Source organism: Monodelphis domestica, chromosome 1, assembly GCF_027887165.1.
Source record: "Monodelphis domestica isolate mMonDom1 chromosome 1, mMonDom1.pri, whole genome shotgun sequence".
Lineage (NCBI taxonomy): Eukaryota > Metazoa > Chordata > Mammalia > Didelphimorphia > Didelphidae > Monodelphis > Monodelphis domestica.
The window spans coordinates 82,723,597-83,011,954 of NC_077227.1; the positions used below are offsets into that span (position 1 = coordinate 82,723,597).

Sequence of the window (288,358 nt, forward strand, 5' to 3'; positions counted from 1 at the left end):
GCAGAGTAGCTGTTCATTGAATAGATATGTCTCTGGAAAATTAAGAAACTGGCCCTAAGGGGAGCTAAGGTCAATATAAGTTCTAATATTTTATTGCATTATTTATGGGAATTGATGAGAAGGGGTCTTATCCAGAAATAATCCCTTTTTTTCTGCACTGTTTTTCTGGAAACCAGAAGAAAGAAAATGATGGAGCATGAATGTGACACAAAGATAATCAATCTAAAGATTGTTTTAAAAGAAATATTTCAATTAAAGAAAGATATTTGAGACTTTGCTCAGTGTTATGAGGAAATACTTGAAGATGAGGAAATATCAGGGAGAAATGGGAGGAAAGGGGTCCAAAGGGAGGTTGGAGAGTCCCAAAAACAGCTTACTTGTGGAGCTTGCATAGAATCTGACCTTTATATCCACCAGGATTCTGAATATTGAAAGGATTGTTTGGCCATAAGACCTGGTTCTGTGAAGCATGGAAATATAAGATCATGGTATCATAGATTGAGAGCTAAAAGGGGTTTTAGAGGTTGTTCAATCCAACTGCTTCAGTTAAAGATGAGAAAGTGAGGCCCAGAAAATGACTTGTCTATGGTTTGATTCCCTGGATTTTGAACCTAGGTCCTCCAACGCTAAATCCAGGATCCTTTTCTCTATGTCATGAAACCTAACAACATAATATCAGAAATACACTGGAAATATTTCAACAGTGAAATAATACATCCTGTGCCCATAAATCACTCATATAATTGTATAGGTATGACCAATGTACTGTTTTATATACCATACATTCCTATTTCTTCTGCTACATATATATCATCTTTGGCCAAATACTACAACTTAATTATGCACCGAGTTATGGAGAATGTATTATATTAATAACCAAAGCATCGGCGGCAACTGGGTGGCTCAGTGGATTGAGAGTCAGGCCTGGAGATGGGAGGTTCTAGGTTCAAATATGGCCTCAGACACTTCCCAGCTATGTGACCCTGGGCAAGTCACTTAACCTCCAGTGTCTACTCCTTACCACTCTTCTGCCTTAGAACCATTAAACACTATAGGTTCTAAGACAGAAGATAGGGGTTTAAAAAAATTAAAAAGTACCAAAGCATTATACTAGACAGTAGGTAGCTGCCTGAATGTATTGTCATAATTTATTGCATGAAGCTATACATATTCCTTGGATAAATTCAGGTCCCAAAACACTTTACCTTGGGATTATCTCAAGAAGGAACTTGCGACTTTAATTATATGCATAAATTGTTTTACATCCCTTATATATAGTTAGTATTTGGAGACCCAACCTTTGTATCTATGGATGAGGATGAGGCTCTTTAAAGGGTTAGGGTTCTTGGTAAAAAAAATCAGCCTCAGTACTGACAGGCAATAAAACTATTCTCATGTGATCCATTGATATCATTACTTCAACTCTCAGCTTTGCTTGCGAACACACAGTCATATTTCCCCAGAGTACTGAATAACATGTTCTGCTAAACAATGGTTTCTACTGAGAACTAAACTGCTTTTTAAATTTCTCATTCATATTTAGTGATCAGATTTACTGACTTATAGCCAAGCGATAGAAGTTAGAAAATTCTAAAACTCTGAGCAGAGAGAGCACAACTTATACCTAAAACCTTAGGTACGATTCAAACAACTTGTTGCAGCAAAATCCAAAATCTTGGTCACCCTATTTCTCTAGAATTATCTCTCCCCGTGATTTTAAAGAATGAGGAGTGAGGAAAAGAGTCTAACATGGATTTTTAGCTATCAAAGGACACTAGTGATCAAGAAAAAAAATGCAGTGAATTTACACTGTGCCATTTCAAATATCATCAGTCTCACTGTTTGGGATTTAGAGTTGGCCTGCAGTACAAAGTATGAATGTGCCAGGGTTAGAAATGTGACCGACCAGAGCTTTTGCTAAGGTTAGCCAAGGTTCAGAGGGTCATGACTGGGCCATTTTATCAGTCATGTCATGCATGCACCCGACTGCCCGGGACAAATACAAACTTTATCTGTCAATTCTGTAAATTGACCATCTTCCCTTATTGTGAATGAAGAAAAACTGAAATCTCACCTCTTATCTACCCCTAAGATTAGGCTTGCCCAGACCTACTTCTGAGTAAAGGTGGCAGACCAAAGACTTTTAGTCTCATTCATTGCCAGTGACATGGGCTACTTTTAACCTGAAAAATGTATCCATGTATCTAATATGCCAGAATCTCAACCTCAAGAAATGTATTTCTGATAGATCTACTTTACTGAACAATATTATCTACTTGTGAAGTCAATATGTAATACTGGCTCAGGTTACTTAGATTATGAGGTCTAGCAATTAATTTCCAAAGGGTTTTCATTTTGATCTGAAGTGATACTTATTTAGGAGGAATAAAAATCCCATTTGGGGGAGCCATTACTGCAAAAGTAATTATGGACATCAGAATTGCCTCTAGGCCAAAATACAATTTATTATTATTTTTTTTACTGTTTAGCTCTCATTCTCTCTCTCTCTATCACACACACATAGACACACACACTATCAGATTTTTTCACAGAAAACATATAGCAATGACAAGTATAAACTTATACAAAGTTAGAAATATGGTTAAGCAATACAATGAACACAAAACAATAAGCTCTTATTCATTTGACAAACTATCAATAAGATTTTAAAATAATTTTAAAAACCTACTACTTTCAGAAAGTCGCCTTAGTCAGGAATCATACAAATTCATTATTTTAGTACTTTTAAAATGTAGACATGGTATTTGAGATGAAAAGAAACATTTTAAAGGCAATATAAATAACTATATGACATATATTTACAAATTAAATATAATATTAAAGACAACAGGGGACACTATAAAACTTTACATATACTTCAAATAGTTCCTAAGTTCTACAGAGTTTGCACTAACTACATTTCACCCTTGAAATGCATAAATTTTGTAGGGAGATTGTCCACTGGGTACACGGTGGGACTAGTTTTCATGGTAGGAGGTCCATTTAGAAGTTGCCAATCACAATGCCTGGCCAACTCCACTGTAAATATTTTGAGAAGAATTTTTGCAAACTCTTTGCCTACACAGCTCCTGAGGCCCCCTCCAAATGGAATGAAACTGAATCTGGAAGAATCCTCTGGATAAGGCAACAGAAACCGATCAGGGTTAAATTCTTCCTTGTTGGTAAAAATGTCTGCAACGTCATGAGTATCACAGATACTGTAGATAACATTCCATCCTTTGGGAATCTGGTATCCCTGTGAAAGAAGATGACAAACTAACTGTAACCTTCAGCTCAGAGTCATGGAGACAATAAAGTGACCACTCATTTCACTCTTAGTGCAAGTTATGAAAATGAGCCTCTTTCAAGCAAGTTGTAGATTCACATCTTAACAACAGATCTATTGTAATTCTAAAAGAATTTAGGATTCTTGCAGGAGTACAAGGGCATGTGGGGAGGGAGAGAAAAAAAAAAGACCCACAACTTACATTTAACTCAAAAGTCTTGAGGGCAATACGAAAGCCCCCTGGAACAGGAGGATTCAGCCTGAGAGTTTCCTTAATAACACATCCTATGTACTTAAGTTGTTCCAAAATGTCTATGTCCAATTTTTCATCATGGCTGCTTTTGCAAAGTAAACCCTATCAAAAAAAAGCAATACAGGGGTGAAAATTAATCCATTTAAATCTGGATGCAATAGACATCAACAGAACTTTAGTGAAGTGGAATCTCCTAGATTTCCCATAGTGCATTTATAGATATATTTGTACATAGATTTATATAATGTGCACTATGCATATATAAACAAATATTAAACATGTACACGTGGACATAGAAATCCACATGTATGTAGATGTGTGATAGCTTGTGTGCAAGGAAAAAGTCAGCAATCAGCTGACTTGCTAAGAAGGTGAGGCTGGAGCAGAAACATAGAATACCAATTTACCATTCAAATTCAAGGAATGAATGCTAGGATTGCTAAAAATGCATTATTATTTCCCCTCCTCCCCTGAGATGTTTGATAAAAGTTTAATAAGACATTTTTTACAAAGCAAAGAAAGTGGTTTTTTTGTTTTTGTTTTTTTTTTTTAGTAAAACATTAGGTTCTCCAAAATTGAGACAGGAGAAGCACTCACAGAAACAAGTTTAAAATCTATTTACAGAGTTGTAGAAATGGAAGGCTGTCCCTCCAGTTTTATGCAAAGCTGGTCAGCTCTCTTTGCCATGCTAAATCTATTCTATTTTGTCCACAACTTCAGGAGAGTGAAGAAAAGAGGATGAAGTTGGCCTTGGATGGAAACACACACCTTACCTTACTCTTTAGTTCTTCTCTCACTTTCTGGAGCACATGGTGATGAAGTCCTAGATACGTGATCAGAGATGTGGCAGCACTCGCTGTAGTCTCATGCCCTCCGAAGAGAAGTTCGGTTGCAGATTGCTTCAGCTCCTATGGTAGGATTCAGGAGAACAAGGATATTGCTTCTCAGGAAAGTATTCACATACAGACTAAGTTGGATGGAAGTTGTGGGAAAGGGAGGGAAATTGGACTGAGTGGAGAGGAGGGAAGAAGAGATAGATTGTACTGGCTTCCCAGCATTGTTTTTTAACAGTGAATCCCAAAGACCGATAGATGCCTATTGTTTTCAGTCAAAGCAGGGTTTGTGATCCAGATATCTTTAATAGTAGAAATCTCTACCTGTTGACATTTCTCATATCACCCAAGGTAGAAATCACTTTAAAGGTCAACTTTCCCTGTTAAAAAAAAATTGTTGGGAAAACTTTTGCTGAGATTACATTCAACTGTCTTTGCTTGAGGGCTGCCCCCTTTGGTGAAATTTGCTGATTAATTCGATGGCTGCTCCTTGGGGATTTGGGGGTCCAACCATAAGGGCTGAAAATCCGGCCAACCTCAGCCAAGGCTGCCACCTCCGGATACACAGGGTCCCCTCATCATAGTGCTAAGTCTGTGTAGCTGGTGCTACAGAAGTCACAAGCTGCCTCTTTGCTTGAGTTAGGGAAGAAGTTCCCAGTCTCCGGACTCGAGTGCCTCTGGCTGGAGGAGGGGAAGGACCTCTGGGTCCATCCCTTCTCCATCTTTTCTCTATTGGCCTGGCCAGTACCCACCTGCATATCTAGCCTCTCGCCATTCTCCTGCGTGTGCTCGATGAGCAGCTGTAACACGTCTTTGACACGCCAGCCCCTGGCCTCAGGCTCGCGTTGTCCCCCTAGCTTGGCACGAATGTTCTTTTCGATGCGTGCATGGATGAGGTTCCTCGCCTTCATGCCCTGTTCAGAAAGAGGCAGCGGAACTCAGCGGGACTCGCCATGGGGACTAAAACAATCCCTCGCTCTGCGGGCCCCTGCCCAGCTCCACGGCGCCCACGCGTGGCCCTTACTCGGTAAAGTCCGCTGAAGGGCACATCGATGGGCAGGGAGAACAAGTTACGGGTCATCTCCTCAAAAGCTTCCACTAGTTCCCTCTCGCTGTCCCCGTCTGTCGCGCTGCCCGACTCGCAGCCCAGCAAGATGCGCATGGCGATTCGGAACATGAGGCGCTTGACCTCGGGGTAGACCAAGAGGCCGCTGTCGCCGCATTGGAGCCACCTTTCCAAAGCATTTTTTATCTCTTCAGCTATTACTGGCACATAGCATTGCAACGCCTCCCGGTTGAAAGCCTGCATGATCAACTGTGGGGCGGAAGGCAGCTCAGTCAGCTCAGGAGCCCGCCCTTCCCATCTTCCCAGGGCCACCTTCCCCGCCCAGCCTAGCCCAGTAACCCCAGATCCCCTGTTCCTTGTACGCAAACCACCCAGGCTGAGGATTGGCGACTCCCAGGGGCCTTGCTGAGATTGTGCCTTACCTTTTTGCGCTTCTTGTGCAAAGAATCATGGAGGTTGGAGAGGCAGCCGGAGCCCAGGATGGTCCGGACAGAGGCCGGCCAGTGCACAGACACCAGACGGTGCTCCCCCAGGAGTATCTGCCGCACGTTGTCCGCGCCCATGACCCGCACGGTGGGCCGCCCGAAAAGATGAGTCTTATAGATAAAGCCGTACTTTCTGCGCTTCATCTGCAAGAACTTCCTCCGCTGCGAGGAAAAGGAGTAGAGAAGCGATGTAAACCCCCGGGACGACCGCGCGCGTAAAGGCAGCATCCCGGGCTAGCTCTGCGGCCTCGGAGAACTCTGTGCAGCAGGAGTCAACCAGGCATCCTCATCGCCAAGCTGGGAATCCCGGCGGGGTCGGGGAGGGAGAGAAGGGCGGCGGCTATCCGAGCGCCTGCCTGCCTGATTGCTCGCAGAACCTAGGGAAGAGGAAGCGTCCCGACTTGAACCTTACCTGCAATACCATCTGCAGCGTTTCTCCGAAGAAGGGCAACCCCATAGTCCCCGGGGGCAACGGGAGACTGCAGCTGTGGTCCCGAGTGCTCAAACAGTACAGGTCCCAGAGCTTGACGGCAGCCAAAAAGAGCAGCAGCGGTAGCACGAAGGTGCATAAAGCGCTCGCCAGCAGGGCGGAGAAACCCATTGGTGCGGCGCCTCTACCTGCGACCGCGGAGGAGCGCGGTCTGAGCCCCGCCGCGGGCTTTATAGGCTTCTCCAGGTTGCGGCCCCCTTTACCTTGGTCAGATAAATTAGTTCACAGAAAGTTCATCTTTAATTGCGGATTGGGGCCCTGGCTCCTCCCCCCACAAGGCGCTGCCCAAAATCTTTAACTGTTTGCTCCGCACAGAGGCGGTGGCTTCCCTGGCTGCGCCTCTTTGGCTGCCCAGAAGAGCCAAGGAGCCGCCCATCTTCCTGGGACAAGGTGTTAAGATCCTCCAAGACAATGGAGCGTAGAGCCAGGGAGCGGCAGCCGGCAGCGTACTCCCCAGACTGAGTGTGAGGGAATGCTGGGCAGTAAAAGGAGAAATAAGTGCTCCAGGCTCCTGGTTGGCTCGAGTTTCTCTCCACTACTAGCGCTCTCTCTAACCCAGGAAGAGATAAAGCCTAAAGGCGCCTTTTTTTCTTGGTCACCAATATTGTGGTTTGGAACCCAGGATTACAAGCCAGCCATTTCCCCTCCTTCTGTCCAGCAAAGGGATGTGGCTGACGTAAAAAATTACTCTTACTCTTCAGGGGAAATTGTATGCCATCATTATTGTTTCATTGTTTTATTGTTATGTTTTGTCTATGGTTTTGCCAGGTTTGTAAGAAGGGTTTGCTGACGCCTGGACCATGGTAAATGGGGGAGGTAATGGAAGAAGGGGGCTGGAAGAGAGAAAGCTTTCAAAATTCCCTTCAGAGTCCGGCAAAAGTTAATAGCTGCAGGAGAGATGGATAGAAGAAATCCTTTAAGGGTGTGCGTAGGTTTCAGCTGGGAAAGCTGTTTCTGGTCTTTTGGAACCTTTCTTTATATTTGGAAATTTGAGAATGCCACTTTTGGCAAGGTCCAAAGAGAGAGACGCCTCTTGCTGAGCTAGTTTAAGGGACCCAGGTTCCCTTCCCCCGTTCCCACTTCTTTCTTGGTTAAACAAACTAAAGGGCAAATAGCTGCGGACTTGAGCTAGGTTCATGGCCCAGATATATAGTAGAGAGGGTGGACAGTCCTTCTGTGTTTGAAGAAGACTGTATATCCCTCTTGCTCCAACTGCAACAAACACTGGAACCCGGGTAGGGCTCTGAGCCAAAATGAACTCAGCCGCTGGGTTAGTGAGGAACCGCAAGGGTTAACCACAAGATTAGCCAGCCAGCGCTCCGTTTACCTGGCTCAGTGCTGCTGGACAAAAGTGGGGCGGCAGAGAACCTGGATTTATAACCGAGCCTGGAACTGAGCAGCAGTTGAAGAGATATTTGGGAGATGGTGCCTGGGAGCCCCTCCAACCTGACCTTCAATCTATCCAAAATAGGTGGGGGGAAAGGGAAGGGCGATCAGGAAAGGCACCCCCTCCCCTTTCTTGAAGTCTTGCCCCTGGAAGCATTTGCCCTTCCCCTCGGGTTCCCACGGGCGGCCTCATCCACAGGGATTTTTTTCCTTGCCTGGGTTGTGCCTCCAGCAGTCCCAGAGGAAGAACTGTCCAATTTTTGCCTTCTCTGGGTGAACTGTTGAGGAGAGGGGGCTCAGAGCTTGCAAAAGGACTAGTTCCCAGGGAAACCTAAAGGTGTGGGCGCTGAGAAGCTAGATGCCTACTTTTGCAACAATACAAGCAGCTTCCCCACTCCCATAAGCAGGAGCAGGAGGCACAGTCAGGCGTCCATCTTCATCACAAAGTCTGGCCAGGTTGGGTCGGACCCTGGCGGGCAAAAAGGAAAAGCTCTGTTTGTTTTGGACAACAAAGTTATCTAACGGTGCCAAAAAAGAAAAGGAAAAAAAAGTTTGTTTATTCCAGCGTTAAACTCTCCGAAATTATTTCCTTCTCCCTTGGAAGCCACCCGTTGACTGGGCACTACCACACTGAAGAACGCTTCTCAGCGCTTGATGATAAGCATTTGGCCTAGATAAATTTGTCGTCTGGATGCTAAACTAACGCTCGCCAGCTGCTCGCTGGACCGGGAGAGGTCTGTGGCGGTCCATCGTCGGGGCGGCCTCCTAGGGCTGATTAACTGATTGTCGGGCTGCTTCTGCCTTCCCTCGATTCTATTCAGCACCTCAAAGTTTCCGGCAGTTATGCCTTAGTGTTGTGGAAAGGACGTTCGTCCTGAAGAATCTTGACTGAAGCGACTTGATTAGGTGGGGGTAATGGGCCCTGGAAAGGCTTTGCCCTTTCATTCGATTAACGTGGCGGCAACAGTAATCAACGCGGTAAGATCAGCCAAGCAAAGAGAGAGAAACTGGGTTAGTTGTGTTCCTAAATACTTCTTGAAGTCTGCGAAGCTCGAGCTCCTGGGAACTGAGAGTTGTATAAATTCAGAGCGATCCACCTCGCCCACACAGAGGCAAGCTCTGGAAGGGAATCTAAGGAGTCTGCTAATGGGGCTGACCATCTTCTGGTGTCTCCTGACCAGGGAACTGAGCTGGATGGCAGGGGCGTGACCTCGGGGCCCTCTCCCATTCCTCTGTGCTGACCTGCCGGTGACCTATCCAGCCCCGGACCGTGACATCTGAATGAACTCTGTGGAGCTGCAACTTAGCCAAGTTCACCGGCCGACAGATAACGAGATACGCTAGCTTAAACACTGATAATTGCCACGGGAAACCTTTATCTCTGTAGCCATCGAGTCCACCGCGCGACAGGAAAGAATTACATTGCAAAAGAGTGAAACCTCTTGGGAAGTGGTCAATAAATTACCAGTCGGATAGAAACTTAGATCAAAGTACTGCTCCACCTATTACCCTTCGCCGATAAGGCTCCTAGAAGATCGGGAAACAAAAACACCTTCTAGTGGATCGGAAAACAAAAGCGCCTCGGCTAGGATCCGAGGTCACTTATTCCACAAAACTCGGCGAGAGGGCTGAGGAGAAAGCTGTTTGTTGAGTGCTTGTAGTGGTGGCGGCGGCTAGAGGGAGGGGGCGTTATTTGAACGGCTTTCTGCAGGGTAGAGGTGACTCCTATGAGTCTGAGAATAAGCAGGAGCAGCCAAGCACCCCACCCACTACAACTCCTTCGCCCCTACGCCCCGGCACAAATCCCAGAGTGAAGGGGAAACCCGCCCGAGAGGGCATCGAGTCGCTGCGGGGATCAGGCTGGCTAGAAAGTCTTTTCCGCCTCAGGGGGAGGGAGGAGGAGAGAAGGGATTACAAAAGCTCCAGGGGCGTTGGGATAGGTCAGTTCGGTCTTTGCCCTAATTAAAGTTAGTCATTGACACTCATACCCACCGCCTACTGCTTTCCCCTCCTTTGGCCACAGAGATTTACCTTAAACACAAGGTCAGGAGGGCAGGGGCTTCCTTCTGGTTCACTAAAGGGTCAACCTGCCAACAGCGCTCAGTTCAGACTTTTAGCCCGACCTTTTCCTGGGATGACCTGTCACATCTAAGAACCATATCAGGCCACTGGGTGGGTGACAGGTTGTATGTAGGATGCCGTGAAAGAAGACTGGCCAGGCTGTGAGCGAGCTCTCCTGGGCGACTTCAGGATAACTGCCAGGTCCAAAGTCTAAAAGTAAGGCGGAAACTTTGAGCAGATATGCATACCTGTAAATGTGTGGATACACAGATAAACACACTAGATGCTATATTATTATTTTTTTTAATCTCCCCGTAGGAAGTGTCCCATAGGCTCTGGTGGTTGTCATTTATTGGTCAAGATCAGCCTAGCTAAACTAAGAGAAACTCATCACCATACTGGGGAGCAAAGTGACTAATTTTTCACACACACAGTAACTCCCAAGATTATTTACTAAAATATGAAAGAGTTTTCAGCTACTGGAGTAGAATGAGCATGCACACATAAGTATCAGTTCTTTGAGGATGGGACTGATTGCTTAGAGGGAGAGGTCTGGACCTGTAGTTTGATCAATAGTTCACATTTATAGGATTATGGGTCTAAAACTAGAAAAGATCATCTAGCCGACCACCTTCATTTTTAGAGATGATGAGAATAATAATCTATATAGTCACTTAAAATGTTTGAAGTGCTTTATTTACATATTTCATTTTATCCCCAGGATGTAGAAGCTGTTATTATTATTATTCCCATTTTACAACTTGGGAAACTGAGGCAAAGAGCAGTTAAGTGACTCGCTCAGGGTCATACAGCAAGTAAATTTTTAAGGCTGGATTTGAACTAAGGCCTTCCTGATTCCAGGTCCAACACTGCAATACCTAGTTGCCTTCATAAATGGGGAATTAGGTTTGGGGGCAGTTATATGACTTATTCAAAATCATAAAGGCAGTAAGTCGCAAATTATGTCATTTGAAGAAGCCCTTGCAGGCAGGTGCTATTATTATCATAATTTCACGGAGAAGAAAATTGAGTTCAGAGGTGATTGGTTTGCCCAGGGTCTGATCCATCTAATAAGTGTCAGAAGCTAGATTCAAACCCACATCTTCCTGACTTGAAGTCAAGCACTCTACCCACTTTTTCCTGTGGCACAGTCCCCTACAGATGAAGTTCAGGTGTAGCAGAGTGCAACCTGGGGCACTGAGAGGCTGCAACTTTCCCTAAACCCCACTGCTAGCATGTATGTGTCATAGCCAGGACTTGAAACTCTGGCCTTCCAGATTCCAAGGTCAGTCCTCTGTCACTTATGCCCTGCCTGAAGACCCTTAACTAGAAGTGTATTGATTTAACACTTTAATTACTAATAAGGTATTAAGATTCTGTTTATTTATAAAGGACAGAAGCATGCTGCTGAATGCTACAATCAAGGAAATTTCAGCTATATCTGAATTACTAGATGTTTCTAGGTCTGGGCCCCTTGACCTGGATTTAGGAGTGAAAATTTCATCCCCAGGGTAATTTTATAGAATGTCAGCTGGAAGGGACCTCAGAAATCATCTTGTCCAGCATTGGTGAAGCATTGTCAAGCCTGCTGAGCCAGCACTGGGGTAGCTGCTTGGTTCCCCCTCTTCCCAGCACTTGAGGACATTTGTTTTCCCTTGCCCTGCCCCTCTGTCCAGCCACCCAAAGCATATACTTCCTCCTTCCACTCTCTGGGGTAATTCAGGGGGCTCACAGGTAGCTTGAAGTTGCAGTTTGGATATGTGAAATTGAAAACCTTTGCCAATACTGATCCAATCCCCTCTTTTTACAGGGAAAGAAACTAAAGTCTTGAGAAGTGAGAAGACTTACCTGGGATCAAATGACAACTTGTTAATAGCCATAATTTATGCTAAATTATGGAATATTAATGCAAGCTATAATTTAACATATCCTTTCCCTGTACAAGATTCATGTGAATGTTATCTGAAATTATTTTAGGGCCAAGTCACATCATAGGGCATGGTAGATCACACTGGATTACTTTCTCTTGGTTAATAATTGTCTGGATATTAATGATAATAAAACCATTTCTGGAAGACTTGCCTAAATCCCATAGTACAGTATTAGTATTAATTTTTTTTTCTTTGATACCTCCTAGTGAAAAGTTCTTCTGAGTAAAAGATGACATGGTTCCCTGATAGATCTAAAATGAATCTGGTGAATGATTAGAACTATGTATCTGTCTGTCTCTCTCTCTCACACACACACACATCATCATCATCATCACCTTAATGCTTATGCCTCTATTCTCTCCAATTTATCCCATATCTGTGTATGTTTGTACATAGTTGTTTGCATATTGTCCCTTCTCCACCCTCACCCCCATTAGACTTAGCTCATTGAGAACAGGGACTGCTTTTTGTCTTCCTTTGTATCCCCAGTGCTTATTTGCCTGGCACATAGTAGGCACCAGATAAATATATATTTACTTGATTCCCACTCTTTATTATAGAGGTACCTTAGGGATCATCTTATCTAATTCCTGCCCCTTTCAGAGATAAGACTCAGGTGAAATGACTTCCCAAGGTCAAACAACTAGCTGATCAGCAAATATATCCCAGCTTTATTCATTGCCTTGGGTTTGGGACTGGTTTCCAATCCTAGAAATGAGCCTGGCAGACCTCTCCAAAGACCTGGTTCCACATCTTCCCTCTGATTAAACCCCTGATAGTATGGTGGAGTATCCTCTGAGTAGCTAAGCAGATTCTCATCCTGACCAAGGCACTCTTTTCCTGTTCTGGTTTCTGTCCCCAAAAGCTCAGGAGAACATCCCCCAATAATGTCATCTGTGTTTTCATCTCTGAGCCAAAGCCTCAGTAACTCAGAAGTTTATTCTCTAAACTCTGCATTTAGCACAAATATCTAAAATCCATTCTAATTATGGATCTTGCAGGGATATGGATTGCAGAGTGGGAGGGGAAGAAGTTATGTTGATCTTAAAAGCTCTATTTCTAAGAGAGGTGCCTGGGTCACTGAGAAATTAAGTAACTTGCCCAGAGTCTTACAGCCAGGATGTGTCAGAGACAAGACTTGGAAGAAATCAGGCCTTCCTTACACACTACTGCCATTTGATTTCTCAATTAATGGTGGATTAACATTCCACAAATTCTAAAAACATTAAATCTTCAAGGCTACTTATCTGTATAATATGCTCCATAATTGTTTGGATGGAGAGGAAAAATTGCCTGAATGAGTGGGGACACTGTTGGTCCACCAGAGCTCAAATTGGAGGTTTTCCTCTCTAAACGTCAGTAGCTGGCCTTTTGTTCAGTAGAATAAATAGGCCTGGGATGGGTCTAGCAGCAGCAGTTCTACCAAAGGACCAGCTCCCCCGCTCCCCCCCCCCCCCAATTCACTTAGAAAGTTCTTTCTCTGTCTCTCTCTCTCCGATGTAGCCTAAGGTGAAATGTTGCTATAATGTATCTAGCCAGGTGGGACAGCACTAAGTGACTACAATCTACCACAGAGGGCAGGAACTCTCGCCAGGTTGCTCTTCCCATGTTTTCCCTGAGTGTTTCAGCCTCAGCCCACTGGGCCCCTCTGGACTCTACAGAGACCTTTATCTCCTGCGGTGGTCCACTCTGAGCTCTGATGTTGGCTTCTTCCCCAAGCCTCTGGGAGCTGCTTGCTCTTTGGATTTCAGGGAGAGGAGACCATCCCTGTCTAAAGCTCTCCCTGAGACCCGATATGGGGGTAGATGCTGGGTTCAGGGAACTCTCCTTGCACAAGCTCAGCAGGAAGTTGTTGTTGGGGTTTTGGAGGGGGCGGGGGACAAAGGGGAGAGCGTAGAATTAGAAGGCAGAGAGGGACGACTCCCTGGAGAAGATGTGCTCTCTTCGGGCTTATCTCAGGCGAGTCGCTTCCTGGGGCCGAGTCCTGCCCCTGCTGGCAGGTCAGAAGCTCACCAGCTCCTGGCCGCAGGAGGGCGGGAGTGGGTAGAAAAAGACCTGGAGCCCGTCCACTGGGTGCACGATCGGCACGGTCTGCATGTCCGGGAAGCTGGCCGTGGCCAACTCCCAGCGCACGGTACGCACCAGCTCCACAGCAAACAGCTTGAGGATGGCCTGGGCCAGCTCCTTGCCGATACAACTCCTCACGCCGCCGCCGAACGGAATGTAGTGGAAACGTCCAGCCGCCCGATGCTCTTCCCAAGCTGAGCCGAAGCGCTCCGGGTCGAACCCCTCGGGCGGGCTCCGGTAGATGGCCGCGGTCTCGTGAGTGTCGCGGATACTGTACATCACACTCCAGCCTTTGGGGATCTGGTAGCCCTGTAAAGAGGCGAAAGGGCGGGGGTCAGCGCCCGGCAAAGGGTTGCCTGAGGGGCTCCTGGGCAGAATCCAGCTGCTTCCTGGGGTGGTGGAATGGGGAAGGGCTCCCTGTACCTCACTTAGGAGCAGACGGAGGGAATCTCTGGCCTCGACCTACCAGTCTGGAATGAAATTTTCTCGGGGAAAAAAAGGGGGAGAGCCTCCATCTCAATTCAGAAGAGTGATATTTCCTGTAAATCCCGGGACTTCACAATTTGCCTTCTAATCTGAGCATTAAAAGGAACCCCATTTGTGAATATTAAACAATGCTAACCCCTCCCCCATTCTTAAAGTAATTTATTTTAATACCATTTGGTGCTTCCTGGTCTCCAGATTTTTCGTAGAAAAAAAGTAAAAACAGCGGTGCACATGAACATTTCATATTAATGGAGCACCAGGAAATTTCATTACCGTGCAATGAACGGTTCCCAGGCATTCCCAAAGAACGCACTGCGTCCACACCCCGAGACGTGCGTATAGGTAACCTTAGGGCCACCGGCATCTATTTCTAGGTAGTTTTAGGCAGCAGTGACTTTAAGCCTTATCCCCAACCCAACTACTCAACCAATCAAGTTTCGTTCGCATTTAACGTGATTTGGAACAGCCTGCTCGCCGGGTTGTAACATGTTCACGCATGCTCTAGGTTGGCATTCGGAGTGGGTGAAGGTTGTGCCAGGAGGCTTATAATCAATCTTAGCTAGGAGTTGCTCTCGGGCTCCAGGGCTCCAGGGTTGAGCCAGTCCTGGTAGGAAGAAAGCAGGAGCGTCTCGGTCAGAGACAGGACTGGGTGAAGTGTGTGTATTGGAGCACGGAATTTGCATGGTCTGCCAGAGAGAACGCAAGGACCGGGATAGTCAGCCGTGCCCCACTTACGTCCAGCTCGAAGGTCTGCAGCGCGGTGCGGTAGCCCCCGGACACTGGCGGCAGGAGGCGCAAGACCTCCTTGATTACGCAGTCCAGGTAGTGAAGGCGGCTCAGCTTCTCCAGGGTGAGGTCAGGATCGCACTCACATTCGGGCCACCTCGATACCTCCAGCCCGGGACAGGAGCGCTCGCTGTCCGCTCGTCCCGGCTTGGGGTTCAGGCAGCCGTTCCCAGGGCTCGTTTTCTCTTGCGACCCAGCAGCTGCGGGTACGAGAGGCGGATGAAGAACAGAGCTAGTCTTTCCGCCCACTTCTGGCCTGCCTCCAGGTGTCCTCCGTTTCTCTTCCTCTCTGGAGAACAAGGGTTGCTGAGAGCCCCGGTTTCCCGGGGGTTCCTTTGAATGCGGGGCCTTTTCTAGCCTGCGGAAATCTGGGAGGCCCAGAGGAGGCCAGCAAGAACACTGTCTGGTCAGTTCGTGGGAAGCCAGCTCCTGCCTGATTTTCTCTATGGAGGAAGGATATTTCAGGAGGAGGAGGAGGAGGGACGTGGTCGCGCTTGCAGTTGTAAAGAAGGCAGCGAAGATCAGTTCAATGGCCGACTCCTGCAAGGCAACCACGAGAGATCTTTAGTTTCCAGTGAACAAGTTTACTAGTCCAATGGGACCCACGAGTTCCAAGAAGTTGTCTTGCGGTTTCCTCGGTGGGAGAGTTTTCAACTCCACCCGAAGCCCTTGGGAGTCTATATTTTTTTAAAATCCCCGCTTGTAAAACAACCCGTTTTGAGAGTCACAAGATTTTCCTCACAGGAGCCCAGTGACATAGAGCCTACGGAAGCCCGAAAAGTGAATCTCTCTTCACGACTAAAATCCAATTGATAAAGGAAAAAAAAAAATTCCTAGGATTTTAGAAATTTGGACAAAATAACTGATCCCCCCTCCGCGCGCGCTAAGAACGACTCCCCTCCTCATTTCTCCCTCTCAGAATGCTCCTCTTCCTCTAAGATTTAGCAGTGACACCTTCTATCGAAAGCCTTTGATGATATTCACAGTTGTTTGTTCTCTGGCTGCTCTGATTACCTCTGTTTACTTCTCTTGCGTACAGCTCAATTTCCCTCATTTCGCGCCCCCCCACCCCCACCCCCCAGCTTCTCTAAGGCCAGAACTTTTCTTTTCTTATTTGCATCCCAATTGAATTGAGATCAAATAAATGAATACTTGAATCCCTACGGGATCTTAAAGCTAATTTCCAATTAAGAATACGTGCTCTTCTGAGGTGTAGCCAACCCCATCCCTAGAGCCCGTGGAATACTGCCACGGTGTGCCGAGCTGTCTTTGCCGACCCCACACAGAATTTGGAATGCTTCCTTTTTCCTTCTTTCCCGCTCCCAATAATCAAATACCGCCACGATTCCCAAATGGGCCCCGGGAAGGGAGCTAACAAGTCTGGAGAACTCGGTCCGGATCTCAGGTTCTCTACCTACCTACTTACCTATGTGTGATACTGGCCAGTAGGCTTCAAAGGTTGGACTGATGATCTCCCAGAAACCGACCAGATCTAAGTCTAGGTCTATTTCAGGGACACAAAAGAATGACTACTAAGCCACGTCCACATAGGCAAATGGCTCTCGCCAACTGGTGGGAAAGGTTCATTCTCCCAAAGAAGAAAAAAGCTTTAAAAAAAGAAGTCAAGTCCTGGCTCCAAAGTCTCCTCGACAATCTGCTTCGTATTTACAGCTGGAAGGGGCTAGTCCAATGTCCTCATTTTATAGAGGAAATTTACAGTTGTATCCGGCTTTCCCTCTTAGGAAAAGTTGGCACCTATTTTCTCTTTTGGTCTGCATAGCCCCGATTTTAGGTAGGGAAAGCTCAGGCTATTATCTTTGTTTTTACAAATGAGGAGTGACTAAAAAAAGTGAAGAGACTTACCCTAGGTCACACAAATCTAGCAGCTAACCAAGGCACTCCTAGTTTTTCTTCTAACCTGAAAAGACTTCTCCCAACTCCACCTCTGTCTCCCATGCCTGCAATTCTCTCCCATCTCTCTACCTCCTGGCTTTCCCTGGCCTCTTTCAAGTCTCAGCATTCTGCAAAATGCTTTTACTGCAGCCTCCACTTGATGCTAGTGCCTCCCTTCTATCTATTATATCCAAAAAAAGATCTTGTTTGTACATAAGTGTTTTTATTTTCTCCCCACCCCCAGCTCCTTGAAAGCTGAACTGCCTTGGCTTAGTACAGCTCATAGTAAATGCTTCATAAATTTTTATTGGCTGATTGATATCAGGTCTTTTGACAAAATTAATACTCTGTGTACCACATGGGTCACTTCTGCCTGTTCTCATTACCCATATTAACAACCAGCCTTTGGGATCAGCCACCCATTACTTCTTGGTTAAGGAAAAACAACTCTTGAAGGAGGCTGAGGCTTTGACAGCATCTGAACAAACTATGCAATGGGAAAGCTAAGGATCAGACACAGCAAGCTTTGGGAGAGCCTTCCCTTCCTTAGAGCAGCTAGATGCCAAAGCTGTATGGCCTCAGACACTACCTGGGTGACCCTGGATAAATCACTGAATCCAGTTTGCCTCCATTCTTCATCTGTAAAAATGAGCTGGAAAAGGAAATAGTGAACTCCTCCAGTATCTATGCTGAGACAACCCCAAAGGGGGTCACAAAGAGTAGGACACAATTGAAACGACTAAACAAAACCTTCCCAGGGAGGTGCTCGGGGAAGAGAATGATGGAAGAGTGAGTTTCCCATTAGCTTTGTGGCCTATTTGCTTGGAAGCTTAAGAAGACAACAGGAAATGTCACCAGGCAGAGTGAACTGAATACCCAGGGAGAAATCCCAACAGAGATTCACCTTACCAGAGCCAATCCAAATTCCCAGAGCAGAAGTGGCTCACTAGGCAAGGTCTTCCTAGGGCAGTCCAGAGAGCTTCTGTGTAAGAGAACTTAATTCTAGACTTTTATTCTCTGTCAAACAGTTCCAGGGACACTTGGATATTTCTAGGCTGAGGCTCTGTGGTTCCTCTCCCAGAGTTCATATAAGTAAACAGTGAAAAATTCAGTTTGTTGAATTGTGTAGATTCATATGGCTTATACCAGCTATTTAAGAATCACTGAATGTTTCAGCCAGAAGAGATCTTGATCTCAGATGTCACCTAGTCTCTTTCCTGATTTCGTTTGGAGAGTGGCCAAAAGAGTGGCCTCAGCAGCAAGTATATATGGAGGAATCAGCACTAGAAAGCTCTCCAGGGCAGAGATGGTGATCACAGGTCATCTAAGCCAAGTCCCTCATTTTGTGATTTAAGAAACTATAGCCCAGAGAAGTTACAACAGTTACATGCCTAATAATTGACAGAGCTCAGCAACTCTGTTCCCAAGTCCAGCATTCTTTCTCATACTTTGAAATTCCAAGCAGAAGAGTTTGGACCCATGTTGGTGAATCTATGGCACACGTGCTGCAGGGGGCTGTTCCCCTCCCCATCTCTACCACTCCTGAGGACATTTTTCACATCACCCACCCCTCTGCCTAGCAGCTCAATGGGAATGCTTCCTCCCTCCCCTGTCTGGTAGAGAGCAGGCAGCTCACATGTGGTATGAGGGGTGCAGTTTGGGCACTTGGTCTCTAAAAGGTTCGCCATCACTGGTTAAGACTATATTTTTCAAGTTGTGAAGATTTTTGAGCTCCAGAAGTACTTGAGTAGTCAGTAAATCTATGCTTATTTAATGGAATTACATTGAATTATTATTATAGCAATGAGTTGGGGGCAGCTAGGTGGCTCAGTGGATTGAGAGATAGGCCCAGAGATGGTCCTGGGTTCAAATCTAGCCTCAGATACTTCCTAGCTGTGTGATCTTGGGCAAAAGTCACTTAACCCCCATTGCCTAGCCCTTACCACTCTTCTGCCTTGCAGCCAATACACAGTATTGACTCCAAAACAGAAGGTACGGGTTTAAAAAAAAAAAGCAATGAGTTGTGGAAACATTGCAGCCAGCCATATTAGAGAAAGGAGAGCCTGGAGTCTGGGAGATTTGGACTTCACAGTTATCTAGATCTGGATCTGGTCTAGGATAGTGGCAGTGGGAATGGGAAGAGTTAGGGTGGAGAATCTGACTAGAGTTTTATGTCTTTTAAAGAGGTTTAAAAATTGTGCCCCTTGTGTGTTACTGCCTTCTGAAGGCTTTTACCTCTGCTGTAACATGTGACTTACCACAAAATAAATATACCATAAGGAGTGGAATTTTCAGGCATTAAAATATATGCATTGAAGGGGCAACTGGTAGTACAGTAGAGAGAGTACCAGGCCTAGAATCAGGAAGACCTGGGTTCAAATCCAGACTCAGATACTTCCTAGCTATGTGACCCTGGGCAAGTCACTTAACCCCAATTGTCTAGCCCTTACCATTCTTCTATTTTAAAATTGATATTAAGATAGTAAGGGTTTTATATATAAAATATATATGTATAAAACATATGTCTGTACATTTACACAAAGTATTCCTCCTCCTGCCTCCTTGTATTCTGTGCCCTGGGCCTACCTTTGCTTAGGTTCTTTTTTTGCTAGGAGATGGTTATGGAGATGGACATAGGATGGATATAGGATAACAGTGAGTTGGATTATTCTAAGAGTCTAGCCTGAGGAAATGGAGAGATGCACTGGAGGGCAGTTCAAATCTCAGTGTTTCCTCCCCAAATTCTGAGCCCTGAGTCAGGGGGCATTTCCTAGTCACTTCTGATGACTATCAAAGGTGGTATTGGAAGCTGTGTTTTGAAAAGATAAGCCAGGAAAAGGATAAGTCCACATCCTCTATTCATTTTGGACTACCAGCCATCAATCACTATAACCTGCTCCAACCCCTATATGGAAGCATAAAAAAATAACCTTAAGGCAAAGTGCCCAGATTCCCAGATGGATCTAAAGGTGAGGAAAGAGTGTGCTGGAAAGAACAGTTCAGAAACCTATTTAGTTCTCCGTGTGTGTGTGTGTGTGTGTGAGAGAGAGACAGACAGAGACAGAGAGACAGAGAGAGAGAGAGAGATAAAAGAAATATATATATATATATATATATATATATATGAAAGAGAGAGGAGAGAGGGAGAAGAAGGGGAAAGATAAAGAGAGGAGAGGGAGAGAAAGAGAGAAGAAAGAGGGAGGGAGGAAGAGAGAGGGAGAAGGAGAGAGAGGAGAAACAGAGATGGAGAAAGAGAGAAAGGCAAGAGAGAGATGGAGAGAAGACAGACAGAGAAAGAAAGCACTCAGCAAAAACATTTCAGTTCTCTGGCTCTTGGGTTCCTCATCTATAAGAAAGGGTTCCCTCTCTTTCAGCTGTCGCACTCTAGCTATGATAATCCAAATGAAGTAAAGGCAAATTAAGAGGGTAGGAAAGAGCGATTCAGAGAGGCAAGGATACTTCTAGATAAGCTAAACAAAGAGAGATGGAAGAAAGGAGATTCTCCGGACACACGATAAACTAGCACAGTGTCTAGCGTACAGTAGGCACATAACAACTTAGTGATCTGTTTTTAGGCTCTGTGTGCTACAGGAGACAGAAACATGGATTTGAAGTTACACCATTTAGTTCATTACAACAACAAAGAGCCCTTCACAATCCGGCTCCAACCAATGTGAGCAGATTCATTTCATAATTCTTCCTCTCATATACACCACCTTCAAGGAAACACTCACATGCTTGCCCCCACATATAGTATTTCCTGAGACTTCTCTGCCTTTGTAAGGAACATCCTCACTACTGAGGATGCTGTCCATCCTCACCTCAGATTTCTGGATCAGGAGAGCCCTTTCCTGACCTTCCCCAGGGGTTAGGATACTCTCTAATCCCTGAAATTACTTTGTATTTATTTTTTCTGTGTTTGGTATTTATTTAGCTGAATACCTGTTTTTTCTTCCTCTGTAAAATACATGCTCCCTGGGGGCAAGGATGATCTTATTTTTGTCTTTGTATCCCCCAGCATCTAACCCAGTACTTTATATACCCTTGGATGGAATGGGATGGGAACAAAGGTTTCCCAGGATGATCTCTAAGGCCCCTTCCAGCTAAGTCAGTTCCTTTGAATGTTGGGGATGGGATTAGAAGTGGTTATCACCACTTCCTTTTAGAGGCATTGAGTGACAAGACAAAGAAGACAGGACTTGGCAGAATATCGCATTTGTATCCCAGCTTTAATACTTACTAGCTGTTACTTTGTGTAAATCATAGACTCAAAAACTCACAGCTAGATGAGACCTTAGAGATCATAACGGCCAAGTCCTCAATTTTCATACTTGCTCAATTGAACTGAATTCTGACAACCAAATACATATTTTCTGAGTGTGTAATGTAAGCAGTTTTCTCATCTGTAAAATGGGAAGAAGAATAACTGTCCAGTAAAACTTTCAGTTTTATTATGAGGATCAAATGAAAATGTGTGAAAATATTTTCTATTTTACTCAGTAAAGCACTGTTCTAATGGTATTGCTCAGAATTTAGCACTTTTCCCACATTCTCTGTCGTCTGTGTGGGGGAGTTTATCTGAGAAACACAAGCTTTTGGTCTAAGTTCTTTCTTTGCTTCCAAGGCACTAATTATCCTTACAGAAAGATTCCCCTAATCAGATAGGATTCTTGGGACAGTGCGTATATGATGCCCCTGAACAGGACTTTTGGGAACTAGGTACCTCCTGGCATAGAATGAAGACATAGCCATGGAAATTTCAAGGGTCATCTGAACAAGACAGTTCTGGATCCTTCCCAAGATCTACTGGGTATTCTTGTGGTGTTTTCAGTATAGGATGCCCTGAGGGGAGGTCTGTTCTAGAGTCACCATGGTTGGTCTCTTGGGCTCTCTAACCATGCCTAATATCCAGATGATCTCCCATCTCCCTGTCCTCCTCATCCTTCCTCAACTTTTGGATTTGGAACCCTGGAGTTGGACTGGTACCTTCAGTTCCTGCATGGTGAGTTCCCAGCCTTGTTCTTTGGCACTGTTGATGATGAAATCCAGAGCATCCTTTTGTCCTCCAGGCTCACTCCTCTGCAATTTCTCCCGAATGGCTTTCTCCATGTGCTCATGTAGCAGGTCCCTGGCTCGAATCCCCTAAGGCAAGCGAGGTACACAGGAAAGCCCTTCCTCCTTTGCCTTGGCAGGATCTAACCTACCTACTCTGGTCCTTTTGGGTCAGGTTTCTGATTTTGGTGGATTGGAACAGGGGAATTGGTAACTATCCCATAGCTTTCTTTCCCAGGGGAAAAGAAATTCCCAGGTTTTTTCTTCCCCAACTCTTCTTTCATTTCTGAATTAGAGGCCCAGGGCTTGCCTTCAACCCCTCAGACCTTAGACCTGGTGACCCCCAGGGAAATCTGGGATAAAGAATTGACACTGGGACTTCAGCAGAATGAAGAGGGAAACAAATAAGGGGGGTTGATCTCTCATAGAAATGTCTCAAAGGACTTCTCTTTGACAAAAATCTCTTCTGATCCCATACCTGTCCATACAAAGAGCCCCCTCTAAATTGTACCTCTTCTCTGGCCTTTAAAATAAGAATGGATAAAAAGATACCACACTAAGTCCTGGTGTTAACAGAAATCCAGATACTTGTGTGGAGCCCAATTTGAAGAATGGAAGGAAACCCTGAGTTTTGTACATCAAAGACACTAGAGGGTCTTGTGGATAAGGAAGATGGTATCCTGCTTTGTGGGGAGGGGTCCCTCAGCAGCTAGGGGACAGGACAATGAAACTGGAAGGAAAGCGACCAAAAAAGTACATGACAGAACTTAGGTAAAGCTAAAGAGAATTCTGATTGTGAGATTTGTAATTATGAAAGAAGGATAGCCCAGAAGAATAGTACAGCTAGATTTAGAGCTAGGACAAACAGGGTCTCAATCCCAACCCTGACATTTACCAACACGACAAGAGATAAGGCACTTAAACTAATCTAAACCTGTTTATTCCCTTGTGAAATGGGGAGAATAACACATGTTCTATCTACTTCAGAAAACTGCCTTTAAGCTTAATTAAGGTAACATTGATACAGTATTTTGCAAATCTAAAAGGACTCTATAAAGTCTGCTATTATTAGTCTCATTCTGTCCTAACTAGAAAACAGGCCAGTCCCACATTAGGAGGTTAGGAGCCTAAAAAGTCATCTCAGAAAATCAGTTTAATTTTTCATCAGGTGATTTAGCCAGCAAAGGAGTAAGAGAGAGTGGTAGAGCTAGAAAAGATTTTATTGTGCTCTGTACTGGTAGGGGACCAGATGTTTTTATATAGTTCTTTACTGGAGACTGGCCAACCAAAAGACCAGGTCTGGGTTTAGAGGTTCAGCTACCCTGGGACCCCCCTGAGCTCTGCTCAGCTACCCAAGGCCAGAGGTCTTCACAATAGCTACTCTGGGCTGTTTGAGGACTGGGGAATTACTCCCAACTCCTCTCAAGACAGGTGAGATGGCAGGAAATCTCAGGTTCCTGCTATTGACCTGCTGGGACTGGAAGGAGAGAGGCCAACTATAGATCTTTTATGGGCAAAGAGTTCCTTCCCAGAAATCGATGGTAAAGAGATCTAGCCTGGGAATGTTTTCCAGTCAGATGATCATTTCTCCTCTGAGATCATGGATTGAGTTTTGTTGTTGTTTTAATAAACCTTTACCTTCCGTCTTAGATTCAATACTGTGTATTGGTTCTAAGGCAGAAGAGCAGTAAGGGCTAGGAAATGGGGGTCAAGTGACTTGCCCAGGGTCACACTGCTAGGAATAGTTCTTAAAATAATACTAAATAATTCATATATAGCCCTAGTGTTTCCAAAGCGCTTTGCAGTTATACTCAGAGATCTTATCATCTCACTTCACAGTCAAAGGGACTGAGACTGGGCGGAAAAAAAGTGACATAATCATCTGCTGCAGAGTTTAATGGGCTTGCTAATTCCAAGGCCACAATGTATTTGTCTTCCCCAAATGACCATTTGTAGCTGGAAAAGGCCAGAGATCTGCTCCTTCAAAGCACCTCGCTGAGAAGTCCTTATCTCTCTGGGCTGGGGATAGGAAATTCTAGGGAGCAAGGTCTACAAAGGAAAGACTTCCCAAAAGGCAGTAAGGGAATGGCCAGAAGGCTCCCAGGTTCAAGCCCAAGGAAGGCTTTCTGTCTCTGTCTTTCTCTCTATTTCTGTCTCTGCCTCTGTCTCTCTCTGTGTCTCTCTCTCTCCTAGGCAATCTTAGTCCTCCCCTAGGAACTTGAGCTGGTGCTTTCTCCAGTCCTGGCAGTGGACTATGCAGCTCCCCCATCCCCAGCCCGCAGCGTTGGGTTCCCTAACCTAGTCCAAGAAGAGGAGGGCGCAGTACCTTGCGCAGTCCGCTGAAGGGCACATCCAGAGGCAGAGAAAAGAGGTTTTCCATGAGTTGCTCGAACGTCTTGGCCAGCTCGTTGCATTCGCTTTCTTCCAGGCGCAGACCCAACAGGATCCGCGCGGCGATGCGGAAGGTCAAAGCCTTAGTGGCCGAGTACACCGAGACTGGTCCTGGGACCCCGCACCAAGTCCAAAGTTCCCGCCGCAGCGTGGCCTGGATGCGCGGCATGTAGCTTTCTAGTGCCGCATGGCTGAATACTCGGGCCAGAATCTGTAGCGGAACGCGCCAGCTCCGAGTCCCTCTGCGGGCCCTAGGGCTGGAGCTGCCAAAAGAAGCCATCCTTCCCTCCCGAGGCCTCCACCGTGGCCGCAGCGGCCCTCCCTTAGTCTAGCCTCTCACTCCTGCCGCCTCAGTCTCACTCCCTTTTTAGCTTGCCAAACTCCTTCGCGTTTACGCGAAACCAGGGGAACTGCCTGAAGATGCTTGACCGGGGACAGAACTATCTAGCGTGACTTCCAGATCTAAAGATCGGGTACCCTGGGTTTCCCCTCCCCGAATGGACGCTCCGGCTCTCACCTTGCGCCGCTGCCGGTGGGGCTCTCCGACTGCCCCCAGAAGCGTGTGAGAGCCTAGCAGGATGCGCGCGCTCTGAGGCCATTGGCTGCTCACCAGGCGGTGCTCGCCCAGGAGGAGGGTGCGCACGTTCTGGGCGCCGCTCACGCGGATCAATGGCTTGCCCAGCAGGTGCGTTTTGAATACCGTCCCGTAGCGCTCCCGACGAGAGCTGTGGAACCTGGAGCCCTACGAGCGGGAAGCGAGGGGAGCAAAGAGCACCGGGGAGGCGAGAGGGTTGGGGGACGGCAGAAGAGGTCAACCGCTAGAATGGGAGCCCCTCAGACCTGCCTCGGGCTCCAGTTTGGGAGGTTAGTGTTGCCCTAGCCCAGGGAAGGAGGGAGTCTGGGAAGAAGAGATTCCGGCATCGGATCGCCAGAGCCCGAGGGCTGGGGAGGGGAAACTGCAGTCTACTTTAGGGAGCCCGAAGAGGAACGTGCACATAGAACCGAAAGGGGCTTCCCGGAACGCAGCGCCCAAGGAAAAGCCTACTTACCTGAACCAGCCAGTGCAGCGTCTCTCCGAAAAAGGGCCAGCCCATAGAACCCTTGGGAAGGGGCAGAGCGCATGCCCGGTCTCTGCTCAAAGTCCAGCGCAAGGTCCAGAGGTGTTGGGCCACGCTGAGCAGCAGCCCCAGGGAGAGTAGGATGGTCAGTGCAGCTTCCGCCACTGAGAGACTGCTCATCCCCAGAGGGAACATTTTCTGCCTCCAGGACGGAGGAGGCAAGCGAGGCAGGATCCCAGAAGCCAGACAGAGTGCAAAGGAACAGGAGCCCCTTGGAGCAAAGGGAGAGGCCCGGCATTGGTCCCAGGGAACTGAGGAGGCCGAAGAGTCTGTGCAAAGAGCCCTTCCCAGACGTGATGTCTTGAGGTGACCCTGGGCAGGGCTGAGGGGGCAGCCGCTTGTGAGGGGTCTCTTCCAGCGGCTGAGAACCAACCACATCCCCCCAAGTTTGGGCCCATTTCCTTTCTTTTCACTTTTCACAGGTGGTCTCATTGGAAGAGGAGGCCACCCACCATACCCTGCCCTAGAGCCCTAGCAGGGGAAGTCACAAATGGGGAGAAGGAGACACCCAACCTCACACCTTGGCAGTTAAGGCTCAGAAAGGGCCGGGTGAGCTTCAGCTGACTCCAGGCAACAAGCATTAACAGAGAAGACAACACTCACCCGACAGCCTTCAGGTACCCAAATGTCCACCAGAATGAGTGCACAGCGCCCCTCCTTCCCCACACAGGTTAACCATAACTGACTGTCCTGATGGGGTTTATGTAGAGGTTTGCTGTCTTTCTGTATATTTAAGGAACTTGCAAAGTATAGTGACTGGAGGCAGTGGAAATGGGTGTATTTATTGATGAAAAAATACATTGGAGGCTTTTGTGACAGCTCCCAAGCAGGGGCCCCAGAGGCGCCTGACTGGGCAATCAGGTAATCAAGAACAGCAGATTGGCAGTTTGACTTTCCTGGCAGGGTGGAGCTTTTCTGACTCTAGATCTCTCCATCCACCCACCATGTGAGCCAAAGGGGGGGGGGGGTCCCATTATCCTCTATTCCTGGCTTCCCAGATCGCTTGGAGCTTCCTACAACCTCAAACTCAGCCCTGGGCAAAGACAGCTCTGCGGCCTGAGAGTGGGGAGTAGGCCATCGGTTTAGACCTCTAAGATATTGCTCAAACATCTCAAGTGTACCAGGACTGGGATCGGGCACTTTCTTTTTATTCCGTTTCTTTTTAGAAGGACAGGTGGGAAAGAACGCTATCCACATGCAGAGAAAGAACATCAAGTGGTTCAATGGGTATATGACTGAGGATTTTGACTTTAAATGAGCACTCTATTGCAAATATTAATATGGAAATAGGTTTTGAACAATGATACATGTACAACCCAGTGGAACTGCTTGTCAGCTCCTGGAGGGGGAAGGGAAGAGGAGTGGGAAAAATCATGAATCATGTAACCATGGAAAAATATTCTAAATAAATTAATTTTAAAAAGAAGAAAGATATGATAAAAAAGGCCGGGTGGCTGGGTAGCCCTGGGTCCCCTCTTTGGAGAACCTGCTTGTGGTATTCTGATGGTATCGCCCATTTGCTCCACATTTAGGATCTTTTTCTGCAAACTGTGAAATTTCAGGGAGCTCCGTTGGTAGCTCTCCAGATACTTGGTAGCTCCCCAAGATAGTTCAGTTTTAGACAAGGAGGAATTCTCATCCTATATTTCGTTATTTCTAGTCCTTCTTGTCTGCCCTTTAAAGAGCAATAGAGACTCCAGGGCCTCCATTCTTGAGGGCCTTTAAGATCCCTACAAATTTTCACACAACCCATCAGGACAGAGATGAGACAAACTCCCTCCACACAGTCAGCAGGGTCCAGGACACTAACAGGATAATTAAATGACGTATATACCAGTGGAGTCTCAGCTCTGAACCAAATCTCTTTGTCTCAAATTTGGGACAGGTTTGCTGTGCTGCTATACTGGTAGGAAAAGCACCTAGGATATTCATTAGGGGTCAAGAACCATCTGTGCCCATCTTCTGCCCTGGATTTCTGGGCAGGGGAAGCCAGAGAAGAACCTGAATCAGTGTTGAGGAGCTTCTCTTTTGTCTTTTTGTTGCTACTTCCAATCCCAGAGTGCTACTCTATTGCTTACTGGGATTTCCCAACATATTAGTTCTCCATGATACAAATTATTTTTTGTGCCATACTTTAGAGTAGGAAATAAGTAAGAGAAGAAAAGCCTATTTCTTTGAGGTTGATCCCAACTTCATCCTCATACAACTTCTGGAGAGGGAGCATTATTTTTGGATATCAAAGAAAAAAGAAAGCATTTGTTGAATTCACCATCAGCTATCTTTATAAATGTAAATATTTCAGAAAGCAGTGAATGGCAACAACCACAGGTTTTCAACAACTTGTTCAACATTTTAATGTTTCATCACAAAATCGAGAAATTGATTGTACAGACAATTTTACAGAGTCAAGTATGAGTTTCTTATAAGCACAAATCCAGAAAAAATGCAAAGGAGATTATATAACATGATAAGAAATGCAAGAAACATTCTAATTCTCCAAAAATAACGATAAAATTTATATTGGACCATGGATAACAAAGAGAGGAAAATGTATATTCTTTTTTACGTTTTCCATAGTTCATTTGGCTTGTACTTTTTCTGTTCCCATAGGGAGAATACATTGCTGAGATCACAGTGGTGACTATTTTATGTGCAAACATATTCATACCAGCAGAGGCTGCAGATTAGATTCTTAGTTCTTATCCTTTCTTTTAAATTCTACCAAAAACCCTGGAGTAGGATTGGCTATAAATAGTATAGTTAGAAATAGTAACCCTGAGGAACAGAAACAAAAATGCATCTTTAGAGAGTTCAAACAATTTAGAGAGCCCAAAAATTATTCTTCACTTTCAAATACTATTAAATGGAATCACCCAAGTAGAACAGAGAAGTATACATTCTTACTCTGAATAAATATCTAGTTTGATTTCAGGTAGCTTTAAAGATTTTTCTAGTTTTCCTTATGAACAGCCCAATTAGAAAATTTTGCCATCTTAAAACATACAACGGTGAAAATAAAACCCAAAGTCATAAAATGACAATGAAATACTTTACTATCAGGCATTATCTGTTACTGTATTTAGAAACCAGGCACTGATGAAAAACAGGTTACTCAAATGTAACTAGAGAAAAATACTTGCAAGAAGGGCTATATATTTTGAAAAACATTTACAATTCATTTGTTTCATGTACAATTTGACTAACCTGATTTTATATTTTACAGTTATAACTTTTCTTGATGATGAAAAAAGTCATCAATGTACAATTTACCATATACAAAATAGTATTCAATTATTTAAAAATACATACAAATAATAGTTATTACAGTCTTCTTGTTTAAGCCTTCATCAATATCCTTTTTCTATAGTATGTCTGTAGAAAGTAAAGCGAAATGTCCAAAACATGACCAGTGCTTGTAAAGTAAAAGTATGGGCTAATTGGCACCAATGAGGACAAGTGCTATAACTTTTATGTATGCTGTGACATACCATTGACTAAACTTCGCAGCTGTCTCACAACTGTCTCTATTAGCTTCTGCTTGTCTCGATCATTCTTCCTGAACTGAGCAAATATATTGTTCTTTTTGCTAGTATCCTTCATCCTGGAAAACATGTAAATTTTTTTGTGGGGAAAAAAAGGCAATTAAAAATTATTCTAGTTCGAATGAAACACTTTTCAGAGCTGAGTCAAAATGTAACAGATTAAATATCTTGCTTGACATGCTTTGAATTCTCTCAGACTAATCCAAGTTTTAGGCTTAAAAATATTCTGTTAAGAAAACACATGCTCCTTGCAAAAATGTTTTTAATTTTTTGAGCAACTACTCATCAGCCACATTAATAACTTTAAAGGTTACAGCTATTATAAAAATATGACAGCTTACTCATTCAATGACAAAATAGTTCCATAAAGTATGCTAAAATACATACCCTCTATGGACTCTGCAAATCACATTCACAGCAAGACAAGATGAAAGGAAAAATAACATTAGAAAATTTAAAACCACAAACTTTTGCTTGTCTTGTACTGTAAGTTGTTACTGAAGCAAATTTATGTTGAATATGAACCTTTCACAAATTAAATTAACTGTAGAAATTTTGAAATATGAGAGGCTAAGGGTTTTAAAGCTTTAACTCCAAATTGAAAAAATTTAGGGTGATAACCTAATAATGAAATGACAGCTCAAAAAGACAAGTTCATTCTATCCTGGGAAAATACTCACTAAATCCCATATGTCTTATTTTTTTAAGCTGGAAAAAAAAAGTACAGTGTAGATATTCTCATTTCTTACCATGCAATAAAATTCAGTTATTTCAAACCATCAATTTTTAGACCTACAAAGAAAGTTAAAAAAAAAAAAGGCCTACAGGCACAGTAGGATCTGATAACACTGATATAAAATATTCTCATTTCTGTGCCATATTTGGTAAAATATCTGCTTTACTGTTTTAAAGCCTTTCTGCCAATATCTTCAATTCTCCTACCAATTTCCTACCCAGTTCCTAATGAATACTTAACATGTTAAGCATATTGCCATTTAGACTCCAAGATGAGCTAATTTGCTTTTGATCTCAAAACAAAGAGCAACATTTAAATAACCACAATAGCAATAGAATAAGAGGTTTGCTTTTTATTCCTTGTCAGGGATTACATTTTTTAGTGTAGACATAACCCTTATTGGTATAAACCAACCTGTTCTTATCATTGTCACCAAATCTAAAATGTCAAAAATATCCAATACTAAGTTTTTAGCACACATACTCACTTCTCCAAAAGGGTAAGGGCGGTATTTGGATTTACTCGAAGGTATTTAGAAGCTGGTTGTCCATAGTCAGCCAGGTAAGTAGACCAGTCCCATACCATAAAGAGGTCAAGAAGCTAATGTAGGATAATAAAAAAAAAACATTTTTATCTGTTTTCCAACAGCAAAGCATATACAGTAAATATATTATTCTTAATCTATTGTACTTACTGAAAATGAATGGGACAAATTTCAACAATCTACCACACATTGCAAAATGAGTCATTTCTACTTTTAAAACTATTTAAAACTGACATGTTACTTTTCTCTAGTAAGTTACAGGATATTTTCTAGTAAAAATATATTAACATAAGTAAAGTAATACTGGTTTATATTACTATTACAAATAGAAAATAATTTCACTTTTGTAATATTTTCCTATCTGTAACAAAATATAATTTATAAAGGCCCTGGTGTTGACTATAGCTAATTTAAACATTTTAAATATTTCAACTAATTGAACTTTATTTCCAAAAGATGAGTATAATATTTATCTTTCAAAGAAACAGTTTGCACCTAGATTTTCTCCAAATTCAAACCAGAAGCTCTGATAATCTCAATTAAGTGCATTAAACAACCCCTGCTGGATTCTCCATGGTGATAGATCCTCAGTAATATTATGAAACTGACAATTTCAAGATTTTGCCTGTTAACTCTGACAGATAATTCTATATAAACAAACCTTAAAAAATTGTTTTCTATAGTATTTTTAAGTTGACTATTTGCTTCATAAAACTATAAACAGTTAGGACTGTTGTCAACTATGAGAGTAATCTTTTAAAAGCCAATGCAGTGTCTAACTAAAGCACCAAACTCTTTATCCAACTTTAAAACCTTAATCCCCTTTAAGCCATTTAAAACCAACTTCCTATCCCCATTTGAATTGTTTCAGTAAGCTAAATGCTTTACTTGCTACCTTCCTTCAGGTTTCATATTATTCTTTCTTTTTGTTTTAACTTACTTTATAAGTAAAGAGCCTGTCAGTTTTGTTTTCAAATGAAGAAAGGAAGGATTTGCATTTACTCACAGGATATGTGAGCTGACCCACTGATTTAGAGGATAAAAACCTCTAGTGTGATTAAAGACATTCAAAGGAGTTGCAAGTAAGAAATTCTTCTTTGAGAAAGTACAGGGAACACTTTACTGTTGTATTTTCCTATACTGAGCTTTGGGTATAACATCTAATAGTAATTCTTATGATATTATGATATTTCATGATTTAGAATCAAATCCAATTTCAAATTTATGATAGGCATGTTCTTGCTAAAACACATCTGCACGAGGGGGTTATATTAAATGACCTATAAGGTATCTTCCAGAGCAAAATCTAGGAACCAAAGATCCAATGAACTACTGGGACTAAGAACCACTTTATTATTTCTATAAAAGATGCACAAATGCAAAAACACTCCCAAACAGCCAAAGCTGAACGAGTGGTGTGTAAACTAAATTGGTAAAAAAACAGAATCAAAAACCTCAACAGCATGATGTTACCTTAGCTTGGTGTGATGTTTAGAGACCTACATTTGGGACATAAAGCATCTGAGTTGGAATCCTGTCTTGGTCAGTAATTTATGAGCTCGATGATCCTGGACAAATTAGTTAAGCTCTGAGCCTTGGTTTACTCATTTATAATCTAATTCTAATTCTAGAAACTTATGATGAAGAAAAGGTATGCATAGTAAAAAGGTTAAGTAGTAAATAGGTGAGGTTGATTAAAAGTAGTTTGATACTTTGATACATAATTTTTCATTATTTTTTCTTTCTTTACCCCATTTCTTCCCCCACCACCAAGAACCTCCATACATAGGCATAATCAAAAGTCACAATTTATTGGGTTTCCTAAGAGGTATGTTAAATCTGTTCAGTATCATGATTCTGTATTTGTGGAAAATCTGGGAAAGGCCCAGAATAGAGCTCTAAACCTGGAGTCAAGACCTGAGTTCAACTCCAACTTCAGACATTTACTATCCATATGACCCTGAGCAAGTGGCTTTAATCTCTGTCTGCCTCAGTTTCCATAACTATAAAATAGATAATTTTTAAAAATTCCCCACGGTTGTTATGAGAATCAAATAATATGATATTTATAAGGTGCTAAGAAGAGTCCTTGGCACATACAATAGATGTTTAGTAAATAATTGTTCCTATCAGAGAGCGACTACATGGCTATTTTATAGAATACAATCTCTCTTTTATGACAGTACACCTTCTTGGATACAGAAGCCTGGGGGACATCTTTCTCAAAGGGCTTTCTGATGGTCTGATCTACATTCCTCCTCATTCCAACAGGAAGCTGGCAGGATATTACACAATGAACAAGAATCTATACCAACTTCAGATATAAAACTAAGACCCTGTGCTAGGATAAAGAGAAGATATATCTCAAAATTTTCAAAGTCACTTGTAATCTTAGGAGTCTCATCTGTTTTAGTACCTACATTAATAATTTTACATATTGGCATATATAAACATATTTCATGAAAATCCAGCAAAGTCTGAAAATCAAAGAAGCTTTAATTAAACTATGATTTCATTGGAGTGGGTATTCCACTGATACAGATTGCAATCTACAATTTTGGGTTATTAAGTTGTTGCACATTTTTGCTACGTGACCATCCCACTTCCCTTTCACATCATTTGCCTCTTGCTTCCTCCTCTCCTGACTTTATTTATCTCTGGATAAAACCTCTAATAGAAATCCTTATGATATCACACCATCTCATGATTTGCAGTCATATTTTTTAGTAATTTAGAGAAAAGGAAAGATTTGATGAATGAGGTATTATTTGGATTGGGTTTTCAAAGACAGGTAAGAATTGAACAAGTAGAGGTAATGCTAAAGGAAGAGATTCTGGGCAGAAGAACAACAGATATCTATAGAGGCACATACAGAGGATGATAAGTAATCTGGTTTGGCTGGAGTATACAGGGTGTATGGAGGAGACAAGAATGGTAAGGAAAGGTAGTTCAATTCTTGGCTATTACCTGCAATGTTCCAGGAGTAACATACACCAAATTCAGTGACATGTACATGTTATTCTAACAAAGATATTATAGAAATTAGAAAGTTATCATGTATCTTGATACTTATTAATGTTTTATTGTTGTTTTCAGTAAAAACATATGTGGTTATTTTCCAACCATTCAGTGTTCTCTATTTTCCAGATATCTTCAGAAATGATCCTTTGATTAACTCACAATTCTGTCACCTCTTGCAATTACACTTTGTATTTGGTTTACTAAGCTCTTACTTCTCCCTCTGTTTTCTTTGGTGCAATTTCTACTTCTTCAGAGTACACTGGAAAGTATAATAATTAAACCCAAGTGTGGTAGTTCCACTGTCATTGATGGAAAAAAACAAATCTGTCAAGCTTCTTGACATATCTTTTCCATTTTCACCTGCTAATTGACCTCCATCTTGTTCTATCCTTAAATGCTCTGGGGCTAATCTGGATTAATTAGGTATCATCAAGTTTCTGTGATTTTTTTCCCCCTTATACTGCTTTTCCAATTTTAGGAGGTTATATTGCTCATAATCTTGTGTTATCAACCTGAAATAAGAGAACTACCTATATTTCTAAATTGTATCCTTTGGCTTCCATATCTATCTGCTTGGTAAGAAGATAAAAGTGTTTGTTGATGAGGCAGTATCTAGGATTTTTTTTTATCTCATTATGGGTGCTGATTCATATTGGTTAAGCTTCCTTGGAAAATGTTGATATCTCTGTTAATGTCCCATTTTTCAGCATCAATAGCTTATTTAAACAGTTCAGGTTAAAACTGTTTCAATTCTACCCTGTCTTCTCATTTTTTATTCTTTCTTCAAATTTGAAATTGATTGGATTTTGTGCCAATAAATCAGTGATCTGACTTTACAGAGTGGCTTCAAAATTTTTCCCAAATTAATGTCTGTAAGAATATAATCAGGGGTGGCTCAGTGGATTGAGAGCCAGGCCTAGAGATGGGAGGTCCTAGGTTCAAATATGGTCTCAGACACTTCCTAGCTGTGTGATCCTGGGCAAGTCACTTTACCCCCATTGCCTAGCCCTTACCACTCTTCTGCCTTGGAGCCAATGCATAGTATTGACTATAAGATGGAAGGTACGGGTTAAAAATATATGTGTGTGTATATATATATATACATATATATATACACACATATATATAATAAAATATTTATTATGTCATTTGGTATTTGATGCTTCCTGATTTTCTTCTTGAAAAAAGAATTCATAGTCTATGGATATGAAGTTCAGCATTTCAAAAAGTGGTCTTCTTGAAAATGTTTACCATAAGCACTGCAACATGGTCAAGAGCTCCATAAAACTGTTTTTGTTCCCTTTGGGCACATGATAAAACCAAGTCTGCCAACTCCAAGAATAACCTGGAAGACATCCTTTCATTGAGTTGCATCTTTCTTTTGTATTTTTCTGGCTTCATTGCAATAGAACATCAAGATTGATATAATTCAATTCCTTCATGATACTCTCATACAGCCACTAGACAAGGATTTCAGATTAAGAATATTAAGAACTATTTTATTGATAGTCTAGCAATCACGAGATTCTTAGCATACTCTGCTCATTTGTCCACCACTGTTTCATCACCATAGAACCAAAAGGTGGTAAAACAAGACTGGTAAAAGACTGTAGAAAAGGTTTTTTGTGTTTTCTTTGTTTTGTGGCTTATTCCTAAAGTGCAGTTTTGATTATATCATTCTTCTGTCCAAGAAATTTTAATGTCTCCTTATTGTATTTGGGATAGAATAGCATTTAAAGTCCTTTATAATCTGCTTCAACTTCCCTTTACTAGTTGATTACCTATTATTGATCCTGCTCACAAACTCTAGACTTTGGCCAAACTAGACTTCTCATTATTCCTCATACATGGTGTTCCATCTCCTGCTTTCTATAGTTATAAAAGCTATTCCCTATATTTGGAAGCACTTGTTTTTGACATCCATCTCTTGGAACCTCTATTGCCCCTCAAGGTAATTTCCTTCAATATACCAATGTGTATTTATTTTGTAAATATCCTGTATTTACTTATCTGTAATCATGGTATATTCCCTTGGTAGAATTTGAGTTACTTGAAGGCAAGAATTACATCATTTCTATTTGTATCTCCAACAGTTAACATAGTGCCTGGCACACAGTAGGAACAAAATAAATGGCTGCTGATTGTAGGTTGACAGTGTTTCAGTCTACTAGTAATGGTCTGGGTAGGCTCTCAGAAAGCAGTGTTACTGGGACTCAGAGACATTCTAGTATGGTAGAACCTGGGAGATGCACCGTACTGTGGTAGTATTTGAGATCACCTATATCCCATGATGAGGCATCAAAGAAGGTCTTACTATATCTAAAATAAGTAAAAAACATTCAACTCTCTAAAGTGCTTCAAGTTCTGCTTCAACATGGCAATCAATAAGTAAGACATTAACAATTATACAAAACCTTTTTAATGCTTTTGTTTAAAAAATAAGATTCAGGGGAGTTAATTTGAAAATGAAATGCAAAGATGAAGATCATACCCTAACTGAAACAAAAATCTATCCCACATAGTTTGAGTACATTACATATAAGCTAAGAACAACTAAAATTACTTTTAAACTGCTAATCCTCTCATAATACAAAAAATCAGTATTAGAAATGGCTTATTTTTAATAGCCAAGTAAAAAAGCACATCTCAATTATTAAACATCATGAATATCATCTGAATTTGGTAGCCCAATTTTTCTCTTAAAGGATTCCAAAACACATTGGATATCTAATTTGATATAAAATGGAGTTATGCCAATATTTTCAAGTTAATTGTATGTTTCAATTTCTTGATGCGTGCTGTGATGCTAACTGCGAATAAAAGGATCAGCTTAAAGAAAGAAATGGTTGCCTGGGTGGTCCCGTTTGCATTCTCAAAAGAGCTGAATCAATGAGGAATCAATGTCTTACCTCTCTGGACTATGATGTCAACATGTTCACCTGGCTAACAGTTTCCTCTCTGTTGTATGGTTGCCAGTCTGTATTTAGGAAATATGAGTTCTGAGGCCATCATGGGCCCAAATAATACTTTCAGCATTTAGCAAAATGTTTGAGGGAACTGGAGCTTTTAAAATTACTTTTTGCATTAGTAAAAGTTGATCATTTTCTTCTACAAGTTGATTTAACCTTAGGTGTTTTGAGGCACCAGCTAACCTAATGCAAAAAATAAATATATTTAAGCTAGTCTCAAGGGTAGAGACATTGGAGAACATCAGTTTTCCTCAAGCAAAATGTGAAAAATAACCTGGAGGCCAACCTCAGTCCCTAAAATTTCATTTTTCCAAAGATCAAATTGACCTAAATCTTGGGGGTTGGCTTTTGCAGATGTCACATGTGAATTGGGAGTTCATTTTTCCTATGGCTTCAAAACTCAAAGGCAAATTGTTCCCAGTGTGCTTCAAAGGAAAATACCTAAATACAATGCCACTTTCAAGTAGAAGTATGTTACCCAACCCAGACCTGAGGTTAATCATGTAGCACTCAGAAGAGTTGAGATGAGAACAAAATTAGTCTTAATAGGACACATCCAAATCATCTGAGTGGAGAAAAGACTGGAACAGTTTTTAGCTCTGCTTTGAGCAGATGTTAAAATCAAATGCTAGAATCAGTTTGATCTTTAAGGTAGTCATTTTCTTCTACTTCAATAGCATATAGTTATATACATCATGAATCAACAACCCATGTGTATCAACAATGGCACATAAAATGATTTCAAGTAGCATGCTGGACCCCTAGGCATAATTTCAAAAGAAGCAATCTTCTCTTTGGTATCTTTCCACATTTCTTTCTGCCCTTTAGCTGCTGAGTGCTCCCATGATGCCTTCTGGCTCTCTAAAGCCCTAGACCATGGGATGCCATATAGGATGGACAACCTTTTGAGCTTGGTGTATCGAAATTAATCAAAAAACCAAGTGTAATGCAGGTGGTATGTCACTTCAAGAAACAAAACATCCTTCTCGGCATGCAACCCACTCTGTCAGTGCTGACACATGTATCATAGGTTCACCATCATGGTCATATAGGCATGCACTTGCCTAGCGCTTTGTATATTATGTACTATCCCTCTGTCCCAGCACATGCCAGAAAGCAGAATTTAGCAACTTAGCACTCTGCTTCTTTAAGACTGATAAGGCTATGGCAACAAATGAAAACAAAAAACAATTACTAGTTCCTTCACTGACAAGAATTCAAAACTCTAGCCTTCTGAATGCCCTCCTCTAGAGACTGTTCTTCAGCTTATCAATGTCTTTACTAAACAGATAGAACTGATCGCAATACTCCGGATGTGGTATGATGAAGGCTAAAAATCATAAAGAGTACCACACTAACTTATTCCTGGAAATTATGCTTCTATTAATTCAGAAAATCACTAACAATAAATAACAATCATGCAAAATCCTGATTTTGTTTAAAAAGTTATATCCACTTTTTCAGGTGAGTTCATTAGAAAATGACTTGACTGTTGTGTCTAACTGTTGACTTCTACTTATTAAACTTGTAGTTCACTAAAATCTCAGATTTTTTTAAAGGCAAAACTGCTGGCCACATTACTCTCTCCCTACCAATTTCTTTCTTTTCTTTTCTATTCATTTAGAAAAAGTGCTTCAGTTACAGCCCCACCCCCATCTCCCAGAATCCTATACCTGGCCCCAGTCTTCCTCCCACCTTCTCTACAAAATGAAAAAAAACAAAACCCTTGCAAGAGATATGCATAATTGAACAAACACATTTCCACACTGGCCATGTGTTTCAAAAATACTGAATGAAGAGGTGCAGTAGGGCTAAAGATGGGCAAAGGTATTCCAGATTTTCTAGAGAGTGGACTTTGATATGATGTGATCAATAAGCCTCATTTGAATTTCCTGGAAAATTTTTAGAACACATTGTTTTAAACCCTTACCTTCTGTCTTAGAATCAATACTAGGTATCAGTTTCAAGGCAGAAGAGTGGTAAGGGGGTAGGCAATGGGAGTTAAGTGATTTGCCCAGGATGACAGAGCTAGGAAGAGTCTTGAGGTCACATTTGAACCCAGGACCTCCTGTCTCCAGGCCTGGCTCTCTATCCACTAAGCCATCTAGCTGCCCCCTAGAATATATCTGTACCACCTCTGCCCCTGGTGGGATTAGGTAATTTTCTGGAAGACTATGTAAGTTTGGAGAGCTGTGCTTTCTTTCTTTTTTTATTTATTGATAATATTTTCCCATGGTTAGATAATTCATGTTCTTTCCTTCCCCTCTTCCCTCCCCCCTCTCTGAGCTGATGAGCTATTCCACTGAGTTTTACATGCATCACTGTTCAAAACCTATTTCCATATTATTAATATTTGCAATAGAATTATCATTTAAAGTCTATATCCTCAATCATATCCCCATCAACCATGTGATCAGTCATGTTTTTCTTCTATGTTTCTACTCCCACAGTTCTTTCTCTGGATGTGGATAACGTTCTTTCTCTTAAGTTCCTCAGGACTGTCCTGGGTTATTGCATTGCTGTTCATAGAGAAGTCCATTACATACGATTGTGCTATCATCCATCTCTATGTATAATGTTCTCCTGGTTCTGCTCCTTTCACTCTGCATCACCTGGAGGTTGTTCCAGTTCACATGGAGTTCCTCCAGTTTATTATTCTTTTCAGTACAATCCCACCAAACAGATACCACAATTTGTTAAGCCATTCCCCAATTGAAGGGCAGCCTCTCATTTTCCAATTTTTGCCACCACAAAGAGTAAGCTATAAATATTTTTATACATGTATTTTTTCCTTATTGAGAGATGTGATTTCTGATTGGCTAAGAGACCACTGAGCCCCCAATGCTGCCTATGTACACAAGAGCTTGATGGCTTGACTCTAATGAGATGCAATTTAATAGAGAGAACCATACAGTCTTTTGTGGTTGGTCAAGCATTCTATTCTTGTCCAATTCTTCGTGGTCCCACTTGGCATTTTCTTGAGAAAGTTTCTAGAGGGATTTGTCATTTCCTTCTCTATATGGACTTCAGGTCCAGAGCTCTATCCACTGTTCCACCTCACTTCTCCAAGGATAAAGTTTTGCTCTTGCGTTGAAAAAAATCACTTATATAAGTACAAGACTTGCAGAGATATGGCTGACAAGCAATTCATCTAAAAATAATCTGGATTTTAGTGAAATACAAGTTAATATGAATCAATGGTGTGATACAACCACCAAAAAATGTTAATGGAATATTATGCTGCACTGAGTTGAGTGCTATCCAGAACATCAGAGATGTTAGTCATAGAGTACTTTAATCTGATTAAACCACATCTGAATTATTGTGTTCAGTTCTGGTGATCAAATTTAAAGGGGATATTAATATTCTGGAGAGTAGAGGGGTAGCTGGGTGGCTCAGTGGGTTGTGAGCCAGGCCCAGAGATGGGAAGTCCTGGGTTCAAATCTGGCCTCAGATACTTCATAGCTGTGTGACTGTGAGCACACAATATTGATTCTAAGATAGAAGGTAAGAGTTTAAAAAAAAATGCTGGAGAGTGTCCAAAGAAAGGCAAACAGGACGGTGGAGGGTCTTGATGTTATGCCACAGGAAAACTGACTGAAGCAATTAGGGATGTTTAGCCTCAAGATGACAACACTTAGCGGAAACATGATAGGTGTTTTCAAATATTTGAAGAGCTGTCACCTGGAAGAGGATTAGGCTTATTCTATTTGGCTATAGAGAGCAGAACTAGGAACCAAGGGTGGAATTTTCAAAGAAACATTTTTTTGTCAGGCTTTAGGAAAAACTTAGTAAGAGTTATCTAAAAGAAGAATGGGATTGCAATGGTGAGAAAGAGACCTTAACAGAGGCTTTCAAGCAAAGATGGGATAAACACATGTTAGAGGTTTTGCAGAAAGGATTCTTAGCCATATTTTGGGTAGAAGTATGCTACACAAAATTCTCCCAGCTCAGACTCTATGATTCTTTCATAATTTGGAAACCCTTTTATAATATTTTTCAATGGAAAAGTCCAGACAAATCAGATAGACTGTAATAAGACAAGCTAGCACTTCTGGTGGTGGTAACTCTCCTTGAACTTTAATATTGCTTAGCATGTGGACATAGGACTTTTCTATTTATTTAATTTCTCCCTTTAACAATGTACCTAGAATGTCATTTTTTTGTGAAACAACTTAATAGTGTTAAGTGAAGTATACCTATATCTACATACATGCATGTAGTAATGAAGTAATGAAGAAGTAACCCTTCTCCTACCAAATTGACTTGAGAAAATTGTATTGATCTAAGGGACTGAATTGATAAGAACTAATAAAAACACAGGTCACTCTCTGAATAGAGTTGAGAAGAGATCCACAAACAGAGAGCAGGCTAGAACAGCAAAGAATACCTGTAAGCAATATCTAAAACTAAAAGCTGGGCACTACATTAGAAAAGAAAACTGTGGCAAGCCAGAATCACCTTCTATGGTGTCTGGTCTCTCTAGTTCTAGACTTCTTTCTTATCAGGCATATAACATGGTTTTGCTTCTTAGAATTTTCTCACTTTATGTGCTATCCTTCACTCTGAGACATACAAATGAAGACTACTTGCTACAGAATGAATACATAACATTTACATTTAGCTATATTAATAAAGGTTTTATCTCTATTAGTATCTTTGTATGTGATGCCTTTATTCCCTTCTCCCCTAATGAATCTGAGTATGGATTTTACATATAGAATCACAGAGGAAAGAAACCCCTAAGCACTTTTGTTAGGCTTTTGATTCCCCACTTGAAAGTCTCCTGGAACTTGTCAGACAACTGGCACTCATCCTATAAGTGCTAATTACTCCTTGCTTTTTGTTTCACTCCTAAAACTAGCCAAAGGGTCTCTGTCTCTTTCTTACTAATAATAACTTCATATAGAAAATGTCCACCTGATCCTCAACAGTTCATATCACTTACCACTCACCAGGAAACCTTGAGTAAATCAGGGAATATCCCCTGATTTACTCTCATTTCTTTTAATCTGGAAGCGGGGCAGCAGATAATACTTTGCTCTCTGCATAACTGTCACCCTGGAACCACTCAAAAAGGAAGCATTAGTAATACATGTTACAAAAGGGAAAGGCTGGAAGTTGCCTTTGGAGTTATCACACCAACACCCCAATCCACAAACTGGGAGGACTGCAACATCCTAATTCCTTCTCTAACCCTCCTGAGGCCTAGGACTCTTTAAGAAATCTTTAATTGGACATATGCCTTATGCCCAAGTTCTTTTCCTTCTCCCTAGTGTGGACACAAGTTACCACAAAATCAGTCATTTGGAGGGGCATGTGCTGCCAAATGAAGGATCCACAATGGGCAAGAGGAACAGATCAAGGTTTCTCCTCATCGTGAAATTCCTCAGACTCTTATTCAATGGGCTATAGAGTGATCTCTTACTCAGAACTCTATTATCAGGAGCTATAAATGACCGGAAATTTACATAGATCTTTAGGCAAAGATAGCATGGTGGAGGGTTTCTGCTTTGTTTTCTTATTCTTTCAATAAAATTTAAATTATTCAGCAATATAAAAGAATGGCATACTTAGAAATAGGATGTTGGGCTCATTATCCTGGATGCATAATTTTCCCACACTTCTTGGATAGGGGTATGCAAAGACTAAGGAAATGAGAAAATGCTTCCAAATGTGCACCCAGGTCATTCATGCCATGAAATTCTTGGTCACAAGTGCTAGATATTAACATTCAGCTTTATAAGCCATTTGGTGAATACATCAAGGATCCCGGTGGTCTCACTTATGTGAATGTTATCTTCAATGGCACAGATCCATATAATTTCATCTAGTAGATAGAAGACTGGGTCTAGTCAGGAAGATCTAAGTTCAAATCTGCCTCAGACACTGTGTGACCCTGGGCAAGCCAATTAACCTATTTGCTTAAGTTTCCTCAACTGTAAAATGGGGGATTATATAGTAGCACTCACTTCCCAGGGCTATTGTAAGAATCAAAGGAAACAATATTTGTAAAGTACTGTGCACAGTGCCTAGCGCATAGCAGGTCCCATATAGACGCTATTATTATTATCTTGACAATTTTTATATTCTATAAATCTACCAGAGAGGTACATTTGACTTTCTGATGAGGGAGAAACCATTCCTCTAGCTCTCTTGTCAGTGTGTGAACATTCACAGATCACAAGTGCTGTTCAGTGGTAATCCCTCACTCTTATTACATGACCAGATAACTTTTTCTTCCAGGAGTACAGCTCTTTAATGGCATATTTTAGACTACTTCTCTGGGACAGTTTTTTAAAACTGATACTCTATTGCAGCCTACTCACTCACACTATGAGCCTTTTCCATTGCCCTTTGGTGTCTCACAATTTTACTTTTGCCAACTAGGGTAATTCATGATTCATGCTGCAAGGTATCTCTGGAAGAATAATGATATTAAAAAGATGGGCTTTAGTTTTGGGGAAGAATCAGAGGTCATTAAAAGCATTTCACTATTTTTCAAAGGCAATCTACCTGGCTCTCCTCCCATTCAATTCTGTAATTCTGTGCTCAATTCCTTGTCCATCAACAGTATCTGGTAGGAGAATGGGATGCACTATATTTCTTAACTAAGTAAAATTTTAACTTCAGTTCATACACAAAGACCTGGAGATATAGAATATTGTAAATGTGTCAAGTTTTCTGTAAATATCTTATTGTAAAGGAATGCATTTCTGTGATTATGTTAATTGTTCACTTGATAGCTCTAGTTAAGGCATCTCCAATGTTTTCGTAAGCTCTGTGTGATCTATGGCATGAAAGGTAAATTACTTAAATTATGTATGCCACAGAAAACACCCCAAATTTTCCTTTTGAGATTTTTTTTGTAAATAGGCAATGCCATCAAACTCTTGAAAGCAAATAGTTCCTAGCTATATAGTTCATTCTTTGTTCAAATCCATTATATCATCAGTCACACTTTATAATATTCAATTATGTAAATAAAATCACCAATAAAATTTGAAGGTTTATAAACCAAGGAAATCAAACACTGAAATGTCTCATGAGAGTTGCTAGTATTCATTATAATATTTTTTTTTTGTTATAAACCCCTACCTTCCGTTTTGGAGTCAATACTGTCTATTGGCTCCAAGGCAGAAGAGCGGTAAGGGCTAGGTGATGGGGGTCAAATGACTTGCCCAGGGTCACACAGCTGGGAAGTGTCTGAGGCCATATTTGAACCCAGGACTTTCCAACTCTAAGCCTGACTCTCAATCCACTGAGCTACCCAGCTGTCCCCTATTCATTATAATTTTAATTGACTTAGATGAGTCACTTTGTTTCAGTGAAACCTGGCAAAGGAAAACGATCTGCTCATATGATTGAGCTTTGAAGGAATTCAAGTAACAAAGGAAGACAGTATAGATTAATCAATGAATACTTGAAAAGCTAGCCATTTAAGAGGGGTTTAAGTAATACAAGTTGAAATGTTTTTTTTGTTTTTCTGTTTTGCATACCCTATGGCACAGTTCTGAAGATGGACTGAGGGGAGCACTTTAAAGAACTTCATTTACTTATAAAGGTATGTGATTTGCTTTCTAAATTATTCAAACAAGATAGCTAGCAAACTGGAGAACTAAAACTTAAGGCAAAATGTTCTGTGAATTGAACCAAGTAACTTTTTTTTACAATTAAACAGATTTGACCTAGGATACTTTGCTAATGATTTTAAATATCTCTGGTGATTTTTCTGTTAAGAGTCATCTTGAAGGCAACAAGGTAGCTCAATGGATTGTGAGCCAAACCTAGAGACAGGAGATCCCGGATTCAAATTTGAAGTCAGACACTTCCTGGCTGTGTGACCTTGGGAATGTCATCCCTCCCCCCACTCACCCCCACTGCCACTGCCTAGCTCTTACTGCTCTTCTGCCTTGGAACCAATACACAGTACCAATTCCAAGATGGAAGGTACAGGTTTTAAAAAAAAAGAATTTTCTATCAATGTGTACTATGAGATGGAATATAAAGGATATATGTAGTATTAAATTAAATAAACCAGAAATATCAGATTCAGTCTTTTTTAAAAAATGTGTTTGTGGCAACAGTTAGGCAGGAGGGTACCAAAAAACCTTTAAAAGGTAGCTGTCACCTATGACACCTATATAGAAGAGCTCTAGTGAAGGGTTAGATCAAATTGAACAAACTTTTGTCAAATTGGCAAAGATGGCTATACTTACAGTCATATTTCAGAAAGTAAATATACAAACATAAGCATATGCATATGTATGTATACATATACACAAATAAACGTACACATGCATGTATGTATATATAAATGTACATCAAAACTGACATGAAAAAGAAAGATTAGGCGAAACTAAGTATAGAACTCTTTTCTATTCATTCATTCATTCATTCAAAAAACATTTATAAAACACTTAGAATGCTGGAGGAGACACAAAGATAGGGAGCAGCTGGGTGGCTCAGTGGATTGAGAGTCAGGCCTAGAGATGGGAGGACCTAGATTCAAATGTGGCCTCAGATACTTCCTAGCTATGTGACCCTGGGCAAATCACTTAACCCCCATTGCCTATTCTTTACTGCTCTTCTGCCTTGGAATGGATACACAATATTGATTCTAAGATGGAAAGTAAGAGTTAAAACACACACACACACACACACACACACACAGAGGGTGGCTCAGTGGAAAGCCAGGCCAGGAAATGGGATTCAATGGGTTCAAATTGGGTTCAAATCTAGCTTCAGATACTTCCTAACTGTTTGACTTTGGGTAAATCACTTAACCCCAATTGCCTAGCCTTTATTGCTCTTCTATCTTGGAACCAGTACATTGTATTCTATGCATTCTAAGACAGAAGGTAATGGCTGTTTTGTTTTTGTTTTTTTTAAAGGCACCTGTCCTTGTCCTAAATGGATTTATAAAGACAGTTAAAGTTACATACTGGACATACTAATACATTGATGGTGGGGCTAAGAGTTGGTCTATCCATTAAAAAAAGCAATTTGGAACTATACAAAGTGATTAAAATGGCCATACTCCTTAAATCAGTAATTCTGCTGTGAGGTATTACAAGGTATCAATGCCAAAAGGAAAGCTCCACATATGCCAAAATATTTTTGACAGCATTTGTGTGATGGCAAAAATCTGAAAATAATGTAAATTCCATGAATAAGGACTAAACAAATTGTGGGATATGCATGTAATGGAATATTGTTATTGTGATGTAAGTGAATATCATTAAAACAGAGAAGTATGGGAAGATTATATAAACTGATGCAAAATGGAGTAAAACCAGGCCAACAACATACATAATGATTCTGACAATATAAATAAAAGGGGGATGTGATAAATACTAAGAAATTATAATTTTTTAAGAATGTGAAATTCTACCTAGAATGTCAGCCCCAGCCCCCATATTAGTTTTGCTGAATGTTTTCTTCTATATTATAAAGCAAAGAGATGTTAAAAAAAAAAAAACCCAAAACATCTTTTGGGGGCAGCTGGGTGGCTCAGTGGATTGAGAGCCAGGTCCAGAGATGGAAGGTCCTGGATTCAAATTGTAAGGGGTAAAATTAGGGTTGTTGACTGAATATATTATACTAGTGGTCGCCAGGAATTAAAATTCAATCCCAATAAAATAAGTTAGTGTGGGATTTTTATGGTGCTTTAATTACAATAGAGGGAAGAAAGTAAGAAGAAGAAGAGAGAGAAAAGGGAATTGGACTGCTCTGGCAAGCTAGATAGGAGTTGGAGGTCAAGGAAAGGAGGAAAGTAGGAATCAGTCACCTCACCAAGGTAGCTAAGGGAAGACGCCTCACCTAACCCACACTATAGAACTTCTCCCAGGCACCTCACCGGCAAGCTGCAAATGCCAAAACCCGACAAGAACTGCAAGCATGCCAAAACACTGCCCAGCACTCCCCACGCTCCTGATAAAGCCCAATGTCATGAGCGAGCCCAACATCTCTAAGTGAGAGAAAATGAGAGCCAGCAACAGGAAGTGACGCAAAATATATAGACCATTCTTTACATCACTTCCTGTGTCTCACATGAACTAATGGTATCTTAAGCTTGATTTAGGACAGCTCAGGGGGTCTGTTTCTTATTTGTTTCTTATTTGTCACTTGCTAGCACATGTTGGTCATAGGCCATCTGCCTAAACACTTAATCTTAAGTAGGGGTGTATACATTCCTGGTTGCTAGAATTCTAAGACTAAGCAGGGTGGAGAGAATCTAAAATTCACAAAATCTGGACTCAGATACTTCCTAGTTGTGGACCCTGGACAAGTCACTTGATCCCCATTGCCTAGCCCTTACCACTCTTCTGCTTTAGAACCAATAAACAGTATTGATTCTAAGGTGACAAAGGTTTAAAAAAATCTTTCATTTCTTCATCAATTCTCTGGAGGTAGATATACATGATTTATTATTCAAACTGTGAAGATTAAATTAACTCTCTGGCCTATTTTTAGATTTAATCACCAAAACTATAAACATCCCATTCACACATGAGTGGGGAAGATCTGTGACCCATGTGTGTAATAGTGGGTGACGAATCAGAATCAAACTGACTGCCCCTGGGCAGTCCTAAGCAAAGCTTCAACTATAATTGGTAGACATGAAAGTGGAGAAAGGCACAGGAAGTGATGCAAAATAAAATGGAGTTACAACTTCCTGGGACTACTTTGACTTCAACTTTACTTCTTCTGGAGTTCTGAGTTCGAGTTGGAAGCTGGTGAAGAATCTGCTGACTGGACCTGAGACCTTTCCTGGTGAAACTGTTCTTAAATCTCTCCCTTTGGACTGACATGTGGTGAGTAAAAAGAGCTGACTCTTTTCCTGGATTTTTTGAAGAGACTAGCCTCAGGAGAGACCTATCCTCTTGAGAGAAGCTTCCTGAATCTCCAGGTCCTCTGCTCAAAGCCAAGGCCTCTCCCACTAAGATCTAAACTCCCCTGCCTGGGTTGAGCCAGGGATCGGAGCAAAATACTTAGTGCTTAGGCTAGATATCTTACCCTATCCTCTCTCTGATTTTTTTACTTCATTCTTTCTATATTTTGTAAATAAATTGTAAATAAATCTTGTTGGAATTAAATTCCTGGCAATCCTATTTTTAAAACAATTCAGTTGAACCTTTTATTAAAAAAAACCTTTTCTCCCCCATACAAAACCATATTTCTGTTACTGCATAATATGTTCTCTTGGTTTTACTCATTTTACTATTCATAATTTCATTCATGTCTTTCCATGTTTATTAAAAATTCACCTGCTCATCATTTATTATGGCATAGTAGTAGTCTATCACAGTCATATGCCATAACTTGTTCAGCTATTCCACAATTGATGGACATCTCCTGAATTTCCAATCTTTTTCACCACAAAGAGAACTGCTATAAACATTTTAGAACATTATAGGTTCTTTTCCTTTTTCTTCAATCACTTTGGAAAACAGAACTAACAGTAGTATTATTGGATCTAGGCTATAAACAGTTTTATAACTCTCTGGGTCATAATTCCAGATTGCTCTCCAAAATAGTTGGATCATTTCACAGTTTCACCAACAGTGTATTGGTGTTTCTATTTCCCCTCCAGCATTACTCATTTTGCTCTTTTATTATTTTAGCCAATATGATAGGTTTGGGATGGTATCTCAGAATTGTTTTGATTTTCATTTCCCTAAGTAGTAGTGATTTAGAGCATTTTTTCATATGACTATATATGGCATTGATTTCTTCAACCAAAAATTGTCTATCTTTTGACTATTTACCAATTAAGGAAATGACTCATATTCTTATAAATTTGACCACATTCTTAAAGATTTGAGATATTAGGCCTATGAGAAAATGGCTATAATCTAACATCTTAACATTTTTGTGTCATGGCTACCTTTGGTTGTTTGGTGAACTCAATGAAAAGTCCTTTCTTAGGAAGTTTTAAAATGCATAAAATAAAATTCATAGTATTACAAAAGAAGTAAATTATTTTCATATATATTTATCAAGACATTTCTAAATAAATATGTTAAAAGACCTTTAAGGGATGGATGGCTTTCTGGTAGTAAGATAAGAAGGAATATATTGGATAAATGTAGGCAATATAAAAACAAAAATTATCATTAAAATTTTACTTTAAAAACATAAATATTCAAAGGGCAAGAAAAAATATATAATGCTTGTATGCAATTAGAACACTATATTTGGTTAACATGTAATACAGGATGTTCTGAAGTCTCTCTTTGTTAGAATTCAAAGCTGGGGCATTTATACTATTACTCCACTAAGCCTACTGAATCTTATTAAGTTTTTGTGATATTTATTCAAACAATAGAAGGAAATGGACTTTAATTGATGTTAGATGTTTGAACCTAAAGAGGCCTCAGTTTTGCTAGACAGTTTATTAACCCCTAATCATCCAGTTATTTCCAGACTTGATTGTATGTGTAATTACCTTTTGTCAGGTATAATTTGCCTGATAAACATGTCAGAACACTTGCTGCTTAGTCTGTTTCAACAGATAAAATGCTGTCTTTCCAGAGCCTCAAGGCATAATTAACAAAGAAAAAAAAAGGCAGTTATCAAAATACACTGAAGTCGATTAACCAAGAAAAGAGTTCATGGCATATAACTGAGATCTTCTTTGTAGTCCAGTGCTTGCTTGAGTGCTTTGTTAGTTCCATTCTGCTGTGACATGGAAGTAGAGACAACATTGTAGTATTTAGGTTAATACAAGGTTCTTCTCACATGTACTTCAAAATGACCAGAGAAAAGAACTTAGAAGAAACTATGGACCTTACAAGGTCATCAAACAGTAGATCAGTCCCATACTTAGATATAAACTGAAGGAGAGTAGTGTAAAAATAGACTCGAACTCTGGACTTCAATCCCCACAAACCCTTGCTCCACTTCCCCAAAATGCTTTGTAATCTCACTGAAATCTCAGGTGGGCCGAGATCGAGAAGGGATTTAACCTGATTGCAAAGGCTTTTGTGGTCTCTTTTGGACTTACATTTTGGAGCAGACACGGCTCTTCCATGATGTGAGGTTATCTTGTCTAGGCCTCTCTGGCCTAGGCATGTGTTTCTTATCCTGTATTTTCTTTAATCCTTAATCTTTAATAAACCTCATAAAAATATAATACTCCTTGCAGAGAGAAACTAATTTCTACCTGCCTCAGTCTCTCCTAAATTTTAATCTTTACAGTTGGCGACCTAATGGGAGAAAAATACTCTCAATCTTCTGATTCTTTTCTGATCTTAAGTTCAGCCTTAAATAGCTAGTGCCTAGAAATTTTTTTGATCTACTTTTCTTTGGCTGAGGTTTTTTACTCTTGCAAAGCTGCTGCTTGTTCCAACCATTAGATAGCTCACAGGCTCGCTCCGGAACTGTTGCGTTTGCCGCCCACCTGGCTGCAAAGTTCTGCCTGCCTGTTTCTCCTGCTGCTGCTCCTGACCTCTCTCTCCCTTACCTGGTCCCTGCTTAACCCAGATCTCGATCACCTGGTGACCTGCCTGCAGCCCCCAATTCTGACCTCTCTCCGTCCTCACCTGGTCTCAGCCCTGCCCACCCCGGCGGCCCACTCCTGCTCCTGGCCTCTCACCTGGTGCCTGATCTCTCGGCCCTGCCTGCCTGTTTCTGCGCCCCAGACCTGAGTGCACGAGTGCACGAGTGCAACCCCAGCTGGCTCATCACCCAGATCCTTGGAGCAGATCGCACAGGACTCATTTCTACCAGCTGGTAACAGTATTGGGTAATTTTCCCTTAGGCTAAGCCTCTGAGTGGATGGGGGTATTGACCATGTGGGCAGCCTGGGCTCCATGTGGACTGGGGTAGGAGGAGGATTAAGAGGAGAGGAGAGAGAAGAAAAAAAAAGGGGGGGGGGAGAGGAGAAGAAGCAGACTTTTCAAACAGGAACTTAAAAAGCAATGTGCTATTTAAAAGGATACCTTTTGACTGTTCTGGTAATAGCATTGATGACTTCACCTGCATGTCAGGGAGAAGATTCAGCTAACTTTGGGGAGGCAAATGGGTGGCTCAGCGAACTGAGAGCCAGGCCTAAAGACACACAGTCCTAGGTTAAAATCTGGCCTCAGATACTTCCCAGCTGTGGGGCCCTGAGCAGATCCCTTAATCCCCATTGCTTAGCCCTTACCACTCTGCCTTCAGACAATAGACATTTAAATGGATAATTAAAAACAAAAACAAACAAAAACAACTACCCAAAGAACTTTGAAGACAGAGGTTATATTTTAAGGCATTTCAGACTCCAATGGTTTATTTAAAAAAATCTCTGTGTTTCTATTGCATTTTTTGTTTAAGGTTTAACTTTGTGATTTTAAATTCATATGTTACTGGATTCAATATTATTCTGTTATACTGTTCGTTTAATGTACTGAGTTTTAAAATTCTGTTGCTTTTCCCCCCATATATTGAACAAATATTATTGTAATTAAGCCCATATATGAAAAAACAGCTTTTTTCTATTTTTGACTTTGAAAATTGTCACATAGAGGATAGATGGACTTCAGGACGGGTTATAATTGTATAACAACCTTTGGAAAATTTAATGTGCTAAATATCTCAAATGATTTTAAGGGTTTTTTAAATATGATTTTTAGAATTTTTTTTTTAACAATCTCTGGTTATTTTGCCTGCCCCTATCATGAGGTGTAAGGCTCACTCTAGTAGCTGAAGAGAAATACATTTTATAACCCACAACCTTTCCGCATTTCTAAATATGTGAATGGAAGTTGGGGCAGTTAATCTCAGGGCATTTGTATCCCTAGAAAGCCTCTAAAAAAGGTGCACCCCTTTATTTATACTCTTCAGCTCATTATTTTACTTGCACCAGAATGATATATAGATTTCTTGATTATGTTCTTAATCCAAGATGAGTTTTACTTTGTTTAAAAAATATGTTTATACACCAAGGTTGAAAGATTGCTATGATTGTAAAAACTTGTGACAAATATCCACCAATTCATAGGTTTTAAAAAATGTCATATAGCAACTTATGTGAAATATGAAAGTGTGTTTGTTTGCTATTGCAATTAATTGGGCTATTGAGAATTTTGGGGATATTGATATCTACATATTTGTACTACTGTATTTTTAAAAATGAAAAAATGTTACCTGTCTCAATTCATTTGCCTTCTACTCACAGTGATCATGGCCAGATACAAAGAGGAAATGGATCTCATTTTTGGTGAGAAAGCCTTGTATTTTATATTTTCTTAGCTGACACAGAGTGTCAATGATTATAAGCTATATTTTTAAATTTTTAAAGCTCTTTTATTATTATATTTTTCTTGCATGTGCAATATACTATTTGTTTTTTTATTATCTTTTCTCTCCTTTTTATATTTGAAGCACATGTCACCAGCATTAAGAATTTCTTTAACTTTTTGACTTTTCAGTACTATAAGTTTGAAATACATCTGTCAGAGCATGCCCAAAAAGCTTGGGACTATAAAAATGATGCCACTAATTATTTAAAAAAATTATGGGACTTTGCTTACTGATTCTGTCTGATTCCAGGACAAGATATACACAACAGAACCATTGCACAGAGCCAAAGAAAAGCCAATCCAGGATGGATTGATGCACTTCTAGGCCAATACAAAGGTTTTGAACCTAGTGTGAGACTTGGGGTTGCGACACTTGACTTATGTTAAGATGTAGGGCTTCCTTGTGTCCACACTCACTCTGAAGATACTCACAGACGAGTATCTCCAAAACCTTGGCTCTTATAATCTGGTCCTCTTTTCTGCCTCTCATAGTGTGGTACCTTTCTGTAGTCCTGGCTACTGACTGGGTAAATGCATCATTGCTTAGATCATTATAACAGGTCCTGATTCAAGGACCTGTTATAGATTTATTTTTCTTTTACTTAGAATTTTTTCACATAAGACTTTGATAGTCTATATTTTCATCCAGAGTTTTTTCTTTTATTTGGATTTTTCTGATATCTTTTTCATTTCTCTTACCAATTGATTCATATACCTCATACCTCAGCCAGCATCCCTAAGTGATCCTGTATTTGTCAATCACCCTCTTAATGGGGGAATGTAAAAAATATCATTATTTAAATTGCAAAGTTTAAACTCCTTTTGAGAAGAATTTTAGGAAAAGAAGATGCTACCTTTCTGAATCCAGAACTGAACTGTTGGAGAAGATACCATGAAGAAGCCTCCAAACCAGCCAGCTGCACAAAAATTGAACTTTGGGTGTGGTTGATTGAACATTTATTTGTATGTATACTTTCATGCCAAAGGGGACTGCCCCCTAACTGGCTTTTTGTCAATGCGTTCAGCAATTATTGGTTTTATTCTTTTTTTTTTCTCTTATCCTCAAATTATTGTAATCTTAATTGATTATGTTTTCATGATCCTTTGGGAAAAAATTATTATTTTTTTTTTCAAACGATCAAACGTGGGAATGTAAAAATAGACTTGAACTCTGGACTTCAATCCCCACAAACCCTTGCTCCACTTCCCCAAAATGCTTTGTAATCTCACTGAATTCTCAGGTGGGCCGAGATCGAGAAGGGATTTAACCTGATTGCAAAGGCTTTGTGGTCTCTTTTGGACTTACATTTTGGAGCAGACGCGGCTCTTCCATGATGTGAGGTTATCTTGTCTAGGCCTCTCTGGGCTAGGCATGTGTTTCTTATCCTGTATTTTCTTTAATCCTTAATCTTTAATAAACCTCATAAAAATATAATACTCCTTGCAGAGAGAAACTAATTTCTACCTGCCTCAGTCTCTCCTAAATTTTAATCTTTACAGTAGGAAGAGGAAGATTAACTAAGAAGACATAGGGATTTATCTTCTTGGACTATAATTGTAGCTATTAAAATGTATTAAATTAATAAATGTATTTTTATTTCACTCTCATAATATTTGTGTATGATGAACCATGAACTATATAGGAAGTAAAAAAAGAAATATTTATTTAAACACTAGAAAATCCAATGTTTGTTTTTTTTAATCCTTACCTTCTGTCTTAGAATCAATACTATGTAGTAGTGCTAAGGCAGAAGAAGGTTAGGTAATGAGGGTTAAGTGACTTACCCCACAATCACACAGCTAGGAAGTGTCTGAGGCCAGATCTGAACCCAGGACCTCCTGCCTCTAAGCCTGGCTCTCTCTCTACTGAACCACTTCACTTCCCCTGTAAACCCAATATGTTTTTAGTCAAATAAATTGTGCCGTCATGTTAAGACAAATGCTTTCACTGATACTTTACATAAATATATCTCAAATTGAGAGATATGAAAAGACTACTGCATCATTGTTTATTATTTTAAATTAGGGCCTAACACATAGTTCTATATGCTAAAGATGCTTAATAGGTGTTTATTAACAATGTTAGCAATAATGGCAAAAATAAAAATGCCTAAGGAAGAAGAAAACAAGAATAAAAGGAGATGGAAGGAGAGGGAGGAGAGGAAAATGTTGAATATGAAGATAAATATAAGGAAGAAGACGAGAAAGAACAGGAGAAAGATGAAAAGGATGAGGCAGATGAAGGTGATTAGGAATAAGAGGAAGAGGAGAAAGAAAAGGATTTTTTAAAAGGAAGATAAATAGGAGGAAAAGGATGATGACAATAATGGTAAGGATGAGGATGAGAAGAGAAACTAAAATTAACAAATAAATCAGAATGTTCTTTGAGGAATACAGATATGTTGAGCTGTAATTCACAGAAAGGCATACTATTTTTACTTTATTTTTATGATTTTTTCCCTTTTGGCTAGTATTTTCTTTTACAACCTGATTAATATGGAAATGTTTTTACATGACTACACATGTATAACATACCAAATTGCATTCTCAATAAGGGAGATGGGGAGGGAGAGAATTTGGAATGCAAAATTTTTTAAATGAATGTTAAAATTGTTTTTACACATAATTGGAAAAAATTATATATATATATATATATATATTTTTTTTCCCCCCCTAAAGAATACCTGGGCTCAAGTCCTACCTTGAACAAATACTAGCTGTATGACCCTGGGTTAAGTCTCTTAAGCTCTCAAGGTCCCAAGTAACTCTCTGGGCTCGCAGGTAAGAACATCGGAGAAGATCTGAGTTCATAACTTGCCCAATGAAAAGCAGAATGACTTTGGGCAAGTCATTCAATTTATCTTGGTGTCAGTTTCCTCATGTGTAAGAGGATAATAGTAGCATCTACTTCATAGGATTGTGAAAATCAACTAAGATAACATGAGTAGAGGACTTTGCAAACATTAAAGATTTAATGCTGAAGGACATTATCACCATTATTATCCAAGATGATAAGTGGCAGAACATTACCCTACAATGTGCCGGACACTGAGCTAAATACTGGGGATACAAAGAAAGGCCAAGGATAGACCCTGCTCCTGAGGAGCTTCCAATCTAATAAGGGAGATGCAAACAACTAAGTACAATCAAGTTTTAGAAAGGATAAATTGGAGGAAGACACTAGATGGTAAGGTACTTCAAAATCATACAGAGACTCTTTAAGACTATCTACTACTACTTAGAAATGACCAGCTTAACAGCTGACACAGGAAAAAGAAAATGGGTGAAAATTTTTCATTGGCCAGGAGTAATAAGGGAGTCTACTGTTTAATAAACTACTAGTTTGTTATTAACATATATTTTGGGCAATTACTAAGCTATGTTAGTATTTAAATATGTAAATCTTTAAATAGGGGACGATGACTCCATGGACCATACTGTTCATGGAGTTTTCTTAGAAAAGGTATTAGAGTAGTTTGCCATTTCCTTCTCCAGTGGAGTAGGAAGAGGACAAGTGACTTGCCCAGGGTCACAAAGCTATCAAATGTCTAAGGCCAAATTTAAACTTGGGTCTTCCTGACTCTAGGCTCAGTACTCTATCTACTGAGCTACCCAGTTCCCTCAGTTTTACTCTTAAGTATTCATAAATACCATATATTTAATTTTTATTTCAATAGGGATTCTAGGAAGTTTTCTATACTACATAAAGCAAAATATCTTACTTATTTAAGTGCATGAAACAGAGATCTCTAAAATTCATGATGGCTAGAACATAGGATTTTTTAATTTTTCTAAGAAACTGACAAAAGTCACTTAAATTCAGACTAATTATTTATAACCTAAACTTTCCCAAAGGGCAACATACTTTTCTAATATTTGGACCTAAGGTAAAATTCTGTGAGGTGCCTGGTCTTGTTATGTTTAGGAATAAACCTCAATACATCTTTCTCTAATTCTTTGGCACTTCAAATGAACCTTAGAATTGTCTAAGGAAAAAATGCTGCTGAAGGAGCTGTGTGAACAAGCTTGTTGTCCTACTACTATATCTAGACAACCATTCAAATACTACAACTTTGGCAAATCCCATTAATACTTTAAGAAGCCAAGGACTTAAAAACTTCTAAAGAAACTTCCTGTGAAGTAGTCACTAGGACAAGTTTAAGCAAGCAGGCTATGTATACAATATAGTAACAAATATAATGCAAACACAAGAAGATTTGTTTAATTATAGTGGAAATAATCATTATAATAAAGTACCTTCTTCTTCATCATAAACTGGACTAGTGGCAAAAGAAGTACAATATGATGACAAGATTAAATAGACATTTCAAAGAAACATCCTAGCAGACTCCCAGGCTCCAAAGCAGGTCTTAAAGGACAAATAATTCCTTTAAAACTGCTTAGACTATAAATGAAGTCCTTCCCAAAAATTTAAGAAATGAAATTTGGGTAAATATATTATTCCAGGATATTTTCTAATTTTTTTGTGATGAAAAACTACTGTGTTCTCACTTACATAACTGGCTCATGTTACATATTATAACCAAAGATGAGAAGTTGATATATAATTGAGTAATGTTGGAAAATGGTTAGAGTGGGAAAGGATTCATTGTTCTTAAGGTACTATACTATTTGAAATTGGAGCAAACCTTGGGGAGGCTAGTATTTTTGGTTCACTATGATTTCTCATCATTTAAAAGAGGTTCACTCTTTTGTAAACAGAGGCAAGGGATGTAGCATTCATCATTAATTTTTGCTTTAAGAAAAATGCTCATTTCTAGAAAAGATGCTTTTTCACTAAAACTCTGTACTTTAAAAATATGTATTTCATAGAACAATAGAATTTTTCTAATTGGGACTAGATTAACTGGTATATCCCCTTCAATTAATAAATGAGGAAACTGAATTTCTGTGACATTGTGACTTACTCCATGTTTACTCTCCGATTTCAATTCAATTTGGGGGGGCACTTTACCAAGTTTTCTCAATCTTCATAGCAAAACTGACATGTCATGTATAAAAGAACAGTTACAGAAGATTTTTTTAAATGGTTTAACAGTCCTGACAAAGTAGTTTAGTGGCTAAAGTAATGATTTTTGTAGTCAGAAGGCCTACCTTTGACTCTTTATTCCAACATTCATGCGTTCTGTGACCCAGAGTTCAACCTCTCTGTCTCAATTTTCTTATTCACAAAATAGGAATAATCTCCATCTCACCTATTCATGGAGTTGTTATGAAATATTCTAAACACTTTAAGGTACTAGCAAATATGAATTCATACCATTATTACCTAATTTAATTACAATGTAATTATAATATATTACTTAATAGCAATTTATCTTAGTTTGGAAAATAACCAGTAACTATAATATGCTGTACATGCTATACAAAAAAGCAATTATGAAACACTCTATATAAATGTCAAATGTTATAATTTAATGTATTCAGTTAATTACCAGTTACTTTCAATGGTCTATAGTAAGTAAGTTAGTGTTTGTTTTTGTTTTTAAGTTGAAAGAGGGAATGATCCATAGTAGAGAATAGCAAATTTCATTCAATTTTTTGTAATATCAGTTTTCAGAGAAAATTACTCTTTAATTAAACATTTGGCATTATTAAAAGCATTACCACAATAAAATCCTTGACAAGCTTGGATTCTTTGTGAAAACTCAAAAACTAGTAAGTGAGGAAGGATTTCATTCATCCATTACAGAAACAATTCGTTTCAATGTAAGAACTTTCCTCTGAGAAAGTTCTACTCCAATATTTCACTGTCACCTTCACGGGACATTGGGTTTCTCAAAGGCTATCTCAGCAGAGTGCTCTGGAACCATTTTGTCAAGTCCTACAAAGTTGCAAAGGCTTTGAGTACAAGAAGGCAGTGGAATTTGTGTCTAATGACCAGTTTGGCTAAGTTTTAAGAATTTTATCGCCAAAGTCATGAAGGGGTGATTTTTTTTTCCAATTAGCAATTACAGAGATAGAAAGACTATCTCCTAATGCAGAAAGTGATTACAGTCCATACTATTATAGGCAGAGAAGTACTTATGCAGAAGAAATAACAGATCCTTGAAGCAATGAAGTATATCTTTAAACTCCAAGTATAATCATGAGTTAACAATGTTTTTTAAACCCTTATCTTCATTTTGGAGTCAATACTACTGGTTCCAAGTCAGAGAACAATAAGGACTAGGCAATCAGGATTAAATGACTTGCCTAGGTTCAAATAGCTAGGAAGTATGTGAGGCCATCTCATCTCTAGGTCTGGCTCTCCATCTACTGAGTCAGCTAGCTGGCCTGAGTTAACTGTTTTTGTTTTGTTTTGTTTTTAATTTAAGCCTACATTCTTCTGCTCAATATTAGTACTAAAGAAAAGTTAAAGTGTCTGAGATAGAGAAAGGAAAAGTTGATTTAATCATCAAAAAATCATGGTTGTAAATACAATGCAATGATCTATAGCAGATGAAGAAATGACACTTTAAAACTGATTTCTTCTCCAGTATCTTCTCTAAAAATAAAAAGCAAATTAAAATCTCATCCTGTTGAGGATGATGATAAAAGTATGATTCATGGGGGGATATCGGTTTCTTTCAAGCAACTTTGTTAGTGCAAATTCACTCACACTAAAGGAGGTAGAAAGGAGCATATGATATGCAAAAATAAAAATTTGGAATTATGCAAATAAAGTGATTAAAATGCTCATACCCTTTGTTGCAGAGGTTCTACTATTAGACATACCACCAGGTAGTTACTCATTAATTGATAAGTAGTTCCTATATATACCAAATTTTTATAGCAGCAGTTTTTTTGCATTTTTGGCAATAGAATTGGAAACAAAGTAGAATGGCTAAAAAAACTGTATATATTAGTGTGCTGTAATAAACAATGTATATGATAAACATAGAGAAATACAGAAAAGATTTACATGATCTGCTGTAGCCGAGAAAACATACTTCACAAGGATTACAATAATGTAAATGCAAAGAATCATAAACCAATCAAAGGTAAATGCTGCAAACTTACAAAGCACAAAACTAGCTGTGAGAAGACACCTGTTAGTTCTTTGCAGAGACAGAAGGTCCACAGGTATTATTCAAACTTTTTGGCTATAGTGATTGGTTTTGCTTATTTCTTTCTCTTCTTTTAAATTGTTATATGGAAAATGTAAGGGGAAGGATGCTGGGAGAAATTTTGGTTGTATAAAAAACAAAAGATATCAATAAAATATCTTTTTTACAAAGGTATTCTAAACATACTAATGCTAAATAAATTATTGTCCAGGCTTTACTCATCAATCAACAAGCACTTATTAAGTACCATTTATGTGCCAGGAACTAAAAAAATAAATATGAAAAATGAAATAATTCCTACAAATAGTTTATATTCTATCAGGGGAAACAATATATACACCTCTAAGTATATACAGAATGAATATTAAAGAAGTAAAAAGAAGTTAAATACAAGATAGGTAGGCTGTAAGCACACTAGTAGTTGGGGGAATCAGGAAAGAATCAGTGTAGATCATGTGTGAGTAGCAGGTTGCAGATTAAAAGAATTCTATGTAGCACATGTGAGAGGGGAAGGCATTCCAGGTGTGGGGGAACAGCATGGAGAATGGAAATGGAGTACTCTGTGTGTAAGTAAAAGCAAGCAAGCCAATTTGACTGGATCATAGATTTCAGGAAGGGAATAATGTATAATGAGATTATAAAGGGAGGTTGGGGAAAAGGGCTTTAAAAAAGCAAACAGGAATTGGTATTTTATTTTGGAGGCAATAAGAAGCCCCTGGAATTTATTGAGTAGGACAGTGGTATGGTCAGATATGCTCTTAAGGAGGAATCACTTTGGCTAGTGTGTGGAATGTGAAGTGCAGACAGTACAGACATGAGGCCGACCAATGTGGAGGCTTTGGCAATAGTCCAGGTAAGAGCTGATGAGAATCTGAAAAAAAGGTGGATGCTACATAAATAGAAGAGGGCAGCTGATATTGGCATCATGGAAGTGGAAAGGGCAAGATTTGGCAACTACTTGGAAGATAAAGGAGGGTGAGGAGCAGAGAATGTTGCTTAAGATATGAATCTCAATGATTGCAAACATCAGCAGACAGGAAGTTATCTAGAGGGTCTGGTCTGTATTGAAGGAAGCTAAAAGGCCTCTTTTCTTGGAAATATCTACCCCCACCAATCTACAGAGTCTGAATTCCTTCCTATTCCTTTGAATTGGCAGTATCTTAAGATAATTTGTTAAGTACCTGGGAAAAGTCACACATGAATCTATTAATATCTATTAATGTCTTAACACTAATTCGCTGAATAAGTTTCTGAAGGAACAGAACAAATGACAGATAAGCTTTCATAGAAAAGAGAAGAAGCTGAGTTTCTTCATAAAATGTGGGGCTGGACTAGCTGACCTTCCAACTTTAGGTCTATGGTTTTTGTAATTAATGCCTAGAGGAGTAGACAGATGCAAACAGCAAGAGAGTAAATAAAAAATGTCTAAGGAAGCAAGATGTGCTCAATAAAAGAAATCAGAATGGTACACATACAAAGATCAACCATGTACTAGGGCATAAAAACATCACAAACAAATGCAGAGAAGCAGAAATAACAAATGCAACTTTTTCAGATCATAATATAATAAAAATTATAATTGATAAAGGTTAATGGAGAGGCAAATTTAAAATTAGTTGGAAACTAATCTCGTTCTTCAAAACTGGTAGATCAAAGAATAAATCAAAGAAATAATTACTGATTTCATTGAAGAGAATGACAATGAGGCGACAACATGTATTGATGAGATACTGCTAAAGCAGTACTCGGGGAAAAATTTATATCCCTGAGTGCCTATATCAACAAAATAGAGAGGGAGATCAATGAACTGGGCTTGCAACTTAAAAAATTAGAAAGAGAACAAATTAAAAATTCACAGATTAAAAACAAAACTGGAAATCCTAAAAATTAAAGAAAAAAATTTATAAAATTAAAAGTAAAAGAACTATTGAACTAATAAATAAGACTAGGAGCTGGTACTTTGGGGGGGGGGAACAAATAAAATAGATAAAGTCTTGGTTAATCTACTAAAAAAAAAGAAAGAAGAAAATAAAATTAACAATATCAAAAATGAAAAGGGTGATCCCACCTCTACTGAAGAGAAAATTAAGACAATTATTAAGAGCTATTTTGCCCAATTATATGGCAATAAATATGACAATCTAGGTAAAATGGACAAATATTTACAACAATATAAATTGCCTAGATTAACAAAAGAGAAAATAGAATACTTAAATAATTCTATCTCAGAAAAAGAAACTGAACTCCCGTCAAGGAACACCCAAAGAAAAAGTTCCCAGGACCAGATGGATTCACAAGTGATTTCTATTAAATATTTAAAGAATAACCAATCCCAATACTACACAAATTATTTGACAAAATAAGCAAAGAAGGAGTCTTACCAAATTATTTTTATGACACAAATATGGTACTGACTCCTAAGCTAGGAAGACCAAAAACAGAGAAAGAAAACTATGTACTAATCTCCTTAATGAACATAGATGCAAAAATCTTAAATAAAATACTAGCAAAGAGACTATAGCAAGTTATCACAAAAATTATTCATTATGACCAGGTGGAATTTATACCAGGAATGCAAGACTGGTTTAACATTAGGAAAATAATCCAAATAATTGACCATATTAATAACCAAAATAACAAAAATCATGATTATCTCAGCAGATGCATAAAAAAGCCTTTGACAAAATACAACACTCATTCCTATTGAAAATACTAGGAAGTATAGGAATAGAAGGGCCTTTCCTCAAAATAATAAACAGTTAAGTACAGCAAGTATCCTCTGTAATGGGAACAAGTTAGAAGCCTTCCCAATAAGATCAGGAGTAAAGCAAGAATGCCCATTATCAGCAGTATTATTTAATATTGTACTAAAAATGTTAGCAATAGCAATTAGAGAAGAAAAAGAAATCAAAGGGATTAAAGTTGGTAATAAAGAAACTAAAGTATCAATCTTTGCAGATGATATGATGGTATAGTTAGAGAATCCTAGAAAATCAACTTAAAAACTAGTGGAAATAATTAACAACTTTAGCAAAGTTTTATTTAGCAAAATAACCCCATATGTCATTAGTATTTCTATATGTTTCCAAAAAAACTTGGCAGCAAGAGTTAGAAAAAGAAGCTCCATTTAAAATCACTCCAGACAATATAAAATATTTGGGAATTTATCTGCCAAGATAAACTCAGGAATTATAAAAATACACCTATAAAACACTTTTCACACAAATAAAGTCAGATCTAAACAATTGGGAAAACATTAATTGCTCATGGGTAGGACAAGCTAATATAATAAAAATGACAATCCTACCTAAACTAATTTACTTATTCAGTTTCATATTTACCAAACTATCAAAAAACTATTTTATAGAATTAGAAAAAATCATAACAAAGTTCATCTGGAAGAACAAAAGATCCAGAATATCAAGGGTACTAATAAAAAAAAATGTGAAGGATGTGGGCCTAGAAATACCAGATCTTAAACTGTAGTACAAAGCAGTGATCATCAAAACAATATGGTACTGGCTAAGAGATAGAAGGGTAAATCAATGGAATAAAGTAGGGTTAAATGACCTCAGCAAGCTAGTGTTTGATAAACCCAAAGATCCCAGCTTTTGGAACAAGAATTCACTATTTGACAAAAACTGCTAGGAAAATTGGAAAACAGTATGGCAAAAATGAGGTTTAGAACACTATCTCACACACTATATCAAGATAAGGTCAAAATTGGGATATGATTTAAACATAAAAAGTGATACTTTAAAGTATGGAAGCATATAATAATTTACCTATTGAATCTATGGAGAAGAGAAGAATTCATGATCAAATAAGAAATAGAGAACATTACAAGATATAAATGAATAATTTTGGCTACATTAAATTTAAAAGGGTTTGTACAAACAAACCCAATGCAACCAAGATTAGAAAAGAAACAACAAACTGGGGAAAATGTTTTTATAACAAATTTCTCTGATAAAGGTATCATTTCTTAAATATATAAAGAATTAAGTCATTTATAAGAATCCAAGTCAATACCCAATTGATAAATAATCAAAGGATAGGAATATGCAGTTTTTAGATGAAGAAATCAAAGCTATCAATAAGTATATGAAAAAAAAATGGAAAGACCTATGTGACCTGATGTAGAGTGAAATAAGCAGAACCAAGAGAACATTATACACAGAAACTAAACTATTGTGGAATGATCAAATGTGATACTTTGCTACTAAAAGCAATACAATTATCTGGGAAAATTTTGAATGCTATCCACCTCTAGAGAAAGAACTGCTGGAAGTAGAAATAAAGATGCAAACATGATTTATCACTTGTTTGTTTGGGTATATGATTTGGGGTTTTGGTTTTATAAGATTATTTGTTTAATAATACATGTATAACCCCCCCCAAAAAATGAAAAAAAACCCCTCAAAACTTTGAGGCTGGAATGCTTATGAATGTCATACTTTAATTTTCATTTTTTTCTTATGATACTTCTTTTATATATTTTCATGGTCTTGGGAGAAGAAAGCTCCTTTGTTTGACACTTAACCATATGAGTCTATTAATCTTTCTATTCAGCCCAGGACCTTATGTAGGCTTCGAAGTCAAAGGATTTTTCAAATCTCACCTCTGAAAAGTTGGGCAACTCACTTAATATTTTTGGTCTGTGGGGTCCTTCATTTGTGAGATGAAAGAGTTGAACTAGATGAAATATTCACTTGCTTATAAGGTGCTCTGCTTGGTTTTGACTCCACTGTCATCTTAATTGTGCTCAACACTACTGGTTCAGCTTCTTTCTGTGTATTGTCCTCCTCCACTTGATTCTAAGTTTTTTGAGGGCTGAGACTATCTTCTTTTTTTTATTTGTACCTCCAATGTTTAGTAAGGTTCTTGTACATATTAGGCACCTAATAAATGTTTACCATATCACACCTATAATATTGTTTCCAATTCTAAATCCATGATCCTGATATAGGCTTTGCCTTTAGTTTCAGTGGAAGTGCTTGGTTTTTTCTGTAGTTTTCTATTTTTAAGAATACTATAAAAATGATCTCTAGGTTTTGAAAATCTAAAAACATATCCTTCCCTCCATTAGTTTACTATTCTGAAAGAGTAACACAAAATATCTAATTTATTTCCACTGTTTTTAGTTTGTTATGTTTCTTTTCAATTATCATTAGATATAACATGTCAAATGCATTGGTCTATAATAATCATATATATATATCAGCATTTGCTTTCTTAAACATTGGTATTACAGTATTTCCTCTACTCTGTGGACATCTTGTTTGATTTAAAAGAATCTTGATTTAATCTTTGAAACAATTTATCTTTTCTTCTCTTTAGATAGCTAAGATCAGATGATATCCCCTCTAATCCCCATGCTTTCCCAATTTTAATGTTATTCTTCATGCTAATTCCACTTTTATTGTGCCTTTATCTACTTCATTACAATTTCCTTTTCTTCAATCTCTTCTAATTCATTCCTCTTATTCACTATCCCTTCCTAATGGGCAAAATATATCTTCCCATGTATCCTCTTGTTCTTGTTCTTTTCCCTTTTATGTTAGTATAATAATTCATTTTGGCCTTCTATTTCCAAACAACTAATATATGGGAATCACAGAAAGAAATGAAGGTCATAAATGTTATAACATCTCTCAAGCAAGTGCCCTTTTTTAAAAAGCTCTGCATAATTTAAGTTTCACATTTCACAGGAGGTATTCTTTCAGAAGAAAATAATCTCACCTTGGTGGCTACATCAGATATGATAACCAGGAAAAAAAGATGACCACATTTTCATCATAACTGTTACATCAATAGGTCAAACTACTTGGGGGAATGCCACTTCTGTCTAAGAAATAGAATTCACAGGATAAACTGGCTGTTTTGAAAAAATCTTGGAAATATGAACTTTGTTGGCAGTGTTCTACTCTAACCATCCATCATAAGTTGTAGAACATATAGAGCAAAAGATTCCTAAGATTAAATTCAATTTGGTACAAGATTCAAAAGATTCATAAACTTCCAAAAGTATCAATCTGGATTTTGTCTATCATTTAGTTATGATAATGTCTATCTAACAAAGCACAACTTTAAAAAAATTAAGATATCCAATATTATTACACAAATTGTTGAAAGAATTATCTATAAGAGAGAAGATAAATCTGTGAAAGACCATTATGTCTTATTTTGATAGCAAAAAAAAAAAAGTGATATTATAAAAATATCTATGATGCAAAGCAGAACAAAGGTAAAATTTATTTCTACATAACTTTTCATAACTTTTGTTACTGAGATCCTTCCTATTTTGTCATTTAAGATATATATTAAAAATCTTGTAATAAATATTTTTCTCTTATATATAATATAGAATAATCCAGTATGAATTTGTACAGGCAACCAGGATTCAAACTCTTCTTTGGATGATATTTTAACTTGTTACTCTAAAATTTCATTCCTTTTGAGTAATTCTGTTTCTTATACATCTTGAAACTTGTTGACATTACATTCTTACTTATTAGTCATATTTTATATGTTTTATATTTATATTTTATTTTTATTCATCAATTCTAAGTAGTACTCTCGTCATTAGTTGTCTTAATAAAGCAATTTAAACTAAAATAGCTTCAATAATTTTTTTATAAATGTTACTAATTTCTATCTTTAATGCTTAAATTTTAACATTTGAAAACTTTTTCATATACCATCAATCTTAATTCCTTGACCAAGCCCTAGTGGACTAACTATAATAGCAGTAGCTGTCCAAACATTGTAAAGGAATCAGGACTTGGAGTGAGAAGGCCAGACTTTGAATTCTGATGCCATCTTACTCTGCAGCCTTGGCTAAGTCATTTCATTATGTGAAACTAAAAATGAATGAATCCTCCAAGAATTTAAATTTATAGGATTTAATAACAACAAAATGAGAGAGAAAAAAGGTTCCTTCAGCTGAGTGAGCAGAGCAAAGAGCCAGAGACCCACACCTGCTGAGCTCAAGCCAAAGCAAAAGCCCCCAAAGTCCCTCAGCGTGGGTTTCAGCAAAATTTATAAACAAACCCATACCAGGGCACAACACAGGAGGCAAGACAAGACCCCGGGAAAAGTAAAGAATGCTGGGAAATGAAGTGCCCCAGCAACAATATTTTTTTTTTAAACGCACAACTCCCTGGGTTTTAATTTCCTTTTATGTAGAATGGGTGAACTCTATAGTACTCAGGATCCTTGCCAGGTCTGATAGTCTGAGATCTGACATGTGCTTTACATAAGATGCCAATAAAAATACACCAGAGTGGCATACTTGGCCACTCAATATTTTCATGATTCTCCTCCTTGCCCTCATCCTAAAAATCCCCATCTCTTTAAGAATAAGTAGTTGAGGCTCTTTAAAATATCCTCTACACCCTACAAGGAACCTGTGTCACTGGGAACCAAAATGTAATCTTCCTCAAAACATTTTTTTCCTCACAAGCCTCTTGTCTATCCTTAAAAAGACATATTCTTAACAGAAAATTGCTTTATACAGAATGGTACTAAATAACTTTGTAGTTTTTAGGAATTTAACTTAGCAATCATTACTGATTTACCTGTAGTTTAAAAAAAATATATTCAAACCATCAAACTGGAATTGAAAACTTTCTGCAATATTGCTTCCATCTACCTTTCCAGGATTCTTTTCCATTCCTATAACTCAATTCCTGCTAGCTGTCCATCATATGCAACATATAGCTTCATGACCTCATACTGTGACACCACTATTCCTATAAACTCACTTCTTCCTCATCTCTAATCATAAAATTCCTAGATTCTTTCAAAGCTTAGCCCAGGTATCCTTGCTGCCCTTGCTGCACAAGATCTCACTTGATCTCCCATTTGTCTGTGTTCTCTCAAACATGAAATTATTTTGTCTTACTTTTCATATGTTTTTATGTACTTAACTGCATTTATGTCACACTTACCCCTGAATCTAAGTTCTTCAAAGGCAAAAACTGCTTAATTTTGACCTTGTGTCCCCATTTCCTAAATTAATAGTAGACACTTTTCTATTGCTGTTCATACTTTGTCAAAACCCACTCCTGTCCCAACCCATTATCTATCTCCTTTGCTTTTCCTATCATGCTGCTGAATGGAGCTGGAGGAAGTCAAGAAACATGCTGACTGGGTCCACCACAAATTTAGTACTTTTCAGCGAGGCATTTATAAACAAACCACAGCAAAGCAATCTACTTCGTTTTTTTATGTCACTCACTAAAGATGATGTTCCATATCTTTTCATCTCTCCTGACTCTCTCAGCTGAATACCTTACCTCATACATCATCAAAAAAATTGAGGCCATTTGCCAACAGATCCATCTTCTCCCCTTTTCATCTCACATACATCTGACATCATCCCACACTCTTTTCCTTCACCCCCACCTATTAGAGAGAAATGCCCTTCCTATTATGGCAAACTGCTCTTCATTCACCAAAGCTCAGTTCTAAGCCCTCTTCTCTTTTCTCTATACTAATTCACTTGATGACTGGGTTAAATTGTAGTGTCAATGCAAATGAATCTCAGCCATAATCATATACCTCATAGGTATATATCCAGCCCTAGTCTCTCTCCTAAGCTCCAGTCCCACAATACCAACTGCCTATAGGACATTTTGAAATGGATATATCTAAAACAGAATCCACTGTTTTGAAGTACATATCCCTCAGGATCTCTAAGGGAGAGAAAGAAATCAGTTAAGTGACAGGCAGGTCAAACCACCACTACCACTAACTTAATTAATACCTCACCTCAGATCCTGATGGAGACAACCTAGAATCCTAAATCTAAGAGCCCTGGGAAGAGTAATGTCCCTCCAAACCACTAGGCTTTCTTCTAGCCAAGACTGCCAAAACTGACATTGAAGAAAGAAATCATTGTGAAGGGGCCCTACCTCATTATTACTAATAACAATCTGTCAAAGAACAAATCATAAAAACAATAAATAATTTAATTAAATAGAATGACAATGAAACATACCAATATTTATGAGATGCAGCCAAAGAAATACTTAAGGAAAAATTATCTCTCTAAATACTTATATCAATAAAATAGAGAAAGAGCAGATCAATAAATTGGGCATGCAACTAAAGAAAAACTAGAACAACAAATTAAAAATCCTTAATTACACACCAAATTGGGGATCCTGGAAATCAAAGGAGAGATTAATAAAATGGGGGTGGGGGGAGCAGCTAGGTAGCTCTGTGAGTTGAGAACCAAGCCTACAGCCAAAAGATACTAGGTTCAAATCTGGTCTCAGACACTTCCTAGTTATATGACTCTGAGCAAGTCACTTAACCCCCATTGCCTAGCCCTTCCCACTCTTCTGCTTTAGAACCAATACACAGAATTGATTCTAAGATGGAAGGTAAGGGTTTGAAAAATAAAAATAATAAAAAAGTTAAAAAAAACCCACTGAACTAACAAATAAGACAAGGAGCTAGTTTAATGAAAAAGCCAATAAAATAAGTAAATTATTGGTTAATTAATCATTAATGAACTCCTGAAAAAAATCCTCAGGGCCAGATCGATCCCAAGTAAATTCTACCAAACATTTAAAGAACAATTAGTTCCAATACTATGTAAACTATTTGGAAAAACAGGAGGAATCCTAGCAAATATGGTACTGTTATTTAAACCAGGTAGAACAAAAACAGAGAAAGAAAATTATAGATAAATTTATCTCCTATCCAATCTAACCTTGGTTCAGCTATTAATTTTCCTACAGAACAGGTCTGATTATATTACCTTCCCCACTCAATACTCTAATATCTCCCTATTGCCTCCAGGATCAAATACAACTTGTTCTTCTGTCTGGCATTTAAAGCCTAGTCCCCTCCTACTTTTTCCAGTCTTTTATACCATACTCTCCAACACCTACTCTTTGATGCCATGACACTTGGCCTACTGGCTAAGTCCCCAAACAAGACATTCCATGTCTCAGTTCCAAGCATTTTCTCTGCCTGTTCTCCTTTCCTGGAATCATCTCCCTCCCCAAATCAGACTACTAATCTCCCTGGTTTCTAAATCCTATCTTTTATAAGAACCCTTCCCTAATCCCTTATATTCTAGTGCCTTTCTTCTACTAAAGTTTTGCTCATTTTTCCTGTATACAGCTTTCTTTTTATGTATTTGTTTGCATGCTCTCTCTGCCAATTGACTGTGAGCTTTTTGAAAGTAGGAACTATCTTTTGCTTCTCTTTGTAGCTTTAGTGCTAAGCACAATGCCTGGCATATAGAAGGTACTTGATAAAAGTTTAGTTCATTTTGCCCAACAGAACAACTAGATGCCAATTTGGGGGACATTTTAGGATTAGCTGTCTAAAAACAGTCAGAACAATGGTTGTTTAGATCAAAATATAAAAATGTTGACACCAATTTAAAAGAGAGGAAAAGCACTGCATGTAATTATAACAGTTCCAACTTCAGTTATTTGAATAAACTATAGATTCTGACACATGGAAAATTAATAAAAGTAAAAACACTAATGCTGAATATTATAATTTCCTAAAGAAGTTTAAGTTATTTCAAACATTGGTAACAAATAGGCCAACAGATTGTAGACACTGGTAACAAATAGGCCAAAAGATTGTAGAAATTTTCCAGGACACACTATCTCCTTGACAAGTAGAGAGACCTGAAGGCAAAAGTAATGCTGGATTAGTGAATAAGCTAATTTTCAAAATAATGTAAAAAGTATATGATGGGACATTATGAATAATATTGCTTCACGAAATACAAAAAAGCAATGGAGAAGAAAATGAATTTGCACAAAACTTGATATGAGAACTAAAATGGGCACATTACAAAAAAAACATTTTTATATGAAATTCTTAGTTCTCCTGTCTGTCTGTCCTCATTCCCTATTACAAGATCATCATCCCTATTTGTGTACCCCAGAGCTCTGTCCTGAGCTCACTCTTTCTCTCCCTATATAATCTCAGTAATGACATGTAGATGACTCCATATCTACATATCCAACTCCCCTCTTTCTCTAGTTCCAGTCTTTATTCATCAAAAGACTAGTAGATAATTTCCTGGCTGTCATGGTCGTTGCAAACTCAACATGTTCCAGATTTAACTCAGTATCTTTTCCCCTAAATTGAACCTCCTTCTCCAAACTTTTTCTATCTATGTTGAGGCTACCACCATCCTTTCAGTCTCTAGTGTTCACAATGTCAGATTCTCTCCCCTCTATACTAGTATCTTTCATACAGCTGCCAAATTACAATTCCTAGAGCACAGTTCTGACCATGCCACTCTCTTCATGAAGCTTCAGTGTTGTCCTACTGCTTCAAGGATAAAATACACATTCTTCTGGCATTTCAAGGTCTTCACAGCCTGGCACTAGCCTATTCTTTCAGATGGAATTCACTTAAGTTCCCATCATATATTCTACATTCCAGCCAAACAGGCCTAATTTTTGCTACCTATTTACGCAATATTCCATCTCCTCCCTCTCTCTCTTTGTATAGGCTGTTCTCAATGCCTGGAATGTTCTTTCTTTTCACCTTGGCTTCTTGGAATCCTTTCAAAGCTCTGCTCAAGAGCCACTTCTGGTAAGAGGACTCTTCTAATTCCCCTAGTTAGTGCTCCTCTCAAATTACTTTATATTTTTTTTGTTTACTTATCCAAGTAATATTGTTTCCCTCAAGTAGAATGAAAACTCTTTAAATGCAGGTACTCTCATTTATGTCTTTGTATTCTTGGTGCCTAGCATAGTGCCTGCCACATAGAAAGTACTTAATGAATGGTTGCTGAATTGCATAGAGTTTCATAAAACAAATCTGATTTTTTTCAAATGACAAGGTTTTTGCACACAATTGCTACCTTAAATGACAATGTAGCAAACCAACAATCTCCATTTGAGGCCTATATGAAAGAGAAAATATGTAGAAAATGTACTTAGGAAAGTCTTCGGTGGACTGAGTCTAAGATACATAAGTATAAGTGAGCAGAACAGAGCTCTAATCAGATTAATGTCTTGAATTTTTACTGGAGGGGAAGATAAGCTCTTCTTTTTTAAAGGGTAAGCAATTTGATTTTAAAAATTAACTCTATAAAAATAAAAATTATGTTCAAAATAACATATATTTAAAATGGAAGTATATATAAATAATCCCCTTCCATCACTGCTTGCTAATCCTCCACATTGTCCTTCTAGGACAGTTGGTCATAAAATGTTGTTGAGATAACTGGCTTCCATTAGCATGCACGTGATTGGCAGCATGATAAAGTCTTTTCACTTACAGGTCAGCTTTTTTTTTTTAAAGGGCAGTCCTGCTGATCCATCTTTTAGCTACAGCCTCTCATTGAGTCCCAATTCTCTTGCCTTTAAGCTTTGATATAGTTCTAACTTTTCTCTTGTATCAGCCCCTACCTGTCATCAGCTCTTCTTTTCAGAACAGCAAATATCAGAAGTTTGACCTCAGGGCAAAGTCCGGGTGGGCAGGTAACACTTGACCACTAGACCTACTTCCTTATCTTTCATACCCCACAAATCATGAAGTAGTATCAAATTCAAACTAAAAAACAGAAGCATGACCTCCCTCCCATAAGAACCATGAGAAGAACCTCTTTTGCTCTCCTAAGTATACTTGAAAAGAACTGTCAGCTATCCTATTAACCCAGAAATGTATCACCAATTAGAAAGTGGGGAAGGGGAAAGAATACAAAAATCCTCCTTTAAGGTAAATACAGGTGTTAGAACTCTCTGTAGTTCTGTTGGGTTAATAACTTCAACTGAAAGCATTAAAATATATATTATATTATGTTAAAGATGGAACCTACACTATTAATATAAAATCTCAATTTGTTCTTATGTATATAATAGTTGGCAAAATAATTATAGTAAGGAATATTGGTATAAATGGAACTGCACAGCCTATATGAATATTTAAAATCTCTATACATTTTAGTTTTCACTCATTTAAACATTTAGTATCTTACCATTTTACTTTCTGTAAATTTACAACAAAACAGTTAAAGGTAAACTACTTTTTCTTGTGGTGACATATTAGATGTCAGATTCTATTTTTCTTTTTTAAGAGTTAGGCCATGCAAAAGGCCTTGCAAAAACAAAAAGTTTCTTTTTCTCATTTTTTAATACAAACATTGAGGGACTATAATTATATTTCATCATTGACTATTAAAAGAAATTATCTTAAGCCTTTGTCAAAACCAGAGGAATTAAAATATAGTTATTCCATAACATTAATTTCTATTGTGTTTCTCACCATACCTGATCATGTTTCACATTTTAATAGTCATTTATATGTGAACTACATATAAAAATTCTAAACATAAAATAATTTATGGCTTTTCAATTACCATTAATATATTTAATATTTTGTGAATTAATCACTTATCTAGGCAATTAAAATTTTAAAAAGGTAGTAGTCATTGATACTATTCACTAAAGATTTATTAAAGTATTGCAGAAGTGGAGAAAAAATATTTGGTCCTTAATGGCTAAATATACATATTTAAACAGATAATGAGGTCAAAATGACACAAAGCTAACAATGGTAACATGAAAATATGAGAATGAGCTACCATAGCAGACTACATGTTATCTAATAATAGGAAGCATGACTTGTTTTAAGAAGAAAAACAATAGGGATTTCAGTATTTAGTGAGATAAACACTAAATAAGCCAAATAAAAAACACAGGTGTTAGAACTCCTTTAATTGTAAGAAGCATTTATTAAGTTTTGTAAGTTATATCCAAAATCGTACCTTTGCAAATCCCTTAAGAAAGTTCTATAACTGTTATTCACTTACTATAGTTCTATGTTATTTATATAGTATAGCCTAGTTGACACAAAAAAAACACAACTGAGGAAATGTTTTATAGTCAATTCCAAATTTCCAACATGCAGATATTTGTGCCCGTTAGGTGCCATTCTTAACTATTTTGTAAATTTCAGATGGGTTGTAATGTAGTCTCATTCCTTGTAACAAGAAAGATACCTTAGGAAGCAAGGAAGGGCTGTGGCTTCAAATCCAGCTAGCAAAGCTGAGAGAAAAATGTACTTCAACAGGGATATTCTCTTTTTTAACTTTAATTTTATGGCTTTGTCAATTAACAAACATTAATTTTTTCTCTCCATTCTACTTCCTCCTTCTCTAAAAAAAGGGAAGAAAAGAAAACCTAGTAAATATGAAGTCAAACAAAGCAAATTCCCTCTGGACATGTCCAAAAAGTATCTCATTCTCCATCTTGAATCCATCATTTGTCTGTTAAGAGTTATGTAGCATGCTTCATCTTTGGTCCTCTGGAATTGTGGTTCATCATTACATCGATAAGGGTTCACAAGACTTCATGATTGTTGGGGTTTTTTAATGATGTTATTTTATCACTTGTTTTCCTGGTTCTGCTCACTTCATGTTGCATCAGTTCATAAAGAATTTCCTAGTAGTCTTTAAAATTGTCCATTTTATCATTTCTTTACAGTGCAATAAGATATTTCATTATTCATATACCATAACTTGTTTAGCCATTCTGCATTAAAAAAATACTCTTCTAAGTTTCTAGTGTTTTACTACTACTACAAAAAGAGCTTTAGAGATATTTTTGTACATACTCTTTCTTTGAACTCTTTAGGGTTTAAGCTTAGTAATTGAAGTACTAGGCCAAAGAACATGTACAGTTTAGTGACTTTTAGAAGCAAAATTCCAAATTGCTTGCCAAAATGACTGAACCAATTCACAGGCCTACCAACATTATAATGTAAAAATTAAAATGGTGAGCTACATACATAAATATTCAAAAACTCTAAAATAAATTGGCAAGGGGGCAGCTGGGTAGCCCAGTGGATTGAGAGGCAGGCCTAGAGATGGGAGGTCCTAGGTTCAAATCTGGCCTCAGACACTTCCCAGCTGTGTGACCCTGGGCAAGTCACTTAACCTTAATTGCATAGCCCTTACCACTCTTCTGCCTTGGAACCAATACATACTGTTGGTTCCAAGACAGAAGGTAAGGGTTTATTTTTCAAAAAACTAAATAAATAAATAAATAAAGTGACGAGTTATAAAAATAAAATATTTAGATGGAAAAGCTATTCAACATAGTTTCAAAACTGTTCAGATACTTTTGATAGATGTAATCAAAAGTATCCTCAGGGATGAAGTGAAGCTCAAATGTGAACTTCTCTTCAGGGCCAGGCGCAAAGATGCTAAAGAGACTCTTATTATAAAAATAAAATATTTATTGAACTATATAAGGATAAAAAGGGATTTCTAATTCGAAGGGATTCTAAATCCACCTAAATAAATCCCTGTCTATGTTTCACAGGCTACACTACTCCTCTCTGATCTGACTAACCCAAATTTATACTATCTAAATAAAAACTACCACTATCATCCTTATATTTCTTAACTTCGCCTTCAATTATAAAATGGCAAAGGCTAGCTGGTTGAGTCTCAACAAGAATCAAATTAGGAGTCTGACTCAGACAGTCCAACCAAAGACCAGGTTTTTCTTTGGTCTTCTCAAACTTAAACAATCTATAAAAATCACACTAGATATTCAATAGTGTTTCCCAAGTTGGGAAAGGAAAACACTGAGCTCCTTCAGATCTTTCCCTCAGACGAAGAAAGAGGCAAAGATGTTACCTCCTCCAACCCTGAGAGTCCCTGAGAGTGTGTGTCTCTGCCAACTGCCAGAGACCAACTCCCAAATGCCAAGAGAATAACTGACACAGAAAAATAGTTATAACTGTCAACATCTGAAATCAACATTCTTTCTCAGCTCTGCTTCAAACTCCAGTTCTTTCTCAAGTCAGCCACTTTACTTCTTATCCCTAAACTAATAAAATAATATTTATTTTCTAATATCATTCTTACAATCCCCCCCCTTCGAGGATATGGAGAGATAAAAAATCTCCCTTGTATGCGCGCTATTCTATGTAATTCTAAAGCTATACCTAACCTTATTATTATTATATTTTCTATAATTAGTCTTAATCTTACACTTATTTTATCCTATTTTTATTGCTATTTTATCTATGCTAACCTGTACTAGGGATAAAAATGAAAGAAAATAAAATTTCAATGAAAACAAATTAATCAATGAAAACATATTTGCACAAATGCAAGTGCAAAACATACAATTACAGAAATACAAAATGCAAACTTTTGAAAAATTTTTTAAATAGTACAGTACCAGAATGCATATTCTCCCACAGTCCTCACAACACCTGTCATTTTCCATTTTTATTATCTTTACCAATATAATAGGTGGCAGGTAGAATCTTAGAGTTGATTTAATTTAAGTTTCTCTAATTATTAGTGATTTGGAGCACTTTTTTTTTCATACAGAAATGGCCTTCTGTCAAGGATGAGATCCCATTCCCTACTTAGAGAAACTTGCTATGAGGAACACCCCCTACAGGAAATGGGATTATTTGCAACAATTTTTTTTCCCTGACCAGCTGGAATGGCAGTAAATCCTCACTCTTTGCATTGTTTCTTTGACTAGAGATAGTTGACCAAATCAGCAAAGCAGATTATCTATGGATTTTTATTATAGATATTAGTATGCCAGGTCACTGTCATCAGTAATTGAGTAGATCAGTGGTGTTATACTCAAACATAAATGAGGACCATTAAACAGTACACAAGGATCCCTGTGGCTGCATGTTTACATAGGAAAACATATATTGACATTATCTATGTTTTATTGTATTTTTATTTATTTTAATCTGTTGTGGATTGCATTTGGGAATGTGGGGGCATTATATACATATAGCCCCAGGGTATGTATTTGATACATATAAAGTTGACTATATAGAAATAAACTTTATATTACTCAAATGGATCTTGATCTTGATCTCATCCATCTAAAAGTTTCTTCTAATGATTTAGATCACAACTCATCCATGCCTGCCCATCCTATGCCACTTTTTTTTTTAAACCCTTACCTTCTGTCTTGGAGTCAATACTGTGTACTGGCTCCAAGGCAGAAGAGTGGTAAGGGATTGGCAATGGGGGTTAAGTGACTTGCCCAGGGTCACATGGCTAGGAAGTGTCTGAGGCCAGATTTGAACCTAGGACGTCCCATTTCTAGGCCTGATTCTCAATCCTCTGAACCACCCAGCTGCCCCCCGCCCCCATGCCACTCTTGTCCATGTCCTATTATAAAGTCATCAAAAAGGATCCATCCAACATCTTTCTGGCCTTTCTTGCTTTCTCCTAGTATTGAAAAGTAAAGAATTCTGTCATTCAGTGCCCTCACCAGCCCATCTTCCCTTATTATAATTTCTTTCATTATATCTTATCTTTTTCAAATTTTTCAAATTTCCTCAATCAATTGAGAGCCAGGCCTAGAGATGTGAGGTCCTAGGTTCAAATCTGGCCTCAGACACTTCCTAGATGTGTGACCCTGGGCAAGTCACTTAACCTCCATTGCCTAGCCCTTACCACTCTTTTGCCTTGGAGCCAATATACAATATTGACTCCAAGATGGAAGGTAAGGGTTTAAAAAAAAAGTATGTTAAAGTATGCTATGCATGTTGAAGTATGTTAAAGCCTGCTCACACCTACTATAAAACTTCTCCACTGTCCTCTGTGCAATAATTATTTTTAGTCCTTTGGAGACTGTTACATTTCTTATTTCACTGGTGGCATTAAGAAAGATAAGCCTTTGTTTCCATGTGAATATTGAAGTAATTAAAGTCCTACAATTCCTGAAGGCAATCCAATCTTTCCTCTTCTAGTTCAACTCCAAGCCCAACTCACCATTCATCTATGCTATCTGATCCATATATACATACTGATAGACAAACTCTATAAGCTGTCCATTCAAATGTGCATCATAATCTGGACAATATTCATTCATTTGGACTTTCCAGGGTTGACAGCCAAAATTGAACTCTTCAGAGTGATAACACATCTCTTCTAGGAAGTTCTTCAGTGTTTCAAAGCTTTCAAACTATACAGCTTAATGCTTCTTCCGTATTCCTCCATCCATGGAGGCAGCTCAAAACTGATTATGTAATGGGATTTAATACTACTTACACTAAAATCTTAATGGTTTGGAGGTTGATCCTAAATCAATTATTCTTGCCTTCTTTAAAATCTGTTTACTTTCATGTTAACTTTACTTCATGTTAAGCACCTAACCTTCTTAAGCTAGGTATAGTACCAGTTTTCTCTATCAGCAAACTATCAGACTACAACTCTTATCATCAATAAACATGGACCTACTCAAATCAATTGTCCAGGCATATCTTTACTGTTTTTAGTAGTGACCTCCAATGAGGTTCTCTCCACAAGATTGATTCAGATGACCATGTGTCTGCCACATATGTGGTTCTTCTTTATCAAAGACCTTGTCTTACTTCTGCTTCTCATTCTGCTCTTTCTTGCAAAGGACAGTAGCAAATCCTGTTGTCAGATTAAAGTTTTTTAGGCCCTAAATAAGACCAAATAATACATCCTTCTCCCATTTTATTAATCATCTGTCCCCATGGCTTAATTAATCCTAAAGTTAAGAAGGGGAAAAGAAAGGGACAATGGAGAAGAAAGAAGACAGAAGATAGGAGTGAAGAAGAAAGTTAAGGAGAAAAATAAATGGAAATAATAAAGGAAATACAAAAGAGTATATTTGTAGCCAGAGATAAGAAGAAATATGGGAGTGATCAAGAGATGTCAATGGACACAGTAGGGGAAAGGAGATAGGAATAAAAAAATGCAAGAAGCTGGCAAAGGGAACCATAGGAGGAAATAAGTCTAAATGGGCCTCTTTGCAGGCAAATAGTTATGGTTAATCAAACTTTCAAACAATTACGTAGAGTATTAACATATATGTTTAATTTAAAATATAGCATCCCTCTGAATATATACCATTTCAAGAAGTATACAAGAAAAATAAATGTTTTATTTAAAAGACCAGAGTTGTCAAAAGAGACTCATGTTTTTGACAAGTGTTAACTAAACATCTACTAATGAAAAATTCACCATAATGGGATATTAACAAGATGGAGACACAAAAGTGACATCAACTAACTTAAGTCTGTAACAAATGACCTAGGAAAAAACATTTGTCTTCAAATACATATTGTGCACACAGTAAATGTAAATTGTATAAACATTCAAAAGTGAAAAAAGAAGCAAAAAAGGAAAGGCATTATTATTATATCTTACTTGTCTGAGGTCAATGAATGCTAACTGCAGGGTATCCCCCTGGAATCCTGGCACAGGCTCAGAGCTAGCAAACACTGGTGGGAAAAAGAACAACATTAACAACATGACTAAAATATTTGAAGATTTAACAACTGAATTAATTTCTACTCATAAATGCTGCAATAATGCATCCTGGTTTTTTATGTCTATCAATTTTAAATGAAAGTTAACAGTTTATCAACAATTTCTACCATACTATCAATGCCCATTACCACAAATATTCTAATAACTTGGAATTTTTGCTTTGCTATAATCTTTAATTATAACATATTTACAGGGGTTATATGACAAAGTACAAAAGAAATAACTGCAATCATATGAATTTTTTTTAAATTTTAGCCTCAGATAAATGATTATAGAAGCATTTTAAATGGTAACTCCATGTCTGTCAATAATTTTTTTTTGCTTTTGTTGCAGCATCTGTTCTATTAAAAAAAAATCCCATCTTTAGTCAAATAGCAATAAAAAACAGACTCCAGGGTACAGAGTCAGCCTTATATGCAGACAACCAGTGGAATGTTTTAAGTAGCAAAATCATAACTAAGTAGGAATGTCCATTCATGCCTTTTAATAAATTTTCTCATATAGGGCATGCTGACTCTACTTTAAAGATCAAAAAGATTTCCAAGCAGGTAACAAATTGAAAAATATCTTTAGATAACTGATTACTGTGGTACTAAAAAGTTTTATACTATACTAGTTTTATTCAAATTTTAGTTAGTTTTCAGAAAATAAAGGCCTCAAATGTCACAAAAATAAGAATATACTCATTAATAGCTTGGTAGTTGTTACTGGATTTAACATTGTCCATTTATGCCTGTAGCCAATCCATGAGTCTGCTATTAAGGAATTTTTAATAGAAGGCAGTGTGGCATCTAGGTGGCTTAGTGGATAGAGCATCAGGCTAGGAATTGGAAGAACCTGGGTTCAAATCTGATCTCAGACACTTCCTAGCTATATGAACCTGGGCAAGTCACTTAACCTCCATTGCCTAACCTTGCCCTTTTGCCTCAAGAGTTATTACTAGGATCGAAAGTAAGGATTAAAAAAAAATAAGAAGGGAGTATAGCTTAAGTAAGTTTTTGTGACACATCACCTTCAAGGCTTGTGATGTGCCCCAAACAACCTAGTTTATTTTATAATTCAATGGTGATTTGTCTTTTATAAATTTATCTGAATCCTCTTTGAAAATATTTCTATTTCCATCCAGTTTCATCTCTTGACGTTATGTTCTAAGGGAGTGGGGTTAGCCTGGTACGTTTTCTATATAGCTTGATGTGTTCCAGCCCTTTCAATGGTTTGGCTCCTTGATGGACATGTGCAACCAGTATATCCAGGCGAGTCCCTTGGTCCCTGTGACTGATAGTTTATGTCTAAGATGATTAGTGATAGAGGCAGGAAGAGCTGCTTGCTATAAGAGATTTAGAAAGGTTCTACCCATTGCACACAGTAACAGCTATACTATATAATGAACTTAGTTATTCGTAGCAATACAATGATCCAAGATAATCCCAAAGGACTCATGATAAAAAATGCTAACCATCTCCAGAGTAAGGAGAACTGATGGAGTCTGAAAGCAGACCAAAACATATTATATTTCACTTGATTTTCTTCATGGTTTTTTTTTTTCAATTGTGTCTTTTTCTACAGCATGATGAATATGGAAATATGTTTTGTATGATAGCACATGCCAATATCAAATTGCTTACCATTTCAGGGAGGGAGAAGGGAAGAAGAGAGAGAGAATTTGGAACTCAAAATGTTAGAAAATAAATGCCAAAAATTGTTTTCACATGTAATTGAGGAAAAAAATAAAGCATTACTGAAGAAAGAAAAATAGGAAAGGTTCTACTCATTTCTATTTGGAAGATGTCGTTTGGGTCCTGCTAGCTCTAACTTAAAGCATTTCTCTCCCCTCTTCACCAGCAGCAGTGGAAGAAACACATACAGTAATAAAAACATGCTTGCCTAGATTAGCCTGAAACTGGACTTCAATATGCTGGGGCTGCCTCTTCTGCTTTGTGTTTCCTTTCTTAAGCACAAGTCTCACCAGCAAACAGTGATGCTAAAAGATGGTTAATTTTAGCCTTGATAGCTACTTCATGACTAAGATTTCCTACAGTCTGAGCAGGTAAGAGCTGGTCAGGAAGAGGTGCTTCCTATAACTAACTATATAACTTTTCAAGAAGGAAAAATAACCAACATGTTCATTCTGAACTTAAAGGGAAAAAAGAAATTTTGGAGTGCAGTACAGCCTAATTGACCAAAAGGTCCGGACTTTGTGAGTTGCTTTAATAGTACAGATCCACTACTTGTTATTACATTATTAAATTACATGTGAAATATCTGTTAAGCAGTTCTAAAAAAGATGTCTTAGTCTTTTAGGAAGGTATAATAGATATGACAGATTATTAGTTTAAGTATTTATTAAAATCTTTGTGTTTTAAAATCTTTTTGCTTCAAGAATTTTTTTGTTTTGAATCTTTTGTGTTTCAAGAATTGTTTTGGTGTGGTGGAGGAAATCGATAGCTGTCCTAAAACTGATACCTATTTTGTGCATTGAAGCTCCCTTTTGGAGAAAATCTAGACATGAGCTATACATAAGCATAGTTTTAAAGATTTTCCCTAAAGTCCTATTCTACGATGTAAGTATAACCAGCCAGAGTGTGAGAAAAGCTTCATCTCCTCTATTTGGGTTGGATTCCCTCATGAGTAAATCTGGTCTGTGTGAGTCCACAAATAACTGAGGCTTAACTTTATTAAGCCAATTTTTACATTGTTTCCGTTAGAAATCTTTCTAATTTAAATTACACTTATCTGTTTTACAATTTTATCTTTAAAAAAATTTTTATTAGGTAAGGTCAATATTATTAGCATATCACTGTACTACAATATAGAGAGAAACTCAGAAGCTATTGAAATTTTTGCCCCTAAGTGGTCTCCAGCTATCATGCTGTGTGAATTATTATTATAAATTTTCTATCTGCTCACTCTTTTGGAGGTCATGAGCTGACTTCTTGCTTTTGAAAGTGTATCCACACTGCCCTTCCTCCTCTTCCACTTTGGCAATGGAGAAGTACAATGGATCTATGTGGGCAGGTGGTAACATTTAAGCAATGAAGAAATTGGAAAAAGGGGATGGGGAGTGAGAGATGTCATCAAGAAATGAGATGGCAGAAAGAGAAGGGATGGTTTGCTGACAAGAATATGGATTATCTCATTCCTTTCCAGACTGTACTGTACTCCAAAATTTCTCTACTGTTCTCCAAAAGTTCTTCAGTTCTGGAAGCTTATTCCAACCAGAAAGTTCACATGCTGGAAGTATATTCTACCCTTCCAGCTTCTCCCTCTGATTGGATAGCTCTTCCTAGAATCTTTATTTAAGGAGAGAACCAAGACTAGCCATAGCTCAATTTTTTCCAGTATTCTGAACTTTCTCTACTATGCCTCCCCTCCCCCACATGCATACAGGGGGGAACCTTCTTCCCTCCTCCTTTCCCCCAGCCTTTTCAGTTCCTTTTCTTACTCCCATTAGAATTCAAGCTCTTAGGGAGCAGGAATGGTCTTTCTGCTTGCATTTTTATTCCCAGTGTTTAGCACAGTGTCTTCTTATTGATGCCTGATTAAAGGACAAGGAAACTACTAGTGTGGTCTACAAGTACTCTTAACAATGTCAAGAGAAAGAGAAGAATACAGGACTGACTTCCTGTATTGAACTTATGGTATGACATCAATTAGAGTCACATAAGATAGGAAGGCATAGATGGGGTATGATCTGTACTGTTAGAACAAATTTCCAAAATGATGGGATCAAAGATCTATTTGAGTACTTCTATTTACAGTCTTCTTTATTAATAGATGGTTATAAGGGTGATATGGATAAAGTTATGAGGTCTCTTATACTTTATATAGCTTAATATCTCAGCACGTCTTAATTTGACCCTGATAGGCTAGATATTAGTCTCAGCATTGCCACATAAAATAATGAGTGTTAGCAAAGAGATAAAATAAAATTTTCTTATCCCAGCACTTAATCTCCGCCCCACCCCCCATCCCATCTGTTTCCAAGGTGGCTTTTTAGCTTTAATTCACATTACCTCTTTACTAGTGACCATCAAGATGCTCTCTGAAAGGGTCCTTATGAAACCAGAAATAACTATCATTTCACAGGTAAGAAGCATTAGGTCCTGAGATATGAGGTAACCTACCACAAATTATCTAAGACTAAAAGCAGGGAGTTGGATCAGTTTTGTGATCACAGATTCATCACCTATTTCCATAATTTCAGTTTCCTTATCTGCACAGAGAGGAATTTGGACTACAGGAAGCCTGTGTTCACTTCTAACTTTAAATCCTGTCATCACCTGAATACCAATTGTCTTCCCACTATTTGGCTTCCAATATTCTAGTGAAGGGGTTGTTATAATCAATCTTGATTAGACTGAGCAGCTTCTCAGTGTCACAGTAGCATCCAAGCAGAAGTCTCCAATAGGTACTCTGTCTTTTTCCATCTCATCATCTTCTAATGCTCCATTCTCTACTATTCTGACACCCACAATTTTACCTCTATACTTCCTGGATCCTCTGCCTAGAACTCTGATCATATGTTCCAATTCCCTAGCTTTTGTGATGCTCGATGATTGACTCTCCTGAACTCTAGACAACTTCTACCTGGGCTCCAAGTACCTGTCTCCAAGTTATCTTTGCTCTGGCTGATCCTCCTGAACCCAATTTTTTAAATTACCTACAAATTCTCAACCTGTCTAATCATATAATATGGTTTCTCCTTCCAACTCTGAGGTATACCTATTCTGTTGTTACCCAAAGTGCCAATATTATAGAAAAAAAACCTTCATATACAAATAATAATTTTTTTCTTTTTTCTTTCTTTAAAATTTTAAGTTGTCTATTTAGGATTAATTTAACGAAGACTCATGATACAAAAACACTTACTGGAGGGGGCAGCTGGATAGCTCAATGAATTGAGAGCCAGGCCTAGAGATGGCAGGTCCTAGGTTCAAATCTGTCCTCAGACACTTCCCAGCTGTGTGCCCCTGGGCAAGTCACTTAACCCGAATTGCCTAGTCCTTACCACTCTTCTACCTTAGAAACAATACACAATATTGATTCCAAGACAGAAGGTAAGGGTTTAAAAAAAAACTTATTGAAATAGCAGCAGAAATTATTACCATTAAAAAAAACTAAGCATTTTAAAATATTCTCCAATTAGAGAAAATATATTAAGTGGTTTTGTATAATTCTTTGAGAGTCAACACACTGAGATTTTTTTGTGCCATGGAGTTAAGGAAAATTAAAAGTAGTTACACGTGCACTAAAACCCTCAGTTAATGCTCTAATTTGTTCATTGTAAAGTATATACATTATATTTTAGGAGTCATGTCTCTACCAAAAATCCTTGATATAAACTTGGAGAGTAGTCTCTAGTGAAGGAGCACAAAGATTTCTCATTGGCCCTCTGCTGATCAAGCAGATTTTTAACTTTAATTAAAAAACTGGAGAGACTTATGAAATTAGTGAATTTTCCTAACCATAGGACTTCCAAGTAAATGTTATTTAGGACATCAAAGATGTTCTACAAGGAGTTTTTCTACAAATACCAGTTGGACTGGATAGCTTCTGAGATCTCTTACAACTTTAACATTCTATTATTCTTTCATAAAAGTGGGCTTTATATACATTGAAGGAATTAAATTTTCTGTGAGGTGAGCTGTGGGAAACCTCAATGACAATCAAGAGACACATTCATTCCCTGTCATTTGGACCTAAAAGAATAGCGGTTTTACTGTAACAAATTCAATGGACAAGTAATGATCATCTCTAAATAAACTAAAAGATGCAACTATTTATCTGGATGCTACAACTGGAACAATAAAAATCAGTAAGCATAAAAAATGGCTTAACAAATGTCTATGTGAGATGATTCCTGAATAAACAAGTCTTTATGTTGAGCTGATGAGGCAGTTTTTAAGGAAAATGAAGGAATTGGACTCTCAAACCTTAAAAGAATAGAAATTATCCCAATTGCTTATGAGCTGGATAATCTGCTAAAAGCAAAAAATAAATAAATAAATAGAGTGAAGCAAAGATAGTTCCTGATTAAAGAGAAAAAATGAGAGTATTTCTAAGGGGGAAATGATCCTTCCTAAAAACCTAGAATTTTCCCTTTTTTCTAGGACATTTAATTTTTAGGGGGAAATTTTTTCTTTTTTGTTTCTCTTTTCATAAAATTTTCCTTTTTTACTTCTTTCTTGAAAGAAACAAACAAGTTCATATACAAATAGGGCCACTTTTACCCTACTTAGAAATATATGGCAATAATCTCTTAATTCTTTAAAAGTCACTCTCCAACACAGGATTTATTATCTCAAAATCTGCCTCACACAAGTATTTATAATCCTTCTTGTGCCCCACTGATTTCCAATTTATCACCAGTGGTGCCTGACTAAACTGCTGAGTACTTGAGTTTAGTGGTGATGAGGTGGAATTCACCAACCAGGAGTATTCATCAATTTAAACAGTTCCCTATTGAGTTAGTCCAATGAAGAACTGTCTGAAAATTATTAAATTACACAAAGGTCCACATAGTCACAGAGTTTACTTATATTTCATACTAATACAAAATTAGCATCTAATATTAAGATCTAAGTTCAGGTCCTAATGGTGACGGTGATCACCCATGACTGGACATTTCAGGTAATTTTTCCAAATCACAGTTTCCTCATCTGTAAAATAGATGCTTTGTTATCGTTACTTTATAGATCTTGAAGTGCCATACAAAATGAATGTTCTTGTTGCTGTGGGTATAATCCTAAAAATTTCAGGAAGGAAGAAGAAGATTCAGAATACAAGAAAAGCTTCAGTAATAACAGAATTTTTAACAGGGCAAAAAGGAAAAAAAGAATTACTCAGGTTCATTCACAAAGGGAAGTTGGGGGAAATTCTCTGGGATTATCACTGAAAAGGTTGGACTACCTAGAACAAGTGAACTTAATCTGGAATTAAGGAATTTATTGTTTTTAATATATTAACTTTAACTTTTTATTTAGTATTAACTTTTAATATAACTTTATTTCAACATAATTTGTTTCCTTTGTAATTCTATATTTTTATTTCATTCATTAAAAAATATTCTGAGAATGGGTCTATAGCCTTTACCAGACAAGATAAAAAAAAGAATCCCTGATCTAGAGAAAGGAAAATATCAGAGGTAGGAAAATAGATTGCCATTTTCTTGACTCTCCCACTTCTATACTGGCATATACTGCCTCTGTGGCTGATCTTATTTCCTCCCTGAGGAGCAAGGCAGCATACTTCTCAGTAGCTATGGATGCTGGAAGTTTATTTAGAGTCTTGTATCCCTCTTGGCCTCTCCTATTAAGTTTCTGAATTGCACTTAGATTATTTCACCTAATTAAAAAATAAGCTCCTGGAAATGAAATGGATTTAACTAATATTCAGAATAAGGTACTTACATTCACATTGTATGACATCTAAGTTAAACTGCTGAACAGCTCCCATGCTTATCTGTTTTAACTCACTGTCCAATAACATCTGCATTAAGGATGTTGACAGATGTTGGCAGGCTGACATGCAAGCTGTCTGAGCAACTTTACCCTAATAAAGAGAAAACCACATACACAAAGACAATATAAATTATCAGATAAGTTAGACCTCATTCTAACTTCTTTAGTATTATTTTTCCGTTTATAATTATGAGTCCTTTAAATTTCAGAATACTCAATGCATTTGTCCTAGCACATAGTTTCTGTTTACTTCTATTTCTCAGATATTAATGTTGTAATGACACAAAGAAAAATTGAAATACATATTAAACAATTATTGGTTATTATTTTTATTTACTGAAAAATCATAAATATTTTATGAGAATGAAAAGTTAAATGTCATAAGTAAACTTTACTGATCTATGACCATAGCAGTTTTACCAATAATAGGATAAGATTTTCTTTATATAATTAAAGCAAAAATAAATGGAATTTACAAATTGTGAAAGTTTTAACTGCACATAACAATAATCTAAATTTGAAAAAGGATTCATAATATATCACTTTCTTATAAAAATGAAAATTTATATAGCTTTTTTGAACATTTTTTAATGCCCTACCTGTCAACAGGAATGTTTTTCATAAGTCATCAGTTAGGTTTAGAGATCAATAGAATGTACAAAATAAATCTGATTTCTTTCTAAAACTAATTTTCTAAATTAGAATTTATAATGGTATTACCAAGGAAATCATAAAAGCTGTATCTTTCTTAAAACTAGCACAAACTGTTAAAATAATTTCTTCTATATCATTATCAAAACTTTTCCATAAAGATAACTTTAAAGTCTTTCTACATTTCATAACTATCTCCAATCACAATAATATAATGATTTTAAACATTAAATTTATTTTTAAAGTTACTGAATGCTGAAAACTTAAAGTAAAAAACTTACAGGATACTTTACAATATAATTCTACTTACTGTGTGTTGCAAATGAAAAATTAACATATTAAGTGAAGTAACAGAATAATAATATACATTATAGTATACAGTTTGTATACCATTGTTTTTCCATGGGGGTGTGAAAAAACCTATTATTTAGTCAGAAATGTATACTTTTGAAATAAATAAAAAAGCTGTATTTATGTATCATATACATAGACATGTTACAGTGAAATTCCCTATTTAATTATCTTTTTCCTATATCAGTTATCAAAGACCACTAAAGTAATAGGAGCCTAAAATAATATGTCTTGAATGAAAAAAAGATACCAAACACAAAAGCTAGAAATCTTGGTGCAAAAAAACTTCATAATAATTGTTAGAAGTATAAAGATTGATAACATAAAAATGTATTTTCGAATAATGCCATGAAACATAATAAATTTTTAAAAAATCAGACACTTCCAAGTCAAATTAGAATTTTTTTAGCCATTAACCAAACCATGCACAGTTTAAAAAAAAGCTTCATATCTAAAATGAGGTGTCCATTTTTCAATCAAAAACTTCATAGAAGAAAATCGATATGAACAAAATATTTGAAACACACTGAGATACTGCTGAAAACAAAAGTATGAAACAATACTGAAAAAAATCCCAAACCAACAAGCATGCTTCAAGATCCCAAACCCAACAGGACTTAATCAGGTAGACATGCAAAATTACTCTTCAAGCAGCATAATATCAATATGAATAGTGGGAAAACAGAGTAAAGAGAAAAGAAAACAATCAATGGAAATTCATTTAACTACAATGGATTAGGCCTGAAAAACATAATATAAATGTCATTTTGATTTAATGGAACAAATATTTTAGTTGAATGTACTGTTCCATCAAATTAACTCCATGTTCTACTTATGTTATTACTAAAATGTAATAACTGCAGAAGCAGATATTTATAAGTTGTCAAATAAATTTTATCATTCAATTTATTTTATGTGCAATTATAATATATAAATAAGTGATATTTTTAGTGAGCCTTTTTCATTAAATACATAATTAGATGCTATCAATTAGTATATATCAATCATAATACTAAAGCAAAAAATAATGGTAATAAAACTAAAACATAAGATACTGAAAAAAAAACCTGATGAAAATACATACTCCAAAAGCAAATATATACATAAGCATGTGTGTGTGTGTGTTACACACACACACACATACACACACACATACATATCCATTTAATTCTTCAATTCAAAAATCTGTTATTTCATTTCTTTAAACTATGCATAGTAACTACAGGCTTATTGTTCTCCATGATACAATATTACATGAATTATAAAGTACTTTGTAAATAGCTAATGAAATGAAATGTAACTCTTCAGATGAGTACAAAATCAGTGCTATTAAAGGTTTACATTTAAAACTGTTTTAACTGTTATTTGATTAGTTCTCTGTATATTGCTTTAAAAATTTTTAGTGCTTCCAATTTGGAAAATGTATATATAATACTCTTTAAAATTGCTTCTAATATTTATTCTGAAGTTTCAAATAAAATAATTTCAATGCTTCAAAATACAAATGTTTCTTTTAAGTCAATTTGGTCATCAGTATTATAGTAAAAGTCACTGACAGAAGTCCTTCTTTGAATTGTGCTGTCATTATTGTTATGCCTTTAATAATGTAAGATGCTTTTCATATACCAGAGTTTTTCATTTAGAATTTTCTATTTCTTTCATTTTGTTGTAAGCAACAACAAATGCATTTATTTGCCAAAAAATGAAATAGCTTTCCAATTGCAAACAATTGCAACATCATTAATTTGTTCTTTGTCTTTAAAAAGTTAAAGTTCAAAAAATAAGGAACTAATCTATAAGTAAAAACACCTGCTAAACTTTTTAAGGACAACTATTTTTTAACCCACCATCAAACTTTTTGCTGAAATACATGTTGTAAAAGGAGAAAACCCTTAGATAAACTTCTTGTATTTCAAAGGAACTTGTAAAAGAGAATCTGCTGACATATTAGATCCTTTTTGCAGGACCCAAAAGCCTTTCTTTTAAGAACAATTGCAGTAAAGAGACATTTGGCCCCTAAGAAATTCCCAAAGGGTCAGCCATATGCATCCTTCCATGGCACCTTCACAGTACTGCTTTCTAGATCCATACTAGCTGCCTCAAAAGCAGCTTTCATCATTTACTAGAGTGTCAGTCAATATGATTTATGGACTCCATTCAACAAAGTCAAAGCATATAGAATGAGAAATATGACTACAATCTGCTAATTTGTTTTGTATTGAGCCACTTAAGAGTCAAAGACCTGATGTCAGGCTGAAACCAGCAACACAATTAACCAGCCGGTGACAGATTCATCCATCCTCCCTGCCAGGCTATGCCAATCAAAGACAGCATGAGACGACATTTGGTGAAACCAGTAAGAAAATGCATTCTCTAAGTAACCTACGTGAGGTCTTGATTGACATTTTTTGAATTTAACTTGTGGGGCACAGCCACCTTTTACCCAATAGCGCCTCACAGCAAGCTGTGAAATAAGGCTTTCACTGCCAATCACACCAACAATAACATATAAACTCCCAACCCCCAACCTAAAAAAAAATCATTTGTTTATATGTTCAAATAAGTAAAATTGCAAAATTATTTTAGATTTACGGATCAAGTTTCAGATATTGTTTATAAAACAAAATCATAGAAGTAAAATGTGGTGCATTTTATTTGGAATAATATGAAAATGTTTTGTGCTTTAATTATGGTGGAGATTATTTGTGCTTTTGACAATTCCACTGTAGTAAAAGAGAATGAAATACTTCAAAAAAATTGAACTTGCTAAATTTAACTTAGTCTTAGTTTATTTTGTCTTATCTAACATCTCAAGGTAGTAAATCAAATACTAAATTCATTTAAAAATAATTTGCAATCATTTTTCAACTATTCCATTCTTTCTCTCAAGTTCTACATATTCATCACAAATCTATTTTATGGAAAACTTACCACCAGCAGCTAACCAACCTATATGTGTGTGAATGTGTGTGTATCTTAATTACAGATCAAAACTCTTCCCAAGATTAAACTGAAGAAACATTACTTTGTCTTTATAATTTAAAAGGAAATCAATATTTCATTGTAAACTTTCTTATAAGGTAATAAAAATTCAATACTATGAAAATTCAGAAATACCACATGGTATATTTATTTTTCTTAAAACTCATAATAATATATTTCATAAAAATATGACTAAATATATTCACTTATGATGAAAGAGCAAAATTCAGTTCATATATACTATAATTTGTGCCTATATTGATCCTTCAAATTCTGATTCCATGATGTGGCTTTCACAGTTAGTCTTTAAAGGAAGTGATAAATTTATATCACAAAGCTTTGCCTCTGCAACAAAAGTTTGGCTATGGGGCTGATTTAAAAACAATTTTTTTCAAGAGTAGGCAAAAGGGGAGGGGAAACTTTTTGATGAATTGGTTGGTTTCCTAGGGAGCCTGAATTTACAATCTTTTCATAGTTTATGCAAGCTTGAAGACTGAGGATTATATATTTCTAAACTGAAACAAGAAAAAAGTTGATATTTCCATCTAAGAAATGATCTATTCTTCCTCATAAGTAGGAAGTCTATTTTCTTAATTGCTAATCTAGGATTCTGTTACTGATAAAAAAAATTAACAAAGCAGTGACAATGAAATAGTCCAAGAACCACAAAATGCTACTAAATTGGAAAAATAGATGTATAATTTGTAAAAGCTATGAAAGATTAAGTTGTTTTTTTATAGAAAAGATATCTGTAGTCTATAAGTGGATTTCTGTATAAAATCACCTACTGCTATGCATAAGGTTGTTTATAAAATTATAAAAATTAGTTTAGAACATTAGATATAATAATGAATCTTCTCTCTGGTGAATTTCAACATATCTAACACTGATGAGTCTAGATTTTAAGAATGTACACTAAAATTCACAAATCTACCAAAAAATTTAACCCACCAGTTCATTCTTACTAACATCCCTTATATTAATCGTTTATTATTTACAAACATTCTCCATAATCCTTTCTAGCTATAAACAGCCTCCAGTACAATGGCTAACCATGCCAGTCCATTAAGAATCCTTAGTCAGCATTTCTCATTCTTCCTTATAAGGTCATTCTCCTCCATGAAATTTTTACCTTTTAAATAATCCTTAGCCTTGAAGACATGAAGCAGAAATACAAATTCCTTCTTTTGGCCAGATACATATACATGTTTGAAGTAAATTTAGCTTTAAAAAACAATAAATATTTCCCCCAAAACAGGAAAATTAAGTAAATTTATACCAGAGTGTGTATGCTTGTTTAAGATTAGATCTCTCCAGGGAGCAGCTGGGTGGCTCAGCAGATTGAGAGCCAGGCCTAGAGATAGGAGGTTCTGGGTTCAAATTTGGCCTCAGACTTCCTAGCTGTGTGACCTAGGGCAAGTCACTTAACCCCCATTGCCTAGTCCTTACCACTCTTCTGCCTTAAAACCAATACACAGTATTGATTCTAAGATGGAAGGTCAGGGTAAAAAAAAAGATAAGATTTCTCCATGTTGTCCAGGATGGAAGTGCAAGGGCTACTTATAGTCCAATCCCACCACTGACTGGTTAGTTTGGATCCTTGACCTATTCAATTTCTGATACAGGCCAATTTGCCCCTCCCTAAACCTGCTACCCTTACTTACCTGACAATTTACCTGTCTCACATATTAATGCCAAATTTAGAGCTCAGAACTCCTGAGCTTAAGAACTCTGCCAGCCTCAGCTGTCTCAGGATTGTAGGCTTTCTACAAGACAGTTGGGTTGGCTTATGGTAGACTCTGGCTTCCCCCTCATATCCTTCTTTGTATGAGATTCATAATTTTTACTTTCTTCCAAAAATGATACTAGGTGTTGCTAGGAATTTTTTTTTACTAGCTCTATACTAATAATATTATCATTGCTACAAATAGTAGATTTGAAGCTCTGTTATACTCCATCCTAGGAACCCCTTGAAAACTTTCCCTTTCCTCCATTTCTCTCTCAGTAAGTTTTTGGGCCTGCTTCAAATCCAATAAGAATTAAGACTTCTTCTGCAGATACGGCAGGAGCAGTTAACTGCAGAATAAAAAGTAGTTATGGATACAGTACTTGTGTCCCACCATATTAAGCCCCTTCACATCTTTCTGATATTACCTGACTCTGTCCATGCTTACAGCTCATTCCATTTCTTTAATATAGAAAAGGACACAGAGACTGAACCAGTTAGTGTTTTGTATTTACATAATCTACAGATTTAAAGAAAGAACAGTTATTGGAAACAGAAATCTTGTCCATTTTCAATCATTAATTATAAAGCAGTCCTCATTTATATCCTCATCCTTCTCTCTTCTCATGTTTTCTGTTCGCCAGCATATTGTTGTCACACTGTTTTGTTCCATTCCAAGAGCCTTCTCAAATAACTATCTCTACCTTTCTATAATTTTGCTCATATCAGGTATTCTATAAGGTACCCAAATTTCCTATAATAAGGATTCCTTTCTATATATTGTCTCCTCTAGCATCACATCAACACTTCATTGTTAATCTGAATACTTGTAACCAAAACCAAATTTATCAGCACCCTTCTCCATACATTCCTGAAGTTCACAGAGACTAAGAGAGTCATTTCCCAACAACCTGAACCCCTGTTTGCTTGTGCTTTCCTCCTCGATCTCTATTCCATTTTAAAATCTGAGGGGGAAAAAGTCATGACTAATAAGTGTGAGAGCAATACTTATACCTGTATTAATGCGTCATAAGCAAGTAAGGAACACAGAAAAGAAAAATTGTTCCCAGAGTTTAATTTACACTAGTTTATAAATGTATTAGTAAATCTCTAAAATAATTTAAAACTCATAAAATGGGCTTTGTTGTAAGCTTAGAGGCAGAATTATTTTATCCTTCTTTTGCAATTAATTATATTAATCTAGGGTTCATTTAAATAGTATGTAAACTAATAGTAAAACATATTACTGTGATACTTTATTAACCTGGCATCATTGATAGTACTCATCAACCTATATTATATAAAAAGAAACCTCTAAGTCTTGAAGTAAAATTGGTTATAATAAATAACTATTGTCATCAACTTCTATAGTTACTAAAAAAAGCCTGGTCAAATGTCCTAATACAAAGGAGGTATACATGTATATATAATATATACATGTATATATAATTGTTTTAAAAATAATAACCCTTACCTTCCATCTTAGAATCATTACTGTGTATTAGTTCTAAGGGCTAGGCAATGGGGGTCAAGTGACTTGCCCAGGGTCACACAGCTGGGAAGTGTCTGAGGCCAGATTTGAACCTAGGACCTCCCATCTCTAGGTCTGGCTCTCAATCCACTGAGCCACCCAGCTGCCCCCAAAATCAATATTTGTTGTTGATGATATAATGTCTAAGTTTCCTTCAAAATGGCCACATAAGTCTCCAAGTTGATTGTATGTGTTTTGAAGGAGACACAATCCCTGGGAGATTCTATCTCCCAGGACTCTCTACTCCAACTTCCTCTGACACCTCCCACTTCCTTTGTGGGAAGTGTCAGAGGGAGAATAAAAGAGGAGAGAAGCGGGTTTTGGCACCTTTTCCCCCTACCTAGATGGAGAACTTTGATCTCTGCCCAGCTGCCAGAGAGCTAACTTTCCTTGGATTTCCTAAACTTTCCCTTCCTAACCCTAAATAAACCTACCTAACTTTCCCTGGAGTCTAGCCTGATTTAATCTGCTCCCTACCATACTTACAAAGATTCCTGGGAAATTTCCCTATCACATGCGGGGACCCCAGGCTACCTTTCTTCCTTTCCTTTCCCTACCTTTCCCTCCTTTTTCCATACTTCATTTCTTTATTCTCTTCTAATTAAACCTGCCTCATCCTAAACAAAGGTCTCATATATGTGATTTTTTTTCAAAAAACTCGTTTTCTACCTCAAGTAACACAATTTTTCTCAAATGTATTCTGTTTCCTGAATTAATAAGTAGGAATTGAACATAATTAAACTTTTCTTAATGAGCCAGAATCACCTTGTGATCATTCATTAATATACTATGCAGTTACTTTCTTTTCAACATTTTATCTCTTCTTGTGTTGTGGCATCTTGCAAGTTTCAGTAGCCTTTCTTTCAGCAGCTATTCTATCCCTCTCTCTTAGTGTGCCATTTCTAAGCTGCTTTAGGTTAGACAAACCCTATAATGAAACTTGTTAGTTGTATCTTTTAAATAAAAGTAGGCTAAGTAAGAATCTAAAACCCTTTCTTCTGATTCAAATACCTGTTAATAGCCGTAGGACTCTGTTAATAATTGTTTGAGTTACTTTAAATACCATTTCACTTATCTTTAGCCTTGCAAATATATTCTGGAAGCTTGAGAAAAAACTAAAAACATTTCTTCCAGATCCATCTGGTGTTGCTATATTGTTTTTATTGTATTCATATTAATATTTACAAACCTCAAGCAAAAATATTTTATATTTTGCTCTTAAGCTCAAATATTTATCAGGATCTTCACTTAACCTTTATTCATAAAGCTTGCTGGTTCATCATATACTCATTTATAGAAGACATAAAACATACGCTTACAAAGCTAAAAAGCATCACACATTGTACTTAAAAGTTTTCTTGGTTTTTTAAAAAGGCTGGTTTTGCTTTTCTTACCAGAAAAGCAGGATTATAAAATCAATTTTCTTTTCCTTTACAAAGGACACATACTATTTTCTTCACTCATTTCTCATAATCAAAATTTACACAATCTTTTTATTTTAAAAAGGCTTTTCTGAGCCTTTTAAAGTACTGAATTGGATTTAATTTTGTAATACTCCTTGCAAATTTAAAAGAACTGATTCAATAATATTAACAACAATCACTCCTATTAGTTTTGAGATAAAGTTATAAGAGACATGATAGCTAAACTGTAATACTAATAAAAATCTTGTCAGTATCACCTTCTCTGGAGTAGCTATTCTGGCCATGGAGTCAGGAAGGCCCAAGTTCAAATCCAGCCTATGGTATTTCCTAGCTGTCTCACCCTGGGGAAATAATTTAATCCTGTTTCCCTTAGTTTCCTCATATATAAAATTATTTGGAGATGGAAATGGCAAACCACTCCAGTATCTTTGCCAAGAAAACCCCAAATAGGATCACAAAGTAAAATACAATCAATTGATGAAAAAAAAAACAACCTTCACCTCCGATTCTTTATTTAATGCTTTTATTTTCCTCTGAACTACGCTGTAAGGTAGAGGCACTGTATTTCAAAGTTTTTTTTAAAGAATTCACAATCTTGACACTCAATACATCTTTTCCAGATGATTCTATATTGTTCCTCTGAGAAAGTGTTCAAAGGGAGAATGAGGAAGAGGGAAGCCTTCCAGACAACAACCATTTGAATTTTGAGGAAACTGCACTAATCATTAAAGGAGTTTATCCAAAAGTCCCATAACTTGTAAATAACTGGGGCACAAAAGAATTCTAAAATTTATCTGTTTTAAGCATATTTCCTGGGAGCAGCTAGATGGCTCAGTGGATTGAAAGCCGGGAGACAGGAGGCCCTGGATTCAAATTTGGTCTCAGACACTTCCTAGCTGTGTGATCCCAGGCAAGTCACTTAACCCTCAGTGCCTGGCCCTTACCACTCTTCTGTCTAGGAATCAATACACAGTGTTGATTCTAAGATGGAAAGAAAGGATTTTTCAAATAAAGAATATTTCCAAATGCACTAAAGTGGTTCCAACCAACATCTGAAAATGTAATTCAACAATGCTCATTATCATTTTATTTTAAGGTACTTTTCACCATTTAATGCCAGTCTTCTATGTATACATTTAGTTTTTGATGAAGGTGCTACAGAGGACAATTCAGTTGTCTAGCTCTTTTCTCCACAGTGTAAGGCTAGAGCAGTGACAGTGCTATATTGCTGGAAAACTTCAACAGCATGGCATGAGTAACCACAGAGTTGCTATATGAAGACCTCCAAATCATACAGTGATCCTAACTACTTATTTTGCTTAAGGAAGGGAGAGGGGGGCATATTTAGGAACCTGCAGCCACCACTTGGCATTTCCACAGGTCCCTTTTCCTGGGATTCCCAGTATAGAGTTGCAGGTAAGAATATCTTATGATGAGCCTCTAAGACAAGCCTGAAACTTTCTTTTATTCATTATATGCATAATGCCATATATGCTTCAAATTCAGGGTTTCCCTCAGGAAGGTGCCTAATAATTTACAGCTCCATACTTAATACTGATTCACTATGACACTCTCCGTGACTCTTATCCAAGTGTTTTTGTGGTTGTATCTGAGGGAATTTGTTTGCAAAATAATTTTAATCAATTCTGCCTTAGCAAGTCTTAGAAACTGCCATAGCAAGCAATGCCATGCCAATGAGTTGATAACAATACTATTCTTATACTCGAATTCTCCACAAAACCACAAATATGATATCAAACAAGTCACCAAGAGGACTAAAATTTCTTTTAACAATGAAGCAAAGAAGAATAAGCCTGTAGGCAGTTCATAGTTTTTCAGGGTACATGCTTTCTTTGGCTTTTATCTACTTACCGACATAGCTGCATGGTCATTGTTGTTATTCTGAGAAGGAAATCAGCAAGGCAATCAAATCAAAAAGCAAAATATATTTAAAAATAGCAGTAGCAGTATTCATAGAAGCAAAGTTTAACAAATATTAGAAAACAAGCAAGTTGGTAGTAATGAGTCTTGCAATAATTTAAAAGTATATTTTAAATATACTTCTGGTATTAAAAGTTAATCTACAATGTAAATGTAGCTTCTATTTTTCTTTTAAAAGTATATATATATATCAGTGTTTATATGCACAAAAATTACTCAGAAAATAAAACTTCTTTATTTTGTTTTTGTAATTGGTCATCAACAATCAACTTTAAAATGGCTCCTAAAATGCCTGAATTTCCAACAGGTATTTAAATATCTGCTGAATGGATATATCAAAAAAACAAAGAGAGCCCTGATAGAGTTCCTTCCTGTAGAGAAATAAAATGCAGATTCCACTTTGAAATAAAAGAAAATGTTAATGAATCTTATTTTTAAAGTACTGAAAAAAATTTTAAGCCTTCCTTTTAACTTAACTATGCAATATTCTTTTCTTTGAAAGTATCTTTCATTTGATAATCTTCGTGTGACTATTAATGAATGAAATTTGAACAATAAATTTAAGAGAGATACAAGCAGCAGTGGCTCCTTGATGACTAAGGAAATGAATGAAATAGTATGACTTTCTATCTGTCCTTGTTACAGAACAGATACCAGCAGGAATCAACATAAACACCTATGTACTGTTGAATACATGCACATATACACAATTAGCTAAGAGAATTAATGATTTTCTCAATCAATAAAAATCAAGTCAAAGTTATTGGTGAATTTTAATAACTCCACACTGTCACAGCAATCCGCCATTATAGATAAAACACTAAATAAAAGAAGTTGTAAAAAATTGTTTAGTATTCAATTATATTTGTTAAATTTTATTTTCTTAAAGAAATGTATAATAATCCAAGGGAGTAACAGAAGTAACTAAGATGAAGGGTGTCATGGTAACTAAAGATACCATACAAATCTGGATGTTATAATTATATTTACTTATATATATATGCATACTTATTTTTAAAAGATATTATTTAACAGGCTCTCAAAATGATATTTTGACCATTCAATGCTTAGTTTTTTTAAGATTTCTAGAAACCTCAAGTAAACTGATTACAAAAAAATGTTTTGAACCTTCCAAAATATGACATTTTTAACTTTGTTTTACATTACTCCCTTTTGGTGTCCCAGTCAAATGAGAATTCTAGTTGTTCTCTTATCTTATCCTGGATTCTTCTATTTTTTGCATGAGTACATGCAGGTCATCCCCCAAACTTAGAATGAATTCCCTTCACATCTCTGTCAACTGAAATTCCTTCAAGATCAGCTTAGATACCACCTCTTCCATGAAGACTTCCTTAATTCCTATCCCACTCATTACAATGATCTTTCTTCCCCCCTTAAATATTGAGAATGCTTTTTCTAGATCATCTTTGTTCCCATCATAATCTATCTTACATTATACTTATTTGTGTACATGTATTATTATCCCCTTGGTAAATTTTAGGATCCTTGAGGGTGTAAGGATGACATTGGAAAATAAGTATTGCTTATCCAAATAAGAAGTCAAGTGGCTGCTTGAGAAAAGAACTGGAGTTTGAAGCAGAGCTGAGAGAGCATATTAATTTCAACTGTTTTCTATGTCAATTACTCTCTCTAGCAGTTGGAAGATACTCTCTGGCAGTTGGCAGAGGCACACTCTCAGGGACTCTCTCTCTCTCTCTCTCAGGGCTGGAGGAGGTAACATCTTTGTCTCTCTAAGGGAAAGATCTGAAGGAGCTCAGTGTTTTCCTTTCCCAACTTGGGAAACACTATTGAATATCTATTGTGGTTTTTATAGATTGGTTTATATCTGAGAAGATCAAAGAAAGATCTGGTCTTTGGTTTAGACTCTATGTCTGCTAAAGACTCAGAGTCCTAACTTGATTCTTGTTGAGACTCAACCAGCTAGCCTTTGCTATTTCATAATTTGAAGGCAAAGTTAAGATTTATAAGGATATTAGTGGTAGTTTTATTTAGATAGTATAATTTTGAGTTAGTCAGATCAGGGAGGATTAGTATAGCCTATGAAACACAGGAGAAGCAGTTCCTTGCAGAGCCTGGGAGTTTATTTGGGTGGATTTAGAATCCCTTAGAATTAGAAATCCTTTATTTATCCTTATAAATTTCAGTAAACATTTTATGTTTATAATAAGAGTCTCTTTAGCGTCCTTGCACCTGGCCCTGAAGGGAAGTTCACATTTGAGCTCCACTTCATCACTCAGGATACTTTTGATTACCTCTATCAAAAATATTGGAACAGTCTGAACCTGATTGGTGAGTTAAACAGTTTTGAACCTATATTGAACAGTTTTTCCATCTAAATATTTTATTTTATAGCTCACAAAATTTATTTTTACAAGGGCAAAGGTTATATAATTTCACATCCTGGTGTTCCCAATGTCAAACAGTGTATCTTATTGAACAGAATTATAAGAACTGATGTTTATATGGCACATTGAACCTCACAGAGATTCAAACCTTATGAGAATAGGTATTCTGGTGAATGATGCTAAATAAATTGCTTCTTATTTTGGATAGAGACTTCTATATATGTAATCATAAAGAATAATTTTAGCTTTTTATTCAGATGAATACTATAAGACATATTATGCTCATTAAATATAACAAAGGTATCACAAACATTCAACTTTTTTGTAGAAGTTGTTTAATACTGTAAATTATTGACTGACCATTATTACCCTATCAGCAAAATTTCCTGTCTTTTCTAATCTTTGTGTACCTATATAATTGTCTCCAGTAGGTAATTTTACAAAAAATGAATATAAAGTATATTTTAGGATAATTATTCTAATCTTTTGTACAATGTTTTATTTTTTAAAACAGGCCAAAATGTGGAAATTCATTCTAAATGTAAGGGATGTTCTGCATAAATACACAGATGTAAGAGAGGGCAGGACTAAATCAGAGAATAACTAGGAGTCTATATAGAACACAATGCAGGAAGAAAGATGTGAAATGTGAAATGTGAAAGAAAGCTAGAAATGAGTCAGTGGAAGAGAGTCTTATACAGTTGTCCATCTACAAGTTTTGTACTCCTTTCAAATTTATACACTCCTTAAAGGCAATAGCTGCTTCTTATTTAACTTTTTTTGTAATGAAACATTGCCCCTCTTTCTCTGAGTCCTCAGAGTCTGAACTAGAAGCCCCTGATTCTACCTTCTTTTGGGGGGTCTCTAAGAAACAGAAGATGCACCAAGGAAAAAAAAGAGAAAGAAAGACAAACAGAAAGAGAATAGGAGGGCCTCTCAGAAGAGACTAGAATCCTAAAAGACTCTAATTGGAGATGCTGATGCAAGTATACTTAGCCAGATGCTAGGGAAGGAATGAGTTAAATAACTGGGAATACCACAACACGCCCAACAGAAAAACAGCAGTACAAAAAATAGTTGTTCCCATAGCTAACTCAAAAGAATCTTTGTGTGGGAGGTATTAAAAAAAGTGTAAATAGATCAAAATGCCCTTGATACCAAGGAGGCTAGTGAGAACTATTATATTGTCCTCTGAGGTGCCAGTGCGTTTGCTCTACAATCCAGCAATTCTACATCTGTTACCTGGAGAGAAAGTACTTGCTACCAAGGCTAGCTGTGAAAACAAAACCAAAGGGAAATGTGATAAAGCAAAGTTGAAGATAGTGATGAGCTAGAAGGACCCATGAGAAGAAAACAAGGATGAGAGAGCTGCCAGAAAAAGAGCAACAAGGTGCAAAGTATTAATGGGGAAAGAACCAGTTTCTTCATTGTTGAGGACCAATCTAGGATAGGATGAATCATTAATACAGATTGAGGAAGCAACAAAAGGTGAGGGTCTCAGTTCCCTGAAGTTTTAGATTAAAATCTTTTACTTGTAAATAAAACTTCTTTTTTTTTGAAGCCATGACAGCAATATACCTGAGTGCCTCTAAAGGGAGTCAAAAGCTACTGAACTCTCATCTTCTCCCAATCACAAACTTTACTCTCTTCCTATTTTCCCCAATTGACTACAGGCTCAAACCCTAGATGTCATCCTTCAGTCTTCAACACCCCTCTTCCCCAATAGCCAATCTTTTTGCTTAGGCCTCACTTTTTTAACCTTTACATCCCTTTCTCTCTGGTGATACTGCTATCATCCTGGTACAGCTTCTCATCACTTCACACCTAGAATACTGCAATAACCTGCTGGTTGTTCTCTCTGCCTCAAATCCATGTCATCAACTGCACCATATTATGAATTCCAAAAACATTAGTCAACCTCACATTAACATATCAATATATAAGCAAATTACAAAGACAAAAAATGATATAAATTATTTATCATTTTATATTAGTAATACTAATAAAAAAAGTTGACTGCTTAGGAGCAAACAAAATAATCATTTAGGAGACTGTTGAAATAAAGAATTCTAATGGAAAATGGGTTAGGATTTTAAATAAATACTTTTAGAGTGGTATAAAATTAACTGAGGCTCAGCTTAGGTTCTAATTTTTACTTCTTTATCCCTCAGAATATCTGCTGCCCTCAACAATTCTAAGTGTAACTATACAAGTTATTTTCTAAATGGCACTGATCCCATCACATCCCAGTGGCTCTACCCATCCACACTATTTCCCAAACATTGTTATAGCTTAACACAAATACAAGGCAAAAGCAGATATATGGACTGCCTACCTAATAGAACTGATAGTAGAACTAATCAAAGAGGAAAAGAAACAGAACAATTCCTGCTAACTAATAATGCTTAGGTTGGTTGACTTCTGGTTAAATGTCTTGAAGGAGTAGTTACAGAGCTCATTTAGAGGCTGAGATGGGTTATAACAACTGTATTTTCTTAGGGGTTCTTAAGACTAAAAATGATATAGGGGTAACATGTACTTCTCAAAGCTGGACCAACAATAGAACTCCGAGGTAAACTAGTCCTGACTAGTTTAGTTCAGTGATATTAAGACAGAAATAATTTAGCCCTGAAATATTTTTTAAAGTCACTATTTAGGAATGCCAAAAATAAGGTGTAGTTAAAATTGTAGGCAATTATTAAAGTTTGAAAGATATAAAATTTGATTTAGTATAAATCATAAAATATGAGGGTGCATTTGAAGCAAAAGCCAAAAATTCTGTTAATCTAGCACATACAAGCAAGTCTAAAGTTTTAATATATTCCTGGAAGCTGGGTGATTCAGTGGATAGAGTACTGGGTCTGAAGTCAGGAAAACCTACATTCAAATCCAGCCTTAGACACTTACTTATAGCTCTGTGACCCTGGGCAAGTCACTTAACCTCCAATTGTCTCAGTTTTCCCATCTGTACAATAAGGATAATAACAGCACCATGCTCCTAGGATTATTGTGAAAATCAAATGAGATAAGAATTGTAGAGCTTAGTATTTTACATGCCCGGCAAATAGTATTATACAAATATTAGTCATTGTCCTTGTCATCATCATCAATCATCATCATCATCATCATCATCATCATCATCATCATCATCATCATCATCATCATCATCATCACCCTACATCTCAGTCTGCACTTGGCTATATCCACATGTGTATAAGTGATGTGCTGCTATATACCATATTACCAACAAATATGCTCATTTTTTTAAAAGAGCCCTCGACAAAATGGACAAAAGAAAGAATATGGGTTTGTTATTACATTAACACAAAAATTTTATATAATTAAACAATAAGAACATGATCATAGTAACTCTAAAAAAGGACAAGCAATAGAGACATCTTAATTTAAATACAGATTATAAAACATTAACAAAAGAAAAAGGTATAATTTCAGTTAATTGTAGTTTGCAAATAACTACAAAGAATAGAAGAATTACAAAGGGAAGAATTAAATTAAAAAATGCATTCTTCTTAGCAAAGTTGTCATTTAGACAAAAGCTTCCAATGTATTTAAGACAGTTAAAAAAAAAGGAAAATGAAGGGGATAAAGAAACTTTAATGGCAAGTATTGGTTCTATAGATTTTTAAATTGAGTTCAGTTGTATAATATTAAAATTACCAAAAAGATACCTAGTGTAGATGAGGACACAGAAACAAAAAATCCTAATGTTTTGAAGAAAATAATTAAGAAAGATACATTGATCAATAAAATTTCTCAAATGGGTAAAACAAGGTCATTTTGGAAAAGGATGCCTTCCAGAATTTACATTTCTAAGAAAGAAAACATTAAACATGGATGGAAAGTATCTAAGAATTACCTAATAGTTTTATTTGTGAAGTAATGAAGAAGGGAATCTAAAATTAAAACCCTTGCTTGTTTAATCAGACTTGAAATAGTTGCACTCTGAAAGGCTACAGCTATTGATCACTTCCAGTTCTTCAGTAAATAAGAAAGCATGGAGGACAAAATTTGTTTGCAAAGTCGGTTCTTCAAGTTAACTTAACCTGGCTTCTGAAAAATATCGTGAGATAACAATATCATGTTTCTTTGTGATTTAGCTTCCTCTGCTCAGTGTCTATATTCTTTAAGGTTTTCATTTCATCTACCTTGGAAAATAGGAATATTTGAAATGGTAACATATATTAAAACATTGTTCTTAATATTTTATGGATTAATGTTATACCCAGGTGATTATGGGCAAGAGTTCAGTCTGAAATAAGAGTCTCGTTCAAATATAGTTTATTGGTTGAATTCCCCAGGACTTTTCAAGGTTCTTATTTGTAGTGCTACCCTTACTACAAGTTCCTATATACAATGAGATAGCTCTGGGGGGAAGACAAGGTGCTGTTTATCACAGTTACTTTGAGTTAAGGGATTTGTCCTCTGTCAGTCCAGGAAAAATAGCAAGTTTAGTTACTAGGTCTCACCTTGCCAGGCATTTGATAAGTGATAAATTTTTGTAGGGCAATGATATTGTGCACAAGGTTTGCCATTTCCTTAAAGATGTCTCTATAGGGGTTGCATTCCCCTCTTCCTCAGCAGCTACAGATACTTAAAACCCAAAAAAGAAAGTTTTCTTCACCACTCTGGTAAAATGAATTTGACACTTAAAATTTTAAAAATCAGAAATGGATGTTTTATCAGTGGAATTACATTAAAGAAAATGCATTACCATCTGTCTTGCAACTGCACTCTAAGGCCCACTGGGTCTTCCTACTTGACTTTTTAGCTTAAACCTCAAATGTTTTGTTTCCTCTGGTTGAATGTGATCAGGATTGTTTTATTTATTTGTATTCCCAGTGATTTCCACACACTAAGATAAATGCTTTTTCTTTCATTCCATTATAACCTCCATTAATCATTATGTCTAGGCTCTTTAATAATTACACATCTGTCATTTTTGGTAGGAATAGCCGTCTTTGAATTGTTGTCATAAACACCTATTTTCACAAATAAATTCCCATGAACAAGCCATCTGTTTGATGCTTTGCTGTCTAACAAACTGTTGACTAATTCAGATGAATTTGAGGTCATCCAGGGGGAGCTTTTTGATTGCATCATTAATCTAAACCATTTCATGAGATCAGTAAAGAAGTAAAATACTTTCAGTTTCATTCAATAAATACATTAATGTGTACCTGTTATCCTTTACTACTACTGCTCAATGACTACCTGTTCCAGGATTATTTCTGTAAGTTTTTTATCTATTTATAATGTGTACTAACAATATCTATCAATCCTTAGTTGACTTAGGATAAGCCCTATATTGCATTAATATCATGTGTGTTTTTGCTCAAACTTTCAAATCTGTTATGGCTCACTTTACAATTATAAAAGTATACATTAAAGCCAATGTTACATAGTTGTTCATTGTTTTAAACTGCTCTTCACATTTATATTGATTTCAGGATGCCTATAAGCCTCTGAATATATTCAATTCCAGCCCATTCTTTGATAAATTTACATTTGCTCTGACCTACCTGGAAAAGCCCAAGGTATTTGTAGATAATGCCATCATTAATTGGTTCAATATGACTTTGAAATTTAAGCTCAAAGCTTTCGACCTCTAGCTTTCATTAGTGCATGTTAAGAATTTTATTCTCACAAAAAACAAATAATATTTTGATAACACTGACAAAAATTTCTGTAACATAAAGGAACTGTATGATGTATTTGGTGAAGCCACTTACTTTGATAACATTGATTTATGTGAAATAATTAATGATGTTTTGTTTGATTAGTTTTAAATTTTGAAACTGTACTTGATTCCACTTAGTAAAAATGATATTTTATTTGGGAGGGACACTTAGTAAAAGTGATATTTTATTTGGGAGGGACACTTAGTAAAAATGATATTTTATTTGGGAGGGATAATAATGTATTTAAGGCAAGGCAAAACCATAAGGGGTTTAAACTGTCTCACTGACAGCTTTTAAAAATTATTATTCCTGGGGGCAGCTGGGTAGCTCAGTGGATTAAGAGCCAGGCCTAGAGATGGGAGGTCCTAGGTTCAAATCTGGCCTCAGACACTTCCCAGCTGTGTGACCCTGGGCAAGTCACTTGGCCCCCATTGCCTAGCCCTTACCACTCTTCTGCCTTGGAGCCAATACACAGTATTGACTCCAAGACGGAAGGTAAGGGTTTTTTTTTTTTAATTATTATTCCTATCCAATCTGGTCATACCTTGCAATTGGATTATTTTGGTCTACATTTTTTCAAAATGTGTACTATTTTCTTTACAGAAAATCAGTCATCTCTAAATAATTGAGCCAACAAAATTACATAAAATTTTATATAGCCTAGGAAGAAAACTGGAGAACCACACATATTGGACACTAATACTATTGATTATTAAACTCTGTAACATATATAAAATTATATTCCAAAGTTACTATGCGAACTTAATTAGTGATTCTTCATAAGACAAATCTAAAAATAAGCTTATCACCGTTTATAACTGCTCACAAGCCAAAAAAAACCCCAACAAAACCTCAGCTAGCTTTGACTATTACTAATTAAAAGCACTATAATTTTTAATAGGAAATATGCTACTTGTAAGAAATGGCTATGAAAACCTCTATATGCAATGATAAAAAGGGAGAGCAAAAGATATAAATGAAAAATAGTTCCATATTTTATAATTAGTAGTCAAATCAATGTATGGAAATATAATCACACTAGACAATTATAATTCCTTTCATACAAAGGCAAAATATTAACTATCTTTTTCATGAAACAATTTTATATTAAATATCTCCTAATTGGCACCCATTTGAGGTGCTATAGCTAGAGAATATCAGTTAGAATCAAATTTCTTAGCTTAGAATACACTAAATAAAAATGATCAACTATGTAAAGTTTGGACAAGGCCAAAGCCTAAATGAAAAAGATCTTTAATAGCTAAAGAACTGGTAAAATTGAAAGTAGGCTGATGACATATTTATTTGGATAATGATGGTAGCTGCTTGTCCAATGAACACCTGCTATGATATCATTATATCCTACTTTTATTTTACAAGGGATAAATATGTATTAGATAATTTTTAAAATGATGATAAAGGAAAATTTATCTAAGATCATAAGAAGTGCCATATTATGTCAGACCAATGGTCCATTTGGTCTGCTATTCTATCTCTGACAATGTCACCAAGGAAAGTCTCTGAGACACAGAAATTGCCCTTCCAGATAACAACAGGAAAAAGTTAAGGATTTATCTCAAACAATCCTAACTTCTCTTATCTATATAATCATATAGTTATTTAAATCCTTCTTAAAACTAGCTTATTAACAACCATAATTCCTAACCTTCCTTTTCAGTAAATATCTCGACATTAAAAAGTGTGTTTGTATGTTTGTATAAGCACATGCATACAAACTTACAGGCATAGTCACATAAGAAAAAATGTTCTCAAGTGTGAACAGAATTAATTTACAGAATCAAAAATAACCAAATACTTCCTTAGAGAACTGCAAAAAAGCCTTGGTTAGAAAAGAGTTAACTTTTGTTACCACTCTTTAGGTATTCTTTCCCTATTTTTAGCTAAAAGTCTTCACATTTCAAATGACTTTGACTGTCAAAGCTCCTACAGTTGTTAGTGCTGACAAAGCAATCTTTCAAGGGAAAATAAAAAATAATGAATATTTCCTCTTTTAAAATAGTGTTAAAGAAAAATACTAGTACAGATACATTATTTACATTTTCTGTTAATATACTTTCTTGGGATAAGAAATTCAATAAATATGCTGATCATTCTTTTAAATTATTTCTTTTTATTCTAAAATTATTTTTTCAAACTTTGAAACTAGTTCTAGACTTCATCAATTTGGGTAACAAATTCATGCTCACCATATTTATATCCTTTATGATTTTCATACATTCATTCCTTCTTAGTCACTAACTTTCCAAATTAAAGAGCCCATCCTTTTTAATCTATGTTCAAATAGAATCAAGTCCCTTGACCATTTTATTTATCCTTTTCTGGATCTTTTTCAGAGTATTATATCTTTCCAACCATAACAGTCAAGAATTTAAGGCATAAATCATACCATATTTTGTACTGGAGTAGTATAATGTCTTCTGTTTTGTTTGCAAATTATTTATTTATAATACTACCCAACATTCTATCTGCATTTCTGGCAAGAAAAGTCATCTGTTTTAACTTGTAGCAACATAATTTTTTCAATTAGCATCATGTTGTATATGTCAGGTTTTTAATATCCAGAATTTAAAGATTTTCATAAAATATTTAATTTTAAAAGTGCTGACCTGAGATTCTGTACAAATTGAACTAGGTAACAGAACAGAGTTGGAAACAAACTAGCAATTTATTTTAACAGTATATTACAAAGAACTCAACTTTAATAAAAACAAAGTCACTTTAAAATTTTTATACTTACTGGCAAGTGAGTAAACACTTGAAAAGTGCTTCGTAAGAAATTAATGAGATCCATTAAATATCCACTGGCTCTTCCATCTGGCTCAGACATTGTCCAGTCATAGTCAGCAAGCTGAACAAATTCATCAATTTTTTGATTGAGTTTAGTATATATTTCACCTTCAGCTGAATGTCTAGCATCCTATTATTAAAAAACACACAGACATTAGAGTAAAGAACATTTAAAAAGTTTTCCTAAAGTTCTAAATTTTCTTTTATTATATATTTTTCTGTGGCCATATTTATTTGAAGTTCAGGATATCATATGGCAGTTAGCTGGTGCAACAGACAGAGCAATAGACATGTTGTCCATAAGACCTAAATTCAAATCTGACCTCTGATACTTACTAGTTATGTGACTCATAGCAAGTCATTTAATCTCTGCCTACTTTAGTTTCCTCATCTGTAAAATGGGGATAATAGTCACACCTAACTCCCAGGGTTATTATGAGGCTAAAATGAGAAAATATAAAGTATTTTGCAAACCTTAAAGGACAACATAAAATGCTAGATATTCACTATTACTTCCTAGAGGCATGATACAGTTCTTTATTTAAATCTTTTTTTCATCCTTTGCCCCAATGCTTAACATAAAGAACATAAAACTTGTTCTTCTTTTGCTTTTTGTATTTGGAATCTCATTTTTAAATAATAGGCATATGAAGTATATATTATTGTTCCTCATTACCAAATATATCTTTTACTTTCATATTATTACATATGTATTTAAGATTATTTTAAGGAAGTAGAATATTCACTGACCAAAGAACATGGTGTAGGGGTAGCTAGGTGGTGCAATGGATAGAATGCAGGCCTTAAGTCAGGAAAGCTCTATCCTGAGTTCAAATCTGGCCTCAAACACTTACTTGTGTGTGACCCTGAGCAAGACACTTAACTAGAGAAGGAAATGGCAAACCACCCTAGTATATCTGCCAAGAAAACCTCAGATAGGACCACAAAAAGTCAAAACAGCAGAAAAATGACTAGACAACAAATAAATATATAAAACAGCAAATAAATTATAACAAAAATTAAAAAATAGCACAAGGTAATAGAATGTTAGACTTGGAATGAAAAAACCTAGGTTAAAGTCTCAAAAGTTCTGTCTCTACCCACCCTAATCTAATTGTGTGAGTTTAGACAAGATACTTCTCTAGCTGAGCCTCAGTTGCTTTATCTAAAATGGCTATGAGGGAGATTAAAATTTCAATTAAGCACCAGCCCTTCCCTGCAGGCATTTGTAGTCTAGGAGAGATAACTGTACAACAAAATATTACATGTTAGAGAGTTGCAATATCTATATTGTAACAGGAAGTCAATGAGATATATATAAGAGGTCTAATAGATAGTAAAGAAGGTTGAAGTTAGAATATCATGAACCTATAACAGGTTAAGTCTACAGAGTTAAACAAGAATTAATATACTACCCATAAAACTAACAAAGATGATAAAACTAGACTGCCTATATTAGAGGAACTGGAAAGATAAGCACATTAATGCACTTTTAAAAACTGAATTATTATTGATACATATTGTTTCTATATCGCGTAAGATCTCCCAATATCAAACCCCAATTCAACAAAACAAAATAACCAAAAGAAAAAAATCTGTTATTTCAAGTAGTATACTTGCAACCTCCAACTGCAAAGGAGGAAGGGAAAGAGGTTGAAATAGCTGCGAATTAGTTTGACATTCTGGAAAACAATGTGAAATTATGCACAAAAGTCCTTATTTATTCATACTTTATGACTCAATGATCTTGCTAAAAGACACCAAGGTTGAAAACAGGAGAGAAGGCTTAATATATACCAGGATATTCATAGCCAAGACATTTTGTGGTAGCAAAAAAACTGTAGAGTAGAAATCAAATTTGTTATTATGTATCAGGCACTATGCTTAACACTGAGGATATAAAAGGACAAAAAATAAAAACAGTCCATCTTCTCATGAAGTTCACAGTCTAATGGCCTGAGAGACAGTGGGAATGAAGTAGGAGGGAGAACAGGGGACCAAAGTGTACTGAATAAGATGGTGAACTGGACTCTAGAAAAACCACTTTCATGGCTATGTAGAGAGGATAAGCTGCAGTGTGGACTTGAGGTTTATCCATCCACATGTATTACTTCCAGTATTTGATTATAAATTTTTAGAGGAGAGAGGCCATGTGTTCTGCATGATTGTATCCAGGAGTGTCCTGGTAAATATTTAACAACCAGGTCTCTAGAAAAACAAAATGTATACATGGCACACTTTTAAGTTTATCCATTTTATCCATTGCTTTCTTAAGTACGAACAATAAAACAATAAAACAATAAACTGACTCCAGACCCCTAGTGTTTGCTGATTCTACTACTATTCAAATCCAAATCCAGGTCAAGAATTTGCCAAGCCTAGAACAGAGGGATAGCAAACAGACCTGGATCAGAGTAGTTTGGAAATACTGAAACTTTGCAGATTCAATAGCCTGAGCATTCCCTAAGAGCCTAGAAGAACATAACACTCAATGCCTCCAAGAAAGCAGCAAAAGGACTAGCCTAGACCTTCCATCTAGAAATGCGCAGAGTCTGGTCCTATTTTCAAGTTCAAACACAATGTCAAGAGACCAAGTTATAAATCACACATATGGATATAAAAAGTAATCCAAAGTAATAGAGAAGGAAGACATCAACAACTGTGGAGAGCAGAAAAGGCTTCACATAGAAGATGGCACTGAGCTGAACTTTCAAGGAAATTAGGGATTCTAAAGGAAGAGGTGAGGAGGAATTGCATAGTGGGCTGCCAGGGGAAAGGCAGAAAGAAAGACAGGAGATAAAATATCATGTATGAGGAATAATAGCAAGAAGGGCAATTTGGATTTATTATAAAGCCCTTGAAGGGAAATAATGCATAATAAGGCTAGAAAGGTAGTTTAACCTAGCTTTAAGCTAGATTATGAAGAGTTTTAAATGTCAAGAATAAGAGTTTGTATTTGCTTCTAGGGGTGATACAGAATCACTGGAGGTGATTATTAAGGAAAAGAGAAATAGTCATATTTTTTAAGAATATCATTTTGGCAGCTATATAGAGAATGGATTAAAGGTAAGAGAAACCTTTTTAGTTTTTTTTAAATTTGGGATTCATCTGCATAAAGAAGATAATTAAATCCATTGGAACTGATGATATAACCAAGAGAAAGAGACAGAGAAAACAGCCCAGGACAAATCCAGAGGGCAGTAGTTAGGCAGTATGGTTTTGTTTAGATCCTGCAAAGAGAGCTATCAAATAGGAAAACCAAGAGAAAGTGATGTTAACAAACAAAGCCCAAAGAGGATAAGTAGTCAAAAGTGTCAAATGCTGCAGAAAAATCAAGAATGAAGAAAAAAAAAACCCATATGATTTGCTATTTTTTAATGCACAGAAAAAAAAACAGAAGAAAGCACAAATAAGCAAGACAATTTTGACAACAATATGAATTTATCATTTGCTTTTCTAAAAGCAAACAATATGAAACAGATTTCTATCACTTAAAGAATCATTTTTATGTTCTTATATTATAGAAATGATCTTTTTGATATTTAAGTTCATAATGATTTTTTTTTTTCATTAGGAGCTCCCTGGTAGATTTGGAGATCGCAATTTCCATTGAGTAATGAGACTGGAAGCAGAATACAAGGGTCTGAATGAGGGAGAAGAGAGGAAATAGAAACAACAAATATAGACAGCTTTTTTTTAGGAATTTGGAAAGAGAAGATATATACAGAATGATAGCTTGAGAAGTGCATGAGTGATAAGTGAGGCTTTTTTTAAGAATAGAGGAAATTTAGATTATAGGACAAAAGGAATCAATCGATGAGAAAAGACTGAAACTAAGTATGGAGGGGAATGATCATGGGGATAACCTTTTGGAAGAAAAGGAAGGGGAGGGGATCAAGGGTACATATAAAATGGGGTTGGCTGGGATAAAGAAAAGGTGAAGCTGGAGTAAAGGAGTAGAGAATGAGAGATGATATCAAAGAGTTGAAAAAAGGATAAGACAGAATTAATGGCATATAGCCTCTATTTTTTTCAGTAATATACAATGTCCTTAGTAAAGAGGATAGGGGGAAGTGAAGGGAGGATTAAGAGAAATGAGACAGTCTGGAATAGATGCTATGGGAAGTTCAAAAGAAGTATCTCAGAATCCAACCCAAATTTTGGTCATCAAATTTGGAACTGTTGATATAGCTCCTATTCTGCTCTCTAATCAGAGGTTACAAGGATCATTGCATGATGTCAAGAGATTCTTAGGGGGCAGCTGGGTGGCTCAGTGGATTGAGAGCCAGGTCTAGAGATGGGAGGTCCTGGGTTCGAATCTAACCTCAGATACTTCCTAGCTATGTGTCCTTGGACAAGTCACTTAATCCCCATTACCTAACTCTTACCACTCTTCTGCCTTAGAACCAATATGCAGTAAAGGTGTGTGTGGAGGGAGGGAGGGAGGGAGGGAGGGAGGGAGGAAGAGGGAGAGAGAGAGAGAGAGAGAGAGAGAGAGAGAGAGAGAGAGAGAGAGAGAGAGAGAGAGAGAGAGAGAGAGAGAGAGAGAGAGAGAGAGAGAGAGAGAGAGAGAGGAAGAGGGGAGGGGAGAGAGAGATTAATTTAGAGGAATAAGATGTGATAATGGAGGGAATTCATTAAATTATTAGCCAATTTCTTATAAATCCTAGACTTGCTTACTGATTCCCACATACCCTTTTAGAAGTTGACCCTTTATCTAGTTATACAGTTTAACTGACTTTTTTCCTCGAGTTCAGTAGTAAGTTTTGGAGGGATGGGGTATGCTTGAAATGTTGATTCAAGTATGCTTGAAATGACACCAAATTTGGGGGCTAAATTAGCTAATTTAAATTTCAAAAATATAAAACATTAAGAATATACTTGAATAGGAACTTGAAAAATTATATCTATGCATATGTATACATATATTAGTCATTTATTCTATTCTTTTCTACACTTTTCTACACTATTCTATTCTACACTTTAATAATAGATTCTACATTTTTCACCTATAGTCTCATTGAAAGTCAACATATTTCAATATAAAAAATGATTTGAATTATTAGGTAATGTCATTGTCTTATATTCTTGGGAGGGAAAAAAGAAAACACTTCATAAATTCAACATTTATGACTTGCGAAATGTTTTGATTCTACTATAATTCTAACTTTTGAAGTACAATTCCACAAAACTTGTTCTGCTAAAATGACATTAGTCACCTTTTAGTAAATGTATATATAAATATACAGATGGAAAACTATTCTTTTCAAGCAGAAGTTTTTAATGCCATATAAAAAGGTGATTACTTTTTTTTTTCAAATCATTGCCAAAAAAGGATCCACAGTAGTTTTCACCATTCATATTATGTAATCTTAATTTTAGAATCTATAGCTATTCATTCCTATGTATATAGCAACATATACTCTGGATAAAATTAATGTTATTAATTGTAAAATTTTAATAAAAATCTAATCATAATGAAAGACACATAGAATTTACTATGATCCTCTAATGTGACCAAAATATGACATGTGCAGAAAACACACATTTTTCTCCATTTTAATAAGATGTTTAAAATGCCAAAAAGGAAATTACATTTATCTGCTCAATGTTGACAATGATTATCTTTAATTCTCAATTCTTAGGAATTTGCTGGCATTAAGTATATAATAAAATTGCCTTTTATTTTTAATAGTTTGCTTATGATGATTATAATCAAATTTTTTGGTCTGGTAACAAAATTACACTTTACATACCTTAAAAGTAGAAAGTCCATAAAGTCTTGTAGTGTGAACTGTTTCTTGGGAAATATTTGTTATGTTAGTTATAAAGTCTTCAAGGTATTTACAGGCTTGTTCCAGGTGTGTTGTGTTTATGATGATTTGCACTAGCTACAAAACACAAAATATATCCAGTAAAATGCAGGGTACATGTCCTAAAGCCATCTGATTTTTAAAACAGGATTACTGCTTCCGACAACTGCACCATTACTACATAATTATAGCATTACAGGATACAACTGATTAACTACTGATTCCGAAATTCTGCAAATAATGCCTATGAAATATACAACAGAGAAGAATAAAAAAGTTAAAATATAATCTAAGCTCTGCTAATTAATTTAAAATAATTTAAGGATATTTTTCTTTTTTAAATTTCTTTTTATAATCTTTTTTTAACAATTACAAAATAGAAAAATACATCTCCAAAATTTTGCCGCTGAATCTATGACAATTACAAACATATAAATTTCAATCTGCTCTGTCATCTACTTTCCTTTATGTAAATTATTTCCTTTTATATATTCTCTGACTGGGCCTTGGTTTGTATTTAGCTTAAAGCATAACACCTTGTTATCAAGAAATATAAAATACAATAACATAACTAATTTTATAATACCATGATGAACATTAATAGATTTTATAACAACTATTACAACTAAGAAACTTTAAATTTTATGTATTTCTTAAACCTACCTCTGTCAGACCTATGTGAGGCTTTTTAATAAGGTTCTGTAAACAGCTACTCAAAGTTCTTGTCAGCAGCAGATTTGTTGATTTTCTAAGCATATCATCTATTTCTGTTGAACTAAAACAAAAGTTATTCTAAACTTTTCACCAAAATAACAACATTTTAATAAAAAACTTTAATATATAAAAAAAACAAGTAAATTATTCTTTAGTAGGAAGTATTTAGAGGAAGAAGTATCATATCTTCTCTAATAGGCATCATTTTAATTTATTATCTATTGTTGTGCAAAATTATGAAATTAAAAGTTCTTACCAAAAAAATCCTCACTTTTTTCAAATTCGCACAAGTTTGGATAATGTCTGATCCAATTTTTCTCAAAGAATTTGTTTATAAGTAAGTTTTTTAAATGTCTATATTATTTACATAATTTATTCAAGTCATCTCTTTGTTTTCCAAACCATTTCTTCATGCCTACAAATAAGTGTAATCCCAGGTTTATGAAACAACCAAAGTGAATCAATTATATTAAATTTACCAAAAAAAAGTATTTTCAACAAAATACAATATTTATATATATTAAATCTGTTATTGTTTCTTGTTTCATTCAATTAAAAATATGAAACAACAAAAGGGTATGTTGCAACTATAGTTGGGACAGTGAAATGTTTTATTTCTTCAAATTTAAGGCAAGGGAAAAAAAGAGTGACTGGCTGGCATTTAAATGTTACAGTGGATATGAATACTAGACTTAAAGACATGAGTTCAAATTCTTTATTAGACAACTACTTCACTAAGCTAGTTATTTCCATTGAAGTTCTTCAATAAAATAAATCTCAAGAAAATAGAAGAAATAATTTTTGTACTAAACTTCTTGAATTAGATATCAGTGCTTAGTGAAAACAAATCATATAATATTTGCCATTACTTCTCTGGTTTTTAAAACTAGCCCTCCCCAAAGATTATTCATTCTCAGATACTAATCCTGAAACTTGGCTAAATTGTTATTAGATGATAATGCCTTGGATTTTAGTCCCATGATCCAAATAGCTAGGATTCCTATAGCCTTGGTCAATGATGATTGTACATGTTCCTACTACACAAACTTTTTATGTAACAAAAAAATATTCATAAAGAAAACTAAGCATAAATATTTACTAGTCAGTAAATGTATCTTTTAAATACCCAATAAGAGAAAAATTTAAAGAAAGACAAAATGTGGATGCCATCAAGTACTTTCCTCACTATTACAGGATGGTTCTGTTATTGCTTAATCTAATCCGTTTTCTTCCAGATTTTGTAGAACTAATCACCTTGAGTATCAAGCCAAAACTTCTAAGGTGTGTGCCTGACTTTAGTGTTGCTTTGATGGCAAGCTGGCATCATAAGTTTTTAGAGATGGCTTTCCTTATACGCCAGTGGCATCTCAGCCACAAGCAATCCATTTGCCTACATGAACAAAGATCTTACTCTAATTCCTTCTACTCTCTTCTACTTGATGAAATCCCTGGTTCGGGTTAATTTTCACTTAGAGTTAAAGACCATGACCAGTGGCTTTCTTTACTGAGGAGGATTTATCTAAAACAGTTTTTACTAATCCTAAGGAGACATCTTAGGCCACCTTGCTTAAACCCTGTTTTCTGAGTTCTCAGGAATCCTGTCCCTCTTCCTTCCATTGGCAAAAGAAGGGAAAAAGAAAATCACAACTAACATCCTACATTTGCTACATTACATACACTGTAATCTCCTGAAACTGTCATTTCCCCCAGCAAGAGATAGCTTTGACACATTTCTGTCTTTAGTTTGTATTATTCCTGATCTTGAAACCTTATTCATTAATCATTAACATGAGGGGCAGCCAGGTGGCTCAGTGGATAGAGAGCCAGATTCTGAATTCAAATAACGGTCTCAAACACTACACTTTCTTTGTGACCCAATACAAGTCACTTAACCTAACTGCCTAGCCCTTACCACTCTTCTGCCTTGAAATTAGTATTGATTTAAGTCAGAAGGTAAGGGTTTAAAAAATATATATATTAACATGCAAATTCCCTTGCAACTCTTTTAATTCTTTCATATTACCCTCATATTAATTTTCATAGACTGTAACATGCTTTGAGTAAGAATTCTGAAACAGAGATAAGGTAATTTTTCTAAAAGTCCATTACTGTTAAGGCATTATTGGGAATGCAAAAATATTTAACATATGGATATGTAACATATAATGTACACATATATTTGTGTATATAAACATGTATAATATAGATATATATTTAAATTAGATTTAAATTATCTAAATAACTATTTTGTTTATATCATTTTTCATTATGATTTCCTCTATATTCCTCTAATAAATAACAAAACACAAAACCACTTATGAGAAAAATTTTTTAAACATGATGAGCACACAGTTCAGAATATTCCCAATTAGAAAAAAAATAAAATAATAACATTTTTATTTAATAGAGGAAAAATAACAATTTTTTTTTGTCAGGGAACCTCAGCAATACTTTTCCCTTTTAAAATAATAAGATTTTACATAATGAATGTATAGAGATAATAGTTATAAGAAATGGGGCTTAATGGAAGGGCTACAACTATGGAAATATATGGAAATTTCTACTTGTAATATAAGTTCAAGTAGAAATTATACTATCTTTGACCCTCTTCTGTAAACTAATCAAAACTGAAGTCCATTTTCTAAGGAACTATATTTGTATACATTTTATGGGTTTGTTAGTATCTTAAACATCAGTCCTATGATTGAAAATTCAACATTTACATAAAGTGTTAAAAATTACTCATTAAAGGCAGCTTGGTGGCTTACTGAATTGAGGGCCAGACCTACAGACAAGGTTAAAATCTGGGCTCAGACATTTCCCAGCTCTATGATCCTGGTCAAGTCACTTAACTTCCATTGCCTATCCCTTATCGCTCTTCTGCCTTAGAACCAATAGACAGTATTGATTCTAAGATAGAAGGTAAGGATTTAAGAAAAAAGTTACTCATTAGCATTTGTAAATTTTACACAGAATAAATAAGAAAGTTTTAAAAGTAGCTTACATTTAATAGAAGAGAATGGGGTGAATGGCAAAGTAGATTCAGAATTTGTAGATTTTAAACATTATTCTATTCAGGGTGGAGCCAAATTACAGTAAAATTTGTCTCGTTTTATTATCTGAACCTATTTATCATATCTGAGCCCACATAAAGAGATGAATGTATGTATTTTGTCCATTTCCCAACCATTACAAGACCTTCTCTATTAGCTATAGTGTTATGTTGTATTTTCCAGAAATAGAACTATAAGTCACAATACTCTCTTGTCATTTCTACTTTCATAATATTTATCATATACAGTCCCTTCTCTCTGCTCATACAACCATAACGCTAGTTCAGACCTTCAATACCTCTCACCTGGGCTTCTGCAATAGTTTTCAAACCAGTCCCCTTGCTTCAAGTCTATCCCCACTCCAATCCATTCTCTACTCATTTTCCAAGGTGATCTTTCTAAAACGTGGCACTAGAATACAGATTGAGGAGTAAAAAATTAAATATCATTGGCCTACCTGAAAGCCAGGCCCCAAGAAAGCACCTAGACATCATATTTCAAGAAATCTTATAAGAAACTGCCCAGTTCTCATAGAACCAGAGGGCAAAGTGAAAATAGAAAGAATTCTATGGTCATCTCCTAAAACCCCAAAATTAAAATTCCAAAGAACATTATAGCCAAAATCCAGAGCTCCATGGTGAAAGCAAAATTATTGCAAGCAGCAAGCAAGAAAGAATTCAAATACTGAGGAGCCATAGTTAGAATTATGTGCGATTTAGCTTCTATCACTATAAAGGGTCTTGGAATATAATGTTCCAGAAGACAAAGGACATAGGCTTTCAATAAAGAATAACTTAGTGAAACTGAGAATAATCCTACAAGGGGAAAATGGATTTTTAATGAAACAAAGGACTTCTAACATTCCTGATGAAAATGCCAGAGATTGCTTAGAGATTTCGAAGTTCAAAAACAGAACTTAGAAGAAACCTAAAAAGGTAAACATGAATAAACAATAATAAAGGACTCTAAATAAGGATAAACTGCTTATATTCAAATATGAAAAGATGAGAGGGGCCTCCTCTGAATCTTATCATCATCAATCTAATGAGTCTTAAGAGTCTAATGAGATAGAAGACCGGGAATAGTTCTGTTATGTATTGATAATCTTAAAAAAAAAGAATGGAAACAGAAGGAAAGAATACCCTTGGGGGAGCAAAGAGAAGAAAGGAAAGAAAACTTAAAGAAAATTATCTCACACAATTGGGAAGCATAAACAAGAATAAAGGCAAAGAGGGAGTAACTGATATTAGAACTCTACTCTGTACTAGCAAAGGAGAGAGAAAGGGCAAGGGGAAAAGGGAATTAAAGGGAAAGTAAATTAAGAGAATGATTAGTATTAAGCAAAACAAACTCTTTAACTAAAAATGTACAAAGATATTTATAGTTTTTTTGAAGGTGGCAAAGAATGGAAATCTGAGGGGGTGCCCATTAATAGGGGAATGGCTGAACAAGTTCTGATGTATAAATTTGATATAATATTATTGTGCTATAAGAAATGAAGGGGATGGTTTCAGAGAAACCTAGGAAGACCTGTATGAACTGATACAGAATGAAGTGCACAGAACTAGGAAAACAATTTTATATAATGACAACAATATTGTAAAAGGCAACTCTGAAAAGTTTAGGAACTATGCTAAGCAAAGTGACTAACCTTGATTCCAAAGACTAATGATGAAATATCTATCTATCTCTTAATAAAGAGATCAAAGATTCAAGAGAGTAAAATAAGACATCTATAGGGAGAGCTAGGTGGATCTGTGGAGAGAGAGTCAGCCCTAGAGATGGGAGGTCCTAGGTTCAAATCTGCCCTCAGACACTTCCTAACTGTATGACCCTGGGCAAGTCACTTAAGCCCAATTGCCTTGCCCTTACCATTCTTCTACCTTAGAACTGATATTTAATATCAATTTTAAGGCAGAAGGTAAACATTTTTAAAAGACATATATATAATATACGTATACATGCATATACGTACATAGACACATATAGACATATATAATTTTTCTTTTTGACATAGTCAATGAGGAAAATTATTTTGACTAAATTTTTTTAAGGTTTTTTCAATTCTCAAATTGGGGGTAGGAAGAGGACAGATATTTGTTGACTAAAAAAATTAAATTTCATACAAAAAATAAAGCACTTCATAACCTGGCCCCTTCCTACTTTCGACACATTTTTATACATTAATAGAAAACCTACTCAATCCTATTTGAGTGAGGGTGGGGTGGAGTCTTGATACTGTCATATCTATATTTTTAAAAATCACCTTGAAAGATGAATGGAGGATGAACTAGAATAGGGAGAGACTTGAGGCAGAAAGACCAGGTAGGAGGTAATGGGGATCTGAATTAAAATTGTTAGCTGAACAAGTGGAGAAGAGGACATATACAAGAAATATACTGTGAAGACAGAAATAACAAACTTTGGCAATAGACTAGAGGAAGGGAAGAGAGATAAAAAATTGAAGGTGACACAGGTTATAACCTGGGGTGACTGTGGGTGTTGTCCTGAACAGTAATTGGGAAATTCAAAAAAGCAGGGAATTTAGGGGGAAAGGAACATAATGAATGCTATTTTGGATATGTTGAATTTGAGATGCCCATAGGATATATAGTTTGAGATATCCAAAAGGTTGGTGATGTAATTAACTCTAGCTCATTAGAGAGACAAGGACTAGTTATTTAGATCTGAGAATCACCTACATGGAGATAACTAAAGCCATGTAGCTGATGAAATTATCAACTGAAACACTATAGAAATAAAAAAAGACTCGGTAGAGCTTTGAGGGACTCTCACAATTGTTCATTCTATTTTCTGGAGGACCAATGTGATGTCTTGACTTGTACATAAATTGGATTCAAATGAGGCAAAGTTGCATGAAGTCATCAACCTTATTCTCTCTTCCATAGTCATCTTAAGTCCAGCGGCAGGACCAAAGTCAAGATGACTGCAGATGACTAAGGATGCCTTGGATGATCACAGATCTTTGATGTCTGACTAAGCTCTAAGTGCTCCATAGTGCTGCCTTCATAGCCATTTAAACAAATTGCTATTATCCAACTATTCCACTTGGGGAATGTGCCTAGAGTAGCTGTCCCACTAACTCATAGATGGGTTTGAAGCCTATCTGTTACCCCTCAAGCCAGTTTTGCCCATCTGCAGAGACAGTTTACTAGGGTGTGGCTGCTTCTTGGAGCCACAAATGAGAGCCAAGTGGTAGGTGGACAACAAAGGAGGAAAGCCTGAAAAAGCTTGGTAAGCCCTCACACTAGAGGTACCAGTCTTCCCTGAACAGTCACTACACCCCACAAAACACATAAAAGATAGAAAAAATGTAATCAGTCTCACAGGGGACAGAACTAAGTTACCTGGATTTCAGGAAAGCTTCCTGTGAAAGGGGCCTTTTGACAGAAGTCTTAAAGAAAGCCAAGGAGTCTTTAGTTTTTAAATTTATTCTGAACTTAATGAACACCTTCAAAAAGCATTTCCATACAATATAAGAGAAAAAGGCTTGATCATAGGTTAGATCATGAATTGTTATTCCATTTAAAAGAAATTCATCTTTTCCTCCTTGCCCTTCTATAAGACTGAGATCACTCAAGGATTATCAATACCTCCTATATACCTCTGACTTTTAAGGGAGCCTAAACTCTTTTAGCTAAAAACCTGGAACACACCTAAACCAGCCTCAACCAGTTTGGACCTGCTCTGCAGTTTAGCATTCCAGATTTTGTGTATTTGATTCCTGATTCTCATTTCCCACTTCTGCATAGCTACCTTTATTGGAAGACCAAGTCTCCCTTAAACTCCCTAGGTCCAGTTCTGCTTTAAAAATAAAAATAATTAAATTAAATTAAAAGGCCTCACCCTCTTGTAGACAGAAGACAATTTAATGCTCTGGCACCAAGCTGGCCCTTTAGGTAAGAATCTAAAGTTGATGTCTGCTTACTTCCAAATTGTGGTTCCTTTTTCAATCCTCTTTTTCATGCCTTGTAAAGGGTATGAAAATTTCAACACATATCCTTTGCAAAGTTCTTCTGTTCCCTTATGGGCATTTCAAAAAATGTTTCTATAAAATTCTTACTTGTTTGTTTCTTTTTAAATTTCTTTTGGTGGGGGAAAACTATCCTACCTTAGGGGAAGCTGTTGACTGGATAGAATTCTAGGTCTGGAATTTGGAAGATCTGAGTTCAAATCTAACCTCAGACACTTACTAGATGTATTACCTTGGGCATGTTATTTAAACTCTGCCTCAGCTTTCTCACCTGTAAAATAGAGTTAATAAAAGTATTTTTCTCTAAGAATTGTAAGGATTGTCAAAAGCAGATTTTGCAGAAAACTTAATTCATTAAGTCTGTTGTAATTCTTTGCCTTTAGCTAAATACCTCTAACAATTATGGAAAGTCTCCTTCAGTGCCTCCCTTCCCCCTAAGACAAAAGAAAATTTGCAGGACTTCAAATAGTTCAAAAAATTCCCTTCCTCTACTTAATCCTATCAAATAAAGGAGCTTAACAAATGCTAATTAAATAACTAACTCAAAAAGAAGATACTGTTATTATTTTGTTGTTGCAATTACAGTTAAGTCATTTTGATGTCCTTTTTGCTCCCTCTTAGGAGTTTTCTAGGCAAAGATACTGGAGTAATTTGCCATCCTTCTCCAGCTCATTTTACAGATGAGGAAATTGAGGCAAACAGGGTTAAGTGACTTGCCCACAGACACAAAGCTAGTAAGTATGTGAGGCTAAATTTGAACTCAGGGATATGAGTCTTTCTGACTATAGGCCCAGAACTCTATCTCCAGAACTCTTAACTACTCCACTTAGCTGCCCCCTTAACTCCCATTGCCTAGTCCTTACCATTCTTCTGCATAGAAGTGGTAAGGCATTTCAGAGGAAAACAGTCAAGTAGGACAGCTTTGGATTCAATGCACTGAATAGATTATATGTTGATTCAGTAGATAGAGAGCCAGGCCTGGAGATAAGAGTTCCCAGGTTCAAATTTGACCTGACACTTTCTAGCTGTATAACTCTGGACAAATCACTTAGCTCCAGTTGCCTAGCCCTTACTGTTCTTCTGCCTTGGAACCAGTACTTAGTATCAAATCTATGACAAAAGGCAAGGGTTTTGTTATGTTTTGTCTTAAGCAAGTCATATGAAATAAGAATTTGCAATTTCATATTTAATCCTCTTTTATCTTATTGTTCTTTGTCTATAGAAACATTCATTTTTTGGTGTATATCCAATTCAAAAAAATTTAATTTTTTAAAAAAGAAAAACATTTTAATTGCTTCATTAATCAATTTTAATAAATTAACATCCAATTCATCTAGCACAAATAAATACTAACATATAAACAAAGTACTCTCCATTACAGTCCTTTTTGATGTTCCATTACTGCACAGATGTAACACTGGCATATCTAAAAAGGGGGTTGGACTAGAGAAGTCAAGATACTGTTGGGATTGGCAAGGAAGGTTTTAGAATCCTACCTTTGATGGACAGAAGCTGGTGTGATAGTTTAGACAGCAAGGGATTGTGGGAGAGAACCATTGGCTGGGGGGCATTCTGGAAAGCTTTGAGGTCCGGTTTGAGGACTGAAAGCTGATCAGTTCAGTTCTGAGTGGCTGAAGGGACCCCTAAAGTCACAAGAGAAGACCCAGATTTCCTGCCTTTAATTCTTGAAGCTATATTCTCAGAAGAAATTCTTCTACTCTCTCCTCCACCTGTTTCCAAGATTCACAGACCCAGAAAAAGTACTGGCTTGGACTCTCCCTCAAAATCTCAGAAACCACGCCCTTCTGATTCTTCTTAATTTCTCCTTGCCTTCCTTGAACTGATTTAAGATTTTGTTTTTAGGACATACTAGCTCAATAAGAGAGCAATCAGTTGGGAAAGAGGTGGAGGCATTTGAGGGCTTGGGCATCAGTCTCTTGATCCAGCTGCTGTGTGTTTAACTTGACAGGGCATCCTCCTCCCATTCTCCTTCAACCTTATTTTAAAACCTCATCCCTTCAATAAATCCTTAGTTATAAGTCAGATTTGGGTTTGGCCTATCTCTACAATAAAAGTGTTGGGCCACTGGGGACAGGGATCAAAGCTTGAGTCCAGGTCCTTTCTATGGCAAGACCAGACGAGGTCTGCCACACATTCTCCATTGAAGAAAGTAGATTAAAAACCTTCCTCAGAAGTTGCTGACAAGGGGAAATGACATCTCTGCCCCTCAGCTTTTGCTCTCTGAGGAACTCAAGGGATGTAGTCTGTCAGATATTCCTTGAAAAAGGAGAGAGAGAAAATCACCTTTCCCTCTAGAGGTTATCTCAAACCCCTGCTCCAGTTCACCCTAGGAAGAGAGAGATCCTGCCGTCTTCCCTCCATCAACAGGATTTACCTAAACTCCTATTTCCCTGATCACTTGGTCCTCTCAACCTTTCCACTGGTATTATATCCTAACCAGTGAGACAAACCAACTAACATTATAAAAACTAACAACATTATAAAAAGAAGAAGCCTCCCTTCTTTTTTACAGTACCATTCAGCTCTAGTGCTTGTAAGTCTATGTTCAAGTTCTTGCCCAAAAGTTCTCCTAACTATACAAGAATCAAAGTAAAATTAAGACACAAGGCTTATTTCACAAATAAGTTTACCATTGGGAGGAGAAAGGAAAGCTTAAAGGACAAAGGCAATCTGTGCTTATACCCCAAATGGATGAAAATAGCTCAATTCGGAAAGGGGAAAAAAACAACCATGAGTCAAATTAGTTAAAAGAATTTAGTTTCAAGGAAAATTCAAATGGTTCCTAGCAAATGAAGACAGAATAAGACAACTGGACAAAGGAACACAAGAGATCTGACTAAGAAGTTTTTTTTTTTTTAAGTCATTTATGTATTTCTGAATAAATTTCAGAGGCCTTGTTTAGAGAAAGTCTAGATGGACAATTTTCTGTTTATAAGTTAACTTCTTTAAAAAATGTTCTGAAGAATAGTTATAAAGTAATGTTATTAATAAAAAGTATGGTTTGTTAAGAAACAATGATACAATGTGGCTCGTGCTAGATTTGGAGTCAGAAGGCCTCGGCCAGAATTCCAACTTCCTATCTGTATGTCATTTAACTTCACTGGGATTCAATTTCCTCATCTCTAAATGAGAAGTCTAGAAAGTTGGATGACCTCTGAGAGCCCTTCTGGCTCTAATTCTATTATCCTTTAAGATCCTAAAATCTTAATGTCTTGTTCAAATGAGAAGACTGAAGTTGAGCCGAATATTATCAAAGACACATAAGCACCATCTAGTGGCAAAATTCACACACTGCAGTATGAAGATTCCACAAGAATTCAATATATTATCAATTACAGGGGTACAAAAAATTGAAAGATTTAGCCAAAATGGGTTCCATACAAGCCAAGCTCTCCTCCATGAATCCAGGTCCTTTTTATGTAGTTCTCTCCACATAAAATGCCTTTCTTAAAAAACCTGAGGTCTGTAAATTTGTTTTTTTGTTAAATATTTTGATAATTATATTTAAGGATAATTGGCTTCAGTTGTAATCATATGTATTTTATTTTATGCATCTAAAAACATTATTCTGCAAAGGGTCTATAGGCTTCACCAGACTGCCAAAGTTGGCAAGTATTTAAGTGGCACAGTGAGTAAGAGCTCCGGACTTAACGTTAGGAAGACTTGAATTCAAATCTGACCTTGAATAGCTGTGTGACCTGCTGGGACAAGTTACTTAACTTCAATTTTCCCAATTGTAAAACAGTTAGTTAATAAAAGCTTCTACTTCCCAGGGTTGTTGTGAGGATCAAATAAAATGATATTTCTGAAGTGCTTAATAGAACCTAGCAGATTCTACATATATGCTAGTTATTATTATCATCCCATCAAAAATCCTATTTATATAATATGGAAATAGGTATCAAATGATAACATTTGTACAACCCAGTGAAATTACTTGTCGGCTCTGGGAGGAGGGAGGGAAGAGGAGAGGGAAAGAAAATGAATCATGGAAACATGGAAAAATATTTAAAAATTAAAATTAAAAAAATAAAATAAAATAGGCCACATTAAAAAAATCCTATTTATATTCTGGGTGAAGTCAGATTTAAATGCTACATCCCAAAAGTAGTCTTCTTGGATAACTCTCAGTTGAAAGGATCTCTTCCTCCCACATTCTCTCAACCGTTCTTCATGCTTCTCTTATGTTCTTACATTATTCTTATACATAATATAAAATAAATTTATCATATTCTAGCTTGTAGTTTAGCTATTTGTCTTATTTCTTCTACTAACTCACAAGTACATAAAGATAGATAAGATACTTTACTTTTGTATCTTCCCCAGTTACTTAATCATAATTTAGGTTCTTTTAATATTTGATGAATGACTGAATCAACCTATGAATTTATGCTTCTTGTGTACAAATCTCTTCATTTGTAAAATGAAGATAATCTATCTAATAAAAGTGATATGAGAATCATATGAAATAATGTATGTTAGGGAATTTTGAAATCTATACTCAAATATATGAATGATTTCAAAAGAAGAAATGCAAACTATTAATCACATGAAAAAAGTTCCAAACATCTATTGGAGGGGTTATGGGAAGAAAGACACAATTAACTGCTGGCAGAGGTAAAACTGTCCCAATCATTCTGAAAAGAAATTTGAAAATTATGCAAAGAAAGTGACTAAAATGTTCACACTCTGGCTTAGAAATTCCACTATGTGGAATATTCCCTCCAAAGAAAGTCTCTTTAAACACTAAAATATTTATAACAACACTTTGTGGTGGCAAACATTGTTAGTACTTACCTCCGGTGAAGTGACTCTGAAAATTTAAGACTTGCATAAATAAATTCTTTAACTTGAATATAAATATGAGGCACTGACTGAGACATTGGGAATTTCTTTGGGAAAGAATGCTATGGAAACAAAAAACAAAAATTAATGCTATTCTTGAAATTCGGAAATATTTAGGCTTTTTTATTGCCCCCCTCAAATAAAAGCTGATGTAATGAAGGTAATTTCAAATAAAAACAAATGAAAATGGATTATTAAAATTGTATAGTATTTAAAAGGGTATCTTATGTGTATGTACATATATTAGCATTATAAAACTATGCCATTTGTCCTTTTATTGATCATGCCTTGCCAAGTCCCCTGGATTACTCTCACCATCTGCTGCTTCTGCCCCTAATTCACAAGCTGATAAACAGAACTAGAGAAATAGTTAAAACAGTGCTACAATCATGAAATCATGCTAAATTTGTTACATAATTTCAACTGGGCCCTCACTGCAGCAGAGCAATTCTTTTACATCTTTTATTTTCAATTCACTATCTCTTTTTATCCCTCCTGAAGCCTCCTATAGGATCCTCTCCCCTAACTTCCTTTCCCTGTCAGGTGAGAACCTTGCCTCATACTTCACTGAAAAAAACCGGCCACTTGCTAAGAACTTCTTCCTCCCTCAATTCAAATCTAAATATCTTCTCCTGTTATTTCTGTCTTTATCTGTCTCATACGGATAATTCTCCTCCTTATTGAGGTGAACTCCTTTCCATGAACCCTTGATTCCATTCCATTATCTTCTCCAACAGATAATCTTTCTTTTCATCCTTATTCCCATTAATCTTCAATCTCCATCTACTGGCTTTCTGTTACCTACAAACAGTGTCCATGTTTTCTTCATACTTAAAGCAAACCTCACCTGATCTAATCAGCCCAACTTATTGTCATTTTGTCTTCTTGATGAAATTCCTTGAGAAAGCCATCTACACCGTGACTTTTCACTCTAAATTTTTTAAAGTCTGGCTCTTGACTTCACTCAAATGAAAAGGCTTTTTCTCAAGTTACCAATGATCTTTTGACCACCTCTTATTTTCTCTAGGCTTTAATGACATTGTTCTCTCCTAGCTTGACTCCTACTTGTCTTATTGTTCTTTCTCAATTTCTTTTGCTGGATCTTCATCTAAATCATGTCTTTGAAGTGTGTGTGTGTCCCCAAAGCTATGTCCTAGGCCACCTTCTCTTCAGTCTTTACACTATATTATTTGGTAATCTCATCAATTCCCACAGATTAATTTATCATCTCTATGCTAGTGACCTTCAGATCTACTTGTCAAGCCCTGTCCTCTTTCCTGAGGACACTCCACTCACCACTCACACATCAACAAACAACTGGTTGCCCAATAATTATCTCAAATTCAATTATCTCCAAAACTGAATTTATTATCTTTTCTCAAAAACCATCTCCTCTTCCAAACTTCCCTATTACTGTCAAAGGACCCACCAACCTTTCAGTCATGCAGGCTCACAATTTCGGTGTTTCATCTTTCATTCCTCACTCAAATTCTCTCTACCTACCCCACCAAGTCTTATTATTTCTATTTTTCACATCTCTTGTATATAATCCCTTTACTCATTCGTAAACTTCCTTTCTGGTACAGGCCCTCAGTACCTCATGCTTGGACTACTATAATAGCCTTCTTGTTGGTCTCCCTTACTCAATTCTCTTTCCACTCCAGTGTATCTTCTCTGCTGCCAGTGATCTTTCTAAAGTACCAGACTATATCACTATTCAATAAACCCCAGTAATTCATCTTCTATAGCTTTTAAAATCCTTCACAATCAGACCCCTTTCAACCTTTATAGTCTTTTTTTAGACTTTATTCTCCTCAATGTGCAATATTCTTTATGATCCACACTGACCTTTTTTCTGGTCTCAAAAATGACTCTCAAACTCCATGCATTTTCGCTGATTTTTCCATCTCTACAAATTTCTCTCTCTGTCCTTACTTCTACCTCCTAGTTTCTCTGGTTTCCTTCAAAACTAAGTTCAAATACTACCTTCTAAAAAAGGCTTTTCTCACCTCTTTCCTCCACCTCCACTAGTATCTTCCTCCTAAGATTACTTCCAAATTGGAGTGTATATATCTTACATCTACCTAGCTATCTGCATGTCGCTTCTCCCTTTAGAACGCAAACTTACTGAGGTCAAAACTATGTTCTTTCCTTTCTTTGTAGCTCCAGAATTTTTCAGTGCCCAACACAAGTAAGTGCTTAGTAAATTTTTAGGGATGATGTGTATGTGCCCAATGAACTGGAAAAGACTATTAACATTTAAATGACAACTATTTCTTAAGCTAGATTTAAATTTCCCCAAAAAATGTGAAAAACATGATTGTGCATCTATGTGCTCTGATGACGTGAACACACTCCAATAGTCTGCTACTTTTTATTCAAAATCTAGGGATTAGAAGGGTAGAAGAAATATACTTCCTTATAGTGAGAGTAAATTCTCATACTAAAACCATCCTTCCAATCCCTATTACACATATCAAGATACAAAACTGATTCAAGATCCCTGACCATGAGACCCCCCATATGCAAAGTCATCAAATGATTCTGGAGTTTTCTATACAGAATCTCGTGGCCAAGGTAGGGGCTATTTCAAGTTCTACTCTATCCAACTCATTTAGATTCTAAGCCAATTTAGAGAGATAGAAGGATATCTCAGGTCATGTAAGGATTTCTAGAGGATTCCAAGAGTGGGAAATAGAGGAAGTAGTGGAAGGTAGCTGGGACAAACAAATCCTACTCTTAGAATCCAATTGATTCTGATTACAAAATTCGTCTATCTTAGTCTGATATTATTAATAAGAGAGCTTCGTGAATTTTCTCACTATATCTATGTCTGATTAAGAATGTTTCCTCTCATATCTGAAACTGAATGACTGCCACAAGAAAGCCCACCTTTATTCTGTCTACATTTTCCCACTGAGATCTTGCAGTTGTGCATATCTCCCTAATGTGAATGACACTTACTCTGTATGGCTGACTCTGTGCTGCTAGATTGTGTGTGTGTGTGTGCATGCACTCACATGCCTGCTTTCATTTTTGTCTGCTTGTTATGCTACATAGTAATAATTCTCATGCCTGTACCAGCTTCTCAAGTATCAATTTGCTGTGGATCTTCCAACCTATACTGTTTCTCTAACTGGAGATATGAGGCCAAATTAAACACTTAGATAAAAAAGAAACTATAAAATTGTTCACTTTAACAACTGATAGAACTGTAAGGAACATAAGGTACTTCAGAATGTCAACCTTATGTGTCAACTACTGAAAGATTCTAATAAATGTAATAATTCAATTAAATTAAAACTGAAAAATGACCAAGACCCAAGAAATAATTAACTAAAAACCAACTTATTTGAATAAGTATAATACATTCTTTTTATTATAGGTTGCTACAGTGGATATTTGTTGTCATCTGCTTAAAAAAAACATAGTGATACACATAAAAGCTAGAAATAGTCATTCATTTATTTACCATTTATATGCATAGCAATGTCAAGGGTACAAAGAAATATGACATAACTCTGCCCTCAAAGAGCTCATGAGTCTACCATCAAAATAATGATTATATTCAGCACAAAATTTCAAATACAATTCAATCAATATAAATGCTCTAGATCAGGGGACCCCAAACTTTTTACACAGGGGGGTCAGTTCACTGTCCCTCAGACCGTTGGAGGGCCAGACTATAAAAAAAAAAACTATGAACAAATCTGTATACCGCTGTCTGGGATAGCAGAGGCTACAGCACTGGCTGTGATGGGTCTGTCACACCTTGTACAGGCCCATTACTGCCACCACTATACCGGGCAGCAGCAGTACACAATGCAGAATCCCTTCCCCCAGATCGCCTCTCACCATGCTGATGTCTTCCATTGTGCAGCCACATAATCCTTTGCACAGCGCCTTGTTCTCATTCAGTTACTCTCAGAACAAGGCATCATGCAAAGGATTATGTCACCAGAAGTAGTATTGCACGTGCGGGATGCTGCACTTTGTGGCGCCACCACATTCTGTGCTCCTCTCACTGACCACCAATGAAAGAGGTGCCCCTTCCGAAGTTCGGTGGGAGCTGGATAAATGGCCTCAGGGGGCCACATATGGCCAGCAGGCTGTAGTTTGGGGACCCCTGCTCTAGATTCTGAAGCCATTGTTTCATTCTCAATCAAATTCCAATTTTTATAACAGTCACATTAATTTATTTAATAAAATTAGTGTAACAGAAACTAACGTCTTACCTTTTCAAGGTCTGGATCTTGAAAGGGAAACTTACTAATGATTATTTTGTATTCTTCTTCATTTGCTACTGGAATAGGACTACAATTATCTTCTTCAAAAATTTCCCTGTTAAAAACAGAATAAGAACTGAAAACATATTTGTCAATTGTATGGTAACTACAACTAAACTATTTAACTTCTACTCAAGAATTTCTGATTTTAGCATACCAAAACTCTCATCCCCCAAATTCTTAAGTTTTATTTGTCAATTTCTTTACTTAATACCTTCAATTTATATTCTATTTGAAGCAACTACTGAAATTTACATTAAATTAAGTTAAAGAATGAAAAGATACTATTCAATTATAATAGATCTACTTAGGCCTATTTGAAAAAGCTATTATTTGCCTCTGAAAATAGGAAATAAGATTTTAAAAATTATCAATTCCAATTATTGCTATTTCTTAGAGAGGCTTAACTGGCATTAAAAGTCACCACAATGAAGCCTAAAGAACTCAAACTATTATGTCAGCCAACATTTGCCATAAAGAATCAAAGCAGAACAGAGCAATACTAGTTTAGAATGTAAGCACATTAGTAAAACATTACATAAGAGTAAAAGGATGGAAAATCATGAGCATCAAAAAATATCAAGAAACAGTGGAAAGCTATGATGACCCAAGAGTCAATGGAAAAATGCATAGTGGATGTTACACCATAGTATATTACCAATATTTATTTGTATATCAGAAAGTAGTAGACATCATTAAGAATATGTCAACTGCCCAAAAAGCTTGCCATGAGACCCAAATAAACCAGGTTATCTTAAGTGAAAAATGAAAGGAAGACAACAATGAGAGTGAAATAACTACATTTCTGTAGTTATCTATTTTCATTATTGTTGGCTGTGGAAACAAGAACATTTAGGCACTACCACTCCAATATTCCATGTACTGTTACAAGAGGAAATGAAAATAGTACTCAAAGAATGAAACTAGGAAAACTGTTATACATGACCATACAATATAGAGGAAATTTGTGCATGTTAAGCACTGACGGTTCAGTTCCCAAGATCTCACATAGAGAGAAACATTCCAAAAGAATAAAAAATGTGTTATCTCCCAAAAAGAGCTATAATAATTACTGATATGCTGACTTTTAATTTTTTTTTAATCTCTATGAGGTTCAGGATATTGTTGAGGAAAATATACAAAAGGAACTGGCAAGTTTTTATACAATATTCTCTATAAAAGCCTTAGTTATACAACTAAGAACTATACAAAATATAAAGCCTCATTACACTCATCATCCGTTAAAAAAATTAAAAAGCACAGTATTACAACTGTGTGGTTCAGCTAATGCAAAGGTATAGAAATAGGAGTCAGAGGACCTTGTTTAAGGAAATTCAAGTAAGTCAGTATTGTTGGAAAATGATATATATATATAGAAGAGAGTTAAGCAAGGTAGGAAGGAGTTAAGTTATGAAGAGTTGTAAATGTCCAACAAAAGAGTATAGGGGCAGACATAACAGGGAACAACTAGAGCTCACTGAACTGGGTTGACATGGCCGTTAGAAAAATTACCTTGGGTAATGTCCCTGAACAATCTGCAGGGATCTAGGAGAAAAAACACTATTCATAAGCAGAGGACAAACTGTGGGAGTAGAAACACTGTGGAAAAGCAACTGCCTGACTACAGCGGTTGAGGGGACATGACAGAGGAGAGACTCTAAATGAACACTCTAATGCAAATATTAACAACATGGCAACGAGTTCGAATCAAGAACACATGTGATACTCAGTGGAATCACACGTCGGCTATGGGGGTGGGGGTGGGGGGAGGAAAAGAAAATGATCTTTGTCTTTAATGAATAATACTTGGAAATGACCAAATAAAATATTATAAAATTAAAAAAAAAGAAAAGGAGAAAAAAAAAGAAAGAAAAGAAAAATTACCTTGGCAGCTGACTAGTGTGGAATGAGACTTGAGGCAGGAAACTAGCCAGAAAGTTATAACAGGAGGGCTTAAATTAAGGTTGTAGCTATCAGGTAAGGAGAAAGTTGGGAAGTTGGTTAGGGTAAAGGAAAGTGAAGCCAGATTTCCTCAGGGTCATATGGTGAGTAAGAAGCAGAGCCAGAACTAAAACACAGGATTCTAATATTCTTTCTACTACTCTATAATGCTTCAACATATGTAAAAATGTACTAAGTAGAACTTAAAATAAATTAAGAGATTAATACATTTTCTTTAAATAACAAAAGTTACTAAGCATTTTAAAAAACGATTTTACTAATCACATTAAGGTATTTTGGCTTAATTAGACTAACCGGAATACTCCAGCCCACTTCTTAAGCAGGGTTTCATTGTATTGATCCCTTATTTCAAATAACAGGTCAAACAATCGATTCACTGGAAAACCATAACCCTAAAAAACATTTATAAAGTGATTAAATTCAATCTAATTCTACAAATATTTGTTATGCTCTGTTAGGCACTGATGATATAAAGGACAAAACTAACAAGATAGGAGTCTGGACCCAAGATATTTCTAGTATGATGAGGAAAATCTCTCAGTGAATACAAATTATCAACTATCCTGCTACATATAAATTAATCAATAAACAATATCATTAAGCATAATTGCCAGGCATTGCACTTAGGGTCTTGGAGAGTTGCCTGGAACACTGGAAGGTTAAGTAATTTGCCCACAGTCATAAAGTAAGTGTCAAGGGTGGGACTTAAACCAAGAACTTCCTGACCCCAAGGCAAGTGCACTACTGAATACTTGGCTTACTCTCCACCTTTATGGTACAGTGATGAATGTGTGATCTTGAAGGCTAAGCCCAGAATAGCTCAAGACCTGACAGGTACTACTAAACTTTGAAAGGCTTTGAGTACTGGTATAGAGACTGACTGCTGCTTGAGGACTGCCTAGTAAGTGCTGAGGCACTCAGACTCCTAAATATAGAGCTAGAAGGAACTGTGAGGCCATATGGTTCAATCTCATAATTTTTTTTTAAGATGAGGAAACTGAGGCTCAAAGAAGTTAAGGTTTGCCTACAGTCACACAAGTAATAAGCACTGGAAGCAAGATCTGAAACTATGTCTTCTCATCCAGTGTCTCTTAAAACATTACTAAAGCTTGGCCATCAAATGGCAAGTCTTTTTTTGTTTACAGTAATCCATGAGCTACAATCTGTATCAATAGTAAAAGTACTGCCAGCAGGGAATTCACAAATCTTTTGAAATATTTAGCTACAATCTTTTGAAATACATTAACAAAATTAAAACGGTCATGGAGATTAACAGAAGATAGCTGTCAGATGATTAACAGTTGCCACAAGTCATCCTCAAAATGGATAAGCGTATACAAACTATTTGTATGAATTTGTCTTTAACTTTTCAATATATGTCAATAACTTGCAGGTCAAGACATCACCTAAAAGGATGGTTCAGTGGCTTAGTGGAAAGAGAGTCAGGCCTGGAGTTAGGATGACCTGGGTTCAAATTTGACCTCAGACACATTCTAGGTGTATGACCTTGGGTTAAGTTACTTGATTCTAACTGTCTGGTCCATATTACTCTTCTGCCTTAGAACCAATATTTAGTACTGATTCTAAAGAGAGAAGGTAAGGATTTAAAAAAAAAAAAGATATTACCTACCTGCAAAGTATCAGCAAACACAACAATAAGATTCTTCAGCTCCAAAACAAGATCAGGATCAGTGCAATAAGACTGAAAACAAACACCACCAGGGAAGGAATATTTAAAAAATAAATTCTTTTTTTCCTATACATTAAAAAATGTCTCATAATACTTCCAATAAATATAAAACCTTAGCTGGGTAGAAACAAATATGTTCCATTGCCACCAGTGCATTAAGCAAAAAATTTCACTGGAAAAAAGACAAGAAATATTTAAACATGCATAAGGACTATGAGGCATTATTGCATTATATTACAGAATCTGTTGAAAACTCACATGCATTAAAATGTTAATTAACTTGCATTTCATGGTTTTCTAATAAAATACCATATGTTTCATGCAGTAAAAAAGGATAATTATGTTATTTAGAATAACATAATAGTTATGTATAACCATTAATTTCAATAAATTTTCTCCTTAAACAAGGATTCAAGTTTTGGTTTTCCTTTTTAAAAAAAATATTTAAAATATTCTAGATAGAATTCACCAGTAAAAGAAAACAATAGTGGTTTTTTTTTTTAAACCCTTAACTTCCACCTTAGAATCAATACTATATATTGGTTCTAAGGCAGAAGAGCAGTAAGGGCTAGGCAATGGGGGTTAAGCAACTTGCCTAAAGTCACACAGCTAGAAAGTATCTGAGGCCAAATTTGAACCCAGGACCTCTTGTCTCTAGGCCTGGCTCTCAATCCAAAGAGCTAACTAGCTGCCCCCAACAATTGAATTTTTAAAACTGACTTTTTTGATACAAATGCCTTTGATAATATTACTTTTTAAAACAAATAGTTTTTTATATACATCTCATATTTGGAGTCTCCAAAGCAAAAGAAGTCTCAATCATAACTTGGAAACCATCTTAGTTGTATTACACTATAAATATTTTAAAATCTGTTCACCTAGAGTCTCTTTTAAAATGTCAAAGAATTTAAAAAATTATAAAACTTAACATTTCCATATGAAAAACTTTTCAAGATACAGTGCCTACTCTTTGCAAATAGTTGAAAGGCACCAAGTATTAAGTACAGGGAGTAATTTTATGTGAAGAAAAGTCAAAACAAATGATTACTGATTCTGGGTAAAGTTCACAGGAATATAGGCTGAGTAAACATCATACAACTTGAATTTTGTTTATATTATGTAACATAATTTTTTCTCAAAAAAGATAGTAATTTTACTTTCGATCATGAAGACAATGGTAATCTGAAATCTGAAATAAACATTTTTGTGATTGCACCAATTTTATCATTTTATTTATTTTAAATATTTTGTTTTATATTATATATAATATATATTATTTTTTTGAGAAAGTATATCATATCAAGTTATTTCTACAAACATGAAAGAGACTCTAATGGGTTTTAGTAGTATAGTTGATTTTGGAATGATAATTAGGAACTGTTTCCTTAAGATGCTCTTAGAGCAGAACTATTCATTTTGATTTAATGAAGAGGTCAGTTGAGACTAATGAGAACAGATTGCAATAATAACAACAGATTAAATCTGCATATTCTAAGGGGCTAGACTAAGTGCATGTGTAGAAGAGTTAGTCAGTTGCAAATCAAAAGAGAGAGGATTATGCTAAAATCACAGCCAGATATTCAGTGAAAAACAAAAGCCTAGCATGCCTTTCCTCCTATATAAAAGCAATTTTAAATTTTTTAAGATGCACTATGATGGAGATATAAATTTTCCCTTTAATATTATCCATTTTATACACCTACAAATTCTTTAAATGAGTAAATAAGTAAATAATAATAAAGTTTTCTCACTTACTGAATGAGCTCTAAGAACAGCAATTATCTTTGAAAGTGCCATGTTCCAAAGTTCATCAGTATATGCCCTGGTTACTAATCCTTGGGTCACATGCAAAATGTGATCCTCCACCACAAAGAACCTAAATAAAAAGTAGTCATCAATAAAACACTTTTTTAATTTTAAAAAATGGAACAAGTAATTTTTGAAATTTAATACAAAAAATAAGTGATAAAATTTAACATTTCCATATTACTTACCCTACAATTTGACTGAAATATCTTCTATAACCATCAACTGTTTCATGCTTTAAAAGCAAAAAAGAAAGTATAAAATAAATGCCAATGATATAAAAGCAAACTTGGATTCAAGATCACATAATTAAATATAAAAGCCTTACAGATTTACCATATTTGGTTGGGGCTGTAATACTAGTCTTGCTTGTTTCTTTCGTTGTTTTCTATAGTAATTTTCAAATGTCTCTTCATCACCCTAAAATAAAACCAGTAATAAAAAATGAACATAAATCTACTATAAAAATAGACACTTCTTAAAATCAGAAAGGACGTAAAACAAATTGCGGAAAAAATCTTTATAACAAAAACCTCTGACAAAGATCTAATTACTTAAATTTATAAGGAGCTAAATCAATTGTACAAAAAAGCAAGCCATTCCCCAGTTGATAAATGGGCAAGGAACATGAATAGGCAATTATTAGATAAAGAAATAAAAACTATCAACAAGCACATGAAAAAGTGTTCTAAATCTCTTATAATCAGAGAGATGCAAATAAAAACAACTCTGAGGTACCACCTCACACCTATCATATTGGCTAACATAACAGCTATGGAAAGTAATAAATGTTGGGAGGGATGTGGCAAAATTGGGACATTAATGTATTGCTGGTGGAGTTGTGAATTGAGCCAACCATTCTGGATGGCAATTTGTAACTATGCCCAAAGGGCTGCCTGTCCTTTGATCCAGCCATACCACTGCTGGGTTTATACCCCAAAGTGATAATAAGGAAAAAGACTTGTACAAGAATATTCATAACTGCACTCTTTGTGGTGATAAAAAATTGGAAAATGAGGGGATGCCCTTCAATTGGGGAATGGCTGAACAAATTGTGGTATATGTTGATGATGGAATAGTATTGTGCTGAAAGGAATAATGAACTGGAAGAATTCCATGTAAATTGGTAAAACCTCCAGGAATTGATTCAGAGCAAAAGGAGCAGAACCAGGAAAACATTGTACACAGAGACTGATACATGGTGGTACAATCAAAGGTAATGGACTTCTCCATTAGTGTGAATGCAATGTCCCTGAACAATCTGCAGGGATCTAAAAAACACTAACCACAAGCAGAGGATAAACTGTGGGAACAAAAACATCGATGAAAAGCAACTGCTTGACTACAGGGGTTGAGGGGATATGACTGAGGAGAGACTCTAAATGAATACTATTGTTCTCAAAGGAATAATGAACTGGAGGAATTCCATGTGAACTGGAAGGACCTCCAGGAATTGATGCAGAGTGAAAGGAGCAGAACCAAGAGAACATTGTACACAGAGATGGATATACTGTGGTATAATCAAATGTAATGGTCTTCTCTACTAGCAGCAATGCAATGATCCAGGACAATTCTGAGGGACTTATGAGAAAGAAAGCTTTCCACATCCAGAGAAAGAACTGTGGGAACAGAAACACAGAAGAAAAATAACTGCTTGATCACATGGGTTGATGGGGATAAGATTGAGAATGTAGACTCTATAAACAATCAGCCTAGTACAAATATCAATAACATGGAAATGGGTCTTGATCAATGACACATGTAAAACCCAGTGGAATTGTGAGTTGACTATGGGAGGGGGTAGGGGAAGGAGAGGGAAAGAACATGAATCATGTAACCATGGAAAAATATTCTTAATTAATTAAATAATTTCAATAACATTTTTTATGGGAGAGAACTTTATAACATGTGTATATCTGAAAATAGGGACAGCTAAGTGGTAGATAGAATAACGGGCCTGGATTCAGGAATATCATCCAGGTTGTTGTTGTTTTTAACCTAGAGTCTATAAATTTGGGCTTCAAATGACTTAAGATATCTGTATTTCAATACATTTGGTTTCTTTTATAATCATAATGCTTTTTGTTTTGTGCATTTAAAAATATTCTGAGAATACTGTACATAAACTTCTCAGGGCTGTCATAACAGTTTCCATCACAGACACAAAAAAAGGTCAACAACATCTGATTAATCCAACAGATTTATTTTATTTATTGGAAAATTGGGGTTTAGAAAGGAAGCCATTAACCCAATTTCAAAATAAAGCTTTGAATCCACATCTAATTACCAAAAAAAAAAAAGGAATATCTGAGTTCAAATTTTACCTCAGACACTGAGCAAATTACTTAATCCTGTTTGTCTTGGTTTCCTCACATGTAAAATGAACTAGTGAAAAAAATGGCAAACCATTACAATGTCTTTGCCAAAAAAAAAAAACCAAATAGGGTCATGAAGTGTCAGAAATGACTGAAAGAGAATAACATTTGAAAATTAAGTCATATATCCATAATTACAATGTGAATATAACAGTACAAAACACATTAATACAAAGAGAAATTTCTTATTTAGATCAATGACAAATAAATTAATAAACTGTCCAGAATAAGTTTCATCAATGAGATACAAAACTTGTTCATCTGACTTAAGCTTAATAGATTTATGACTCAAATATGAGTCAATGAGAGGAACTGAATGATTAACATACCAGTTTATTTAACTCGATGCCATTTCTAACTACTTTATTAGATCTGTGATTTCATGGATGTTTGGAGCTCTTAGTCAAGAAATACCCTCTAGAGCAGCGGTTCTCAACCTCTCAGTTTGTAGCAATGAGAATACATAATGCATATCAGGTATTTACATTCTGAATCATAACTGTAGCAAAATTACAGTTTTGAAGTAGCCACCAAAATAATTTTTTGGTTTGGGGTCACTGCAACATGAGGAACTGTATTGAGGGGTCACGGCATTAGAAAGGTTGAGAACCACTGCTCTAGAGGGTTACATGAGGCCCCAGGACCACACAACAGCATATATAAAGAGAGAGAATTGCAATCAGGTATTTCAGACTTTGAGGTCATCTCTGTCCTCTAGTCAAACTGCCTCTCAATTTATTATTACTACATGCAAATATACAAAGGATCTGTTCTTAGTATGGGAATGTCTTCCACCAGTGTAGTTTTGCCTTAGCATATAAGTTTTAGGAACTTGCCCAAGATCACATACAGAGTACTTATTGAACTTATTCTTATTCTCCCCAAAACAGATCTGTTGAGGGCTGCATTTGACTTAGAAAACCACAAGTTAACATTATGTTGTTCAATTTTTATTTATTTTGTTAAACATTTTCTAATTACATTTTAATCTGGTTTGGGCCATGCTCAAGTGATACAGGCAGTGAATTTGACACCTGTTCTAAGCACAGCATTTTCTCTGCTTCCCGTAGCATCTGCAATGATGATGATGATGATGATGACTAAGATGACAATAATAATGACAATATTCTTACTAGAGACAAAGCACTTGGCACCTAGGAGGTTCTAAAATAGTAATTTCTAATCAAAGTCTCATTTTGGTTTACAGCTCTGATACACAGGAGATAGCTACTATAAGCAATTGTATGTGAAAATCTAACCCTTAAGAAAAATTAATGAATACTTTTTTATGAATTAAAAACCTAGAATCTACTTTGTTATATTTGTCTTCAAAAAAAGTAATGATTAAAAATAATAATTAGCCTATCTCATATTTGAAAAACATTTAATTTAATCTTCTATGAAAATCTTCAAAAATTAAAATGAAAATATTCATTTTTGTTGATTATTTTGTGAAAGACCAGATTAAGATCCTAATGTTTTCATTATAACATTCTACTTAGTAAGTCAATAAGCATTTCTTTAGTGCATACTATGTACTAGGCACTTTGCGAAGTGCTGAGAATACAAATAAAGTCAAAAGGCAGTCTCTACTTTCAAGGAGCTCACAGCCTAGTGGGGAGACTGCATGTAGTAAACTACATACAAACAAGATACATACAGTCTAAACTGGAGATAAGTAACAGAGGAAAGGCTATTAAAGAAAATTAGGAAAGGCTTCTTGTAGAAGGTGGGACTTAAAGGAAGTCAGGGAAGAAAATTTGCAGAGATGAAGATGGAGGACATTCCAAGGACGAAGCTTCAAAAACTACCTCTCCATATGAAAATAATTAAAATGAGATTTTCTTTTACCTATTCAGTGCTTTTATTTTAGTAAATTAGTTTCCTTTCATGTCATGCTTTTATTTTAGACGATCACATATTTTTCTATGTAATTCTGAAAGAAAGGTCAAAAGATGTCAGTGCTTCCTGAAAAAGTAAAAAACAAAAAACTCCTACTAGGCCTCATATAGATTGACACACTATTCCAAAATGCCTAACACAAGTCAAGGGATAGAAAGACTGGTGTTATTTGTTTGTGCACATTATGTTCAAGATATAATTATTCTAACTATGATCTACAAATCTATTAACCATCATATAACCAATTAATTTAGTCTAAACATGGGGAGGAAAACCTTGTTCTCAGATTGAGGCTAGTCAAATTACAGATGAGGTATCCCTGGTCAGAGCTCAGGTTATTCTCCAAGTCATATTAGAAAGTAACACTGAAGACTTTAAGTATACTAAAAACTCATTACCTATGCTACACTATTATTTTTTCTTCCATCTTTATAACAGTAAAATTAAATGCTGCTCTTAATATATGATTTAGGTCAAAGATATAAGAATTAAGACCCAGAAATTTTAAGTGACTTATGCAAGGTCATACAAGTAGTAAACAAAACCCAGATTTCAAATCCTAGTTATCAGATTTCAAGTCTACTATTCTTTTCACTATACCACACCATTTTGAGCTTTTCTTGTCTTCTGAATTTCTTTATAAATATTGGAGTAGAAAAGCCCAAGTCTTACAGGAAAAATGGGGGTTATGGTATAATATATATAATAGAGAGACAGAGACAGAGACAAGAGAGAGACAAAGGTAAAGAACAAGCAAAAGAAACATGTCAGTCAGTTGATAAGCATCTATTAAGTGCCAGACACTGTGCTAAGCACTGGAGATACAAAAAGAGGCAAAACGCATTTCCTACCCTCAAAGAACTCACAATCTAGTAATAGACACAATTAGCAAACAAATAAGCACCAAAAGCTATACACAAGATTAACAGGAAATAATTAAGAGAAGAAAGGCACTAGAGTTAAAGAGAGGTTGGGAAAGGCTCCCTGTAGAAGACAAGATTTTAGCTAAGATTTAAAGAGATCCAAGGAAGCTAGAAGGTGAAGATTAAAAGAAAGGGCATTCCAGACATGGGGGACAGCTGGATAAAATGCTCAGAGCTGAGACATGGAATATTTTGTTCACTGAATTGCAAGGAGGCCAGTGTCACTAGATTGAAGAATGTGTGTTAGGGAGTAAGATGTAAGAAGTCTGGAAAGGTAAGAGGGAGGCTAGGCCATGAAGACAAACAGAGTATTTTGTATTTGAAACTAGCAGTAATGGAAAATCACTAGTGTTTCCTGAGTAAGAGAGGTGACATGGTGAGATCTGATCTTCAGCAAAATCACTTTGGTGGCTGAATAGAGGATAGATTGGAATGAGAAGAGACTTGAGGCAGGCAGAACCCTAAACTATTGTGATAATCCAAATATGAGGTGATAAGACCCTGCTATAGAATGATGACAATTTCAGAGAAGAAAAGAGGAAGGTATTTGAGAGAAATTGCAGAGATGAAATCAATAGGGCTTGGCAGCAGATTGGATTTTAGGGGTGAGGGAGACAGTAAGGAATCCAGGGCAACTCTTAGGTGGGAGCCTGAGGGCCTGAGAAGATGGTGTTGCCCTCTATAGTAGTAAAGTAGGTTTAGGGGGAAAAGATAACGAGTTCTGTTTTAGACATGTTGAGTTTAATATGGCAATAGGACACCTAGACTGAGAAGTCTGAAAGGCAGCTAAAGATGTGAGATTAGAGTCAGCAGAGAGTCTGGGATAGGATGAGCAAATTTGAGAATCATCAGTGAAAAGACAATAATTAATTCATAGGAACTATTGAGAACACCAAGTAAAGTAGAATAGAGGGCTAAAATGCAAACAGAATAAATAGAGAAACTATTTGGGGAAGGAGAAAGGAACCACAATTATAATTTCATTTGTATAGGGAACTCAAGATGACTTTTTTCATGAGAAATCAAGCCTTGCTCAACAACTAAAGTCTAAGCGAGTTGTCTGGGCTAAGCAGGCTTTATTAAAAGGAATCTTAGTCCTTAATATGATCTGCCTGGGACTGTAACTGAAATCTTCCATGCTTTGATCAGTTGACTTTGCTAGATGGGGAAAAAGAAGGGCCACTGGAGCATCAAGGTGACTCAATGACTAGAAAGCCAGACTTGGAGATGGGAGGTCCTAGGTTCAAATCAGACCTTAGATATCTTAGCTATGTGACCCTGGGCAAATCACTTAACCCCCAATGTCTAGCCCTTATGGCTCTTCTGTCTTGGAACTAAAACTTAGTATCAATTATAAGACAAGAGGTAAGAGTTTTTTAGGAGAAAAAAAATTTAAAAGGGTCAAATGGTAAATATTTGGGCTAGAATAAGATTGAACAGTAAAATAACAATACCATGTTTTTGTGTTAACTCCTAAAAGTCATCTTTTTTCAACTTATTTATTTACAAATATGTTATTAGATCCTAAAAAGATCTTTCCCCACACTAAACATACAAGTGTGAAATGTTAAAATCAAGAATCATGGATTAATTGTTATTGGGAATATGTTGATACACTGTAATATAAATGTACTACTCTTTATTTCAAATTAGACAGTTCAAGTTTATCCTTCATGCCAAAGAGAAATATACTAACAAAATATCTATGACCATACAACATCTTTCACACAACAAATACAAAAAGAGAATAAGAGTATTAAAATAATAACAGGGTAAGAAGAAACATTGCAAAATGTTTTTATTTTTCTCACAATGAAGGTTATAAAATACTTTATTCCCAATTTATATATTAAAGCATTTGGCTCACAATATGTAAAATGTGAGTGATTACTATCTCCTATAATCAAATTTGGTTTTTACCTGTTATTTTTCAATATTTACCACTGGAGGGTGATCTTATTTCATCATGTTAACAAAAAGTTAGAGAAATAATTCTAATCAGCAACATATTAATAATATTCCCTTAACAACCTGTTCTGGGGCTCAACTTTTGTTATCTATCCTCCTTGCTATGATATAGGCAGTAAGTTCAGATGACGTAAAAAGTTTAAAGATGAAATGAGATAAAAAGATACTCAGAGCTCAGACAAATATAAAATATTCGTTTATTTTTCCCTTCTGTTTCTATTATTCCATTTTCGCCCTCGACTTTAAAAAGACAATATTATTTCTTTACATAAAACTCCTGCCTCCCATACACAGCAAACTCTTAAAGTATGATAAATGTTTTCAAGCTCACCAAGAGAATTTTAATACTTTAATAAATTCTTCTAGGATTTATCTATTTGTATTACATATAAAACAATGTTATTTTCAAACTGAAAAGTTTTCCCTGTCTCTAATGTTTTTCATAAATAATGTTGGTATAAACTTAAAACAGTCAACATTATTCTGCTAGTTTTTCCTGGTGTAATGTGAATTCTTGGCAATGGAATGTTTTAAATGTCCAGCTTCATTTCAAGGTCCAACTCAGATGGTACACCTGAAAGTTTCTTGAACTTTGTTCTCTATTTTGCCCCCTTCAGTCCATATACATAGTATAAAGACCTTAGTTCACATCACATTCTAAGTAGAATAAAAATTCTTTAATGGGTAGGAAATCTTTCATTTCTGTCTTTGTATCCACATCACTTAGCAAAGTGATTTTTACAATATTATAGGATTTAGAGGTGAAAAGGCCTTTAAGGTAATCTACTCTAATCTCGTTTTTACAGATGAGAAAACTGAGGCCCAGAGAAGGTAAAGGACTTCCCCAGGGTGACACAGGTTATAAATGATAGGACAAGAACTTGAACTCAAGTCCTCTATGAATTCAGAACCTTACAAAGTGTATTCTTAATAAATATTTGTTCAATCGAACTGAAACCATATTAAGACAAGGGACCAAGTGGTTTATTTGTATGCTCTTGCTACTACCTAAAAGGAAATTGAATGGAAAATCTAAAAAATCCTAGTTCTGTCTGAACTAATTAGCAAGAAGTTTAAAAGCCCAAATAGTTCACTCAGTGCAATGTTGGTTAAAGTGCTATGTGGATACAATTAAAATTCAACCTGGCACAGGCCCTTTTAAGTATTTCCGCTGACAAGAGAAAACAGATTAGTGAGACATGTAGGAGTAGAAGGATCTGTATGTGGAATTACAAATCTTAAGGTCTCCTATTTATTTCCTCTTTCTCTGCACTTGAGACTTCCAGTCTATTTATTCCTTTCAAAAATACTAAAAGCAGGAATAGAAAGCTGCAAAGCAAATGGTCTAATTTAGGAGAAAAGCAAAGGACAACTGGTTAGAGATCCTTTAAGAGAAGGGGAGGAGACCAAGCAATGGCAGTGCCTTGATCTAGGAGCCTCCTAGATCAACCAGAAAGCAGAAGGCAATGCAGAGAGAGAGAGAGATTAGACTGATGAATTCAGGCTAGGATACTGATTTCCTATCCCTAGCACATCTCCCATTTCTCTTCACTGTTTGCAGAGGTAACCTGGCAAGATAAAAGACAAGACAATCCTCTTCCTTAAACAATTCCCCTGACCTATGAACTGAAAGGAGGCTTTGGGCAGATAACTGGCAGAAGCACCCCCAAAGCAGCCTGATGATTTTAGCTGGCCATAGCATAGTTTGCTTATGTAACATAAATTGAAGAAAATCTCCCAAACACAGGGTTAAAGTGTAGCCATATGCAGATCTCCATAATTCTTCTAATTTACAGTGATTTATTTTCTTTTCATACATTTAAATCAATATTGAATCCAGTCTGCTACAGCTGCCTAGGATCTGTTTATACCTAATATGACACAAACTGCAGAACTGAGAGTTCTTATGCAAAGAATTTATATGTGAGCACCTTCTGGTGGACAGCAGGGACATTGTTGTTTCTTTCCTCTTTCTGCCACCACAGGGGAAATGGGGTTTTGAGTATAGCATTTCCTGTGGACAAGTTAGATCTTATACTCAGGGTCTTAGCACAGTATTTGGCACATAGCAGGTGTTTAATAGTTGCTAGTTGACTTCCTTGCTGGTTCATAAATCAATTTATTTATATGATCCTGCTTTTCTGCTGATTTATAGTAAACAGGATTCAACTGGGGTATGAGCTGCTAATGTTACTATAGCACAGCACCACAAATGGCAAAGGTGACCAACCTGTCCATCACAGTATATATGAAATATATATATTTATGTACACAAAATGCCATTTTCACATTTATTGTATTTAAAGAGCTATCAGTGTGCTCTGAAATTCTAAATATCTTTTAAAAATGTTTCTAGGGTCTTATCAAGGGTGAATATTCTAATATCTTATTGAGGGAAACTATGCTTCTCATTGCTAGGGCTCTGGGAACAATATAAAGATGTCTATGTCTAAACAATTTTTACACTAAGAATATTTGAAGGAGAAATGGATAAAATCTATAACTCACTGCAGAACTACTTTTGGTTGTTCAATTCAATTCAAAAGGCATTTATGTCCTCATTATGTGTCACACACTGTACCCCTCCAAGACAAAAATAAGAGTCCTCGAGGAGAGTATATTTATTTTACATCCCCCAAACAGGTTTATTACCATGCTTATTATACATGCTTTATATATGCTTTTATATATGCTTTATTATACATGCTTATATATACATATTTTCAGTTACACTGCAGTGAAACCTCACTACTTAGAAAATAAGAAGTAAAAAGAATGCCTGTCCAAATTTGTCAGAATCTCAAATTGTAGAACATTTAAAAATAAATATAATTTTATTACTTTCATGTATTCCTTTATAAACTAAGGCATAATAATTTGGTATAAATAATCAATATCAAATTAATTTTTAAGCTGTAATTCAAAACAGGGAGAGACTAAAGATTGGAGAAGGGAAGGATCATAGTAGGCATCATCTGTTGTCCAATCAAGTAGGCATGGAATCAAGGGTGAATGTAGAAGAGTTTGTTGGTCTAGGCAAGGAGAAAAACTAGACTGAAAGAGAAGATATTAGGGGATGATTTCAAGGAATATGAGGCAAGAAAGCACTCAGTTATGGCCTCTTTTTTTTTTTTAATAACAGTTGAGGAAAAGTCCTCACTTGAGAAGGTAGGGGCAAATGAGTGCTGTGTCAGCCTTAAAGTGAAAAGAAGTTGGAATAGCCACTGTGGTTAGTAGGGGAGATATTGTATGGATAAAATAGGGAAATATTTTGAAAGCACTATAAAATTTCAAGTAATTATTATTTGAGATAAAAAAAAGACTTTAAAAGTTCTGGCATTTTCTTATGATCCAGAATAACTTACTTAAATTATGTAAAGCCAGATTTGTAAAGTTTTATTTACAGATTAATAAGGTTAATCCTTTTACTAGTACTTCCTTTACTAAAATAATACAGTAAACTAATTTTATTTGCTAAAGGATAGGATCAGTGACACAGATAATCTTTGACTAATCCGTATTATAATACTCTAGAATTTTATTGAGATTACATCTAATACCTTATTTTCTCACCTGCATTTGCACTAAAGACATACTTGAAGCACAGAGATGACCCTAAATTTTGTAAGGCTAGACTAACAGAGCAAGAGATCTATCTGGTAATTCTAATCAATCTGGAAAGACTTAAGATATTGGCCTGGCAACAGACCATATTTAAAAAATAGCCTAAGTTCAGAAAGTTCATTATTAAAAGGTTGACCACAAGATGATAAAATTTTCCAGTCATAACCATTTATAAAAACCACCTATGAAGTCAAGGAAGAGTCCTTGCATTAATGGAGAAAATACCTGCACTAATCAAATACATAGATCCTTAAAAAATAATGTTAAAATCAGTTCATATTTCTTAAACATAGAACAAATGAGGAAAGAAGCAAACAGAATAGAAATATGCTAAGGAGCAGATGTCATTTTGGTCATTTAAAATGGATATAGAAAATCCAGGATTGAATAACAAAACTGTTTCCTAGTTTTATAAAATTATTTTTTTCAAGTTCCTAGTATAAATATGATAACACTCTATATAAATACAAGTAAATAATTACATGGAATGGAACTTCAAATAAAAAGAAAACATAAAATCTGAGACTGTTTAAGCTTAGACTTTGAAGTTCATCTAATCCCATCCCAAATTAAAAAAGAATTCCTTTTACAACATATCTGATCTACTCCACTCTTGGTAAGATGTTTCCAAACTACTTACATTTTTATTTAAAATAAAAACATAGACTTTAATGAAATATTAGAAACAACTGTTTGTTCTCTGTTCCTTTCCAATCTTTTTTTCCATTTCTGTACTTGTAAAACTATGAGTTGTAATTTAGAAGGGGTACTTGGTGGGCTATGGTAGAATCAGTGTAGGTATTAACTGACTAAAATTTACCTTAATTTACTAATAAAATAAAACAGAGGTCAGAAATTTCTAAAGACAAATACATTTATCAGAAAAGTACTTACCAAGACTGAATAAATGTGCAAACACCTGTAAACTGGTGAAAAATCAACAAGATCCTGCACAGTTAATACCTGAAAAAAGAAGCATATTTTAAAATACTACAAAATATTATAAGGGAGTTGATCAAAAGAATTCCTCCTCAATTTTATGAGTTCTCCAATTAATTTGATGAAATAAAATAGAATGAATTTTTAAAATTCTGTTAAGATAAATGAAGTTTTAAATAGGCATTAAGAGATCCACATGATGTTCAAACATTTAACATCCCATAGGAGAAATACTCTTCTATTTATGCATTTTTATTCATTTATTCTTTTTGTCCAGTTCATTAGCTTAATATTTATATATTGATTGTCCCTTTTATTATAGATTACAAAGATATATGTATATAAATAATTATATATGTACATATTTATTTGTGTATTTAACTTAGTTTAATTCAAGTGTCATCTTTGGATAATGGTGATACAAAATGTTTAGAGTTGACCACAGACACAAGTCTTGCTCTTAAGCTTATAATCAAATGAGAGACACCAAAGATAAACTAGGGTACATTAAATGGAAAACAATATATAAATAAAATGTAAATATATCTGAATTTACTAGATTATAAATTTATTGAGGAGACTCAAAAATCTTGTATAATTTTTGGTTTCCCTTAATACAGTTTAGTACAGTTACTGCATATAACAAGTACTGAATATGTATAGGATTTTACAAGTTAACTCATTTGATTCTAAAAACAAACTTCTGAGATTGGTGGCCCAAGTATTATTATACTCATTTAATGAAAAGAGAACATAGTAGTTTTAGTGAGGTTAAATGAGTTGTTGAAGGTTATAAAACTGGTAACAAAAAGATAGGGCCAAGTGAGGACTTAAACTAATGCTCACTGTCTGGAAATCCAATGCTCTTTCCATTACCCCATGTTATCTACCTAATAAAAGTTGGAAAAAATGGAAGGAGATAGTACAAATTAGAATAAGATAACATGAAATAAGTAATAATATAAGTACTGTGGTGTTAAACAGAATATGAAAAAAGATGATAGAGTATCTTCAAATCCCACATAGCAGAATTATTTATTTATTTGTTATATTTATTAAATAATGAGGTACTGAAAGAACATTTTATGTTCTAAAGAAAGAAATTATAAAATTAGTGTGCTTACTGTCATTCTGTACACAATTTGTGAGAAACAGCATAGTGTAGGACAGAGTGCTAGTCAGAGAAACCTGAATTCGTATCTCTACCATCAATACTTAGTTGACCACGGTTAAGTCATAGCTCATCAGTTTCTTCAACTATAAAATGAAGACAATAGTACCTGTTGTATTTACCCCAACAGGGCTAAAGTGCTATACAAATCTCAATTGAAAAAATCTATAGAGCAAACTGTGAATGGGATATTGAAAGCAAATATAAATAGTAATTATGTAAGTTTGGAGACAAATTAGCCAGGACTTGACCAAGATCTTTAACAGGAGCATGGAAAACGAAGGCAGATACAAAAAGCACACATCAGCAATGAGATGCTACCAACACGAAAAGAGATATAAAGTAATATAAAGAGGACTTCAGAAACCCTCAAGACTTCTCTTTTGCCTTGCTGACTTTCAATTGGCAGCAAAATATCTAGGAGCAGAGTACACTGGAGCTACTGGACTGAAAGAAATATCAGGAGTTAATAGGCAAATTATTCAGGTCCTCATATATAAACCATTAAAAAATTCATAGTAGTTAGGAGAACATGAATAGAACCCACTATACGCAAACTAGGAGTAAATTTAAACTGCTGCCATAAGGAGTAAATTAAATGTCATAAGGCATTCAGTATAATCTGCAAGATAGCTACTACATGTATATAAATGCATAATCTCTCATCTGCCCTGCTTCCATTCTGCCCTATTTTACCCCTACACACATTCCAGTTTATGACAAAGGTATCACATTGCCTCATCAGGAGCAAAGAAGACAGGAATCATGCTTCTACTATCCCTTTTATTGATCAAAAATATGAGTGTCTATATGACTGAGTAGAACCATAGGAATTCTAAAAAAAGGTGTAAGACATAATTACCTGTCCTCAAGGAATTTACAATCTGGTTAGGAAAATAAAATTAATATACAAGAAATTATTTTTAAAACAATTAAATGCAAAATTATATGATGGTAAACTATAAAATTACATACATATATTCTATATAATTATGTATGTAGTATGTATACATAATATAGCATACATGTGTTAGTATATAAAATATACAGTATATATAATAATTATGTATGTGTAAATTCTATGTATGTCTATACATAAAATATATATGCATATAAAAATCATATAGTGATGACAAAGAAATAAAAGAGATCTGAGTAGGCTGAAGAAGAAAAAAATTCTCAACTTTATGTAGAAGATTGGACTTGATCAATCCCTTAAAGGATGGATGAAGAGAGAAGAATGGCATGAACAAAGAGGTGGATGTAAGAATTAGCATTATATATGTGAATGGAGGAGTTCAGGTTGAGTAATGAGAATGATCTGACAAAAGGTGATAAATAGGAAACAGTGAGAAATAAGACAGATATCTGAAATGGAACCAAATTATTGACATCTTTTCAATCAAGAAAGAAATTAAACTTCATTTAGTAGACAAGTGGAAACCATTATAGATTCCTAAACAGAAGAGTGATATCCTCCATATAGCCCACATGCAGAAAGGTATTCAACTGCAGATATGTGAAAAAGAAAATATTAACCTCCTCCTCATTCTCATCTTCTTCCTCAAATGCATATGTTGATGTTACTTCATTTCTTTCTTGCAGAATTTTTCCATTAGTTATACACATGTTCCTACCCATATTTATGTTATTTTGCTTCTGTAGAATAACATTAAAAATTTTCTGTTGCTGAGCCTATATAAGAAAAAGAAAAAAATCAAGTTAAAATGTAGATGTTTCAAGTTTCACTAATGGTCCAAATACTTGCAAGTATGTGAGTAAATATTCTATTTAATAATAATAATAACAACACTTATATAGTGCTTACTATATTTCAGGCACTAGGGTAAACACTTTGCAATTACTGTCTCATTTGATCCTCAAAACCATCCTGGAAGATACATTATTATTTTCCTCATTTTACATATAACTGAGGCAAACAGAGGTTAAGTAATTTGCTCATGGTCACACAACTAATGTGTCTGAGTCTGAATTTGAACTCAGGTCTTCCTGACTCCAGGTCCAGTACTCTATGGTATAATCCGACATAATCCAATCTAAAATATAATCCAACCAAGAGTATACTGACAATAGCTCCCTTACCAGCCCCAGAGGATGTATTTTAAGAAAAATAGTTACTCTCCCCAATTTCAACTTTAAAGATCAGATATATCCCAACTCTCCTTAGTAGCCACATAGTAGCCCAACAAATCATAAACTGATCCAAGTGTTTTAAACTAATTTTTATTTTCCACTTCTATCAATTCTAGACTAAAAAGTCAGCACAATGTAATATAAAGAACATCTGGGTTTACAGACAGAAGACCTGAATCTGAACCCTGGCTTCACCACTAATTGTAATTTTGGACAAATCACCTCATTTCTCTGATTCTCTTTATATATTTTTTTAAAAAGGGATAATATTTATATGACATCTAAAGTTGTAAAGAGCAGATGAGAATATGTATATGCAATACTTTGTAATGACAAAAAGAACTATATGAAAGTGTTATTATTAATTTTTCGAAAGTTTAATACCCTCTTATGAAGCGATACTTCTTTTTATTTATGTTAAACATTTAACTTAAATTCTAATGAACTTCCATCTTCTTATTTCAGGATTCAGTGGACAAAGTCCATGTTTAATGATCTTATAGATTTTGATCGGGTCCTCCAGTCTCTGCCTTTTCAGAAAGTTCTATTTCAAGTATGTCCTCTTATAGGGATTTGCCCCCCTCCCATGCTTCTATCAATTCATTCACTCAACAAATATTATTGGAACACATAATTGCCTCTTTTAGGTCATATACCAGTATATGACTAAATCAAAACTTTACTACTATAATTTTAATTTAAGTTTCATGTAGAACTTAAATAATATTGGCATTTATTAAGCTATAAATATCCCTATCTCCAAATACTTCATTATCTATGGCACAAAGTAATTGTACATTTGACTTGCATGAGGGACAATGGATTACTTATTTGATCAAAGATGGAAAAAAATGAATACTGAAAAGGTTGTATATAATAAGAGAACACAGAAAGAGAAAGGAAGTACTTCCTAGCATGTCCCAGTATGGTGACAAGAAGAAAAGGCTCTGAAATCCAAAAACAGAACAGATCTTTAGATTAAAAAAAAAAAAATAGCAGCTTCCTCAACTCATTTTACCAAAGAAAGTATCTTCTCCTAAGTGCCTGAAGGCCTCAACAATAGGAGAGGAAAGAGGCAATCTTAAAACAGGTTGAGATAAGGCTCAAAATCAGAGTTTATAACATCACTCATTATACTCAATATCTGCAGATAAAAGAACCTCTGTATCTTTAACCTCTCTCAATCCCTGATCTTATATATTTGCAGTACTATCTCAATCACAATCAAAGGTTCTGAGTGTAGATCTCCTGACATAACTTCCTTTGGATGAATGTTCTTAAACTTTGGCTTCCCTGGATCTCTTCATTGTGCCCATTGTTTCTTCCATATCTACACTCTTAGAATTCAGGTCTACCAATTTAGTCTTCTAACCTATTGGTTTCTGCCTTAAACCATCCTAGTCAAAAGACAATGCTTCAACAAAGTTCTCTATTTATATTAGTTACATGAAAAAAGTTTGAAATGATATTTGCCATAATCCACCCCAATTAAAACAAGGATTAATTCCAACTGAAGAAATATAATACTTAAAATATGGCTATGTATTAAATATACTGATAAATTATTCATTTTTATTATTTTCTTAAAATAGTAATATTTTTAAAATTAACTTCTCCAATGAAATTGTTAAACAAACATACATTCTTATAAGATTCTAGGAAGAAACATACTTTGCAAAGTACTAAACAAAAGGGAGTCATTATCATTATTCACAGAGGAGGAATAAAGGTAAGAATGATTTAGCAACCTGGTTTATAAATTATATTTCTTTTTTAAAAAATAAAAGCAGGGGGCAGGTGGGTGGCTCAGTGGATTGAGAGCCAGGCCCAGAGATGGGAGGTTCTGGGTTTAAATCTGGCCTCAGACACTTCCCTGGGAAAGTCACATAACCCCCCCATTGCCTAGCCCTTACCACTCTTCTGCCTTAGAACCAACACACAGTATTGATTCTAAGATGGAAGGTAAGGGCTATAAAAAATAAACAAACAAACAAATAAATAAAAGCAAATTTTCATATAGTTAAGCCTATTTTCCCTGGACATACTCTAAAATTGAAAATATGCACCCCCCAAAATTCAAATAGTTTCTTCCTTGCTAAAAACTTCTACCTAACTCGGAATCCAACACCAAGATATTGGCTCCAGATGTTCTACCAATAGCATGCTTCCTAGCACTTAATTTTTTTCAGAATCTTCAACTATGCTATCTTAAAAAAAAAAAATCAAGCCTCTACCAAACAGTATTTATTCCAGCTCTTATTTCCATTTGATCCCATACCTGAACAAATTATTAAGACAAGAGACAAGAAAAATTTCTAATTGCAAGAATTCTGTTTCAATAACTGGATTATATGTAACTAATTTAATACCTGTCTTTGAAATTTTATTTTAACAAATATTAAAGGAAGAGTATGGAGGTAAGTGAGGAGAGTAAGAGCTAGCCTTGGAGTCAGAAATACCTGGTTTAAGTACTATTTCTAACTCATATTTGTTGGCTATGTCTCTCAGGCAACTCTCTAAGCTATAATTTAAAAAGAAATTGACAATCTACGTTGATAGAGCACATTTTCATATTAAGGAACTTCCTATGGATGAACCCATGGGTCCATATTAAATAAAAACAAGCAAAATATAAATTTTACTATATTGATTTGACTTACATTAAACATTCAACTTTCAAGTATCTAGCTATATATTAAAAATAATATAGTAGTAATAAACTCCTGAGCTAACTGATCTAGAATCACCAAGAGAAATTCAAAGGCACCTCAAAAGGTACATGAACAACACTATGCAAATCTTTGTCTATATGGGTTTATTTTAAGGGGGCTTACTAATTCCCAGTACAACAAAGATATTTACAAAAATAAAGTCCTTCAGAATGCTGTAGATCCCACTGCTGGGTTTATGCCCCAAAGAGATAATAAGGAAAAAGACTCGTACAAAAATATTTATAGGGGGCAGCTATGTAGCTCAGTGGATTGAGAGCCAGGCCTAGAGATGGAAGGTCCTAGGTTTAAATCTGGCCTTGGACACTTCCCAGCTGTGTAACCCTGGGCAAGTCACTTAACCTTCACTGCCTAGCCCTTACCACTCAACTGCCTTGGAATCAATAAACATTATTGATTCCAAGATGGAAGGTGAGGGTTTAAAAAAATATATTTATAACTGTGTTCTTTGTGGTGGCAAAAAATTGGAAAATGAGGGGATGCCCTTCAATTGGGGAATGGCTGAACAAATGGTAGCATCTGATAGTGATGGAATACTATTGTGCTCATGGAATAATGAACTGGAGGAATTCCATGTGAACCTGAACAGCCTCCAAGAACTAAGGCAGAGTGAAAGGAGTAGAACCAGGAGAGACTGGTACACAGAGACTGATACACTGTGGCATAATCGAATGTAATGGACTCCTCTACTAGTAGCAATGCAATAATCCAGGACAATTCTCAGGGACTTATGAGAAAGAACGCTATTCACACCCAGAGAAAGAACTGTAGGAATAGAAACACAGAAGAAAAACAACTGCTTGATCACATGGGTCTATGGAGATATGATTGTGTGCAATTGGAAATGTTACTCTAAAAAAGAACTACATTTTTCCCGAAGCCCATTGACTTCCTGTCATTATGTACTTCCTGTAGACAGGGGATATTAGGCAATGACGTGGAGGGTCCCGGCCTCTTTACTTCCTGTCGTGAGCATGGTGGTAGTAAGTGCAGGGTTTTGAACAGGTTAATTAGCCATGAGAATGTGGTTTTTATTTTGTATCCCTTTTATTCCTTTATTTCTAATGATCATTAATAAATTTCCTCAAATATAATATTTTTATTATTTGAGATTAATTTTAATTTTTACAATTGGAGATGTAGACTCTAAATAATCACCCTTATGTGAATATTAATAATATGGAAATAGGTCTTGATCAATGACATATGTAAAACCCAGTGGGATTGCTCATTTGGCTACGGGAGGGGGATGGAAGGAGGGGAGGGAAAGAACATGAATCATGTAACCATGGAAAAATATTCTAAATTAATTAAAGTTTAAAAATGAAGGAAAAAAAGAATGTCGTATAGAACTGTATATATTATTTTAAATCTTTTCTTTCTTTTCCTTGCCAAGGCCAACTCCCACCATATGCAACCTTAACCCCATATCTCCTTTTGTCTTCTCTAGAAGACTATCAATCATCTCTTTTCTTCTAGCCTTCAATGTCTATCTACAAGTTCCTTCCCTACAGCCTTCAAATATGTTCAAAATTATCCAATACATTAAAAAAAATCATTAGACTATATTATTCTCCCCTTTCTACTTTCTGCCTGAATCCTTTCTCAGTGAAATTCCTAGAAAAAACTACCTCTATACTCATTGCTTCCACTTCCACTTCCTCTCCTCTCACTAACTACTCAATTCTCTATCTGGCTTCCAGCCTCATTATTCAACTGAAACTGCTTTCTTCAAAGTTACCAAAGACTTCTTAATTTAAAAATCTGATTTTTCTTTTCTTAGCCCTCATTCTTCTTGACCTTTCTATTGTATTTGACACTAGACCACCCTATCCTTCTAGATATTCTCTCATTTCTGGGTTTTCATAAAACTAGTCTGCTCCTAGTCTTCCTATCTATCTGACTACTCCTCAGGCTCCTTGGCTAGCTCATCATTCATGTCATGTATCCCAATTATAAGTATATCTCAAATCTCTGATTTAGGCCCTCTTTTATTCTCTCAGTGTTCTCTTATTTGGTGATCTCATTACACACATCTATATAATCCAGTATCATTCTCTCCACCTAGCTTCAGTCCTAAATAATCAATTGCCTAATGGATATTCCAAAGAGAAAGAACTCATCATATTTCCCCTAATCCTCATAAAACCTAACCCTCTATTGAATTTCTCTATTCCTGTTAAGGGTACCTCTATTTGTCACCCAGGCTCATAATAACCTTGCCACTATCCTCAATTACTCACTCTTCCCCATCCCACATATCCAATTAATTGCCAAATTCTGCCATTTCTATTTCTAAGTCTCTTGCATCCAACCCTTTTTTTCTTTTCATATACCACCATCTTACATCAGAGGCCCTTATCACCTTTTGCCCAGGATACTGCTACCTCAAATCTCTCCCTTCTTTAATCTATTCTCCATACAAGTGTAAAAAGGTTTTTACTTAAATGAAATTCTGACCATGGTACTTCCCAACTCAAATACTAATGGCTATTATCTATAGGACAAAATATCAACTCCTCCATTTTACCATCAATTCTTCCTCCTTTTTATGACACTCACACCTTGGTCCCAACTTAAGCTTTAATTTTTATTTTAAATTACTCCCATTCCTACACTATATTGACAACCAAACTGGATATCTCTGTTCCTCACTCACACACAGCACACCATCTCCTGACTAAGTATTTTGCATTGGCCATCACTTGTGCATATAATACACTTCCTCCTCACCTCTGTTTCATAGAAATTCTTATTTTCTTTAAGACAACTGCTTCATTTTATGTTTTTACACCCCAGGACTTAAAATTTAGCATATGGTAGGTGCTTAAATGTTTGTTGATTAAGTACAGGTAGAATTAAAAAAATGACTGATAGTCAAGTCTATATAAAAAATAAGATAATAAAGACAAGATCAGTATTGAAGAAAGAGAAGAAAGAAACTTATTTTATAGAAAGACTTTCAGCCATAATACCATTTTCAGAAGGGGAGATAAGTGAGAACATCATACTAATAACTCATAAGAAATAAAATTCTAAAATATCTGACTTTAAGATAACATGTTAAATGAAAATTATTTCACTGTTAATCTCACCTGTTTCATTGCTGTTTCACCTATTTTATTGGAATGTTTTCGGATGCTCTCTAAAAAGTCTTTGAGATCAGACATGGAGATTTCTTTTATATCCTCCCTGAGTTTTGGAAGATTCTCTATCATTATTTGGCAAAACCGGTATTGACTAACCCGAGGAAAATAAATATTTTCTAATTGTTCCATAGTTTTTAGAGCAGAGTAGTACCTACAAAGGGGAAAAAATGGAAATTCTATGAAATATTCTAATTACAGAAACCTTTAAAGCATTTCCAAAAAATATATCAAATCATATGTTTTAAAGATAGTTCTCCCTTCTTTACTGGGAAGGATACAATAAAATAAGCATTGTTTTCTGTTTGTTACATGTTATGGTGTCTCACACAAGTCCAGAAGTAGCTATTTATAAGGCTGTATAAACTAAGAGTAGCCATATACAAGACTATATTATACAAATATAATTTCTTTATTAGTTATCTGATTTATTTATAGCATTATTATCATCAACATAACTTACCTTTATATATTACAACACTTTTCAAACTATTTGGTGGTAACACCATTCATTTATGTGATTTCAAATCTTACTTTCTCCTTTAAATTTTTGCATGGCATTTTAAATATTAAATGAAAATTAATTTTTAAAAAAGAATTTCACAATATCTATACTTAAGTTATTAGAAATAATCCAGGCTATTCTAAAACCAGGTTTGATAATCACTAATAGAGGTTTTTTTTTAAGTTTTCAGATAACTTATATGTAAATTATTGCATTTAACCCTCTATTTTTGCTTCATTATCAATATTATTCATAATTCACTTAGATGGGTAGCAAAATTCATCTTACTATTTTGATTTCATTTTATTGTTTCTTGATGTCTTGTGAAATCATTATTTTCTATATGCACAATTCTAATTTTTAAAGACTGAATTTTTTCCATGATTTTTTGATCCTACTTTTCCATTCAGTTCATTCTACCTTTCCTGGAACTCTTTTCTTCATTAAATTTTGTGCCTCTTTTTCCAGTTGACCAATTTTGCATTTTTAAGCTGTTATTTCCTTTTTGTATTACTTTCATTTCTTTTTCCCATTTTTCTTCAACCTGTCTTATTGGATTTTTGAATTCCTTTTTGAGTTCTTCAAGAGCTTGAGAACAATTGGTTTTTGCTGATTTTCTTTTGAAGTTTTGCATGTATTTGCTTGGATGTCATCATCTCCTGTTGGTTCTGTTCTTTGCTCTTTTTCCCCACAGAAATTTTCAAGGGTCAAATGTTTCTTTTGCTGTTTGCTCATCTTCCCATCCTTTTTTTGCCTGTGGATTTTGAACTCTGAAAGCTGCTTTCTGATTCTTTCTCCTCTGCTGACTTTTGCCCTGAGGCTAAGGCTTCAATGCAGCCACCCACAAAGGCTTGACAGGGTTCAGCCAGATGTACTTCCAGACCTCACTGCAGGCTGGTGCCAGGGGTCTGAGATGTTCTCTTGCTGGTGCAGCCTGCATCCAGAGTTCCCGAAATCGGCCCATGCCCAAGTTCTGAATCTGACATGTAGGTGTGTGTTTGGGAGGGGAGGATTGGCCAACACTCCTCTGTTGGCAGTTTTGCTCCCGGTTCTCTCTTATCCCATGAAAATTAATTCTCTCTGCCTTTCAAGTTGTGTTCAGTGAGAGAGCATCCTCACTTGCCCTTCTTTGACTCCTATTGTTTTGAGATGCCTTCTAAAGATAAGTTTGGAAGGATAGTCAGAATGGTTTCAGGTTTTGCTGCTACTAAACCACCATCTTGGCTCCAGCATAATTCATCTTAATTAAACATAATCTAAAACTATTTTGCCTAAAACAATAAACTTATTAAATAAGTAGAAAAGAAGTTATCTTTTCAATTTTATAGATGAAGAAAGAAAGGCATAAATTACCCAATTTATCCAAAGATGTATAATTTGTGGCAGAGTTAAGACAAGAATCAAGGTTCTATCAGGTCTTCTGATTATGATAATTAAGGATTCTGATAAGTAAGAGTGAGATGAGCTTTTTAGGGGTTATCCAGTTCATCTCTGTCATTTTACAGATTAGGTAACTAAGATTCAGAAAAATTTAGTGACTTGCCTGAAAAATCACATAGGTAATAAACCTCTTTCCTTTCTTTCTTTTTCTAAACTCTTAATTTCTATCTTAGAATCAAAGAAGGAATAGGCAATTGGGGTTAAATCACTTGCCCTAGATCACACAGCAAGAAAGTATCTAAGGTTAGATTTGAACCTCCTGACTCCAGGCTTGACACTCTTTTCACTGAGCCACCTAACTGCCCCAGCTGCTTTTCTTAATATGATGACTTTACCATCTAAAATAAAAATAAAGCAATTAGTCGTAAGCCTGTGAATACATGGTCTGAAATAGAATGGTCAGGGTAAAAAAGAAGCAGGCTAATTGCCTTTAACAAACTGACTATAAAAATCAATTCTTCTAACACCAGTTTCCCTAAAATTAATTCACCTATTGCTCAATTTGTCTAAAGCTATTTTCCTACAGTTAATATTTTTGTAAGAAGAAAGAAACTGACCTGCTGGGAAATGGATGCAATGTATTTAACAAATTTTTAGTTTTTGCAATTCCCTAAGCATTTTCTTTTTGGTGCTTTCCCCCCTACTTTTCCCAGTTAATTGACAATTTAGATAATTTAAGTCATTTAAAAATATTTTATTTTCCCAATTACAAGTAATAACAATTTTCAACATATATTTTTCAAAATCACAAGATCCAAATTTCTTCCTTCCTCACTACCCTACCAGAGATGGTAAGAAATTTGATCTGGGTTATACATGTATTATCATGTAAAACTTAAGTCATTATTTTTAAGAATTCTATTTTAGTGGTCTTCACTTCTTCAGAAAACAATTTTTTTTCAGCATGATGCACTCAAGTTCATCACCAATCAGGAGATGGGTAGCACAATTCATCATCACCGGTCTTCTTGAATCATGAATAGTCATTACATTGATAAGAAATCTTAATTATTTCAGAATTCTTTGTTGTTCCTATATGCTAGAATCTGCTCACTTCGCTCTGTATAAATTCCTACAAATTATCCTAGATTTCAGTGTTCCTTTCATCTTTTCCTTATATCACAAAAGTAATCCTTTATTTTCATATGCCAAAATAATTCAGCCATCTTCCCCACTGATGGGCATCCTCTTAGTCACTACAAAAAGAGCTGTATAAATATTTCTTGCATATAGGAGTTTTTCATCTTTCTTTGATATCCTTGGGATCTATAGGCAGAGTAATGGTATTTATTACTGGATCCAAAAGTATGCACATTTTAGTCATTTTTAGGGAATATTTATAAATTAGGCTTTCTAGAACTGCTATACCAATTCACAGCTCCATCAATTGTAAATCAATGTTTTCCCACAGCTGTCTCAACATTTGTAATTTTCTTTTGTTCTCAATTTTGCCAATCAGATGGGTGAGAGGTGGAACTGTTTACGAAAAAAAATAAAAAGAGAGAAGAGAATGTACCCCGAGGGGAAGTATGGGCCCTTTTGGTATGGAAAGAGGGAAAGGAGAAAAAGAGGAGAACCCCCTTTTTCCCACAAAGTAGGGTTCAGGGAGAACAGCAGATGTAACAGGTTGGCTCAGAGAGAAGAAAGGGGTTTTGAAGATCTTCCGCCTTCTGCCATCCCTCCTTAGCTAAAGCTGATTTCCCCAATTTGCTCTTGTCCCTCTTGTCCCCCCTCAACTACTCGAGACCAAAAGGTCTCCCCTTGATCTGCTTACTCACACTCATCTTGGGGAAAAGATAACCTTTTAATGTTAACTCAAACAGGTAATACAAATGGAATAATGGGCAGGGAAGGATGGGAAAAGGAAAGTGGGGAAAAGGGGTCCTAAAAAGGGGATCTAAATCATTTTCCTTCCTCCTCAAGTTTGGGGGAAACTCAGGCCTTGGCAGCCTGTGTCCCCTGAGAGAAAGTCAAGTTGACTCACCCCTGGGCAACAGGAGCTGAGGTAAAGTCTGCTCAGGTTTCTCTTCAGAAAGTCCCTTCAATTTGGAAGTGTTGGGGGAGGGGGAAGAAAGATTTCCAGTCACCAGCAGGAAAAGTGGGTAACCCACAGGAGAAAGTCTTTATCCACCTTCTCTCTTCAATGTCTCACTGATCTCCTCCCAGAGTCTTCTCTCCTCAGGAAATTCACTCCTGGGGCTCCTCCCTCATCGAGGTGATCAATTTCACATACTCTTCAGTCTGGCACTTTTTCCTCTAGTGCCAGTCTCTATCACAGAACCTACTTGCTTTAATTTACATTACTCTAATTCTTAGTGATTTAGAACAGTTTTTCACATAGCTGTCAATAGCTTAAATTTCTTCTATTGAGAAGTGTCCATACCTTCTCATATCCTTTGACCTTTTGTTAAATGAAAATGGCTCTTATCTAATACATTTGAATCAGTTTCTTTTATTTTACATAATCAAAATCTTTTTTTTTTATTTTTTTATTTTTTTTAATTTTAATATTATTTTATTTGGTCGTTTTCATACATTATTCACTGGAAACAAAGATCGTTTTCTTTTCCTCCCCTCCCCTCCCCCCCCCCCCCCCCCCCCCGCCTTTCCCTCTCCCATAGCCGACGCATGATTCCACTGGTTATCACATGTGTTCTTGACTCGAACCCATTTCCCTGTTGTTGGAGTTTGCATTATAGTGTTCATTTAGAGTCTCTCCTCAGTCTTATCTCCTCCAACCCTGTAGTCAAGCAGTTGCTTTTCAGCGGTGTTTTTACTCCCACAGTTTATCCTCTGCTTGTGGGTAGTATTTTTTTTTAGATCCCTGCAGATTGTTCAGGGATTGCATTGATACTAATGGAGAAGTCCATCACCTTCGATTGTACCACAATGTATCAGTCTCTGTGTACAATGTTTTCCTGGTTCTGCTCCTCTCGCTCTGCATTACTTCCTGGAGGTTGTTCCAGTCTCCATGGAACTTCTCCACTTTATTATTCCTTTTAACACAATAGTATTCTATCACCAACATATACCACAATTTGTTCAGCCATTCCCCAATTGAAGGGCATCCCCTCATTTTCCAATTTTTGGCCACCACAAAGAGCGCAGCTATGAATATTTTTGTACAAGTCTTTTTGTCCATTATCTCTTTGGGGTACAAGCCCAGCAGTGCTATGGCTGGATCAAAGGGCAGACAGTCTTTTATCGCCCTTTGGACATAGTTCCAAATTGCCCTCCAGAATGGTTGGATCAATTCACAACTCCACCAGCAATGAATTAATGTCCCCACTTTGCCACATCCCCTCCAGCATTCATTACTTTGCATAGCTGTCATGTTAGCCAATCTGCTAGGTGTGAGATGATACCTCAGAGTTGTTTTGATTTGCATCTCTCTGATTATAAGAGATGTAGAGCACTTTTTCATGTGCTTAAAAACTTGCTGCAAAAAAATTTCCCCCATTTAATTGCTCCCTTCTAATTTAACTGCATTGTTTTCTTTGTGTTAAAGCTTTTTAATTCTGTGTAAACTAACATTTTATCACCTGTGATCATCTCTTATCTCTTGTGCGGTCATAAATTTTTTCCCTATCTATGGTTATAAAGAGTATGTTCTTCTTTGCTGTTTTAATTTTTTTATGATACAAAATATTTAAATACCTTTCTATTCCCACTCAGTACTTACCAGAGATCTCTCATATCTAATTATTCTTAGATTCTATTCAGATTCTTAACTATTTTCTTTCTATTATTGTTGTTAAAATGTGTAGGCCCCAGCTATTTGTTGTTTTATGATCTACTTCTCCCTGGAACTCATTTAGCTTTTCTTCTCAGTATTAGAATGCTATTCTATTAATAAATATATCTTTAAATATTGATATTAATACATTGTCTGGGTTAAGTTTCAGCATAATGTAATTTTCCTGGTTATAACTGTTAGTAAGTCTATTTTTGTTGCTGTCTTCTCTTAGATGGTATTTGTGACTCTTGGAGTTCAGGGATTTGGGGGAAGGGGGGTTCAGATGACAATAATAAATCTTCCTCTAGTCTCTTATTTTAACAATGTGTTATGTTTCAAGTCTGTTTCTTAGGAATAGCAAATTGGATTCTGCTTTCTAATTCATTCTGGTATCCTCTTCCATTTTATGGGTAAATATCCATTTACATCCACAGTTATGATCATTAATTATATTTTACTCTCCATTCTATTGGATTATACTTTTTGTTTTCCCCCTCTTCTTTACAAAGAAAAAAGAGATGTTAAAAAAAGAAGTGTACTTATTAGAATCAGTGTTCCATATTTGATGCATTCTGCTTCTGCTCCTCCCTCCCATTTTTTTCTTCCCCATTCCTCTTACTCAGATCCTAACATCAGGTTCCTATTATTTCTTTTTAAAGTCTTGCTTCATGATATACTCTCTATGTTAGGAGTTTATTTTGCTTATGTCTAAATCTTCCCTCCATTATCCTCTCTCTCTTCTCCCTATTTTGTTCCATTTCTCTATTCAGGTAAGTATATTTCTACACCAAACTCTTATATGTTCTACTCTCATATGATTAGTTCTCAATAAAGTGACATTCAAGGAATTCCCACTCCCCCTACTCCTTCCTTCTTTTTAATATAATCTTTTATACACAAATACACACACACCCTGATTATGTGAGAGAGTAGTTCCCCATCCACCTTCCTTCTTTCTTCCCTAATGCATTGCTTTTCCCCTGCATTTCCTTTCTTTTAAGATAATTGGAACATAACCAAACCACTTCCTGATAACACTAAAGGGCAGTTATATCATATGCTCCTAATAACATCAAAATATAAATACTTTATCTTTGTATATTACCTTCCAAATTTCTCACTCCCAATTATCTATTTATGTTTCTCTTAACTCCTGTGTTTATATTTCAAAGTTTCTACTCATCTGTGATTTTTCATAAGGCATGTTTGGAAGTCTTTTACTTCATTAAAGATCCATTTTTTCTCCAATAATATAATAATATACAGTTTGCTAGGTAAGTTATTCTTCATTGTAAATATTTATCCTTTGCCTAATACAATACTATATTACAACTAAGTTTCTGCTCCTTTTATGATCCTGAACAAGGCTCTTTTTTAAACTTGTTCTTTCACAGTGTTGGAAGCTCTAGATCTTTTACTATGATGTTCCTGAGTTTTCATTTTGGAGTTATTTTCAGGAAGTGACTAGTAGATTCTATTTTCATTTTTCTGATTTTTAAAAATCTGGGCAAGTTGAAAGATTTCTTGAAATATGATAGAATGAAATCATCCTAGATGATGCATAAGATCTTTTTTTTAGTCATGGCTTTTAGGTAATACAATAATTCTTAAATTATTTTCCTTCTGCTTTCCAGGTCAGTTGTTTTACAATTGACTATATTTTCTTTAATTTTTTTCAGGTTTTTTACTTTTTTCATATATTTCTGATTGTTTTATGAACTCATTAGCTTTTAGGTAATTCATTCTAATTTTCAGGGAATTTACTGCTTGTTTTGTACCCCTAGTGCCAAGTTGTTAATTCCCTTCCAATTCTTCTAATAATTTTCATTTCTTTTCCAATACTTACCTCTAGTACTTTCATATCATTTATCAAAAAGAGTTAAAAAAAATATTGCTGCATCTCTTCCAGGAATTCCAGTTAAATTTGTGCCCAAGTTGGGATGTTTTCTCTTTGAGGCTTTGCCTATAGATGTTGTGGAACTATTCTCTTATTCTAGATTTGGGTATTAAACATCCCTATCAACATAATAGCTTTTTCTTGTGAGGATTATTTTCATGTTTGTTCATTCTTCTAATCTACTGTCAGACTTTATTTTAGGGCCAGGTTCGATACACTTCTGGAGGGAATTTGTAAGCTAAATCTGCTGTTGCTTTCTTGGAGAACTGAGTGTAGTAATATTCAAAATCTCTGGGATAGCTCTACCTGGGGATCTGCAGGCTTTTAGTGTTTCTTACCTGGTCTGATCCTCAGCAAATCTGATCTCTACCTCCCTGGTTGGGACTCTGCGAGTTTATGACCATGAATTGACTTGGTTAAAAAATTCATCTCCCAGTGGCCAACCTTTTGGTGACAAACATCTCCAAACTTGTAAGAACTTATACTGTCTTGTTTGCTCCATATTCAAAGCTTTTACAGTTTACTAAGGTCTATGTGAGCTTGTGTTTTGCTGGCATAGTCTTCAAGAACTAGCATCACCACCACACCACAACAACTAAAGTTACAGTATAGGTTAGTAGAAGATACTTTTAACTGACCAAATCTGCATCATTTTTCATTCTTATTCAATTGTACTAATTTGTATTAATTTTATCAATGGTATTAGCTCTCAGATTATAAACTCATAAAAGGTATGGGTAAGATTTATTGTAAATTGATCTCTATGGTACCTTAGTATATGTCAACATATGACAACAGGATTGTTTTTTTTTTTTAGAATGACAATGATTAGCATCATAAATACAACAAATAATGGCAGAAAACATAAAGTAAATTCCAAACATTATAAATTTATGTTATTTTTCTCCAATCCTATCTATAGTCAGTGAAAAAAAAAATCAAACCAAGGTATTAATTTAAAAATAATTGTAAAGCTCCACTCACCTTTTTGCATTCATCTGTTCTTTTAATTTACTGTACATTTCCAAGACTGTATTAAAACAAAATTAAGTTACTATGGTGTGTTTTATTTTAAAAATAAGATTTTATGAGATTAAAGTTATAATATTTAGATATGGCCCAAAGAGAAGAATACTTAAAATATTCATTAATTTCCTGTCTTATTTCAACCATGGTTTAATCTTATCCTTTTTTTAAATAAAAATTTTATATCTTATGTAAACAAAATTGGTGTTTGAATTTCAATATACCCATGTTTCACAATAGAGACCTAGAATAATTCCCATATTCTAAGATCTGTAATCAACGGATGATAATGTTCTTAGTTTTAAAAAAGTTCTTTTTTAATAATAAAAGTATGTCTAACTTTCATTCATTAATTATAACATTATGGCTATATATATAATTATATAATATAGTTAATAACATTATATCATGATATATAAGTATTATAACATAATTAGTAATATATTACATTATAATATTAGTAATATATAATAATATTCATCAATCATGACATTATATTATTATGTCCTTATTATGGATTCATATACAATTATAATCATACTAACTTAACTAACTTAAAAAATCAAATCATAAAATTCTAAGTGTAACCAAAGTTTTATTCTAAAACCCTTATAAAAAAAGGGGGAAATCTATGACATTTACAGCAAAATGCCCAAATTATGCTAAAAGACTGACTGAAAAGTGAAGAAGTCTTGCTCCTTTTTATAATTTATGACATAGGATTGTAATTATCAACTATAATTTCTCAAAGAGTGATTCAGCAAAATGATATAGTGTTTATGATATAGTTACCACAAATATTTTAGACATTCATATTCATCCAATGCCTGATTAGAATTCCAAGCTATCCTAAGTAACTGATTAAATGGTTACTGAGCATCAGAAACTCTTATGAACTGAGTAGATAGTGTCTTCAAGGCCAACAGGTTTACTGGACCTAGGTCTAGGCAAAATCTTGCTTTGTGGCCCCAATACTAAAGAGCAATATAGAAATCATATTAAGCAAAGTAGGCTTCCTATTGATCTCTATTTGTTAGTAGATATGGTTGGATGGAGAGGCACCCTACTCATTCAGACACAAAAAGTTTTTTCTTAGCCTGAGAGTAAAAAAAGCACTAGTAATACTGAATTTCCATTATTCTTTACCTCTCCCTCCTATTGGTCACTTTGAGAATAGAGTAAGTCTAGTACAATTCCCTCATTATCCAGTTTCTTAGACCTATGCCTACAGGCAGCAAGATGGCACACTGGACAGGGAGCTAGACTTGTAGTGAGAAAGACCTGAGTTCAAATTCAGTGTCTCACAGTAAGCTATATGACCTTAGGTAGTAAATCATTTAACCTCTGTCACCATCAATTTTCTCATCTGTAAAATGGAGATAATAGTACCACCTACTTCCAATTAGAATATTTAGATAGGACACAAAGTTGCTGTTAGAATAAAACAAGATATTTGTAAAGCACTTTGCAAATTTTAAAATACAATATAAATTCTAGCTACTATCATTATCAATATATGCTTTAAAAAACCTGCCAGTATAACTCTTCCAATTTATCTGATGGTTTCAAGATGTATTTTCAAAAGATAACAATTATGACGAAACAGGATGTTTTAATGATTTCTTTTTAATTCTAGAAATTTAACCTGAAACCAGAAACCATATTCTCATAGTTCAAAAGTTAATCTTCCAAAGCCACATAGCCTAAATGAAAAATGAATCTCATAGCAACTCAGAAAGAGCTAGAAACCCCTCTTACCTTCTGGAAGAACGAAATAACTTTCTTTTTTTGGTCAATAAAAGCTGGTGACAAATTTTCTTTTATCTTTTAGCTAACTAAGCATTTTAAATAATGTCTCCATTTAAAAAAGTATATTGAACCATGGGAGGACATGGATAAGAGTCCAAAGTGTGGATCTGCAATCCACATATCTGAGTTATATTATGCCCTGATGAAAAAAAATATTCACTTAAATGAGGTCATAAATCCACTTGGCTATTTGATTCTTGAACCCCTGCCCCAAGTGCCTACATTAATCTTTGGTGATACAAATATCCCTTCCATTTAGCAATTTTCCTCACTGCAGTTTCTCTATATCATAGGTTGGCATAAGAAATTAAATGGGAATTTGGGGAGAGTTTTGAAGAAACTGCAGATAACTCGGAAAAAGTTTAGGAACTCAGAAATGCATAAAATATATGAATAGTATTGTATAATATCAACATATTTTATCTTTAAATATCATAAATACATACAATTTCTTTTTTAAATTTAAAATAAGTAAAAAGTTAAAGTTTGCCCCTGAAATATGAAAAGGATACAATACCTGTACTTAACCCAAATTTTACAATAAGATACTGTAAACACTCCATAAAAGAAAAAGAAAAAATTCAGACTTCTTCTTTAGTATAAAGGGAGGGTAAAAAAAATTTAGGTGGATTTTCCAGATTGCAGGAGCACCACACTATAACCCTGGTACATTAGAAAATCAAAACAACACTTCCAGGCCACTGATATGGGAATTAATTGCATTTTTGGCAATATTCTCAGTATTCTCAGCAAGTAATCAAGATTCAGTGATCTAAAAGATTTATTATCTCCCTTGGAAACATATCAATGTCACTGAGACACTGGAGAAATTTTGGATCTAATATCTTAAAAACATGGTATCTGGTATTCATTTAATACATTCTAATTTAAAGAATGTTTTTTACAAGTTAACTCATTTGATCCTCATACTAAGCATGTAGGTTAGATAGGAAAGATATTATATTTTTCATTTGATAGTTAAGGGAACTAAAGCTCAAAGGAGTAAAGACTTGCCCACTATCACAAGATGGTAGGGCTAGGATATTTAAATCCAAGTCATTAGAATCCAGATCTAGAGTTCTTTCTGCATACCACAATTACTAATTCTTTTTCTTGATCTGAATTATAGTTAACATATGATTTTTGTCAGTGAATGGAAAGCATTGAATCAGGTAATATGTTTTAAAAGAGAGACTAATTCTCCATTACTTCTTTACCTTCCACAAAGCCTTGAGGTCTCAAACAAGGAAATTAAGAGATTCATAGTTCTCTAAAATCTTCTTAAAGTATTTAAGAGTGAAGGAGTGGGAGAATAGAACTCCAATATTTTTTGATACTTCTTCACTTTTTCTTTCCATTGCTGGGAAGACAAAAGTTTAGGAATTTCTCTCCCTCCCTAGGAAACTAAAGAGAAAGGCTATCCTAAGGAACAACTGGTCTCTGAGATATTAATGAAATAGATAATCAAACAAAGACTTTGTAAAATAGCAGGAAAACAATGAAAAATCAGAATGGGGCTGAGCTGCGGAAGTAACTGTCACATAATCTGTAATTCAGATTATAAAGAGGTGAATGACTAGACCGTTAGTGTTTAATTACTATGTTATTGAGACAAACATATAATGCAGATAATTTTACTCACCTGGAAGACAACATTGCAATTTTTCTACTACAGTTGTAATATTTCTCTGCTGAATTCTACATCGAATGATATCTTCTGTTTGAGCTATCACCTTAGATATGAAAAAGTTCACAATTTAAAATAACAATCTAAAAAAAGTTCTACTGTTCACTATTCACTTTCTACCTATTCACTATACATAAAGGAAACATCAAAAACTCACCTCTTTTCCAGCATCTTGAAGCTTGCAGTTGGTATCAGTAACTTGAACCTTAAAAATAATTTCACCTTTGTTAGAAAAATATGCATATATTGCCCTGATGTAACTGCTCACCCTTGTAATCAGATCATGCTTCTTGAGAAACTTAGAACAAAAGAATTCAAATTAACTCTACAGCTTGAACTTGAACTTTCTATTGCAAAGGGCTTTTGTTAACTTCAATTACTTATGACAGTTCTTTTTAACAGATTCTGTGGCAAACTTCTCAAATTTACTCAGGATTTTTGAACTTTACTTGTTTCTCTGAGTCTGTCAAACAATTCAAATCAGTGACCCAATTGACCACTGGTCCCTTTTTGATAACTTCAATGAGCTCTATGTGCTATTCATTGTCTGTAGAAAATGGTGATTGCATTTTATGGTAATTAAACATTCATACTTTGCTGAATGCAAACACTGGGTGGTTTATTAACATCAAATGTAGAAATCTCCAATCCAAGCAACATTTTAATACCGCAGGTGCAGACAAAGCTCAACCTCAGATTTTCCCACATATTAAGTGACTCATTAGGTCATCACAGTAAGGAAGCACATTCTGGTTTATTAAAAATCTCATTAATTTCTAAACAAAAATGCTCAGTGGCCTCACTGATGTTTTATTTGGCCTCTTATTATCTGAATATCCTTTTAAAAAAGTTTCTAATCATAACCTCTGTTAAACTAGAGTTGTTCCATCTGCCATTGGAAAGGAAGCTTTTAAATGAGCATTTCTTAGAAGTATTTTGTATCCTGACCAAATAAAAACATTCATTTTTTCAATAATTTGAGGGGCATATAGCAGGAATTGAAAAACTTTTAAAGGAAAGCATGAATTTCTAATTGATAACTTGAGTAAAGGTATCTACAAATTACATTCAGGATTTAATGCTTAAATTACTAATTCTTTTTTTTAAGTTTTAAAAAATAGCCTTTTAAAACCTCTTATCAACTTTAGGAATCTTTTAAAGTAAGACTATAAACTGAGTTTTCTAATAAATTAAATTCTAAAAGTTTCTATGAGCTCCTTCAAGGAAAATCTATTAAGTCAAATGTATTACAGCTACAACACCCCCCCAAAAAAAGGGGAGAAGGAGAAGAAATGGAGGGATTAGCTCAGTCATTAGCATCACAACTGTGTTAATAGAGCAGAAAGAATACTCCCACCCCAAAAATATATAGTAGTTCACTTCTTTGACAGTATCTCATCCAGTACTCACCGTAGGCATATGCAACATGAACTAAATTGATATTCTAATAATTTACTGATCACAAAGCTAAATATAATTCAATCATGTTTCTTACCTTAAGTTTTTCTGCATCAGTTCTTACTTTAAGGAGTTCTGTAATAGCATCTACAAAGCCCTGATGATGAAAATTACACATCTTTTCAATTTCTTTATCATGATTGCGAATACAAGCATCTAGTTTTTCCATGAATTTCTGGTGTGCATTTGGTTGGTCATCATATACAGACCTGTATATATTTAAAAGAAGAATTTAAATTGTTTGCATTTTTACCAAGCTCTCATTTAGCAGTTTATTACTATGCTACTGCTAAAATTAGTTTCCAAAATATCTGGCCTCTTTGGATAACATATTTGAATTTAATGTTAAAACACTATGTTTTAAAATATGATATGCCGCTATGGGAGAGGTGGTGGGAAGGGGGTGGGGGGAGGGAAAGAAAATGATCTTTGTTTCCAATGAATAATGTTTGGAAATGACCAAATAAAATAATGTTTAAAGTGGAAAAAAAATATGATATGCCTTGGAATTTTCAATAAGTGGGTACCTTAAAATAAAGTGCTAATTTGCTTTATTTTTCAGCTATCCACATTACATGTTCTGATTCACTTATTTCTCTTTCATAAATTGGAAATAAAGAAATAAGATTCCCTACCTATAATTCCAGATATCTTTTTTCTCAATTCAACTAGTTGAATATGAATATAAATATTTTAAAATTATTGGTGGAGTGTCTTTTATGTAAAGTATCATCATAACTATATTAATACCTTTTGCATTAGATATCACTTAGTAAAATATTTGTGAAAATATAGGGCTCTAAAATAACAAAAAGCAAATCCCTCCTAAATTTCTTGAGTGCTATGAAGTTATTTTGAAGTTTGTAAGATATCACAACATGTATCACTATCCTAAATCTTAAAATTTATCTTAAAAAATATCATCACATACACCTTTGAAGTACTATAAATTAACTCCTATTTTGCTCCTATCTCGTCTCACAAGAACGATTTGATAAGGGAAATGCAGCCTAAATTAGGTGAGGAGCTCTATAGGCTAACTAATGCCAATGAAAGATGGTAGTTCTAATATTAATCTTTTAGAAATTACAGAAAGGTGATATACCAAAACACTAGAAATAGCATTATGCCCTGTTTTTTTTTTTAATGGGAGTAGTGTAGATCCTGAAACAGTTGTATGCTTTAATATCATCAGTTGCATTATCATGACCAATTTTTTTTAATTGTCAAAACTGGAAATTAATCTTCTAGTGCTATGCCTCTCCATATTTAAATGATCTTCAAACAACAGACACACTCTGCCTCTGGACTCTTACTAGAAGCCTTTCCAGCTTGGCAGAATAAATCTGAGCTTGTGCTCTACTGACATAGCATCTGAAAATACTTGGATACTTCCACATCAAGATAAAGTATCAAAGAAGGAATTAAATGGAAAACAATTTTCATGCCCAACTGTCAATCATTCTGGATTGAGTAATTGAGCATATGGCAGGTTGATCATCTTTTTTAAATGTAGTGATGATTACTATTAGGATTTATTAAAATAATAGTAAACTACCCTGACTTTCTATTTTAATACAGTTTCAAGGCTGGTCAATCAATGGAATATAGCAAAAAATAATAATAAATCTATCTAACGTTTGACAAATTAAATGAGAAGCAAAATCACCCAGGGTATCCTAATGGATAAAACTGTGAGATAGTGTGTTGGGATTACACATATAACTGCATTGGTAAGGAAACTCTACCAATGCTATTTGATAATACCTTTCAATGTGTAATCTTAGAGAGTTGCCTAGAGCACTAAGAAGTTACATGGTTTACCCAGGGTCACAAGGCTACAATATGTCACCCGTGAAACTTGAACATTGATCTTTCACAGGACCAATTCTTTATATGCTATACTACAGCACTTAGTGGGCTGGATAAAAACTAGAACTCAAACCCAATTAACATTTGCCTGCTAGCCCTACACTAGAGACTTGAATTCTAAATGGTAACGGGCTCTGTTTCTATCAAATGATTTGAAAGGCACAGAAAGGACACTTTCAGATTTGTAGATATCAAAACAAATACAAAATAGTATAGAACCAAGAACAAAACCCCTTGGCAATTTACTTGAAATAGCCCTCCCTGTTGACATTATTCCACTAATCGAATATTTTGCTAATTAAATTAAATAAACTAACCACTGAGAACTAATTTTAAAAATAAGTATTCAGTTACCCCAAAAATAAAGAACATAATTTATGTCTTTACAATGCCATTTTCTTTTCCAAATGCTTTTATACTCTCATTATATAGATGAGTCAAGTCAACAAGCATTTATTTATTGCCTATTCCCTCTGTACCAATCACAATGTTATGTGCTAGGAATACAAAGAAAGGCAAGTGACATCCCTGCTTTCAGGGAGCTTGGTTTAATGAGAGACATACATACAAACAACTATGTACAAATAAGACGTATTTACAACAAAGTAGATATAATCAACAAGAAAAGGTACTAGCACATAGCTTCCAGATTTATTGAATTATTTTTGTTAACTAGGTGCTAAACTCAATTGTTTCTACCTACTGAAGGAGAACAGAGTGTTGGTAATACTATCCAGGTTCTAATACCTTGAGGTCAAGCTCCAGTTACTGTGACTTAGCTAGGAGTCTAGTTATGGCAAACTACAAAAACTAGAAATAATGTCTACCATTAATCATGATCACACTATTATGGTAATCATATTTATGTGTTTTCAGGAAATAGACTTTAGGGAGATTCATTTGGTGATTTTTCAAAAAGTATTATTTCCAAACAAATTTTATAAATAAAAATAAAGACACAGATAGGAATGACAAAGGACTAGTACCTTAGTCTCTTTAATGGTTAGTCTAAAATCTTTCCACCATAACACAAGTAATATTTTAAAGTAACTTACAACTACAGCCCATTACCAAAATCTTTCCCTTACACACACTGCTCCCCACAGCAGTTTTTCCTGATGTTACTCCAACCCTGTGATTACACTATCAACCAAAGAATAACAGTAGAAAGGAATGGAAATATGACTCTACTGATTGTTACAATAGGATTTGGTGATAATATATTCATGGTACTATTAAAAATTACTCTTGAATGGGCAACAGCATTAAGCATTATACATGACAACTCTATGTATGCAGGATATGCCTACGTCCATTTTTGTCACTATTCACCCAAATACATCTGGCATATGAATATCATCTTGAAATATCTTGGAAGCACCAGCTAGAAAAATAGAAAGGTGGGACTTAATTTGTTATCCCAAAAGATAGATGGATATGGATGACTAAAAACTTGTTCTCCCTCAGAATTCATGGAAGGTAGATGAAAAAGTCAAAGTTGGGTCAGTGCTCCATAGAAAGGTTAAGTGAAAGAATATTAATATCCCTATATAATTTGACTTTCTTGAGATTTTGTACATTACTTGTACTTTAAGTTGTGTTTTTTTTAACTCAATTACCGTTAATGGTTTGGTTTGGGTTTTTTTTTTTTCAACCTTATACCTTAGCTTCATTAAAGAAACAAGTCTGAAGTGCTGGTCTAGAGAATATGGAAAATCTTATGAAAGATAGTCATGTTCTATAAGTCCTGTTCCCCTTTCCTGTCTAATTATTAACTTATAGCTTTGGAGTTCCGGGTCAAGATGGCTCCAGAGTAGAAGCAGAGCTCTTCTTCTCCTCTCCACCGATTGAGACAGAGTGCCTCAAAATGACAAAACCAAAATCAAACGAGCAAAAGAGTTCCACGGGAGGATACAGCACAGAACGTAGGCAAAGTTAGAGCATTTCCACGCTGAAAGGGGGCGAAATTTCCCCCACCAAGGGGTAAACTCATCACACTTCCCCCACTTCATCTACCTTTCCAGAGTACAAGTGAAAACAGGACAAACTTCTAAGTTCTAGGAGGGAGACTGTCTGAGTTCAACACAGACTTACCTCTAAGAGAAACTAGACTCAGAACACTGAGAGGCTGAGGAAATGTGGAGATAGGGTGTTGCGGAGCTTGGGGAGAGGGGGCAGCTGACAGCAAAAGGCCTCAGAGAACTGAAAAAAGCCCTTGGGCTAAAACCTCTCCAGTGCTCAATACAGAGACCTCCCTACACTCCACAACCAGACCTCTTCCAGGCAATCTCTAAATTTTCAGGGGCTGGACCTACCCATAAAAACAGCAAGACTAGGGACCCCAGGAGGCTGAGGAAATGTGGAGATAGGGCACAGAGCTTGGGCAGAGAGGGGAGGCTCAAAGCAAAATGCCACAGAGACCGTAAAAATACTTTCTGGGCAAAAACCTCTCCAGTACTCAACACAGACTTGCCTACAATCCACATCCAGACCTCTGCAAGGCAATCTTTAAGTTCTTAGGGGCTGGACCAGCCACTAAGAGCAGACACTGCTGAGGACTGGGGAAAATATCCTCAGGGCAAAAACCTGAACATAGTCCAATACAAAGATCATCCACATTCCTCACTTATAGACATCTGACCAGGAAGGAACAAGGCAATGGCCCCCAACTCTCAGGAACTAAAATTCACAAACACACAAAAAAAAGAAGAAAACTTTGACCTTCGATAATTTTTATGCAGAAAAAAACCCAGACTAAAGAAGAGACAGCAAAAGATATACAACAATTAAACACACCCAAACCTTGGGGGGTGGGGAGGAGAAGGGGGAAGGAAGTTGGTCACAAGTTCTTGAAGACTTTAAATCCAAGACTGTCAGAAAAATGGAAGAGATGTGGCAAGAAAAGTGGGAAATAGTCCAAAAAGAAAAATAACAGTTTAAAAGGCTAGTTCTCACACTTGGAAATTGAAGCCCAGAAATCAAATGAAATAATAAGCAAACGGAAGACCAGAAATGAAATGCTGGAAACCATGAAAAGCAGGATAGATAAAATAGAAAAGGAAAATCCAAAGATCTTAGCTGAAAACCAGTCATTAAAAACTAGAATTGGGCAAGTAGAAGCCAATGATCTCACAAGATAGTAGGAATTAATAAAGCAAAGCCCAAAAAATGACAGAGTAGAAGACAACAGAAAATATCTCATTGAGAGAGTGGTTGACCTTGAAAATAGAAGAGAGACAATTTAAGAATCATGGGCCTACCTGAAAACCTGGAAACAAACAGAAATCTTGACACCATACTACAAGAAATTATCCAAGAAAACTGCCCTGAGATTCTGCAACAATAGGGCAAAACAGACAAAGAGTCCATAGATCATCTGCTACACTAAAATCCTCAAAAGACAACCCCCAGGAATGTAATTGCCAAATTCAAGAGCTTCCAAGCTAAGGAGAAAATATTATAAGAAGCCAGAAAGAAACAATTCAAATATCAAGGAGCACCAATCAGGACTACACAGGATCTGGCAGCCTCCACACTAAAAGACCGTAAGGCTTGGAATACAATATTCAGAAAGGCAAGAGAATTGGGTCTATAATGAAGGATCGGCTATCCACCAAAACTGACTATATACTTCCAGGGGGAAGTATGGGCATTTAACAAAATAGAAGACTTCCAAATATTTGTAAAGAAAAGACCAGAACTAAGCAGAGAATTAGACATCAAAATACAAAAACCAAGAGGAATGTGAAACAGTAAATAAGAAAGGAGTCTTATTTTTTGTTCTCTAAGAGCCTCAAATAAGGTCAAATTGTTTATATTCCTATATGGAAAAATGTTATTTGTAACTGCCAAAAATTGTATTTATCATTATAGTAGTTAGAAGAATTATCCATAGGTAAAGATTGCGGTACTACGTGGTTTAAAATCAGATATTAAAAAGAAGAAGAAGAAGAAAAGGGGAGGGAGGAGAAAATGGCACCAAGAGAAACTTAAGGGAATAAGAAAATTAGGATAATCTATACTACAGAAAAAGGCACACAGGAGTGGGAGGGGAAGAATATAACTATAAGAAGGAGAGGAAGAGAGTGCTAAAAGGTAATACTCAACCCTTATTCTCAGTGGAATCCATTCTGAGAGGAAAGAGCATCTAGATCCATTGGGGTATTGAACTCTATCTTATCCTGTAGGGAAGGTGAGAGGGAAAAACTAAGGGGGGGGGGAGTGCGATGGGGAGTTAAAAAAGGGGGGAGAGAAATCTATGGGATGCAGCTAAAGTAGTACTTGGGAGGAAATTTATATCCTTGAATTCATATATTAATAAATTAGAGAAGGCAGAGGTCAATGAATTGGGCATGCAAATTAAAAAACTAGAAAGTAAACAAATTAAAAATCCCCAGATGAAAACTAGAGATCCTTAAAAAAAACTTAATTAGAGATTTAGAAAACTAAATTAGAGATCCTAAAAATTAAAAGGAGAAATAAATAAAATTGAAAGTAAAAGAACTATTGAATTAATAAACAAGACTAGAAGCTAGTACTTTGAAAAAAAAAACAAATAAAATAGACAAACTACTGGACAATCTAATTTTAAAAAAAGGAAAGAAGAAAACCAAATTGAAAGCATCCAAAATGAAAAGGGAGACCTCACCTCGAATGAAGAGGAAATTAAGGCAATCAAAAACTATTTTGTCCAATTATATGGCAATAAATATGGCAATCTAGGTGATATGGAGAAATATTTACAAAATGATAAATTGCCTAGATTAGCAGAACAAGAAAAAGAATACTTAAATAATCCCATATCAGAAAAAGAAATTGAACAAGCCATCAAAGAACTCCCTAAGAAAAAATCCCCAGGGCTTGATGGATTCACAAGTGAATTCTATCAAACATTCAAAGAACAACTAATCCCAATATTATACAAACTATTTGACACAATAAGCAAAGAAGGAGTTCTACCAAATTCCTTTTATGACACAAATATGGTATTGATTCCAAAGCCAGGCAGATGAAAAACAGAGAAAGAAAACTATAGACCAACCTCCTTAATGAACATAGATGCAAAAGTTTTAAATAGCATACTAGCAAAAAGACTCCAGCAAGTGATCAGAAGGGTTATTCATTATGACCAGGTGGGATTTGTACCAGGAATGCAAGGATGGTTCAATATTAGGAAAATAATCCACATAATTGACCATATCAACAAGCAAACCAACAAAAATCACATGACTATCTGAGATGCAGAAAAAGCCTTTGAAAAAATACAATACTCATTCCTATTGAAAACACTAGAAAGCATAGGAATAGAAGGGCCTTTTCTAAAAATAATAAACAGTATATATCTAAAACCATCAGCAAACATCATCTGCAATGGGGATAAACTTAGATGCATTCCCAATGAGATCAGAAGTGAAACAAGGATGCCCATTATCACCTCTATTATTTAACATTGTACTAGAAACACTAGCAGTAGCAATTAGAAAAGAAAAAGAAATTGAAGGTGTTAAAATTGGCAATGAGGAGACCAAGCTATCACTCTTTGCAGATGATATGATGCTCTACTTAAAGAATTCTAGAGAATCAACTAAAAAGCTAGTGGAAATAATCAACAACTTTAGCAAAGTTGCAGGATACAAAATAAACCCACATAAATCAACAGCATTTCCATATACATCCAACTCATCCCAGCAGCAAAAATTAGAAAGAGAAATTCCCTTTAAAATCACCAGAGACAGTATAAAATACTTGGGAATCTATCTGCCAAGACAAAATCAGGAACTATATGAACACAACTACAAAATACTCTCCACACAATTAAAATTAGATCTAAATAATTGGAAAAATATTAATTGCTCATGGGCAGGACAAGCTAACATAATAAAAATGACAATCCTACCCAAACTAATTTACTTATTTGGTGCCATACCCATTGAACTACCAAAAAACTTTTTTACAGAATTAGAAAAAATAATAACAAAGTTTATTTGGAAGGACAAAAGATTAAAAATATCAAGGGAAATAATGAAAAAAATATGAAGGAAGGTGGCCTAGCAGTACCAGATCTTAAACTGTACTATTAAGCAGTGATCATCAAAACCATATGATACTGGCTAAGAAACAGAAGGGAGGATCAGTGGACTTGGGGTAAATTACCTCAGTAAGATAGTTTATGATAAGCCCAAAGATCCCAGCTTTAGGGACAAAAATCCAATATTTGACAAAAATTGCTGGGAAAATTGGAAAACAGTATGGGAGAGATTAGGTTTGGATCAACATCTCACACCCTATACCAAGATGAACTCAGAATAGGTGAATGACTTGAACATAAAGAAGGAAACTAAGTAAACAGAATGGTATACATGTCAGATCTTCGGGAAAGGAAAGATTTTAAGCCCAACGAAGAGTTAGAAAAAATTACAAAATGCAAAATAAATAATTTTGATTACATTAAATTAAAAAGGTTTTGCACAAACAAAACCATCAAAATCAGAAGGGAAGCAAGAAATTGGGAAACAATCTTTATAACAAAAACCTCTGACAAAGGTCTAATCACTCAAATTTGTAAGGAACTAAATAATTTGTACAAATAAATATATATATATATACACACATATGTGTATAAATTGTACAAAAAATCAAGCCATTCCCCAGTTGATAAATGGGCAAGGGACATGAATAGGCAATTTTCAGATAAAGAAATCAAAACTATTAATAAGCACATGAAAAAATGTTCTAAATCTCTTATAATCAGAGAAATGCAAATCAAAACAACTCTGAAATATCACCTCACACCTAGCAGACTGGCTAACATGACAGCAAAGGAAAGTAATGAATATTGGAGGGGATGTGGCAAAATTGGGACATTAATGTATTGCTGGTGAAGTTGTGCACTGGTCCAACCATTCTGGAGGGCAATTTGGAACTATGCCCAAAGGGTACTAAAAGACTGTCTGCCCTTTGACCCAGCCATAGCACTGCTGGGTTTGTACCCCAAAGAGATAATAATGAAAAAGACTTGTACAAGAATATTCATAGCTGCGCAGTTTGTGGTGGCAAAAAATTGGAAAATAAAGGGATGCTCTCCAATTGGGGAATAGCTGAACAACTTGTGGTATCTGATGGTGATGGAATACTATTATGCACAAAGGAATAATAAAGTGGAGGAATTCCATGTGAACTGGAAGGACCGCCAGGAATTGATGCAGAATGAAATGAGAGAGGCAGAGTCAAGATTGCAACATAGAGGTAGCAAAAGTTCAGACCTCTGAAAACCCTTCCTTTCCGATTACAAACTAAATGCTCCTTGGGGACTGAAAATCAAACCTAACAAGACAAAGTCAAGGAAGCCTCCTGCTGGACTCAACTTAAAAGGTATGCCCCCAAAAGCTGGAATTCGAGAACACTCCAGTTTAAGGGGAAGAAAGAAGGAAGGTCCCAGTACCCCTCCCCCACCTAAAGCACTAAGCCTCCAGCAGCAGCTGGAACCTATGGGAAGGCAAGAGTGCTGGTCTGAAGTGAGTTCCTTGAGGGCAAAGCTCTGCCAGGCTCAGAGATCGAACACAGGCAGTGGGGAAGCAGTTGGAGGAGAAGCGCAAAGAGCAGAGTGGGCAGCCTACTTGTAGCAGTGGAGACACTCCATATTCCCCCCCACACACTCCTTCCCAGGCTTTAGCCTCGGGGCACATCCAGCTCAATCCAGCTGAACTTAATCCCATCAAAGCCTTCAGAGGACAGGGAAACTCAACTCCAACACCCCTCCCCCACAGACTGTGCTAAGAGATTTGCTGACAAAGTTCCAAGGGCAAAGGCTGAGGAAAAGCCCCAATGCCCACCCCAAAATGAAAGGAGAAAGAGCACAGGCAATTGCAGGGAGTAAAGAAGGGGTAAATATAAGCAAACAACAGAAAAAGAAAAAAGAAATTACAATCGACAGCTTCTATACAGGCAATGAACAAAGAGCAAAGGGAACAGAGAAGGATGAGGGAACACCAAGCAATAAAACAGAAAACCCAGCAAATTGGATACAGGCTTTGGAAGAACTCAAAATACAATTCAAAACACAATTAAGAGAGGCTGAAGACAAATGGGAAAAGAACTTAAAAAGTAAGATAAGTCATCTGGAAACAGAAAACAGTGTCTTGAAAGCCAAAATTATTCAGCTTGAAAATGAGGCAAAGGAGATGAAAGATGACCTAGAAAGAAAATCAGACCAGAAGGAGAAGGATGACCAAAAATCCAGGGATGAAATCCAGTCTTTAAAAACCAGAATACAATTAGAAGCAATGACTTCACAAGGCAGCAGAACACTATAAAACAAAATCAAAAGAATGAAAAAATTGAGAAAAATGTGAAGCAGCTCATTAACAAAACAGAAGATTTAGAAAACTGTCCCAGGAGAGACAACTTAAGAATCATTGGTCTACCAGAAGACCATGACAAAAGGAAAGGCCTGGGCATCATACAACAGGAAATTATCTAAGAAAACTGCCCCAATATTCTAGAACAGGAGGGAAAAGTGGAGATTGAAAGAATCCACAGATCACCTCCTGTACTTAATCCCCAACTGACAACACCCAGGAATGTTATAGACAAATTCAAGGACTATCAGACCAAGGAAAAAATATTACAAGCTGCTAAGAAGTCATTCAGATACCATGGAACCACAGTGAGGACAATACAGGATCTGGCTGCATCTACACTGAAGGACCAAAAGGCATGGAATATGATATTCCAGAAAGCAAGGGGACTAGGTCTACCAAGAATCAACTACCCAGCAAAACTGACTATATTCTTACAGGGAAAAGTATGGTCATTTAACAAAATAGAAGAATTCCAAGCATTTGTAAAGAAAAGACCAGACCTGAACAGAAAATTTGATGCCCAAGCACAGAACTCAAGAGAATAATCAAAAGGTAATTAAGAAAGAGAGAAAAAAGGGAAAAAACAAACAAACTTTTTTAAAGAGATCCAATAAGTGAAAATGATATGTATCCCTATAAGAAAATAGGTCACTGGTAACTCTTAAAAATTGTTATTATCACCTGGGAAGCTAGAAGAATTACACTTAGAGGGAACAGTGACAAACTGCATAGGATGAAATGCCAAGACATAAATATGTATATTGATATATGTATGCATAAATACATATATATTTATGTGTACATATGTGTACATATACACATATACAACTAGAGCTAAAAAAGAGGTTAATACTAAAAGAAATGGGAAAAGAAACAAAAGGGGTAAATTTATGTCACAAAGAAGCTCATTGTGGGAGGGGGAAGAACATCAATACACTGGAAGCGTAAATAGGAAATACTCAACTCTTACATGCATTGAAATTGACTAAAAGAGGGAAGAACAATTAAATACATTGGGGCAGAGAATTGATTTGCACCTTATAGGGAAGTAGAAGGGTAACAAATGGACTGGTGGGAAGGGAAGCAGTACAAGGGAGGGAAAGAGTGGGAGGGGTAGTATAAAAAGACTGTAAAGAAAATAAGAGGGGAATAAGAAGGGAGGGGGTAGAAAGGAAAGTAAAATAAGGGTAGAAATTAGGGGGACTGATTAAAAACAAAACATTGGTATAGAAAGAAATAGTGAAAGAAAAGGCAGGACTAGAAGTGGAAATCAAAATGCTGGGAAATACACAGCTGGTAATTATAATTCTGAATGTGAATGGAATGAACTCACCCATAAAACGCAAGCGAATAGCAGAGTGGATTAGGAACCAAAACCCTACCATATGCTGTCTACAAGAAACATACATGAGGAAGGTAGACATGCATAGGGTAAAAGTAAGAGGATGGAGCCAAATCTATTGGGCATCAACTGATAAAAATAAGGCAGGAGTCTTTGACAAAGCCAAAGTAAAAAAGATCTATTTAAAAGAGATAGGGAAGGCAATTACATCCTGATAAAAGGCAGTATAGACAATGAGGAAATATCAGTACTCAACATGTATGCACCAAATGGCATAGCATCCAAATTTCTAAAGCAGAGTGAAAGGAGCAGAACCAGGAGAACATTATACACAGAGACTGATACACTGTGGTAAAAATCAAATGTAATGGACTTCTCTACCAACAGCAATGCAATGATCCAGAACTATTTGGAGGGGCATATCCACATCCAGAGGAAGAACTATGGGAAAAGAAACACCAAAGAAAAACAACTGCTTTATCACATGGGTTGGTGAGGCTATGACTGGGAAAGTAGACTCTAAAAGATCACCCTAATGCAAATATTAATAATAAGGAAATGGGTCTTGATCAATAGCACATGTTAAACCCAGTGGAATTGTGCGTCAGATATGGGAGGGGGTTGTGGAAGGCGAGGGAAGAAACATGAGTCTTGTAACCATGGAAAATTATTCAAAATCATCTAATTAAATAAAAGAAAAAAAATTTTAATGCAAAAAAATGTATAGCTATGTAGGTAAAAGATAGCCACTAGAACAGATAATCTATTGAGGGGTGGATGTGTGAATACATTAAATATTAGACAGAAAGCCAAATGTAGAGTCTAAAAGTACTCTGCAGTAAGAAGGAAACAAGCAGGAAATAAATTTAAAGTAAACAAGTTAGAGTTGGCATGTAAGAGATTCAGACTAAACAGGAGGGGATGGGCAGGAAGTAGATTCCAGACAGCAACTTGGGGTTTAGAACATAATTTGGGACACAGAAATGTTGTTTGATCCAAGCACCAAAGCCAGCTACCACCTTTCTGGGTTTCTTATGTTGTTAGGTATGAGTAGATAAGGGCTCATATGTACATGCTGGGAGTGTATAAGCAGCAGATAATGACAAGAAACTAAGTTTATTAACACACAACTAATAGAAACCCAATTCTCTTCATTCCCAGTCCAGTGGCTGTTTCCATTATACTAGGAAGACAACTCACTGGGATAGACCAGGAATCACTCAGTAAACAACTAAACGTTAGTTACTGATAGAAGATACTAAAGTAACTTAGAAAACTCTTTGTTATAGAAACACTAATTAGAAAAGAATATAAAGAAGAATGACAAGTTATAATCTTTTTAATTTTTTTCCTGTGGGGTTCATGAGGACACAATGATAAATTGGCAGAGTCTATCTCCTGAGAGATTATACATAGGCAGCTATAAGTATATTCTAGACTTGAAAGATGAAAATCCTTGTTTTGGTTTTTGACACAAAGTTGCTATGAAAATTAAGTCAAATGAAGTATACTCCCCAAAGAGCTCTGAGTAATTTTAAAACTGGTAAAAATTAAGGTAGGTTATATGCTTTCTCAGTCTTAAGGATCAGAATTTGACTAAAAAGTAATTTTAAATGGTTTATAAGGTAACTACATGTCAGGATTTCTTGAAATTTTATCTAAACTGTATCAGCCTTCAAATTATCAACTTCTTTGACTAAATGTCAATTTTCTTTGACCCAAAGCATCCCACTGTAGCACCAAGGAAAGTAAAAAAAGAAAAAGGTCTCCTATACACCAAAATATTTGCAGCAGAAAATATTTGTGATAGTGGAAACTTGGAGAAAAGAACAGATATTATCTCAAACTGTATTACAAAGTAGTAATCATCAAAACAATCTGCTACTAGCTAAGAAATAGAGTGGTAGATCAGTGAAATAGATTGGGTGCATAATACACACTAGTAAATAACTATGGTAATCTTGTTTGATAAACCCAAAGATCTAACCTTTGAGAACAAGAATTTACTATTCAACAAAAACTGGGGAAAACTAGAAAGCAACAAGGCAAAAAACTAGCATAAACCAACATTCTTACACATAAACTAAGATAAGGTCAAAATTAATATGATTTAGACATAGAGTGGTATTATAAGCAAAATAGGGCAACATGGAAAATTTTACTTGTCAGGTCTATGGATAAGGGAAGAATTAATGACCAAATGAGATACAGATCATTATGGGATGGAAAATGGATAATGGATAATTCTGATTACATTAAATTAAAAAGATTTTGCATAAACAAAACCAATGCAGATAAGAAAATAGGAAATGGGGGAGGGGGAATATACAGCATAAAGGCCTCATTTCTCAAATATATAAGAAGTGAGTCAAAATTGTATGAATACACATCATTCCCCAACTGATAAATGATAGAGGATATGAAGAAGCAGTTTATAAACAAGTGATCAAAGGAATCTATAGTAATGTGAAAAAGGATGCTTTAAAATACTATTGATTAGGGAAATGCAAATTAAAAAGAACTCTGAAGTACTACACCACATCTATCAGATTGGCCAATATGGTAGAAAAGCCCTGGAAGGGTGTGGGTAAATGGAGACACTAATGCACTGATGGCAGAGTTGTGTGAATTGATCCAACAAAGGAGCAATTTGGAACTTAGTCCAAAGAGCCATAAAACTGCATATCCTTTGATACAACAATATCATTACTAAATCTATATCCCAAAAAGATCAGTGGAAAGGGAAAAGGGCCAATATGTACAAAAATATTTCAGGGATTCTTTTTGTAGTGACAGAGAATTAGAAATCAAAGGGATGTCCATCAATTGGGAAATAGCCGAAAAAAATATGGAATATGGTTGTGATGGAATACTGTACTGCTATAAGAAATGACAAGTAAGATATTTTCAGAAAAACCTGGGAAGACTTATATGACCTGATGCAAAATGAAATGAGTAGAACCAAAAGAACATTGTACACAGTAACTAATACTCTACAAAGATCAAAAGTGAATTACTTAGGGGCAGCTGGATAGCTCAGTGGATTGAGAGCCAGTATTAGAGATAGGAGGTCCTGGGTTCAAATATGACCTCAGACACTTCCCAGCTATGTGACCCAGTGGACTAACATGTGGTGAGAGAAAGAAGCTGACTCCTTTCCTGGATTTTCTGAAGACAGTAACCTCAAGAGAGACCTCTGGCTAAAGACTAAACTCCCCTCTCTCTGATTTTCTTACTTCACTCTTTCTATATTTTGTAAATAAATTGTAAATAAATCTCTTTGGAATTTCATAAAATTCCGGGTGACCCTATTCATAAATAATCCCATCTAACCTTCTATATAAAAACTCCTTCTCTCCCCCTTAAACCACCCAGCTGCCCCCCTACTTTATTTTTCTTGAGATTTTCTGTCTGTGCTTTCTTTTGCAACATGGCTAATAGGAAAACATGTTTGCTAGACTTCATATATATATAATCTATAATCACTACCTCAAAAAGAAGGGGGAAGAAAAGGAGGGAGAAAATCTGAAACTGAAGATTTTTTTTAATGTTAAAATCTTTTACATGTAATTGAGAAAAAATGAAAACAAGAAAAAGAAAAAACATATTCATTAATTGATGAATAGCTAAACCAATTGTTGTACATAACTATCACAGAATATTACTATGCCAAATAAAATTATTCTAGGTAATAATAATTAACATTTATATAGTACCATGTGCAAGGCACTCTGATAAATGCTTTACAATTGTTTTCTTATTTGATCCTCACAACAACCCTACAAGGTAGGTGCTACTATTATCCTCATTTTTCAGATGAAGAAACTGAGACAAATGTAAGTTAAGTGATTTGCCCAAAGTCACACAGCTACTGTATGAGGTTGGATCTGAACTCAGGTCTTTCTAATTGCAGGCCTAGCACTCTAACCACTGCACTACCTAACTGAACATGATCACAATAAAACAAGGAAAGACTAACATGAACTGATGAAAGGTGAAATTATTAGCAAAACAAAATGTGCAATTTTAACAATACAAATGGAAAGAAGAATTTTTAAAACACATAATATTTAATAATGTATAAATTATATGTCTAAATTTGGCCCTAAATAAAGAAAAAAGAAATGTACCCGTTTCTCTTCTCTGCAGAATAAAATACTATAAGTTTAGAACATTATATTCCAACAGATTCAGCTTATTGGTTGAATGGTTTTGCTAAACTGCTTTTCTCCCCTCTTTTAGGTTAATTCTTTATAATGAGAGATGACTTTCTTAAGTTAGAAATGAAAATAATATAGCAAGAACATATAAATTCAAAATCAAATAAAAAAAATCATTTCTATATATCTCCAACCCAGTTCAGCAGTAAGAATTAGAAAGAGAAATTCCATTTAAAGTCACCCAAGACAATATAAAATACTTAGGAATCTATCTGCCGAGACAAACACAGGAACTATATGAACACAACTACAAAACACTCTCCACATTAAAACTAGATCTAAACAATTGGAAAAACATTGATTGCTCATGGGTGGGTTGAGCTAACATAATAAAAATGACCATCCTACCCAAACTTATATATCTATTTAGTGCCATACCCACTGAACTACCAAAAAAACTATTTTACTGAATTAGAGAAAATGATAACAAAGTTCATTTGGAAGAATAAAGGATCAAGGATATCCAAGGAAATAATGAAAAAAAAAATACAAAGGAAGGTGCCCTTGCAGTCCCAGATCTCAAACTATATTACAAAGCAGCGGTCATCAAAACAATTTGGTACTGGCTAAGAGACAGAAAGGAGGATCAGTGGAATAGACTTGGGGTAAATGACCTCAGTAAGACAGTCTTTGACAAACCCAAAGACCCCAGTTTTGGGGACAAAAATCCAGTATTTGATAAAAACTGCTGGGAAAATTGGAAGACAGTGTGGGAGAGATTAGGTTTGGATCAACACCTCACACCCTACACCAAGATAAACTAAAATGGGCGAATGACTTGAATATAAAGAAGGAAATTATAAGTAAATTAGGTGAACACAGAATAGTATACATGTCAGAGCTTTGGGAAGGGAAAGATTTTAAAACCAAGCAAGACTTAGAAAGAGTCATAAAATGCAAAATAAATAATTTTGACTACATCAAATTAAAAAGATTTTGTACAAACAAAACCAATGTAACTAAAATCAGAAGGGAAACAACAAATTGGGAAAAAATCTTCATAACAAAAACCTCTGACAAAGGTCTAATTACTCAAATTTATAAAGAACTAAACCAGTTGTACAAAAAAATCAAGCCATTCTCCAATTGAAAAATGGGCAAGGGACATGAATAGGCAATTTTCAGTTAAAGAAATCAAGACTATTAATTAGCACATGAAAAAGTGTTCTAGATCTCTTATAATCAGAGAGATGCAAATCAAAACAACTCTGAGGTATCACCTCACACCTAGCAGATTGTTCAACATGACAGCAAAGGAAAGTAATGAATGCTGGAGGGGATGTGGCAAAGTAGGGACATTAATGCATTGCTGGTGGAGTTGTGAATTGATCCAACCATTCTGGAGGGCAATTTGGAACTATGCCCAAAGGGGGATAAAAGACTGTCTGCCCTTTGATCCAGCCATAGCACTGCTGGGTTTGTACCCCAAAGAGATAATACGGAAAAAGACTTGTACAAGAATATTCATAGCTGCGCTCTTTGTGGTGGCCAAAAATTGGAAAATGAGGGGATGTCCTTTAATTGGGGAATAGCTGAACAAATTGTGGTATATGTTGGTGATGGAATACTATTGTGCTAAAAGGAATAATAAAGTGGAGGAATTCCATGGAGACTGGAACAATCTCCAGGAAGTGATGCAGAGTGAGAGGAGCAGAACCAGGAGAACATTGTGCACAGAGACTGACACATTGTGGTACAAGAGAATGTAATGGACTTCTCCAGTAATGGCTTTACAATGTCCCTGAACAACCTGCAGCGATCTATGAGAAGAAAAAAAAAACTATCCTCAAGCAGAGGACAAACTGAGGGAGTAAAAACACCGAGGAAAAGCAACTGCTTGACTACAGAGATTGAGGAGACATGATCGAGGAGAGATGCTAAGTGAGTGCCCTAATGCAAATACCAACAACAAGGAAATGGGTTCAGAGCAAGGACACATGTGATACCCAGATGAATCGCCAGTCGGCTAGGGAAGGGAGGGTGGGGGGGGAGGGGGGAGGAAAAGAAAATCATCTGTTTCTAATGAACAATGTATGAAAATGACCAAATAAAATAATGTTTTAAAAACAAACAAAAAAAATCATTCATTTTAGTAATTACAGTAGCAAAATAATGTGGAAAGGAGCAGAAGACACTAAGGAGGAGTTTTTGCCCACAACTCATTTAATAGTAGGTTCATAATATTATGATATAGTAATACTACTGTACCCAAAAAAATGAAAAAATTATTTCAGAAAAACCTGGGTAGATTTGTATCATCTTATATAGAGTTAAGTGAACAAAGCCACTAGAATGGTTGATAATAACACTATAAAAAATAACTTTAAAAAAACTTAAGAACTATGATCAATGAAATGATAAACCATGATTCCAAAGTAACCATGATGAAGAATGGACTTACCTCCTGACAAAAGAGTTAATGGACTAAATTAAAAAAATGAGGGGGGCGGGGGAGAAACATTTATTAGGCATGGCCAATATGGACATTTGTTTGGCTTCATTATGTATATGTTAGAAGAGTTTTATTCTTCTTTTCCATTAACTCCTGCTAGAAAGGGGGGGGGGGTGAAATGCTTGATAATTTAAAAAATAAAATTTAATTTTAAATGCTCTAGCTATGGTTAAAGGGTCAAAATAGAAAATAGAATGCCCTGTACAAAGAACAGAAAGTAAGCCATTTTGTATGTAAAGCAGAAAATATGCAAGGATCAAATATCCATACAGCTTGGGAACAGACTAGAAGCCAGAGTGTGAAGGGCTATTTAAATGCTAAAGGATCAGGAAACAGAGTCACTAAAGTTTCTTCAGCAAAAGAACAACATGATTTAAGTAAACAAATTTGATAACTACATGAAAGGTAGATTGGAGGCGACTAAAAGCAGGTAGAACAATTAAAAAAGTCTATTGGAGGGCAGCTAGGTAGCTCAGTGGATTGAGAGCCAGACTTAAAGATGGGGTGGAATGGAGCCCTGGATTCAAATCTGGACTCAGATTCATCCTGTGTGATTCCAAGGCAGAAGGTAAGGGTTTAAAAAAAGAAACTATTACAATGGTCCGGGCAAAAAGTAATTGAGATCAGAACACACCAAAAGTAGAGATGGATGTGAGAAATGCTAAGGAGAGTGAATCAATAAGACTGGATGACTGATTAGATATGGAGACAAAGTTAAGATGGTAGAGTGGTGGAACCAACATGGAGGAGGTCCTTTCCACAAATTTCCTCTAAACAGATTTAGAAAATGCACCAGATTAACTCCTAATGGGTAAATCCAGAAAAAAAGTCCTCATGTATCATGTGTCCAGTCCAAGTTGGCATATATGACACAGTCCAAGGGATCTGCAGACTCTGGGGCCAGGATCAGGCCAAGAGCACTCACATGAAGCACTCCAGCACCCAAGAAGAGGCTGCATGCTAGAACAAGAGGACGTTCAAACCCACAGGACACTGCAAAGGCCATTGGTGTGAATTGTTAGCTTTATTGCTTATTACACAGTTCTAAGTCACAGGCCAAGGTAAACTGAGAAGGGACCTACACAGAGGGTGGAACCAGACAGGGAGTCTTTGGTTGTGTACAAGGAAAAGAAGAAATTCAGAAGCAAGCAGGAACTGTTTGGCTCAGGAATCCCAGGAATAGAGCAGGTCTTAGTACTAAGAAGGAAAGGGTGGGAGGGAGCAGCTGACATTTAAAACTCAACTCTCATCTGAACCAGTCAAAAGAAGGAAGAATACACACACATAGAGTTATTAAGTATATAAATACATTTCATTGATCAGAGAAATAGGAGGGGAAAAGAAGAGAGGAGGAATTTGAAGGAGGGTAAATCAAAGGAGAGGTTAGTTCTATTCTCTAGAGCAAAACAAACTTAATGTATTAAAAATATTTAGAGTTCTTTTTTAGATGGCAAGGAATGGGAGTCTGAGCGGGAACCCATAAACTAGAGAAGGGCCGAGAAGGGTATGTGTGTATATGTTTTTGTGTATGCATAAATGCACATATATAAATGTGCTGGAACAGGTGTGTTTATGTTTACATATACATATGGATACATATATACACATGTATGAAAGAATACTATTGTGCTAATTTCTTATCAGTGTAATAGTCAACCACTATTCCAGAGGACTAATGATGAAACATGCTATCTACTTCATGATAGAGAGGTAAAGGACTCAAAAGTAGAAAGAGACAATTTTTTTCTGGACATCATCAATGCAAAAATTTGTTTTAATTGAATACATATACATGTTTTAGTGGATCTCATTTTTCTTGTGTTCTCAACTGTGAGGAAGGCTGAAATGAGTGAGAAGGAAGATTTGAACTGATTAAAACAAATATATTTTAATGAAATACAAAAGGTAATACTTCAAAAGAAAAAAGTGTGAGAGAACAAAAAGTCAAGGATGACTACTAGATTGCAAATAGGATGACTTGAAGAATGATGTTCTTGTTTGAAATACAGAACTCAGGAGGAAATACAATGAACTCTGTTTTGGACATCTTGAGTTTGAGATGACAACAGAATACCCAAGAGTATATGTCTAGCGGGCAACTGGAAATTCACACCTGGAATTCAGAAGACAGAAAAGATGACTATACATGTATACTTAAGGCTATTTGGCATACAAATGATAGCTGAATCCATGGAGCTGATGAGATCATCAACAGAGTACAAAGATGTAAGAGGGAAAGATCCAGGTGAGTCCTATACCAACATATACTTATGAGATGTGTACTATTCTACAAAGGAGACATAGAAGGGTAAGAAAGGTAGAAAGAAAATCATGCTAGAGCAGTCACAAAAACCTATAAGGAAAGAGTACATAGAAGGAGGGTAAAAAACAGTATCAAATGCTACAGAGGCCAACTAGGAAGAATACTGAGAAAAGATCATTTGATCTGGCAATAGAGAGATCACTGGTGATTTTGGAGAGAACAGTTACAGTGTGGGGCTGAGGTCAGAAACCAAACTGTAAGGGGATGAAAAGTGAGTAAAAAATGAGTAAGTGGAAGCAACTAATTTTTCTAGGAGTTTGACTGTAAAATGGAGGGAAGTAATAGTTGGAGAAAAATTAAGGGTGTAAAAGATCTGGGAATATTTATAGAAATCAGGGAATAAGTGTCTTAGAGCTTATGTGTCTCTTTGCTTCCACATTTCTTGCATTATTTAATTTATTTAACCAGTACTTCTACTAGACTACAAGTTTCACACGGGCAGGGCCTTTTCTAAACTGTATATCTCACATGCCACCTAAAAAACTCTGCCCATAGGAAGTACTCAATAAATTTTTACTAAATTGAATTGAAACAATGTATATTCAATGCTAAGTATACCCCTGCTATTTACAGCAATTCAAAGCTCAATGTATCAATACCAACATTCCTTTCAGCAACAGAGATCACAATCTAGTCATTTCTGATGATTTAATGCAACTCTTTGACCAGGTAGGTCCATCCATAAATTCACCACAAGTTGTCCACTTACTATGCTGGGAAGCCCTTCCTTGTTTTCTCATTATATAAAGCATCCCGATGAAACAAATTATTCCTTGTTCTTGATCTATATAGCTCTCCACTGCCCTTTCAGTGATTTTCTAATTACAAATCTTTGCAGTCTTACAGCTATGTAACACTAGAAGAATATTGACTTTTTTAAAAAGATCTTTTTTTCAGGGAGAAATTTTTCAACATGAAGGGTAATGGAGCCACCAACTTGGGCTCTAACATTACAGCAAAAATTTATTTAGACAGAAGTTAGAAACAGCATATGAAAAAGTCTCAGACAATATTACCCCAAAAAATATAACCAAGAGAGCATTAATAACTACCAAACAACCATCTATATATTCTATAATCTGTATTATATTTTTATGAAAATAATCAGCACATGCAGTGAAAGCATCCTTGCTGAGGTTATTAGGAGTGGAGCAGGTTGTAAGTGATATTACACATCTGACAATATCTTTAACTATTTAAAGAAAATAACAGAATTAAAGGAGGTATGTATATATTTCCATTCAATAGCACTATTCCTTAATACCAAATAAAATCTTTGAGCTAAAAGAACAAAATTCTAAACTATGCCTTCCCATCCAAATCATTTATTAAGGTCCAACGGAAGAATCCTTACTCTTTTGTATATAATGGACACCATCTAGTGGAAATAAAAAGAATATCATTTTGATAACACTAATGATGAAGTTTAAAAAGTTTAAAGTTTAAAATGGATAATTTCTTTATAAATATCCTTTAAATTAAAGCTCTAAACTGAAAAAAAAATCTATCTCTAGCAGTAACAGTAGGGGATTTTAGAGAAAAGATAAGGGCTAAATATTAGACCACCAGAGCACTTGCTCAAAATTTTAAGAAATATGGGATTTGGTTAATAAATCTATGATTTCATTAATCTATGGAACTCCATAGCAGGTCTTATCTTCCCTTCTACATATAACCTTAGAGAACTCTTTAGGGCACTGAGAAGTTAAGTGGCTTACTCAATATCACACAGTCAGTATATAGCAAAGGCTAGAACAATTCAGGTTAAATGTCTTGCCAAAGGTAGTAAATATCCACTCATGTAAATCTTCCCAGGCCTCTTTATATTTTTTAAAGAGTAATTTGTAGAATTTATTATACAGTTTTTAAAAACTTACTTGTTTGTTACATTAAAATACCCAGTTAACTCCTTCCTTCTCTCTTTCCTTCCCCCATTAGAGTAGATACTATTTGACAAAAAGATATATGCACATGTCTTACTTATTTCAGTTTATCAGTTCTTTCTCTGGAAGTAGATATGCACATTATTCTTAAAAAAATATTTCGGTTCTATATATTATGTTCTCTTGGTTGTGCTCATTTCACTATAAATAATTTTATCTAGACCTTTTCATATTTCCTACAATTAACCTGTTTGTCATTTCTTACACTGCAGCAGTATTCTGTCACAATCATAAGCCACAACTTGTTTAGGCATTCCCCAATTGATTAGCATTCCTTCAATTTCTAGTTCTTTGCCCTATAATCTTAATATTCTTTATGTCTTTTAGCACATTAATATTACATCAAATCATGTGCCATGATTTGTTTAGCCATTCCTAGAATCAGTAGGCATCTATTTTGTCTCCAATTTTTGCCATTACAAAAATTCTAAAATATTCTTATGCATATGGTATTTTTCTTTCTATCGTTGAAGTGACAGATTGGATTAAAAGTCTAGCACTAGGATCTCTCTGTCAAAAGGTAGGAACATTTTAGTCACTTTTTTTTCAAAATTCCAAATTAGTTTGCCATATGGTTGGACCAATTCACAGTTTTGCCAAATCAAAGACCATAGTACCTTAAAACAAATCTAGATAAACAGAGGGAGGAAAGAAATAAGATAATGTCTAATGTGGATCACTCTGAGAATATGGATGATGCTTTAGAGGCAAGCTATATAATATAAATCCCTCTTCCACATGACAATCTTTCAAATATTTGAAGGAAAGTATCAAGCTAAGTCTTCCCTTTACCTAACTAAACATCTGTAGTTCCCTCAGTAGATCTCCCAGTCCCATCACCATCCTGATAACCCTTCTCTGGACCCAGGAATGTTCATGATTTTCCTAAATAAAAATCATACTGGTTGGTTGGTTGTTTTTAATTCACTGGCTATGCCTCTACTCTGCCTCACAGAGTCTCTCTCACTGAACTGAATGGAAGGCTGTACTTAATAAAGAAAGAATGATCACTAGATGGCGCCTCTTACTTGAAGTTAACCTCTTAAAAACCAAGTATTTGTTTCTCAGGACCTCATATTGAAAGCAGTAGCTACTATGCTTACATGAATCCATGATCTTACAGGTGTGGGTAATCAACATTGGCACACCACCATTCTTTCTCAGTCTGTTCAACTCTTTTCTCTGTGTGTGTGTGTGTGTGTAACTCCCTCATAGAAAATTCACCCCTAATTCTAGACTCTCCTTTAATTTTTTTAGTATCTAAAATATATCAATATAGTACTCAAAATAAAACAAACTTGGATAAATTTTCTTGTGCCTTTGAAGTTATTTTACCAGTTGAGTTTTTTTTAGCAATGATCAAAAATACCACAAGATTATAAATCATGTTGAATGACGGCATAGATATCATAGAAATTCCTCAACTATGATAATAAAGCTTTTATTGCTGTGATAACTATAAAAAAAAACCTTTGATATTACAGGGTATACTTTTGTATAAAGATAGTACAAAAAATAAATTTTAATAAAGTTAGTATTTAAACTTACAAGTACATGCATATAAATACTAAACTATGCAAAATGGGAATTTATAGGCCTAAGCCCCTAAAAGAAAATTTTAAATCTATATTAATGAGACTTTAGGACTTTACACAGATTGTTTATGCCTGTTAGCCTCCTCAATCAGCATGAATAATCTAGAAATGACTGTATTTTTCTAAGATTTGTTCATATTTCATATACTATTTGGAAATACATATAGCTAGAAATAGTGGAATAGGTTTTTTGTAGGGAAGTTCAGGTTGTGGATCACTTGATCTCAGGGGTTCTGAATTATAATGGGGTTAAATGATCAGATGTTCCCAGTAAGTCTGGCACCAACATAGTGACTTCCCTGAGAGCCGGGGCCCACCAGGTTGTACAAAGAGAGGTTTATTAAACCAGCCCAACTCAGATAAAACTCCTATGCTCATCAGCAATGGAACTGAGCCTAAGAGTGACCACTGCACTTCCAGCCTGAGTAAATGTAGAGAAGGATAAAAAAGGAGAGAAGAGGAATATAGAGGCTGTTAAAATTTAATACAATTTTAAGAAATTTATCATGTATTTTTAAATGAATATTTACTAAATCAACACATAATTTCAACCAGCATGTAACTAAACAGATCTATGGCAAAATTAAGATTTCTATGGGTAGAAAATAAAGAATAAGTAAACATAATATTACTATGCTAAAAATGTGCTTTATTTGATAGGAATAGGAACTGGTCCTATGATTCCACTGCTAAGAACTGTGAGGTGAGGAAACTCTACCAATACAAAGTGGTAGCCTACTGGATACTTGTAATCCTAATTTTAAATACTAAATGGTTAAGTGACTTTCAAAGGATTGCATGGCCGATATATATCAGAGGTTGGACTTAAAATCAAATATTCCTGGCTCCAAGGAGAGCTCTCTTATGCACTAACCCATGATACCTCTCATCTTGCCTGCCATCATGAAATAAACCACCAACCTTCTAAAGGGCTTTTACATCTGGTAATGAAATTTTGACATAGATGCACGGGATGTGTTTTCTTAATTATAAGATATAAAAGGCCAAGAAAACTTTCACTAACAGCTAAATAAATTTAGGTAGGAGCGATAAATTAACTTCTAGGTCTTAATAATTAGAGTGCAGGGCTTTTTAAAATTAATTTAAGCAAATTACTTCTTATTAGGCATTAACTATGTTCCTAGTAGTGTGTTGGTTGCTATAGGAGAAAGCAAAGTATTATATGAAATATTCTCTTTCCTCAACAAGTTTACAATCTCATTGGTAAGATAAGATACAAACATATTCCAAGACTGTAAAATATAAAATAAAAATATAAAAGTGAGTCATATAGGGGAAGGTAAGTGGTTCAGTGGATAGAGCACCAAATCTGGAAATAGGAGGTTTAGGGTTCAAACCTCCTCAGATACTTCTTAGATGTGTGACCTTCAGAAAGTCACTTTTTATCTAGCCCTTACCAATCTTCTCCCTTGGAATAGATACTTTGTACTGAATTTGAGACAGAAGGCAAGTTTTTTTTTTTTTTAATGAGTCATAAATTTAAATGTTAGAGGAATGCTGGAAAAAGAACAATTTGACAATTTGGGCTATATTCATCTCAGAAGGGAAAGATTTCAGAGAATAGTAGAAGGACCTGAAATAGCACTTTGATGGTTGGGTTACTGGGCTACTACCCTGCTCCTGGCAGTTCCTATGTGGTTCCTAAACAAGAGAATTTTTGTACTCAAGGAGTTTACAGAATGTCTTCATTTGCAAGATTATACTTTCAAACAAATTCCAAGATAAGAGAAAAACATAAAGAAAATTCCAAACTGAAGAAGCAGAATGAATAAAAGTCTAAAAAGAGACACAAATATATGATAGACTAGTAAGAATTATACTAAAATGTTCAAAGGCAATAAACTGAGAAATCTTAACTTCTGGGCCCAGCTTATTTCCAGATTATAACTGACTCAAAATAAATCCCACCAATAACAACCAGGTAGAAACTTGTTACTAAGATAGGATACAGGCCAGATAAGTCTCTCAGATAATAATCAAGTATAGAATTGTCATTGGGGTAAAGTAAGAAAGCTTCATTTGAGGGTAGAGGCCCCACCCTGGAATGGAAGGGAAAAGGTACCTTTCCCCTGCCATCCCAGTAATAGCTTCATTCCATGGAGCACACTTTATCCATCTCAGCAAGTTCATTATTGGCTATACTTTGAGTAAGTCTACCTTTTCCCTTTTCACTACCATCCTCACTACCATTTGCCCCAGATGTGGATGTTGACAGTTATGCCTCTGATTATGTAACAATAATAATAACAATAGCTAGCTTTTTATAACATTTATAACATAAATTCAAATGTATATACCATTTCCAAATTTATAAAATGCTTTGCATACATTATTTAATTTACCTATCACAACAAACCTATGAGGGAGAAACAGGTAAGCTGAGGTTCAAAAAGAGTAAGAAACCTGTCCACGGTCTACATAATTAACGTATGTCAAAGGTGAGATTTGTCCTAAAGTTCTCCCAAATCAGGTGAAGCACTCTCTTTACTGCACTATACTACCTCTTCACTAAGTCTACTTTTTGATGCACTTATGTTGCCCTATTGCACAGTGTAGGTGCTAAGAAAGGTACCCAAAATGTTAAATGTTGCTAAGTATTTATAAAAGCTACCATGTATCTAAAGCTAGCTTCAACATACCAAAATTTCCACGAGTCTCAGAAAAAAACAATTTGTAAGCACAGAATTCAATTTCTTTTGTCCCAAAATATTCAAAGATATTTCTTGTTTATATAATATTCAACCTTCTGTATATTTTCCCAGGGAGCATTTCATGTAGTTTGCTGCATACACTCTTAAAATGTTTTATAAAATAATGTCCAGGTGTTTCCTGTGATTCAACTGAACACATTCCAGGACACATATTTTTAAATTACTAAGTTATCACAAAGCATTACCTTAATAAAAGTCCTTATAAGTGGATGAATTATTTAAAAGACTATGAAGTCCAAAAAAGAACTCAGATCAAGTAAAGGTTAAGTTGCTGGATAACTGTTATTATAGTTCTGATGTTATATTTTACTTGCCTTGTTTTCCTGTATGTGCAATTTCTGTGAATTGTTCTCACTAATAGCATCCTGTTTCTATGAGTAGGAAAGAGCTTAGTACAGTTTGTTAGCTAGCATTACTTCCTATAACTAGGGTCAATATTCTGTAGTACTGCCACTAACATGGTCATTGTTCACTCTGGATAAGCTATGTAGCACACTGATGGTCATTAATGGACATCCTCTTTTGTAAAACTTGAATTGATAATCAGTTAACACAGATTTGCAATAGACTTCCTCCTTCCTGTTTTTACACTATTAATCAAGGAGATGTCTCTTCCTGTTGACGTTTCTACCACTTGGTAAAATGCAACATTAGAAATGGAAAAGCATAAATTAGGGGATTTTGTAATATTTTCTTATAATCATAATTAACAAGAATAGCTAAGCTTTACATAACACTTAAAAGTTTTATAGTAATTTACAAATATTATCTCTTTTGAGCCTTACAAGAACCCTGGGTGTTAAATCCTATTGTTATCCTCATTTACAGACGAGAAAACCAAGGCAAGAATAATAGATTATGAGTCATATAACAAGTAAGAATGTGAGGCTGGATTTGAAATAAGGTCTTCTTGACTCCAGGTCCAGAACTCTAGCCACTATGACACCTAGTTGCTTTCTATATAATATGTAATTTAAAACATTAAAATGAATTTTTGCCATGAAATTTTAAATCCTATAAATGAACTAATGAGTGCAGATATGGATACTCATTCCCTATAAAACTAACTCAGGACCTAAATATATAAAGACATTTTGCTTACATATTTTACTTGTTTTATTAATAATAGTAGTATAGGTCTAAGGAACTGGAAATTGTATTCTGCCACCAGTTATGAGTATATATAACAAGCTACTTAAGCATCCTTTCCCAATTTGCCACATGGGTCAATATTCTTACTGTCAATGCTGGAAAGAATATCTAGTAAAAGGAAATAAAGTGTTAATAGGCAGCAGTTCATTTGAAAGAAAAAGAAAACCTAAAGATTCTAATGGACTAAAAGCTTAATATGAAACAACATGATGATATGGCAGCCAAAAAACAAATCCAATCTCTTTTAAAGGGGTATAGCATCCATGAGAACATAGGGAGCCAGTATTCCCACTCCACTCTGATCTGGATTAAAATAATTTTGAATGGTATTCGTTGCTCATTGTTTGACCCTGTAAGGAATTAAAATTAAGGGTTTGACTAAAATATATGAAAATTATAAATAATATAGTAGTTGCTGATTTAAAATATTATAGCTCAAGTCAAAATGACTTTCAATAGTTTTTATTTACAAAATAGGTAGAGAGAGCGAAAGTTGAGAAATAAAAAAATAGGGCAGAGAAGATATTTAGCCTATCACACTAAATATTGCTCTGGTGCTCAACTTAGCCCAGCACAACTCAGAGTCAGAGACTTTTTGATCCTGCTTCTTCCCCCAGTGTGGCCAGAAACCCCCAACTGCCACTCCTGGGAACATTCCGCTGGAATCTTCTCTTGATTGACAGCTAGGTCCCAGCCCTGGCTCTTGCATCTTGGTTTATAAGTTCTCTCAGTTTCTCTCCATGCCTCTACTATACTTGTTAACCCTCAACCGGAATTAATCTCTCAGTCAGGAGAGGAAAGCCAGCTATTCACTCACCCAAGTTCCCTCCAAGAGGCAGTTTGAGTTGAAGAGAACGACCTATTGAGGACAACTCCTGAAGTCAACCTCTAGCCCCAGAAATTCAGGGCTTTTATAGTGACTTCTTGTCCCTTCCCCTCTTCACAGGGGCCAATCACAGCTTTCAAATTATCTAGTACTGCTGGGGGGGGGGGGGGGCAGTGCTTACAGGACCCACTTCTCATCCTCTGGAGGTGTAAACTCTTATCAAAAGGATTCATAATTTCCTGACTGGTTGAGTTATTACTCACTTTAGCAAATGACTTGCAAACACTCTTACTTAATGTCTGGTGAGATACTAAGTAGAGGTACTAAAAGAAAGGCTGATTCAAACTTCACAGACTGATGAGGTACTTATTAGAGGTACTTAAGTTAGTGTTAACTCAAAATAGACACAGAGAATAAAGAGTTCCCTTTCCCAGCCCATTATAATAAATATAACAATACTATCTAAATTAATTTACAGATTGGGTGCTATACGCCTACCAAATGGTTAATTATAGAGATGAACAAAATAACAATTAAATTTACTTGAAAGAATAAAATATCTAGGATCTCAGGATCAAGTAGGAAACAAAGGGAGCATTTCCAGACTTCAATTTATTTTATAAAACTGTAATCAAAAATATTTCACATTGGTTAAAATTTTTTTAAATCAGACAACTGGAACTAACTAAAAAAGCAAGAACCAAAATCACCAAAAACTATAGCTCATTGTTCAGTAACCAATTAGCATTAATTAATGTACAAGAAACTGTGCTAGGCCCTGAGGATACAAAAAATGAAGCAATAATCATGCTCAAGAATCTTACAGTCTGTGAATTAGGAAAATATATATATGTATGTATGTGTGTGTGTGTGTGTATGTATGTATGTATGTATATATAAGTATATTCAGAATAATGATGAATTTCAATAAAGGATAGTTAGGGCAAGAAGATCCTGGCCTTTTGGAGGAACTGGGGAAAGGCTTCATTTAGAAGGTGATATTTGAGTTGCAACTCAAAGAAAGTGAAAGATTTTACAAGGTAGAGATGTGGAGGGAGTACACTTAGTAAACCCAAGAATTTGGAGGACTTATTATTTGCTAAGAACTACTAAGAAAAAAATTAACAGAAAGTAGATATAGACCACCATTTGCACCATATGCAATAAGCTCCAAATAGATATAAAACTTGAGTATAAAAAGGCCACATTATAAAAATATATGATGAAAAGAAGTTGAAGGAAAATGAAAAGAGTATTTCAGAAATATGGTTTGTATGGAGAGAGGAAGGGAATATTCTTAAAGAAAAGATTGAATAGACATGGTAATAAAAGAATTATGATTACATAAAATTTTAAAACTTTTATAGAAATAAAACCAATGAAGCTAAGATAAAGGAAACTGTCACTTGAGGAAAATATTTGATCAAAACTCTCTGCTAAAAGTTTGCTATCCAGGATAAATAGGATATGGACACAATATTTAAGACTAAGTCATTTTCCAAGATAAGTGGCCAAATAAGTAGAACAAATTTCCCACACACACACACACACACACACACACACACACACAAAAGATTTCAAAATGCAAGCTTCCTCTAAGTAACAAATATTAAGAGAAATGTAGATTAAATGAACTCAGCAATCATTTGACATCCAACAAACTGGAAGAGATAGCCAAAAAATTGCCAACATTAGAAGGGTTATTAGAAGACAGGGATAGGAATATGCAGTTGATAGACCTGTGAATTGAGGAAACCAATTTGGAATTATTAGGGAAGTAACTAAATTGTGTAAAACCTCTTATCTAATGATTCTACTAGGACAACTAAGTGATACACTGTATGTAGGTGCCAGGTTTGGAGTCAGAAATACTTATCTTCTTGAGTTCAAATTTGGTCTCAGACACTTACTGTGTGACCCTGAGAATGTCACTTAACTGTCTCAATTCCCATCTATAAAATGAGCTAGAGAAAGAAAAGGCAAACCACTCCAGAATCTGCCAAGAATTTGGTTAATAAATGAAGGAAACAAGAGTTCTTTTCCTGTGAACATGACTGTCCACTTCTCAGTTTAGAGAAGGATTGAGGACCTCATGAATCACCTCTTAATTAGCTATCACTAGTTAAAGATGTCTTGGGACATGTCAAGGGAGGGTCTGAATAATGAACTCCTAAAAATCTATTTATAAAACTGCCTGACCCAGCTCAAGTCATCCCTGGTCATGAGAGACAGCCTTAGAGACTGTATCACATTATCAGTTACTTTTTTTTTCTTCCTAGGTCTCAAAATAATAACATTCTTCTTCTTCCCAAAGAAAGAGAATATATAGCTCCATGTTCACAACAAAATTGGGCTTGTATATGTTATCACAGCACCCACTGCTAATTGCTTTGTTATTCATTGTTGAATATTATTTTATACTTAGATTATTCAATTTATTAATCAGAAGGAACTTTCAGCTTCCTCCAAGCTTCACACTTCCCTTTTCTCACCAGATATTTTTTTAAATTTTATTTAGTCAATTTAGAACATTATTCCTTGGTTACAAGAATTATATTCTATCCCTCCCTCCCCTACCCACACCCTTTCCATAGCCCACGTGCAATTCCACTGGGTATTACATGTGTCCTTGATCAGAACCTATTTCCATGTTGTTGATATTTGCACTAGGATGTTCATTTAGAGTCTATATCCCAATCATATTCCCCTCAACCCATGTAGTCAAGCAGTTGTTTTTCTTCGGTGTTTCTACTCCCACAGTTTTTCCTCTGAATGTGGATAGTGGTTTTTCTCATAGATCCCTCCAGGTTGTTCAGGATCACTGCATTGCAACTAATGGAGAAGTCCATTACATTTGATTGTACCACAGTGTATCAGTCTCTGTGTACAACGTTCTGATTCTGCTCCTTTCGCTCTGCATCATTGTGGAAAAGAGAGAAATTGCAGCAAGACAGAGGCTGGAGGTTGATCAGGTGTCAATCACAGGAAGATTCCATTTGGAATGTTACCGGGAAACAGTGGAAGGCAAGAGCCAACTGCTGACTGGATTTCTGGGCTTCTTGGCTGATGGTGGTGACTTTGAAGGAAGAAGCTGGGTTTATCTCTGGGACTTGAGATAATTAAGTTGCAGGTGGCCTGGCTGATTTGAAGGCAGAAGAAGAAGGACAATAGTCCATGTATCTCTCTCTGACTTGCTCTGTTTCATGGTAGTGGCTCAATTGCCATTTCTCTCAATATCCTCCAACCTAAGATTCACTGTAGATAATAGGAAAACCCCCAATCCTCTTACCTCCATCCTATAAACCTTAAAATTTCTTAGACTTATAAATGTTGGAAATTTCACCATTGGGAAATTTCATACTTGAAAAATTTTCTATTGATAGTAGGTCTTGGCTATTGGAATGTGAACCCCATTGGCATGGGAGGTTCCTCCTCCTCCCTTCTTAAGATTACTTTAGGACAGAAACCTTTTGCTGAACAATGGAAAGGACTTTGACCTATGCTTAAGCATAGAACAGGAATTTCTTTGAGTCATGATTGATTTTAGAATTGATACAATGGAGATACTTGGAATGACAGAACCAAGTCTTGGAAATTGCAATCTCCACCCTATTCAGTCCTAACAGGATTTAGGAAGGGCTGCAGCATAGATCAAAATTTAATTATTCCAATCTCTACCCTACTCAGGGTAACAGGATTTAGGAAGGGCTGTAGCAAAAGATCAAGATTTAATTATTTGAGAATATGACCTCCAACAGACATGTGCAAAGCCAGAGACCTCTGGGCGGTCCTGGGTTAAGCTAGAGCCACCATTGGCACAGGGAAAAGGATGGACAGTGATTGGTAGATGTGAGAACTGAGGGGAGGGAACTTGGATGGTTTCCTTAAAGATAGAGGGGTCTGAGGACTGGGGGGGGTGGTTGGAGAGTTTTGGCTCTGAGTGGTTGAAGAGGTGCTCTGAGAAGCTTGCTCTGAAGGAAACTGGAGGTGGGGGCCCTGAGACTGTTTCTCCATTTTGGTCACGTGAGTAATAGGGACTGATCTCCTTTCTTTGCCCCATCTATCTAAGGGCTTGGGCCTTTTGGCCCAGCCTAAACAGAGGGGGTATTTAAGCCCTATTCCCTTCTCTCCCCTTTCTCTCTCTATCTATCTATCTCTAATTCCTTTCTTCCTCCTGTTTGTAATTAAACTCTATAAAAGGTTGACGGCTGACTTGAGTTTTCATTTAGGAATTACATAGCTGAATTCCTTGGCGACCTTAAATTAATATATATCAGTCTTTTAAAGTGATTTCCTTGTCACAATCCTCCATCTTTTCCTGTTTCCCCAATAAACACTACTTGAGATAAAGAAGAGAAAAGAGTATTTCTTCTGAAACATTATAGCTCACCCTGAGTGATTTAGAAGGAGGCTGAAGAAGAAAGGGGAAGGGGAAGAAGAAGAGGCTGGAAGAGGGAGGAGGGTAGGCAAAAGAAGATAATTACCTGATCAATTACTTATTATTTCTCCATCAAATTTACCCCCTCCAATATTATCTATTACAATAATTCTTGGAGGTCATTCAAATTCACATGGAATTCCTCCAGTTTATTATTTCGTTGAGCACATTAGTATTCCACTACCAACATATACCACAAGTTGTTCAAACATTCCCCAATTAGAGAACATCCCCTCATTTTCCAAATTTTTGCCACCATAAAGAGCACAGCTATGAATATTCTTGTACATGTATTTTTCATTATCTCTTTGGGGGTACAAACATAGCAGTGCTATGGCTGGGTCAAAGGGCAGACAGTCTTTTAGTGCCCTTTGGGCATAGTTCCAAATTGCCCTCCAGAATGGTTGGATCAATTCACAACTCCACCAGCAATGCATTAATGTCCCAACTTTGCCACATCCCCTCCAGCATTCATTACTTTTCATTGCTGTCATATTAGCCAATCTGCTAGATGTGAGGTGGTACCTCAGAGATGTTTTGATTTGCATCTCTCTGATTATAAGAGATTTAGAATATATAGAATTTAGAATTGAACCATCCTTGCATTCCTGGTATAAATCCCACCTGGTCATAATGAATAACCCTCATGATGACTTGCTGGAGTCTTTTTGCTAGTACGGTATTTAAGATTTTTGCATCTATGTTCATTAGGGAGATTGGTCTAGAGTTTTCCTTTCCCTGTTTTTGATCTGCCTGGCTTTGGAATCAGTGCCATATTTGTGTCATAAAAGGAATATGGTAGAACTCCCTCTTTGCTTATTATGTCAAATAGTTTGCATAATACTAGGATTAGGTGTTCTTTGAATGTTTGATAGAATTCACTTGTGAATCCATCAGGCCCTGGGGATTTTTTCTTAGGGAGTTCTTTGATGGTTTGTTCAATTTCTTTTTCTGATATGGGATTATTTAAGTATTCTATTTCTTCTTCTACTAATCTAAGCAATTTATATTTTTGTAAATATTTATCCATATCACCTAGATTGCCATATTTATTGCCATATAATTGGGCAAAATAGTTTTTGATTACCTTAATTTCCTCTTCATTTGAGGTGAGGTCTCCTTTTTCATCTTGGATGCTGTCAATTTGGTTTTCTTCTTTCCTTTTTTTAATTAGATTGACCAGTACTTCATCTATTTTATTTGTTTTTTTTTTTCAAAGTACTAGTTTCTAGTCTTGTTTATTGATTCAATACCCTAATGGGGTATCATTTTTATTAATTTCTCCCTTAATTTTTAGGATCTCTAATTTAGTTTTCATCTGAGGATTTTTTATTTGCTTGCTTTCAAGTTTTTTGATTTGCATGTCCAATTCATTGACTTCTGCCCTCCCTAATTTGTTAATATATGAACTCAAGGATATAAATTTCCCCCTGAGTACGGCTTTGGCTGCATCCCATAGATTTTGAAAGGATGGCTCATCATTGTCATTGTCTTCAATGAAATTATTAATTATTTCTATGATTTGTTCTCTAACCCATTTTGGAGAATCATATTATTTAATTTCCAATTAATTTTTGATTTGCCTCTCCTTACTGATTATTATTTTTATTGCTTTATGATCTGAAATGTTTGCATATATTATTTCTGCTTTTCTGCATTTCTTTGCCATGTTTTTATGCCCTAGTCAATCTTAGTGAATGTGCCATGTGCTGCTGAAAAAGTGTATTCCTTTTAGTCCCTATGTATTTTTCTCCATCTATTAACTCTAATTTTTCTAAGATCTCATTCACATCTCTTACCTCTTTCTTACTTATGTTTTTTATTTGATTTATCTAAATTTGATAGTGGTAAGTTCAGGTCTCCCACTAGTATAGTTTTACTATCTATTTCCTCCTTCAACTCCACTAGTTTCTCCTTTAGAAATTTGGATGCTGTAGCATTTGGTGCATACATGTTGAATACTGATAATTCCTCATTGTCCATATTGCCTTTTATTAGGATGTAGTTACCTTCCCTATCTCTTTTAATCAGATCTACTTTTACTTTTTTGTCAGATATCATGATTGCAACTCCTGTCTTCTTTCTATCAGTTGAGGCCCAATAGGTTTTGCTCCAACCTTTGATTCTAACCTTGTGAGTGGTCTACCCACCTCAAGTGTGTTTCTTGCAGACAATATATGGTAGGATTTTGATTTCTAATCCACTCTCCTATTTGTTTTCATTTTATGGGTGAGTTCATCCCATTCACATTCAAAGTTATGATTGCCACTTGTGTATTCCCTAGCATTTTGATATCCTCTCCTAGTTCTGTCTTTTCTTCTTTTGCTATATCCTTTTAAACCAGTGATTTACTTTTAACCAGTCCTCCTAATCCCCACCCTTATTAAGGGAAGCTTATTAAGCTTCCCTTTATCCCCCCCCTCCTTTTTGTTCCCTTCTTTTTTTTTAGGGTCTATTAAGTTCCCTCCCCCCACTCTTTCCCTCCCTTTTTGTACTCCCTGAACCCCTACCCCCCTTAGTTTTCCCTTCTTACTTTACCTGTAGGATAGATAGAATTCAATACCCTAATGGATCTAAATGCTCTTCCCTCTCAGAATTGATTTCAGTGAGAGTACGGTTTAAGTATTACCTATTAGCACTCTCTTCCTCTCCTTATAAGAATATTCTTCCCCTCCCCTTCCCATGTGTATCTTTGTGTGATAAAGATTATCCTATTTATTTTATTTCTTCAAGTATCTCTTGGTGCCATCTTCGAATCCTCCCTTCCTTTTTCTTTTTTTTTTTTGCATATCATCTTATAGCATTTATTACCCCAATCTCTTCCTGTGACTGATTCCTCTAATTACTACAATAGTGAATATAATTTTTGAGAGTTACAAATAACATTTTCCCCATATACTAATATAAATAATTTGATCTTATTGAAGTCCTTAAAGAAGAAAGTTTGAATAAAAAAAAATTTTTCCCCTTTCCCTCTCTCTTATTTACCTTTTCATGTTTTTCTTGATCTTTGTGTTTGGATATCAAACTTTCCACTTAGTTCTGCTCTTTTCTTTACAAATACTTGGAAATCTTCTTTTTGTTGAATGCCCATACTTTCCCCTTGAAGTATAGTCAGTTTTGGAAGATAGGTGATCCTTGGTTGAAGACCCAATTCTCTTGCCTTTCTGAATATCATATTCCAAGCCTTGTGTCCTTTAGTATGGAAGTTGCCAGGTCTTGTGTAATCCTGATTGATGATCTTTGATAACTGAACTGTCTCTTTTTGGCTTCTTGTAAAATTTTCTCCTTAGCTTGGAAGCTCTTAAATTTGGCAATTACATTCCTGGGAGTTGTCTTTTGAGGATTTAGTGTAGAGGGTGTTCTATGAACTCTTTCAATGTCTATTTTGCCCCCTTGTTCAAGAACATCAGGGCAATTTTCTTGGATAATTTCTTGTAGTATGATGTCAAGATTTCTGTTTATTTCTGGGTTTTCAAGTAGACCAATGATTCTCAAATTGTCTCTTCGTGCTCTGTTTTCATGATCTGTCAATTTTTCTGTGAGAGATTTTATATTTTCTTCTATTTTTTCAGTCTTTTGACTTTTCTTTATTAATTCTTGCTGTTTTGCAAGATCATTGGCTTCCAATTGCCTAATTCTGGTCTTTAAGGACTGGTTTTCCTTTTTGGTTTGGTCTATCCTACTTTTCATGGTTTCTAGCTGTTTCTCCAATTGGGAATTCTTGTCCTTTAAACTATAATTTTCTTTTTGAAATATTTCCCACTTTTCTTGCCAGAAGGCTTCCATCTTTTGGATAAGCTCCAATTTAAATTCTTCAAGAGCTTGTGGACAATTTCCTTTTTTTTTTTTAAACCCTTACCTTCTGTCTTGGAGTCAATACTGTGTATTGGCTCCAAGGCAGAAGAGTGGTAAGGGCTAGGCAATGGGGGTCAAGTGACTTGCCCAGGGTCACACAGCTAAGAAGTGTTTGAGGCCAGATTTGAACCAATTTCCATTTTTTAAAAAGGTTTTGGTGCATTTATTTTTATTTCCACTGTAGCCTGGGTTTTTCCTCCATAAAAATTATCCAGGGTCAACCCCTTCTTCTTGTTTTTCTTGGTGTTGGGAAGTTATTGTTTCTGGGCACTGTTTGCCATTACTGTGATGGTTTTTCCTTCCCTTTCCAGTTAGAAATCTGAGTGAGATGGGCAGGCTCTCTGTGAATGGAACTAAGTAGCAAGGATTTTGGCTGAGGCCAGCTCTCAAATCTCTGCAGCTTCCGCTATTTGCTGTACCTCTCTGTGCTATCTCCTTGCCGGTGCCCACAGTCTGAGCTCCTCAGCCTGCTGGGGCCTCAGGTCTAGCTGCTCTCAGGAGTAGGTCCTCGGTGGTCTCAGTCAGCTGCCAAGGACCCAGAGGTGCCCCTCACTCACTCCAGAGGTGCCCCTCGATCACTCACTGATTCTAGCATGCGCTGACTCTGACTCTGGCTCCGTAGGTGGGGTAGGGAGGATTTTGGTAGAAGCTTTTTCACCCCCTTATGGTGTGGAAATGCCTAAATCCTACATACCTTCAATGCTGCGCCCTCCTGTAGAGTCCCTTCATTCATAAGAATTTGGGGGTTTTTTTGGCTTTTTGAGGTAGTCTGTATTGGTAGGTGGTGAGGAGAGGAAGAGTCCTGCATCTAGACTGCCTCCATGTTTACCCAGAAGTCCTCTCATCAGATATTTTTTATCACCAGTACTGTAGGATTTCTCTAATAACTATTAACTGTAGACTATGGCAATAGAATCCTTATATGAACTGAAAGAAACTGAGGAACAGGAAAACTCACTTTCCATCCCACTGTATATCCACACCTGTACACAGAACAAGCAATCAAAGCCCACTAATTATATACTATATCCTAGTTACAGTTCTACTAGTAAGCTACCTTCTTCATCCTTCCCAAACACTATTTCCCACTTACCTACCCTCACTGATCTGACTACCCAAAAGAATTTTTAAAATTCACTTTTCTATACTACTATAGAGTTTATAAAGTTTTCCCCACAACTCTGTGTAGTAGATAATATCTTCTTCTCCATTGTTTACACTTATCTTTCACCAAAATATGTATCATTCATATTTGTCTGTCCTCTCATTTTGTCACTATTCTCATCTCCTTTCTTCTTTGCTTTTTAAACTTTTTTACATTCTTTTTTTGTTTTTATTTTCTCTTCCACCTTTCTCCTCTCTTAATTTTACTTATCTTAATATCAGAATATCAATGATCAATAACAAAGTACATACAGGCATATATGTATGGAAGAGAGGGCACATTTATGAAGCAGCCAAGGATACTAAAAGAGAAAGAAAAAGGTTTGTAGAAGCCAGGCAAATCAAACCAATACCATTTGAATCATCATCTTGACTACCATCTCTGCTTGGATCTCAGTGAAGATAACTCATTACCTAGAATTTAAAAGCTACTGGACTAGCAATGTTCTTTAGACCACCAGCTCATAAGTCAGACAAGTAGTAAGAGAATTAAGAGAAAGCATCGTAAACACCTAGGAAGAAGAGTATCCAGAAGGAAGGGGGATGGTCACCAAAAACTACAGAGAGGTTCAAGAAGGATGAAGATTGAGAAAAAGCCATTAAAGAGATCACTGAGTTATAGTTGAGTAATGAAGTCATTCATTCAAGCCAGACTGCAAGGGGTTGAAAAGTGAATGGAAAGTGAGAAAATAAAGGCAATGAGGTGGGAAGCTTTTTCCAAAAGTTTGATCATTAAAGAGAGGAGAAATAACAGATTGCTTGTAGAGATGGCAAGGTCAAGTAAAGATTAAGGAGAAAGGAGATTTGGACAAGTTTATAGGCAGCAAAGAAGGAGTCAGTGGATAAGCAAAGGTTAACAGTGGAGGAGAGATAAAGAATAACTGAAGGGGCAAGAGGTCAAAAAGATAGGAAAGGATGGAGACAGTACAACTAGGAGGTAAGTCTTAGCAAAGACAAGAGTCACCTTTTCCTTGCGACTAGGAAAAAAGATGTAGGTATTAGGAAGTAATATGAAAGGTAATATTGAAGGGATATTAGATGTGCAATCAGGGAAAAAATGGAGATCAACATGGATAATCTCAAATTTTTTAATTAACTTTAATGAAATGTAAGATTAAAATTAATATCCAATAACACCAAGTATTATATTTCATAATATTTATTAATAATCACTTGAAGTAGAGGAAATAAAATGACAAAAGTAAAGCCTGAGTAAAGAGAAAATTTTCCTGACCACATTCACGGGAGACGAGGACAAATGAGGACAAAAGTGGGATTCTGAGAAACAGAGTCCTGGGGTACAAAATTCTAATTACACAAAAGCAAAGTACTCTGCTAAGAGAGAAGGAAGAGGGATAGTGCAGATAATATGAAGAAAGAAAAAAAAAGCTTGAATCAGGTGTAGGAAGAAGTTCAATAAAGAATAAGTCAGCTAAGAATTGCTAGGAAAACCAAAAAGAAATCTGGCAAAAATTTGGCATAGACTTACATTCTATTCTCCCCAAAATTCAAAGTGAATATATGTCCTGAATATTAAAAACCATTCCATGAAGAAATGAGAAAAGAAACAGATCAGATACTTTTCACAGCTACGGGTGGAAAATGAATTTTATTTTGTTTAAACTCTTACCTTCTGTCTTAGAATCAATAGTGTGTATTGGGTCCAAGGCAGAAGAGCAGTAAGGGCAAGGCAATGGGAGTTAAGTGACTTGCCCAGGGTCACACAGCTAAGAAGTGTCTGAAGCCATATTTGAACCTAGCACCTCCCATCTCTAGGCCTGGCTCTTAATCCACAGAGCCACCCACCTGCCCTCTGGAAAATGAATTCTTACCCAAACAAGGGATAGAGAAGATAATTTTGATTACATGAAATTAATTGTACTTGCAAACATACAAAAAAAAATACATTCAGAATAAGGAGAAATGCAGTCAATTAGAAAAAAATAGTTGAATCAAATATCTATATCAAATATCTATATTAAAAGTGTGATATACAACTTGTTTGGACAATTGACAAAAATATTTCAAGTCAGACATTCAATGCCAACACAGAAGTAATCAAAAGATAGGAACAAATAATTCTCAATAGAACTGTAAATTGTTTTTAAAAATATTAAAAATGCTCCAAATCACTAACATATGTATATATATATATATATATATATATATATATATATATATATATATATACACACACATCAAACTAAACCTGAGGTTTTAGAAAAATGACAAAGATGACAAAAGACAATATAGTCAATGTTGTGTGAAATTTAGATTATTCCACTATACTTAGATCTTACTTTATGGAGAAGATGAAATTGTAATCTCCTAATTGAACAATGAAGGTACTTTGTTCTTACTTTATCATGAAGCTAGAACTTTAAGCTAAGTCTATTTTTAAGATCTTAATACAAAAAGGTGTTAAGTAACTATAAAAGGTAAATTAATCACAAAAAGGTTAACTAACAAAAGGTGAACTTAACAAAGAAGTGCCAAGTAACTCAAAAGATATAATCTAATCAAAGAAGATGAGAACTAAAGAATGAGCAGTCCTGGAGAAAAGCCTCTGATGTGATTGATAGACGTAAAAATTGAGAGGAGGGGACACAAGAGTAAAAGGTCTATATATTTCACATCACTTCCTCTCTCCAGTACCTTTGGCGGCGGAGAGGTGACGTGGTAGCATGCTGGGCCTTTCGGCATCTTGGCGTGGCTACAGCTATTGTCCAGTTTGGTGGTGAGTTTCTGGCTGAGTTTTCCCTCCTTTACTTTCCAAACTTTATCCTCTTAGAAGCCTCTAATTTCCTTCAGAGACCTAGCAGCGGATTTCTTGAACTCCCCCTGGCACAGGCAGGCTGGAGAAATCCTATGCCCTCTTCCCTCTTTCTCCTTAAAATCATTCCCTCTACATTAATTAAAATTATCATAAATTTCCAGACTGAGTTGGGTATTTTATTTGAGATTTTTTCTCTGGTGACCAATTAATTTAGATTTTAAGTCACAACCCTAAAATTATCCCTACAGTCGGAAGGGATGTGAAAAAAGGCACATTTTGCAATGATGGAACTATGAATTACTACAACAATTCTGGACCATAATTTTGAATTCTGCATAGAAAGTGGCTAAAATGTCCATCACTTTGAGATTTCATTACCATGCGTATCACCTGCCCAAGGATGTCACAGGCAAAAGGAAAGAATCCAATGTATCCAAATATTCATAGCAGCACTATTTTTGGCAGCAAAGAATGGGAAACAAAGTAGATGCCCACTGATGAAGAAAAAGCTAAATTAATTGTGGCAAGTGAATGTAACAGAATATTGCAATGCTGCAAAAGACAATGAATATGCATGAAATACTCATATGAACTGATGTAAAATGAAATAAAACCAGAAAAACAAGAACACAATGATTACAACAATGTAAATGGAAAAAGCTGCCACCACAAAACAATAAAAGACTGACTTCGTGAAATCATAAAGGACAGATATGACAGTTCTCATCACGCTTTTGCAGAAGTGGGGACTGGGGTGGGGGGAGGTAAAGGAACACTGCATGTAAATCAGATTTTTTTCAATGTGTTAACTGATTTTGTTATTTTTTACCACTCCCTCTATTTAAAAATTCTTTGTTATAACAAATGGTCTTCTAAGAACCATGTGGAGAAATAGGAATTAATGCAGGTGATATCAAAACAAAAGAGAGAAATAAAAATCTTTTTTTTAAAGTTACAGAAGAGCAAAAGGATTGCCAAGCAGCAGTAAGGACCCAGGTAAGATTACTGTTGTTCGGCAGTTCTTTTAGTCATATCCAACTCTTCATGATCCTATTTGGGATTTTCTTGGCAAGATACTAGAGTGGTTTGCTATTTCCTTCTCCATGTCATTTTACAGACAAGAAAACTGAGGCAAACAAGATCTCAAGGCTAGTTAGATGCCAGAGTTGAACCCATGAAGATGGTCTTCCTAATTCCAGGCCCAGCACTCTAACCCTAACTCCTTCCACCCCTCAGTTAACATAAATTTGTAATTAACTCAATATAGTCATGTGGTAGATGTTCAGAATAATCCAGTTGGGAAGTCTTAAAAAGGAAGAGAAAAGTCATTTTGAAAGGGAGTGTTACTTAGTAAATTGTTAGTAAGTTTTGGACTTAAGACTCAGAAAGACCTCTGTTCAAATCCCATCTCATCCACTTATTAGATGTGTATCCTTGGACAATTCATTTAACTCTTCCTCTAACTTCCTTAAAAGGGTAGACGTAGGAAGAATATTGCTGTCAGAAAACCAAATTAGCCATATTTATTAAGTACTTATTATGCACTCAGCTAAGCACTAAGGATATAAAGAAGGGCAAAATCAATCCCTGCCCTCAAAAAACTCTGTCCAATGGAAAAAAACAACATGCAAATAACTACATACAAAGGAAATATAGATAGAAAAAATTGGAGGTAATCTCAGAGGAAAGGCACCATCATTGTGGAAGGAGGAGCACACAAAGCACATTGCAGGGTGAATGGCATCATGGGATTACATACAAAAAGACTGGCTACAGAGTTGAGGTTCAAGGACCAACATGACTGGTTAGAAGTTTGGTAACTGGGGGCTAGCAACCAACCACCTCTTTTCCACAGGTCTTAAAAGCTCATTGTTGAACTTCTGGTGCAAGATAATGCCCCAGAATTTTGGACAGCAAACCAGACATCTTTGAAGGATAGTTTGGTAGCTAAAGATAAAAGGCCCAACAATTCCCTTTCTTTCACATAAAAGCCAGTACAAATTATTAGCAGAAAAAATGGATTTCTAAACTTAACCCATTACAGATCTGCTAAATTCTGAACAAAGATCAAAAACAAAGAATCATGTCTTCAGCAAGATTTTTTGTTTTATTTTTTTTATATTTTTTCTGATTATATATATACATAATTTCCAATAATTGTTTTCTGACATACAATATCCAGGCCCATATTTATCAAGTTGTAAAGGAGACACATAAAGCTTATATTAGAGAAAATTTCATGGAGGAAATAAAATGAAGAACAGTATATACTTCAATCTGCATTCAGTCTCCATCAGTTCTTTTTATGGCATCAGATAGCCTTTTTCATCATGAGTCCCTTGTTGGATCCTTGCCTTGTTGATAATAGTTAAGTCATTCAAAGTTGATCATTATACACTATTATTATTCCTGTGTACAACATTCTCCTGGTTCTGTTCAATTCATTTGGCAATACTTCATATAACTCTTTCCAGGGTTTTGGAGGGGGTTGTCCTGTTTGCCATTTCTTATGACAGAGTAGTATTCCATTACAATCATATACCATAACTTATTCAGCCATTCCGCAACTAATGGCTGTCCCTTCTATTTCTAGTTTTTGCCACCACAAAAAAGAGCTACTATAATATTTTTGTACAAGTAGGTCCTTTTCACTTATCTTTGATCTCTTTGGGATACAGACCTAGTAATAATATTATTGTCAATATGTCAATATGAGTCAAAGGTTTTATGCTCTTTGGGGGTATGGCTCCAAATTGCTCTTCAGAATGGTTCAATCAGTTCACAGCTCTACCAATAGTGTACTGGTATCCCATTTTCCCCACACTCCCTCCAACATTTATTATTTCCTTTTTTGTCATATTAGCCAGTCTAACAGGTTTGAAATGTTACCTCAAAGTTGCTTTATCTTGCATTTCTCTAATTAATAGTGATTTTGAGCATTTTTTCATATGACTATAAATGACTTTGAACTTTGATTCTCAGTTCAGGCTTGTGACTGGTCAGTTTAAGCTTCTTCTAAAAACAGGAATTCTAAAGAGTGTCAAAATTAAGTTCATTTTCAAAATATTTATAATATAAAATAAGGTATACTTGCAATCACTTTTCTAAGAAACTTCCATTATAACTAACAATATTTATCCCTTTACTTAGGTGAATAAATTAAAATCTTAAAACAATTTGAAATATTTTATGAATGTGACCTAAACATCAAATGTTGATTCTATTTAGTTTCCCTAGCAGTTTCTTAGAAGTTGATAGAAATATTTCCAAGTAAAAAAATCACAGTATAAATGAACTTCTAAAAATCAAACATTAATTGACCACATGGTTCGAGGGGGTATATGATTAGGGGTTTTGGTTTCAAATGATCACTATTGCAAATGTTAAAAATATGGAAATAGGTTTTGAACAATGATACATGTATAACCCAGGGAAATTGTTCATCAGCTCCAGCAGGGGGAAGGGAAGAGGGGAGAGAAAGAACATGAATCATGTAATCATGGAAAAATATTCTAAATAAATAAATATTAAATAAATAAATAAAAATCAAACATTAAGTTTTTTATGCTATGGCACAACAATCTAAATAAATTATATGATCCTTTGGAGAATTTTAGTGATCATTTGTGTTTTACTGACTATTCATATAAATATAAACATATAAAATATTTCCTCCTTTGATATTTGCACATATGTAAGTAGTATGTAACTACAGTAAAAAGTTATATAAAGGTTATCTCTGAATGCTTCTTTAAGAGGAAAATAAAAGCTTAGTGAAGTCATTCAAAATACAAATGGTCAAGGGATATGAACAGTTAATATGAATCAAAACCATCAATAATCACATGAAAAAGTATCCTAAATCCCTCCTCATTAGAGAAATGCAAATCAAAACACTTCACACAGATTGCCTAATATGACAGTAATGGAAAATAATAAATGTTAGAGGGTATATGGCAAAATTGGGACACTAATGCATTGTTAGTAGAGTTGTGAATTGATCCAACCATACTGGAAGGCAATTTGAAATTATGTCCAAAGGGCTTTAAAAATGCATGCCCCTTGAGCCAGCAATACCACTACTAGGTTGGTACCCCAAAGAAATTTTTTTTAAAAGTTTGTACAAAAATATTTATAGCTGTGCTCTTTGTGGTGGCAAAAAAAAAATGGAAAATGAGGGGATGTCCCTCGATTGGGGAATGGCTGAACAAATTGTGGTATATGATGGCAATGGAATACTATTGTGCTATAAGGAATGATAAACTGCCTGATTTCTATATGAATTGGAAAGCCCTCCATGAACTGATGCAGAGTGAAATAAGCAGAAGCAGGAGAACATTGTACACAATAACTGAAACACTGCAGGACAATCAAATGTGATTGAGTTTGCTATTAATAGCAATGCAATGATCCAGGACAATTCCAAGAGACTTATAAGAAAAAATGCTATCCACATCTAGAGAAAGAACTCTAGGAGTAGAAATGCAGAAGAAGAACATATGATTCATCACTTGTTTATATGGATATATGATTTGGAGTTTTGGTTTTAAAAGATTACTCTATTACAAAAATGAATAATATGAAAATAGGTACTGAGTGACAATACATGTATAATAACCCAGTGGAATTACCTGTCAGCGAGGGAAAAGAAGAGGGGAGGGAGAGAGCATAAATCATGTAACCATGGAAAGATACTTATAAATAAATATTTTTTTAATTTGTCTAGTCTCAGAACAAAGCATATATTTTGTATTTTTAAAAATATTTAAATAACTTTTTTGGAAACTTGGATTCTTTTGCTTTATGTAAATGTTGAAATTTATTTTTGTAACCATGTGAATAGTGATATTTGAGTATCACAAAATGATACTTAAATGTTGTCTTCCTGGTTATTAATTGATATAGTTCCTACTTAAATAAACTTCATCTTTTAGTTAAGAACCAGGACACCTTTCTTATCTCTCCCTTAACTTAGTGACTGGAGGATAAAAGGCTGATGATAGTTATTATCATGAAGTTGAATGACTTTGATGTTAGTTTTTTAAAATAAATCTTAACTTGCAGTTCTAAAAATAATTTTTAAAATTTTTAATGAAATTAACCACTGGCATTATGCTAGGGACATTAGGAGATCGAAATATACAATAGTTTGTTGTATGGGATTAAACTGTGCATTATTCCCTAGTATACATTGATTAGTATTAGTAATCATAGATTGGCAACTTCCTACAGAAAATTTGTGAAAGTTAGGTGTCCTTCACTAGGGAAATATTAATCTCTCCTTAAGAGTAGAGAAATCCTCCTCCACAAGTAGCTTCATATATTAAAACATAAATACAGGTCTTTAATGTACTCTTTTCAAATGTGGCTAAGAAACACAAACACACCCTTCTTTTTTCCTGTGGGAAGAGGTTTGGTTGTACTAATTCCCATGAGAGAAATCTCAAAACCTACAAGTTATAATCTTGACTACATGTCCTAAATGTTGCAGCCTGAGAAATGTTGCAGCCTAAAAAACTTTGGACAGGCCTAAATTTTAACTCAACTGAGAAAATTGCAAACTTAAGGAATGTTCCCATAGGGTTGGAAGCATTGTGAAAATTTAAAGAGTATAGAACAAGATAAAGAAATATAACATGCAAAAACAGTATGTAACACTCAGATGGTGGGAATGAAGAGATAGCATTGTGTTGGATTCCTATAAATTCTGAGTAAATTTGACCATCAGTGTCCACTGTTTCTGAGAGGTCTCTCCAGGGAGTGCTCCCTCACTCTTTCCCACCCTCCTTTCCCCCATACACCCCTGAATAAGGCCACATGAGCTCTTCCAGCATCTTATCAAGTCTCTTGTCTGCTCATTAGAGTGATTCTGGGGATACAAGCCTCCCCAGAATTCCACTCCACACAGGCTAGTTAGCCAGAGAGAGCTTATAGTTTCAGAGTTGTTGGTCTAGTTCACAAAGTAATTAAGTATCATGGTGAGGTCAGGTTATTTTAAAGTCAGATAGAACAAACAAAATAGATGAACACCAGATTAACAGAAGAAGAAAAAGAATACAACTCCATCTCAGAAAAAGAAACTGAACAAGCCATCGATGAATTCCCCAAGAAAAAAGTACAAAAGCCAGATGGATTCACAAGTGAGTTCTACCAAACATTTAAAGAACAATTCATTCCAATACATATTTGGAAAAATAGCTGAGGAAGAACTCTACCAAAATCTACAAAAAAAAATGACATAAATATGGTGGCACTAGCAAGTGTCTAGGAAAAGGACTTTGTTTATCAAATATGTAGAAAACTGAATCAAATTTATAAGAATACAAAGCATTCCCCAACTAACAAACAATCAAAAGATAAAACATCCAGTTCTCAGGTGAAGAAATTAAAACTCTTTAGTAATATAAAAAATGTTTGAGAATGCTATCAATTAGAGAAATGCAAATTGAAACAACATATTACTTGATGTCTTAGGGAGAGGGGAGGGAAAGAAGGGAGAGAATATGGATTGCAAAATGTCAGAAAACAATTATTGAAAATATATACATGTAATCTGGAAAAAATTAAAATTCAAATGTAAACAAGCAAGCAAAAAATAATCAAAATAATGGAAAAATTAGAAAATGGAAGATATCTGATATCAAAAACAACTGACTTGGAAAATAAATTTTAAAATGATTTTAAAATTATACTCTCTGAAAACATGGGAGGAAAAAAACTTGTCATTCTAACATTATAAATGAAAACAAGATCTATTAGAGCTTTAATATAGTAAAGTGATGATAAAAAAAAAATCCACAGATCACTGAATAACCCCAGCAAAGGAAGGGAGGGGAGAAGAAGGAAAACAATAACAATGTTCCAGAAAGGGAACATTTAAATATTTTCTTAAAATGCAGAGAACAAAAGGCATATAGAGAAGCAGAAATGTTTTAAGTAAAGAATTTTATTATATATATTTTAAAGGCATAAAGTACAAAACAGGCAGTTTCATATATACAAAACTTTTTTGCATTTTGCTTTATATATGGAAATGTTCCTTTTATGATGTTTTAAGATCCAAATTAAAAAAACAAAATTTAAAAATGCAGAGCAGTTGTGGTCTACCTACTGAACACTTCCGTGCCTGGCCTGATTTAGGTGTTTAAGGGAATCCTTGGTCTTCAATTTCTTCACTGTCTGTATTCATTCTCAATTGCTTTCTCTGGCAGAAGAACTACATACATATAGACAGAAAAAAGAGAATAGATGGGACTCCAAAAGACACTAGGCTCTTCACTAGTTCTCACACAAGCCAGCTATTCCTCATGCCTATAGTTATCTCCTCCTCATGTCTGCCTCCTGGCTTCCTTCAAGTTTCAAAAGATAACCACCTTCAGCAAGACGTCTTTCCTGGCTTCCCTTAATTCTAATGCTTTTCCTCTGAGATTACTTCCAATTTATCTTGTATATATCTTCTTTGTACATAATTGTTTGCATGTTGTTTCTCCCACTGGACTGTGACTATCTTGAGGGCTAAGAATGTTTTACCTTTCTTTGAGATCTTCCCTGCTTAGTACAGTGCCTGGCACATATTAAGTACTTAATAAATGTTAGCTAACTTGAATTTTACATCCTTCCTCTTCTCTCATCCTAACTCAAGTTCTTACTACCTTTCCCCTCCTAAAATCCCCTACCTGCCTCTAGCTTCCCCTTTCCAATTCATACTCCTCATAGCTTTTCTGGAGATATTCCCCAATGCACAGGCCTAACCATGTCACTTAGTGGCTCAAGAAGCTTAACCTTACATATTCTATACTCCAAACAAACTGGCCTACTAACTGCTCCCTACAGACAACATTCTATCTCTCAGTTTTTGCACAGAATGTCTGGAATACATTTCCTCCTTACCTATATCTACTAGAATCTCTGGCTTACTGCAAGGTTCAGCTTAAACACCAATCATCTATATACAGGAGGCCTTTCCAGCGGCCAGAACCTCTTCCCACTTCCACCCCCTTTCAATTACTTCATACTGGCTATATATATATATATATTTTGTATCTACATATACACACGCACACACACATATATATATACACCTACATGTTACTATCCCTAATAGACTGTAAGCTTAGAGTAGTTATTATTTGGCATTATTTGTCTTTGTATCCCCAGGGCCTAGTCCAATAGTGGTGCTTCAGTACTTGTTTAATGACTGAAGTAGATTCCTCTAAATAGATAGTAATATATTTTTCTTTCTTTTATATTAATTGAAAAATAACATATGAAATGAAAACTCAATGCTGTTTGTCTTTGTTGCTGTATAAATGAAAAAAGGGAACAAAGTGACTATTAGGTAACTTAAAATTTATAGTTTCTCCTATATACTTGGATAAAACATTCTATTTGTTTGTTTTTTTTAAATTTATAACTAAAATATGAAAAGCAAAATGACATCAGATACAGAGTTGGCCTCTGTATTTCTCTTCTAATATATACTGGCTGTAACCCTGGGCAAGTGATTGAACCTCTCTGCCTGCTGGTCCAACTTTGGTGACTAAAATATACAGAAGTTGCTGATCTTAATTAGTAGAGGAAATCCATCAGTGGGAGCTCCCTATACTAATAAAATCAAAAACTGGTCAAAAGAAAAAATAAGTAATAATTAAAATAATCAGAAATTCAAAAAAGTATAAGGAGTATTACATTAATAATTTCTTTTTGCTATTATGAAAATACAATCATGGTTTTCTAATAAAATAAAGCAATGTTCATAATTTCATAACTGCTTCTTAATGAAAGATATTCTAACTCAATGTAACAAAAAAATATCACCGAAATATCCATGATCAACCTAATGTACTGGACTTAGTTTCCCCTTCCAAACACTTAAGAAGCACAGTAATACATGATTTACTTAGAATCATTAGCAAAGGCATTCCATCTGGGTAGAAAATAATAAATTTATCCTTTTGAAGAGTCAAAACTCGCTCTTACAATTTTAACAATTTTATGAAAATCTTGCTAAAACACATTACAGAAGTTTATCAAGAAATAGATGAGATATATGACACAAAGAAGCAAATGAGAACAGTTCTGAACTGACATCCTGTCCATAAATGCTTAACCTGCAAAACTATCTCACAAACTAGATGTGACTGAGATTCAAACATTCAGTAAGTCTAATAATATTAAACAAACACAAATAAAAACCTACTGACTTAAAAAAAACAACAAATGAATAAACAGGTAAATTGTCATGAAATCTGTCCTGCTGAAGTACACTGTAAATTCCACAAGCATTTTGGGTTTTTTTTTTAACTTCTTTTACCTCTTTTAATTTCATTTGATGCAAAGACACTAGATAAAGTTTAAATGACAGTGTTGCTTTCAATATCACAAAGCTGCACTGTGAGGCCTTTCTATCTGTATGTCTATCTAGTTTGGATACAAGTGGCATATCAAGAGCTTGCATGTTCTGAAAGAAGAAAAGAGGCTGGTAGAGATCAGTAAATTTTTGTCAAGGTAAAATGCAAAGCTGTACCAGAGATCCTGGAAAGCTATAAAATATAGTTAAACAAACTATTTTTTTGTTCAAATAATTTTAATTCTTGTAATGATTAATCTTTAACATACAATATAACATGCAAATAAAAAGTTTTAAACCCTAGGAAAAAGAAACAAATTAACATAGTAGCACTTTCGACAAAGTCAAGGATCCAATTGGGGAAGGGCGATTTTGACAAAAATTAGCTGGAAAATAAAACAGCACTCTCAGTAAAAAATAGGCTTAGAGCAATATCTCATACCAATGCCACAATAAACTCCAAATGTATACTTGATGTAGGTATAAAAAGTCATGCCACAAACAAATTAGAGGAGTAGAGATAATCTTCCTTTCTAAAATATGGATAGGGCAAGGGTTCTAGGCCAAATATATGTAATAAGAAAGAATAACAGGAAATAAAAAACAAATCTGATTACACAAAATCAATTTTTTTTTTGCATTAATAGAGTTAAATATAGTTAAAATTAGGAGGGAAACTGGCAAATGAGAAAAAAAAAGTCTTTGCAGTATATTTACCTGAGAGTGGCATATCTAAGATATACAGCTAATTATTAGGAATATATATAAGAACAAGAGCCATTCCCCAATAGATGAACAGTCAAGGGAAATCTCCAAAGAATAAATTCAAGCTGACAATATGAGAAAATGCTTCAAATCATTAATGATAACAGAGATGCAAATTAAAATAACTCAAAGGGTCTATCTCATACCTATCAACTTGGCAAAGATGACAGAAAAGGAAAATGACAATTTTAAGCAAACAGGCATGAGTAGTCATGAACCAATCCAAACTTTCTGAAAAGCAATTTGGGGAACTACTCAAAAAAAATGTTTTTTAATCATTAAATTGTGGCTGCTAGTAGTACTACACTACTAGTAATACATACCATTGAGATAAAGGGCAGAAGAAAGAGATTCACATGCCCCAAAAAATTTATATAACAACACTTCTTGCTGGAGCAAAAAACCAACAACAAAGTGTGTATCACACAAACTGGTTAATAGTTGAACAAATTATGGTATGTATATGTTATACAATATTGCTGTGTGGGAAGAAATGACAAAATGAATAAGTTCCAAGAAATTTAGGAAGATTCATATGAACTGATACAGAGTGAAGCAAGTAGAAACAAGAGCACAGAAATACTCGAAAGAAATGCCTAACCAAATAGTGACAAAGGAAGAAAAAAAATCAAAAAAAACATTAAAAATAATCAAAAAAGGTCAGAAAACACACACAGAGCAAGGGGCATTGGAACTGTCTCGTGTTAAATTTAACATATCCCTCTTTTAAAAAAAGGCATACTAATAAAATAGAAAATAAAAATAAATATATAAATGAAATATAATAAAGAAAAATAACAGCTTTAGGGTTTCATATACCATCTTTTTCTGTCCTTTGTTTATGGGAATATCCATGTTTGTTTATGCTGATCAAGTTCATAAGAAAAAGGAAAATAAAATTATATATTATATATCCCCCTATTTTCAAAAACAATATATAGCTCACAACATGGGACTCTGGCCATATCCCCAACCCAGGGTGGCAGGAAACAATTAATAAGGCATACAGGAAATTCACAACCTTCATAATCAAGAACTGATGGTGCTTGGCTTCCCTGCCCTTTCCAATGGAGGTATCATTCAAGGCTGAAAACAGTAAACCAAATGCTAGTAGAATTTGAATTTCCTATGTTAATCTGACTCCACCCAAATCCTTTCCTTTCAAATTAGTATAGTGTTGGCCTATAGTGCTGGCCCTTTCCAGAGACATTATTCATTCTGTCAATTTCCCCAAATAGTCCCAGAAAATCCTGGACCCCAGAGAAAATAGAACAAAGGTCATTTCTAATTAATCAACATATAAAGCACTTACTATGTGCAAGGTACTATGCTAAATCCTATGGATTCCAAGAAAAGGCAAAAACAGCCCCTTCCCTCAAGGAATTTACATTCTAATCAGTGAGACATATATATACATAGATATCTACAAAAGACTTCAAAAATAGATAAAAGGCAACCTCAGAAGGGAAGGCACCAGCCAGCAATGAGGGAAATCAGGAAAAGGCTTCTTGCAGGAAGACCAATTAGAAGGCTATTGAAACAGTGATGGTGGCTATGTGAGTGGAGAAGAAAGAGGGAAAAAAAGAAGGCAATGGAGTGGATATGTGGTGTGAAAGAGTAAGGAGAAAAGGATGATACCAAAGTTAAAAACCTGAGTGACTAGGAGGATAGTGGCCCCCTTGACAGAAGAATAAGTGTGGGGATAAAGACAGTTCTGTTCTGTGCAGACTGAGTTTGAGATGCCTAGATAGCATCCAGCTCATGTCCAATAACAAGTTTATGATACAGGAATGGAAATCAGGAGAGACTAGGGCTAAATAAATAGATAGATGAAATGGTCATCCACACAGAGGTGAAAATTAAGACTCATGGAAGGTTAATAAGATCACCAAGTGAAAGACCAAAAGAGAAATGAGGGACCAGGAAAGAGTATTGGGGGTCACCTGCAACTAATCAATGTGACATGAATGATGATTCAGACCAGAAAACCAAGGAGTGATTAGACAAATGAGAAGAGAATCAAGAGAACAGTAACAGAAAAACCCAGGAAGGAGAAAATGATGAACAGTTTTAAAAGTTACAGAGAAGTCAAGAAAGATAAGGTCTAAAAAAGGCCATAGAATTTAGTAATAAAGAGAAAATTATTAATAATTGATAAATGATCAAGTGATATGAAGGAGCAGTTTTCTAAGAAGAAATCAAAAGTGTATGAAAAATGCTCTAAATCACTACTGATTATAGAAATTAAAATAACTCTGAAGTACCACCTCATACCTATTAGATTGGCTAACATGACAGAAAAGTAAAATGTCAAATGGGGAAGATGTGTTTTGGGTACACTAATGCACTGCTGGTAGAGCTCCAAACCATTCTAAACATTTTGGAGAATACTTTAGAACTAAACTAGACCAAAAGGGCTATAAAACTATGCATACCTGGAACACCACTTATACCCCAAGAAGATGAAAGAAAAAGGAAAAGGATCTAGATGTACAAAAATACTTGTAGAAGCCGTTTTCATGATGGCAAAGAATTGAAAAACTGAGGTGGTACTCAACAATTGGGAAATGGCTATACAAGTAACGGTATATGAATGTGATTGAATGCCATCCTGCTTTAAGAAATTATGAAGGGGGAGAAATGGAAGTACCATGGTACATGGTGCTATGAGAGAAAACAGACTGAAATCTTTCTGACTGAGATTAAAGACCTTTTATTATAACTTTAAAAAAATGATGAAGAGGATGGTCGCAGAAAAACCTGGGAAAGCTTAACATTAACTTATTCAAGGTCAAGTGAGCAAAACCAAGAAAATATTTTACACAGTGACATTGTGAAGATAATCAACTGTGTAAGGCTTAGTAACTTATCAATATAATTATCTACCATGACTCCAAAGGACTCATGATATAAAATAATATACATTTCCACATAGGGAACTAATGGTTTCAGAGTGCAGATTGAAGTATATTTTCCCCCTTTCTTTGTTTTTCTTACTTTTTTCTTCGAGCATGGCTAATGTGGAACTGTTTTGCATGGCTTCATATGAATAATGGGTATCATACTGCTTGCCTTCTCAATGGGTAGGTGAAGGTTGGAGAAAGGTAGAGAATCTGGGACTGAAAATAAAAATAATTTTTAAAAAGAGTTAATTAGTAATTTTGGAGAGAGCAGTTTCAGTTGAGTGACAAAGGCAGAAGTCAGGCTACAGAGGTTTTACAAGAGAGTATGGAAAGTTTAATGGAGGTAACCAGTATAGATGATTTTTTCAAGGAGTTTATCTGAGAAGGGGAAGAGAGATACAGAAAGCTAGCTGGCAGAGATATTAGGATTAATGAAGGATTTTGGAGGACAGGAAGAGACCTAGCCAAAGAGTGGAACTGAATATTAAAGAAAAAAAGGAGATGATAATGGAAGCAGTCTGTTGGAAAAGATGGTCCATTATGTATTCACAGGTCCAATGGGCCAGAAAAAAGAAAATTCAGTTCAGGCCCAAAAAATTGGTTCACTTTCAGCTTGCTGGAAAGCAATGCAAATCCTCTCAAAGGAACTCAAAACAAAAATATTTTCCTGGGATACCCTTGGCAGCAAAGACTTTGTAAGGCCAGTTTAGAGCCACAGAGGATGCCACTAGCCAAAGAAGTTCCCTACATGGAGCTCACAATCCAGTGCTATTCCTCACCCAAAAAGATTCAGGCAGAAAGATGCCAGATTAGAAGACCAAACAAACTTTAAATTGTATTCTGTGGTTTTAGTTCATTGCTTTATCCACATTCCCATGACTTGCTTTCTAGGACTGGTTAGAAGTCCAAACTCCAGCAAAAGCCCTCCTAATTCTAGGCCTCAATGATTACCAACTGACCACTCTCTCTTCCACTCTTTCTCTTGCCTCACTAACCTAGCTACTTCAAGTTCTTGTTGCATAATGACTCCCCATAAGGACTTCAGCTAATCAAAATACTACCCAACCACTTCTAAAATCTCTTGAGAACATACCAATTTATACTTAATTGGCTCCATGTGATAATACAAAGTTTCAACAGCAAAGGGAAGTTATAGGATAACTAAGTGATTAAAAGATGACAGAGTTGTATGGAGAAAGGAATAATAGCACAGGAAATGAACAAAGTCCCAAAGAACTAGTATTCTGGAGATAATGAGAATATCTGAAAAATGGATTAAGATTAACTAGAAAATGAATATGAGGTATTAAGAGAGTAACATTATCAAAAATCAAACAGAGAAGAAGGGAGAAAAAAAGCTAGAGTAAAAAATACTGACAGTCTAAATCCATCTACCAACAAGAGTGAGGGATGTACAAATTGTAGCTAACTTAGCTTATGTGTGTATGTATTTGGGGGGAAATGAGTGCTGAGAGAAAAAAATAAGCTAGAATCCATTTTGTGTAAAGAGCCAAAGGGGCTCAAATCACAAAAGATAAATAAGTGATGAAATATCCAGTCCTAACCTCTCCCCTGAAATCTAGTCCTGCCAAATTACTAACTGCCTGCTGGATACTTCCATGTGAATGTCCCAAAGGCATGTTTCCTCTCAAATCCATCCTTCATCCAGACTTCCCCATTTCTGATGAGGGCACACTATCAGTCATTCAAGTTTGCAAACTTGGAATCATCCTTGATTCTTCCCTTTCCCTAACCACCCACATCTAATCAGTTACTAAATCCTTATTCTAACTTGATACATTTTTTTTTTAACATCCTCATCTCCTATCCTAGAATCCAGTCTAAGTACTGGTTCCAAGGCAGAAGAGCAGTAAGGGCTAGGCAATGGGGGTTAAGTGACTTGCCCAGGGTCATGCAAGTGTCTGTGGCTATATTTGAACCCAGGACCTCTAGTCTCTAGGACTGGCTCTCAATCCACTAACCTACCTAGCTGCCCCCTTGATAATGTCTCTTGAATCATCCCATTCTTTTCATTCATATGGCCTTTAGCCTAATCCAAATCCCTTTCCTCAAAGTACTCTAATTGCATCCTGATGGATCCATCTACTTACATCTCTTCTCTCTTAAGCCATCCAAATATCATTTGACCAGAGATCCCATTACTGGTCATATATCCTAAAAGAAGTCAAAGACAGATAGAAAAGTCCTATATGCAAAAAATACTCATAACAAATAACAGAAAAAGAACAGAGGGGAAAGTAGATTCCTATGGAATACTGAATGAACAAAATGTGGTACTTAGTACAATGGAATGTTACTGCCTATAAGAGTATGAACATTCTGAAAAGCAAAAGAAGCCTTTTATGAACAGATCCTGAGGGAAGTATGCAGAACTAGTAAAAAAAGTCATTTTGACAATAATATAATAGAAATAACAAAAACAGGAAACTAAATGCAGTATGATGACAGCAATCAAGCCTGGCCCTAGAGAAGAGTTAAGAAAATATCACTTCCTCCACTTTGGGGGGGATGGGGGTAGGACGGTAGGAGCAGGATAGGGGAGAAAAAGGAGGCATGGAATGAATGAAGCACCAATTACTTACTACCTGCAATGCCTTCTGTTAAGTAACAAGGACAAAAACAGGAAAGGAGCAGAAAATTGCATGTGCTGTCAGTTACAGTAGATATGTTGGTTAATTTTGTTAGATTGCCTCTCTCTCTTTCTCTCCCTCTATTCCCTTCCTCTCTCTCTCTCTCTCTCTCTCTCTCTCTCTCTCTCTCTCTCTCTCTCTCTCTCTCTAACTCGGAATGCCATGCCGGTCAGGAGGAGAAAGGAGTATAGCAAGAAAGAAAAATGATTTTTAAAAAAGATGCCTTTAAAACAAAATTGTTTATTGGTGGCTTTTAAGCAAACTGGTAGGTTTATGGAAAAGACAATGCTGCTTTTATTTTAAATTAAACTAAAATTTCAATTCCGTGGCCCATCAATGCTGCTCCGTTCCGTGACCGTCTGATATACTACTATACTGTCTATACTGCATCGCACTAAAAAAATTTCAGCTCCTCTCCCATCTCGCTCCGCCGTCTACACCGGTTCAGGGCGATAATAGTAATAAATGTTGGTGGAGCAGAACCATCCCGGGACTTCGGTCACGCGGAAGGATCGCACTGAACCTTCCACAGTGAGGCGCAACCAGCAAGGCGGCTGCCTCCAACCAGAGCTGCAGCCAGACTGCCCCTCGGCACCCCCGCCGTGACCCCTCCCGGCAGGAGCGGGCAGGGCTGCGGGGGAGGTGGAATGGAAAAGGCCCAAATGTCAAAGCGGCTGCTGCCGTCAGCCCCTCCCCCCAGAGTCCGGTGACAGCTCAGGCTCCCGCCCGCGGCGACGCGACCAAGGGGCAGGTGCAGCCGCCCTATCCCGCAGAAGCCCAGCGCCCCCGCCAGCCGTCACCTGTCAGGGCCGAGCTTCTCTGCACGCAGCCCCCTCCCTCGGCGGCTTTGAGGACGGCCGCAGCACTGGGCCCGATACCCTAGGGGACCAGAGAAGACTAGGAAGCTGCGTGGATTTACCGAAGGGTGGGTCCCACGCAGGCGGTGTCGGTACTCTCGATCTCCTGCAGGATCCGCTCGTGTTCGGGGACGGCCGCCAGGCCATCGCCGCCCTCCGCCATCTTGGACTGAGGCAGAGCCAACAGCCGCGGCGGCGCTCGCGCCCCGGAGCCGCGAGCTCGGGAGCGGGCGGGGCCGGGGCGGGGGCGGGCGGGGTAGGTGGGGAGCGGAGAAGGGAGCGGCGCGCACGGGGGCGGGAGAAGTAAGAGCGCCTGGTCCTGCCCCACTCCCACACCGCCCCCTCCGGACCTTCCCACGTGGCAAAGAGCCAGTGTGGGCCCGACCGGCGTATGGGATCAGGGGGCGGCCGTCAAGACCCCACTGGCTGACAGCGCTGTGGTGCGAAGACCCATCCTAAGCTAGAATCCCGTTTTATGTAAAAAAGCCAAAGGGGCTTCAAATCATAACAGGTAAAAATGGTGACTCGAAGATGCGAGCAGCAGCTAAGACCAGGCCATCCCGGACTGGCCTTTGGGCTAACTCACTGGGCCGTCTGCCCACCCAGGCCGCTGGAGAATTAGAATGGAAACGCCTGAAGGGCAGGCGCTGTTAATGCCATTCCATTACCAGTTCAATTAAGCACCTACTATGTTAGCGCACAGCACCTGCGGAATAAGCGCTTAGTAAAGTGCTAGTAGATTTAACTTGGTTTTTCACTTGGACTTCTGATAGGGAAAGAAGGCTCCGAAACGCTATTAGGAAAATGGAAGTCAAAACAGTTCTGAAATTTGACTGACACCCTGCAAGTTGACAAAGAGAACAAAAGATAGTATGGAAGGGGCTAGGAAAGACAGATACACTAAACACATTGTTTGTGGAGCTGTGAATTGATCTGGAAAGTTCTAGAAAGTAATTTTAAAAGGTGGGGCAGCCAAGAGACTCAGTGGATAGAGAGCCAGACCTGGATATGAGGAGGGCTGGATTCAAATTTAACTTCAGAAACTTCCTAGCTGTGTGATCCTGGGCAAGTCACTTAACCCCAGTTACCTCGAACTTACCACTCTTCTGCCTTGGAGCCAATACTTAGTATTGATTCTAAGACAGAAGGTTTTTTTAAAAAGTGATTTGAAATTATGGCAATGAAAATGGCTGAAATATGAATTTGACTTACCCAGATATTCCAGAGCTAGGCATATATTCCTAGGAAGTCGATGACAAAAAGAAAGTCCCTGTAAATGCTTATATGTGTGTTCATATATACATATATAATACACTATATTATAGCAGAGGTTTTTTTCTGATAGCAAAGACTTGGAAACAAAGTAGGTGCCATTGTCAAAAACCTGGAAAACTACACATGATGGCTAGGACAATACAAATGGAATTTTTTTTTAATGTGGGGTTTTATAATGACTAAGTTTCACCCCAAAGAAGAGATGAGGAAATATATTTTACAGGATGGGGAACTCATGGATGTGAAACATTGCACATACTGTGAGGATTAGTTATTTTCAGTTTTATTAAATTCCTTCCCCCCCCCCTTTTTTTTTCTTCTTTATTATAAGGTGTGTTTCTCTTGGGAGAGAAAGAGGAATGTATTTGGAAATGGAGATGATATAAAAACAAATGTAACCTCAGTTCCAAAGCACTGGGATTTCAGGCAATGACAAAATATATAAATACTTAAAAAATACTAGTGGTTCTCAAAGGAAGTACCACAGGAAACTACTGTGCCATCCCTAAATGTGCCACAAAATTTTGAGTGTTATTTGCTACAAATTAAAGAAAAGTGTGTTTAATATAAATTTTACATACTCAAATATAACATCATAAATATAGTATGGGCAAAATAAACCAAATTTGTCTATTATATATTATCTCAAAATACATCAGACCTTGAGCTTGTGAAGATATCAAGAAAAAAAAGTTATTCTAGTTGATGGGAAACTGCATGTGTTCAAGACCCAATTTTGCACTGCAAAGAAACCTGTGCCATGAACAACAACAACAACAACAACAACAACAAAATAGAGAACTTGACTAGGTACTTCCAAGGTCCCTCCTATCTCTAACAGATTAATTCTTAGATAAATAAGACATGGCTTTTGGCCTCAAGGAATCTATCATCTAATTGGAAAGACAAGTAAGGAATAAACCTTGTACTGTAATTGAGAACTCCCTCTGCCCATGGGGACAACAAGCCATCTAAGTAGATCTAAGCCTTCAGTGGTGCCTGAAAACTAGAGAAGGTTGCAGCCTTTGTCACTGATGAGGTTGAATCCTGGTTCTGAGTCCTACACACTTATCCACTTGGCCCCAATCACTACTCTTAAGTAACAATTGAAGATTAAATTAGCTTAAGGAAAATAAAAGGAGGTTCATGACTAAGCAGCCTATAATAAATGCCAAATAATTATTATAGAAAATAAGTGTTGTAAGACTTCAAGGAGAAGATGAATCTCTATATGTTGGGGTGGTAACTGAAAAGGTAAAAATTGAATGAAGGAGAAATAATAAGGGTAGAAAGGAAAGAGACTAGCTCAGAAATAAAGTACAAGTTTAACTGAAGAAAAGTCAGCAAACCAGTTTGGCTAGAGCAGAGGCAAGATGGGAGATTTTGAAAAGGTAAATTAGTGCCTGATTGTGGAGTATCTTAAACCACAAGACAATGGGTTTGGATTTTATCCTGCAAGAAGTCATAATCAAAAGTTTTTTAGGATGATAAGTTTCAAGACTCAATTACTAAATTAGTACATTTAGTACATATATTTGGAACAGATATTGCAAATTGACATTTTGTTTTAGAATTAAATTGAAGGAAGTAATTGGATTGCATAGCATTTGGAGACTGTGTTGCACTTAAAATTTTATTTTAAAATTTTATTGGAGTCTTTTGCTTTTATTACATACCTACTTCCAGATACAGTATATCCCTCTTCTACCTTGTGAGCTTTTCCTTGTAACAAAGATTACAAAAAAACTCAGCAAAACCAAAGGACATAATGACCTGTCAATATATATCTTTCCTTTCCCATACTCTTCCATTTCTTCAATGAAAAGAAAAAAGGTGCATTTTCTTATCTCTCCATAAACATACTTGGTCATCATAATTATACATTATCCAATTTCTTTTTATTGTTCTTCCATTTGCACTGTTGTAGTCATATATACATATATTTTCCTAGTTCCATTTATGTTACTTTGCATTAGTTCCTATAAGTTTTCCCAAACTTTTATTAATTATTTATATTAATCCTTTTTAACAGTGTATTAATATGCCATTACATTCAAATATCAGAGTTTGTTTAGCTATTCCCCAAAGATGAGGACCTACTTTCTAGTTCTTTTTTACCCCAAAAAGGAATGCTAAAAATTTTTTGTTATATACAGTACCTGTCTTTGGCTTCTGTAGAAGGACATTTAATTTAATATTTCTAAAAAAACACTTAGCACAGTGTCTGACCCATAGCAGGAAACTATATAAATGCATGTTTTCTCCTCTGCTCCCATCCTTCCCTCCTCTTCCCTTCTTTACTTGTCTAAAAATGGGATCTCTGGGTAAATAGATCCTGGGCATTTTAGTGAGAATGTTTGAACCAATTCAAAATTCTAACAACAGTACATTAGCAGCCTCGGCTTTTTGTAGCTCTTCTAACATTGACTGTTTCCATCTTTTTTTCATTTTTTCCAAATATAAGGTGAAATATAATTAATAATTATAATTTGCACCTTTTTTGTTATTTGTGATTTGGAGCAATCTTTTGATTGTGAAGAATTTGCAACTGCTTTTGAAAATTGCTCATTCATATCCTTTAACCACTTTTCTACTGGGAAGTGGTTCTTAGTCATATATCCTCTATTTTCTATTGATTTTTAACCTCTTCCTCTTTAAAATCAGAATTTTATACATGTGGCTAGTTTTGCTTATATTACTTTGATGTTAATCTGTTCCCACAGGTTCTCTCCCCAAAACACACATGCCCTGTCCCCAGATCTATTTATTTAAATTGTTAACTTCTTTCTTTAGGCTCGATTATTCATCTAGTCCCTCCCACCCCAAATTTGAGCTATCCCTTTCTATACCTGCATAAGCATGGTGTTTGAAATCTTCCCTCCCCACCTTTAACTATTTATTTACGGAATTTAAAAATATTTTCATTAATTTTTATACAGTATTTTAATAATCCCAAATTGCTCCCCTAGAAAAGGACCTTCTTTATAAAATAAATGTTCTGGTGGTGCCATACAGTTATGAATCTTGGAACAATAGTCTCTAATAGCAAAGAGCAAAAGAGAGATGGGTGATTGTTGCAAGCAAGATATACTTCTCATGATAATCTATACTCAAAAAGTGGAATAAGGGAAAATATAAGCCCTGATTCTGCATTTGTCACTTCTCTATCATTTCTAAACTATCCTATAGTCTGACCATCCTCCTAATCTGGATTCTAACAGAACCTGCACTATCACAGGCCCCTGTACCATTTCCCAGCTCTCTCTCAACCATACCACTGCACACACATCTCTAGCCCTCTCCACACCTTGTTTTATAGTTCCCCTTTATTTCTCATCTTCCTCCAGTAAAGTATAAAGTCCTTAAAGGCAGAAACTTTTTTCTTATTTGTACTTATATCCCAGAGTTTATCACAATGACAAGCACTTAGTAAGCACTTGATTAATACTTTTTTTCATTTCTTAAGAAGAGATTTTATAAAGAATATTTATAGATGTAACTGGAAGGATAAGTGGAGTCTGAAATAAAACCAATCTGCTTACATTTTTACATTTTTATAGTGACCAATTTTTATCTACAAGGATGCTGATGAATTACAATGGTACCTAATTTACTATTTGAAGAAGAGACCATAGCATTAAAGAAGATGAAGTAAGAAAGACTGGCCAGACCTGACCATATACATCTAGAATAAATCCATACTCAAGTAATACCATTTCTAAATAATTTGAATCCATTTGTAATATATCTCAAAAAGAAAAGTTCTCCAGAATAACAAATAAGATCACAAATAGTACTTTTCACACAAAAGACCAGTTTCTCTAAATACTTCTATTTTTAAAAATTAATTATCTTAACTCTGGGAAAAATGCAAGGCCTCCTCAATGGAACTCGAAGCAATTTGAAAGAGATACACAACCATCCCCATTCGAAAACAAAATGAGGGAGGGAAGTATTGCTCAGGTTACAACATGCAATTGGAAAAGCAGCCCACTAAGTTAATTCATATGTGTTCATATGTGTGTCTCAGGTAGACATTACACATAGACAGTGGTCATGTCCACAAGTGAAAAAGGTGAGACAATCCTGCAAGATCACATTACTTTGTTGGTAGGACTGTAGATTGGCATAAACTTTTTAGAGAGGAATTCATCAATCTATCTTAAAATACAAAACTGATTCTGTCCTTTGATTCAGTGATTCTATTGCTAAGATTTAATCCTGAAAATAACCTAGAAAGAAAAAATGGAAGATTCGATGCAAAAAAATTCATAGATACTTTTATAATTAAACAATTAGAAATAATCTACATGTCTAACAATTAGAGAATTACTAAATAGATTACATAATATTAATTAAAATGAAATACTAATTTACTTAGCTGTAAAATGAGGGAATTAGGCAACATGATCTCCAAGGTCCTATCCAGTTTTACAGTCAAAACTACAGTTTAAGCCCTCATTACTTCTGTCCTGGACTAGTGTGGTTTTTAATTGGTCTCACTGCCTTTGGTCTTTCCCCTCTCCAATTCATCCTTCATATGGATGCCAAAACAATCTTTCCAAGGACATGTCTGACAATGTCCTTATCCTGCTAAAAAAAAAAAACACACTTCAATAGCTTCATTTTGCTAATGTGACAAAACTAAACTCCTCAGCTTGGCTTTTAAAGCCTCATACAATCTGCCTTCATTTTATCTCAATAGTCTTATTCTACCTTACTCCCTTCCTGCACTTTGCGTTCTAGTCAAACTGGTCTACCAGTTGAACCCCATAATCAACATTCCACCTACCCACTCCTTGCATTGGCAAAAGCTGCTTCCCAAGTCTGAAACCTCCTTCTTCCTCTCAGAACCTTCATCTTCCTTGAAGTTTCAACCTCCTCTGTGAAAGCTCCTCTGGGATTCCCTTGTGCTCAATCCCTCCTCAAGTTACCCCATATGAATATTTATTTGTCTAGAATATGTATGCATGTATGTTAGTACATAAAAGAATATAACACAGATAAATAAGAAGTAGAAATGCAGCTAAAGCCAAATAGTATAAGTGGGTGAAAGCAGATACACATGGAAGAGCTCCAGGCTGAAGATAAAAGAATTTTGTCATTTTTCAAGATATCTAAAAGAAAAATACAAAAAAAGAAAAACCAAAAATAATGCTCAAAAAAGTCCTTTAAAAAATTGGTAAAGATAACATGGTTGGAAATAAGCCAATGCTGGAAAAGTTATTGAAAGACAAGAGCAAGACTTCAGCTTTCTGATCCTTAAATCCTCTCTGAAGGAACTGAGGGGTCCATGTACAAGGAACTCAGCATAAGAAGGCACAAGTGGGTTACAATCTTCACTTTAGAAGGAAGTGCCTCTATTGGTAAGATCCCAAGTTCATTGAAGTATTGGGTTTATTTCATTCCCTTTGCAAATATAAGCTACTTGAGAATGGTACCATTTGTTTTTGTCCTTCTATCTCCAGTGCTTTGTGTATACTGTACCAGATATTTAATAAATATTTGTTAAATTAAATTGAATTAATGGGGAATATAGACTGGCTTAGGGGCCTTAGAGCAGTGAAAAAAAGAGACTACCAAAGCCAGGGACTGTTTTCTACACCTTCTTCCCATTACTGCTGCTACTATTCCATTCTCTTATATGAGCATTTGGGGCTCACTGAATTTTGGTTTTTAGTTTAAGTTTTATTGATGTTTTCTGTTTTACAGCACAGTTCTTTCCTTACATACTATCTCCGGTGAATCCTTATTTGAAACATGACAGGTTTCTCCATTTCCTCTCTTCCAGTAGTCAAAGAGGTGCTTGAGTCAAAACCATGTGACTATCCAGACCAGAGTTCACCACAAGGACTCAGATTATAGCTCAAAACAAGCAACCCTTGGATTTTCTGTGACATGGTCAGCATATTCCCCTGTTCTCTGGCCTCCTACTCTCAAGGAAAGAGAGTCTCTCCTTTTGTTCTCTAAGACAAGTCACTGATTGCCATTCCACTAACACAAGGCTTAAGGATTCCAACCCCCAGTAGGACAGGTAGACTAGTGGAGCCCCAGAACTGATCTCCTCTTCTAGGAGGACAAAGATAATGACACCCTGCCCTGATTTGTCCTTGGTCTTCCACTTTCCCCCTTACACTTTACTTAAAGTAATTTGTTTCCATCATTCAGGCACTTTTTTTCCCCTTAGCAGAAAATACCAAACACACCAAAGGAAGATGGGCCACATTATACAGTCCACTGGCATAACGTTCAAGGACTCAAGGTCACCTCCATGCCATATTCTATAAGCAATAGTTCGGCAAAACTAATCACAGCTTTCTTTGGGATGTGGGGCAGAGCGAGGAGGAGCTTTACTGATTGGGGGCATTTCACAAACATACCTCTTTTAAAAGCCCTTGTAGAAAAGTATGGAGAAAATGGAGGGATTTGAGAGGATTCGGACAAGTACTAGTGGAAATTGAGGCAATGGAGTGAACCACAGTGACTCCATCTTGTGGCTCAATTCTGGAGCTAGCCCAGTTCCCCTTCTATTCAATTATGGGTCTAGTCCAATCTGTATACTGTGAGGAAATTAGGAGAAAACCTTATTGGTGTGGCTGGGAAACTAGATCACCTGTACCTGCTATTTAGAGACCCTTAATCAAGGACCTAAGTTATGTTGAACAGAAATGCAGTCAGATCCCAAAATTGATTCATTTTTTTCACAATTGTACATCTCAAGCAACTCATACGTCTTATCTGAAAACTGGCCCCATATTGATCAATCCAGTTATTATTTCCACATTCCTTTTATTGTTTACAGACACTGGGGAGGAGGGAACACCTCTTTTTCTGAATTCAGGGCATTGTACCTGTTCACTTTCCCCCTCCCAACATGTTCCTAATCGTTCATCCAATTAGACAGCAGAATACCTAGTGTTATATTGTTTCCTCTTAATTAATTGGTCTTATTTGATTGTTTTAACATATAAAAAATCTGTCTCCTGTTTTCAGGGTCCAGCCCTCAGTTGAGGCACTGGCCCCATCCCAATTTGTTGGGCAGTGACCATGCATTGATTAATAAATTGATATGCTTGGAAGAGGGAACTTTTGTGTTCTCAATCATTTCAACTTTCACTCATTACAAGCAAAGTGGGGGAACATGATGCATTTGGAGTCAGATGCCTTGTATTTGAATCCTGCCTCTGTTACTTTCAACTTGGGTATCCTTGAACAAATCATGCAGCTTCTCTGGGCTTCAATTTCCTCACTTAAAAAATGAGGGGGGTTGGGTTTAAGTAGTAATAATAATAGCTAGTATTTATATAGTACTGGGGAAATTAGCAATGTGCTATATATGTAAATTATCCCTATAAACTGTCTCTTCTTATCCCTGGGAAGCAGTTGCTTAAATTATTTCCATTTTATAGATAGGGAAACTGAGGTAGACGTTAAATGATTTGCCCAAGGTCTCGAGTATTAAGAATCTGAAGCAGGATTTGAACTTAGATCTTCTTGACTATATAAACAGCCAGTGCTCTATCCACTGTGCCACCTAGCTGCTTTGATGATGATATTGAAGGTCATTCTTCCAGCTTGAAAACTATGATCTTATTATGACTTTAGTAAAATATATTATAATAAACTTTTAAGATATGAAACATTAGAACATTTTCAAAGTACATCCACTCTCCCTTCTAAATGGTATAGAGATAAGTAATGCTACCTCTAGAATGAGAAGACCTAGATTCAAATCCTTCCTTTGTTTCTTATGACTTGTGTGATCTTAAGAAGGCATTAAACTTCTCTGGCCTTTAGTTCCCACATCTTTCAAATGAGGAGGGTGGGGTTAATGACCTCTAAGGTCCCATCAAACTCCAAATCTATGATCTATGACTCAAAATTAATGATATAATTATTTTCTACTATCTCATTATTGCCACCAAATTTATGGGACCTATTGTGTACACCAGAAGTTTCTAAATTGGTCTTGCAAAACTCCCAAATACAACCTGAATCAAATTAAAATGTAATGGGGGTAGGGGGAAAGAGGAGGAATGAATAGCTAGGTAGCTCAAAGGATAGAGAGCTAAGTCCAGAAATGGGAGGTCCTGAGTTCAAATTTAGCTTCAGATACTTCTAGCTATGTGACCCTGGGCAAATCACTTAACCCCCACTGCCCAGTCCTTATAGTTCTTCTGCCTCAGAACCAATGCACAGTATTGATTCTAAGAAGGAAGGTATGGGTCTATAAAAATTTTATAATTGAGAAATATTTATAATGAAAGCACAATACAACAAATTGCTAATTTGTATTTTTCTAAATCATTATGTCACTGGCCAGGATCCACTTATATTTGTCTTTTTAAAAAACCTTTGCCTTCTGTCTTGGACTTTATACTTTGAACTTGGAGTATCAACGCCAACACAGAAGAGTGGTTTAGGGCTACGAAATTGAGGTTAAGTGACTTGCCCAAGGTCATACATCTAAGAAAATCTGAGGCTACATTTGAACTCAGGTCTTCCTGACTCCAGGCCTGGAACTCTATCCACTGTGTTACCCAACTTCTATTAGATTTTAACACCACTAGTGTATACCTATTTAAATAAAAGCCCATTCTAACGTATTTCTTGAATTATAGTTTGTTTGGTTTTTATCCTATATAGAAAAGAGGGGAAAAAAAAGGAATGGTATAAAACTTAACAAAAGGGACATCTCATACTTTGGAGAAATTAATATGAGCAAAAATATTAGTAGATCTGTTCTGGTTATGTATATATTCTTTTAGGACTTCCCACACTGGAATTTTGTCTATGGAGGGTTTGTTTTTCATAGTAACCATCTATTCCGAAAGGCACGTTAAAAATCATTCCTGATGATACTGAAGCTAAAGAGATAGAATATCCTGTTTGCTGATAGAAGTGCTGAAACTTCAGGGTCATCACTTGGGGGAGGGCCAGAGAGTAAAAATGTAACACAATTCAATTACCAGGACACAGTTCAAAACATTTCTTCTGGTTTGTGATCTTGGACACTTGAGTTTTCCTTCCTATTTCTCTAGATCTCTTCTTGTAGAGACTCATTTACATTCATCCCCTTTATTTGTCTCCCTCTAATTATGGCAGTCCTCTGATTTTTTGTCCTTCGTTCTTCACTTTTCTCCCTAGACTATACTTGAAGTAGAATTATAGTAGTAACAGCAGTAGTTTGTAGTAATAGTTGGATTACCAGATTTGGATACTTAAAGACCTGGGTTTGAATCTCATTTTAGGCACATAAGGCAATATGATCCTGAGCAAGTTGTTCACTTAACCTCTCTGGGCCTCAGTTTTTTCATCTGTAAATTAGGAGGTTGGACTTTATGGCTTCTAAGGTCCTTTCCAACTCTAAATTTATGACCCCAAGAACTTTCACTTATATATGTGAGACATCTGGCTTTTCCAACCCAGAAACTCTTCTCCGTCTAGTCTGCACAATACTTGGCCTCAGTCTTCAACTCATCTCACTGTACTTATTAATGGTGTACCATGTACAATGCCCAATAGCAATTCAACACTTGTGATTTCATTGTTATAGTGATTACCTAGATAAAGAAACTCCCTCAGCCAATGCAGGTTGATACTTTCTCTCCAGTTGAGCTTAGAATATTGCCTAGAACACTGAAAGGTTAACTGTCTTACCGAAAGTCACATAGCCAGCATGTGTCAGAAATGGGACCTGAACCCATGTCTTCAGAGTCTAGCTGTTTCTCTACTGTGCCATGATGCCTCTCATGGAGAATTATAGGGCTAAATTTGGCAGGGGACCTTCCCTCAAGAAGCTAAACTGCTCTAGAATGAAAACTTTGCACAAGCAAGCAAGATTCTTGGTATTTTTAAGAAAACAAGAATTTGCTCTTGTGACTCAACAACAGCCATTATTGTTGCTCTTTCATCCCTGTCTTGCCCCCTTACAAATATTATAGATAAATAGTTAAGCAACATTTGAGGGCAGGAGAAAGATAACTATAGGGCAACGCGTGCCCTGGGCAGTTTCTATGCTCTTTCTTCGCCCCCTTCCTTGTAGTGTTCTAACCAGTTCTATCAGTTGCTCATCCTTGAAGCATCATGCCCTTTTCTACCGTAGCTCTAGCTCTGACCCTGATCTCTCCCTGACCCCTTGTTCCTGCTTTGTCCCAGGCTCTTTCTCTCCCCTGCTGCCTCCCCCTGTCCCCCACCCCAGTCTACCTTCCCTGACCCTGGGCAAATCACTTAACTTGAATTTCCTAACCCTGGACACTCTTCTATCTTAGAACCAATACTTAGTAAGAAAGAAGGTAAAAGGTAAGGGATTAAACACACACACACACACACATACGCACGCACACACTCACATAGGATTCAATGAGAGATTGTGGATTATGTATAGTCAATGTGTTGAAGCTGTCTGAAGGAAAGTTTAATTTTATTTTTTTTATTTATTTATTTAAATTAAGTTTTGTAGGACTTAGAGCTGATGCATACCACAGAGATCATCATCTGGACCAAGGGTTCTTAGCCTGGGGTCCAAGAACACACAAGGGGTCTATGAGTAGATTTCAGAGGCACTGTGAACTTAGATGGTAAAAAATACACCTTTATTTTCATTAATCTCTAAATGAAACAGCGTTTCCTTCAATTACTTAAAAATATTCTTCCTAGAAGGTGCCCATAGGCTTCATCAGCCTGCTAAAGGGGTCCAGGTCAAGATATAAAAAGAGTTAAGCATCTCTGATCTAAAGCAACCATTTTATTTTGTAGACGAGAAAAGTGGGACCCAGAAAAGTGAAGTAAGTTGTCACTCATCCCACAAGTGACTTTTGGTAGCAAGGCTTAGACTTTCTGTTTAAAATCCAGCAATCTTTTTCCTATAATGTGCTTTACAGCATCAACATCTGAGATGATCAGATTAGAAAGGGGAGGGTCAGTTTCTCCTAAGAACTGAAAGCCAAGAAATGCAGAAACCAATCTAGGAGGTTTAACTCACAGCCAATATGAAGGTCACTGGAGAGGAATACTTCTGAGGAAGGAAGGGAATCATGTTAGCCAAGGTCATGAGGATAGAGGGGAAAGAGGGTTTCAGGACCCAGGGGTAAGGAGTCCGACAGTGGTAAGAACAAGAGTAACAGCAGCAAAAATTTGGCTAACTCTTAGTCACCAAGTGATTAGATTTTTTTTGCCCTCTCCTTCAAAAAGGAGGGTACCAAGCAAATGCCCAAGTTCCAAAATGTTCTAACACAGTCACAGGATATTTCTAAAAGGAACAGTTTTGAAACTTAGTTTTATAAGTAACATATGTAATCATTTTAGATTCATTTACAAACCCTTTAGTTGGGGAGGACTCAAACCTATTAGACAAGGAAGGGACTCAAGAACTCTGATCAATGCAATGACCAACCACAAATCCAGAAGGGCAATGAAGCATAATTCTTACCTGTTGAAAAAAAGGTACTAGACAAGATGTATAGAAAGAAATCCATTTGAAATTAAATATGAAACAAAATGAAAATGAAATCCAATGAAATTTTCAGATATGGCCAATGTGTGGATTTGTTTTGGTTGACTACACTGATTTGTTTTAAGGAAGGGGTTGGGGGAAGAGAGAGAAACTGACTAGGAATGGTGATGTCCCCCCAAAAAAAAAAGATGAGAAGAAGGAAGAATGAAGAATATGGAGAATGTTAGCACCACCAATGAGAGAATTAAAAAGAAATATAATGAAGCTTCTCCTGATTTCTCAAGGTTCCAGTACATATCCTCTCCTCAAATCATGTATGTATGTAGTTAATGATTTGTATGGTGTATGTCCCACCCCCAATAGAATAGAAGCTCTTTGCTTTTGCCTTCATACTCCTTCCACCTCACCCTAGTACCCAGCACAGTGCCTTACTGGTAAGCATTTGATGGGTTTTTTTATCTGAATTGAGTAATAGCTTCCCCCCCCCCCCAGTCTGGGTTTCCTTCTCTATAGAAGCAAGAGGTTGGACTACATCAAGATTTCTTAACCTGGGGTCCACAGATATATTCCTCAAAGGATTCTGTAAACTTAGATGTGGGGGAAAGGAAAATTTTGTGTGTGTATATATATTTTGTGTGTGTGTGTATTTATATATATTCTTTACTTTCACTAACCTTTAGTTTCCTTTTTCACTAACCTTTGGTAGACTTTGGAATTCTCTGAATTTTATTTTGTGCATTTAAAAATCTTAAAAATATTCTTAAGTGTCCATGATTTTCACTGGACTGCCAAAAGGAATCTCTCACACACACACACACACACACACACACACACACACACACACACAAATGGTTAAGAACCTGCAGGACTAAATGATCCCTAAGTTTTTTGCCAGATCTTATATTCTCCAGTTCCGTCATTTTATAGTCCTTTTGAGGTTTAAACTGCCTTAGATCTGAAAGAAACATAGATGGTGGTACCTTCCTTAGAAAAATGACAAAAAGATGTTAGGAAACACACCTTGTTCAAGTTTTGAGGAGAGTCTGGTACTTTGAAAAACCATTATAAAAAACAACTCTGTATACTTTCTATTTGGTACTTACAGTGACAGGTTTCTAAGAGGCACATAGAATGGCATTTTCAAAGCTTCCTCTCTCACACTCTATATTCAGCCTAATTCTTGAATTGATGTAAGTTGACACCCACATTATGAGAATAGTTATTTTTAAATCTCTTATGCTGATATCAAAAATACACTTTTAAACATAGTCCCAAGTTATCACTGACAATGAAAATAAACCTTCTGTTTGGTGCTTGTTTACATAAGTAAATTGTTTCTTCACTTTGAAAGATTTTCTACCACACTTTCCTAAAAGTGATGTTTTTCATTGAATTTGATAGAAACAAAAACACTTGAAACTTTAAAGCACAAAACAAACAATATCTACTGTAATTTAGAAGTTGTTTATTTGAAAAGTAAGCTTGCTAGTATTAAATCAGAAGACAAAAATAGAACTCACTAAATTTTACTCATAATAAAAGAATAGTTGTTAGTTGTCTGTAATCACCATGGGAAAGTGAAATTCCTTTCTGAAAATCAAAAGCTTTATAGAGGTATAGAACTACCCATTTGTCTAACACATTTTATCCTGGCACAGTGGAAAGTATTGAAGTAGAAAGACTTCTATCAACTCTCCAGAAAAAATGAGTGGATGTGGATGAATACTTACCTTAAAGTAGTCTCAATGGGCAACTCAAAAGATTCAATCTCAACAAGGGCATTTTCATAGTCTTGATCTTTGTCTTCTTCCAACAGTAGCCCATACATATCTGATTTTCCAACTTCAGGCATCAAATCTGTACGAGTAAAGCTTGGCAGAGGACTGCTATTCTAGTGATAGCTAGTGGAAGGATTCTGTGGTCAGTAAAAACGTGGTAGCAGCAAAAACCAAGCAGAACTTGACTTTAGTATGTCTACCAAAGACTTTGTTTCTAAGAATGTTTCACAGCTGTTGCCGTCCTGTCTCTCCTTATAACATTTTACTTATTATTAACCTTGACATAGTTCACTAAGTTCCTTTCTAAAGTCTGTTACATTTAATTATGTATTTTCAAGGGGAAAGTGTATTTTTTCAAACATCATGAATAACAACTTTGGTAGGAGTTATCACCATCCCTGGAGTATTAAACTTGACTGAATGCTGACAATGTAATAGGTCAAGTATTTGCAGATGGTATAGTGATTAACATTTATTCATTGATTCAATAAACATATAAGTGCCTGTTGGATGGCAATGGGTTCGAGTCAAGAACACATATGATACCAGTGGAATCAAGCGTTGGCCATGGGGGGTGGGAGGGAGGAAAAGAAAATGATCTTTGTCTTTAATGAAAAATGCATGGAAATGATCAAATAAAATACTATAAAATTTAAAAAAAAAAATAAGTGCCTGTTGGGTGCAGACGAAATAATCAAAACTGCTCTAAAGCAGTTATATATTGGTCCACCTGGCCAAGAAACAGGCCCAGAGCTGGTTGTAGAAGTGGGAAAATAAAAATGATATGACAGCAAAAAATAAATAATAAACTTTTATATTTGTATTTTTATAACTACAAAGCACTCTTCTTTGATCCTCTCAAATGCTTTTCATATTTATTTCTCTAATGCATAACTTTACGCACAGTAGGCACTTAAAAATGGCTCCTGAATTGGAGTAGGTAGTGGAAGTACTATTATTCCCATTTTATATAGGGAAAGATTGAGTTAAAGGACTTGCCCAAGTTTGCACGGTTACTATGTAAGTTAGTTAGGATGTCAAATCTTAAAACTCAAAATCACTACATTTTATTGCCTTTGAAGAAGTAAAGGGCTGCATGCATGGATTGATTTTAGGAATACTGGGAAGGTACTTCTGCTCCCCAAATATATCTACACACTTCACTCACTAACATCTGAAACAGCACAATGATAGCTTCGTTCCTTTGATTTAAGGATCCACTTCAATCCTTCAAAGAATCACAACTTCTTGTGGATTCCAATGAAGTGATGTTTGTAAGGCTCATAGCACAATGCCTGGCACAGGGTAGGCAATGCATAAATGCTTGTTCCCTTCCCTCCTTTCTCCTTAGTAAACAAGGGACTGTGTCCAGAAACTGTCACCACCTGGTGGACAACAGTCTGGTAATGAATGTTTCTAAACTTGGACAGAGCCTTAGATGACAGCCTGTGGTCTGTCCTGAAAGCTCTCCAGGCTAACAGACCAGACAAAGCTCATGCTACACTGGCATCATATTGGAGAAGTCGGGCCCATTTCCACACAACAATAAAGCATCAGAAATGAAAGAGGAAGTACTCAGAGCCAGGAAAGCAATAGACACAATTAACCATGACTATGTTAAGGGAGGAACAGCAATAAAACAAAACCAAAATGCTATGAAATTGTAATGACTGAGCCTGGCCAGGATAAAGAAATATAAAAAAGACACCTGTTTTACTTCTTCACCAAAGGTGAGGTCTATGGGCAAGGAAGATCATATAGAATCTAGTGCTTTTTTGATGGATTTGGTTACTTAGTTTTGCGGAATTTTTTTCCTTTTTCCCCCCCTATAACAGTTCCCTGGGAGGAGGAGGAAGAAGTATGAAACAAAAAGTAACAATTAAAGTGCATAAAAATAAAATGAGGCAACAAAGAAGAATTTTTATCCCCAACTAAAATGAAAATATTTCAGGGAGACAAAATACGGTAAGACTTACCCATTATTTGCATCGCAGGAGTAATCAAATTAGTAGGTCTTGATCAATGACACATGTAAAACCCAGGGGAATTGTGCATTGGCTATTGGAGAGGAGTGGGAGGAGGTGAGGGAAAGAATTTGAATCTTGTAACCATGGAAAATTTTTCTTAATTAATCAATTAAATAAAAAATTTTTAAAAATTAATTCTATTTCCCTGACTTCCTTTAAAAAGACTTTGAGGGGGCAGCTGGGTAGCTCAGTGGATTGAGAGCTAGGCCTAGAGACAGGAGGTCCTAGGTTCAAATCTAGCCTCAGACACTTCCCAGTTGTGTGACCCTGGGCAAGTCACTTGATCCCCCATTGCCTAGCCCTTACCACTCTTCTGCCTTGGAGTCAATACATATAGAAGGTAAGGGTTTAAAAAAAAAAAGGCTTTGATAAAGGGAGGGAGAGAGGGAAGTAATGTGATTATTGTAACCAAGGAATAATGTTCCAAATTGACTAAATAAACTAATTCAAATTGGAAAAATAAAATAAAATAACCCTCCAAAATAAAATAAAATAACCCCCTCCCAAAAAATTAAAAGGCTTTGATAGAGGCTTTTGATAGAGAAAGTATGAAAGCATGAAGAGTCAGAAAGGGAGAATAGGATGCCAGAGAGACCTGGAGAAAGTGTGCAGAAAGTAGAGGTTTGGTCAAAGATTCTCAGTCTGGAAAAAAATATATATTTGAAGTCAGAAGACCTAGGTTCAAGTTCTGACATCCCTATTTTAAGATATATGTGGCTTTGGGTGAGTCTTTTCACCTTTTCAGACTGATGAGTGTGATAAGATCTATGTACTGCAAACCTTAAATGGTTTTTGTAAAAGAAGGAAGTAAGGATGAACATGATGATACTGAAAGTAATTTGTGGAACCATATGCTTTTTTTTTTTAAGCAAGTCATTTGAAATAGTGATTCCACTCTGTCTTGTTTTTATGTTTTGCTATATATATGGAAATGTTATTTTTGGAGTCAAAATAAAAATAAAATAAAATTCTCAAAAAGAAGGATATTCTAAAGATCAAATAGGTTTGATGACATGGGCAATAGAAAAAACAGTGAACTAAATTTGAGTCAGGAAATCTGTTCTTTCTTTCTCCCACACGCCTAAGTGTTGCTAGGCACTAACAGTGTTATGTTACAAAGCCCAGGAGGGGTCTCAGATGTTCCGTCCCATACAAAGTTCCTGCTAAACCTGAATGCATGAAATTACTACACATTGCTTCCAAACGATTTGGTCAGAGCAAAAGGTCAGTGTGGCCCCAGATGCCAGAGACTCTCATGGCTACTAATCCATCAGGATCATCACCCCAGCAGTGAGCTGGCATCCAAGAAGGGCAGGCACCAGACCATTCATTCCATTGGTGCTACCTCACTCTACCCAGACTCCTCTTTGCCTCCACCTCCCAGGCCTCTTAAATTGGAGTGCTTAGATCAGTAGAATCTGGAGCCAAGCTCACCTTTACCATCAATGAGGCCTCAGCATGAGCAAAAACACAACTGCAGTTGCCCAAAACAATGGCGGCTATACATGTGTTCCCTGGTCCCCTGACTGAGCTATAATTTGGCACCTATCATGCTGAAAACCATCTACTAGTTTCCTGCAGGGTCTTAGTGGTCTTCAAGGCCAAACCCAAACAACTTTCTTGTCTATAAAATGATATGGACTTGGGGGCAGCTGGGTGGCTCAGTGGATGGAGAACCAGGCTTAGAGATGCAAGGTCCTGGGTTCAAATCTGGCCTCAGACACTTCCTAGATATGTGACCCTGGGAAAGTCACTTAACTTCCATTATCTAGCACTCCTCTGCCTTGGAACCAATACACAGTATTAATTCTGAGACAGAAGGTAAGGGTTTAAAAAAAAACAATACCGATAATAATAATAATAACTGTAGACAGTTATTTCCAGCTCTAAAACTGGAGAATTCTCAGACTAGTTCTATATATTACAAATATATATTTAATATATTACATATTTATATATAAATTATATACAAGCATATAATTTCTATATTATAACATATAACTATAATTGTACATTATATTTTTATATATTTCTATGTAAAAAGTTTCATCATCACTGCTGTATTTTAATTTAAAATCCAAGATTTTTGATTTTTTGTTTGAGATTGTATTTTTATAAAAAAACAAGATTTTGATTTTGTTCGAGAAAGATCTTCAAGGAAGAAGCTTGCTAACTCCTAAATCCACAGAATGAACTGTTGCAGAAAGGTGCCAGAAAACCCACACTACATCAAGAAGATCAAGAATGAACTCTGGATGTGGTTGATTGAACTGAAGTTTGATTGAACATTTATTGTAAATGTACACTTTTATGCCAAGGGGATTGCCCCTAATTTGGCTTTCTGTCAATGCGCCTAGCAAAACATTGGTTTTGCTTTCTTTCTTTTCTATTCCTCCCTCACTACTGTAATTTCCTCTTAGAAAACTGAATATTGTATACATCTGTAGTTAGAAGTGTGTTTAGGACTACAAGATGATTCTGTTAAATGATCAATGAGGAGACTAGTCTCCCAATGATCATCAGGGGGGATTGTGAATCTTAAAACTGCTCAGACTCTACTTCAGAAGATTTGATTAAGCTATTCCCCATTTTAAACAATGGAGGTCCTTAATCAGGAATGTATTGGGAACTTTAAAATTATTCCACCCTGCTCAGACAAGTACCTTAGGGGAAGATAAAGTTGTAAATTCCTTACTGAACAATGAAAAGTCCCCAACTCATACTTATAGTGAAGCAAAAACCTTAAGCTAGGTCTATTTTTAGATCTAATACAAAAGAGTGATAAGTACCTATAAAGGTTAAATTAATCACTAAAAAGTCAAGCAACTTACAAAAGGCAAGTTTAACAAAAGAGGTGTGAAGTTTTAGTCTACTCAGAGAAGGTGATAACAAAAGAAGATGTGAATTAAGAATAGACAATCCTGTGGAAAACATCTACTGTGATTGGTAGATGTGAAAATTTAGGGGAGGTGACATAAGAGAAATCTCTCTTTAAAAAGAGCTGTCAGAACCAGTTCAGGGAGGTCCAGTAGTTGGAGTTTTAGAATTAGTGTGGAGGAGCTGGCTCTCTGAACTTTGTTGGAGTTTGGCTTGGGACAAAATCTTGTGGTGAGTGGATTAAAGACTGACTAGTCTCTCTTAAGGCTTAGGCCTAGGCTGTTTGGCCTAGGCCTTTTCCTACTATTTCCTCTTACTCTGTCTCTCTCCCTTTCCTTAATTCCTTCATTTGTATTAATTAAAATCTCCAGAAAACGCAGCTGACTTGGGTATTTCATATTTGGGAATTTTTCCCATGGCAACCACTTATTTTTTGATAAAAATCGAGACACAAATTATCTTTACAGTTTTGGCAATTCACAGTCTTGAAAGCCATATTTTTTCGCAGCCACACTGCCCTAAGCTATCTCATATGTACCATCCTCTTCATCTTATAGATGAGGAAATTAAAAGGTTAAGTGACTTGCCCAAAGTCATACAACTAGTATTGGAGGTAGGATTTGAACCCAGATTTTCCTAACTCCTGCCCAGTCAAGCATGGAGGATGGATAAACCTTGGAGAAAGAAAGAATACTTCAACAGATGATGATAGAACAAGTCTATTCCAGCCATAGTGGACAGTGTAAATGGAGGCATGATGACAAAACAGAGCCAAGGGAAAACAGAGAATGGAGAGGAGTCAGAAACATATTAGAAATGGAAGAGACCTTAAAGACTATCTAATTCAATCACCTTATTTTTGCACATGAATAGGCTGAGGCCCAGAGAGAGAAATAGACTTGTCCAAGGTGATATAAGCTGTAAGTTACAGCACCAAGGGCCTTAAATGCCATGATAAAATTTTATTTGGCAGCAATAGAGTGTCCTTGAAAGATTTTGAATAGAGGAATAACAATCACTAGTGGTACATTGGGAAGATCATTCAGGCTTCAGAAGCTATTAATATAATTATTATAGTAAATAGGCATATCTTCATTTTATTTCCACTATCCTCTCTACGTCCAGTTCAGTTTTATGATAGGTTGTCCACACTTGCTTTATCACCTTTATCCTTCTCTATTTTTCTCTTCCAATTTTCTAATTACCCTCAAGAGAATCATGCCCCTGACTTTTTAGGCATCTTTCAGTACCATTCTAAACACATGTAACAACTTCCTATTTCCACCTACACATCAGTATTTTCCTTTTATTCAAAACTTTCCCAAAGTGCCATTTCCTGTAGGAAATCACCTCAACTTGAATGAGAGGGATGAGAATCACGTACTGTTGCTAAAGATGTCAGAAAAACAACTATCACTTTCATGGTGCTGGCAATAAAAAACTGACCACAATGGAGAGAAAAGTGAATCACAATGACAGTAAGAAACAATACCCCAAATGCCTGTAAAATTGAATTGTAAAATCATTGACTTCTGTCTCATTCAGTTTTTTTTCAACAAATATCTATTTAGTGTTAATGTAAAGATATTTTAAAGTAAATAAAACACTTAAGTGCCATATAACACACACAAAGAATGAACCTAAAGTCAGACAAATACAGAAAACCAGTTAAGCTCTCTTGACAGGAAATTGGTAAACAAAAGATGCAGAGTAAGACAGACGTTTTCAGATGTGACCGATGTGTTCATTTGTTTTGCTTGACATACCTATTTGTCCCAAAGAAAGACTTCTTTTTGAGGTATATGAAAGTAAGTTAATAGCTAATAATAGAAATGGGAAAAGAAAGGGGAAAGTCAATAAAACATTTAAACCACATAAGGGAAAAAAAGGTCAGAAGGGAGAAAGGACCAGTGTTGTTACTGCCATGTTAAATTTTAAATGTGCTTTTAAAAATACTAATATACGTTTGTAGTTTCTTGTACAATTCTCTTGGTTCTATTTCTACTGTGATGTTCATGTTGATGATTCCCAGATTAGATTAAAGTTTAAAATATATTTTTTAATTTGTCATGTGAAATCATAAAAATAGTTCACATTTACATAATGATTTTAAGGTTTGAAAAGTACTTTACATTATACTGATAGTTATAATAATTTATAGCATTATAGATAATAATAATTTCTATAGTGCTTTAGGGTTTAGAAAGCACTTTAGAAATGTGATCTCATTGTATCCTCACAATGACCCTAAGAGATAGATATTACTCTTATTCCCATTTTTCAATTGAGCAAAATGAGGCAGACAGAAGTTTAGTGACTTGTTCAGGCTCCAAGACCAGTCAATGAGTGACCAAAAGGTAGATTTGAACTGAGTTCTCAAAGATCTTCCCAATTCCAGGTTCAGCACTCTATCCAGTTCACCTTCTACCTAATACCGTATATTAGTTCATCTTATCTTCACAACAATCCTATGAGGGAAGTTCTGTAATTATCTTCAAGTTAGAGATTAGGAAACTGAGACTCAAAAAAATTGTGTCTTGCCCAAAATCACTCAACTAGTAAGTGTCTAAGGCAGGATATGACCCAGGTCTTCTTGACTCCAAAACCAACACGTGGTTCTCCTCCTACACCATGATGCTTTTCTATCATGTGCATAGATAGCCAGGGCCATGACCACTGGTGAAATATTTGAGGGCTATTGCCCTACAGCATCCAGAACCCTCTGATGTCACCCTCTGTTTACTTCTCCCAAGTCTATGGCACTTAGGATAGAATCATTTCTCTCCAACCATAGCATACACAGTCACATTTCCATTGAATCTTCTTAATTGATCCAGAATAAAACACAAGACATAACAATACAACAAAGGACATTTACTTAAACTGTATTAATGTAAATACCAAAGAATTAAATGAAGCAGCAAGTATTCTCACTATCTGTTTTTCTTTCTTTCTTTCTTTCTTTTTTTTTGAAGAGATGTTTGGTAACTTTATTTTTTTATTACTTTATTTTGGTGGTACATTAAAATCAACAGGTATCGTGTTCCCTCCTTCCCCTCCCCACACCATATAAGGAATCACCTGACCAAAAAAAATATAGATATAGATATATGGATATAGATATAGATGTCACATCTGTTGTGTTTGAATTTAATAGTTCTTTCTCTGGAGGTGGACATTCATAAGTTATTCTTCAAATATTGATTCCATAACTATGTATCTCATTTAGATTGTCATAATTTCATATAGGTCTTTAACCTACATAGGGGCAGGTAGATGGCTTAGTGAATCAAGAACCAGGTCTAGAGACAGGAAGTCCTGGGTTCCAATCTGACCTCAGACACTTCCCAGCTGTGTGACCCTGGTCAAGTCACTTAATCCCCATTGCCTAGCCCTTACCACTCCTTGCCTTGGAACCAACATGCAGTATTGATTCTAAGATGGAAGGTAAGGGTTTTTCAAAATAATTTCTTATCATCATTTCTTATAGAGCAATAGCATTCTTATCACAATCATATTCCATATCCCTAATGGGCAAGGAGAACACAAGAAGCTTTATTACAAATGGGTCTCTTATAGAGGGCAGCATCTGCAAGCAATGTCTCTGGATCACTTCCTTTGCTGGGAAACATGACACAGAAGGCTAAGGAACAGAAAAGGGGTTAAATCCTTACCAATCAGTCAAAAATACTGACTCCTCCATGTCTGGCAGGAACAGCTTCTTTGAAGGGCAACTGGAGCATCACAGAATCTCACTGTTTCCTCTTGAGAACTTGGGTGAGGAGAGGAGAAAGAATGTCCCACAATCATTTCTACCAGGGAGCCCTCATACCAGGATGTAGTCTAGCCACAGTCTAAATTGTCCCTCCTCTCTCTCCTCCAATTCTCCCACTCCAGCCTCCATGCTGCATCTTGTTGCCCACAAGATTTCTGTCATTGTTAGAGGCATATTTACGTTGAACCTACCTTGCCATGAGCAAGACCTCTTGCCCAGTGACAAGAAGTTGTGCTGTCTCTTCAAGAGTCATGGAGTTCATTGTTCTACCACTCGCCTTAATCCCTTATTGATGAGGGTCTACACTACTGATGCATGCATTTTGTTATTACACAAATTATACATATTTGGGGACCTTATAAAAATCAGTATAACCAGATCCACATTGACAAAACTTAATATGGAAAAATCCAGCCTACCAAAACAAATTAATAAAACCTGAATGGATTAAAAAGAATAAAATCAATCAATAAGTATTTATTGAGCAAGGTCAATTTAATGTTGGGGGGGGATATAGCAAAGTATTGACTATGTTCTCTTCAGTTGGACCTTACAGACCCTCTTGGAAAAGAAGATATATGCCCAGGCCTTTATAATACATGGTGACATGCCAACATATTTCTGTCATGAAATGAACATATATTTTATATTCATTTTTTTTACATTTTAATTTGTCATTTATTTTATTATATTTTTAAACCCTTACCTTCCGTCTTGGAGTCAATACTGTGTATTGGCTCCAAGACAGAATAATGGTAAGGGCTAGGCAATGGGGGTCAAGTGACTTGCCCAAGGTCACACAGCTAGGAAGTGTCTGAGGCCAGATTTGAACCTAGGACCTCCCGTCTCTTGGCTTGGCTCTCAATTCACTGAGCTACCCAGCTGCCCCCTTGTTATTTATTTTAAATATTCTTTTCTTTTTAAATTTGAGTTCCAAATTGTCCTCCTCCCTGTCACCCCTCCCATGTTTACCAAGAAAGCAAGCAATATGATATCAAGAATATGTGCGACTCATCCAAAATAAATTTACATGTTAGACATATTCCTAAAAAAGCCAGAAAAATAAAGGAAGTGAGAAAATTATATTTCAATTTGCACTGAGCTCATCAGTTCTCTCTCTAGAGGTGGACCACATTTTTTTTCTTCATGAATTTTGTGTTTTTTGGACTTATCATAGATCATTGTGTTGATGGGAGTAGTCAAGTCTTTCGCAATTGATCATCATTACAATATTGCTGTTACTGTGCATAATGATCTTCTTATTCCTCTTACTTCACTTTGAATCAGTTCATATAAGTCTTGCCATGTTTTACTGAAACCACCCCACTCAATATTTCCCACAACACAATAGAATTGTTCACCCATTCCTCAATTGATAAGCAGCTCCTTGATATTTAATTCTTAGCCACCCCACCACAAACAGAGCTGCTATAAATATTTTTGTACATATAGGTCATTTTCCTTTTTTTCTTTGATCTCTTTGGGATTCAGACCTTCTGGTGGTATTGCTAAGGCTGAGGGTATGCACAGTTTTATAGCTCTTTGGGGTCTAGTTCCGAATTGTTCTCCAGAATAATTGGATCAGTTCATTACTCCATCAGCAGCTCCTTAATGTACCTCTTTTCCCCTCATTCCCTCTAACGTTTCTTTTCTAATAGATGTGAGGTGGTTCCTCAGAATTGTTTTAATTTGTCTTTCTCTAATCAATAGTGATTTAGAACATTTTTATATGAGTATAAATAGCTTTTATTTATTCTTCTGAAAACTGCTGGTTTTTATCCTTTGAGCATTTATCAACTGGGGAATTGTTCTTATTTTTCATAAATCTAACTCAGTTCTACATTCATTTCTCATTTCATGAGAAATGCGGCCTTTCTGGTTGTTTTTCAGTTGAGTCCAACTGTTCTTAAATGCTCTCTGAGTGAATGATAATTTTAATTGAGAGGAGAGAAAGAAAGCAAAGTGGGTCAGTTCATTTTGAAATATTGAACTCTTAAGGAAGAGGTAGACTTGGCTTACTGAAAAGAGAACTGATACAGAGTCAGGGGACTTCCATTCAAATCCCACTTCTGACATGGAAGTAGAAAAGCACCCTAAAGGAGAGACAAGAGGCAGCAATGGGCTGCATGTTTCAACCAATGTTACCATTTGGACTGCCACCTCCAACTATTAACCAATTATCAACAACTAACAGCAGCTGCTGAAAATTACTGGAAAAAAGATGGGGGGAAGAACTTACCACCAAAATCCTTGGCTGTCAAATGGTTCAATTATAGAAATCAATATAGTTTGACAGTGGAAATGAAGGTAAAGAATCAGTTTTACCAATGACCCTCTTAGGACCACAGAACCTTTCCAAGAGACCTGCAACTGAAACTCCCTCTATTTTCTGTCCTCCCCAACTCCTAAGGGTGAAATCTTGGAAGACAGACTCCCTCTCTCTGTCTCTCTCTCTCTCTGTCTCTCTGTCTCTGTCTTTGTCTCTCTGTCTCTCTGTCTCTCTCTCTTTCTCTCTGTCTCTGTCTCTGTCTCTCTCTGTCTCTCTCTGTCTCTCCCTCTCTCTCTGTCTGTCTGTCTCTCTCTCTGTCTCTCTTTCTCTGTCTCTCTGTCTCACTCTGTCTCTCTTTCTCTCTGCCTCTCTTTCTCTCTCTGTCTCTCTGTCTCACTCTGTCTCTGTCTCTCTCTCTCTGTCTCTCTCTCTGTCTCTGTGTCTGTCTGTCTGTCTCTCTCACTTAGCAGCAATGCACATGTTTGTTCATTCGTTTTTGTTGTTATGGATTTACACAAGTCACTTCCTCAGTCTGGGTCTCTGTTTCTTTGGAAGAAAGAAGCAATCAAGGTGTGGTGGTAACATCTAGAGAATAAAAGATGGCTAATCAGGATCCAGCATAACAGTATCTGTCTTAAATGTCTCATAGGATTGTGAGGACCAAAAGAAATAATGCATGTGAACTGTAAGAATTGTTACAAATGTAAGATTTGATGATGATGGTGGTGGTGGTGGTAGTAATCATGCTAGTGTTGATGGCAGTAAAGAACAAGAAATGAGTCTCCCACTTAAGTTCTTTCCCCACACATTTGTGGGCTGGAGTGGTAGTTTCAAAAGTGCCAGCAGAACACAAACTTTAGCAGATAATGCAAATTGGAAAGGATTCAAATAGCTAGTCCCAGCAAAGTACTATATTTCTGTCCTCTGAGGACCAGTTTGACTAAGACTCATCATCAGAAAAGTCCATGACATGATTGATTTTTTTGTCCACAGCAATATGGTATTTGCTTTCTCAAAACCCTTTTAAAACTAGAAACCATTGAGCATCCATCAGAGATTTTGTGTATGTAGGTTTTACCTATCACTACTTACCATATTAAAAATGAAAACCTCTTAGTATTATTATGAAAACAGTTCTAGCCTTGTATATCCCATGGAAGAATCCCAGGACCCTCCAGGGGTTTCCAACCATAGTTTGAGAGGCACAGCAATAATAGTGCTAAGATACAGAAACATTGTGATCTGCATGAGTAGACAGAGTATCTACAGTAAGAAAACCACAACTCCATGAAGCAAACAAATTCTAACGTTGATTACATTATGCAAATCATAAATGTAATTTATGTAATTTCTGGTTTGCAACTTGAGATCCTCCCTTAGATGCAAATGATTATACAGCCTTCCTTTTGCCTTGCCCTTCCTGAGGCCATTCTGACCAGAAACTAAGCTGTCCCAAGTCAGAAACACCCCCTGGTGGCCAGAATGAGGAACTGCTCAATTCCCCATCTTCCCCCCCTCAGGGCCTCTCTTCCCCAACAAGAGCATCAAGCACATCTTTCACAACCACAACTTGTACCTCAGTTAGCACTCTTGAAATAACCGCATCTTAACAGATACACACATATATCCTCTTTTTTCTTCTTCTTCCTTTTTCTTTCTTCCTCTAGAGAAATTTTCTCCCTTTTTCTTTATTCTATTGATATCAACCAAATATCATAAACATAGTCAATGAACAACAATAATGAAAATATTAGTGCTATACTGTTATCAAGGAACATAAAATCTGTATGCTTTGAAGTTAAATTCAACATAAGAATGATGACTTAAACTTCTAAGACCTTTGGAAATATTCAGAAGATCCCTTTAAAATCTTCCAGTCGATAAACAATTCTTATGGGGAAGCTAGGAGACTCAGTGGAAAGAGAAGTCAGGCTTAGAGACAGGAGGTCCTGGGTTCAAATTTGACCTCAGACACTTCCTACTTGTGTGACCCTGGGCAAGTCATTGAATCCCCATTGCCTAGCCCTTACCACTCTTCTGCCTTGGAATCAACACTTAGTATCAACTTTAAGACAGGGGGTAAAGATTTTTAAAAAAAACAATAATTATTAACTACTTACTATTTTCCAGGAATGGCATTGAGCACTGAGGCATAAAAAGGAAAAAAGAAAAACAATCCCTACCTTCAATGAACTTACAATCTAAAGGGAGAAGACAACACACAAGAGGAAGCTGAACAGAGGGGAAAGGAGAGAAGGTACCCAGCATAGAGCCATGATGAAAAAGAAATCAAGCAAGCAACATCCTATTGCAGGTTTACAGTATTACTCTTTTGTAGGAGAATTGCAAATATGTAGTCAAAACCATAGACTTTTCCTGGAGGTATAGAATTCCAGTTTTATTTAAAAATCAAAATATATGCAAGTATCCTATCAGAACAAATAAAACATTAACCCACATGTCTAGGGAGGGTTTTGTTTTTTTGTCATGAAGATATATATAGATATATTACCAATTAGATGTAATAAATTTCTACATAAGTTTTCTGAAGTTATATGATCCAAATTGTCTCTTCCCTTCCTTTCTTCCACCCTCCTAGAGCTGGCAAGCAATTCAGTGTGGGTTATACATATATTATTATTCAAACATATATCCATACTGGTCATTTTTATAAGAGAACAATTATATGAAACCAAAACTACAAATAAACTAAGGTGAAAAATTGCATGCTTTGGTCTGCTTTCCAGCTCCAACAGTTCTTTCTCTAGAGATGAATAGCATTCTTTGTCATAAGTACTAGGGAGTTTTTAAAAATTATTTTCAATATAATTATTAATAAAGCTGAATAATCAAATAAATGCAACATAAAGATAGGAACATTTTATGAACTGTTAGCACTTAAGTAGAGGCAAACAAATTAACAAACAACAAACAAAATTTCTTTGCTCTGATCACCTTATGAGGCAGTTAGGTGGTGCAGTGGATAGAGTGCTAGACATGGAGTCAGGAAGACTAGAGTTCTATCTAACCTCAGATACTTATTAGCTGTGTGACCTTGGACAAGTCACTTCGCCCTCATCTGTAAAATGAGCTAAAGAAGAAAAAGGCAAAACCCTTCCAATATCTTTGCCAAGAAAACTCCAAATGAGGTCATTAAGAGTTGGACATGACCAAAATTGACTAAAAAACAACTGATCTCTGTCTATGTCTATATGACGTATCTACCTTTAGCTTTGCCTTTATGTGAGTGTGTTACTCAAAATCTTACATTCCTTACCAGATGCAAAAAAAAAATAACAATACTCAAATCTTCACACTCACTACATTGTCTCTGTTACCTATCCAATCCACACACAGACTAGCAGGCCAGACTGGGTCCACAGAGTAAGGACCCTTCTCCTATTGATTATTAGTTGACATCATCAATTAACCAGCCAAACAATTAGTTTCTAGAAACAAGTAAATATGGAAGCATCTAGGTGGCTCAATGGATTTAGAGCCAGGAGGTCCTGGGTTCAAATCAGCCCTTAAATACTTCCTAGCTGTGGGACCCTGGGCAAGTCACTTAATCCCCAGTGCCTAGCCCTTACCACTCCTCTGCCTTGAAACCAATACACAGTATTGATTCTAAGAGGGAAGATAAGTTAAAAAAAAATAAGTATCACAATGACCAAAATATCATCACCCCTGAAACCAAAAACTCACCTTCCTCTAACACCTTGGTCCCTTGGAACCAATACACAGTATTGATTCTAAGAGGGAAGATAAGTTAAAAAAAAAAAGTAAGTATCAAAAAGACCAAAATATCATCACCCCTGAAACCAAAAACCCACCTTCCTCTAACACCTTGGTCCCTTGGGAGAGTAGATTCTAAATCTAATGTAACTTAATTCTAAATCTAAATCTAACTTAACATGGTAACAACCAACATTTACCCCCTTCTGGGTATGGTATAAATAATGAAAAAGTAGCTTTCTTGCATGAAGGACAGAAGATCTCAAACACTAGGTCTTGCCTTCAAAAAACGTAAATCCTATTGGGAAGATATAACATGTACACAGTACAATAGAATACAAGTCATTTCAGCAGAAAGAGAAAATACCTGGGGAGAGCAAAATGGAGTAATAAGAAAAAAGTCAGGTCAGATCCAAGCCATGAAAGCCCCAAAATGGTAGAGTTAAGATGAAAACAAGCAGTTCCTATATTGCCCTTGAGAAAATCCCCCCTTTTTTTAAGAACAGGAATAATGAGTGATGGGTATGAGTGTGAAAGGAAGGGAGATGTTGGCAGCAGCTTAAAGGATCAGTAAGAAAAGGGGAGAGATGGGCGATAAAGAGACCGACCAATGGGGAAGTGCTTGTAATCGTGTAGATGAGTGCTGATGCAGACCTGAACTAGGTGGTAGCAACAGGAGTAAATAATGATGAAGGACTGATTGTAAGAGATATTGTTCTGGGAGAATGAACAGGTCTGGGAGCTGATTAAGTGTAGAATTTAATTAGTCCTTGTAATAGGATTTAGGTAGAATATTAGCTAGCCCTTCCAGCTAATTTTAAATACCATTAGATATAATTGTGCCTAACTTATTCAGTTATTCTCCAGTCATGGGAAGTACAGGTCATTTCCAGTTTTAAATCTTTTTTTTTGTTTGTTTGTTTTACATGTTAGTCTCTGCCGTGCTCTTTACAGGAGAAAGACCCCAAAGCAGAATTTCTAGATCAAGAGGCAGGATCAGTTTTGTGACTCTGATTAAATACTGCCACACTGCCTACACAAAAGTTTGTCTATGGGTGCTTTCACAACATGACTATGTCCAGGAAAGTCAAACAGAGAAGCACCTGGAATGTTGGGGGCTCTGCCGCAACTGAATAGGCTGAATGAAAACATGTTTTACCTGAACAGTCTGTGTGCAACGTTGGCTTCAGGGAATTAAATAACAGCTCTCCCTAGTGGCCAGCTTTGGGACAGGTGATGCACTGAAAATGATCTCTTACTCTTTATGTGGGTATAGGATGTGGGGTTTGGGTTTTTAAAACTCTATTACAAAAATGAATAATATGGAAATAGGTATTGAGTGATAATACATGTATAACCCAGTGGAATTGTTTGTCACCTCCAGGAGGGGGGAAGGAAGAGGAGAGGGAAAGAATATGAATCAGGTAACCCTGGGAAAATATGTAAAAATAAATAAACAAAAAACAAATAAAAGTTAAAAAAGAAATGATCTCTTAAAATAGCCTATTTTTTAAAATAACTTCAGTTATTTTTAAAGTTTCTAGAAGACTGGTCCCATGCCAAGATTCTATCTTTCTTTCAAAAGGAAGTTCAGTAACAGTAATAATGTACAATGATCAACTGTGAATGATTTCTAGATATTATCAGCATTGCAAGAATCCAGGGCAATTCTAAGGCAGAGATGCATGATGGAAAAGGCTTTCCACCATCACAGAAAAAACTGATTCACTCTGAATGCAAATTGAAGCATACCATTTTTCATTTCATTTCACAAGATTTTTTTCTTGTATAAGCGACATATGTCTTCTTTCACAACATGACAAAGACAGAACTATATAGCACATGGTAGTACATGTATAATCTATATCATATTACCTCCCATCTTGGGGAAAGGGGGAGAGAGAACATGGATTGCAAAATGTCAAAAAAGGATTATTTTAAATTGTATCTATCTATATGTAATCTGAAAAAGAAAAAAGAACATAGCACAATGCTCCCCACCACCAAAGGAAGTGCAAAACTTTTCTCAATTCACTCTCTTTTCTGAGTTAAAATTTGCTACTAAACATGCACTCAAGATCTTTCTTTCATCATCCCAGTCTTGGATGACCTCACTATGTCATTGGTCCTCCAATTAGCTGACATCATCTGCTTTGATGTCATCATAAAAATAAAAGTATGCTTCAAATATTCCTGCTGTGATGCTAAAAGAAATCCCTGGACTTCTAAAGAAATATAAGATCATGACCTTTTTATCAGATTATGTTACATCTTGTAGCAATTTATGTACATTGGCTAAAATGTAGAAAACTACTATAAACTATCTTGATGTCATTTCTGCTCTCCATTTCCTATTTTTCATTATCAACTACTTATTTAAATTATGGTATATGATGGTGATGGAATACTATTGTGCTATAAGGAATGATGAACTGAATGATTTCAGAAAGAGCTACAAAGACCTACATGAACTGATGTGGAGTGAAATAAGCAGAACCAGGAGAACATTATACGCAGTAACTGAAACATCGTGGGATGATCAAATTTAATTAGACCTGGCTACTAACAGCAATCCAGGACAATTCTGAGGGACTTATGAAAAAGAATGCCAATATCTATCTCCAGAGAAAGACCTATGGGAGTAGAAATACAGAAGAAAAACATATGATTTATCACTTATTTATATGGGCATATGATTTGGGGGTTTGGTTTTATAAGATTATTCTCTTACAAATAATGAATAATATGAAAGTGGGTTTTGAGTGACAATACATGTGTAACCCAGTAGAATTGTTTGTCAGCTGTGGAGAGGGGAGGAAAGAGAGGAGGGAAACAACATGAATCATGTAACCTTGGAAAACTTATGTGTAAATTTGTTACTGAAATAAAATAAAGACAAAATTTTTTTAACAATTTGAAATTTAAAAAAAAGGAAAAAAATCAACTACTTGCTTAAATATTTTGAGGTTGAGTTGTTTCAAAAGTATAGCTTTTTTCACTATTCTTCTGCCTTTTAATTAATTTTGATCTTTTCTCTGACAAAACAATAGTCTGCACACAAACATTGATTCAGAGATAACTCCTTCATTAATAATTCTTTCCTCATTTCTTGACATATTATCCATTTTTTGTAATTTTTTTGATACTCTTGTTTAATATCTACCAATTATTTTTAACAACAAAAATAGCTAGCACTTATAAAGTGCTTTAAGATTTATAAAGAACTTTTCATGGATTACCTCTTTGGAGTCTCATGACCACCCCATGAGGCAAGTGTTATTATTAGCCCCATTTTACAAATAAATAAATTGAGGTTGAGAGAAGTTGGGTAACTTGCCTAAGGTCACACAGCTAGTCTAAGGCAGGATTTGAGTTCATTTCTTCTTGATTCAAAGTATAGCAGTCTATCCACTATACCACTTAGCTGCCTCCTTTTTTTTCGTGTTTTCTTTTATTCAAAGATATTTTATTTGCCCTTTACATGTAATAACAATTTTCAACATGTTTTCTAAAATTCTAAGATCCAAATTGTCTCCCTCTCTTTTCTCCCCCCATCTAAAATAGTAAACAATTTGACCTTGATTACAAATATATTATCATGCAAAACATGCTTCCACATTGATTATCACTGCAAGAGAATATTATATAAAACCAAACTCCAAAAGAAAGCCATAAATAAACAAATGTGGAAAATTGTATGCTTTGATTTGCATCTAACTCCAATAGTTCTTTCTCTGGAGGTGGATAGCATTCTTTGTTAAAAGTCCTTCAGAATTGTCCTTGATCATTTTACTAGCTGCTTCCTTTTTTTGAGGAACTATTCATGCTATAAAGGCATAAGACTTCTGGGTAGTATACAAGTCTCCAGCCTTTTTCATTTCTTCTTTTTGGAGCCATGCTTTTTTGTATATTCCTCATAATCCACCCTTTTTTCTCACTGTATACTGAAGTCATCAAGAATCAGAGTATCTGTTGATTTCATGTACATAATCTTGCCAAGGTCCTAAAAGAATTTCTTTACTGCTTCACTCTGCAACTTATTTTGGGGTGATATAATACTAGAAAGAGGAAAAAGGTTGTATGTATTCAGTAATTTCAGTTGTGTCTAACTCTTTGTGACCCCATTTGGGGTATTCTTGACAAACATACTAGAGTGGTTTGCCATTTGCTGCTTCTCCAGATTATTTTATAAATGAGGAAACTGGGGGCAGCTGGGTGGTTCAGTGGATTGAGAGCCAGGCCCAGAGATAGGAGGTCCTGGGTTCAAATCTAGCCTCAGACACTTCTCAGCTGTGTGACCCTGGGCAAGTCACTTAACCCCCATTGCCTAGCCCTTATGGCTCTTCTGCCTTGGAGCCAATACACAGTATTGACTCCAAGATGGAAGGTAAGGGTTTAAAAAAATAAAAAATAAAATAAATGAGGAAACTGAGGCAAACAGTTAAACATGGTTAAGCAATCTACCCAGGGTCACACAACTAGTGTCTGAGACCAGATTTGAACTCATGAAGATGAGTGTTTCTGATTCTTAGCCCAGTGCTTTATCTACTGTGTCACTCAGCCTAGACTCTCCACTGATATTCTAATATCACAAGTCTGTTAGCTTATAGAAGTAGAAATGACATTAAAGAAAACAAAGATAAGAAAAGCAACTGGATTCAACTGATTATACTTAATATATTCATAATGTAGGCTATCCAGTTGTGAGACTTGAGGGATCAATACACAAAGCTTCTGAAGGAAGGGAGGACACTAAAAATGTAGAAAAGCTCTTGGGACTTACTAATACTGAAAAAAAAGGTGACCAAGAAAGCACCATTAAATGCTGACATCTACGTTTACACCTATACAAAATCTTTATCAGAGTCATTTATACACATATTGAAAGAATCTTCAACAAGGGTATTAGAAAAGGATAAGCAGGTTGAACAAGCAATATTCCACAATGGATAACACCTTTACCATTTCACAATTGACTATAGAGAATATAAAACTTCATCATCCTTTTTTGTTTGGGGATTATGAAAATGAATTTTACTTGATAGAGCAAAATACTTTCAAAGTTTTCTTCCCCAAAAATGCATTCCATAGGTACATCAAAAATCTTTCAAAAGTCTTTGAAAGAAATTGCAGAAATAACACTGGTAGCTACAGCAAAACAGGATGTTTGATTTCCAACTGTGTGTGATAGAAGAGATCTAGTGCAGAGTCTAAGTCAAAGAGGGATTCTCTGTGAATGACGAAGTCCTCCTGACATTCCTCTTTGTGACTGACACCAAGTCTAAGAGCATTGCAGAGCCTTTATAGAAGAGAACCTCAAACTTATGACAAAGAATGCTATCCACCTCCAGAGAAAGAACCATCGGAGTAGAAATGCAGATGAAAACATGATTTATCATTTCTTTGTTTGGGTATGTGTTTGGGGGGTTTGATTTTATAAGACTATTCCCTTGTGAATGAACAATATGGAAATATGTTTTGTGTGATAACACATGTATAATCCAGAAAAAAAGAAATTCAAAATGTGTATAATGAGAAAGATGAAAATTAAAAGTTCTAGGTATCATTTAATAACCATTAGGTTGTCAAAGATAATAAAAGAAGGATATTTTAAATGTTGGCAAGGTTGGTAGAAAACAAAAAGAGTAATTAACTGCTGGTAATGCTGTGAATGAGTCTGTTTTTTAAAATAATATAGAATTATACAATAAAATTTATGAGATTGTTAGAAGAGTTTGACCTGACCATCCATAGAGAATAGACAAGCTGGATAAAGAAGATTGCCCAGATTATGATATTCATTTGTATGGGACACTTATAAAGTGTGTCCACTAGGATGTATATCTGGGTCAGATAGTGTAGATGAACAAGTTGGACCCAGAAAGAGAACAGACTGGTCTAAATATGGGAAATTGCAAAATTTCAATAACCCCATGCTTCCCTGTTAAACAAAGGACCAATATCCTCCTAGTGTTGCTGTAGGGCAGCAAAACATGAAATATAATCGTTTTCAAAGATTTAAAAATTAATATCATGGAGAGCAATGGAGAAGAATGTGGTGGATAACAATGGGCTATAACATATAACCAGTGAAGAACTCCAGGGAACAAGAGTAGAATGTCCCCAGGGAAATGCATATTAGAAAAAGAAGATGGGTGAGAGGCAAAGAATAATAGGTAGACAATCAGAATGCTCTCTTGATATCCTTGTGGCTTCTGAAGAAATCAAAGGAGGCCTCTAGCACATTGGGTACCACTTCCATCCTCTGTCAGATTTATGGGAGAACATAGATAAGAGTCCACTGGATCAACAAGCATGAATGGGTCTTCTATCTGCATCACTGGATGGGACACCCAAAGCAATGAATTTATAGACTGAGTTGAGTATTTGAGTAAGTGACATCAGCAACTTTAGAAGAAGCTTTTTGGGAAAATGTTTCCTGAGACTTCTCTAGGCAGGGCATTGTGGGACAAATATAATGCCACACTCTGACCCTGCTCCCTAGGCAGCAAATAAAGCCATTATCCAAACGGGTGGCTTGTTTTTCAAACGTTCCTAAAAAAAAATCCCTTTCTCCCCTATTTTTTTAAACCAAACAATTACCTCAAAATATGGTTTGGGTCGTGAAATAGGAAATGGCATTCAACGAAAGGAAATGTTTTGTTTTAAATCTGGAGACCATTTGTTTATATTAAGAAATTGTTTGCATTCAAAGCCCATAACTAAAAACTACCTTGAATCATGGATCACAAGAGGGACTTTCTAGATAAGAAGTAAGTGCTGGGCTAAACAATTGTATTACACATGAACAACTTTCATTAGCAGCTTTTGCTGAGTCATTCTGCAGGAAGTGAGCTGCAGAGGGAGATTTCTCTGGGAGGAACAATCAACAATATTTTCATATTAATAACCTCCAGTTTCTTTATTGTTCTCAAAACTTTTGTTAATGAGTATTTTCCGGCCTTGTGAGAAAAAAAAAAAAACATTAATCTGAAAACAAAGCCTGATCTGATTTATTTTTATGTGTTTTTTGTTATTTTGTCCTGTAAGAGATGTTTGATGAATTTAAATAGGGATTGGATAATTGTATATGCTCCATTAAAGAATATAAAGAGTTTTTTAACCCTTACCTTCCGTCTTAGAATCAATACTGTATGTTGGTTCCAAGATAGGACAGGTAAGGCTAGGCAATAAGGATTAAGTGACTTGTTCAGGAACACTATGAAATGTCTAAGATCATATTTGAACCCAGAATCTCCTGGCTCTCAATCTACTGAGCCACCTAGCTTCCCCTGAGTATAAGGATATTATCAAATTTAGAATTGCTATTCTGGAAAATAAAATAAAATTGCTATTCTGGGTCAAAGAAGAAATCAGCAGTGTGTTCCCAAAACTTAATTCCTCAGTTAATGTGTCTAACCCACAGATGTGTTTCTTTCTTCTTCTTCTTCTTCTTCTTCTTCTTCTTCTTCTTCTTCTTCTTCTTCTTCTTCTTCTTCTTCTTCTTCTTCTTCTTCTTCTTCTTCTTCTTCTTCTTCTTCTTCTGTCTTCTTTCTTTTTCTTCTTTCTTCTTCTTCTTTCTTTTTCTTCTTCTTCTTCTTTCTTCTTCTTTCTTTTTCTTCTTCTCTTCTTCTTTTCTTCTCTTTCTTCTCCTCCTCCTTCTCCTTCTCCTTCTCCTTTTTTCCCTCCTTCTTCTCCTTCTTCTCCTCCTTCCAATAGTACTTGAATAGCCAAGAGTTGTCCTCTTCTCTGTATTCCTTCTCTTTGAGACTTTTGATACTATTGATTACCCCATCCTTTGGACATTCTTTTCTCTGGATTTTCTTACTTCAAAGCATTGCTTTCTCTCTCTCCAAGTTCATTCCTACACCTCTGGCTAGTCTTTCTCAGTAACCTGTGTAAAATTATCATCTACATGCTGCCCTTTATGTGTGGGCATACAACAGGTCTATCTTGAGAAAGATCTTCCTTTATCAGCAGAACAAGGAAATCATTATACACAGAGACTGATACACTGTGGTACAATCGAAGGTAATGGACTTCTCCATTAGGGTCAATGCAATGTCCCTGAACAATCTGCAGGGATCTAAAAAACACTATCCACAAGCAGAGGATAAACTGTGGGAGTAAAAACCCCGAGGAATGGAGGGGATCTGACTGAGGAGAGACTCTAAATGAACACTCTAATGCAAATACCAACAACACGGAAATGGGTTCGAATCAAGAACACATGTGATACCACGTGGAATCATGCGTCGGCTATGGGAGAGGTAGGGGGGGAGGAAAAGAAAATGATCTTTGTTTCCAGTGAATAATGTTTGGAAATGACCAAATAAAATAATGTTAAAAAGGAAAGAAAAAGAAACAGCTATAGCTGTCAGCACATTTGAGGGTAAAGCAGAAAACCCTGATATAGAGATAGAATAGTTAAAATAAACAGCACTAGACTTGGAGTTAGAAGACCTAAGATGAAATGCTAGTTAATTTGCTAGTTCTATGACTTTGAGCAAGTCAAATATCTTTGAGTCTCCGTTTTCTAATCTCTAAAATAGGAATAATAACACTTATACTACCAATGTTACAGGGCGATTGGAAGATCAAGTAGGATAATGTATGTAAAGTGCTCAGCAAGCTGTAAAACACAATATAAATATAAGATATTATTTAGTCTTATAAATTTGATGTGCTTGTTAAATCTTTCTCATTACTTCTACAAATGCATATATACAAGAAAATAAAGGAGCTGGATTCATAAATTAAAAAAAAAAGATCTTCCTTTATCTCTTCATACTTTCTCACAGAGATTTCATCATATTCCAAGACTCAGCTATCATTTCTATGCAATGATTCTAAGATCTATATGTCTAGCTTTAGTCCCTTTCTTGAGCTCCAGTCCCACTTCACCAACTGTCTATAAATAGGTTTGATGTTTTGTTGTTGTTGTTGTTTACATATGAGTCCTCTTCTTTCTTTCTTTGATTTCTTTGAGGTAGGAATAGGACTAGTAGTGGCCTTGCTAGGTCGAATGGTATGGACATTTCAGTGAGTTTTAGGGCATAGTTCCAAATTGCTTTCCAGAGTGACTGAACCAATTAAGAGCTACACTAACAGTGCATTAACAAGCTTGTTTCCTAGCAGCCCCTTTAACATCTGTCATTTCCCATTTTTGACATCATTGCCAACCTAATGGGTATGAGATACTTTAATTTGTAATTCTCAAATCACTAATGATTTAGAACATTTTTATATGGTTGTTGATAGCTTGGTAGCCTTCCTTTGAAAGGCACCTATTAACTGAAGAAGAATAACAAAAACCTTTGTTTGTTTTAAAGTAAATAGTTCAGAGATTAGCTTTCTTCTTTCCACAGCAGATATTCATTATTAATTACTGTTATGGCTGTAGCACATATGTAGAATTTGTTCATTTAAATCAGATCAAATGCCATCTCTCCCCTAAAGCCTCATCCTGATCCCCATAGCCCAACCTAAAGTGATTGATGCCGATCTGATCTCAAAGTCATCTGAACCTCTCTTATCTGTGTGTTATATTCCATTCTAATTTGTATTAAATCATAGAATCTTAGAGTTGGAAAATACACCAGAGTCAAAGTTCAAAATATAACTGAACAAGAATCTTTTCTAATATCCAACAGAGATCATCCAGCTTGATTTTTAAAAATCCAATGAGAGGAAACTCTATGCCTTTCTGGGCAGCCTGTTCTTCTTTTAAATAACTCTCTAATTATTGGGGATTTTTTCCTGACACTCTAATTCTGTCTCTTTTCAACTTGTATGCACCCTTCCTAATTCTCTAACTATATAATGCTTTAAGGTTTGCAAAGTGTTTAACAAATATTATCACATTTGTTCCTCACAAAAACCCTTATGGATATTTTATTATTATTATTATTATTATTATTCCCCTCATTTTATAATTTTGGAAACTGAAGCAGATAAAGGTTAGATGACTTATCCAGAATTACTTAGTCAGTATGTATTAGCAAACCTAAGTACACCTTAGTCTAGGCCAGCTCTCTATCTACTATACTACAATGTCCCTCCAAATTTTATGTTACTCCTATTAAAGTTCTTCCTATTAGATTCAGCCCAACAATGTATCTAGTTGAGATTTCTTTTGGGATCCTGATTCTGTCAGTCAACATGTACGCTAAATATTGTACTACCTTTAACCAAATCTTCTCAAAAAAAGAATACAGAAAGTCCTGAGGCATCATGGTTTAGGGTAAAGGGCAGTGAACTGAGAGTCAGGAGCTTTGTGTCTTCTGCAAATTTGATAAGCATGACATGGATGCCTTCATTCAAGTCACTGATAAAAATGTTAAACAGCAAAGGGCCAAGGACAGCTTCCTGGGGACTCTCCATTAGAGAGAACCCTTCCCCCCTCCAACCCCCCTACCCCCGCTGCTCCCAAGCTGATATGGTCCCACCAATAATTGCTCTCTGGATCTAGGCAGTCATTTCAGAATCAACTAAATGATGCTGCCCCCTAGCCAACATCTTTCCATATTGTCTACAAAGTGCTTTACTGAAATCAAGGTAAATGACACCTACAGCATTCCCCTTGCTAGGTTACTGGGCCAGTAACACTGTCAATAAAAGTTGTAAGGTTAGTCTGGTATGACTCCTTTTCTTAATGAGGCCATGCTATTTATTACCACCTCTTCCTTTCCTTTATACTCAAACTACTTCCCTCCATAGACTTCTGGCTGCCCCACATGCCTCCCTGACTCTTTCTCCTCCATACCTTGACTCATGCTTGGAACACTCTTCCCTCAGGCTTTCTAATCCTTTTCTATCTGCTCATAACCTACTGAGCCTTCACAACCAGCTTAGTATCACCTTCTCCATAAAGTCACCCCTAATCCCCCCAGTTAGAAATATTGTCCCTTCTCAGAGCTTGTTTAGGATGGAATGGAGCTTTTATTAAGCACTATGACTCTTACTTTGACAAGGAATCAATAATTTGAAGGTTATACGGGTTGAAAAAGGAAGATGAGTGTCATGTCATTATAATGTCTAGTGTTGGACACAGAGAAGAGAGAAATGCGTCTCTCTTTTTCTTGAAGTGGAGGACCTCAGGGAGGATTATTGGTTTTGCTGTCTGACTCCGTGTGTTGGTTGCATTTATTGAATTATTTTATTTTTTTAAATCTTTATTATAATAGAAGGCTTGCTGGGTATGGGGTAGGATGAGACAAGGAATATAAAACAAAAGGAATCAATAAAACTTGAAAAAAAAATTTAAGCTAGGGCCATAATTGGAAGGCTCTGGCAGATTCTGCCAGTTTGGAAGGACTTAGAACCCAAACCAGGGCACCCAGGTGATACAGTGGATAGTATTAGACCTGAAATAAAGAAGACTCATCTTCTTGAGTTCTAATCTAGCCTCAGGCACTTACTAGTTCTGTGATCCTGGACAAGTCACTTAACCTTGTTTGTCTCCGTTTCCTTACCTGCCAAATGAGCTGGTGAGAGAAATGGCAAACTATTCCAGTATCTTTGCCAAGAAAATCCCAAATGGGGTCATAATAAGTCAGAAACAGCAGAGCAAGAATAAAAAGCCAAAGCCTAGATCTGTGTACCTTTTATTCCAGATCCAGACTAGCTAGTTTTGGTAAAGACTCTTCAACAAAGATCCAACTACCAGATAATGATATTTTCAGATATCTCAGAAGAAATTCTGAAAAAACAAAGTTCTAAGCACAACCAATTAACTTATTAGTTAAACTAACAGTAACCAATACATCAGTCTCTCTCCATGACCAAAGACCTGGAGTGAGGGCCACGGGGCCTTTTAAAGCTAGGCATTTCTTCCTTCTGATTGACCTGACAGTATATCATTTGGACTTCTTCTGGCAAAGACAAAGCAATGTTGATTGGTGGTCATTTTCATAAGGAGGTGGTTTAAGGGTTCTTCCCTCCTTCCTCCCTATTACTTTGTTGTTGGGGGTTGAGCAGGAATAATTCTCAAATGATAGGGTTAGCTTGTATTTGGGAAAAGTGGGCTGGCTTTTAGATGTGGCTGATTGCTCCTCTCTGACACTAAAGGAATGGTAGCTACTTTAGAAGGACATTCTCAAAGTATGGCCGGAGAACTTTAGTATTGACTGTGAGACGTGGGAAATGCTGCCACAAGACCACCTTGTATGGAGAGCTCACATCAAAGAAGGGACTATACTCCCTGAGCAAAGCAGAATCTGAGAAGGACAGAGGAAACATGAACCATGCAAATCCAGAACCCTCTCCAACCTAAATGTTCCATGGACCACTTGTGCTCCATATATGCGGTAGTGCTTTCCGAACTCTTGTTGGTCTGATAAGTCACAGCCAAACACTTCATACCCTGACTCCAACATTGGTCTTCCTCAAACATGGAAGATGAATCATAACAACAATGAGATCCAGCTGCCTCTAGCAAGCTTGGCTAGAAAAACAAAAGCCATCTTAATGAGGTTCCCCTTTTGGTCTACTTTTTGTAGACCATGTTTAACTTTGATTAGAATGCAAGACCAGTAATGCAAATATTATCAACAAAGCAATGGGTTCAAATCAAGAAAACATGTAATGCCCAGTGGATTTACGCGTCGGCTATGGGGGGTGGGGGGGAGGAAAAGAAAATGATCTATGTCTTTAATGAATAATGCTTGGAAATGATCAAATAAAATATATTATAAAAAAAAAGAATGCAAGAACAGGAGCCTTTTGCCTTGGGGAGGCTAGACTCAAGCTGGTTCTCCCTCTCCAGGTAAACAGAAGTGAGGGTCTCACTTGGGAGGCACCCAACCCAAGCTGCGTAAGAGAGAAGATGCTTTGAGGGCTGGAAGTGATCTCATTACTTGATTGCTCCCCTCCAGAAACTGCCTGCCCTTCAGAAGTGGGGTTTGACAAAACTGAGGAAAATGATGCACCACAGAGTAATACTGCTTATGAAATAATACAGCATAATATTAATTTTTCCCCAGTCACATGCATGCTACCAGCTAAGACATGAAATAGTTGGACTCTGAGCTTGTGGAGAACCCATAATGATGAAACTGGATTTGAAAATTAATTTCAGAAACACTTATTAGGTACCTCTTGGTGCAAGGCAGCTTGGCATAAAGGATAAAAACTGGCTTCAGAGTCTTGAAGCCCTGGCCTCAAGTTCTGTCTCTGACACATGGCTGGACATATGACCCTTGATAAGTCACTGAACCTCTCTCAGTGTTCCCCAGAGCAACTCTGCCTAAATTAATTGAGCTGGTTAAGAGAGTTTCCTCACCAGGGGTTCCCTATATTTATGAAAGTGCAAGTCCTCACAAAAACAAAACAAAGGAAAACTGCAAGACACTATACTAGAAGCTGATAGCTAAGAATCCAAAAAGAAAACCAAAACCTGTCCTCAAAGGCTCAGCTAAGGGTAGGGGGTAGGAAATACGCATGAATACAAATATGAAGACAACACAAGGTGAATCAAAGAAGAAGAGAACAGTTGGGGGAATCAGGAAAGGCCTTAGAGAGGAGGTGGCACCCAAACTGATTCCTAAAGAAAGATAAGAATCCTTACAGGAAGAAAGAATGGATTCTTGGCATGGAGGCAAGAAATGACATGTCAAAGTAGAAGAGTAGCTAGTAGTTCATCTGGCTACATTTAAAATTGTTAAGGGGGATCATATAAAGTAAGGCTATACAGATAGGTGAGAGCCACTCTTTGGAGGGGCTTAAACGCCAAGCTACAGAATTTGTAGCTTACACTAGAAGTGTAAGTAAGTAAGGAGAGTGAGACAAAAGATTGCCTAAGTAGGTTACAGATGAGTTCTAAAAGTACTTTAAAAGACAGGCTAAGTAGGAGAAAATGTGTTGTTGTAGAAAGAGCTCTGGCCAAGGGAAACTGATTCACTGTATGACTTGGGACAAGTAAATCTCTTTGTGCCTTGGTTTCCTTCACTTTAAAATGAGGAGATTGGACTAGATGACCTCTAATATCTCTTCCAGTTTCGAAATTTTCTGATCCTAACTTGTGGGCTGCGGGGCACAACTTTGACACCTTACAAGGACATCTATTGTAGGATTTAAAAAATGACTAATGCAAATTCCTTCATTTCAAACTCAATATGATGAAAAGAACTTTCCATTTATAAAAGGTTTTACAGGGGTAGGGTTCAATAGGTGATGGGTACATTTCCTTTTTTTCTTATAAAACACATGTTTTTCTTTGTTTTATAGGAAGTAATCATAGTGTAACCATAGAAATCAGGGAAGGCAAAGGAAATGTTGCAGTGGAATAATGAAACTTGTTAGTTTAGCTCCATAGAAGTTAGCCACATCCTAAAACAATTAAAATGTGGCCACCAGTGATTTCTTAGAGAAAGAAGAGCTGATGAGGGTACAGTAGTATGATAGTAAATCTCTGATTTTTAAAGATATGTAGTAATTTGGTTTCATGGAGGGGTGTATGGTGGATATGAGGAGGCTGTAACACTATAAACAAAGAATCAAAAGGAAACTATGTAAATGATGTCATCAAAGAGACATCTGTTTGAAAAAGAAGTAGACGGGCCCTAATGTTGAGAGAGAAGGAAAAAAGGTAATATATATAGTCTGTATGTATGTAATTACACACACACACAAAAAATAAAATTAAGAAATGAGGAAGAGGCCTGTACTGAGAGAAGAAGAAAGAGAAAAACAATGTGGGATGGATGATCTCAAAAGAGACACAAAAGAATTATTACAAAGGAGGGGGAAATGGGGTTTGGGGATAGTGGGCAATGCTCAAACCTTACTCTCATCAGTTTTGGCTCAAAGAGGGAATAAGATATATATTCAGCTGAACATAGAAATCTATTTTTTAATTGTTTTATGTGTAATTGGGAGGAAATAAAATATGATAATTAAAAAAACCTAAAGGTCTTCAAAAGCCAAAAAAAAATGCAATTTAACAATTATCTATTAAGCACCTATTTGTTCTAAGCACAAGGAAGACCTATGAATAAAAGATTATAAGCAAAAGTCCCTGCCCATGAGGTGCTTATATTCTAATGGAAAGTGTGAACTCAGAGAAAGTCTGGGAATACAAAGATTTTTTTTAAATAAGAATTTCTATCTCCAAAATGCTTACATTTTAATGGAGAATTGAACTCTAGAAAGATCTCCAACTTTTTGGGTGAAATCCTCTTGCAAATTTATGAGAGGAGTGATCTAGAGTCACTTGGATAAGGATCTTTATATGTGGAATACCATTATGACACCATATCATGGCGGGATATCTCATTACTCTATCATCATAACTCTCATACAATGTAACTTAAGAATCTGTTATTTAGTGAAAATTTTAATATGTTTAACATATGTCAGAAATTTTACTATTTTATATGAGTCAGACATAGATTTTTCCATAGGATGATTCAGAAGCCTTGGACATATATTTCAAACCTTCAGTTAAAATGCATTATGAACAACAGGGACAAAAATGTGTCATGGAGGTAGCTAGAGAAAACAGACCTTGCCCTGACATTAGTCATCTAATCAATAATAATTTCTTGAGCTAAGTATTATGGGAAATATAGTTATGTAGGGCTAGTCTTTATTCTCAAAGAGTTTATGTTCTAGTCAGGGAAAAGAATGTACACAGAAATGAGACCAAATAATATGAGCCATTTTGAATAAGTGCTAGATGAATTGTGGAAGCTAAAGAATCTCAAGAGAGAAAATCAAGGTCAGGATAAACTTCATGGAGAGATGGGATTCAGTGTGACCCTAACGGAAGGGTAAAGTGAAAGGAACCAGAAAAAACATTTGAGATGAGAGGAATGGCACAGCAGGCTGGTTAACTGCTGTCTTTTGTACTAGAAGAGGATCAAAATGACATCTCTGGTGATGTCTTTTGACTCATGCATAAATTAGATTTAGGTCTTCAGCCTCATTCTCTCTTCTAAGGTCACTGAAGTCAAGTGGCAAGACAAAAATCAAAATGACTAGTGATAACTGGGGATGTGGTAGACTACTTTGGCTTCTTTGATGTCTAATATGCTCTAAGTGTCCCATCATACCTGCTCCTGCCACCTTCATGGTCTTTGGAATAAATTGTTCTTATCTGCCCCTTCCTCCAAGAGAAGTCTGCCAATGCCTAGGGTAAATGCCAATGGGACAGTAGTGAGCATAGTGCATTAGAAAGATTTGTGGGAGCAAAGAATGCATATCAGAGATTAAAGGAAAATAAGATTGATTGAATAGAATAGGATGGTGTCAAAATTGGGATGTCATGAAAAGCAGGCAGTGGAGTTGAGATTTCATACAACATGAAATTAAATGTCATTGAAGGTTTCATACATTGTTATTTCAGTTTGTAATCTCTTTCCAAGAATGCTTCACAACCCATCCACACCCTCTTATCTATATAATTCTTGTCTATGTCATCCAGTAAATCTTCCATTAAAAATCTATCCCATGTACTAGGAGTCTTCCCTTTGGCCTTGTATGAATACCAATGGAGTATGAAGGCTGTCTATCAGTTAGCTCTCTTCTTTTCAACCTGACCAATCCACTTCCTTTACCAATTATACATCTCTGATGATATCTCAAATGCTTCTAGTCTTGGACAATTCTAGTTGTATAAGGGGGAAAAGGATTTTTTTAATAAAAGGTTGAACTGGATTATTAAAGAATAAGGTCACCAGGAATTTTATGAAATTCCAAAAATATTTATTTATAATTTGTTTACAAAATATAGAAAGAGTAAAGTAAAATAAAAAATCAGAGAGAAGATAGGGTAAGATATCTAGCCTAAGCACTAAGTATTTTGCTCCGACTTCTGGCTTAAAAACAGGCAGGACTAGTTAATCCTTAACCAGAGGGGCCTTGGCCCTTGTAGTTGAGGACCTGAGGATGCAGGAAGTCTCTTTCAAGAGGACAGGTCTCTCCTGAGGCTAGTCTCTTCAAAAAATACAGGAAAGGAGTCAGCTCTTTCACTCACCATGTGTCAGTCCAAAAGGAGAGATTTAAGAACAGTCTCACCAAATACAGGGTCTCAGGCCCAGTCAGCAGATAATTTATCAGCCTCCAATTCGAACTCAGAACTCCAGAAGTCAAAGTTCTCACAAGAAGTTGTAACTCCCTTTTAAAGATACTTTCTTTTCAGTCACTTCCTGTGCCTTCCTCCACTTTTTACGTGGACAAATCATAGTATAAAACTTTGTTTAGTACTGCCCAGGGGGCAATCAGTCAATTCTGATTCATCACCCACTATCGCCCATGTGGGTCACAGACCTCCCTCACTCAAGTGTGAATGGTGTGTTTACACTTTTGGTGATTAAATCTAAAAAATGGACAGGGGAACTAATTTAATCTTTGCAGTTGTTAATGTAGAAGAATTCATGCCTAACTTGCACTTTTTTCCATTGCTATTTTAATGGCTAAATCTTAATTCCTCAGAAATTGTAGCACTCATTCATAACTCACATTCATATTGCATCAATGACAGAACATCCAGTCAGTCAGTTAATAAATATTAAGCACCTACTAATGTGCCAGGTATTATACTAAGTACTGGGGATACAAAAAGGCAGAAAAGACAGTTCTTGCCCTTCAGAAGCTTACAATTTGATGGGGGCAACAATAAGAAAATATGTACAAACAAGCTATATAGATTAAAGGCATGTAAAAATGGAAACTTGAACCCTGGACTCCAATCCCCAGAAGTCCTTGCTCTGGTTCCCAGGATGCTTTGTAACCTCACCTGAATTCTCACTTGGGAGAGATCAAAAATTATTATTTAGAGAGTCTCCGCCTACGGCTGGGTCTCTTCCTGTTTCTGCTTCCAAGCAGACACCTCTCTCATGATGTAAGTGAAATTGAATGGGCCTCTCGGCCCACCTAGGCATATGCTTTCTTATTCTGTATTTTCTTAAATTCTCAATCTTTAATAAACCTCATAAAATATAATACTTCTAGCAGAGAAACTAATTTTAACTGTTACAGTATTAGAATCAAGATGGGTTGGGAATAAAGATCTGTGAATCTGTAGGTGTGGGAAGTGCCTTTACCAATGAGATTACAACACTTTTTTTTTTTTAAACTTAGTAACTAAAGCTTAAATATTTAGGAAAGTTAAAGAGACTTACTTGCCCAGAGTCACCAAAGGGTAAATCTAAACCCAAGTCTTCCTGACTTCCAGTTTAGCATTCTACTCACTCTACTCTGCCATCTCTTCTTTCTTTTCTCACTAGAAAAATATTGCCGTTAAATATTGGACCCTTGTTTTAGGGATTCATTTGGTGCCATTTTAAATACTGTGCAATTTCCCAAAGGTAGTCAAAGCCGATCCCTTCCTCATGGTCAATTCTGGGTCAAACTCATTGTTCTTATACAATGTCCTTCCAAGATATATGGACTGATGGACAACACTGGGGATTTGTTTTTCCCAAATAGATAGTTGGGCTTTTATGTAGGCAGATATGCAATATTCTGGGGATTGACAAAATCAATACAATGTTACCTGCAAACAGTAGTATGTATAAGATTTTCATTTGGACTCTATGATGGGCATCCTTCAGTGACACTGGCTAACAACTTTAGTGAGTCTATATCTTCATGACTGATCTCTTGCTTGATCAATCTGAAATAAATAGGTCGCCAAATGAAGCCACCTCTATTGAGAGTAATCATGAAAATAACTGTATAAATACTTTTAGTAAAATAAGCAATTTTCTACTATTGAGGAGAGAATACTATGGTCAATGTTGATTTTCCTTTTATTGGAGTCAAAATAAAATAATTGGTTGATCTCACAATGTGATTTTTATAATGTTCATGTTTACAATATGCCACAATTTATGCATTGGTTTCTTGCATTAATTAAATAATTACACGATCCCTCTAAGGAACAGTTAGTTCCATGTTTGATGTTCTAATGTTCCAATTCTAGTTCTATGTTCCAGGGGTTCAAATAAAATGCTCCTTTTTGTTTGTTTGTTTGTTTGTTTTGCAAATGGGACTAGTTAAATGGAAGGTGTATAGAACTTATCATTTTGCTGAAATATTCACAAACCGAAAAAAGTTTGATAACTACTCTATGATTTAATTAAATATAAAGCTATCTGATACAAAACAAAACAAAGCAAAACAAACCCTCACTTGCTCCAGTTATCATCACTATCATCCTATAGCTCTTCCTTTTTGTAGCTAAACTTGAAAATACCATCAACAATTGATGCCTCTACTTTCTTTCCCCTCATGTTTTTAACTATTCACAGAATAGCTTCTAACTTAGTAATTCAACTGAAACTGCTTTCTCCAAAGCCACGATTGATCTTGTTGCTCCATTGCTTCAGTCATGTCTCACTCTTCCTGACTCCATTTGTGGTTTTCTTGGCAAAGGTATTGGAATAGTTTGCCATTTTCTTCTCCAGCTCATTATACAGATGAGGAACTAAGGCAAACAGGATTAAATAACTAGCTCAGACAGCTAGTTAGTTTCAGAGGTCAGATGTGAACTCAGGAAAATGAGTCTTCTTAACTTTAGGCCTGGCACTCTATCCATTGCACTACCTAGCTTCCCCTTTGATCTCTTAATTGTCAAATTGTCACATCTAATGGCCTTTTCTCAATCTTTATCCTTCTTGACTTCTCTTTAGTCTTTGAATTATTTGAACACCCTCTTTTCCCTTCTCTAGGTTTCTGTGATTCTAGTTTTGTTCTGGCTCTCCTCATACCTCTCTAACTTCTCCTTACCAGCCTCCTTTGCTGGATCTTCATCTGGGTCATATCCCCTAGGGTTCTGCCCTGTTCCCTCTTCTCTTCTCCCTGTATATTATTTCATTTAGCAATCTAATCAGATCCTATGCATTCAGTTATGATTTCTATGCTGATGAGTTTCAGATCTACTTATCCATTCCTAACCTCTCTGCTAACCTATAACCTTCTATTTCCAATTGTCTTTTGGACATCTCAAACTGGGATGTCTCATAGATACCTTAAAATTAATGTCCAAAATGTCATTATCTTTTCTCCAAAACATTGCTGTTGAGAGTATCACTGTCCTTCGCAAGCTCATAACTGAACTATCATCCTTAGCTCCTCACTCTCTCTCTCAGCCCTCATATTATTGCCAAACTTGTCAATTCTTCCTTAGAAACATCTCTTGTATACATTCTCTTCTCTGCTATGACACTATCAGCCTGGTATAGGCCCTTATCATATCATACCTGGACTTGTGCAATATCCTACTCATACATCTGCTTGCCTCAAGTCTTCCCCTTTTCCAATAATTAGGCGACAAATAAAGCTACCTCTATTGAGAGTAATAATGGAAATAATTGTATAAACACTTTTAGTAAAATAAGCACTTTTTCTATTATTGGGTATAGAACTCAATGGATGTTCCCAAGCCTGTTGTGCTTTTCCTCCTTATCCTTCCTTCAAATCCCAACAAAATCTCAATCTCTACTTTCCCAATCCCCCACAATTCTAGTACCTTTCCCCAAAAGCTAGGATTATAACTGAGTATAATCCTTCAGAGGAAAAAAATGGATATTTAATCATTTAGAGAACTTTCAAGCGTTCCTGATGAAAAGACCAAAGTTGAATAGAAAATTTGACATTTCGATGCAAGACCCAAGAGGAGCATAAAAAGGTAAATATGAAAGAATAATCATAATCATATAAATAGAATTAAACTATATTTCTATGTGGGAAGGTGATACATATAACTTCTTTGCTTTTTATCATTATTAGAGCAGTTAAAAGGAGTTTATATAGACAGAAGGGATAGATGTGAGTCAATAATGTTGGAATGATCTGCAAAAAAATGAAAGGGTGAGTAATAGGAATGCACTGGGAGATGAAGGAAGGGAGAAACTTTTCTCACATAAAAGTGGTGCAAAGGGAAGAGCTTGTATGATGGAGGAGAAAATGGCAGGGGCTGGCAGGCAATGCTTGAGCCTTACTCACGATGGAATTGATTCAAAGGGTAGAAGAAGTATATATATATATATACATATATATATTTAATATATACATATATTTATTTCTATATAAATATAATCACACACTTGATGATAGTATATAGAAATGTAACTTATACAATAGGAAAATAGGAGATGGAAAGGATAGGAGCAAAAGGTAGAGGTGATAAAAGAGGATAGATTAAGGGACATAGTGGTTAGAAGTGAAATAGACTTATGAGGAGGGATGGAATGAAAAGAGAAATGGAAGAACAAACAGAACAAAATGGGATAGAGAGAAATACACAGTAATCATAACTGAGAATATGAATAAGATGAGCTAATCCATAAAATGAAAGCAAATAGCAGCATAAATTAGAAACAAGAATCTAACAATGTTATTTCGAAGGCACACATTTGAAAAAGAAAGACACACACAAAGTTAAAATAAAGGTTGGAGCAGAATTTAATATGCTTCGGTTGAACTAAAAATAGGCAAGGATAGCAATCATGATCTCAGAGAAAGCAAAAGCAAAAAGTATCTTATTAAAAGGGATAATCAGAGAAGCTACATTGATAAAAGATATCATGGACAATGGGCATTTAGGTGGCACAGTGAATAGAGTGCCAGGTCTAGAGTCAGGGAGACTCGTCTTCCTGAGTTCAAATATGGCCTCAGACATTTCCTAGCTTTATGACCCTGGACAAGTCACTTAACTTTTGTCTCTGTTTCCTCATCTGTAAAATGAGCTAGAAAAGGGAATGGCAAACTAATCCAGGAAATTCTAAATGGGTCATGAAGAGTTGGACTCAACTAAAAAACAACCAAATAAGAGATAGCATAGACAATTAGGCAACATCAAAAAATTTTACAGTAAGTTTCTCTGACAAAGGCCTTGTTTCTCAAATATATACTGAACAAAGGACTGAATCAGATTTATATATATAAAAAAAGAACAATTCCCCACTTGATAAATGGCCAAAGGATATAAAAAGGCAATCTTCAGAAGAATAAATCAATGCTATCTATAGTCATTTTAAAAATCTTCTAAATCACTATTGATTAGAGAAAGGCAAATTAAAACAACTCTAAGGTAACACCTCACATCTATCAGAAATGACAAATGCTGCAGGGAATAAAGGGAAAATAAGTACATAAGGAGTTATGGAACTGATCCAACTATTCTGGAGAACATTTTGGAACTAGGCTCAAAGGACTCTAAAACTGCATATCCTTTGACCCAGCAATACCACTACTAATGTTCCAAAGAGAGCAAAGAAAAAGAGAAAGGATCTATACATACAAAAATATTCATAGCAGCTCTTTTTCCAGTGAGGTAGCAAAGAATTAGACATCAAGGGGCTGCTCATCAATTGTAGAATGGCTGCATAAGGTGTGGCATATGATTGGGATGGAATGCTATTATGCTGTAAGAAATGACAAAGGGGGTGGTTTCAGAAAAATATAGTATGACCTATATGAACTGATGAAAAGTGAAGGGAGAAGAACTAGGAGATCCTCATGTACAGTAACAGCAATGTTTTAATGATGACTAACTGGGAAAGCCTTGGCTACTCTGATTAATAATTTCAATACAATGATACAAGACAGTTCCAAATGATTCATGATAAAATAAAATTAAAAATGCTACCCGCCTTCAGAGAAAGAGGACTGATGAACTCTTGAGCACAAATTGAAGGATAATTTTCTCACCTTGTTTTTCTTGCTTTTAAAAAAAATATATGGCTAATATGGGAAAATATTTTGCATGATTTCACATGTATAATTGATATAATATTACTCGCCTTCTCAGAGAGTGGGGGAAGGGATAGGAGGAAGAGAGAGAATTTGGAACTCAAAACTTAAAAAGAAGAGAATGTCAAAAAATAAATAACAAATTAAAAAATGAATTCTAGGGCTTTCCCTTTACTGATAATTTCCAGTTAACCTTGTACATATCTTGTTTGTACAAAGTAGTTTGCATTTCCCCTATTAGACTGTTAGTTCCTTGAGAGAAGGAACATTTTTAATTTTTCTTTGTATATATCGGTGCGTATAATATAGTGCCTGGCACAAATGTTTATTGACTGACACATAGAAGCAGCAGCAGCAGCAGAGATACTGTTGATAGCAGTGAATAATAACAGCCTAATGCTGGTACATTACATTTTATAAAAAGCACATTGTCCCACTTACACAATAACCCTATGAGCTAGATTATTCTCATTTCACTTATGAGGAAACTAAAATTCAGAGAGTTTAATGATTTCCTCAAGGTCACACAGCTAGTAAGTAGCTGGCAGAACTTTAATTTGCAATTAAAACCCAGGCCTTTTGGCTCCAAGGCCAGGGCTCCTGTCTCTACATCACAGGCTATTAAATATAAAACAAAACCACACACCAAAATATATTCTGCTTTCTCATTCCAAACCTTCCACGTCCCAAAAGGAAAATGGAAATTCAAAAATAAATCTCTATAGCCTATAGAAGCAAAGAACACTTGAGCCCAGGTAGAGTATTCTGGAAAGAATTATGGAAGAAATCAGTTTTAAAAGCAAGCTTTTCTTTAAGGAAAAGCTAGGCAAAGGAATATGATTCATTGTAGCTCATTAACATGGTCTCCTTAGTAGCTAGCCTGCTTTGTCCCGATCTGAGAGACCTTCCCTGAACTATGTAGATGCATAACAAATTAATGTTTTGTTTCTACATTATTTTATTCTCAATTACAGATTTCTCCGGCTTTATGAATAAACAAGGAAAAACAGTCAAGCAAAAGGAATAATTTAGTGATCTCGTCAGAAAGTGACACATTTCACATCTATAGCACACACCCCCACCTCTCTATTTAAAAAAGAAATTGACAGAAATCTATTTTCTCTCTCACCCCCATATTCCATTGGGAAAAGTAAAGAAGAAGAAAAGAAGAGAAAAGAAAAGAACAAAGGAGGGATGGGAGGGAAAGAGGAAGGGAAAAAGAAAAGCAAGGAAGAAGGTAATGGAAACAAATTGCTCATGACAAATATTCACAGTCAAGCAACACAAATTCCCTCAGTCACCATATACAAAAACATATTCTGTACCCTAAATCTCTCTGCTATCCAGCTTTCAAAGCTCTTTGGACAACATTGATGTTATTGTATGGATTGTTCTCCTGGATCTGCTCATTTCATTCTTCATTAGTTTATGAAAGTTCTCAAAGGTGTTTATTTTTAGAGTATTGATGGTATTGTATGAATTGTTCTTCTAGTTCAGCTAGCCACTTTGTACCAGTTCTTAAGTCTTTCCATATCTTTTCTTAAATTTGTCTATTTCCTTATTTCTTACAGTATAACAAAATAAAGCAAAATACCCTTCAGACCACAATATCATTGGATCTTAAGATGTGAGTGCCAGAAGAAAACTTTGAGATCATTTACAGATGAGGAAACTAAGGCACAAAGAGATGAACAGTTGACTGTGACAGTATGGACACATTACTGAAATATCTATGAATCTGGACCTGAAAGAGAGTTGAACCCATAACTTGAAAATCAAATGACCTTTGGGCAAAATAATTCCTTCAGCATATTGTGCCAACAGCTCTTTACTTATCCGCAAACTTTCTCACCAACATTTTGTGGCTTTTTAATAATTAATATTGCCCAAAGCCTGCAGACTCAAAGAGGTCATTGTGTTAATATTATCATTTTCTGAAGCATTTTACAATTTTTCCCAATTACACATGAAAACAATTTTTACATCCATTTTTTTCAGATTTCAAGTTTCAAAATAGCATTTAAATAGTATTTAAAGCTTTAAACAGTCTCTTCAATATTTGAACAGGATTAGGGTTAGGGTTCATTGTGTTGACCCATCTTGTGAAAGATTAGATAGCTCAGTGAGGCTCCTACTGGCTGTGTAAATGTCTCTGTATGTATTGACTGTCTGGAGTCATTATCAAAGCTTCCAAACACAATCCACACCTTGTAAACAGAAATCCCATTATTTTAGTGGTTCTGATAAGATTTACTAAGAGCTTACATTTTTGTTCTGATTGATTGACCTGTTCTAGATTGAAAGTACAGTCAAATGAGTTATAAGGAATGTGTATATAGTCAATAAACAACCTAACACTTCATTGATTGGCAAGTCCAGCCATTTTGCACATGAGTGAGTAATCAAAATTAGCTGGATACACAAGACTAGGTTTTTGTCTTTCAAGAAAAAAAAATTTCCTAAGAAGACTATGAGTTATTTTTGAATTGGTTGAATTCATTTGCATTAAGCCCACAATGTCCTTTAAATGGAGAATGAGAAAGCATTAATGTCAATAATTCTTGGCAGTGGAAACTCTTCTGAAAAGGAATTTATAGCCGTAGGGAGTGAATAATAATACTTGACTTTTAATAATAACAGCTCCCATTTATATAACTCTTTAAGGTTTGCAATGTGCTTTACATATTTTATCTCATTTAAGCATTTCAAAAACTCTAGAAAGTAGGTGCTATTATTATCCCCATTTTATAGATGAGGAAACTTAGTCTGAGAGGTTAAGTGACTTGCCCAGCTAAGTGTCTGAGAATAGATTTGAACTCAGGTCTCCTTGATTTCAAGTCCAAGACTACACCACAATCTCATTTCAGCCTCACAACAACCTTGTAGATAGAGGCTACAGGTGTTATTATTCCCATTTCATAGATAAGAAAACTGAGGTACTAGAAAGTTAAGTAATTGCCCAGGAATCACACAGCTAGTAAGTATCAGAGGGAAGATTAGAACTCATTGACTCTCAAATGCATCACTGTTGCTACGCATGTTGCCTATACTATTAGACTGCGAGTTCTGTGTAAGTAGAGACTGCTTTTGTTTTCTTTGTATCCCTAGCACCTAGCATAGTGCTTGATACATAGAAGGTACTTAATAAATACTAGTTGACTTGTAAGTATCTAACAAATACTTGTTATGATTATTGTTTGTTTTTGTTAGTTTTTTTTTTAATCCCATACCTTCCATCTTGAATGTATTGGTTCCAAGGCAGAAGAGTGGTAAGGACTAAGGCAATGGGGGTCAAGTGACTTGCCCAGGGTCACACAGGTAAGAAGTATCTGAGGTCAGATTTGAACCCAGGACCTCTAGTCTCTAGACAAGGCTTTCAATGCATTGAGCCACCCAGATTTTCCCTTGTTATGACTATTGTGATTGAGTAAAGAACAGGCTAACAGGATCCAAATGACAGGATTGGAAGATTATTTTGGCAACATGGTGAGTATAAAGTGAAGGAGACAGAACAAAGCCTGGGGGTTCTTTCAAGAAAGAGATTGCAGTGCTTTAGACATCAACAGAGCCTGAATTCAGGTGATGGAAACCAGGAAAGATCTATGGGAGATAGTGCATTTGACAGATAACTAGACATCCCACACCTTGATACTAAATCTAATTCCTTCATTCTCCTATTGTCGTGGAATCCAATTACCTTAGGCAAATGCTGGACAAGAAGATGCACTCATGATAGAAGAAAAAAGGGCAGAGGTCAAGTACCAATCAGCGACAGGCAGACTGGCCCTCCAAATCCTCAAGAATCTACAGAAAGACTGGTGTATCACATCTATCCTACAATTACCAAGAAAGAAAACCCAAAATATTGCCAATCCCAAAACAAAGTGGGCACAAAGGTAGGTGAAGGTTGGCTAGGGAGACCATTGTTGTGCCATAGGAAAGAAAGCAAGAAAGAAGAAAGGGAGAGAAGGAAAGAATAAAGGGAAGGGGAAAAGAAAGGGAGGGAAGGAGGGAGGGAGGGAAAAGAGAGAGAAAAAGAGAGAGGGGGGAGAAAGAAAGAAAGAAAGAAAGAAAGAAAGAAAGAAAGAAAGAAAGAAAGAAAGAAAGAAAGAAAGAAAGAAAGAAAGAAAGAAAGAAAGAAAGAAAGAAAGAAAGAAAGAAAGAAAGAAAGAAAGAAAGGAAGAAAGGAAGAAAGGAAGAAAGGAAGGAAGGAAGGAAGGAAGGAAGGAAGGAAGGAAGGAAGGAAGGAAGGAAGGAAGGAAGGAAGGAAGGAAGGAAGGAAGGAAGGAAGGAAGGAAGGAAGGAAGGAAGGAAGGAAGAAAAGTGACACCTATCAAAATAATACTCAACAAATGTACTCAGATGCTGCATGAGACATCAAGAAAAAACAAAAGGAGCAATCTGTTTTCAAGGAACCTTTAATCTAGTTATATCTGCAGGAAAAGTTAAATGGGCAATTCAAGGTACACATGGGATAAATTTTAAGTACTTCAGAAGTTCTGAGATTATAGTGGTGTGGGAAAGTGATGGGAAGTTTCTTGAAAGTAGTAATACCTTAGCTGCATCTTGAAGGATGGTTAAAATGGAGCAGAGAGAAGAGATGAAGGTGTTTCATTCTTAGGGTTGAGAGAAGTGAAAGCCAAGGAGAGCAAAAGTTGGGGGACTGCTTCCACTCCCAATGATCATTTTTCCTTGATGATATTATGGTTGACTAGAATAACCTTTGACGGGGACCCAGAAGGGGTCTGACTAATTGCTGGTTCCTCGTGCATGTTTCTCCTGTGGCAAATTGATTCATGATACCTTATCCTGGTTTGATATAGTAAACTGATACTGCCTGTTGGTTTTCTTGGAAAGAAATTAGGTGTACTATTAAAGAAGCCTTATAGTAGTACCCTGGGGCCAGACCTCTATGGACTCTACCATCTTATTAAGGGTGTGCTGAATTCAGAGGTGTGCACAAAACCAAAAATTCTTAAAGCATGGAACAGATTGTCCACATCTAGACCAGGAATCAAGATGTGTAGACAAATTATATTATAAAAGGCAATATCTGCTAGAAGTTATTTTTCTCCTCCTCCTTTTCTTCCTCATTCATAAAAAGGGTTTAAGGTTTACAAAGTCCCTCTCTCTTCACAACAAGCCTGTTATCACCCATAGTTTAGAGATGAGGAAGCTGGAAGATAGAGATGGGAAGTGACTTGCCTGTGGCCACCCAGCTGGTTTCCTTAGTAGCCCAGCTAGGGACTGGAACTCAGATCTCCCCAGTAGTGTTTAGACCACACTAGATCAGAGGATGAAGTTAAGGAAAAGTCTCTTCCACAGACTGATAAGAGTAGAAGCCAAGACCAAGAGGTTAAGGAAGAAAGGGGGCAGTGCAGAAATAGAAGAGATAGGTGTAGTCCTAGAAACCTAACTGTAAAGAAAGTTGGAAGGGGCATTAGGGTCAAATGAAGGGTTGGGCTTTATTTTATTTTGTTCCCAGCACAGAAGGAGGATTAGCATGGAAGAAAGGAGACAGGGGAGAAGGAAAGTCTGAAACATCAGACACCATTGTAGTATAAAGTATAAAGGGCTTAGTCCAGAGCCTGGGAGAGCTCAGGTGTAGCCCTCCGTATGCTATTTATTAATCCCATAACCAAGTTATTTCCTTCGATGCTTTGGTTTCAGCTTATGTAAATTGAGACGGATGGACTAGGTGAGCTTTAATGGAGTTTTTCGCTGCTAATATTCTATGAGTCTCTATAACAGTTAACATTTATAGAACACTGTGTATGAAGCACTATGCTAAGTACTTTACAATCATTATCTCATTTGATCCTCACAACAACCCCTGGAGGTCAGTCTAATTATTGATTCCCTTTTTACAGAGGAAGAAACTGAGGTAGAGATGAAATGACTTGCCCAGGATCACCCTACTAGTAAATGTCTGAGACTGGATTTGAACACTGGTCTTTCTGACTCCAGATCCACCAAGCCACCTGGATGCCCCTTGCATGGGACAAAAGAATACCGATAGGTATCCTCAGAGCTGTGCCTGGAATGGAGAAAACAAAAGTTAGACAGCTAACAATGCTTGAAAATCTTCAGTTTAAACAGTATCTAATTAACCAGAAAAAATAATCAAAATAGCAAAACTACTGGCTTCCTCCTTACCCAGGCAGCCTCAACTCCTACTCAGCCCTAGACTGCTCACCCCACTCCCTAGTTCAGGTCAGTTCCACAGAGGTTTCTATGTCTCCCTCACAGGGTGGTGTTTCAGACTCTCTTTCCCAACTGAATTTGTCTTACCAAGTTGATTCAAGAGTATGTTTTGTGCCATTTGTTTGCCGAGACGACAAAAATTTCTAAATTTCTAGACATCGTATGTTACAGTAACATCCTGTTACTAGCAAATGCACAGAGAATCCTTACTGTTTCCATTTAATAGGTCTTAAGGATAATTAAGTGAGTACAAGTTAGTTTTTCCCTTTAAAAGAGTTTTCTTTGAGCTAGTTCATCTTATTCCTATCCTTAAACTAGCCCTTCGTCGTTGCTGTTATTGGTGTATTTAGCTGTGTTTAAACTCCATGTTTCTTTCAGGAAAGCCCTTCCCTACAAGTATCATTTCTCCAAGAATTTATAACCTTGAAGGTTAAGGTCCCCGTAATGGGATTCTACCCAGGACATCTCCACAATGGCTCCATTAGAAGCACTTCAGTTACATTTATGTCCCAGGCCTGGGATTTATTGCAACGCTGTAAAGCCTCTTTTCAGAAAACATACTCTTAGCTCCACTTATACAGCAGACTTTTCCAGGAGGAGATTAGGAGTAAAATAATTTGAGATCAAATCAAAGAATTCCATCTTTTTAATTAGTGTGTTAAACACAGGAACAGCTAATACAAATATTTGACTGCAATTGCCCACTGGTGCTCAGGCCATTGAGGAAAAATTTATAGAGAGCCCTAAAGTCACCACACAATGATTTTCTCCGGTTATGACTTCTTAAATTGCTCTTCATTGCCAATAGTACTACATTTGGACATAAATAAAATCTACTGAATTAGGACTCTGTTCTTGTTAAAATGTTTAATCTTCACTCTAAATGAGTTATGGTAATTGAAACCTTTTTGTTTTGTGTAAGAAGTACTTTTAAACAAAGTTCACTATTTTTACAGAGAGTAATGACTCACTAATTAAAAAACCTTTTTTGGGTACATGCCAGATTTGTCCAGTTACCTTTTTTAAAAATTATCCTCCTTTCTACATTGTGTGATTTACTAACCACAAACAGTGCATACATTCATAAAATAGCATTGTTAAAAAAGTAGTCCCTGTTCATATTTGTTTATACATTCAACAAATATCTTTTTTAAGAGCCTACTACCTACAGAGTAAGAGACAAAATAGTATAGTGGTTAGAAAGTTACACTTGGAGCCAGGAAGACCCGAGTTCAAATTCCATCTTTAACACACACCAGCTGTGTGACCATTGACAAATTACTTAACTCCCAGTGCCCTGTACAATTATATAAGACTCTGAGTCACAAGTCGAAACTGCATCAGTTGAGTAATACCCACACTAAGAGTTTCCCACATTGATTAAATCACAATCTAGACCCACCCACCCCCCAAAAAATTGTACAGGGCACTCTGCTAGGATCTAGGGAAGTGGTGGCAAACCTTTTAGAGACTGAGTGCCCAAACTGTAACCCTCGTGCCCTGTGTGAGCTGCCCCCTTATCCCAGAGAGGGGAGGGAGGAAGTGCTCCCATTGGGCTATTGGGCAGAGGAGCAAGCAATGAGAGAAATGTCTTCAGTCACACGTAGAGAGACAGAGGGGAGCAGCTCCCTCTGGCACAAGTACCATAGGTTCACCAACACAGATCTAGGGGACAAAAATAATCAAATTCAGGCTTTAACCTTGAATTGTCAAGGTTCTGGAAGGGGTAATAAGCTTACACAGCTATGATACAAATAAATATGCCAGACTCTCTTTCTATTCTTCCTACTTATTTCTTTCTCCATCTGCCCCTTCTTTTCCTTCTCTCTCTCCAATTCCCTTCCTGCCTGTTTCCCTTCTCCCACTGAGTCCTTTTCTATTCTTCACTCTCACAATTCTTCTCTCTTTCCCCTCATTTGTACTTTCTCTTTTCTATACCATTTTTAACTGACCAAAATGAGGTTTTGAAGTCTCATTTTTACTATTTACCAAACTTATTGAAATTGATCTTCCCCTCTTCTTAATTTAAAAATTAGTCAGGTTGAACATTCTCTGTCTCATATAGTAAACTCTTTAAGAAGAAAAAGCTAAATTTGGTTTCTTTTCTATGTGGGCCTCAACTGATTTTCCCCTTCTATGATCAGTGGACCTTGAAAAGGAAAAAAAAAAAGTTTCCTATGGTTGCTCTAAAGATGAGCAATTCAATTCAACAAGCATCTATTTAGGGCCTCCTACGTGCAAGGTCCTGTAGACAACACCAATAACTGACATTATATAACAGTTACCTGTGTATAGTGCACAAACATACTCTATAGTATATGTGAACATTATCTCACTTGATCCTCACAACAATCCTGTGAGGCAGGTGGTACAGTTTTATTGTTCCCATTTGATAGGTAACAAAACTGAATGTTGTGTAGCTATTAAGTGTTAGAACTAGGATTTGAATTCAAGTATTTCTGACTCCAAGTGCAGCTTTATGTTTTCTATACCATGAAACTTCTTCAAAGAGGAATAGGATAAATCCCTGACCTCAAATAGTTTATAGTCTAGTAGAGAAAATAAGACAGGGGCACAAATTATCACTCTATATATTATAATGTAATACATATCTAGGAATAGGGGAATTCAAGAAGGGATTGAAAACAGATCTTAGGAAGCCTTGCATACCAAGGGAAAGAGTTTTAAAACCTTTTTAGTCTGCATTTCATAGGTATCGAAGGCTTGGGTTCAAGTTATTGTTGTTTAGTGATTTTTTTCAGTCATGACCCCATTTAGGATTTTCTTGGCAAAGATATTGGAACTCTTGGCCATTTCCTTCTTCAACTCCTTTTATATATGAGGAAACTGAGGCAAGCAAGGTTAAGTTATTTGCCCACTTGAGATCAAGTTAGTCAGTGTCTAATAGATTCCTGATTTCTGTGAGCCAAAGAATTGAAACTTAGAAATGATAGTACGCGAACAGGCTTCAGTACTAGAAAGGGAGCAGAGAAAAATCACACTGAGATTTATTTCTAGAAAAGACACT

The 288,358-nt window shown here is 36.0% G+C and overlaps 3 protein-coding genes across 8 annotated transcripts; all 3 read right to left on the reverse strand.

The window, feature by feature from the left end:
- Nucleotides 1-2,447: 2,447 nt before the first annotated feature.
- On the reverse strand, nt 2,448-7,123 carry LOC100023867 (cytochrome P450 26A1). 2 transcript variants are annotated; one of them, XM_001375255.5, is made up of 7 exons: nt 6,336-7,118; nt 5,861-6,085; nt 5,397-5,687; nt 5,125-5,286; nt 4,313-4,447; nt 3,489-3,641; nt 2,448-3,256 (listed from the first exon to the last, which is right to left on the reverse strand). In XM_001375255.5, exons 1-7 carry the CDS (start codon nt 6,522-6,524, stop codon nt 2,915-2,917), a joined length of 1,497 nt encoding a protein of 498 aa, XP_001375292.3. In that variant the 5' UTR covers nt 6,525-7,118; the 3' UTR covers nt 2,448-2,914. The 2 variants fall into 2 exon arrangements, with proteins under 2 accessions (XP_001375292.3, XP_056658427.1); XM_056802449.1 differs by lacking the exon at nt 3,489-3,641 and having other exon boundaries at nt 6,336-7,123.
- A 2,633-nt stretch (nt 7,124-9,756) lies between these two features.
- LOC100023898 (cytochrome P450 26C1) lies at nt 9,757-27,842 on the reverse strand. The gene is made up of 6 exons (XM_007478797.2): nt 25,516-27,842; nt 24,984-25,208; nt 24,402-24,677; nt 22,010-22,165; nt 15,080-15,670; nt 9,757-14,167 (listed from the first exon to the last, which is right to left on the reverse strand). The coding sequence occupies exons 1-6, from the start codon at nt 26,014-26,016 to the stop codon at nt 13,793-13,795; spliced, it is 2,124 nt and encodes a 707-aa protein (XP_007478859.1). The 5' UTR covers nt 26,017-27,842; the 3' UTR covers nt 9,757-13,792.
- A 71-nt stretch (nt 27,843-27,913) lies between these two features.
- On the reverse strand, nt 27,914-241,916 carry EXOC6 (exocyst complex component 6). 5 transcript variants are annotated; one of them, XM_056802435.1, is made up of 24 exons: nt 227,300-227,412; nt 223,824-223,945; nt 169,697-169,868; nt 168,359-168,406; nt 168,157-168,247; nt 164,664-164,709; nt 156,051-156,255; nt 149,612-149,767; nt 146,857-146,925; nt 135,507-135,590; nt 135,359-135,405; nt 135,120-135,240; nt 133,305-133,376; nt 131,969-132,066; nt 129,662-129,767; nt 125,379-125,488; nt 113,463-113,574; nt 112,743-112,877; nt 106,937-107,116; nt 96,045-96,074; nt 85,457-85,598; nt 77,925-77,998; nt 30,350-30,462; nt 27,914-29,185 (listed from the first exon to the last, which is right to left on the reverse strand). In XM_056802435.1, the coding sequence occupies exons 3-24, from the start codon at nt 169,826-169,828 to the stop codon at nt 29,053-29,055; spliced, it is 2,304 nt and encodes a 767-aa protein (XP_056658413.1). In that variant the 5' UTR covers nt 169,829-169,868; nt 223,824-223,945; nt 227,300-227,412; the 3' UTR covers nt 27,914-29,052. The 5 variants fall into 5 exon arrangements, with proteins under 5 accessions (XP_056658413.1, XP_056658405.1, XP_016280696.2 ...); XM_056802427.1 differs by lacking the exons at nt 223,824-223,945; nt 227,300-227,412 and adding an exon at nt 241,698-241,916; XM_016425210.2 differs by lacking the exon at nt 223,824-223,945 and having other exon boundaries at nt 227,300-227,575.
- Between the last annotated feature and the right edge of the window lie 46,442 nt (nt 241,917-288,358).

Coding starts and splice junctions, on each gene's coding strand:
- EXOC6 (XM_056802427.1), bottom strand. CDS start 241,819: ATGCCTGAAGTTGGAAAATCAGATATGTATGGGCTACTGTTGGAAGAA. Junction 149,768..156,050: donor GTGAAACAGCAATGAAACAG/GTGAGATTAACA, acceptor TTTCTTATATAG/GCTCAGCAACAGAAAATTTT. Junction 85,599..96,044: donor ATGACCATGCAGCTATGTCG/GTAAGTAGATAA, acceptor TCTCTTTATTAG/GGTAAAGTTGCTCAGACAGC.
- LOC100023898 (XM_007478797.2), bottom strand. CDS start 26,016: ATGAGACCACCTGTGAAAAGTGAAAAGAAAGGAAATGGGCCCAAACTT. Junction 15,671..22,009: donor TCACCATGCAGGAACTGAAG/GTACCAGTCCAA, acceptor GTTGCCTTGCAG/GAGTCGGCCATTGAACTGAT. Junction 14,168..15,079: donor TGCAGACCTTCGAGCTGGAC/GTAAGTGGGGCA, acceptor GCCTCTTTACAG/GGCTACCAGATCCCCAAAGG.
- LOC100023867 (XM_001375255.5), bottom strand. CDS start 6,524: ATGGGTTTCTCCGCCCTGCTGGCGAGCGCTTTATGCACCTTCGTGCTA. Junction 5,688..5,860: donor TGCACAAGAAGCGCAAAAAG/GTAAGGCACAAT, acceptor TCCGCCCCACAG/TTGATCATGCAGGCTTTCAA. Junction 5,287..5,396: donor CCTTCAGCGGACTTTACCGA/GTAAGGGCCACG, acceptor CTTTCTGAACAG/GGCATGAAGGCGAGGAACCT.